Here is a 251,805-nt window from a genome sequence, read left to right as displayed (position 1 = left end):
CACACCGGTTTCCCCCCTCTCTCTTTCTCTCACGTTCACCTACACAGGCTTCCCTCACACAGAGGCACGCACAAAAGCTCCACCAACTCACACGCGCACGCTCAGAGGTTCCCTTAAAACACGCACACAGAATCTCCCCTCTCACTTTCTCTCTCTCTCTCCCACACAGAGATTCACTCGCACACTGAGATTCACTCCCGTGTCACGGACAGACAGAAAATCCCCTCGCACACACACAGAAGGTCCTCTCCTCTCTCTCTCTCTCTCTCACACACACACACAGAACGTCCTCTCTCACTCTCTCACACACAGAAGGTCCTCTCCTCTCTCACTCTCTCTCTCTCTCTCACACACACAGAAGGTCCCCTCTCACTCTCTCACACACACAGAAGGTTCTCTCCTCTCCCACTCTCTCACACACAGAGGTTCCCCTCACGGACCGGCTCCTCTCACCCGCAGCTCCCCCCATGCCCACACAGCCCCAGCAGCCCGTTCTCTCTGCCCCTCACGCCCTCACACAGCCCCACACACACTTTTCCCGGTGCCAGCCATGCAAACCCACACCTCCCCTCCCTGCCGGCAGCAGCAGCACCGTGACCCCATCCCTGCTTCCCTTCGCCCGGGTGGCAGCAGGCACAGCCACCGGCGTGTCACAAAGCACGGGGAGCCTGCCCCGCGCTGCTCGCGGCCGCCTTGGCCGCGCGGGCTTCCTGCACCCACCCGAGCATCGTCATTCCTGCACCACAACAAACCAAGCGCAGCCCCGTGCTCTCCCCCGCGCACCTTTCCCCTTCCTGCCGCTCTCAAACGCGGCCACAGGCGTGCGAGCGCTGAACCGCCGGTCTCACAGCACCACAGGATGTCCTGTGCCATGGGTCTGCATGTGCCAGTGTAAATATCCCGCCGTATTTCTTACTCCAGTACAAAATCCTCGATAGAAAGTGTAGGAAACATTCAGCAAATCTCTTCCTCTCATTAGGGCATTCAGCACATACACAACAGATTTTACCTTGGTTTTATGTCATCAGGTATTCCATAAAATAATAGACCTCTCTGTCTTACATTACACACAAAATAATCCCAGCTCCCTGGATACAGAAACATCTGCCCATGGCATCCTCTCATATTAATACACTCAGAAAAATCAAACCATAATATATACATAAAGTAAAGAAACCAAGTATTAATCATGTTGTTATTAATAAATGTTATACCCCTCGTTACAAGTTTACACAGATGTGAAATAAATGCATGTGAAAAGTTCTGCCCCAGTATACCTACACACTCATCTGTCTGTGTAAGCATGTGTAAGATGTTTTATTTCACAAATGAAAGCCAGCTAATTAACTCAAATTAAGTGCTGATGGGAAAAGTGTGCATAGACACTGAGCACAGAACAGAAATAACTTGCTACATACTATCTTAATTTAAAAGCCTCAGTTTCTGGGTGCAGCTTGGCAGAGCTGGAATGTCCATGGCATTTCACCAAATAACCAATGACAGGGATGGCCCTGCTTTTCTCCAAACTTAGAGAATCACACCAGATGCCCTAGAAACTGTTGCCATATGCCCTTGCTTCATGGATTTTATTTTGTGAGCAACTACTTCCAAATTTGATCTTAAATCCAATGAAATATAAAGATTTTTAATTTGGTCTCCACCTATTCTGCACATGTTGCAAATCTCTTCTTCATCTTCAGAGGGAATAGATTTTTCTTGCCTTAATCAATTTATGCCAAAGCATGAGGAGCACCAAGAAACATTTTGTACTCTTGTTAAGGGTTCTATCAAGAAACACGAAACGTGTTTATTTCCATTCCTTTTGTGCTGTATCACAAACACAGCCACAAAACTGGGGGACCTGAAAGGGACACAACTTGGATTACATCGGGTTTGAGGCAATCTGCGTATTTTGTTGTTCCTTAAAATCTCACAGACCTGCTGAATCATTTTGGATTCCAGTTTCTTTCCTGCCACTGACTCTGGACCAGATTCATTCACTGAAACATTGGCGAGTGTGCCAGGCTCGTGTCAGGCCCCAGGGAAGAGCCAAATGGCACCAGTCACAGCACTACAGGATCACAGTAGGATTGCTCTCCTGTCTCTCTGTAAAGCACCTATTTCACCTCAAACCTAGAGATTATTTGTACATCATGACTAGACACACCAGGCAAAGAAAAACTCCATCATGTGTGCCCAGATAACCAGGTAAACCCTTAAAACACCCCCTTGCCCTACTGTATTTAACACACAACTCCTTTTACTGCTGCAGTTTGGACACACATGTAATAAATAGTGCTATAAAAACTTACACAGTGCTTTTATTATATTCACCTTCAATTTCAGGCTTTGTCACCATGGCCAGGCCACTCTTACAGTGATGCCATAGGGGCATGCTGTGTTCCACTCCCACACACCTTTGGGATGTGCTGTGGTGACACCAGCTCCTCTTGCTGGGAGGTTTTTTATTGCCTGAACACTCATTTTTCCCACTCTGGTCTCAGGTCCTGTGGGTGACACAGGAACTCATCCCTCCTTTGTAAATAACTGGAGGAAAGACGTCTGCCACCTCTTCCTGAGTGAGCACATTCCCCCAGCAGCTCATGGCTTGCTCTTCTGCCCAGGGGAGCGTTTGCAATTTGCTTCTGGTTCAGGCCATCTGGACGAGGAGTCAGCATTTTCACTGTTTGTGTTCTGGCATATACATGGCCATTAAATCAGAGCACCACCTTTTCCAATCTCCTGGCCAGCACCTTCAGAACTCCTGACTCCAAAGTGCCATTTATGGGGTCTCCTCATAGCAAATTTACTCCTGTATGGCTGTTTGGATAATATCCTAGAGACTGTCCCTGATAGAAGTTCCCATTGGATGATTTATGAGGGTTATTTTCTCTAAAAATTTTGATTATTGCTGTAGCAAGCACAGCTTCTGAAGTTCTGTCTATATTTCCATCAATACCACCCAGGTCTGTAAGTGCATCTGGGTTTATTTTGAAAGAGGTTTCTCCTGAAATGTCTTTGCTTTCACTCATCTGCTGGAACAGCGATCCATCGTCTGCATCACTTTTTAATCAAAAAGCAATAAAAAAGGAAACATGTATCAGGCTCTGCTCTGCCTCAGACCCATTCAAAGGGAGCCAAGGAGAACACCATCAACTGTTTTGGCAACTGTGACTGTTTTATTATTTCCTGCTTCTGAGAAATAGCCAACAGGAATCACTTCCTGCTGCAGGCCTATGAGGAAGTTCACAAGCCAATTCCTCCTCACATTTCAAAGCAAATCACAACTGCTTCCCTCTCCAGAGAGTCAGGGGGACAAGTGTCTACTCTCCAAAGCCCTTTTAGGAAGGATGGTCTGATCTTTGCAACACTGCTGCCTACAAATTATTTGCTTCACCCAATCTCGTCTTCCACAGGAATTTCCACAGGGCCAGCTCATGAGACATCTCCACCAGCAACAGCTGTGGGATAATTACTTGCCATAATTAGGTCAAAACCAGTTACCAGTTTCCATTAATACATGGACTTCATGCTATAAACTAAGGAGCCAGGTTTTCCTAATTTATTTTTTCCATGCAATATAAACTTTGTTTCTCTCTTTGTCTAAAATCACCCATCAAGTTTAATGTTGAAGCTCCCATTCTTAAGTTTGTCATGTTTTGACCAGTCCTGGTTTTCTAGAGCCAACTACAAATTCATTCACAAACTAAAAATCAAAACAAAAACCAAACCAAACCAAACCAAAACAAACCCCAAACAAACAAACAATCAAAAAAACCACCTCCCCAAAAAAAGCCTATTTATTGTTGTTACCCCTGCTTTGGCAATATACCTAAAATGTTTCCAAAAAAATAGAAAAAGGTAGGTTGTGGTAACATAAACTGATACATTTCTGTAAGGAGCTGCCTGTCTTTTATCCCAGTGGTGAAGAAATGGAAATAATTTTCTCTCAACGTGGGTTTCTGCATTTTTCTGTGTATTTTAGCATCTGTGTTTAGAATCCCCACAACTTTATCTGGTCCTCTCTCTGCCCCTTTCCCCTCAAAGTTCCTCAGAGTGCCGGTTGGGAAGCCCTGGGTCACGAGACAGGTTTTAATATTAAATTATTCCATGTGACAGACAGCTTGTTTACACAGGCCAGTACTGCATTAAAACACAGTCAAAAAGAACACTAAGTACAGAGGGAAAGAAAAGTCCTCTGAGAGCTGAAATGTCACAGAAAGAGTATTTCTGAAAAAAATTCTGGGGAAAAGAAAAATGGTATCTTATAATAATTAATAATTTCCCAGGGATGAAACTGCAGTCCATCGATATGTCCTAATCAGGAAAATCCTCCTTCCCATTGTGACAGATAAATGATGCCATTATTTCAACTTGAGTTTCCTTGAAAGCCTTGCAAAACCCATTCCTCATGCAAATAGCTTGTGCATTATCCTCATAGCAGCTCTCCATAGAATTGGAAATAAATAGCTGATCATATACAGAACATTGAGTGTAAAATAGCTTTTTTATATCACACTTATCAGAATACTGAGTGACAACCCATTGCTTTCTTTTCCCATATCTCAGGAGTATGAGGAGCATGGTAAAATCTCTCCTGCTTATAGAGCTTGATGCTGTTACACACTGAAGAGTGATGGGGGTCCTTTGGGATGTTTCTTGGATTTTGCTGCTTTCCAGATTGTACAAACAAAAATTTCTGCCTCAGCTGGAGTGTTTGCTGTCTTTGTTGTTTTGCTGACTTTGTCCTTCCCACCAGCAGTCACTCTGGAAAAATTTCGAATATCTCTTCCAGAAAGGAATTCACACCCTTTTGAGCACATCAGAACAATTCTCTGGTGTAGGCAAACTTTCAGTCTTCAACTGTACACACACAAAAAGGCAGAAAGACTGAGACTTTGGAATACAAACAAAGCGCTCAAACCATGTGGAAAAAACAAACTGCTCTTGTAGCAGCTAAACAAGGGAGCCTCTGTGATTGATTTAGAGAAACATGGGGCACAGGTCTGTGAGGAACAGGGTGGGTGGGTTGGCCAGGGCCAGCTGACCCCTGGAATTCCTTGCCCAGAAGAGCCAAACCCAGGGAGCAGTGCAGGGTGTGAGCAGTGGGGTGGCCTGGGACAGACAGAAATTGGATGGCACAGGACAAACGCAGCACATGGCTGGCTCAGGAAGTTCTCTGCATGGCAAATGCTCAGAAAGTGAGAGATTCTTTGGAGGAAGGATCAAGCTTTTCTCACTTGTGCTCAGGTGAACACCTGGCAGAGACAAAGCACTGGTGGGCCCTGCCTGAGCCACCACCCCCATCGTCATTTCTAGGGCCTTCTTTTTTTTCTTTAATTAAAATAAAATTACTCTAGCACTGCCAGCTGACAAAAATTACCCTCAAAAAGCTATTTTTCCTCCCAGTTTTTTGCATTAGAGCGTAAGCTGTACCTGGAGGGTTTAAGTTTGCAGGTCAAGGCCCTCTGTAGGTACATCATGGGGTGAAGCCTCGACAAGCAGAATGTGTCTCTGTCCTGAAACCTCCTTGTGACACTCTGCTGGAGTCTCCACAGGGCTTTCTGATGTTCAGCTGCTACAAAGAGTAAATGACTTTGTATTTCTGCATTGCTGGGAAACATCAGCTCCAGAATATCAGCCTGTGAGGCAGCAGAGAGCCCCTGGCAGAGCAGGACGACGCCGTTTCTTTATGGGGTGAGCACAGGACCAGGGGATCCCAGAGTCACTGAGGCTGGAAAAGCCCTCCAAGACCACCAAGTCCAACCTGTGACTGATCCTCACCTTGTCCCCAGCACTGAGTGCCACGTCCAGGCCTTCCTTGGACACCTCCAGGGATGGAGACTCAAACCTCCCTTTGCAGCCCCCTCCAATTCCTAGCCACCCTTTCCATGAAGAATTGTTTCCTGATGTTCAACCTGAACCTCTCTGTTTGAGGCTGTGCTTTGTCTTCACTGGCACTGAAGCCAAAGTGAAATTTCCCACCATTTCAATGTGAGCAGAAAGGTGTGGGTTATTTTATTTACCATATTCCCACAAATCTTCAATTGAAAGGGATGATTATTTTGCAAGAGTAGAATTTTGCCTCATGAAGATGAATTGTAAATAGTTATTATGTATATCATACTGCAACTCATTATTTCTGACAGGTCAATAGCATTTATCAGAGACACAAGAAATAGTAACTTTCATGTTGCATTTTGTTTATTTCACAGAATAAATGCAAGAGAAAAACAAAATTGTATCAGCTGAAATATCCAGATGTTTTTTTCCTGTGCCACCCCTCTATTATGACATGTTGACCCAGGGGAAGCAGGATGCCATTTCCAATGTAAGATTTCCAATTGTACCACGTCTGTCTGTGCTCTGCACAAGTGTTTACACTGCTGGAAACAGTAATAATTGAAATGACAAGAGTTTGGCTGGACAAACACAGCTTTAAAACATTTGTTTAATTTAGAAAGACTGAGAAGTGACAACACTGACGCACAAAACAAGCTAACATTAATTTAAAAAAAAAACATTTCTAAAGCCCAGAATGGTGAAAAATGGAGTGTGGAAAACCTCTGTGCCACAAAGAAGGAAGGTGAGGAAGGATTCTCCTCGTCAGCACTGAACATTCATTCAATTCCCCACTAGCATTTACATTTAAGAAAAAAAAAAAGAAGCAGAAACAGTCCTTTAATGAAAATGGAGACAATTTTTGGTCTTTTAATACAGTATTGTGGATTAAAGACTGGAAAGATTAGCAGACTAATACATATCATAACAAGGAACATCTCCTCAGGTGGCTCTAAGTCAGTCTTATGCTGCCATTCAGGTTCACAAGCTATTGTGACCTCAACAGCCCAAAATTTCTATCTGGAGGTAAATAAAATTATTGACTATTTACAGATTATTTAGAGATTTCAGCATGAATTTCATTTAAGATGGTTTTCTTCCAGAAAATGTAATTTTAGAAACCAAACATCTCACCACAATGCTGTTAAGAAAAAAAGAAAGAAAACTCATGGCATTCCAAAGAAAGTGCCAGTGGCTTTTATTCCAGATATGTTATGCCTGTGAGACAAGAGCTCGGCATCTTGGTTTAAAAAGGTTTTGAACAGTGGTTGAACAAACTTGTGCAGAGGAATAATATTATTTAACTTGACTATAGCCTGATAACCATGAAAAAAAAAGTCCTTATCGTTAATGACCACATAATCAGATGACATGAGGGAGAAAAATGCAAATTCTTTTTCTTAGAAATAATAACAACAAAAAAAGAAACAAAATACGCAGTGAACATCCTTGTGCTTTCTGTGCATTTTCAACTTCAGTAATAAATACTTTTCACTTTGTAAAGTGCTTATGATCTGTTTTTTCCAAAACATCTGGACACCTTCTCCTTTCAAGACTTGAATTTATGAGAATGTCACTGCTATCAGTCCTGGCAATGCTGGAGCGACTGAAATTTTATTTCATTCCTGTTGCCAATATGCTGGCAGCATCATTCTGTCTTCCTGGGCAACGAAAAAAATCTCCATGTGCAATGAATAAAAGAAAAATGACCTCTGATATTTATTTTTGTTCGTTTTACAGAAGATTACAAAATAAATGCAAAACTCCAAGAAGAGCCTGGCTTGCTGATGGTGCAGATTACACCACCAGAATCAGAATTTTTAGGGATTCACACACATGTGGAAATTGTCAAAGCAGCTGAGTCAAAGATTTCCAGATTGTCAAAGCCTTCTGGAAACCACGAGACAGAGCTGCATCTCCTGAAGAAACCAACACACCAAAAATGTACCTTAATAAAGTGAGCACTTTTAAAAACATGGCCTTCATTTCTTCATCCAAATAGCATTTGAGCCCTTCAGAAAATCTGATTCCAGTTATTGATACTGGCTCCTCCAAAATCTGCTTCCTCTTAGGAAAGCTTCCCCTTGGATTTATTGCTGCAGATTAGAGGCTGGAACAGAGGGAAATTAGTTTATTGAGATCTTCCTAATGGTTCCCAGCACAAAAGAAGCATCCCTGTGGTCCAGCACAAACCTGTAACAGGATCCAGACACAGAATAATGCCACGAGCATTGGGCACAGCCTCACCCCAGAGCTGGAGGAGCAGCTTTAACAGCAGCACGACGTTTCTAGAAAAATTCTTAGCTCACCACAAACCTGCAGCATTAGGTCTAAACTCATCCACTCGTGTTTAAATATTCAAGAGCACTCTCGAATACCAGCTCGTAAAATCAACCGTCTTCCCTCTGGATCCAACATTATGTGGAGTTTGCAGTTCTGAAACTGTTTTTTATATTTTTCAGGCTTGTCAGTCAGCAGTGAAATGAGGAATCTCCCCCTCTGGAATAACTTGCTAAGAATACAAGCACATATATGTTTAAAAATAAGGAACTGTATACAAATGTACAAAAGCACATGAAATATATTTTATTTATTTATTTATTTATTTAGTCTAATACATATATGTATTTATATGTTTTATATGTTATATAAAATATACAATATGTGTTATATATTATAATATACACATATACTATATATATTATATATTATTTAAATATATAAGAAAAAAACTCAGACAACTGTTTGTGTAGATTAATAAGGATCTGGGGGAAAAAAAAACCCTAATAGTGTAATTTTGTTAATTGTATATAAACTGATTTAAATCACATATTAAAACACTGATAAAGTCCCATTTAAAAAGCCTCAAGTGAAACCAAAGACAAGACTTGGACCGGCGTGGGAAGGCTTTGGATCACCATAAGGGAGATCAGTATCCACTTTTTGATTGCAGTGCACAGGAACTGAGTCACAAAGAAGGTAGATTTAATCATCCGGAGCGCTCTGGACTCGGGCCCAGGCAGAATTTCCCAGCTGATATCCGTGGCTCACACAGATCCCAGGGTCTCTCTGGACTGGGATTGACTGGAGGTCTCTGACAGGGCATCGATCCCGGACACACCCCTTTGGTGGGGTTTTAATGTGGGTGAATATCCCAAACAGCTCCTCCGGGGCTGATCCTCTTATCCGTCATTTGGGAAAGCCACGGAGTGGCAGAAATAAATCTGGTGGTGGCCGGGCTCTGGGACAGCGCCGTGGCACCGAGCCAGGGCAGGGCTGCACAGAAATCCTCCCTCGGGTCACGCCAGGCGGAGCCTGGCCAGGATTCCCTGCTGGAACACAGGGTGCAAAAACGATAATGGCAGTTTGATGTAGTCAGTGCAAAGTGCTTTCTGCAGCACACAGTGCTCCTTGGAGAACCTGCAGCAGATCCTGACCGCGCCTGACCTCTCCTCAACTTGTAAACAAGATGACAACCACAGGCAGTACGCACATATATATAAAATAATAAATAAAAAAGAGGTCAGATGCTGCTGTCACGCAAATCTGTGGCATTTGGCGTAATAGAAAGTGGAAGAATAATGATGAAGAGAATTTTGAAAGCTTTGCTGCAAGCTTGCTGGGAGAAGAGGAGTTTGGCTTGAGCATGGAGAGCACCCTGGCTCTGAGGCTTCTCTTTTCTCTCTTCTTCTTTTCTCTCTGATGGCTTTTCCCTGGAATGCACTGAGGGGAAGGCAAAAAGGTGGGAGCAGCCAAAAAAAGGAGAGAAGGTCTGTTCCTCCATGCTGTGCTTTTACACTGACATGTCAAAAGTTGTCCCTTGCAGATCTGCTCCCTGCAGATTCAAACTCTCACAGAGAATAATTTGCCCCTGAGGCTTCATAATTAGACATTCCTGAGGAAGAAATTTAACACAAGATTTTTTTAGACAGCATTTAGATAAATTTATCAGAGGAACAGACTGTTTCACAATATTTGGGTCACAGCAGAACTGTGAGAGAGATTCTCCAGGTTTTCTGTACAGGAAATGAGAAGGCGGAGAGGAGGAAGGAGCTGTAAAATGCTCTCTGGTTTTGTACACTGTGAGTTTAATGTATGTGAAAACTGGAACACCTTCATGCCTCTGCAGGGGAATACAGGCCTGCTGTCACCTGGAACACTTGTTAGTGCCAGCCCTCTGACATCTCAGATTCACACAGGAATGGGGATTTTAATACCCACAGTGGGTGCTTAAAGTGATTTAAGATCCAGGACTAAAATCATAATTATTTTGCTAACTTCAGAAAAAAATTCAGAAACATCAGTGGCAACTAGGAATTCAGTTTACCCCTAAAGTTTGCTACTGAGTGAAAATAGTATTTTTAAGAATTATATACTCACTGTGTACTTTTTCTGTGACCAATACATTCTGTTAGGTCAGGATCTGTTACTATATGTTTACCTCCAGCATCAGAGAATCATTGAATGGTTTGGGTTGGAAGGAACCTTAAAGATCATCCTGTTCCAACTGCCATGGGCAGGGACACCTTCCACTAGACTAGGCATATAAAAATAGAAATAAATAAATAAATAAACGAATAAAAATATTTCATCAGAAAATAATACACTGCAAGTGGTTTCTGGCTGGCTGAACATGACAATCCAGTCACCAACAGCTGGAACAAGAGAAACACTGGGGAAAAAGCTGGAATCTGAATATCTGATCCTTATGGGAGAAGGATGAGATTGCTGGTCCCATTGCAGCCCCAAAGGCAGCTTTCCTCCCTGCCAGAAATCCGCAGCAAGCAGGGGGTGGCACACAGGGACAGCTGCACTTACCAGAGACACAAGAAATAGTAACTTTATTTTGTTTATTCCAGAGAATAAATGCAAGAGAAAAACAAAATTGTATCAGCTGGAATATCCAGGATATTCTCTTTTTTTCCTGTGCCACCCCTCTATTATGACATGTTGACACGGGGAAAGGAGAATGCCATTTCCAATGGTAAGATTTACAATTGTACCACGTCCGTCTGTGCTCTGCACAAGTGTTTACACTGCTGGAAACACCAATAATTGAAATGACAAGAGTTTGGTTGGACAAACACAGCTTTAAAACATTTGTTTAATTGTAAATGCACTCAGACCTCTCCTTAATATTCACAGAATGACCAGGTTGGAAGAGAGCTCAAAGATCATCGAGTCCAACCCAGTCCCAACCCCTCAGCCAAACCCTGGCCCCCAGTGCCACATCCAGGCTTTGTTAAACACACCCAGGGATGGGGACTGCAGCACCTCCCCGGGCAGCCATCCCAGAACTTTATCCCCCTTCTGTAAAACACTTTTTCCTGCTATCCAACCTGTATTTCCCTTGGTGCAGCTGCAGGCTGTGTGCTCTGGTTGTGTCAGTGCTGCTGCAGACAGAGCCCAGCCCCAGCTGAGCGCAGGCACCTTTCAGGAGCTGGGCAGGGTGAGGAGGGCAGCCCTGAGTCTCCTTTTCTCCAGGCTGAGCACTCCCAGCTCCCTCAGTGGTTCCTCACAGGGTTTGTGTTCCCAGCCCCTCTCCAGCCTCGTTGCCTCCTCTGGACACACTTGAGCGTCCCAAAGTCCTTCCCAAACTGAGGGGCTAGAATTTGACTCGAGGTGTGCCCTCACCAGAGTCCCCAGTCAACATATTCCTGTTGAGGTGAGAAACTTCTGCATCTTGACCTGGCCCTGAGGTTGAAGAGAAGCCATAACATCTTGAGAGCAGAGGGCAGTGCAGACCCAGCCCTCCCTGCCCTGCAGGACAGACCCCAGCAAGTCTGTGCCAGGAGCACAGTGACACATCCCACACCAGCAGGAAATGAGAGCATCAACCAGAGAAGTAGAACAGCAGGTTTGAGGGAGGACAGAAGGTCATTAGCTGGGAACTGTTACCTCACTGACCCTCAGCTGCCTGGTCCTTCAAAACTTCCTGCATAATAACTCCAGGGGAGACCAATTCCCGTGGAAAGCCTTTGCTTATCTTGTTATCTTGTGTCCCAATTATTATAATGTCTTTTCCTACTGTCCTGACAGCTCCAGTTGATCCTGCTGTTAATGAACAATGCTGCTGCACAGATTGCTTTCATCATCAGTTTTCTTTTATTTTTTTCGATTTTTTCTTCCTTTTTTTTTCATTTTTACCTTCACTTTCAAGGCCTTTTCTGGCCTATCCTTTTCCTCTGTCCTGTTTCTTGCAGAAATGCCTCTGATCAACCAGCAATGCCAGTCGCCATCATTTAATTGCTGCCTTTTCAAACATTCACTCTGGAACTCTGCTTTGCTGCCCTTCACATTTTGGCTGGGCAGTGCCACTTCTGCAAAGGCAGTTTGTTCACATCCTCCTGCATGCTCTCCCTCAGGCTGTGTTAGCACAACCCCAGGTAACCACGAGACTGCTGGGATGCTGATCTGGCTCCTGTCACGCTGGCTGATATCCCCTCAGAGTGTCCCTGCACTGCTCTCTCTGCTTGCAGCTGCAATTCCTTTCCTCAGGATATCACATTATCTGGGGCAGAGACCACCACTCTGCTCTGTGTTCATGAGGTCTCTGATGAAACCAAATTCTGCTTCGTTCTTTGGTTTGCAGGAGCTGGGATATTAAATAGCTCACATGTGAAAGGAGTGGGCTGGATTTGATGGAAGATCACCTGATGTATATAATTGCACACAATCACAATCACAGCAAGAACTGGGTCGGTTTTGCTCATGCTGTGCCAAGGTGAATCCATATGATAATAGTCACATTTTCATAGAATCAAAAAATCATAGAATCACAGGATGGCTTGGGTTGGAAGGGACCTTAAGGATCATCTCATCCACCCTCCAGCCATGGGCAGGGACACATTTCACTGTTCCAGGCTGTTCCAAGCCCTGTCCAGCCTGGCCTTGGGCACTGCCAGGGATCCAGGGGCAGCCACAGCAGCTCTGGGCACCCTGTCCCCTCACAGCCAGGAATTCCTTCCCAATATTCCATCTTACCCTGCTCTCTGTCAGTTTGAAGCCATTCCCTGTGTCCTGTCCCTCCATCCCTGGTCCCAAGTCCCTTTCCAGCTCTCCTGGAGCCCCTTTAGGCTCTGAGCTCTCCCTGGATCCTTCTCCTCTCCAGATGAGCACCCCCAGCTCTCCCAGCCTGGCTCAGAGCAGAGGGGCTCCAGCCTCATGATTAACTCAGTGTCCTTCTCCGATTTCAGGAACACGCACAGTTATTTGTAACACACTTTCAGATGTTTCTCATTGCAGAGAAATAAGTTTTCAAGAAGAATCACAACATTGGCAGTTACTATGCTCTTATACACATAAATATTCATTCCCCTGTCCTTTTCACATGCAGTTTTAAATCTCAGTTTTAAGAGATTTTTAGGAAGTCGATGGAAAATGAATGTGCAGGTAATTTAACTCTTTTTTTCCCTGTTTTTTAGTACGGAAAACTTTGGAATTCCCTGTCCAAGGCAGAGCGCGTTGCGCCCCCTGCTGCGCGCGGGGGGAACTGCGTGAGCGACACCGAAATGGCCCAAATTGTTCCGTTCCCTTTAAACACAGAAAGGGACACAATCCAAACATCGGGCACGTCCACCGAGGGATTTAAACCAGAGGAAATAAAGCTCATCAAAGCAGCGTGCCTTGAAGGGAAAAGCTCCTTGTGAAAGAGAGGAGGAAAAAGCAGGCTGTGACAAATGGAAAAATTATCAGATGTAAATACAGAAAATTTTAGCGGTGGTACTTTGCCCTTCGGCACTGTGTGTTTGGTAAATACTCTGAGCAGGACATTCACAGCATTTTCTTTCTGAGAAGAATAGCATGTTCCCAATTGTTTAATGTTGTGGCGAAAATTCATGTTTCAAATACAAACAGAGAAATTTCATAGAACAAAAATAAACAAACTATTGGAGATCCCAGCAGTAAGAGCTTGACATAACCCAACTTCTCTCAGAGCTTCAAATGTCCCTCACTCCCCCTCACAGGCTGTGAGTCAGCAGGGGAGGAGGATACTTAGATTAGAAACAGCAAACTGTGGAACAATCATTACACAAATGTTATTTTGGTTGCTCTTCAGATGCTCCTGCAGTTAAAATCTGCTAAATTAGGAGAACTGCAGTGATCAGAACCTCAGCTGATACCTGTCGAGTTCTGACTCGATGCCCCAAACTTGCAGCGCCACAACAAGGCTTCACGCCACCCAAAAACTTGATTTATGGCCCCCTTGTCACAAATAAGAACAGGAATCATCATTTCAGCCTTCCTGCAGAGCTGGCACTGGGCGCTGTCTCTGCTGCTTTCGGTTAGCTGGTGATTGGAAGACAACAGGAATCAGATCAAACAGGGCCCTGAAGTCCCAAGTTTCAGGGCAGATCATCATCTGTAAACTGGCATGAGGTTGGTACCTCACTGGGGGCACATTCCAATACCAATGTCACTCCAAAACGGCTCATTTTGCCTTGGAATGATTTTGCTGTAACTATCAGGAGTCTTTGGTACACAGAATGTCCCCACTCCAGTGACAAACACGAGCCTCGGAGTGACAGTTCTATTACTCAACCCAATTTTGCATTCCAAATATCCTCATCCTCTACAGATGCTGAGAATACTGTTTTCCCCATCACCATGGGTCCCAGCAGGAGATGCTCTGCAGAAACAGCCAGAGAGGAGCCTGTGTGGAGCAGAAATTGCCATCTGAATCCCTGCATTATGCCCCCAGCGCAACATGTGATGCTTGTTTCAGCCTTTATTAGCAGCCACACAAGGAAGCTTTTATCTTCTGTTTACTGGGATGGGAATAAACACAAAGAGTTAATATGTAACCATCCTTTTGTGGGTTTTTAAGGGCAGAGCCCTGGCCCGGGGGGCACTCGGGACGGCGGGGACTGGCAGGATGCATCCCCTGGCACTGCTCGGGTGCCTCGTGGCTCTGAGCCACTGCGCCCTCGCGTCCAAAGGTGAGTGCCTTCCACCTCCTGGGGACAGCCCCATCCTCAGCTGGGACTGGGGGAAACTGGAGAAAACAACGGGATTTTAAAGCCTCTAGATAATCCTGGTCAAGTGTTTTGAGCAGGGCTTTTCTCTGAGAGCTTTTCTTCTCTTTTCGCTTTCCATTCTTCCCCTGTCTCTTCCTGTGGTGAGGTGAGTGGCTGTGTACAAAAGCATAAAACGAAGGAAAGCAGAAGAAATGCTGACAGATGTTGTGGGATGCAGCTGCCTGGGTGCCAGGGGGGAACTGTGTGTGCCAGGAATTAACCTGCTCCATCCCTGCTCACCCCTCCATGCCTGCACAGCTCCTGCCTCGCTTTTCTCCTCCTTTCCCCCACGCCAAGAGCTCGGGGCACTATCTCATGTCTCCTCTCCCTGTGTTTGCCATTTATTTCTCCATCCTGAGCTCCCTGTCCCCCTGTGCTCTCCCCTCGATGGCAGCAGGAGCCTCTCTCCATGTCCTCAGCAGGAGCTCAGGCTGCACCCTCCATTCCTCCCTCGCTGTTCCCTCCTGTTCTCACCCTCTGGCTGATGAGCTGTTCCTGCTGTCACCATGTTAAAGCTGTTTGGGAAGCAGAGCTGCCTCATGAAACACAGGGCCTACCCCAGTGAACAGAAAAGCTGGGGAAAAAAAGGAGTTTAATTACAAGAAAACAACCTGATTTCAGGCTGACCCCCACCAAACGGATTTGGATTAAAAATGAAAGGCATTTGTTTGCTTCTAAGTCCTTCTCACCTTGTCTCATCCAAGGCAATTTATTGTAATTGAATTCACAGAATTCATAGAATCACCAGGCTGGAAGAGACCTTCAAGATCATCCAGTCCAACCCAGCCCCAACCCCTCAACCAAACCCTGGCCCCCAGTGCCACATCCAGGCTTTGTTAAACACACCCAGGGATGGGGACTGCAGCACCTCCCCGGGCAGCCATTCCAGAACTTTATCACTCTTTCCATGAAAAACTTTTTTTCTAATATCCATCCTATATTCCCTTGGTGCAGCTTGACTCAATTTGTGCACCACTTCCATAAATCTATTCTGGAGGAATAGTAAATTTTTGTTTAAAAAGTGACACCAAATCTAACTGGGACCATTGGTGGAGCTGATGAGGAGAAGAGGAACACCTCATTTTTTTCTGGTTAATACTTATGGTGGCCATCAGCTGCCTCAGGAAGACAAAAGCTCAGGGCAGGGAGATACTAAAACTCATACCAACAGAGAATCCTCTGCCTCAAGCTGAGAAATCAAACAACTCTTGTAAATTCCTTTCCTCCAGTCTGTCCCAGGCCACCAGAAGTGTTGTTTGCCACAATCAGTGTAGACAAAAAGGTGTATGAAGTGGGTGAGGAAGTGGAGTACACCTGCCGGCCCGGGTTCATGCCCAACAGTGGGCAGAGGAAGTACACCTGCCTCCCGACGGGCAAGTGGGCCTTCAACACCCTGCTCTGCCTCCGTGAGTACCCCTGCAGCCCTGCTCTGCCCCCTGAGCACCCCTGCACCCCTGCTCTGCCCCCTGAGTACCCCATTACCCCTTCTCTGCCCCCTGAGTACCCCTGCACCCCTGCTCTGCCTCCGTGAGTACCCCATTACCCCTGCTCTGCCCCCTGAGCACCCCTGCACCCCTGTCTGCCCCCTGAGTACCCCAGCTCTGCCCCCTGAGTACCCCTGCACCCTGCTCTGCCCCCTGAGTACCCCATTACCCCTGCTCTGCCCCCTGAGTACCCCTGCTCTGCCCCCTGAGTACCCCATTACCCCTGCTCTGCCCCCTGAGTACCCCATTACCCCTGCTCTGCCCCCTGAGTACCCCTGCACCCCTGTCTGCCCCCTGAGTACTCCTGCACCCCCGCTCCTGTGCCCGTGGATCTGAACGGGTGTTTCACAATCCAGGCAGGAACCGGATGGATTTCAGCAGGTCTCTCTCCAGGGGCTCTTCCCTCCCTTGTTGGAGGATAACAGTGTGTGGAAGAGGGGTGGTGATGGAAAGGATCTTCCCCTCCGTGCCCCAGAGCTGCCCTTCAGCCCCTGCTCCTGGATGGGGATGGAGACTGGAGCAGGACAGGGAACCTCCATCCCCCCCAGCCCAGCAGTGCCATTCTCTAGCGTGTGCTGCTTCACAACCCCTGCATTTACTGCATCCCTCAGAGCATTTCCATCATTTCATTGCAGACAACTTACATTCTCAGGCAATCGAGTGTTAAAAACATTGAATCCCAAAAACTTGTATTTAATGGAAATGTAGAACAGCCAGATTTGTGGAATGTAGTACATGGGAGTGGAGAAATGTGAAAGACACCAGGATGAACCTTTATGATCGACTTGTTCCCACTATAATGACATTATTATGTCATGCCTCATGAAATAATATGATCCTTTTTTAATATTTAATAAACAGCAAAGAGATGTCCCCCTCCTCCACCCCTGCAGAATGGGAAAATGGATTTTGAAGAGTTTCAGTACCAGAGTACTGTAACTTTTTCATGTGATCCAGGGTAAGTGTTCCCTTCCTCATGCTGCTAAGTAAACAACCTAAATCACATTGTAGTATCACCCACTGCCATACTGCAAGACAGAGAACATTGAAAACTGCACATAAAAACTCATCTACATTTCAGAAATAATTTTAAAAGCCTTTCTGGTGATCCACCTCTGTTCAGTCTTGGCTATAAAATTATGGGGCTTTGCTACTCCAAAGAAAAGTCTTACAAATACAGAAACCACCAAAATAGCAGAGATTTTATGCAAAAAATTTATTTTAAACTGCTTTCCCCTGCTTTTCAAATCCTCTTATTACATCATGGGATGAAATCCTACAGCAGAGAGTAGATAATCTCCATCAAAGTTATGCTGTTGGGCTCTGAGGACTGGAAATTGTGTTTCTATGCCTTTCCAAGCTCAGTAAAACATGAGGTTAATCCTAATTTACCTGAAGTAAATGCACTTTTCCTCAGAGCTACTCATTAGCTTTAGGAAAAAGGAGGCATTTAAAAAAGTAGTTATGGTGAATGTAGGAAAGCATTTGATAGTAGCATGTATTTAATTGTACTTGGGTAATTACTGACAAAACAGGGCTTACCTGGAAGGTCAGAGGTGAGACAAGCCTAGAGCTCACTGAAAAGTGTCACCAGCCTCAACAACCTCCTTCTGTAAAAGAGGAGCAAGATAAGGAATAAATAAATTCAACTATGACACCAAGTGGCAATGGGACTTGATTTGATTTTGTTAATTCTAATTTACTGGTTTTCAGCTGTATGATATTGAAATGCCTGACACAGAATATTTATTTAAAACTCAGAGTAGATGTTAATAGTGTGAATATAGAGGATGGGAGTGTGTAATGTGCATATGGAAATTGAAATGTCTGGGATTAAAATATAACAATGCACCTCGATGACTTTAGTTCTTAAGAGCACTGAGTTCTTTCCAACATTTGGTCCTAATTGCCATAATTAAATGGGAATTCCTCCCAAGAAACCATAACATTTGCATTAGCAATCACAGATCAATATTTGCCATTTACATATATCCATAGTATTAATTAGTTGTAGAAATTAACATGTAAAGCAGAATATAAAGTTGAAACAACAAAACATCTTGTTCTATCAAGCTTTCTGCCTGGGTCTTTGCAATATTTGGATATTAACAGTTTTTCAGATCTGATCCTAAACTTCCTTTGAGGTCAGGACCTGTTAAACTAGAGAAGGATTTCAGAGCTGGATTCTTAATTCTGTTTATGAGAAATGACAGTTCTTTGATTGATCTCCCTGCTCTGTTTGTTTCCAGCTACAACCTCGTCGGGTCAAGAACGAGCCAGTGCATGGCAGATGGAAAGTGGACTGGAACTTTTCCACAGTGTCAACGTACGTGTTTCAATAAATAAATATCCTTATTCTTATTCCAGAAATATTCCTTTCCATTGCTCATAATTATATATACTCTTATTCAGAAGTCTCCTCTAGTGCAGTGCAAAAGCTGGTTAGGAAAAATCAAGCAGAATGCTGCATATTTGGTTTTCTATGTGTGGGTTTTAGAGAAATACAGTTGAAAGGTCTGAACAAAAGGTCGGGATCAGGGATGCTATTTACAGCTGGAGGTAAGATGCTTATCCACTCAAATTCCTCCTCCCTGAGTATAAAAAGAGGATATTGTAATGTCTTTGTACTTATGCAGGGTTTTGCTATAACCTATCCTGAAAAAACACTTGACTGAAAAGCAGTAATATTATCTGAAAAAGCCAGCAAAACTCATGAATTCCGTACTCTGAGGCCTGTCTGACACTTTTAATTTAAATTATGTTGTGCCAGAGATGATTCCACATGGGTTCATTTAGTCATAAATTCTACAATTATTTGATCTTTAAGATTTAATTTTCTCAATGCTGTGTTTTTGTAGCGGTGACTTGTGCCCCTCCCTCGCTCCCGGAATTTGGGGTCCTCTCTTTCCGTCGCCTAAATCCTGGAAATGTCTCTCACTTCCTGGACACAATCCAGTTTGAGTGTGTCCCTCCTCTCGCCCTGATTGGGAATGAGACAGCCACCTGCACGGCCAATGGCACCTGGAGCAGCATTCCAGTGTGCAAGGGTGAGTAACTCACTTTTATCCACACCAAAAAATATTCCTGAGAATTGCATATACAAAACTAAATCAACAACAATATTTTGATTTTTTTTAACAACTGTAATTGCAAACATACAGCACAACTCCTCTGCAGCTGAATTCTGCAATCATTCAGGCTCATGGATCAAGGAGATTGCTAACCCATGGCACATAACATGGGATTGACAAAACATTTGCTGCAGGTGTAAAGGTTATATAAACAAACCCTGCTAAACATGGTGCACAGTGAGCATGGCCTCCAGCGTGCAGCCAACATTTGATTCTAAGTGCTCAGATTCATCTAAGAAACAGCCAACCTTGCCCTCAGTCCTAAAAACTTCCCTGCTTTTAGTTAAATTACACCACATTGAAGTCATGTTATAACCACAGATTGCAATGGACGTGTACTTAAAACAAGTAATGTTTATTTATTTGTTGTGGTTTTTAAGCTGTCTTTCCCGTGGCTGTGTTTCCTGTGAAAGAGGCTGCAATGAACCCCCTGTGAAAGTTTTTGTACATTTTTCAGGTTTATAGTTGTCTTTTTGACCTGTGGCACTGCTAAAGCTTTGGGTTTGGTTTTGTCCCCCAGCTGTCACCTGCCCCACTCCAATAGGAATAGAGAACGGGTTCATAGAGTTTGCTGTGCGCAGAACCTACCACTACAACGAGAGTGTCAGCTTCGGCTGCCAGCCCGGCTTCGTCATGGAGGGATCCAAACATTCCCGCTGTGAGAGCACTGGAAACTGGTCCACAAAGCCAGCCTGCAGAGGTGAGCACACCCCATGCCCAGACACCAGGGATCAAACTGAACCCTTCCACCTGACCACTGCTCTGACTGCTGAGCTGGCACTCCTTTGTGCAAGAGCTGTGCTCAAAAGGAAGCCACAAAAGGAATTGCAAGGCCCTGATAATCTAAGCCCACTCCCAACACTGAATGTTGTATGACATTGATGTATCTGGATTGACTTCAATCATCAGCCATGTAACTTTATTCTGTCTATTTCCTCTCCTCTTCCTATTTCATGTCATTAGAAATTACACTGAGGCTGGATTTTCACTGGAAACTTTTGACCCTGTGCTTCAGGGTCTGAATTTCTTCAGCATTTTAATACCAGCAGAAGTTCTGTCCATATGTAAGACACATTTTTCATTCCCAAATGTCACATACACAGAATTCTGCTGGGATCTGATTGAACCCCTTTTCAAACCTGCTCCTTATAACTGGTTTGTTTTGGTTTTTTTCCAGCACCATGTAAAATACCAGTTAAGAAAGCTGTAGTATTGTACAACGGTGAGAAGAAGAGAGTTCAGAACGACCTGAAGGATGGCATTCTGCACGGGGAAACTGTATCCTTCTTCTGCAAGAACAAGGAAAAATCCTGTGCCTACACTGTAGAAGCGGCATGTGTGGATGGCAACTTCACCCTCCCTGCCTGTTTTAAAGGTACGAGCCAGGCTGCTCACAAACCAGCTCCTGGGGGAATTCCAACTGCCTGAGTGTGGGGGACAATGCCATAATTCATCTTCAGCCCTAATTGAGTGGCTATTTGAATTACTGGATATTCGAGTTATTGGGTATTCTGGAAGAAAATAGCCCGAGGAGAGAATGCCCAGCAAGAATTTCCCTTTGGTTGTGTCAGAGCCCTGCTTTAATTCCTGTCCTGTTCTTAAAGATGTTACTAGCCCAAAGAAAAGGCCATATGTAAAGTATTCTGGGATTTCCCAACTCCTTGGGTCAGCACCTTCTTTAGTGACAAAAAGCCTGAACACTGCTGCAGGTTTGAGAACCTGACATATCCCTCCCATTCTGGTGAATTATTCACACCTTTTGCTGATCAGGAAAACACTTTGGACCAAGAGTGTTGAAAAGCAGCTGAGAGCTGTGGGGAGGAATTGATGCTGGAGGAACAGCTTCACAGGCACTCAGGCTTTTAGAATAAATAAACAGACATTACCAACTTTGCTAGCAAGAGGAAATGTTTCACACTTGTTTTGTCAATATTCCTTGCATAGGATTTTCCTTGTAAGTTTTAGCTTAATTTCTAAGCTAAGGAAATACACAGCCTATCCACGATGAAAAGATCTCTCCTCACATTTGGCTTCTGATGCACGTAGCTCAGCTTTATTAAGATAGAAAATAAAAGTGTATTTCTTCCAACAGTTTCATTATGATGCAAAGATTGACTGCTCACCTCGCTGTTGTTTTCAGCTGTCACATTTCAAGAATTTAACCCAAGTTCTTCACTTGTTTCCAACAGAACGTGGCTTTTTCTCAACTCTGGTGAAGAAAGACCCCTCAGAAATGAAAGCATGTGAAGACGAAGCCTGAAGCAGAGAAATAACCCTGTACTAAATTTCTGCCTTACTGAGACAGAACATTCCACATACAAGAGGAAAACTTAGGTCCTGTGGGTGTAACTTGGGTCTTGTAAATGTAACTCAGGTCCTGTAAGTGTAAATTTCCAGGTAACTCTGGAATCTGTGAATGCTTTCTTCCCTCCCACCATCCCCTCCAGTCTCTTCCACAAGCTACAACACATCATTTCAGCCATTAACTTCCATTCTCTTGTCTCTGCCTTCTTCCAAATCCCTGCACTAGTGCTTCTCTCTCCACATTTCCAACATTTATGCAACTGTAAATGACCTCCTCAATAGCAGTTGCTTTTACAATAAAGTGATTTTCAGCCACTAGTGTGTTCTTATTTAATATTACCTAATCATCAATCAGATCCTTTAGCTCTAGACTGATTTATAGCAAGAGGCCTCAATCATTAGTAATTACTGGGTTCTGATTCCATTATCACTCCCCTGTGACAGGGAGGGAACCTTTAATTATAGATAGGCAGAGGGTCATGAGCCTGGGATGTTCCAGAATTTACGTAAGTAGAGAGACTGAGATTTCCAAATGAGTTTAGAAGCCAAGAATCCAACCATGATTTAAACATCAGCAGCATCTGATAAAGGGATTTTTAAATATTTCTAAAAAAAAAAATTGCTTCAGTTAGTAAGACTACTTACGTTTTAGAGATTTTAACTTCACCTGAAATTGTTTTAAACCACTGTTAATTTTTACCTCTGTTTCAATATTACACAATATAATTGCTTCAGTTTTGATTTTTTTTGTTGTTGTTTTTTTTTTTTTTTTAAGAGAACTGTACACCATTGAGCAACAGTTTTGATCTCTGATCATTAAGTAGCTCTGAAGTAAACTGCACTTTTAATTTGATTTATGATACAGGCAGCTTACTGGTATGATCCAGTCTGGCAAGTTTTGTGTTTATGTCTGTATTTTCATTCAGAAAAAGTAATTATAATTTCAACATACTAGAAAGTGATAGAGAAATATTTGTGGTACACTTACAATAAATTGTCATGAGTCATACAGGGTTCCCTCTGCAGTTTAAAAGCCTTTTCTTTGATAAAAAGCATGAGCTCCACAGTAAGTAATAATCCACTGCAGAACTTCTAAAAGGACTATTTAACATTAAGATCAAGCTGCTTGTAACATGGTAGAGAGAGCTGCCATTAAAGAACTCTAAACATATTCTAATTATCTTTTTAATTTTTTTTCTTTGTAAGACTGCATATGAATATTTTAATAGTATGACTGATATAATTCGTACTTATGCTTACTATTTTTAAGGAGAGATTGAGGAAGCTATTATTAAGTATTTAGTACTTTGTACTCAGCAACAATTTAATTTTCTATGCAGAGACAGACAAATTCATGCTGGCAACTGAAGTGGGTATTTTGTTGGTGCAGTGTGTGCCGTGTTTTGGTTGAACACATTTAGGTGGGATCCTCAAATGAAGTTTGCAGGCCAAGATACCCATAAGTCCTTCTAACACATGCATAGCTCAGCTGGCAGGAGCCAAGTAATTTGGAAATCCACCCTAAATGTGGTGTGGATCCATCTCTGGGATCAGGATGTTCAGGACAGCTGCTGAGATACCAAACACTGTTTAATATTAACTCGTGTGTCACAGCAAACCCTGTGAAGTTGGCATAAGCAAACTTAGCACTCACTGCCCCCCAAATGCAGCTTGCCCCTGAAATGATTTGTGTTTTGCACAAAAAACAGCTGCCCCGGGAAAACTGAGGTTTTTCTAAGGAAATTTTCCCAGTTCTACTTACCCATGCAGCAGAATAATGACTGAACAAATCAGTCCTGCTTCCTCACTGGATGTGAAGCACTGGAATACTTGAAAGGATCACTCTTAGGAGCCAATGTTCACATGCTGAATTTATTATCTACTCTCCTGAAGCAAGAAGAGGGAGAAAAAAAATCTGTGACCTGTTAACTCTTTGAAGTAGTGAGGTGTTTGTGAATCACAACTTTCCAGACATGAAAGATTTGCTCAGAAGGGCTGAAAAATAATGTCTTGCAACTCGAAGTGTTCCAGAAGCTGGTATGAGGCAGTGAGACCTGCCTTCTTTTTTTTTTCTGTACTTTTGAATGTTTGAAAAATGCCTTAAGCTGTGTTCATGTTACTTGTGGCAACCTGCCGAGACAGTTAAAGAGATAAGAGAACGTGGTAAAATGTGGGGGGAAAAAAGTACTGAATATGTTTTGCTTAAATGACCGTATTTTTACAATTCAAATTGGGAATTTGTTCTGTATTCTGGTCGGGATATCTTTGTGTTCTGAATCAGTGTGTCTACAGTGATTTCCTCAGGAGGGTCAGGGCACGTCAGTGCTCCTCATGTCCAGGCTGCAGCTTTGGATGGAGACAAGACCTCAGTCACTTCCTCAATCTTTGTTTTTCTTTCTGTTTTTTTGGACAGAAGTTACGCAATTGTCAAATCACTTCAGGTAGGCTCCAATCTCTCTGGCCACCCTGCTCTGCCTTGGGAAGCAGGCCCAGAAACTGAACCTGCTCCCTCAGGAAATTTCTCCTGGAGTAGTGGTTCCAGTCATAGATTTTGCTTGGCCTCATGTTCTGTTTGATCATGCTCCAGCAAATTCAGTTTTTCAAAGTACTTTGTGATGAGTCTGACAGAGATATACTCAAATCTGAAGGCAACATGCAGAAACACAGCAGCCTTACTCTGCTGCAAGAATCTACCATGGATTTAACACAGATGAAAAGTGTCCCATGTTCCAATATATATCAAATGACAACTATTTTAAGTTTGGAATTTCAAGATAATAAATCATCCTTGTAATGTACTCTTGAGATTCTACTGTGGTTGAAATACTCCATCACTGCTTTTTGCACTGCTTCTGTGCAAATGTGGGTTTAAAGCACTCAGAGCAGGCCCAGTGTAGCTGTCAGATCTATCACCCAATGAGCCCTAACAAGGAATCATTCCTGCTGAAGATTAGCTCAGAAATCAAAGAAAACAGCCAATTTCCTACTGTACGTGTAAGGGTTTCTTGTTTGATCTGTGTGCTGAAGAGTTTGTTTGTTGGAGATAAAAGCGCTTTAGATGCTACACACAGAGCAAAGCCCATGACAGATTTTGGGGAAAGAGAAATGTATGAATCAAAGAGGTCAGAGGGTTTATTTGGGATCGTACATACACACAGCCACTTCATTCACTCAGGAAGAGACTGAACAGCTGAAAGATTGCTCTAATTCTTTTGGATTAATTGATGGTTTTCTCAAAATGGCTACAAAACAACAAGTACAGCCCATAGGTTTCATGCAGTGTTTTGAATTATTCTATTCCACAACATCCCCTTATGCTCTCTGTCCTTGGGATAGGACAACCCAGAAACCATCAGCAGTATGGAGCATATTTAATGTTTTAAAGTGAGCTCAAAATCACTCTATTACCTACAGGAATATACCTGAACAGATTTTACTCAGAAACTGTGAATAAAATTGGCTCTGCAATTTTATTGAACCTTATCCTGAAATTTCATTCTCATTTTATCCACTCATATTTCTGGCACCCACCCCCCACTGCTCAGGCTCAAAAGCTATTTCTGATTTATTGACCTTTAACTTCAGGGTGGCAAATATTTCTCACTAAGCTCTGAATAGAAACTTTTTTCCCCCCAAATAATGAAGATACGAAAATAGATACAGCTAATATCCAGCTAGCAGGAATAAAATACCACATCACCAAGAACCTGGGCTTGTCCCCCACTGCTGCTGTACCCTCACTTTTCTAGACCCAACTCTCCTGTACTCACCAAGTCCATCCCCTGCATACTAAGGATCTAGACCAATCCCATGAAATTCATAGCACAGACTGTAGAATTGAGTTGGAAGAGACCTTAAAGCCCATCCAGTGCCACCCTCCAGCCATGGGCAGGGACACATTTCACTGTCCCAGGCTGCTCCAAGCCGTCCAGCCTGGCCTTGGGCACTGCCAGGGATCCAGGGGCAGCCAGAGCTGTGCAAGGGCCTGCCCACCCTCCCAGGGAACAATTCCTAATTCCCAATGTCCCGTCCATCCCTGCCCTCAGGCAGTTTGAATCCATTCCCTGGGTCCTGTCCCTCCATTCCCTTTGTCCCCAGTCCCTCTGCAGCTCTCCTGGAGCCCCTTTGGGCCCTGCAAGGGGCTCTGAGCTCTCCCTGGATCCTTCTCCTCTCCAGGTGAGCACCACCAGCCTGGCTCCAGCCCTGGGGTCATCCCGGTGCCTCCTCTGGGCTCTCTCCAGCAGCTCCAGCTCCCTCCTGTGCTGGCCCAGGGCTGGGGCAGCTCTGCAGGTGGGGTCTCAGCTGAGGGCCAGAGGCAGAACCGCTCCCCTGCTGCCCACCCTGGGGATCAGAGCTGGGGAACATGGCCAGGGCATGCTGAGCTCCTCACCCATCAACACCCGAGTCCTTCCCCAGAAGGGCCCTCCATCCATTCCCCGCCCAGCCCGGATTTGTGCTGGGATCGGCCAAACCCAGGACAGGACTTTGCACTCGGCATTTTTTTAATGGAAAGAGTGATAAAAGTACGGAGTGGTCTGCCCGGGGAGGTGGTGCAGTCACCGTCCCTGGGTGTGTTTAACAAAGCCTGGATGTGGCACTGGGGGCCAGGGTTTAGTTGAGGTATCAGGGAATGGGTTGGACTCGATGATCTTGAAGGGATGATCTTGAAGGTCCCTTCCAACCTTGTGTGATTCTGTGATTCTGCGATCTCTCGTTTCTGCCCCTGTCCTGGTTTAGGGCAAATTTTGGAGAAAACCTCCAAAGGGGCCCCTCCAGAAAGCAAACCCACACGGCCCCTCCCCACAGCCGGTTCGGGAAGGATTCCTCTGAGAGAAGTGGAAAGAACCTGTTTATTTAACAGGGAAAACACCCCCAGCACACAAAATGAACAATACCGGATGACAACACTCTTTCACCACTCTGAAAAAGATGACAAATTCAGAAAGTCTCTCCTGGGGTGGTCGCTCTGTTATCGGTCCCTCAGGCGCTGGAAGCAGTTGCCACAAGGTGCAAACTCTCGGTGTTTCCCAGGTCCCAGTCCGGAGCAGGCTCAAGTCGTTCCAAGAAAGGGAAAGAAAGACAGTCTAGGGAAAATTCGGACTGCCTAGCTAAACTAACTAACAAGGAAAAGCAAAAAAGCAAGAGCAAAGCAGGAGCAAAGCAGAAGCAAGAGCCAGAGCAAAGCGAAAGCCAAGCAAAAGCCGCACTATGTACTGCCCTGTCTCTGCGTCCCGCCAGTTGTGGGGGAGCACGCTGATAACAAAACAAAAACAAGACTTCAGAGCCAGTCTTGAAGGCCCAGAACATAACATCGATCATAAAAAGAACAGACGACTGGGGATACAAGCATGATAACATCACCCTAGGACAGCCCGCAGCTCCCCGAGGCTCTGCTGGGGACTCCTGAGGCGTTTTCCGTGCGTGTCTGAGCGGATCCATAACTATCTACAAAGGGAATCTGGGGAGAGCACTGGGTGTAGCCGTGACCGCACTGCTGGGCTGTGGTGACATTCATCACTTCGGGCAGGAATCACAGAATATCCTGAGCAGGAAAGATCACCGAGTCCAGCCCCTGGCCCTGCACAGACCCCCAACAACCCCACCCTGGGCATCTCTGCAGCGCTGTCCAAATGCTCTGGAGCTCCGGCAGCCTCGGGGCCGTGCCCATTCCCTGAGGAGCCTGGGCAGTGCCCAGCACCCTCTGCTGGAAGAACTTTTTAAAATCCAACCTAACCCTACCCTGGCACAGCTCCAGCCGTGCCCTGGCTCCTGTCTCCGGTCCCCAGAGGGGAGAGCCCAGCGCCTCTCAGAGCTGTGACTGCGTTTCCGCGGTGCCCCACCAGCACCTTCCTCGCGCTCCTCAATCCCGAGAGCCTTCCCCTTTCAACAACCCCCCAGCCCCTGCGGGCCGTGCTCGCAGCCTCCATCCCCCGCCTGAGGCCGCCCGGGCCGGGCCGGGCCAGCCCCGGTCACCGCGGAAACGGAAACGCGCGGGCCGGGGCCGCCGGGAGCGGGGCCGGTTTGAACGTTCGGCCGCGGCCGCCGCCTCCCCCCACCGCGGCCGCGACCCGCAGCCCCCCGAGGTAACGGGGCAGGGCCCGCGGGGCCCGGCGGGGCAGGGAGGGCTGCCGGGGACACTGGTGTGCGGCCCGGGCCGGGACACGGCCGGGGGCACGGCCGGGGACGGGGCTGAGCGAAGGGCCCTGGGGCGGGCCGGGGTGTGAGCGCCTTCAGTGCTGGAGTGTGCCAGGAAAGGTCCGGCTCAGCTGGGACGCGTTCAGTGCTGGAGTGTGCCAGGAAAGGTCCGGCTCAGCTGGGACGCGTTCAGTGCTGGAGTGTGCCAGGAAAGGTCCGGCTCAGCTGGGGAACGAGCGGCGCGGGAGCGAAGAGCGCTGCTCTGTGCGGTGCTGCCTCCTGGAAAACAGTCCTGACAGCTTTCTGGTTCTGTTACTTGTAACTATCGCTCTGCTTGCTGTTTTCCCTCCTTTCTCCCCACTCTTCTTTAAAAAAAAAAAAACCCAAACCCTCCAATTCTAAAGAATACCGAGTTAGGAATGCGGTATCACACAAAACGCCTTGAGGTGTTTTGTACAAATTGGGTGTAATGAATATATTTATTGTGTGGTTGGCTATTCAGTTTCAAACCCAAACAAGCACATTCTTGTAGATTACACCGAGAACCTGTTATTTTCAAAGAGTCTGTCTTAGGTTTGTGTTTATTTCAACATAACACATCTAGTTTCACTTCCTGTATTGTTCAAGCACATCTTTGTGTGGCCTAAGATGAAGAGAGACTGATGTAAGACAGTACGTGACATTTTCTACACCAATGGCATTAATTTTGCAGGTTCTTTGTGTGCTTTCAAAATGAGCAATGAAGATGAAATAAAGGAAAAACTGGATGCGGAGTTAGATCGCTGTGTTGTGGCTATGAAGCCCTATGTCCTTAACCTGCAGCATAGTTCAGGTACAGATGGTAAAATGTGCATTTAAACACTAATAACAAAGCCCTAGGGGCTGATAATTATTATGTGCAATTAATTTAACCAGTCGCTTCACCTCTGACATTACAATGTACAGTTTTGATGGGGGTTTGCACAACTTCTAAAGTTGGATGTTTGAGGTACCTGCTGCAATTGTTTGACCTTATCTGTCTTGTTTTCATGATGTAAATGTGCTTTTGCACATTTACAATACATTAACATCTGTCTTTAAAAACCTAGTTCAGTAGAAACTAAAAGCTTTTAAAGGGCATTGTTTCTGAGATAGCAAATATTTTTTAATTATAAAGTTGTTAACATTTGTTCAGGAATGTGTAATAATAGGAACATCAATTAATAAATGATGTTGCATAAATCTAATTTTTACAACAAGCTTGTTATTATTAAAGGTACAAACCCTACAAATTAAGACCTTTATGTGTAAACATTTAACTGAAATGAATAATTTCCTTATCTGATAGCAAATTTTGTGTAAATAGAGATTTATTTTTTTAATAGATGAGGATTTTTTGTGTATTTAAAGTATTAATGCTCGTGCAAGCTGTGAGTTGTAGTTTATGGCAGTTCTTGCAGTGAGTGCAGAGTTCCTGAGATTTCCAATTCCATGTTTACAAAAATCATGTAAACTTCTGGTAAATATGAATTTATAGAAAATGTTTTTGCAATATGTAAATTTGAACCATTGTTAAAGACTTTTTTTTCCTAACTATTCAACCATTTATTTGGTTTGGTCATTTGGGAGTTTGTTTTTTTTTAACTTTGGTGTAGAAGGGAGAAACATACAAAATTGGTGACAGTGATGGCTTCTGTTTTCTGCATGTGTTTGATTTGCTCTGAAAATGCATGGTGACCACATATATCTATATTTTCAGAAAGAAAAAGATGCTCACTATGGATTAAAAAACTCTGCAAACCTTCTGCAGCAGGCATAGGAATAGTGGGAAGGGAGAATCGAAACTTGTATGCAAAACTGCTGCTCCACATGCTGCAGAGAGGAGTTCTGAATGGTCCCTTCAGCCAGAAACCAGAGGAAGGAATGCTGAAAACTTTGCCTGCCTACATGGTGAGTGTCATTTCTTTACAAGACAAACTTGCTAAAATGTACCCTGGAATTGCTCTTCCATCTTAGATTTGGCACAAATGTGACAAATGGTTCTGAGTGGGTTGAGTGAACTTGTGTGATAAATAAAGGCATTTCTTGTAATTGATGCTGGGCAAAACCTTTTGAGACTTGTATTTTCAAAATTCTGGTTAGAAGGCTTATGAGAACAGGTGTTTGAAGGAACAGAAAGGTAATCTTTTTCTAGTTCTTTGGTAAAATGTAATAAAGGCTCTTGAGGCTTTCTTTTGTCCTCATCAGTAGATAGCTCTTGTGAAAGGAAAATTGTTCTTAAAGGTGGTGACTTCAGTAGCCTGAGAATACTATGGAACTCACACAGACATCATTAAAGTTGCAGTTTGTTTTCTGAAGAGCTGAATATGCTGTGTCTACCCTTGACATCAGCTTCAGTGAGATAACTGCCAATTTTTGCTAGAATTACCCATCCTGTAAGAAGTATTGGAAAATATTTACACTGTTGCCATGATTTCCCATGGGTTGGGAACATGTGCACACCTCACTGACCTCACTGGAAAAGGAATGATTGTACTGCAGAGAGTCCTGCAAGAAATGACATTAAGGCTGTAAAGAATGTATCTGTGTAAATGTATTCTCCTGTTGATTTTGCATTTGTTCTCATTCTAGTCAGTTTATTTTGATGAACCAAGTTCACCAAGACTTCGGAACAGCCACTCTGACTGCTTATCTGAGTGGACTTTAGGAGACCTGGGAAAACACGACAGTAATGTATCCTCTGTGGAGGACTCCTCTTCAGCAACAGCTCCTGCACATGGGTAAGGTTTCTGTCCTTGCTTTAGCAGTGTTTGATTTGTATTTAATAGCTGTAAGCTCTGGATGGCTCAGTTTGGATGAGTTTATGGCACTCCCTCATGGACTCACCATCAGTGTTTGTGCTTTATAGACAGAAACTCTGGTAACAGCTTCAATGTAATGAGAACTTCTAGAACTCTCTTCTTGCTTTTCTTCATTATTCTCTGACTTCTTTACATCTCCTTCCACGTCCCATCCCCCTATCCTCTTTCTCTTCCTCTTGTTCTCCTCCTCCTTTCAGTTCCAGACACTTAACATGGAAAATCAAAGCTTACATCTGTAGTCTAAGGCCATGATGCTGAAAGCAGCTGGTTCATCAAATAGTTTTTAATGGCTTTTTTTCCCTGTAGATTAGAAATATAAACAAGCATACAGATGGTAGATTTAGAGGTTGTTCTATGACTGTTGCTCACAGGTTTTTTTAGAGGAAATGGAATAGTGGCTCCTTGCAGATAAGTAAGTTTTGCTGAGCGAGATTTAGGTTTTTGATTTGCAGCAGCCAGTGAGCTTAAACTGCATCCTCAGTCCCAGTCAGCTGAGAGTAGAACTGTTTACAGCAGCGAAAAAGGGTGAAATGTGTCGTTATTGAGGCTTGTTTTCCTGTTGGCTTAGAAAGATGTCCCTGCAGTATTGAAGGAGTGACAAGCTGGTCATTTGGACACTTGGAAAACTTCAACTCTATTCTGTCCTAATTTGTGGGAATCTTAGGTAAATTCTAGTGTAACCTACTGTTCTTAAGTATTTCCTTTCTGGATTTTCTTACATAGTGCAACTTCATGCTGATCATCAAGATCTGTGTTCCTTTTTTTTCTTTATGTGTCTTCTGCATTTCAGTAATGGATGGAATTTCCTCTTGTTTGCTTCTTTTAAAGTCTCATTAATGTTTAACCTCTCTGAAATCCTTGGTGAAGGAAGCACCCTTAGACATGGAGTGAATATTAGTCAAAGCTCAGTAGGTACTGTACAAGAGGAAGTGTTTGCTCTGCTTCTGGTTTCATTTCATTGTGTTAGAAATATATTTTCAAGTTTAGTTTCTGAAGTTCAATGCTTTTTTCACGCCTTCACTTACGTCTTTTATAAGTGGCCGCCATTAGCTGTTCTCTTGTAGGCACACTGATGTTTATGCTGTTTATCATCATTTTTCAATCATGTTTTTAGTTTTCCAGCAGTGATTTGGATAAGTGACAGATGGATGCTTGCAAGTTAAATCACATGAATATTGAGTATCGTGAAACTCTTCTGTATCCATTAAATGTGTGTAATTCTAACAATCATTTTAAAAGTTACTCTTATGTCTGAGATCTCTGTACCTCCTTCTCTTGAGGATTAGGGGCTCTTCTGGTTGCTTGAATTCATACTCTGATAACAACCTGTGGTTTTGATAACAGACTTGTGGTTTAAGAACCAGAGGCAGACAATGGAGAATTTCCAGCTGAGTTATGATATTACTGATTTGGGCTTGGTGATACAGAGAATTCACTGGAAAAGGAATGATTCTGGTTTCATTTCATTGTGTTAGAAACACATTTTCAAGTTTAGTTTCAGATAGATACAGAAAATTGTTAGGAGGAGCTGTTCAGATACCCTTAATTAAAAAAGAAAATAGATTTGACATTATGAAAACAAGGAATGTATCATGTTTTAGAAGTGTTTTTTGAGACCTTGGAAGAATTTTTGTTACTGTTGTGCCATGTCAGGATACCTGGCCTGGTTGTGTCTGTCCCTGGGAGCAGCATCACCAAGTCAAAGTATCACTGGGTGTCAGAAGCAATAAAAGTGTCAGCACAACTCTCCCCTGTTAGGCCAAATTTACCAAACTGATACCTCTACAAGGCCATATTTTTGGTACAAAAATACACCTAATTACTCTGAATTCCTGACTTGTGCTGTCAGCTGGGGTGGGATTTGCATATTCCTCCCTCTTCATCCTACTGGGGTTGGTCCCTGCTGGAGAAAAGCTGAGGTGCAGTTCCACCTATTCCCTCCCTTTGCCATAGTTTTTCTCTCTTTTCTACCTGGTTTATAGTAGAATACTGGGAATTTTATGTCTTTTCCCACTCTATGTCTGAACCTAAGATTCAGCTTGGCCTGGCAAAGTTCCTAAAGGTTTTTTTTTTTTTGTATAGTGAAGCTTTATTTCACTTTTCCCCTTCTATCCTGTGGGAATGAATCAATATCTGCATTGGAGAGTGCTCCCCAAGATTCTGCTGAGTTCTCTGGAGACCTGCATTGCAAATTATTCCATGCCAGGAAAAGCAAGTAAATGTAATTGAATAATGTTACTGGTTTAAAGGAATTAAAAATCAGGTGTACAGGCACAACTCTGCCAGTGGATGCTTGGACCAAGAGTGGGGCTGTGTCTAAGGAAATCTGAATTTGTGTTGGAAAATTTTGATAGTTCTGTAGATTACATAAATTAATTTTCACTGCAATAAGAAACTTAATTTTCCTGTGAGTTTTGCAGAAAAATACTGAAGGAAAATATTTCAGCTGTTGTGTTTTGAAAAATACAAAATATTTACATATTTAATATTTACTTAAATGTGACCATGTTAAAATATTACCTATATCCAACATATAGATCCTGGTTTTCTTTGTATTTACAATTTTGGATGAGCAATCAGTGCAGGTAAAACTGGAATATATTAAATATTTTGTGGATGTGCAGTTTGTCGGGAGAGCCAGCAGATGGTGACCGAGTTCCACTGTATTTGTCTCTCCTCTGAATGTGCACTGGGAAACTGCATCCATGGGCATGGAATTTGTGTAGCTGGATGAAAATTTTGCATTCCAGCCATGACTCAGTTCCTACAACATTTTCTCAGGGCAAAATAGATAATGTCAGTGAGACATCTTTGAGTAACTGCTTGATGTTCTTTATCTCAAGATTCTCTCCTTTCAAAGACCCAAACAAACAGAAATTCTTTTCATAGTGATTTTTATCTTGCAATACAGATAATTCTGTGTTGGACAATTTTGACTTTTCCATATGAAGTTGTTTTTCTGCCTAAATGAAAGCCTTAGATATATAAACCTTACCTGCAAACTGGGGTGTTGATGAATAAATCCAACTAGCTGGGACTGGAAAGGTGTGGCTTTATTTTGAAATGTGAGAGGGTTGGTTTGAGAAATGTTTAGATGGGTTTGAACAGAAACCTGGGCTTTCTGACCCTGTAGGAAAATTCTATTCTATGTTTATAAAGTGTGCCTGAAAACATTGTTAAAGGTTGGTGTGTTGTCATGCTGGACCAGGAGGAATCAGTGAATTTCCCTCTCTTTGTTCCTAGAAGGAATATTTACTAATCTCCTTTATTAGCAGCAATTTGCTGCCTCCTCCCATGCCAGCTCCCTGCTTGGGCTGAAGCAGGAGGTCACAGGTTGATGTCAAAACTCTGCTCATCCTTCACTCACCTGCAGTGGGAGGAAAAAGAATTAATCTTGTGCTTTTTGCAAGCTGACTTGTATTAGCAGGAGGCTGGAAAAGGTAATGGACAGATGGTACATACTGGATATGAGCAAAATTGTGTTCATCCTTAGCAATCTTTTCAAATTCTGCTTATACAATCAAGTAAAGGAGCTTCCTTTTTTAGTTCCTCTTCAACAGAGCAAATACAGAACTTAGAATGTATCTAGGCTTTTGTCCTCCCTTTGGTGAATTTGCAAATATTACAGGTAGCTTGGGTTGCCTTGTGTATTTGTTGATATTCCCAAATCTCTGAATGACGAGGGCATGAATTCTGTTTTCTCTCAGTTTTAACAATTGGAACTTCATTGCATTGTTAGGTAACCTGAGTATTACTCAGAAAGGAAATCTGATGAAAGAGCAGATTTACTCACAGGCAAAGATTTATCTCCCTTTAATTAAAGGTAATTTTGTGTCAAATGAAATCTTGGTAAGAAATGCAAGAGGCAGTCATTGTGTTATCATATTCCTTTTGATCTTTTTTACCCCTAAGACTTTGCTTATCTAAACTATTTACTGCTTTGTAATTGTTATTGTGCATCCATACATGTTGTTTATATGGGATTTATTGGTGCTGGAAGGGAAGGTAGGCTCCCAGTTGTTGTATTTCTCTGTTCCCTGCTGTTCTGATGAAAGCTGGGGCCCTTTGCTTCGTGAAAACTTTTTGTTTGTCTCCCTAGAAGTGACTGGTTTATATTGTACATCCAACAGTTGTTGTTCTGTTCATAAACACTTCATTCATCTCAGTGTCTTTTTGGCATAGCAGCCATCTCATTTGCTGCCAGATGGAAAGGAAGGGAGGTATTGAATGGTCTGATTTGACTTTAATATAATATGGCCAGTCACAGGAAGGTGAAGGACTAACAGGAGTTTTTAATTACCTTAATACCTGTGGAGCTGACAGTGGAGTATGTGCTGAAGGGTGTTTCACTACTGTTTTGGATCTTTTGCTGTATCAACCCATCTAATAAATGCTTAGAACTCCTACTTTATTTTGTTCTTTTTTCCCCTGTTCTGTGGCTGAAAAATGTCTGTGACCAGGTGCATAAGTGACAATTCTCTTCACCTGTCTGCTGCTCTGCATTTCCCTTTGCTCAAGTGCTTTATTTACAACAAAAGCCTTTCCAGAAAATCCCTCTGCTGGACAGAGCACTTGGTCATGCTGTGCTTGTGTCCTGTCTTGTGGGCATTTCTTTATCATCCCCCATAAATTCCACTTTAGTCCATAAAACAGAACTGAAATGAAACCAGGACTTGTTGCTCTCCACCTTGGCCTTTCAAGCCACTGCCTTTGTACAGAGCTGTGTGTGTCATTCTGGCCCTTTGTGTGTTATAGGATCATTTACCTTGTTCTAACCTATTTTTTTGGTCTTAAAAGTCTCCCCTATGGTGCAACCAACCATCTCCTTAATTCCTCTTTCTTCTCTGAGTCACTGGACTCCATCTTATGTTGTTTCATATTCTTAGCAATATTGTTTCAAAAGCATTCTCTTAGGTCAGCCTTCTCCTTAGCTTGGATTTATCCCGAAATCCTTTGGGAGACGTTGGGTCATGTAGTAAAAGAAAACAAAGAACACTTTTTAATGTACTGTCATGTACACAATATTTCTAGTGGGTTTTTTGGTGTGGGGTTTTATGGTGGTGGTTTTTTAATGGAGCACTTAAGGCTTTTATTTGCCTTTAACACTAAATTTTTCTCTTTTTTCTCCTTTTTTTTTGATCTTTCCATCTTGACAGTTATTTTCTTGTGTATATTTTAGCCGATTCTATTCTGTGATTAACATCCTTTGTATGCCAAAAGTTGCTGAAAATGAATTTCTCTCTTTCTGCTTCCTCCTGTCGTTAATAACAGGGAAGGACTCAATGAGAAGCCATCCGTATTATCCCGTTGTTGTCTGAGCTCTCCTCACCGGACAGATGAAGATGACCTAGGCACGTCACTGTCTGTAAGATGCTTCTCCTTTTTGTCCTAAAGCTCTGCTTTCCCTGAGTTCCTTTTATATATCCCTGTAAAGCTGTTCTTTCCAGCTGTGTGGGTCATGATCCCTGTGTAAAGGTGCAGACATTTGGGAGGGAGTGATAGGGAATGTTGAGCTTTTTTCTTCTTTTTGCCAGGGTCAGGATTAAATGTGCTGGAGGGTGTTTCTTGTTGGGACTTAGATGTTTATCAGTTCTGATCTATGTCACAGTCTCACAAACCCTGAGTTCTGCAGCACTTCACTCTAACAAACTAAAAATGGAGCCCCATCTGTCTCTACAAGGCCTTTTAAGGATAAACTGTCCAATTAAGAAATTACACCTAAATTATTTTTACTTTTGACCCGATAACCAACCACCCATGCCCACAACGTGGATTTTTATCCAATTACACAAAACCATCCAAACCCATGGAGAAGAAAGTGAAGAAGAAGGAGCAACTTCCACCCCAAAACCTCCATCTTGTTTTACATATATTACTGTATTCTGAACCGTTAAACTCTGAGTTTTCCACCCTGTGATATCACACACTTCTATTCAAACTCCACACCCACAATCCCAGTTCCATCATTCCATTTTGGAAGCTTCTCCACACCTCAGGTCAATGCAGTGTTCTCCTGGGGGTCAGTGCCTGGCAGCACAGAAAGCCTAAGATTCTCAGTAACCAGGGTTCCAACAAGGGAGGACTAAAGCTCATCAAATTCTGTCCTTTGCAGTGCAGGGGAAAAGAATTTCTTGTAGGATGCTGAGTTCATCCTAATGCTTGACCTCTGTTTAGTGTTGTGTGTTCAGTGTCTGCTGCATTGTTTTCCCCGGGCTTGGCAACGTGCCTGCATTGACATCATCTTGTATTTTGCAATAACAGATTAAAGAAAGCTGCATAGATGCCTCTGGCTCTGTTCAGTGATGGTTGACCTCTGAAGGAGTGAATTTTGGACAGTTTGTTTCATCAGACTTTCCACAACGAGCATTTTGACTGATGAAAGGGCATTGAGCAGGCTTTGTCTGAAACCCTTTTAGTCCAACATATTCAATGATGTTGTTTATATAATTGCAAGCTTTGCACTGACAGTTATTCCTGACAAATGTGTGATACCCAGAAATGTGCTGTTTACCTTCCAAAATGTGCTCTGTGGCCTTGCAGTGTCCTTCACCACACCTAGAGCAGCCCTCACCCCTCTGTGAACACTGAATTTCCTGTTTGTTCCTCCAGCTCTGCCCACGCTTCATTTTTGATTCTATCAGAGGAAGAGTTTAGGAAGATTGCAGCTGGGCACAGCTGAGGATTTATGAGGACATGAAGTGCAAATAGGATAAACTGGAAGCTCCTTTCTGAGGAAATTTGTGTTCTGCTGTGCATCTGGAATAGAGGATTAGCAAGGGGATGGTTTATCAGGGCAGGTTACAGGTGCTCAGTGGGCAAAAATCAGTGTCTGTGCTCTAGGCTCTGATTGCTGTGAATGTATTTATGTGTGTGTTGATTGTATGTATACAAATGTAATTTAAATACAGGAATGCCATCATTAAAAATAAAACCACATGCTGGCTTTACTGCATGTCTCCTTATTGGTTTCCTGTTTATTTTACTTCAGGAAATATTCCTTATGGAAGAGTTATTGTAAAAAAAATTATATTCTTCAGTTGAAACCTGGATTTGGGGCTTTAAAGTTTCGTAGGGGAGTTTTGCTGCTTTGGTTTGTTTATTTTTAATATTTTTTGTTGTTGTTATTGCTGGCTCTGCTGCAGCTTCCAGGTCAGTGTTAGACAAATCACTGCACTTCTTTGTTCTTCAGCTCCATATACTGGATTCTCCTGTGATTACAGCTCTAAAAGGGCCTTTAAATGAAACAATCCTCTCTTGCTTTGCCAGTTTGATAATGTTTGGCTGGCTGGAACAAACAATACCTTGTTCCATTCTCAGGGATATTCTGGGATTTCACAGATGTTCTGGCATGGTTCAGGCCCAGGTAGAGGAGCAGGGAGACTTTTAGAAACATTAAGAAACATCAAGAGCTGCCTCAACCAAGTGTCAATTAACAGCAGCCCAAGCTCTGCTCACTGGATGCTTGTGACAAATGAGATTTAAAGAAAAGGTGCTGGCAGGCCCATACACAAACCTCACTTCATGAGACAAAGTAATTCAGGCTTCAGTGTTGTTTTTTAAATACCTGGGCCAAGGAAAATGTTCTGTACCAGCTTTTCCCATTAGATCCATTAAATGTTGGTAGTTGTTGTTATCCCACAGGAAAAACCTTTCTTCTGAGAGGCAATTTCCTGGAGCAGCAATAACCAACCCTGGCTGGGTGCTGGAAATCAGGGGAGCCTTGAGCTGGGCAGCAGCTGCTCTGTCCTCTGCTCTGACATCCATCCCTGCCTTGCTGTGGTTTCCTTTCAGTTTTAAATCTGCTTTTTTATTTGGAGGCTGGTCAGGTGATCGCTGAATTCTGGATGAGCCCCAGAAAAGGCACTGTGGTGATGAATATGAAAATGGAGTATTTTGGGTCTTTTAGTAAATTCACCCTCTGCAAAGGAGACCATTGCTTTGGAAATAAGTGAAGAACATTAAAGTGCAGAGCAAGGCTGATTTATCCTCTGAACTGCTTTCTCAGCCCAGTATCCTCTGGAATCTGAGCTGTTGAGGTGAAAACTGTCAGAAGTATTGTGACACTATTAGCAAGTGCAGTGTAGCTATGGCCAAGTCAATGAAAAGTTTAATTTTAAATTAAAAAAACCAATTTCCAACAGTTCTGATATTTTCTTTGACTTTTTTATGTTCCAGGATGATCAACACAAAAGGGACTTTTCATTGGATGATGATGACCTCGAAGCACGACTCAATAGTTGGAATCTTGGGGTAAAATAAACTGAATACTTTCCTTATTTATTAACTTGCAGTGGGAACTTCTCAGTAATGTAGTTTGCTTTCTGAGCTTAGCCAGCAAAATTTCATATGGAAGTTAATTGCTAAGGATTGGAAAGGTTATTTATGAATGTATGAGAAGAAAACATTGAAAATGTAAGTAATAATAATCTTCACACATTTAATATGGCTACTCATAAATCAGGCCAAACAATGGCTCTTGGTCAAAACCAAGAATCTTACTCTGGTAGAAATTCAGACTAATTCTTGATGACTCTGTAACATTATTTTTTATTTATACTTGTATAAATGAAAGAAGAGTTTGGCTTTCTGTGTTTATTTTTTTTAACCAAAGAAGAATTTGTAAGCCATTAATACAACTCAATTTTTTTTCATCAGTGTGCCTCCTTTTGAAAGTGTTCAGGAGGTTTTTCTGTGTGTTCACCTCTTTCTTTCCCTTCTAATAATTCAAATTTATTAGTGTTATAAGGCTTTATTTCTTTGGTTGTATTTTCTGTGGTATTAGTCCATGACAGTTCTAAGGAGACAATGAAGTACCTCTTCTCTATAGATGTATTTTAATGTATTTTTTTCTATTGTGTTGTTTTGTCTTTTTTGCAACCCTTTCACTTGTACCATCAAATCTTCAACCTATTTCATTGGAATTAATATCCGTATAGCAATTTAGTTTTGTTAAGATCACTGTGATTTTAACAGGGAGGTTTCTTCTTTCTTTTCTTCCTTATTTTGGCTTATTCTCACAGGTTGAAAGCTCACAGAGTTGCAGCCAAAGTTAGGAGTGATTAGAGCGAGTTTAACAAAATAGTTCAGCCTTGTTTTTTGAAAAATGATCACATATTTTCATGTTGTCATTTTAATCAGCTGCCAAATGATTCTTATTCTTCCTCTACTATTGTCAATCCAGAGGGATATGACAGCATTTAAAAATCTTGCCTATTACACTCCAGGTTTTCATGGATGGCCAAGTTCTCTTCAGTGCAATCAGAAATGATAACAGAGAATATTAATGGTTTTCTGTCCTTCTTGGTGTTCCTCATGCTTTTTCCAGGCTGAGGGTGGAGATGGGTGAAAGTGTCAGCATTGTACAGGTGCCTGAAACAAAGGCGCAATCATTTGCAGATTTTGAATATTTGGGCTGTATTTATCCATTGAAAATATGACCAGAAAGCTGTAATACCTTGAGCTTTTAAAGCTGCTTTAAGGGGGAAAACTTGCTCATGACCATTTCACAAATTACACCAACTGATGCTGACAAAGGATCTCTTTATATCCTGCATTTTTATATCAGTGTCAATCTGCCTACCTGCTTATCTCTTATCTCAGTCATTTTATTTGTATTTTATTTCTTTTCCTAATTGAAATTCCAGTTTGCAATCATGTTGTGCTGATAATGGCTGGTTATTAAACTGTGATGATCCTCTGCTGATACAGGAGCTCCCTTGGATAACAAATTGGCTACCGTGGCACATAAATCAGTTTTTCAAGTCTCCTCTCCAGGGATGGTAATTAAAGAAGTCGCTCATGAGAGACTTTGATTGCCTGATAAGACTTGTTGGGAGTTACCTGACAAAGGGGATTGGAGGTTGTAAAGGAGAGGTCTGCGAGAGGTTGTGCTGAGCAGAATTTCCCTGCTGTGGATCACGGCCTCCAGTGGGTTCTGAAAGGGTCAGGAAGTTTTAAGTGGAGTGTCACACTTAAAGAATATGTCAGTGCTAAAAATAAAAAAACCCACTAAGTGATCCCTTGGAATCTGTAAGGTTTGAGTGTCAGATGTGGCTGCTGTTATTTGCAAGCATTTAAATTGCCATGGGAGCATCTTGCTGTCCTTTAATTGCTACTCCCAGCTGCACACCATTTGGGAAACTTAATTTACAGTGATCCCACCTGAGATACAGAAGACCCTTGACCCAAAAAATACTTCAGTAGTGGGGAAGATAGGAAAGGAGATACAGAGTGGCTTTCACTTTGAGCTGCCTGGGCTGCAGAACAGTTGTCTTGAAAAGCTTTTGAAACTTTCCTTGGGTTTTTTTTTTGGTTATCCAAGAATTTTTGTCCGTAAGAATCTGTTATTTTAGGAAGCTGTGAGTATTTCAGGCAAGTTTATATGGAGACCATGCTTTTATCCAAGAATCTGCAAATCCCCAGCTAGTTACACACATTGGGGAGACAGCCCTGGTGTCTTCCAGCTGTGAGGTGCTGCTGAGCCTTCACTGCTCCAGCTTGGATTGAAATGACCAGTTAGAAATTGTTAATGTATTTTTACTGTTATCTTTCAGTCTCCTTCTTTAATATATTTTAAATTTCCGCTTCTTCAAAGCTCTTGTATTTTTAAGGTTACATTCTGGATGTGTGTTCAGTTTTTATGATATACCCACATCAGTAATTGAGATTTTAAAAAACATTTTTATTAAAAATGCTGTGGAAACATTTGGGAAATGTTTTTATGAGTTTTCTGCTAAGCTGAGAGGTCAAATCTGGAGGCTTCAGATATTTGTTCTTAATAATAACATTTTCTACAGGAGAAGTAAAATCTGCTGTGTTACTTTGCTGATATTGTTACTTTTTGTGAGTAATAAAAGAATTTTCCCCTTTTTCTTGCAGCATTCCTGATTATCCCTATCAAACATTTTATGATTCAAGTTCTTTATATTCCAATCAGGCATCAGTAAATGTTTGAAAAAAAAAGTTGAGTTTTGATTGTGATAAATTTGCCGTTTGTACATGGAATACTAATTTACACTCATTTTCCATACATTATAAAATGTGTTTTTCCTAGCCTGTGTTGACTCTTATCTAAACTGATGTGGGGACTGTCCTTTATCAGGTGTTCATGCCTTGAAGCTGCATTTGCCACGTAGAAAAGCAGAAATCCTTTTGTGTGGCTGTTTGAAGGGAAAAGTTTCAGAAGCAGGAGCTGAGACAAATAAATAGCAGCAATCTTTGGTCATGTTGTTACTTTGAACTTTCTTTGTCAGTCTCCAGCCATCCTGGAGTATAATAAAAGTAACCTGGGCTAGGGGAATGAGAAGAACTTTAAGGTCCCTTCCAGCCCAGACTTTTCTGTGATTCTGTGTTCTTATTTCATTAACAGCTGTCAGTAAATTTCTGCTTATTGTTGCAGCTGTAGTGCACTTCATAACTGAAGGGAAGGTGACTGTCTCCTGTTTATGTCTCAGAAATAATTAAATATTGTGACGGATGTGTAGTGTCAGGGAAGAAACCTCGTTGGGTAATGAAATTAAATTGCTTTTTTTTAAATTTTTTTTCTTCTTTACCTGAGCTTTTTAGATTGTAGACAAACATAATTTTTGGATTAAAAAAATAAAGTTACATAAATAAACAGCAATGAATTAAACCCCTGCAAATTCTTACCTCACCTTTCTCTCTCTCATGATGCCTGTGGTGCAGTTTCATTTGTCACCAAATTGTAGCCAGTTTTAGGGGTGACAAAGCCTCTCTTTCAAACATCCCAGGAAATTCAGCACATCATTTTAGGTGGAAAGCACACAAAGAGATTGCACCCTGGGGAAACAGCAAAGGGCTTTTTAATCAGGGAGAACACGATTTTTCATCACTGGAATTCAGCCAGGACAAGAATTAACTCTTTCGCTTTTCCCAGCAGCGATGTGGGACTGACTGGACGCTCAGTCTAGACCAGAAAAACTTGTCCTGGGAAATGTTATTGCCTAGGAGAGGTCTGAGAAGACTGAGAGCAAAGAAATTCTGTGGTTGGTGGCTGTGCTCTGCTCTCCTTCCTTGGAGCAAAGTGTTATAACACAGGGTTAAGTGGACGGAGTGTTGGGAATTCCTGGGCGGCTGCAGCAGCAGTGGATGCTGTGCCTGCTCTGTGTGCTTGGCTCACATCTGCCTGTGTCTTTCCAGTCTAGTTAAGCTCAACCATTTCTGCACAAGCCATTTGATTATCTTTTGTTTGGTTTCTCAGTCTGGCTGCTTACTATAAACATACCTACTGTATATGTTGTGGCCTTGCAGGGCAGCAGTGCTGGGAAAACTTTCCCACAGTGAGCTCCAAGTGGTGTTGAGACTTCAAAAAATAAATCTAACTTCCATGCTGACAAACAGCCTTCATCTGCTTTAATGTCCTTCCACTAAGACTGCAACAGCAGCATTAAAGTGAACTTCCCTACAAATTATGATGTTAGATAAGAATGTCCTTACTCAAATTTCCTGAAGCTACTCAGCAGTTATTTCTGTAGGGAACATGCTGGCTGGCTGGGTTTGGTAGATTAAAGTAAGAATTTAGGGCAAGGTTCAGTTTAGTTGTTTACCATTTCAAAGTCTTAAGTGTTCTTAACTCTTTCATGTGTGTTTTTGCCATCCTTGTTTTGAAAACAATCCCATTTTGTCTTTGATGAAGCTTAGGGGGGAATGTGCAACGAGCCTGCAGATGCAAGTGTGGGGGTTTTATTCCCTGAATCTTAATATTTGCAATATTCTGTGAGTGGACTGACACGGGCTGAAGTTGGGCATTATTGGAGGTACCCATCCCTGGATAAACATCTTCCAAAGAGTGGAACAGGACTTTGGAGGGGTAGTTTGGAGCCATGACTTCAGTGTTGTCATTGTTGTGGTATTTACTGAGCAAAAGAGCAAAGCTTTGGTGGGAATTTCTGGACTGGCCAATATTTTCAGCCTGATGGTTGGAATGTAATTGATGAGGATGAGACTTGTGGAAGTACTTAGAGCTCAAAACTGTGCTTTTCCTGCACTTTTGGGGGAAAGCATTTCAACTTTTGTCAGTGCTTCAATTATTACTTGCATTGATAGCTTTAAAATTGTATAACTCATAAATATTTAGTTTTGACTACTTCAGGTGTTGTTAAAATAAATAGAAATTGAAAATACTGAAGTTACAAATTTGCCTGAAATGCAGTTTTGGAATTTTATTTTTAAGTACATTTCTCCATACTTTTTTTCCATTTAAGAAAATATATATATTTTAATGAAATAGATTATCTCTGTTAGGTGATGGGGATTTCTTCACGGGGATCTGATCACCCAACACCTTCACAGCTCTGGTTTAGGAGAAGGAGAAGGTGACCATTGCACTCCCCACAAATTGAAACATGATTTCTTGTCAGACTGCCTAATAGAGCAGGGGAATCCAAAATCTTTCTACAAAGACATTCAAAATACCATTTCTGTTAAGAAGTGGTATTTACAAATTAGAGTTCAGTTCTAGTTCAAATAAAGATGTCTTTCATGATGACATTTATTTGGTTCATACTCTTAAAAAAGCATGTGATTTACTGCTCTTCTCATGGCAGTCCTTCAGTTTCATACATATGTATTTTGGCTTGTCTTTGACCTTTTGCTTATTATTTTTAAATTTGCATGTTTCTCATAAATACAGACTTTTTTTTTTCTTTTTTGGGGCATTCTTTATTGTGATATTCCCTCTTTAATGTGGTTTAATTTGGAGAACAAGAAGTTTTGCAGAAGACCAGCATGAAAAGAATGAATGTTGAGGCATTAAATGTTTACAGATCAGTTTAAGTGGATATAATCCACAACAAGTAACAAAGTGGGAACATTTAACTTCAAAGCACATATGGCTGCTGTTACAAAATCAAAAAATGCAAGACTTGGGCCCTACAAAGTATTAGAGACACATTTTCCTTCTTTCCCATAAACAAGTAGGATGTACCTTAGCTTTTCAGATGGTTTTGAAGTGAAGGCTGCAAACAGCTGAATGTCATGGGCAGATAAAGGATTTTAATTAATTGTAAATATTTACAACAATTTTTATATTACTTTTTATATTGCTTTAAAAAAGCCAAAGTAAAGGGTGATTCTGCATGAGAGACAGGGCTTTGGGAAATCGTGAAGCCTTTGAAATGTGGCTCTGCAGCCTTCTGCAGGTTCCACCAGGTATTGGTCAGGGCTTCCACTGCTCCCCCTGATGCCAGACTGGGGAGTGCCTTGAGCTTCTGGCAAAGACCTTCAGCCCTGGGGATGATCAGCAGTGTGGGCTGGGTGGGGAAGTGGCCAAATTGAGGTGGGAGGAGGAACAGAATACCAGTAAAATGTAGGTGGAAAATCCTATTGCAGGTACAAATGTGTAGGACAAAGAAAATCCTCCAAAATTTTTCGAGTTTGGGATTTCTGTACTGTTTATTTCCCTCTCTCTTGATTTGCTTTTCCTTCCCCTCTGCTGGATCTCCCGTGGTTGGTGCTCCAGGCTGATGCCACTCCTGTATTCCTTTCCTCACAGTCTCCTCTGTGTCCAAAATTCCTCTTTTTTGTGTCAGTGGGTGCATCCTTCATTCCCTGGTGGCTGCCCATGGATTTAACTGCCGGCACGGGACACTTTGTGTGAAGGAAAGTTGAGTGTAATTGTTTTAGTAAACTCCCTGACAATTACTAGGTTATTGTTAAATTATTGGTTTCCTGATGCTTTCAGCTAATGCATTAAAATTCTGGATAACACCATTCATTGAAACTTGAATGTTTGTCTTAAATGTGTCTCCAACGACTTCTGGGTGAAATATGACAACTCAACGCCACACAGAAATCCTACATCACCTTTTGGGACAGGAAATGAATAATACTGTATCAAATTGAAATTTCAGAGGGATTAAGCCTCTTTTCCACTGATAAATTCAACACACAAATTTATTTCATGCTACTGCAGAAAGTGCAAGCATTTGATATATTTGCCATGCCTCGTAGATCAACCTAATCCTGCAACTTTTCTTTTTTTTTTTTAATGTGTATTGCAATCTCATTCATATTCCAGATCTCACTGCCACATTTTACAAGATTATACCCTTGAAAGCTTTTTTTTGGGCATTCTGCTTTCTCTGTGATGTGATGTTTGAGCCTCATCATCTGAGAAAATGAGAAAGATAGAGCTGTCTGATAGAGGAAGTGGGTTGGGAACAATGCTTTGTCTCCGGTTCTTAAAAATAGTGATTAAGAGAGCTGTTTTAATTATACAGCCATGTTAATGAATTATTTCCTTATGTTTTGTCTCTATAACTTACATGTGTGGCTATAGTTTCAATGCACCCAACTGTAATTTTTCAAAGGCACTAGATTTTAATCAGTACAATCTGTAAATATATTGTAGCTCTATACTGATTTCAATGAGAATTTAGGCAATAAAGTTGGAAATCTTTTGCATAAACTTATGTATGTAGCTGCCAAATATTTTATGATATGCACTGATGGAATTTTTGCAACCACAAGAGTTGGGAGGGAAAAAGTACAATTTTGGATCCATTTACATTATCAAAATTCCTGAGTAGATTTCCAACCAAATGATCTTTTAGGAAGATTTCTTATTTCTATAAGATTTAAAGCATGTTCTGTAAGATTTAAAGCATGTTTAAAGCATCTGTGGTTCTTTGAGTGATGCAGTTCCTGTGCTAAAAGTATGGTTTAGTTGTGGTGTCTTGGACTAAGTCAGACATTGTTGACCTGCTGAATTTTCTCTGCCTTGTTTTTCAGTTAGAAAACCCCAGATACCTGCGAGAAAAACGGGTGCCAATGACTGTGGTAGGTATTTCAATTCCCTTGATATTTCAAACAAACCTCTTGGAAAACCTTGGTAAACCAAGGGCAAACAAACCTCTGATGTTATTTTTAATCACTGGTCAGTATTGATTGTACTTGGATTTACTGGTTTTGACTTCATTGGTTTTTTTGAACTTTTTCCTCAATAGATGACACCTAAAATTGATCTTGGGCAGAGCAGCCGCTCTCGGTACCACCAGGCACTGCTTCGCACGCAGGAGAAAGAGGTAGGATCCTTTTCCTTGGAAATTGGGCATTAACAAGGAAGTTATTGTAGCAGAAAACCTCATGGAAGAGAAATCTGCTGAAGTGACAGGGCTTGTCATTAAATACTTCATGGATTTCCCAATTACTTAGGGAATAAAAAAGACTTTCTGAACATATTTACCGGTCCTTTGAAAGAAGTTTTAGTGGAGAGTTTGAATTCTAGGAATTTTCCAAATTAATAGAGGCAGTGAAACCTTTGATTTAGTGAAGACTTTTATTTGCTTTCTATATACCTCTCAAAATTAGCAGATTTTGACCTTATTTCTGATAGGATCTGCATTATTTCTGTATTTGGTTCATTGAGCTCAAATCCTCTTTTGGTCATACAGGGTTTTATTTTACTTCTTTGTAACTTTGTGAATTCCTGAGATTGCTGTCCAAGCTTGTCTGTCTAATTTTCTCACACCATGGTTTTTTGCTTTGAATATGTGTAAAAGTAAAATTTTGTGGTCATTTTCACCTTTTTCATGCTTTAAGGAAGTCGACTGCCTGAGATATTTTGTCACAAGCTGCTCATTTTATTTAACATGTTTCTTTGTTTGAAAGACAGTGAATTAATGGGCAGAAAAGGAAAATCAAGGTGCATTAGGAAAATGATTAATAGAACCCCAAACCAAACCAACCATTCATAAAAAAACAACAAAAAACCAAATCCAGCACTCTGCTCTGTCTTCAAAATTTCTGAATTCAGCCATATGCTCTTAGAAAATTGAGACAATGTACATAGTTCCCTACTATCCAGAAGGACCTAAACCCACAAAGTACCCCAAATATTATCTGAGTTGGGGAGGAAAGGGCATCATCAGCACAGCAGGAAAACATTCTTTCATTTCCTTGGTGTCTTATAAGGACACATGGATTGGAACTGCCCTAAAGTTACTTCCATGACAATTCAGAAAACATCTTTAGCAGAGATACAGAGGAGGGTACAATTGGTTGGCAGCTGCTTCAGTTGTTAATAAAAGGATGTGTATGAGATGTTTTGTGGTGCTACCTGGCTGCCTCACTCAATGCTCAAACAAGCAGCTGCACAATCCACGTGCCTTTCACTTTCTCTGCTCTGCTGTTGCCTGTTCCTCTGTAGTGACAATGTTCAAACCACCAGTGCCTCAGGATGAGGCAAGGTTTCATAAGATGTGAAAATAGCCCAAGAAATAAATAAATTGAAAGCACAGTGTTGTCATTTAAACAATATTTTCGAATTAAATAAACAGGAATGCATGCCAAGGAGCTACATAAAATACCCAGTTAATACTTTGCTAGTTCAGTGGAAAAATCCTCTAAGCCACACAGTAAAAAACCCAGGACTTTCTGCTAATGGTGCTCGACTGTGGGCTGGTTTGAACTGGAAAGGTTACAGACAGTGTTTCACAATCACCATGTGTGTGCTATTAACGAGAAAACTTAAATGTGTTTTCATCTTATTTTGTTTGTGAAGCTCAATTAGGAATAAAGTCTTTTTCATTTATAGAATGTGAATGTATTAACAGAGAAATGGTGCTGTACAAAAGGGTCCGGGGGAACCATTAACTGTTTTCAACCTCTTTGTAGTACAAGGGGAGAACATAAAATAGGATAACTGTGGGGTTTTTTGCTTTTAACCTTTAGACCTTTGTTCATAAAGCATTCCTGCACCTGTTTAGAGTCTGTAATGCTGAACACATGGCCATGAGCAGTGATAACCACATCACAGCCCTGCGAGAACGCCGATGTCATCAGGCAGCGGCTTTTAGTCAGCTCTTCCCCAAATACTTCTGACATGGATTAAACCATTTGGGAAATGGTCATTACTGGAAAATTGTGGGTTTAAACAAGGGAGATGCAACCCAACAGGAATAAATCCACGTTCAGCAGGACAGCAAAGCACGACAGATGGGATGATTGGCCTGTCTTGATAAAAAGGGAAAATGTCCCTTTGAACTTCACCTCTGGCCATCCTGTGTCACCCAGAGCTCCACGGGGCAGAGGAGGGGGAAAGGAAAAGTCTGATTTGTGATTTTTCAGAAAAACAGATTCAGTGCCATTGCTAAGATACAGGTTTGGAATTCTTCTGGAATGAGAAAATAAAATCGGCTATGTTAATAAACTGATGTCTTTTAACCTTTCTCAAACAGCTAGTTTATCTGATATATCACTGAGACATTCTGGTGTTTCTTTAAAGAAGTTCTCTTTCTTAATTTTTCATTTTGTCAGTCTTATTTATTCTTAGCATTTTTTCTCAGTTTCCTTCTGTTTCATTATTTTGTAAGCAAAGATATTTATTTATCTTATCTCAACAAAGGAAGTCTAAACAAATCAGAGGCATATTGGAAATAATTTTCACTTTTCAGTTGAAAGTTATACCTGAAGTAAATTTGGACTGAATTGTATACCAGCTCTTTATTTATTTTTCAGACAAGCTGGCAAGCTCAATGCTTTGTGCAATAATTTGTGAAGCTTCATCTGTCTGGGTTAACTGGGAACACTGAGTGTTTCCAATGTTTTTGTTGACTTTATCAGTCCTGTCACTCCTCTGTTTTGATTTTTGGGAATCCAGTGATAGCGCCTTTGGACACTGGAGCCACTGGTGCTTTTCCAGCCTCTTGTGTACTGAAGCAGCCCAGCCTGGATGGTCGTGCAGCTGGGGCAGGAGGAATTGTGGGGAGGGCAGGGGCTGGCTTTTCAGGAGAACACCTGCGGGACAGTTCCACCAGTTTGTCAGATGAGATAGGTGCTGTGAGATAACAGACAACACAGAGAATGGGAAGAAGACCTTTTTTTTTTTTTTTTCCCTGAAAATGCATCTTCATGGATCAAGGACCAGAAGTAAGATGAAAAAAGAAGAGTGTTTTATAGGTTTATGATTCAAGAAGTCTTATCTTTAGGATGCAGCCTTTTTAAAAAGCTATTTAGGACCTTCATCTTTGTAATCTTTATTTCTGTTTTTCTCCTTTTATTTTGGGAATGAGCACTCCCTTTTACTGCCTGACACAAATTTTGTTTATAAAGATCATCAAGCCATTTATATGGTTTTACTGCACCAGAAGTGTTGGGATCTAGTGATATATTTACATGAAGATAAAATCTGCAGTGCTGATACAGTTAAGTCATGGTCTGGCTAAAAGGGCTCTGGATTGAAGGTGTTGAAAGCAGCAGATTTACTGTGCTTCTCACTTATCTGGCAGGAGATTATAACTTGAAACAGAGCAAATTGCACGAGGGCTGTGATATGGATTTCCCCCAAGAGGGACCATACAGAGAATGTAGGGGAAGGAATGCAGGGAGGAAAGAAAGTTGTAAAACTCATGAGGGAGAGTGAATAACACTGGCTGGGTTAGCATGGAAAAGAGAAGGGAAAGAACATTTGAAGATAAGAGTCCCTGCAATTAGGAGATGGTGATCAGTGGCCATTGTCCTGCTGGGTTTGATTTCTTCCTCTTAATTGCCCTGTTCCACAGTGAAGTATTTAAATATATGAAATTCATGCCAAATATGAGCAATAAATGAACCCAATATGGAGACAGTAACCTAAAACAAGGGCTCTTGTAATTAACATTATTTTGTCTTTAGCTACATCATGGATTTTATATTTTTTCCTCATTAAAAAGAAATACTTTTGGTCATATCTTCCAAGGACAGTAAAAAAAATATCAGTATTGTTCTTTTGTGTAAGATACTGAATTAAATATGTGTGCTCATGTCTGTGTGTGTCTCTAGAGTTTAAATATTGGTGGATATAGAAACATCTGTGTATGGAATCAGGAGAGCTGGATGCAGCTCAAGGAACCTCCTTAGATGTGCTGGAGCTCTTTGTGCTTTTTAATAACAGGAGGAGAATGGTTTTGATGAACTCTCTGAAAGCACTTGAGTGGGCCCAAAAGCTGAGTCTTACAGTAACTGGAGCTTTGTGTGTTGGAATTTTTTTTCTTATTATTCCTCTGTTCTTCCAGTTCTCTTCCTTTGCTGTTCCCCTTATTTTGTCATCATGTTCACTGGGGGCTGTCCAAGCCATACTTCTGTTCATAAATGTCATGCTGATCTCCAAGGGTAAAGATTGTTAAGGTTTTTAATTCTGGTTTTTAATTCTTGTTAAAATGTAAGAACGTGTGTTGCTTACTGTTCACACAAGTGTGACCCATATGAGGGGGCCAGAAAAGGCAGATATGACATAATTATGCCTTTCATCGTGATTTTCACTTTTCTGCAACTTCTTTTTCTTATGACAACTTACTTCTGAAAACACTGTTTTATTTCCCCTTGAAAATATTCCAGGCAGTGACAGCAACTATTTTCTGGTTCATTTGAATTTTCTCCTTTTCTCCACAACCCCTGTGTCTGTTTTGAATGCAGGGTGTGATTTATATGGAGAATCCAGTTGTAAACTGATTCTCACCCCTGAGTAATCGTCCTGAGTATGAATCTGTTCGTTCATATTTAAAATCACAGCAATCTTGACTGCTGCTAACATAATTCCTGGCTGATTAATGTCCTGCTCCCAAAAACATGTGCAAGTTGTCCATTGTGTTCCTTGTGAGGAAGTCACATCCTGCCTTGCTTTGATAACTCTTCAGAATGTAATGTAATAAACCCCAAACCTTATTTTATTGCTAGGCTGGTGTGAGACACACCACACAGTGGATGTCAAGATGAGACATGTTTTCATAAACTGGCTGCTGATTTATAATTCTGATACCAGTCAGGCTGCTTGTGGAGATCTACATGTACATGTACAGTTATTTATTTTTTTATTTTTTTGCAATAGTTTGTGAACTATGTCTTTAATTATTGCACATATGGGCTGGAGACATTGAGAAAGATCAAAGGGGTAGGTTAGCAATTCAAACTAGTGTTTTAACCAGTAGAATGTCCAGATGGTTGCCAAGCAGCTGGGAATTAATCTTTTGCTGCATGATTAATCTCTGCCTCAAAGTGTGTCTCTCAAAAAAAAAAAAAAAAAGAGGAAGAAAGTTTGATTTCTTTTTTTTTCATGTATAGATCCTGATTTTTAAGGGAGAAAAGACATTGACTGGGAAAAGTAGGTGCTGTACACTGTTATTTCTACATGTTACAGTGGTGAAAAGAAGGTGGGAGTACAGTTTTGGTGGCTGCTTTAGGAGATATTGAAAGGAGTATAAAAAGTTCAGTAGCTGCTAAAATGCAGCATAAAAAAGGAATAACACTGAGGAGAAAAAGTCATTGTTGGTGACTCTGTATTCAGACTCATTCACTGGACTGGGCCCTGTGCAGAATTCCATGAAATTCTCAAGTGCTACCTTTCATTATATTCATATTTCACTAAATCCCTCTGAAACCTCTGTGATTCCTGCATGCTCATAGATTCAGCTGGGTTCAGTTCTCAGTGCTGGCAACTCAAGACACAGCTTGCTGCATTTTTGAGCTGTCTTTTCTTAAATTGCATTTAATACTGCTGTGGCTAAGCTGTCTTAATTTCTAAACATATACTGAACTTTTTTAGTCCTTGCTGATGTCAGTGTCTCCCACTGGTGGCAGACATTTGTTCCATGTGGAAGTGGGACCCTGCAAATAAAGCTGTTAAATAACAGGATATGTTGTAGTGCTAATATCCATGTTATGTTCATTGGCCAGAGAAAACATCTTTGAGAGCACAAATACCATCTCCACTTCTTACAGTTGTTGGGATACAGAGCTGGGTGCATTTCTGCTTCTCCTCCTCTCCTCTTCTTCTTCCCACCACCCCCAGCATGGAAATCCATGAAAAATACATTGTTCTCTCTTGAAAGAGCCTAATGACATTTACATATGAATAAGAACAATTGTCCATTCAATTATTTCTCTGTATCAAGCGTTTATTAATTTCAGTGTCATTTAAAAAGTCAGATTTTCCTTGATGAGGGAAGCTGGTAACATTTGATTTAGCACAAAACCTTTAATTTTTTAGTGGCTGTAAGAATGGGGCAATGTCGTATTAATTTTTTAATTAAGTGAATATCTAGTTTCCTATTAAAGAGTAATATGTAAACATATTGCAACTGGAAATAGCAATTGTATTGTTTTTGAAGAGTAAAGATACAAAGAAGGGTAGATATGTGGTGGGAATTATAAATGTTTGTTAGGTCAAATAATCCAGTCCAGATCATAAACATGGACTTTTGTGGAGGGACCTTTGAATCTGGGCAAAATGCCATGTTTATAAAGGGGCTTTTTACATTCTAATTTCTGGCTGTTCACTTGTTTAATGCTGTTTTTATTTCAGTCCATCTCTGGTTTCCTGAGCTCTTTGCAGCAGAGACTTTCCAAGACATTTATTTCACCTCAGTCATTGCATTGGATAAAAACATTGATGACATTCAATGCTGTAATTGGAGTGGTTAATGCTGCATTGTATCAAAATGTAGTTTTAATTTTGTTTATTTTCTGATATGGGAAGTGAACAGTATTTTTTCCACATCCTGTAAACTGAGTGCAAAGTTTTCAGCTATTCCATTTGAAAATGGAAGATTAGTTCCAGTATGATTAAAATTTACATTTACTGTAGAAACTTCTCTTCAAATATATTGTCATGAAATATAATTTTTTTCCTGTTTTTCACACCAGTGATTTTCTTTTAAATACCCTGAGTCTTTTTTGTAAAATGTGGAAAGTATTAATATACCTCAAAGCTAGTCTTAAAAATTTTTGAGGGTACAGTGTGATACAGAAATGACACAATGAGATCAGACAGCTTGTTAATGATCAAGTGAAATACACTGTTCCAAATTACCTTAGTCTGAAGTCAGTGTGTATTTATAATAAATCTTGACTGTTTTGCAAGTCCAGTCTCTTCTGTCTTGGCCTTCCTGTATGGTTTAAAACACTGTATAAATTATCAATATTTATTATTTTAACCCTGCATGTGAAAATTGAGTAAGCACAATTTGGTAGAAAGTTTGACTTGTTTGTTGATATTTTTTAAGAAACCTTTTTCTTCTGTGGAAATATCAAAGCTTTGTGTGCTGTGCACTGATTCCTTTTAGCAGCTGCAGAACACCAAGACAAATAACTTTTGTCGTGTACTGTAAGATACACAAGTCATTGTTCTGCATTGTTAGTTCTTACTTTGAAGTTCTCATTTATTGTTTACATCCTTCTCCCCCTTCCTCGCTTCCTCCCTCCCTCCCCCATATATTCATAGGCTTGGAAAAAAAAAAAAAAACAACAAAACCTGGCAAGCAACAAGTTCTGTTTTGTCAAATAGCCAAAACCCCCAATCTGATGGATGTTAAAGCTCCGAGATGTCCCCCCTGGCCTGAGGGTGAGCCCTGGAATGAAGACAAGTGGGCAGCAGTTCAGTGATTCATATTGCTAAGCCACTTATTGATTTGCTTTTAAGTCAGGTATTTCAATATTTCGACAAATTTCTGTAAATGGGGACAGGATAAATGTTTGTCCTCTGTCATGAAAAAAGGAGAGATCCCTTTTCCCCCCTCCCCTGGAGATTTATGACAGTTGCAGATGAGGCTGTGTCAGTTCAAGCCTGACAGTTATTAAATGTTCCTAACACCTGAGCTGTGCTGTGGGATCAGGACACTGGAACCCCCAAACCCCATTTTCAGATAACTATCTGCTGATTTTGATGGTGTTTTGTTTTTTTAAATGAGGAAGAAAGTGTGACTAGGCACATAAAAGCAGCTCTGTTGCTACCACCCTTCATGGCTTTAAATAACAGGGACAGCACAGATGTTTGACATCAGTATTGTTTACATGGCCTTAGGGTTTAATTGCCTCATTCTCTTTGTGAGGAGGATAAACAATGACAGAAATCCAAAGGAATGATGTTCAGCCAACAGCAATGGCTGCGTTTCATACATAGTTGCAAACCTCCCAACTATAGCTAAATATCTACACTTTTTTTTTCCTTGTCTGAATGGTAACATGCCATAAATTTCATATTCTCTGCTGCCTCCTAACTGGTGATAAAAGATATTAAAACCAACAAGCGCGAGCGCCGTAAATTGCATTAACAAAGTGAACAACTTAGAAAAGTTGGTTTTATCTGGTTTCTCCAAAACTTGTGGAGGTCTTGGTACTGCTGTAGGTTATTTTGTTTCTTAATATGTGTTTAATAAATAAAGTCAAGCTGAAGTGCAGAGGGCAGTGCGTGGAAGAGCAGCACATGCAGTTACCTTGAGCTGTTCCACAGGAAATTGGGACAAGCTGAGATTTGACATTTGGGATCTGCGGACAGGCTCCACCTCGGTTTGGTGTGGCTTTAATTTGAAAGATGTTCCTTGATTGAAATTAGTATTTAATGATGTGCTTCAGCTTTCAAATGGAAGGGGAGGCATTTCACTCCCAGCTGGGGAGAGCTGAGCCCTTTTACTTCCACCCCAGCCTTCATGAGATCACTGCACAAAACGTGTTTACATGACTCAATTTTGTATCGACGTATGCGGTGAGATTGGGAGTCTGCCTCAGAGAGAGGGTGGGTCAAAAAGCACATTTGGAAATGAAACCAGGCCTCCAGGCTTTGCTATAGGACGCTGTGGTGTTGTCCTCATGTTTGCTGGCTTCTCCAGCAGTTTTCCGCTCAACAAATTGCGTGTTGGATTTTTAAACTGATGTATCATTATTTTTACAGCAAATGCTCAAATTAACACTTCCATAAGTTATGATGAAGATCCATTGGAACCATGGATCATTACAAAATTTACATACTGTTGAAGATTTTTATTTTTTTACCAGCTATTCAGCACAAACACAGCTTTCCTCTCAACACTAGCTGAAAACTTCATGTGCACATCAACTATTGAATTTCAGTCACTTTAATATGGGACTTCTCACATTTCTTTATATAAAATTATAAAATTTTATCTCAGATTGTGGAGCTGAAGATTGTGTGAGCAAAGCAATGATTCCTAACAATTAGGAAAGTTGTGGATGAAGCACATGGGGCAGAAAAGTGCCTGGGATGCTGAAACTTCATTAAGTTTATAGAAATTGAAGACCTTGAGTACTTTTCAAGGTGTCCCCTTTTTAGTTCTCACCTGATGAGGAGTTGGACTTTGTGACTTTTCACCTATTTTTTTATTAATTTATTTCTCATATTCAGAGGAAAAGCAACCTACTGTGTTATTACAGTGGTTGCATTCATTAAGGACTTATTTCTGTATCTTGGACACATTTTTCCAGTTGTTTGCTTGCAATTAGCTGTCCTTTTTGGAAAGCAGTCCCAGAACTGTGACATTTGAAGAGATGGCTGTTCTGGTGGAAGGGGTGTAATGAATTAATGAGCTAAAATTGATGGGAACTGGTGCAAGTGCAAGGGCGGTGCTAAGGGGAAGATTAATGAGAATCAGGAACCAGCTTCAAGTACAGGGAGTTCTGTTGTCAGCCTGGGGGAAAACATCTTGTGGCTGAGAACAAACAGGAGCACTTGAAGATTATGTATGTCCATCTTTAATCTGAGTGAAATTCCCGATTTTGATTTATTTTTGTATGATTTTAGTGTACAGAATCATAAAACCTAGACCAGCTCTCAGCTGATACAAACCACCAAGGATTCATTTCCATCAGCTGAGGCATTCTGACACTATTAATGAGTTTTAAATGTAATTTGTGTGGATTTAGTAGCTGTGTGAGGGCAGTAGCTCTACCTCAGTCATTCATAAGCTTTTAATGTAATTCAAGTAGATTGGAGTCGCTTTCATATTTAGTTTCTGGTATTTGTGTTTTTACCTTCATATTTATTTATGGCATGTTCACAAGCTGTCTATCTGGAAGTGGATTACTGTGCTCTTTTTATTAAATCAACACTTATTCATCACCTGGTACTAAGATTTTCTTCTGTAATGTCACTTTGTTGCAGCAATATATGCATATATTTCTTTTCATATATACATATGTGTAGATTTCATGGATAGAAGATGCACTTTTATCATAATGCTTATTTTGGGAAGATAAAAGTGTTGGCTGACAGCTGGGAATATGATTTATTTTCTTTGGATTAATTGTCAACCTAATTTTTTTTCCTCCTCCATTAATTTGCATAAATCTATATGCAAACAGTTGGGAGATGGATTTCTTTATCTGTGGTGTAATGAGTGGTTGTTGGGTACAACTCATCAGTTGATGAGTTCAGAAAATGAAACAATTTTCTCTGCTCTTCCTTCTCTTTTCTATTCTTGAAGAGCCTTCTGTGTTTCCTGCAGAGGATTTTTGAGTTGAGTTGGGTTTTTGTAACTCACATTTTCAAGTCATGATAATGTTGTGATGTTTTCAAGTCCCAACAAACCTGTAAGACAAATGAGTCATATAAAAAATGAACAATTTGTACTGTGTTTAGGGTTGGCCTTTGTGAGATAAAGACTCATGCTTGAATGGCAACTTTTGATTAGTCAAGGGCATGGAAAATAAAGGCAGAATGAATAATGCTGTTAATTCCCGTGGAGTTTGTGAGTTGGGATATTACAAGTCAGGTTCTGAGTTGAGCTGAATAAAAGTGTGAGAGCTGGAAGTGGCTGGATGATGATGGGAGTGCAGCGTCCAGCCTCAAGGTGGGGGGACCTGAGCACCAAAAGTCAAACACAGAGTTTTCTGTTGGCCAAAGACCACTTAGAGTCATCTCCTGGAGGGGGTTTGCTGCTCCTTTTCTAAAGTGAGGGGGATCAGGGTCTGTCCTCTGGAAAAGCTTTTCAGGCTTTGCTTTCTGAACAGTGACTGTTAATCAGAGTAGGAGTGGAACAGCCTGAGTCTGAACTCAAGGTGTCACTTTTGGTTTCTGGAAAAGCCTGAGAGGCTGAAATTCCTCTCATAGCTGTCCTGAAGACCTCCTTTAACGGCGTACTCAAAACATGCCAGAGATTAAAAAATACTTGAAAGATGGAAACTTAGACTGAGTAAGAATTGGCAGTGTGTTTTTGTGTTGGAGGGGTTCAAGTACAGCTTTGAACAAACACAGGCAGAACAGGAAATGTATTTCAGTGATCCAATCCTTAATCCCATCATAAGTCACCTTTAAAAGGAAATGTGTTTATAATGTAAACTCCGTGAATAATAGAAAACAAACAAAAACAAACCTGCATCTGGGCTAAAGGACATTCTTTGTGTAAATGTAACACCTGCCTGAAGAAATGAAAATGAGTTTACCAAACTTGGTATATTAACAGAAATATTAAAGTTTTATTCCTAAGTGTTTATTTAAATTAAGGATGATAACTTGTTCTGGGCAGTAGCAGTTGTATTTATTGCCAACTCAAACATCCTACAAATCCATTTTTCTGAAGAAATGTTGTAGGATGACATCTTCGGTAACAATTGTATCGAATAAATATGAAAATATTGAGAAACTTGTATAGATTTTTTCATAAGATTTCTTTGTTGGTGACTTCCCATTGCCTTCTGAAAGATAAATGAATTATTAAAAAGTTATGAAAAGGTCATTGGTGTAATTTATTCTTTCTTTAAATCATGTATCTATTCTGTTTTGTTTTTAAAGCTGGAATTGAAAATGAAAATAGCAGAAGGTAAATTTCATGAAGAAAAACTGAAATTACAACAGAAGCATGATGCTGATGTTCAAAAGGTAAGAAGTGTTTGTACTTTTTTCCAAAAGCAGTGTATTAAACAATAATAGAGACTATGATTATCATAAATATTTATCAGTTGTTCTTTAGCTTCTTCACAATTGCAATTAATGTTCAGTGGAAGTCAAATTGTAGGTAACACTTGGCATAAACTGAGAGGAATGCAGAATATTTCACTGAGGAAGGAGAAGGCACTGCAGAAAGGAGATGAAAATACAAGGCAATTTGTTTGTTAGAACAAGACAACCTATTTTACCAGCATAACAGCTTCTGTGGGAAATCATAAACTCGTGATTTTTCTGTTAAAGAGAAAACATTTGTGTTAGAGAAGAATGTGAACAAAATTAATTTTTCATGGACAAAATGCAAAATACAACAGTAGGAAAACCCACAGATATATCACATGCATTCAGGCTCATCCCGCAGCAGTGCTTGCTGTCCCCTCTCTCCTTTGGCACTGTCTTAGAGCAGAGGCAGGTCACCAATCACCCCTGGATTTATGTTGCTGCATTTTTAAAGTTCATGTTCTCTGAATTCTTGCGGCACTAACACAGCTCCAGCTCTCTGGGTTTGCTTTGCAGTGTCACATAACAGCCCTCCTGGGAGGATTCTACCCACCCCAAATCACACTGTTACTTTCAATCCCACGTTTTTGGGGTGGGGTGAAGTCCTGGGAGATGCCAGGTGCCCTGGCAGGGCTCTGATCCCGGGGACGGAGCGGGAATCCCGGTCCCGGCGGCGCTGATCCCGCTCTGAGCTCGGCATCACTCGCTGCCTCTGCTTTGTTTCCTAAAGACTGAGTCACAGCCTTGGAGGAAGCTGGTCGACACAACTCTGTGACACATCAAAGCCTCCTGAGAGGATGTTAATATTTGGTCAGGTGCATATTTGGCTCATCTGTTCTCAAGGCCTTGGAGCAGAAGCGGTGAGCAAAGCTGAGAGTCTAAAGGAAACAGCTTTGTGAGAATAAGAAATAGTTTAAATGCTTTCTCATCCCTTGAGTTGTCATCCCTTCCTAATTGATGTTAGAATTCCGTCTTTTGAAGTCGTTTAATAACGTTGGATATTTTAGAAAAGGTTAAATAGTGTTGTATTAATCTTTAAAGACACAAAACGTTTATTGCAGATGGAGTAATATTGTTTTAAGATGAAAGCTTCTGTTTGATAAGAGATTTGGGGCACTGTTATAAAATTTCTGCGACTTTAATCTTTATCTTAAACACAAAGTTTAAATTAAAATACTATCTCAAAGTGTGCAAATATTCAAGCTTTTTTATTTCCAAACTCAGCTTGTACAGAAATGTGGGTGTAGTTACCCTCCTATTCCAGTCCATTGTTCCTTAGGATCCATGTGAGGAATTTCAATTGGTGAAGCACAAAAGACTGTAATGAAGTTCACCAACTTATTTAAATATTTCTTGAATCTGCAGAGAATTTTAGATGCTTTAAAATACTATTAGGCAACATATGTATGGAAATCTTTTCTATTTGCAGCAATAGTAGCATGAAACTTCCAAACTCAACAAAAGCAGCGCTGGGTTTGCCCTGGTTTAAAGGAAAACAAAAAAACTCATCTTAAAACATGAAACTGCTTTTTAATCTTCTTTTTCCTACATTTGTCTAAACCAGTTCTTTGCTTATGGCTTGACAGTTGTAGGTGGAAAAATTATTTAGGTTCAATCACTTAATCCTGCATGACTGAGGACTTCTTGCAGACCAGGTATCTTGTGCACTGGTTATAGTTTGGAATTTTTTGGACTTATGTTAAAATATTCTGAGTTTTCTCTGCAGATTTTGGATAGAAAGAATGATGAAATAGATGTGCTGAAGTCCACCTACCTAAAGAAACAAAAGGAGTCTGAGGATATGATAAGAAAACTGGAGAAAAAAGGTGATTTTTATCCTCGTGGTTGTCTGCTGTGTGGTGATATTATTGTACTGCATTCATTTGTGGCTGTGGGCTTGCGTGCTCCTTCTACAGTCATCCCTTTCTTCATCATTTGCAACTCTTGATTTAATTTTTTCCTTTGGATTCTGAGATTCTTGTTCAGTTGTCTCTGCTGTTCCAACCCAAGTGTTCCAAGAGGCCTGTGATCTATTACACTGAACACAGGTTTTATGAGCGTCACCAAAAAAAGTTTCTTTGATGCCACTGAAATATTTTGGCCACTTATTTCCATTTTTTTTGGACTTTCTGGCTCAAAGTTCATTTTTTTATACATACAGTACATTTTAATCAAACCACAGTGGGTTATTTTTAAGACTGTTGTGGCAGGAGATTTCAAACATGAGTACTCTTGAGTGTGTCACGAGTACAAAACTCACCCTCAGAGTGGCTTGTCCGCAGTTTTTCAGTGTTAGCTTCTTTCAGAATTCCTTGGAGTCCATTCACACTATGGACTAAACCACACTAGAAAATAATACAGGAGTTTGGTAATCTATGGACAAAAAGGAAAAGTGTTCCATGTGCTTTGTTTCCTGCTCCTTGGGAAAGTAATTTATCCAACAAGGGATGTTGGGCTTCTCTCTGTGGGCTGGTGGTTGCTCTTGGCTGGAACAGGTTGAATTGGAGTTGCCCACACTGTTCCAGCTAATGAAAATCCTCAAAACAAAGTGAAAGTATGAATATGGACCCCATTTTTCCACTAATGATGATGCCATCACTTGCAATTTAAGTTGGGGAATTTCATTTTCATGTGTATCTTGGGCATTCAACCTTCACAAGAACGTTTTCTCTTAAGGATGCTCATAAAATCAGGTTAAAATAACCATTTTCTTGAGGTTATACAGAGTTTTGCTGATGTATATTTACTCCTTCAGGAAGCAAAACTCTCTCTCTGAGATATCCTGTAAACAGAGCAGAAAAGAGAGAACACCTTGTAATGACACAGAATTTAAGAGCTACATCTTAAAGCAGCACATGCATTAAGTATTTAAGAGCTAAAAACTATCAGAAAGCCAGGTCAGTTGGAAAACTGACATAAACTGAGTGTATCTACTGCCAACACTGAAAAATCCCGAAGGTCTTGAATGGTTGTTTATTTTATTCCATTCTTAACAGTTCAGACCCTTGTTCGTGAGTCCCAAGTTGTGAGAGAAGCCAAAGAGCAGCAGATTGTGGAGCTGAAGAAGATGTGTGAGCAAACCAATGATTGCCTGAACAATGAGTGGGAGAAAAGGGTAATGAAGAATATTTCCCTCCTTTGACAGACTCCTGCAGTGTTTATCTGGGATAATACATTTTGTCACTCAAAAAAATAAATATAGAGAATATGTTTTAGGGGTGGTTTTTGTGCTGATTTTATTTTTTCCTGAAGTAATCAAGACTCTTTTTGCTGATTCTTTTGCACCCAGCTGGTCACCCTGTTCCTGGGGTTCATCTGGCCTCCTGGCAGGTCTCTGGATCTGTTAGGGAAGTGTTTATTTCTGGTTGACCTGACATGGAATTTTAATCTGGATAAACCTGCTGCTACCTGCTGTCACGGTGATTCCTTTGAACTCTTAGTCTTGCAATGGGTCATGAATTCTTCAATATTTTTATTTATTATTCAACCCAAGACAGCAGCAAAGCAAAGGGAAGAGCATGTTTATTGTGAGACAGTGTCACCTTTGTCCAGATTATTGTCAGTATTTGTCTTGTTTCCCCCTCTCAGGAGAGAGAGGGTCACGGAAAGGACAAACCCACCTCTCTTCATGAAGTTTGCTGTACAATTTAATTTTTTGTTGCCCTGCATGTAGAAATGAAGTTGGATTTAATTCTTGCTTTCCTAAAGGCAAGACACAATCATAAACCATAAATTGTCCTTTGTGATGAAGATCTTGAGGCTCCAGTGTTGGGTGGTTTTTTTTGTTTGGGTTTTTTTCTTTTTCATAGAATCCCAGACTGGTTTGTGTTGGAAGGGACTTTAAAGCTCATCCAGTGCCATCCCCTGCCATGGTTAGGGACACCTTCCACTGTCCCAGGCTGCTCCAAGCCCTGTCCAGCCTGGCCTTGGGCACCTCCAGGGATCCAGGGGCAGCCACAATTTTTTAAATTTTTTTTTTAGAGAAACTCTATTTTTTCAGAGAGAACAGAAGTGTGAATACTTGGGCTTTTCACTGATTCTACTCACATGTTATAATAATTGAACTCTTCTCAGTGCTAGTTGTAGATGCCATTGGTTCCTTTGTGCCTGTTTTTCTGGTGCAGCTCCACGATGCCGTGGCTGAGATGGAGAAGGAGAAGTTCAACATCCGGAAGAAGCACACAGAAGATATGCAGGAGCTGCTGGAGGAGACCAACGCCCGGCTGGCCAAGATGGAGGAGGAGTATTTGCAGCAGACACAGTCAACTGTAGGTTTGGTTCTGAACCTCTCACGACAGCAAGTGTCTCTTAAAATGTTAAATTCCATTTGTTTGGGTTCAGGTGGATTGGAAGTGCCCAAGGCCAGGTTGGATGGAATTGTATTTGCAGGGATCCCCGTGGCAGGGAGGAATGATGAATGTGACTCCATGTTCTCAGAAGGCTGATTTATTATTTTATGATACTATATTATATTAAAGAATACTAAACTACACTATACTATACTAAAGAATACAGAAAAGATACTCCCTCAATGCTAAAAGATGATAATGAAAACTGGTGACTCTCTCCAGAGTCTGACACAGCCTGGCCCTGATTGGCCAAAGAGTGAAAACAACTCACAGCAGAGCCCAATGAAACAATCACCTGTGGGTGAACGATCTCCAACCACATTCCAAAGGAGCAAAACACAGGAGAAGCAAATGAGAGAAGAATTGTTTTCCTTTTTCTCTGAGGCTTCTCAGCTTCCCAGGAGAAAATCCTGGGCAAAGGGATTTTTCCAGAGAATGTGAATGTGACAGAATAGGGCTTGGAGCAACGTGGGATGGTGGAAGGTGTCCCTGCCCATGGCAGGGCTGCAATCAGATGGTTTTGAAGGTCCTTCTCAACCAAACCATTCCATGATTCTGTTTTTCATGCACATACATCCTTACTTTCAATGGTGCAATGCAGTTGTTCTCTCCTGGGAGAGGGCACTGTCCTGGCAGCCAGTCCAACCAAGGATTTTATTCCCCAGATAAAATTAAGCAAGGCACAGCCCGTCAATCAATGTTACACTGATATCTTAGAATCAGTCCTCAATTATAAATATTTGATTCAAGTTAGCAGAACTTTTGTCTTTGTCAGGTTTGTAGACCATTTATATATTGCATCTATTTTCATAGAAACGTGATTTTTTTACTCACCCACCTCCTCTTTGAGCAAATGCTTCTGTTAGATGAAAGATGACATTAAAAGAATTTTAAAATAAGTATTGATTATTCTAATTTATTTCATTTCTTTTTTAAAGTAATTATAAGCATGTAATTAGGTATAATCTGGATTTTGTGCCTGTTATATAAATGATGCAAAAAGCAAAAAAATTAACAAGTACCCTCAAAAAATCATCCTGTACTTTTCATCAGGATGAAGTATGAGGAAAATTGAATGAGTGAAAAGACAATGTCAAACAAAATTTATTCCTTTATTAATGAATGTTGAATTTAAAAATTAACATTCAGATCATGTCATAGGTAACAGTAAATACAGAGAAAAATGGACACAGTCTGTCAGCAAGATTGAATTTAAGAACCATCAAAACTAGACAGATCTTGCCGAGCAGCTTCTGATTTAATAATTAAACAAGGTAGAGTTCAAGGCAGGGCTTAAGATGAAAGACTAGACTGTCACTGGAAATTAGTTTTCTTTTTTTCTCTCTCTCCTGATTTTTAAATTTTTTTTCTGTTGGTATTTCAGAGTTTCCCTGTTCAGAGTTTCATGTTGTCAGGAATGCCAGTGCTGTTAGCAGGTGGAATTGGCTGAACAGTTTCATTAATGCCATAGAGCTGATAAGGAGGGGCTTGTACCCTGAACAAGGATGAACTTCCTTGAGGGACATGGGGCCAGCCAGGAATTATATTCAGTGGTATATTAAAAATTACTCCTTTTTTAATTATTAAAAAAAAAAACCCCAAGCACAAAGCCCCAGAAAACCACAAAACAAACAAAACCCCCAAGCCCCCAAAGCAAACAACCCTCTGGCCCCAGAAAACCAAGCCCACAGTGAGCAGCTTGGCACAAATGGAGAATTTTGCTGTGCTGTGGCTGTGAAATCTCTGTGGCCACTTGCCAGAGCTCAGGTGGCCATTCAGGTGATGTCTCTGGGTGAGGTTTGTGCATTGGCTCAGGTTCATGTCACCTCTAGTAACAGTCAGGGCAGAGCCTGCACAGGGCAGATAGTTAGGAATGGGTGAAATTTCTGTTCCACTTCCCTCATCTTCGGGCCTTTGTTAATATAAAAATAATTCTGATACCTACTCTGTGTCTGGTTTTCTGACCCCATCCTCCTGAGGAGTTGTTCCCTCATTTCCCTGCATATTACCACAAATACAGGGAAGAAGGGGAAGGCCTAGAGTAGTCCCATGCTACCTGCCTGTCCTTACTTTGTTAATTTTTAGATTAGTTTATATTGTGAGATGAAGTTCCAGGAAAAAAATACAACTTTTGAGAGATGCTTGCAATTTACTGAAAGTTACTGCAGTGAGATTTCTGGAAAATCTAAAAATGCTTTGTATATATTATCATCCATTGTGGTTTTCCATTGAAATATTGTTTTCTCTCCCATTTTAAAGGCTTTGTAATTTAGAAATCAGTTGCATATGCTGTTCTGTGTATAGGAGAAAGAGATGTCACTTTGAGGGGGAATAAACACTCCCATTTTGAAGATATATTTATTTTTATATACAGTATAGAATTTACTGTCATGATTGATGACAGCTTTGCCATTGTAACTCTTGTGTCTGCATCGCCAGAGAAACTCATTGCTCAAGGCTGCTGAATAACAACTGGGGTGTTCCCTCATTGATGCTGGGCTTTTCTCACTAATTCTCTATTCTTCTAGAACGAGACTGTCCAAAAGCTGGGGGCCCGTGTGCAGCAGTTGACTGTTGAGGCTGAAAATAGTAATTTACAACGTCAGAAATTATCTCAGGAGAAGACTGAGGTAGAACTGCGCTACCAGGAGGTCTGCTCCCAACTTGAGGAGCTGAAAGAAAGGTAATTCAATAACAATTGCTGCTTAAACTTTTAAGAATATGGAATTTCCAGAAGCAAACAGTATTAATTTTGTTCCAGCAACACACTGCATGGCATTTGACATTAGAAAACTCTCATGAAAATATATTAATTGGTGTCAAACTCATTTAAAGTGACCCAAACCACCACCTTGAGGAGTGTCTTACCTTTCCATTATTTATGAGCAGCTCATTCTGTGACAAGAGCACGTGGCAGACGTGCAGACTCCGTGGAATTGATACTGAGCAGGTAAAATGCCAAAATATGAAAGCAATTTCCATATTCTGTTTGCTTGCTCCGTGTAGGTACAAGTTACTTCAGAAAGACAAGGACCAGATTATGCAGGAATACAAGGAGAACCTTCAGCAACTACAAAGTAAATTTGATGTTGATAGAGATTTTCTGAAGCAGGAACAAGCTCAGGTATGCTGCCAGGTGTAACAGGCAGGAAAATGGGGTTTATTTCTAAGTCTTCTCCTCACTATCAATGTGATGTTTATGAATAAATCCAAGGAATGGCTCATTTCCCCAAGTTAGTCATAAGTGTAAGTTTAAATAAAATTGGGGTTTAATTTTTTATTCCAAAATTTGACTGAAAAATCATCTGAGGTTGGTTGGTCATTCTGGTGTGTGTGTATTTCTATATCTCTGTATATCTGATCCAGATAAGGTACAATTAACATCCTGATTTTGTTTGTGCTCCTGTAAAAATTCTGGATACACTCTTGAAGACTTAATGTTTTCATAAAGCCGCTTCCATGACAGAAAATATTTTTTCCAGAAAAAAAAGTCCTGCAGGCCTCATAGTATTGAACATTGTATTAAATATTTATGTGTTTAAGGAAATATTTTTATATTTTGCAAGTGTAGGTTTCACCCAAAATGTAATAACTCTTGTTTGTTTCTGGAAAAACATCTGTCAGGTTGATATCTACCAATATGCACAGGTACAGAGATGGTACATATTTAAAGTGATTTTAAAGTTAAATAATTGTGGAAAAGACTCAAGTTTTAAATACCATTTATTAATCCATAGAGCCATAGGACAAGTGGGTGATTGGTGTTTATTTGCTGAAATTCTCTGAGCTTTGATGAAGCTTTACTCCATTTAATTTACAAGATATTTTTCTTTCTACTAATTTTTGGTAGATTTTAGTAGGGATTTTTTATTATTTGGGTGTTTTTTTGTGCTGTTGTTTCCATTTCTGAGCTCACCAGAGGGCCCAGAGTGACGCACCCAGAGCCGTAAACTCATACAGGTTTTTTCTCCCAAGTTGATAATTTTTCCAGTTTCTGAAAACTTAAGAGAAATAAATTCAGAAATGCAAAAGAGCTCCAAGACAAAAGCTGCTTTTTCTGTTGAATCCCAGCAGACATGTGATGTGATTGCAGAATTACGCCGTGAAATGGCTCTGCTGAAACAACAATTGCAAGACTCTGAACATCAAAGGAAGCAGCAGCTGAGGGTGAGCCCTGACTTTCTTTCTCAGAAATGACCAACTCCTTTTCTTTTATTAGGTGATTTAAATATTTAGATATCCATCTTTAAATGCACTTCTGTATACCATGCTTGCTTGTTTCTGTTTTATGAATGGAAATATATGAAATGTCACATAACCACAATGTCACGTGTGGTTAAAGGTTGCTTTAAAAAGTGTGGCTAAAAGAGAGGTAAGAGCAGAATTTTCACAGAAGTTTTCTGACTGTTTCTTGCAGTTAAATAAAAGAGTTTAAATCTCTACTGGTGGATTACAAAGAAGCCTGTCAAAGAATGATGAATATCTTTTTTTTCTCGTAAACTGTAAACATTTTTAAAGTTTCAAAATTGTTTTTAATTTGCACTGTTTAATAGTTCAGTTCAATATTCTGTCTTCCTGTAGGCATTTAAATTAATCCTTCTATCTCAGGGTAATGAGTTCCACATCTGTATCATGTATCAGTCCTGGTTGAGTTTTGGCATCTACTTTTCTTCCAATGTCTTTCATTTCACAGTTGATATAGTACAGAATGGCATTTTAATAGCTCAGGAGAGCAAGTTGCTGTTTCTCTTTAGCAAACATGAATCATGACTCTGGAGATAGTTGTGTTATTTGGTGTTGGTTAAATTCTCTTCTATGTCAGAGAATTTTTTCATGATGATATAAAGTGGGTTTTTATTTTGCTATGAACTGTTCTATATGATAGCTAATGTCTGTGTTTGATGAATGCTCTGAAATGGAAGAAAAATGGGATTTGTTGATTTAGAATACACATCTTTTCCTCTGCAGGATCAAGAATACAAGCTTCAGCAGGACAAGCTCAACTTGAAGCGTGTGTATGAGAAACAGGTAATATTTCCAGGAAAATCTCCCATCTTCTGCACACCTCCAATTTTGTTCTGTACAGAACTTAAAGGTTGAAATTTTGAAACCCCCAAATAGTAAATTTGGGAATCCAAGCACTTCACAAGGTTCGGAAAAAAGAATTGGACAAAATCAAGTAAGATTTTAAGCACAGCTGTTTAAGGACACGGATATCACCTCTGATTTTAGGAACCTGTTGCCAGGGGATGGAGGCTGGGATGGCATTCCCAAAAAAGTGCCCCTGGCAGCCTGTCCTGTGTGTGTACACTGCTCGTGGTGGCAGCTGCTGTTACTGGAAGGAAAATGAACTGAATGAAACCTGGCCTGACCTCTGGCAGTGCTCATGTGTTCTCCCACACTCCTTTTCCCCCAGAGTATCTCCATTCCATCCTTCTCCACGTGTTCTCTAGATATTGTCAACAGGCATCGTTTTTACATCAGAAACTTAAAGTAAAAAATGTAATTTTCATCAGAAACACTTCATCTTAAAGCACTTTGCAAATCCTGCCTGCTCTTTTAGACTCAGAACATCAATAGGCTTCAAATTAAACTTCAATTTTAGTGACATTATATGTGCAACTCATGTGCAGCCAGAGGGTGCCTTAGATGCCTGTTTAATTGAAAGGATGTGTTACTCAAACATGTCATTGCCAAATGTGGCAAATTTATAACATAAAATAATGGATTGTGATCCCAGCTACTTGTCACTTGGTAATAGCACTTGTGACATGAATTGTAGAGAGGTTTTGGTTTGAGTTAGTTCCTTCTGCTGACTTGAAGTCAAAACATTCTTTGTTCCAGGATCTGCCTTGGTTTAAACCTAACCTACATTTGTCTTTTTAGTCAAGTCATAGATTTTATAAATGTTGAACTCAAGAAAAATCCAGGATTGGAGTGATTTGGAGGCCAAAATGAAAAATATATTGACAAAATTTGACTGAGGTTTGAGGATCTTTTAGGAGAAAGGTCTTAAGCAAGGGTCTGAGAGTGTGTCAGCAGTGCCTCCAACCAGTGAGCCCAGGGAGGGAAGTTGGAATTCTGCATCAGCAAACAAGGAAGCAGAGCCTTTCTTTTTATAGATAACTTGACAGCAGTTTGTTCATAAATTCTGGTGTAACTGTTTTCAAGCTCAAATCTTTGAGAAAGGACGAGAAGAAAAATGCCAGTGAATAATCTATGGGTATAAATCCATAAACCAGGATGGATTGGCCCATAAAATACTAAAACAAGCAAAGGAATCATGAAGTCTCTGCTGCAATCTGTTCACTTAAAAACCTACCCATTATCTAATAATCTTTATGAGTCTGCAGTGGCTGTTGCCTCTGAGGATACTTAAACATCAAACAAATCATAGGTAGGAGCCTTAAATGTCACTGTTTGATTAAATGTGCTTATCTGCTGGATCAGGAACCAGTTAGGCTAAATGGCTTTACAAGCCAAGGAAACACCTGCTTTTTATAAATAATCGACTGCTTGTTTTCCAAACATTCAGCTCAGCATCAGGAGAGTGACAGATTATTCCTGACAGCCATTCCCAAGCCACCTGTTGAATATATAGAATTTTACCTGGTTTGGCAGTAGCTTCTTCATTCTCTAGTAGACAGCTCATGGATTTGGAGGCTCTTGAAACCCAGCTAAGTGTTCCTGGAGTGAACACCTCCATGGAACTGCTCCCAGCAGAGAATCTCTGAATGTGTTTTTTCACTGGCCTACACACTTAGTAAAACACATTTTTTATTTTTTTTAAATTATTTTATTTCTTTATTTTTTCTTTATTTTCTTTATTTTTATTCTGTATTTCTTTAGATTACAAATGACTGTAGGTGGATAAAGGATTTCCTGTATGTCCCATCCCCACGTTGTTCCTTAAGCAATTCTAAAGCAATACAACTCTTGGATTATGTACAAACTCTTGGACTTAACCTCCCCTTGGCAAAAAACCTTACAAAAACTTGTGGTTTGGACCATACCTGGGAAGATGCCAATTCAAGGGGTTTTGTAACTATTTTTAGGATTATTATTGCTAATTGTTCTATTATTATTATTCTTTAGGATGTTTATGTATTTATGTTTGATATTTTTTATTGTAAGAATGGATCAGAAGTGATTCAGTTTGGGTGGTCACAAATTGGTGAGTAGGAGCTCTGCACCTCAGAGAATACAGGTCACTATTTTAGGCAGTTTCCTATCTGCTTTTCTGTACTTACATAAAGAAAATGTAGTTCCTTTTTTATGTAATTAGTGATATTTCTTTATTCTGGACTGTAATATTTACTTTGAGAAGGAAAATAGTTCATTGGCTACATTCCCATACTTCATCTCTCTGTTAATCTCTGCTTTTGCATTTCACACAATTTTAGAAATCCATGGATGGTTGTGTGCATCAGTGGAAAAGGAATATACAAATAGTTTTTAGAATTTAAAATAACATTGATTTATCTTAACTCAGACACTGTTTTGGCTAAAATATCTGGTGCTTTTTTCTTTAAATGGCAGATTAATGGCATTCGGAATGATCTGGATAAAGAAAGAGGGGAAGCTCAGAAGAAAATTCGCCACCTGGAACAGGCTCTGAAGTAAGTGAATGTGGAATAATTCTTGAACCACACCTGGTATATTTAAATATGTATTTATTTATTAATATTTATTTATTAAATAAACATATCCTTCATGTAATCTAACTGCCCTCCTATAGTTTTTTTCCTGTTTTAAAGCTGCACCTTCAGGGTTCTGATGAACTAGAAAAATGAAAAAACTAAAGAACCAACTGACCCACGTTTGTTGACTTTTAAGTGGTAGGAACAAAATAGAATTAATGAGAATCAATTAAAACAGATAGAGTTAATGATGTCAGCTGCTCATACCCTCTCAAATAAATGGGCCCAGGTTCAATTCAGAGTTTATTCATAGGAAGCAAATAATCAAAACTAAAGACTTGTTGCTTTGGACTCTTCTAGAAAATGGAATAAATTTGAAAGGTGTGTTTACTTAAAATATATTTGAATAGATGATGCTTCTGATTTTATGTTTTGTGTTTAATATCCACAAATTATGAGTGTAATGCAGATTTTTTTCTCTTTGATACAACACTTCTTTGTGGGAGTACTTGTTCTTCATGTGGATCTAAAGCTGGGAGAAATGCTCTGTAGCAAACAGTTTTCATTAACTAACTTGGAACAGGTTTTTTGCTGACTTTGTCCATGAGCAGCTAATCAGGATGCACCAGGTTTGATGTTTTCTGTGCAAGGGAGTGGTTTATGTACAGCAGATGACATAGGACAAGATCAACTCTTGCTATGCTCCTTCCATTTTTGATTATGTAAATTATTCTTTCCATGTGTTAATCCAGTTAAAAGTCAAAGCTGTGGAAGTAATTTCTAGGGGAAACAGATTATTTTGAGACAAACCAGAAGTTGTTTGCTGAAAGTATTCAGTTTAATATCACAATGTACCTTATCTAGGCTGGGAGAGGCAAGTAAAGATACTTTCATTCCATAAAAGTGACAGGGCTGAAGTCTGTATTTCTTTATTTCTATAATCTCTGAGGTATTTGGCATAAATAGAGACTATCTTAAATCACTGCAGACATTAATAAAAACTCCAGCTTTTAATCTTTAAATTCTTTATGCTGACTATTATTTATAATTTTGGGGAGGTTGAACTGTTATCAACTGCACTTAATCTTTTAGTATTTTACCATCTGATTTGTTGATAATGAAGCTGCATTAATTTTCTTCCACATCTTTCAAATAATGTGTCAGTTTGCACTTACTTATGTTAATAAAACCAGTCTGGTTTGCAGACTGGTTTTATTTGCAGCCCAGGGTTGATCCCCACGTGGGTGCAGAGGAAATTCTCTCCAGGCAGGATCTCTGAGCTGCTGGGGATTTTGAACCTGAAGAACTCTTGCAGGAGCTGAGGACATCCTCAGTTATTTCAGATATTCCTTGGCTGAATTTAAGCTTAGGTGTAGCTTGGAGTTGGAGTCAGGATTTGAAAAACTCGATTTTAAGAGCCCAAAGTGCTGGTGATGCTCCAAGGGCCGTGAATTAAAACAATGTTGGCAGAGCTCAGTCCCAGCCTTGTACCTCCTGTGGGTGAATCCTTTGGCCAAAACTGGGCACGGGTCAGCTCCTGGGATTGAAGAGCCCTGGGGGGTGTTCAACAGGCCAAAAATCATCTCCTGCTTCCCCCACAGCAAGTGATTAATACCTACATGGTTCTATATGTATGTACCTATATGTTCCTATATGGTTTTCAGTGTCTCCTAGTACAGGCTGCTTCTACTCCTGTGGGTCCCCTCTAAATGAGAATATTCTTTGATATTGTATTTTTCCCAGGTCACTTCCATGTCCTATGACACTTTGCTTCTCTTATGTTTTTTCTTTTCATTTATTTTTTTTATTCAGGGTGTTGAAAATAATGTAGAGATGTCTAATATTAAGCCCTATATACCTCTCCCAGTTGAAATGGAAAATGTTTACTTGTGGAGATAGTTTAATAAAACTCTATACTACTGCTCTTTTGATTATTTTGTAGCAGGGGTTTGGGGCTAGTTTTAAGATTAATAATGGAATTAGTAATGCTAATAAGTAATTGAATAGACATAAAAATTAGCTTTCTAGTGTGGTTTTGTCTGGCTGGAGACAGAAGTTGGCAGATCCATGAGGATGGATTTAGGATCCTAAAAAGATGATATTTGCAGAAATGCAGTGCCCTGGTCCAGCCCAGCTCTTATTCTGCTGGTTGGGATTCCAGATCTGAGTCTGACCTCTGCATTTCTTCCAGGACAGAGGAGCTGCCAGTCCTGCAGGGCTTTCTGCAATCAGACCTTTCATTCAGCACCAGTGTGTCTTGACAATATTGAGATTTTTTCATATATGTACTTTTATATTATATACAAGAGATAATAGATAAGGAGCAGTGGTATTCATGGTGGCAGAAATGGATGGCTTCCTTATGGCTTTTTCTTTTCATTGCTGCAAAAATTATTCTTTTTAGCAATCCTTTCCTATTAATATGAGTCTATACTATCCAATATCTTATGTAAAAATGCTTCATTTTGCTGAATTTCTTTAACTACCTGCAGAATGAATTTAACTAACTCCAAGCTCAGGCAGACCCAGTAAATCTTTAGAAAAACAACCTTTTCTTGCATGAGGTGGGTGAAAATACAGTTCAGCATCTTCCATAGAAACGATGCCTTGTGGAATTGTAACTCAGAACCCAGTAGGTGCATCAGTGATTTCTTATAAACTACTTTGATCTGAATGCACTTTGATTCTGAAATGGTCACAGGATTATATCTTGAGTAGCTGCTGAGCTGCAAGCACATAGAAAGGGAAGTGGCAGGCATTTTAGGGGATTTTTGTTATTATTATCATTATTTTCCCAGTGCTGTGACAGCAGACAGTGCTGCTGCTGTTTCAAACGTATCCACACCGATGCAGAATGAAAGTGATTGGAGGCATTGTTTGGAATAGTAAAATCCACATTTCTGAAAGTATCTTTCACTTCAAAAATAAAATAAAATAAAAAAGTATTGCCACAGTTTCAATACAGAATAGGGGTTTTCATAGTTTATAGGTTTTTTCTTTCTTCTGAAGTTCATGGTAGAAATATCTGTCAAAAGCAAACCTTTTGCAAAAGAATTGCTCCAACACTCCTGACTTGTGGTGGTGACTTGTAGATATAAAATTTATATTTACTTCTGCAGTGCATGTCACAGGCATTGCTTCATAGCAAAAGTCCCTCTGAGAAGTGCTGCAAGGGCTTTTCTAGATGTCCTTTAAATGGCATTTCTGTAAGAACAAAGTTTTCTTGAAAAGCTTCTCTGTAATTACTTGGGGGGAAAGGTTGTTTCTCTAATCCCTGTGGTTTGGTTGCAGAAAATGTGTCATGAGAGTGGGTTGCAAATAGGCTGAATCTCTGCTGTTCTTATCTCTCACAGTGAGGAGTAGGAAATAGAGGTATATAATTTGTCACAGTACAAACTGAGTAGAATGAAACAGAAAATAAATGAGGAAAAAAAATCTGTACCCATTTGCTGCTGAAGAAATTGCATGGAAGAGAAAGAAAAGGTCTTGCTGACTTTATACAATATTGTTAAACAGCTCTCAACATCATCTCTTGTGTCTTGTTCTCTGGAATTTGGATGTTTATTCATTCAGTATATTTCTTTTCCTTCCTGTTGCCAGCAGATTGTTCAATACTTTTAGTTTACTATGAGAAATATGTATTTGCTGTAGGAAAATATTCCCCATTTTATTGAAGATTACAGCCACTCAGCTCAATTTTGAGGTGTTTGGTTTTGACACTTGCATTCTGGAGTCATGAAAGAATCCCACAATGGTTTGGGTTGGAAGGGACCTTAAAACCCATCCTGTTCCACCCCCTGCCATGGCAGGGACACCCTCCCCTATCCCACTGCTCCAGCCTGGCCTTGGACACTGCCAGGGACAGGGACAACACCTTTGTGGCTGCACAGACACATAAAGTTGGTCATTCTTGAGACTGAGAGATTTTGGACTAAATTATAAACATCCTGAATAGTTTGAGGCTGTGATTGTCTGTCACCCTCATGGGAAGTGCAGACCACGTTGATTTCTTCAGGATAAAGGTTGTGACAGTTCTCATGTACTGGAGAGAATGATGGGATCTGATTTAATGCTCTTTGCTTTGCTTGCCTCATACACAAATACCATTTTCATATGCTCCTGAAGTACAGATTTCCTGAGTTCTTGTTCTTCAGTTCTGTAGTGTGTGAAGGAAACAAATATTAAGCAGTGACATTTTAGAAGAAATGAAATGAAATGAAATGAAATGAAATGAAATGAAATGAAATGGATGAAACTCCCCCTGTACAGGTGCAGATGCTGTAGTTAAACACTGCAGCATCAAGGAATGCCTGCACATCTCCCCTCCAGTGCTGCACAACCTTCTCCCTCTTACTCTTTGCCTTTTTTTTTTTTCCAAGTCTGTCTATGGAGCCAAATCTCAGCATTTTGCAAGTGGGGATGATACAGAGCAAATGCTGAGCAGCTGCTTCATTCCAACTCACTTAATAAAATTATTTGTTTACATAAGGCACTACCAACACCTCTTTTTTTCCATGGCTTTCTACCCCTTGTCTGAACTTGTTTAAAATTCTGGGGAAGAAAGAGGGGCTAAACTGCTAAACTTTCTAGAAACCAGTAAAGGCACTTCTATCCATTAGCAGATTTTCCCAATAGTTTTCACAGCAGTTTTTAAAGCACACACAGACAGTTCTCACAGTATTTTGGGGTTTGGTTTAGGTGGCAGACCAAATCTGTCCAGTCATGATAAGGTGTGAAGGTGGTGCCTGCAGGTATTCAGTAAAATGCAGAAATGAAAGTGATAAAATGATTTGCCTTTCTTTTCTCATGTGTACTTGTGTACATGTGGTTTCTGACATGGCAGCCAAGGAGAAGAAGTTGATTTCTCCTTGGAGGTGGTGCCATGGAGTTTCCTCACTGCAGGCTTAAAAAAGCTTTTCCCACTGTTTTTTTTTATTATTATTCCAGTATGAGAGCAATGCTCTGTGCTTCCCTGTGCTGGGCTGCTATTCTGGAGATTTTGTCAGGTGTTCAGTGGTACTCACTTATATTTTAAATTTCATTTCTTGTGTGTAGCACAGTTATTTCTGCTACCAGGTTTTACCTCACAGAAAATATCTGATAAAAATGTGCTAGCACTCGTATTTCCTAAATCAAGGTGGAAAAAATGCTCTTTAGGGAAGGAAATACTTTTTTATTGCTACCAGTTACTCTTCTTGAAACTTCAGTCATTTCTTTATTCAGAAGCTTCACTTGTCATCTCCTGGTGTGCTTTGGCAGTCATTTGGTTATTCTGGGTCATTCCTTACCTGACACTGAGCCAGATCCATGGAGCTGGAGCTATTCTCAGGCTTCTCCTGTGGTTTTAAACTTGGCATTGATACCTGTAAAGCCTTCAGAGGGTGGCTTTGATGTCAGCCTTGCTAAAAGCAGAAGTTAAGATGAAATCAGCACTGTCCTGGAGCCTCAGGCTGGCACAGGGAATGTCTGGATGGCAGTGACACTGAGGATCAGTAAATTCCCATCTTTATTTTTGATTTCCACCGAGGCCCCATCTGCTCTGGGCCCTGGTGCAGTGGGACGATCTGAGTTTAAGGTTCTGTTCTCATGCTGCCCTGAGTATTTTATTAAGGTTTTTTCATGCCCTGAGTATTTTATTAAGATTTTTCTGTTCTGAGCTTGCCTGGCCTCCTCCAGCAGTGCTGGTTCTGCCTGGGCTTTCCCAGTTCACCTGCACTGGTGAAATGGGGACAAGGCAAAAATGAGCAGAGGGTGAAGTTGTCCTTTGCAGAATCTTTTCTTACAGCTGGGGCTGAGTAATGATTCATTTTTCATTGTATGGTTCTCTTTGATGCATAAAGAGAAGACTTGGGCTTGTTTGATGTGAAAAGCTCTTCTTGCTTTATTCAGAAGTACCTAAAAGTGCATCAAACTTTAGCACAGGAAGTTTTATGTAAGGGTGTTCTAGTCCTTAAGGTTGCTTATATCTTGCAGAATTCCCATGGTGTTTATTTAATTTTCTTCTCTCTGTAATACCACAAAAAGAGCAGTGTAAAGCTGAGGGGACATAGATTTGAGAGAAATAAATGGTGAACAATCTGCTGCTGACCCAATAAAGAGGGAAACAGATGAAGGCAAGGAAAAATAAACATGTGAAGAGAGCTGGCAGGAGGAGGTAGAATAAATAGCAATGGAAAGAAATGATTTTGTTTGTTATTTACATTTGCATAACGGTTAGATCCCAACATTTTGAAAAGAAGTAAAATTTAGGCTTTTCAAAATATACAGAAGTTATAATTTGAAAAAAAGCTGTGATTTACAGTGGATCTTGAGAATTTGATTCTACCAAGCCCTTTGAGAACTTTGTATTTAAACAGCTGCTCCTTCAAATCCTCTTGCATTGGCTTCTTGGAGTGGTGTGCGTCAGAAATGCCACTGCACACAGCAAAGCACAACAGCCTGAGAATCATCAGTGCAATGATAAATAAATAAAGGGAGTGATAGCTTTAACCACAAGTTAATTTTTCATTTCTTTTTTCCTTTCTTGCTCCTCTAAGTTGAATCCAAATTCTGAGTAATTGCTTGTTGTTGTTGTTAATATTTTCAGGGTAATTGCCTAAGTGTAGCTGTTTTCCTGCAGTTAATTCCATTTTTCCTTGAAAATGAAGTATTTGTGTGTGGAGAGAATTCTTGTCAGAATGGAAAAGCCATTACTATTTAAAGCCGGAAATAATTAAAAGGAATATGAGCAGGCATTGTCTTTAATTCCAAGTGTTGCAATAAAAGAGCATTGTTAAGGGTTTATACTCATGTTCATTGTGTTCATCATTATCTTTTATTAAAATGTTGAGGGTTGTCTCGTTACAGCCATTGCAATATGATGCAAAAAGCCATGTGATTTAAAAACAGTGATTTAAAAACAGTGGTAAAGTGATGTGGCTGAGGAGTTGGGGTCTAGTTTTACTCTTTAAAACTGTGTGTGTTTTTTTTGGTAGGCTGGGTTTTGGTTTGGGTATTTTTTTCTTTTTTTTCTCCTTTAAGAATCAGTGGAAAACCAAGCAGCTGTTCTCCACTTGGTGCTGTGCTTGAGCATCTGAAACCTTTTAGAGCAAACCCAGTCAAAGTTTCCAGCATATTGTAAACATTCCCTAACCCTCGCTCTAGGGGCCACAACGTGGAGCATGAACAGAGGGCTCCAAAATATGGTAGCTTTGTTTAATAGTATCACTTAAAAGCAAAACTAAAGTGTTCTATTAACTATTTACAGCCTTTCATTTTCTTTCCCCCCGTTTCTCTGGAGACCTACTGGCAATAATGAAATATGTATTGAAAGGAAGGCTCCACTTGTACAAAAAAAATGTAACAGTTGATTTTTAATCCTTGGCTCTGGGACTGTTATGTCCCTCAAGATGGTTATAGAGATATCACATGACATCTTTTTAGTGATAACAACTGTGAAACTGGTTTGATATGGCACACAGCTTATGAAATTAAAAGTATTGCCTTGTGAGGTGAAGAGCATTGCCATGTCATGCTGTAGCATTTCATTAATTGCTGCAAATTGCTATTCTAATAATTAATGTAGTTAAGGACTATTGTGATCACATTGACTAAATGAAAATACAAATAATCAACACTAATGGCAGAATTGTTCCCTTGTTACTCCAAAGGCTTCCCTCTCACATCAGTGTATTTCTCAGATTTCTTATTTCTTTTCTCATTTCAAGATTATACAATGCCCAAAACACTGATGAAATGAGAAAAGCTTTCAGTTGGCCAAGAAAGTTGTACAGATGATTGAATTCAATTAACTGATTGTTAAAAAGCGTGCAAAGTTTCAGGCTGTCACCTCCTTTGAGTCACTTAGAAACCATCTACAAAACAGTACCAGGAAAAACTTTGTTCCTTGTTGTTGCTCGATGATTGTGATCTCTCTACTTCAATTATATTTCATAATCTTAATTTTGCTTTTACTTTTTATGTGTTTTGTACAACTTTCCTTCAGCTTCAGCAACAATACAACCAACCTTCATGGAGGAGTTCAATCTGATAATTCAAACTTTAAAGGAAAAGAAAATTGTGACAATCCATGTCCTCTTGGAAAGAATAAACCAGTGAGCCAAGTAGGCACTCATGGTTCCTCAGAATTAAATATCTTTATTATCTACTACATGAATATTATTACTCTGAATCCTAAACTAACCAATTATTTTAACCATAAAATGAGTTACCTTAAGTCAGTAGAATGACAGGATGAATTCTGAGCCCTTGTGCCTCCTTAACAGTCTTAATCCTGGCAGTTCCTCCTCAGCATCTTTGCTCTGCCAACCACTGTTGGCTCTGTCATTCTTCACACAGCCTGGGCTGTGCTTTGTTAGTGTTAAGTGATTCTCCTTGCCTGGCTCTGTCCTGTGCCTGGTGATTTCTCACATAGTTTGTCCTTGGATGGTTTATTTTATCCTCCCCCAGCTCTCAGTGCCACAGCGCCGTTCTGTGATCTCCATCCTTGTCTTCTCTGCTCCTCTTCTTTGGGTACCTCATGAATCTCTTTGCTGTCTGGGCTGGCTTTCTGGGCCACCTTTTAATTACAGACTTGTCTCCCCTTTTCTAAGCCATTATCTACACCTGTCTCTCTAATTCTCCCCTCCGTGTTGTCCTTGCTGAGGTTTAGCTGTGCTCTCAGCATGGGAAAGCCGTGACTATTTAATCTCTGTTCTAATCCTCCTCCCTTGATAACTGAGCCTCTGTGCTCTCTCATATATGTGGTGGATCTAAATCTTGGAGACACTTTCTGCAGTCTGGAGCAAAATTACCAAGTTTTCCTTTCCAGCCACATTTACAACACTTGCCCAGCCTTTTAAGCCACATCATATTCATCATTTGGCAGTTGCTGTTTTATTCTGTTTGCACAGCACCTAGCACAACAGTGCCCTGTCATTACTGTAATGAGAAATAGTTATAATAATTATTAGTGTGTTTAACCAATGTCTGCCTAATTTGTGAGCCATTAATTTTGAGTGTAATGCATTATTCTTATTTCAGTGTGATTCTGCACACATGGAGTATTATTTGCTCCGAATTCATTAATGGCTTTAAGGAGTGATTTAGTTTGTTAATGTTATCTCATGATTTATTTAAAACATAAGTGTATAGTTTAAAACAATAATTGTACTGTAAATATATTCCATTGTTGGAGCTTACTTGAAGGAATGCAGACCAGCTTTTTGATGTTAACATCTCAAATTATGCAAACTGTAAACAATTTATAAGTGGATTTGTGCTTTTTCTCATAAAGACAAGCTCATCTTATTCTTAAAATTGGGGAAATATAAAGACAATTTCTTGTCTTTATATTTTTGGCTTTATTTCTTTGAAATGATGAAACAAGTTAGAATGCTTTCTAACAACTCCCAAATATTAAAGTGCCCAGGGACAGGATAGGGATGATGTTTTGAAGGCAATAAATATTTCAGCTTCACATTTCAGTCTTTCTTCTTTGCTCCTTTGATCTGGCTTTGGTTTAGTTATCATTCCGCTTGAATGACTTCACACTGTCTCTCTTCCTCTCCACACCAAGGAGAAGAAGTGTTCTGCACATATTCCATATGTCTGGGGCTGGCACAGTAGGAGAGCCCTGGTTGCTGCTCGTTGTTTGTGGGAATCCCAGCCCGAGCACAGGGATGCTCCAGCCACAGCTGGGATGGAGTCAGGGCAAAGCTGTGACTGAGCTGTCACTGTGAGTTCAAAACAGAGCAGGAAAAGCAAAATTGATTTTTGTGTATGCCACAGATTTGGCGTTAGTACTGAAGCATTTTTCTGTAACAATTAACCCATTATTAGATATGTGGTGTTTCAGGCCTGAATACATTATTTGTGTAGTGGAATAGCTGCATGCTAGAAGTTGGCTCAGAAGGGCTGTGGCAGGGAGTGGCTTTTACTGGTTGTGGCACTAAAAAGTGGTAGCATGGGTCTTGCATTAGCTGTAAATTTAATTAATTAAAAACTGCTGCAATTTTGTGGAGTCCTGGCAGTACCAGAGCATCTCCATGTGAGGGACTCTCTGGGGACAGGAGCAGATTGTGGGTCTGCTTAAATTTCCCTATGTGAAGTCAAGTGTATGTGTCTGTACACTGGATGGGTCCTCATATCTGTAGACACTAAGGTGAAATTCCTGAATTTTGGTTTGCATGGGAAATTTGGGTATGTTTTGATGCAGTTTGTTTTCAGCTACACAATTTGCTGTGTATTATATAAGAAATTGTGCTCTCCTTTGGAAATATGTTTATATTGGGGTTTTTTTTAGGGTTTTTTGAATCTAAATGAATTATATGAATGGTGATAACTGATTTTTTTTTCAACACATATTAATGAGAGTAAATTTTTTGTTTCTTGTGACATTAAATAAAAAGGAAGGCTGTGTAGAAACAACAAAATCCTTCTTCAGCTGCCTTCCAGCATGTGAACAGTTTGCAGTTTAGTGGGGAGCAAAGCAATTTTCCCTCAAAAGTAGCAATATTTAGGAAAGAGAGGAAGGAATGGGCAAAGAGCTGTGTGGGTACAGCAAATCTGAATACACAGGATTAGAGTATGTGTAATGTGGGAATGGCAGGACAGCCTGGCCTTTCCCAACAGATCTCAGCAGCAGCAGTGGGGCTGCAGGCTCAGCCATGACTCTGCTTTTCCCATACCTCAGCCTTGTCTCAGTCATTTCGTTTAGTTTTAAGTAGCCCTGTGATGATTTGAGTTTTGGTGATTTAGTTTTAAGTAGCCCTGTGAGAAGCAGGGAGTTGGACTCAGTGTGGGTCCCTTCCAACTTGAGATATTCTGGGATTCCTGTTTGTCTCCAGGGATAAACCCAGAGTCATAACAACCAGAGAGTGACTTAGACAAGGGATGGAGCCTCTCCCTCTTGTGGAGTCCATCAGAATTTAAGGTTCAGAAGCTTATTCAGGGGCAAAATATAGAAATTCCTTGCTCTGCTTCTGTTCTCCAGTACAGTTGGGATTCGGTGGGCTGTGCTGCCAGCAGGTTTTGAAAACCTGAGGAAGAATTTGCTTATTTGTTAAATTAAAGAATTAAAGCCTGGTATAATTTTATAAGAAATCATGAAGAGTTTCACAGCCTATTACGATTTTCCACTGAAAATCTCTCTAAATGGCACACAGGGAGCTTGGGTGTGGGTTTGCTGCTGGGATGTGAAACTCTGTACCTGTACAGCCTTGGGGATGTGTGTTTTAATTTCTTGATGAGGCTGAGACCCAGCCGGGTGCATCTCCTGCTCCCTGTGCTGCTGGTGAGCCCTTGCTGTTCAGGGAATGGTGGGAGCCCTCCAGGAAGGTGTTGGTTCATCCAACATTTTGCTGGGACATCCCAAACTTAATTAACCTTTCCTGTTAACCCCTGTATTGCCCCATGTTTCCTTAGTGCAGTGCTGTAAAGTCTCACTGCATTTAGCTGTTACCTCTTGGAGGACATTTTACAGAGCAAGACAAATATTTCTGATTAAGCATGAAGAGGAAGCACGTAAGATATTTGTATTTCTCATCAGTGCACTTCAGGGTGCTGATTTCTGAAATTGAAATTCTGGACTTCACAGTCAAGCTTCCCTGAGATGATTTGTGCTGTGTAAGACTCCTCATTCCGTTGCCATGTCCTTTATACACTGAAACAAAAGGAATTTGCTGCTTTTTAAATTGGGGGCAAAGAGTAAATTCACCCTGTTTTTATATTCAAGCCGGCTCAGCTTTAGGGGATTTAAGTGATGTAATTGTATTGTACTGGGCCCCACAACTAGTCCAACTGAAAAAAATAATCTTCAAAGTGAATATTTTAGTGCTTCATGCAAGGCACATTGCTCAGTGTCTTGGGAAAAAAAGTGAAGCTTTTCTTATATTTGTGAACCCAGGGCCATTGTTGTACAGGTTTTCTAAGCTTCTGTACAAATCTGAACTGCACAAAAAATACAGAGTGCTGGCTCCCACATCCTTAAAAATGAAGTTTTTTTTTTCCTGTTTATAATGAGATGTTGCATTTATTCATGGGATTAAGTACTTAAAAGAAAGGAAGGTGCATAAAACCACGTTCCTGGAAGTTTGCATCATAATATTTCAAAATAAAAATGTCTTCCTGAGGAAGAAGATGTATAAATTTGGAGCCTCACTTATGAGCATGAGGCCTGATATCTTGTCCTTTTGAGTTTACATTTGTTGTGTTTCCATCTGACTGGACCAAAGCTGTTGTCCCAGTGTCTCGTGACAGTGTGGATGTGTTTCAATAAGTTTCAATTTTTGGTTTTGCTTCCAGTGTGGAGAGGAATTATTAGATGTGTTTTGCAGGGAGAGAGATTTATTATCCAGGTCCCATTGCTGAATTATGGATCTTTGGGAGGAGAAGTGGACATTTTCCCCTCTCCATGGTCTCTCCAAAGTAACAAATGTGGGCAGAGCTCTTCATATTCTTCTTTCTGAGGTAGATTTTGTTCTGGGAGAGGGGAGTGATGTGCTTAATGTAATTCAGTGTCAAACAGCTGTAAAATAAAAATATCTGTATTCAGCATCTCCCTGGAATGTGGGATTTGGGGGATAACTGAGCCAAACAGCAGGAGCAGATGGAAAACTGATCCATCAGACAGCTCCTGTCACTTTGAGCTCTGGAGGTGTCACTGGCGTGCCCATTCTGAGGAATGGTGGAGGAGCTTTGTACTTGGGATTTGGATCTTTTGGATCTTCTGCAGGAGGAATTTAAGTCCTAAATGGTATCTTGCCATTTGAGTTACATGGGGAAAGAAATGTTGATTTTGGTAGTGATGGTTTTTTTGCTGAGTAATTTTATTGTCTCATAAATGAGTGGGGAATGTGATGGCTTAGATTAACACAGATGTGCCTCCCCTCAAAGGAGTGTGGGAAATGGAATCGATGAGGCTGTGGAAATAAAGCATATCTGGAGGGGTGATGGATGCTCTCTAGCAAATTTGAAGATAATTTGCACAGGTATTCTAAGAACACAAAACCAAAACCCCAAAACAATCATCACCAAAACTGTGGTGCAGGACTTTGTTCTATTTCCTCCAATTTCTGCTGGGGAATAAAGGAATTTTCCTTTTTCTGTAAGGAGAGAAGCAGTCTCCCTATTCTCAATTATTCCATCAGCTGTGAGTGAGGCACCAAAGTAAAATCTTTTTTTTTTTTTAAATATACATCATGAAAAAAACCTCTAGAAGTAAACAGCAATGCACTGACTCAGGGCTTGTGGCATTTCTTTGATCTCTTTGCTAATGGAATTACCCTGCTCTCCTGCACTGCAAACAGCCGCTTTGTGAAGATGTAGGATTATGTTCTTTGTCCCATTGTCAAAGTCTGGTCTGCAAACCACAGAAGAGGATGTGAATACTGTAACTTTGGGCTTGGCAGCTTCCTGACCTTTCTGAAAGGCTCTCTCAGTGCTGCAGCAGCTCCTCCAGGGCTGGCAAGGTGACAGACGAGATGAATTAACTGGGCTTTTCCGTCTCTTACGTGTCAGATTCTTTGTTTTATATGGAAATAATTTCTGTCAAAATGGGAAATTTATCATGAGGTACTTCCTCTGCCTGCAAAATGGAAATGTCAGCCCCAGGTCTGTTTGAATGTGTCTTCTGTTACAAGCCATGGGTGGAGCAAGCTTTGTCCTCAATGCCACCGTCGTGTTCTCCAGTGTCTGAACACAAAGTCAGGCAGCTCTCCTGACCTGTGGGGGTAGGAACATGTCACAAAAAGTTAATAACAAAACCAGTAACAAGTTAATAAAAGTTAGTAATATTTGAGGGCTCACGTCAAATTTTCTGAAATATTTATAAGTTACCCGAGTTTTTGTTTGTGTTGCGTCAGTATAGTGAATGTCTCTACCTTTTCATGTGTATTTTTCATATATGTGAATGTACATAAAATATTACAGAAACATTACTATTGATGTGCCATCCAGTCTGAAGACACCCAGGCTGATTTCTATAGATGTATCGGGTTTAATATGTGAAGTAGTGTAGGCTGTTGATATGAAATATCTTTGCACAGAGATTTAACATCTGTCATTACTGTAAAGGCTGAATAGACATCACAGCATTATGGCTCTCTAATAGATTAAGAAGGAACCACGTGTCACGCATTGCCCTGCTTTGCATTTTGATTTATGGCAAGCAGGGAATAATCCTGTACCTTGTCTGAGCAAAGATGGCACTGGGATAATTTTCTTGATTTTTTTGTTTTGGTTTGGTTTTCTTTTAATCTGGAAAGGCAATCATGCTAAAAAGAGTTTGTTTAAGTGTTAGGGAGTGTTAAATCTAATTTAATGAAATCTAATTTGTTAGTATTTATTCATTGTTGCTATTATTAAATTTTATTAATTAGATTAGATTAATAAAAGGGGTTTTACAGTGGGTAGAGAGCCATTGAAGGGAAGAGAGCCTTTGAAGGTGGAGGTTTTGTTGTGAGCTGTGGACGCCGTGTTTGGGCGTGTGAAATTCAATCGGAGAAAGCGAAAATAACTCCGGCCTTCCATCGCCTTCTTCAAAGCCCTGCAAAGGGAAGTTGGGCAGAAGCTGGGACAGGAAATTGAAATCTGAATACTATTTTAAACTGATCGGGTTAAAGGCCTCTCTTTTACACCAGCACACTTGTTCTTTTATTTGATACTTGAACTCTGAAAATTTTCTGTGACTTTCTAGGGAGAAGGAGGAGCAGCTGAGGCGGGTGACGGAGGTACAGAGGCTGCAGGCCCAGCAGGCAGGCGCTGCCCTGGAGGAGTTTAAGCGGCAGGTGGAGCTGAACTCAGAGAAAGACTCTGCTGAAATGAAACAGCGGGTGAGGAGGTCACAATGCCAGCCTTTCTGAAACTCTGGCGCAGTGGGATAGCGGATTCTGATCTTATAATGCCAGAAACATGCTCCACTTGAGAGTGCTACATCAAAATCTTTCACAATGTAGTGTCTTTGCAGCGAGTCAGAAAGGGATGGTGGCGGGTGTTTCATCTTTCTGACAAAGCCAGAATTGTCATTGTTATAAAGATATCTGCAGTTGTGATACTGATTAGGGATTTTTCAGGAGTGAGAGTATAAAGGGTTAGTTTATACACCCTATGGAACAACGCTTGTCATTTCCCACTTAAATGTGTCTCTTCCTACTCTTTTCCCAGCAACTCTGTCTTCCATTAATGAGCTCCTGTAATCAGTTTGAGCCCAAACAGGGGCAGAGCCATGGTGGCTGCTGGCAGTCATGTGCAGAGGATGGAAAAATCCACTTTTCTGTCCTTGAAAATCAGAGTTTAGTGGCTTAAATTTCTTATGGAGCAAACAGTAGTTAAACCATTCTCCTGGGAGTTTGTAAAAGGAGCCCAAGGAGTGAAAGGAGAAACAAGCAATAGGTGATCAAAAAGAAAGGGAGAGAAGGGATATTTCCTAACTCCTCGTGTGGCTGAGATTACCAGACAGAACTCCACCTTGTAATTCTGGATTACAGGTTCCAACCTCACCTGCCTTGACCAAACCTCGCTGCTGACAGGAGGGTGCTGCAGGCTGGGGCTGGAATGGGTGGCTGAGGGTGTTGCCTTAGGACTGAGGAAATTCCCTTTTTGTTGTTCTCAAAATTTTTTTAAAATCTTCATTGCTGATATTTTTAAGACCCATGCAGACAGCAAATAATAGAATTTTGAAATGAAAAAAAAAGCAAGAACAAACTTATAAAAGCAAGATGTGTTCAGCAAACCAGACCCATGAGGGCAATACAACAAATCCCACAATTTTAATCTGACATTTTCTGTACTGTGTGACCCTCCTGCAATTTCTTAATGACTTAAAATAATATCCTAGTTCTGATCTAAAAGGCATGTTCTAGAAAAGCTAATAATAGTTTCATTCACTTAAAAAAAACCTTGAACAAAGAAAACCAGCCCAAAACATAAGAAAGTGCAAAAGAATTTGGAAAACATAGTCAACTGTAATTTTAAAATGACAGTAAATTTCTTTCAGAATATTCCTGAATTCTGGGAAATTTTGAAAGTCAATTTTGCTGTACTCCATGAATCAGCCAGAGGTTTACTCTTTCCCTGCTTGGGTGCTAAAATCTAGAAATATTAAATGATATTGTACAGTTGAGTGGCTTTATTCTACAGGAACCAAGGTCCAAGGAAATACACCAAAGGAGCACTGCTGAAGCTCTCTCTTCATGGATTTGGCCTTTCTCATTCCTCTGCATCCACATACTCTTAGATAAATCCCCCAGTACATTGGGACGTACTGGAAAATTCTGTGTTTTGTGGTGAGGTGGGATGTATTACTTACAAAACAACTGCAGTAGCCATAGCAACACTGTCCTTTTATCTGCATTAGGAATACTGGGCTTTAAACCCGTTTTTGGTGTGAGATAAAGGTAATTATGGAGATGAGTAGGATGGGGTCATTTTCAGTTGTTGCAATCAATATTTGATTCTTTAGTTTGGCTCTATGATAATATCATTTATTTTGCCATCTGCTTCCTATTTTGTCTAGCTTGTGATTATTAAGAGTCACCTGATGTCCACTGGTGGGTGGGTGGCACATGTTTAACTGCAAGATCTGCATATTTTCCAGTAGTAACTAAAAAAAAGAGAAATAACATAAAGACTATGTCATGGTACTGTAGATCTGGGGCTTCCTGGGTTTGGTAAACAATGATCAAGAGCCTTTGTTGGAAATAGATGAACGTGACCTAATGAATAAACTGCAGAAGCCGGTAGTTTTAAACCATCTTTGCATATGTTTTTACTATTTCACTTTTTTGAACATTTTCATTCTCTCTCAAAAATAATAAAAACCACCCTCCTTTAGTGCAGTAACAAGATCTGTTATTTTTCTGGGTTTTATTAACCTGAATAAAATATGGCCATGAATGTGCAATTTGAGTAAGTTTGGAGCCGGAAGAAAATGATTCATAAAACATTGATTGCAGTCCCTTTTCTTAATGGCAGATGATAGCAGTGAGGTTCAGGAGCTGCTTCCTCACTGCTCTATTTTTCCACTTTCTATGTGGCCAACTGCTCCTATTCCAGTCCCTTCTTTTCCTGCTGGAGTACTCTGCAGTAAAATTCTTTTCCCACTCCCGAGTGCTGCCTTTTCTCCTCCTTCCTGGCTGGGGAGTGATGTCCAGGCCAATTGGCACAGACATCTGTTGAACACTGAGCACTCCCTCAGGCCAAGCAGGATTTTGGCTTGTGGTTCAGAAATTCATGGGTTTCTTCTTTTTGTAGAGCAGATGGGCTTGTGGTCCTTCAAACCCCTCCACATCTTTTCCCTTTTTAGGGACACAGTTTATTCACTGCTTATGTTGGGATCTAGATCTAAAAGTCGTTGATGAGTGTGCACTGCAGCAGTTACATATATATATTTATATATATTCCCTTGGAAACATGCCTGATGTACAGCTAACAGTTGTGCTTTTGATACAAAAGCCTTTGTTAATTGAGTTGTGAAATTGCTTCCTTGATGCTGCGTGCTGGAATCTGTGGGACTCATTATTCATAGGCGATGACTATCTTCAGAGGACTTCACTTGCAGCCAAATAATTCTCTTTTAAGTTATTTAAAGTTATTTTCTGATTTAATGTAAACTTGCTTTAATTGTGTCGTTTATGCTCTGACTCGCACATGATTTCCCTTGAATTTCCACAGGCACTGTATTTTTAGGTGGAATATATTTGAGTCTTAAATACATCTAGAGAAAATATTCCCTTAATTTCCATGGGATATTCAGCACTGTTGAGTGAAAAACTGAGCCAATCCTTTGTAATTAGGGAGTGGCATAACAGTGATCACTATGTCCTTGAGTAACTAATAATCCTGTAGAGACTGAATATTCATTTTCACCACATACAAATGGTGTTGTTATCATTCCCAACAAGTGATATTCTCCTCTTTGATGGTTTACAAACAACTGTAGAAATGTCAGAACATTTCAAGCTATGCCTTTTTTAAAAAAAAAAAATTAAATATTCCCTTTCTTTTCCCATGTAGATGGCAGAGGTTGAAGCAGATCTAAGCAGATCAAAATTGCTGCGGGAAAAGCAAGCCCAAGAATTCTCCTGGCAGTTGGATGAGATCAAGAAAAGATATGAACAGCAGGTCAGTTGCTTTGCTCCTCCAGGTGGAGGGGAGAAAACACCCTTCCTGCAGCTGTAGGTCACTGCGTGTTGCTGTCCTGCCTATAAAAACACCATTTATAGATATGCAGAGTTTTGTGATGGGGACGGAGGGGGGAGAACCTACACAGAAAATACTTTTTGTTTCTTCTCCACAATCCTTTGTACCTCTGACTCTTTCAAATTGTTTCCCAGGCTTACAGGTGGCAACACCTATTTCCATAATCACCAGGTTCAATTATTGAATGAATTATCTGTTTCTCTTCTTGTCAAGAAACAGCGGTTTATTCTTTTTATCATTTTTGACACGGGGAGTGTTCGTATGAATGCTTGTTTTGGCCCGCTGAGCGTGATTTTCTTCTTTGTAATGTAATTTCAGGGTTGGGAAATACTCAGGAAACGTTTGGGTGGAGACAAGAAAGTTTTGTTCGGTACTGCTGTGAAATGTAAAGGGGGGGAGAAGCAGACGAGAGAAATTACTGCATGACACAGGCTTGGGAGCTGAGGAGCTGCACCAGGCATGGGTGTGAGCTGGTACTTGGTCATGAAACTAAAGTGGCCTTTGCTGGTAACACCTGCTGAAGGATTGAAAGGGGGTTTTTAGTACTTCGTAGGAATGAGGTGGTTAATCCATGAAAGTTCTCTCTTATCACTGTTCTTGTGTGGATCTAAGCTTGCATTTCCAGCAGGGAAATGTGGTTTCATTGCTGTTTATCTTCTGTGCCGTGAGAGGATGAAACGCTGCGGTTGGCTTTGGTGCCAGGCCTGCTCTGGTCCATCTGGAAGGGGCTTTTTCAGGGAATTAAGGAACAAGATCACTTTGGTAGGTGTTGAGAGACCCCTGCTCTGTGCTGAGGAGGAACAATGGTGTGTTTTGTGTGTGGCTCTTGGAACAGAAGGGAGTTTGTTGGGTCAGATCAAAGCAATGTCACCACTTGTGCTGCCACCTGACAGAGGTGACATGCTGGCCTCTGGAAGGGTGAGGGACATCTCACAGGTGTTCAGCTTAACTGGGAGATGTTATTTAGGATGATTTCTGCATTTAGTGATTCAGAAATAGTCAGAGATACTGGGGATTTGTGCAGGAAAAGTGAGGAAGCTTGGTGTGTCAGGGACTCGCTGAAAGGAGGGTGATGGAGTGTCAGGGTCAGCTGGACATCTGCCTTAAAGGAATTTTTTATTTAGTCATATTTTCACATCATTTTAGGGATATGGTTGGCTCACATTTTTTCTTTACAGTTCTCATAATTTGTAGTGCATCTTTAAAATCCCAAGTAAGCATTTATTAGAAGATTTTGTTCCCGTTTTCCCATCCCAGATTTTAATCTGCAGAGATAAATGCTAACTTGCAGTGTATCAGGAGTTACAACATTCCTGTTCTACCTACAAATGGTAAAATTTTTTTTTACTATCCATAGTAACATCCACCAAGCCATAAATAAAATTTTCTGCCAATATTCAGCTGACTTTGCTCACTAAAGGCAAATGACAATGTCTCATATTGTCATGGTTTAGTTTTATGTGTCTTCTTATATTCAGACCTTCTGGAGACTGTGTCAAAAAAACTCGCAAAGCAAGAAATTAATATGAAAGTTAAAAATGTTTTGGTGAATCTGTTCTGTAACAATGTTGATATTGTGGTAAACATCAGTGAAAGCATTTTTCACTGAGATGTTTACTGCTTCCCATTTATTTTATTTAGGATAGCTGCTTTTACTGTAAGAAAGAACAGCTAAGCTTTATGAGACATCACTGGAACCCCAGGGTTTCAGCCCTAAACAGCTAAACAATGAGAGCCAAAGAAGAATTTTCAGTGGAATCCTGTTTATGCCCTTTTAAAAAATTTATTTCTCTTTGTCCTTCATCTGGAATGTTCTTTGGAAGTTGGTGAGCAGGGAGAATACGTGCCCCTTCCTGCAGATTGCAGGGGGTTATCACTGGGAATGAGGTTCTGGGAGGCACAAAGCCCCTCCAGCCCCACCACGGAGCAGGATGAGCTCAGTTCTTCCACTCTTCAAATTTCCGTTCAGTACTTCCAACTTCTGTTTCTCTGCACTGCTCTCTATTTATGCTTCAGAACTTCTAAGCCATTTTTAAAGCAGACTTTTCCTTGCCTTGTTTTACTGCATATTTCTTTGGTTGTTACTTGGCAAGGAGCAGACTGATTTAAAATGTTTAAATAGAGCAGTGAATTCGAAGTGTGGATATATTTTGAAAGGGCTCCAGCAGTTTTCCAGTTGGAAATAGACACCCAACCAAAAACCTGGATATTTTTGCTACCTGAGAAATGTAGTGATTGCTTCGAGATGTTCTGCCTCAAGTGTCTGAATCTAATTGTCAAATTAAATTCAGACATAAAAAGGGAAGGGAAATTGCCCTACAGATTTATTTTTTGTTGCCTTTCATGGTGAGTGGCAAGGGTAGCACTGATGGCAACCTGGACAATTCAGTTGCCCATAATTTTAATCAGATAGGTAATAAAGAACCAAATTAACTGATGTGTTATCCAGTTCCCCAGTCTGAGAGACATTTTGGGAGTGAGTGTAGACACTTAGAGCAGTGGTTTCACTTCTCTGCTTTATCTGAATGGTTGATGTCACAGGACTCTGCTTGAATACTGGTTTCAAAACACTTATTGGTGTGAACATGGACTGTTCATTGTAGGGCTGAAAGATGGTTTTGCCTGCAGATTAGACGTACTGGTATATTGGTATTTATCTGATATTTATTACAACAAATAACCCGATACATTGATATTTACTTATCTTTGCCTTTTGCTTCAAAAATAATTTCGGAAAAAACACAGCAGTTAATATTTTAGCTTTTCAAATGCACTCAAATCAATTAATAAAGCAAAAAGGAATATTTGGATCTTGCAGTATTTGGTTTCAGCTGTCACGTGTCCCTCCTGGTTCCAGCTTCATCTGATTCGGTGCCACTTGCTTTTGAAGTATCCACTGAGAACACTCTCAGAGAGAGAAACTGGTGGCTTTTTTTTTTTCTTCTTTAAATATACTTTAGCTCAACTTTGTTCTACTTGCAGCTGTTAGATTTGAAAGTATATTTTGAAGAAAAAAAATAACTCCAGCAGCACCAGAGTTCCTATCTGCTGGGAGCAGCTGCTTTCGGCACTTCAAAGCCAGTGGACAGCACAGTGAAGGCCTCAGCCTTTCCTGCCTTTGAAATGGTTGCAGTATCTGTAGTTGGGCTTTATGGCACTGTCAGCACAGGAAGAAAGGTTGTTTGGTTTTTTGCACCCCCTCCCTTTTTTCTTTTTTTCATTTTTTCCCCCTACTTTCTAATTACATCGTCAATTCAGCTCAAAGTACCTGGGAAGTGTTTCTGATGAGTTCATCTTCTATGAGCCCAAATGTTTGAAAGATCATGTGCCCAGACTTTTCAGTAATGGATTTTAGTCAAATTTGACAGAAAAGTTAAGGAATTTGCTGGGGTTTTTTTCCCATATCCTTGTCAGTTGAGCACTTTCTGAGAGCACATCTCTCATGGTGAGTGGTGGTTCCATGGCAGAGATGGGACAGGGCTTCATGCAGGGACATTGCCCAGCACACTCAAGTACATGCACACCTTTGTTTTAAGCAGATTTTCATAAATTGTTGAGAATGGAACACTTCCAGTGAACTCAATGTTATCCTAACACTTGAATGACATTAGCTTGTCCTTTAAAAAAACCCCAAACCATTAATAATCACTGTGATCACTGTTACACCCATTTTTTGCTGTGAACAGTTGCTGAAGTGACTGGGTGAATGTGAAATAAATGAGATGCAAGATTAGTAAGAGACCCAAAGCCTAGGAAATTTTATTTTACAGCAGGGAGAGAACACACAAAAAACCAGTTGATGAGTTATTGTGATAGCATCAGTTACCTGATGAGTTATGGCCATACTCTCTGAGATTAAATGCCAGCCTAAATATATAAATGATCTTTTTGGTTTGCTTCATCTTTAATTGTGTTTATTCCCTTCAAGAATAATTATTCATGCTTCCATAGGAAAGTGGAAAGTTGTTACATGATAGCTGAAGAATCTCCCTATATCTCAGGAAATCCTTTCTTGTGACATTTATTGTTGGGTTCTGACTTCTGTAAAAGTTATGAAGATATTAGAGTTGTCATCTTGTCCTCTGTATCTAAATAGGGAAGAAAGAGACCTTCAGAAATATTTTCCTGGGTATTTAATGAAATCACTTTGAAATCATGCTAAAGACAAGTCAATAGACAATGCCTTTAAGTTGGCAGCAAGACAAAGGTGTGGTTAAGTTAAATATGCCTTTTATAATAAAGAAAGTGAGGTAAAGAAGTGCAAAATAGCTGGTTAAAAGTGAAAAAAGCATGTTTGTAATGTTACCTGCCAGCAGCAAGGACAACATCTGAGGTGCTGCTGGGACACTGTTCTTGTTTTAGCAGTGTGCTGGAGCAGAGGAACGTGTTATTGAGAGGAGAGGAAGAATATTCTGTAGATCTTTTTTGTCTTTTATAACTTTCTAGTGAGGTTAATTTAAAGAAAAGAGTGAGGTTCTCTCAGGCAAAACATTCACTTAGTAATTAACATTAATAGGGGTAACAAGCTCCACCTCCAGCTCACTTTATCCCCATACCCTTGCTCTGTTAAGAGTTCCTGCCACTGCACTTCCATCCGAGCTGTCCTTCTGGCCTCATTCTTCATTTTCTGGGTTTTTAACTTCTCTTTTACCAATCTGTTACCCACCCAAGTGAAGGAAACACTTGCAAAGCCCAGTTTGAAGTCTGTTGTTCCTCTGATGGCAGATGTCCCAAGCATTTCTTAGCTGTACGTTAACCTGGCCATTTATTTTCAGAGATCCACAATCCATTTTTAGTATGCTGGTTTAGTTGTGAGGAGAGAGTCTTTGTGAAAAGCTTTGTTCCTCTCCTCTTTGTCTGTACTCGAAGATAATTGAAATACAGTCTGTTCTTGCAAGGAGGCCAAATGAGCACGTTAGTAGAAGCTCTAAATTTTTCATGTCATCGGCAACAAGCTGCATAAATTTAATTTAATAAATTAATCTAGGATGCATAAACGTTTCCTTTGAACCATCCTAAGACACAGATGAATACCATTTGTGCAGAATATCTGAGGAATAGTTTCTTCAATCAACATCAACTTTTTACTTTTGTAGCTAAAACTCACAAATGGGAAAAGGAGACAAATTTAACCTCCAAGTGAAGAGCGGGTGGAAATCTTCTCATGGTGCCATTGCTGTTTACAGAATTGTTAACCAGACAGATGGGTATTTGCACGGTCTCCTTCAGGCATCTGAGTCGTGTGTGATTCAGAGTTGAAAGCCTGAGCTCTCTGTGTAGTCAAAGAATCCACTTTGAGGGGAGGAGGGAGAGGGAGGCGATTCCAGAAACACAAACGGGTGCCTGCGGTAAACAGCGAGTCTGCCTGGGAAGGCAGCTCTGTGTTCAAAGAAGGTCCTTGGATAAACTGAATCCCTAAAAAAAGACTACACACAGCAAATTCTGCACCAGAGCCTGCTGCAGACAGGCATTTGCAGTGGCTCAAGGTCTGTTAGTTGGAAAGAAATATTTCTCTTTGCAGCCTGTGATGGGTTTGGTGGTGTGGGTGGGCTGGGGAGGGGAAGGGAGGAACCTCCTGATGTTCATTGTGGCACCAAGTTGGATTTAATCATGGCAACTCCATTCCCAGTATATTGTTACAAGAAGGCTGGAGAGGGATTTTTCACAAGGGCGTGTTGTGATGGGACAAGGAGGAATAGCCTTGAGCTGAAGGATGGCAGGCTTAGATTAGATATTAGGAAGAAATTCTCCACCATAAGGGTGGTAAGGCCCTGGCAAAGGTTGCACAGAGTTGTGGACTCCTCAGCCCTGGAAGTGCCCAAGGCAGGTTGGACAGGGCTTGGAGCAAGCTGGGATAGTGGAAGGTGTCCTTGCCCATGGCAGGGGCTTAGAATCAGATGGGCTTTAAAGGTCCCTTCCAACCCAAACAATTCTGTGGTTCTGTGATTTAAAACAAATTTACTCATGCCAGAAGATTGGGAAGATGGAATGATTGAGGTGGGGTTTGCACTGCCCATACTTTAAAAATATTAAAATTCTAAAAAAGCCTTTATAAGTAAAAATGTACAGATCAGGAATATAATTTTATATAGTGAGAGTGAGACCATTCAGGTACATTATTTTAGGGGAGGATAAATCAAACTGCAATTTGGCTAAAGACCGGCTTGTTTCTGTTAGAGAATTTCTTACAATTCTTAGTTCACAGTTGAAAAAGAATTATTAGTGGTTGGTGAAAAGGTATAAGTATTACAGAAAACAGTCTTACCAATTAAATTATTGCAGCCTGCAATGAAATAGAAAGTCATGTACATTACCCCACGTGTGGTAATGTGTGCTTCTGCACAGATGTATTTTTCACTGTCCCATTTGCCCTTGGCTCAATACAGCCCTTATATCTTGGGAGACCTTTGTGTTTCAACTTACAGAAAAATCTCCCCCCCAAAAAAGTATAAATTAAAATCAATTTAATTTATCTGCTGCAAAGGAGCTCTGGTAAAAGAGGTTCTGGTTTTCTCCCTTAACTTGCAGTGAAGATGCTCCTTCTCTGCCCAAAGTTCTGCTGAACCAGACCCCAACATGATTAACACTCACTCCTCCAGCCTGCTAGATCAGATTACTTTCAGCAGCAGAATTTGCAGGGATGGGTAATCCCCATATCCTCATGGAACATGCAGGTTTTTTGATAGGCTTAGGAGACAGAAAATTTTGCTGGAGTTGTTCTTTGGGGGACAGTTCATGTGCTGTGCCCTGCCTGGGCAGAGGCTGGGGCTGGTTTTCAGCAGGCTAATCATGCAAACTCCTGATTTACAAACACTTACATGATTTTAGGATGGAAATGCTGAAAGCAGACGTGCTGTAGGTGTGCTGCAGAGTGAGTTTAGCTCAGTGACACATGTAATCCATTGGTGGCTTCTCCAGCCCTCAGTTCAGTCATGCCAAAACAGTGCTTATAAAATCATCCTGCCTTGCAAAACCATATTTTATATAGGTGTTACTTAAAATATTTCTGGAATTGCGGACATAAATTTACATGAATTTTCATACTTTGGTGTCAAATATTTATTGTAGCAGTTACATTTTTCAAAGAGGTAGTGAGCTAACTAATTTCCTTTCCCTCCTTTGGGGACTCTAAAAAGAATTTCAAAGGCGTGCTTGTTCTTGAGAACAAGTTGAAATTGTTCTAAAATTGAAAAGCCTAAACTTAGCGTGTGATGTAAAAGCAAAAACTGGGTAGTAGAAGGCCTTGTCTAGATTAGGGACTTTCAAAAGGTATTTGCTGGTGTTGATTAAATTACAAATCTTTGGCTTCTGAAAACATCTCCTGCGATCGGTGAGCTGTTTATTGTCAATCTTTGTTCTTCAGGCGTGCTAACAGCAGCAGGATTTCACCTTGGCTCTGCATTAGACTGTCTCTTGTTTTAGCAAATTGTCCTAAAGCACCTCCCCTTGTGAGTGCAATTCCATCTGCCTGTGCTCATCAGCTGAGTTGTCACTGGCCTGGGCACAAACCACGCTGCCAGATTTTTTTGGCACCTTTTTGTTTGTGTGTGTGAGTGAACAACAAGAGACTGTCACAATTCTTGCATTAATCTTTTTTAGCTTGTTGTTAAGAATTTAATTTTCTTCTTAATATCTAAATATCTAAATATCTAAAATTTAAATTTTGGTTAAAAGCTAGATTTAGAAGAAACAGTGTAATTAAAAGCTAAATTTAAAGTGTAATTCTGATGACAGTTTAGTAAATCACCTGTTGGCTGTTGCCTTGAACGTTACTATGTCACACTGTGTGGAAACAAAATATGAAGAATTCAGCTAAGAAGAAATCATAATTTTCAAATATTTGTGTTAGTTGGTAACAGCAATGGTAAGAGAGGCTCTCTCAGGTCAGACAGACATTCCTGCTTGGTTTTGTGTCCAAGCTATGGCTGGAGACAGGAACAGATGCTCAGAGAAGGGAATGAGAGATTTTCATCTTTGGGAGGACAAGATGAGGAAACATCCAAGGCACAATGAATGCCCTGTGATTATGGTAATAGGGCACACACGATTATTTAATGAATGTTTCTTTTCAGCCTCGCCCCTAATGCCCATTGTGAACGTCGTGTTGCTTGTCTGGCTGAAATGTATAGCACCTACCAGTGCCTGTCCCCGGACACTGAAGTGCTGGAGTGCAGCAGACACTTGAATGTGATCTGATGAAGTGCTCAGCGTCAAGGGGTTGATGCAACAAGATCTCAACACGACAGAATTTTTGAAGGAGGTGGTTTTGTTATATCATTCATAAAGGCGCTCTCTACCTCAAAGAGGAGACAGAATCTGTCTGGTTTGTGAAGAATTAATACAATTTTCATGCAGTTTCCTGTGATGAAGTCCTGTCATTGCTGAAAAGCAGCATGGATTTTCTCTTTCTGTTTTTTGGTATATGTTAATTTTTTTTTCCTTTTGAAAAACAACCCAATAAAAATACAAGAATGAGAGAGGGAGGAGTGGAAGAGAAGCCATAGTGCTTGCAGGAGTTCTGAGGGGAGCAGGAGCTTCAGGGAGTGCTCACCAGGGCAGGGAATGGCTGCTCAGTCACTTTGAGAATATGGAATACCTGCTAATATTCATTAGGGAAGATGGCTGTGGAGGCCTCTGAGGGATGAAAATGATCTGGTCCTCATCCTTTCTCTTCTCTCCTGTTTCTCCACCTTCACTCCCTGCCAGAAACATCTTAAAGTGACAAACCAAAACCATCATGGGAAATACGTAGCTTTAAATGAGGAGAGTTTTAAAATTTTTCTTCAACAAATTTGCCTTTTGTAAAACACCTCCCCTCATGGTACCACCCTTTCTCTTCCCACCGATGAGCTGAGGGGACACCCCTCCTGCTGAAGGACCTTTTGCTCGTTCCACCTATTAAATTAAGATCTTTGTGTCTATAAATGCTGAAAGTGAAGAGATTACTAAACAAAACAATTTACTTTGGTTGGTGTGATAAAGGCATAAAGAGTTGGAGAAGTAGGATGTGTCCCCTGCATCCTCTGGGTCACATCCCTGCCTGCTGCCCTGTCTTCTGGCAAAAAAGTGACATCTCCAATAACTGAAGCTCCCCACAGCAAACTGCCTTAACCCAGACCTACATGGAACAACCAGCTGAAAACCCAATAATTAAGACAGAAAAATATTTGAAGGGAAAGGCCTCTCCTGTTGACACAATTTCTTTTTAATCAGGTCTTATGAAAGGACATGAAACATTTTTTTCTCCTAAATCAGGCAAAGGCTCTACAGTTATTTTAGGGAGCAACATCTTTTTCTCTTAGGCACAGGATGGACACCACAAGCATCTGAGAGAAACAAGGTTTGTACAGAAACCTTGGGCAGAAACCTAGTGTAAAGAACTTTATGTGAGGATCCCAGGCCCAGCCTGGAAAATGTGAGGGGTTAACCCCGGCAGGGACTTCAGGCATCTTTTAATGAGCTCTTTAGTGTTATTAAATAATGTAGGTACGTTAAACCGTGCAGTGTTACATCTGTTCTTCTCGTTCCGTTTGCGGAAGGATGCTCCCAACCACAGCATGGACGGCGCATTTCCCTTTTAAACTTGCATCACGCTGATCTGCAGTTTGAGAAAATGCCCTTTTTTTTAAAATTTATTTTAATTTAGCTTCAAATTTTCCCCACGGAAGCCGGGCAACCAGCTGATATCATTTCAGAATTGAATGCTACAGCTTTAAGATAAGGTGCCGGGCGCTCTCGGCGCTCACACAGCGGCTCCTCCCGTCCGCTCTTTTTTTCCTTTCTCATGCTGAAAATACCCCACCATGTTCACGATAAGAGATTTCTCTTTTTTTCCTTTTTTTTTTGTTATTTTTCTTCCTTCCCCCCCTTCCTCCTTCTCCGAAATCCACCAAAACTGAAGAAAAATCCAAGTGACTGTTCTTAGCAGCTGTGTGGCCCGGAGTTCAGTGGGGAAGCGGCTTCCTGCCGTCCCTATTCATCACCTGCTTCAAAGGCGGCCTGGCCGCTCCAGTGTGCAGGCCAGGTAGGGTGCCTTTGTGCGCAGGCGGGAGGATTAATATCAAAGCTGCAGCAACCAGGCCCTTGGTCTCAGGCTGCCATTCAGGCAAGCGGGGAGAGGCTAAGAGTGGCCAAGGTCACAGCATCCAGTGTGGTGCGGACTGGGAACGGCTCCTGAGAATAGAGGGCTTCTTATGAAATCATGGTGCAAGCTTGCGGCACAGCAGGTGCCCTTCTGGAACACATACATCTGTTTATGTTGGGATAGCGTAGCTGACAACGGGATAATAGAGCTTTGTTTTTTTTATAATTTTCTTGCTCTTTTTTTTTTTTATTTAAGGGGAAAAAAAAAAAAGACAACTCTATGCGCCAGCGTTGAGGAATATCGCAGGAAGAGCGTTCGCTTTGGAAATCATAAAGAATTCTTGCAAAGCTTTAATTGCTGGGGTGGGGGGTTGTGTGTGTGTATACTTAAGCGAAGGGGCGAGCAGGCTGCCTATTAACCATTTAGGATCCTCAATCCTGCTGAGGAGCAGCAGCGGGATACTGGGGCACCCGCCACACAATGCGACAATGCCTCCCCTTTTCTTTTTTTTTTTTTTTTTAATATTATTTTTTCGTACGCTTCCGACATTTGTACCAACAAATTGGGTAAGGATGCGCTGGATTTGCTCGGTTGTCTCCATTGTTGGGATTGTCTGGAGGAATTCTGTCACGCTAACGGTGGCTTTTTAAGAGGTGAGGTAATAGTGACGTAAAAATAAAATTGCCAACTTGATGAAATTAAGGGGGAAATTAAGCTGTAGACGAGTTGTCATGACGACAAGGATGTTCTATTGATGAACTGTACTCCTCCCTGTCCAATCAGATAGTGGAGCTGAAGCTGGAGCATGAACAGGAGAAGACGCACCTATTCCAGCAGCACAACACAGCGCAGGACTGCCTGGTCCGAGACCATCAACGGGAGATGGAGAAACTGGAGAAGCAGCTTCACGCTGCCATGGCAGAGCACGAGAGCCAAACTCAGGACAGCAGGAAACGAGACGGCCAGGTAACGATCAATAACGCTTGAAAGGCGCCCGCTTATTAGAAATTGCTGATAATGAGTGTTTCCTGTTTGCCAGCATTGTTGGTGGTGCTCACTGGGGGAGCATTTGCGAAACTGGCACATAAACGTGATTTCGATTTTCTTTTTTTTTCTTTTTTTCTTTTTCCGCTTTCCCCCCTCCCTTCCTACTGCTGAATAGGGCTTTAAGTGCAAAAACCACAGGTAGCCAGATTAAAAATCCCATGGTGCGCTATAACTCGGCCTATTTATAATCTTGTCTCATTTTCTTTCATGATGGATTTGTTTAAGAAAAAAAGGTATCTGTTCTTTTTCCCCCCCAGCCCTCACACTCACCCCTCCTTTTCTTCTTCCTGGGCAAATCCATGTGAATTATATCTGCTTCGTTCGTGTGCTTTTTTTTGTTTTAAATCTCTGCAGGTAACTCACAAATGGCTTTATTTCCCTTTGTTCATGTCTTTTTTGTTTCAGTTTTTGTATTCTAGATTTGCATTGTGCGTTTGGTTCCGTGTGTCGGATGTTTGATAAGATGATGTGGGTTTGGGGTCGCTTACCATCACGTTTATTTTCCTACACACACGTACCCCTCCCATCCTCCATCTCTGTGGTCACTGTTGGAAGCCATTTGGCAGAATAACCCCCAGCTGAGGTAGCATTTGACTCTTCAAACTTCTGGATGAAATGCACACTGTCAGCATGGAAAATGATCTTTATGAGTTTTCACTTCAAAAACCATCTTACTGCCTTTTTTCCAATGTATTTTGTAAGGACGGCGTGGTATATTTTCCTAAGAGCCTTTATTAAAAAGGCCTGCAATGGCAATATTCTAAAAACTAAGGTGATTTTCTAGTTTAAAGAGTTTACAGAAAATAATCTTTCCTAATCAGCGTTAGAATTGCTTATCACGCATGGATTATTTTATACCCAAACTGGACATTTTGGTAAAGCATCTTTGTTGACACGTTTTCCGCGCACCACCACCTTCCCTAGGAGATGTTAGGCTCAGACTAAGAGGCATTTTCGCTCTACTTTCCTGTAGGCTGGTAGGCTGTGTCTTTTACTAACACCTCCAATGGAGCTAAATGAAACTGAATTGAAAATTTACTTTTAAAATCAACTGATTTTTTACTTTGAACGGCTCAGACTATCGAAATCTGGCTTAAGGAAGTCCATTAGGAAGCAAACGGCTTCTTGGGGGAGGTTGAGAGGTATATTGCAAAGCCAGGACTTATTTCTCCATTTCTACCATTGTGGTTTTCCAATGAAAACGGGATATACTTTGTGAGAACACTTGAGCAGGGGATACTCAGGTGGCCTCTGAAAAAAAAATTAAACCTCGCCTTTTATTTTCCGCTGCATTGTAAGAGCGAACAAAGCCTTAAATGGTTCAAGGGATTGGTTTTTATCTTTGCATTTTTTCTTTTTGGCCCAGGATAGATTCATCTCAGCTCTGGATCTGTTTGCGAGTGTCTTTTCAGACTTGTAGCCTCTTCTCACCTGCATTTCTGATGTTGGTTTTTTGGGTTTTTTTGCGGACAAAGGCAGAGCTGTAACTCCCACGTTAAAAGAAGACGGTTTTGGAATTATATAGAATTATTCTGTCTACGCACTAGTGCTCATCCCAGTTCCTGTATTGCTCTGTAACACTGAATACAAAAGGAAGGGGACTCTCTTCAGCAAATCCTGAGAACTGGGAGGTGTCTCTAAGTCCAGCTCTGGTTTGTGCTCTTGGGGGTCATTTCTGGCAGAGGCTGGAGCCCAGAGTTTGGTTGTGCTTTCCGTTTGCAGGGGATCAGCAATGCTACTACAGGTGCTCTGTGGAAAGCTGGGAAATTTCACAGCTATTGGGGGAATCTGAACAGTCTGAAAAGCAGAGTTTGGCCTTTTAACAGAGCTTTTCTTTGTAGTTTGAATATCCCTGTACAGTCATTTGAACATTGCTGCCATGAGAATGACATGTAAATCAGGGAAGAAAGGGCAGTTGCTTTGACGAGAAGAGCTGTTGTTTGTTTAAATTCTAGTGAGACTCTCCCAGCTTTCAAGGACGCAGATTTTTCCATTTGGGAAAATAAATTGCTCTTCGTTCCTTCCTTTGGTCTTTGTATTCAAATCCACCTCTGTCTTTGCACTGAGCTCAACAGAAAATACTGGTGTTTCTTGTGGAATTATAGCCCAGATTTTTAATAATTTTTTTTATTCTTCGCATATGTTTACTAAAAATGCATGTTTTGGACATCTGATGTGACTAACGGCCAGTGTCCCTTATGAAACATTTGTCAGGCTCTAAACAAAGGTAACCCAGTCATTTAATGGGTGTTTAACAGCACTGCATTTTAAAAACGTGTTAAATTGGAACCGTCTTTGACAGCAGTAATTTTTAGGAGTGCTTTGTGTCGCAGCGAAGGTGAGATGAAATAGGAGTGGAGGCCATTTTGCTTGGCGAAATGAAAAGTGGATTTGCTGGGTTATTCGAAAAATTTAAATAATAATTAGTGTTAATCACATATGAGTAGCTTGGTTTGAAGGACCTATCTGCTCAGTGTTGGGTGAATGATGTGAAAGCACCATTATTAAAGGTATTCACTGGAAGTCTTTCTTAAATCCTTTTCCATATGAAAGAGTAACGAATACGTATTTCTTAATATACGTGGTTAAAATATGTATTTCGCACTATATTCCTGAAGACAGCTATGACTGAGTACTGCAGATCAATTTGTTTTACTAATACTGTAAAGATTAATTTAGTTTTTTTATTGCATATTCAAGGTCTCTACTTGCACGTAGGTCTTCAGGTAGTGTGAAAGACACTATACAAAATGGTTAGATTTTATTCAAATACAAATACATTTATTAATGCTTTAATCTCAACTAGAGTATAAAAAATAAGATTTGAGTGCCTTTCCAGATATTAATTAAATATAAAACAATGTTATTTCTTCGTGAAGCGTAAGTCTAATATATTTTCAAGAAAGGAATTTGATTGAAGCGTATCACCTTTTGTGTTGATGATGAATTTCTGGATCACGATTGCATTCCGCCTGAATTTCTCCATTTCCAGGAGTCTTCCTCTGATTTTTTCACCTGGGGTTGTAATGCTTGGGGAGGAGTAAATTGACTTGTAGGTCAATAAAAGTCAAAGCAGTACAAAGGCTTTTATGCCATGCTGTGTTCTTGTAGGCTTTTAAATCCTGTACGTTTTCTAAGAACTGCCATAATGTTGTTATTCTTTAAACAGTAGCTAATCACACAGGATTGTGTTTTTTTAAATGGGAAGTTTTGAATCGCTACTTCTATTTAATTTAGATACCTGGATTTTCTTTTGGAGCATTGTTAAGTTTGCTTATACATTCTGCACCTGCCTAAGTAATTTTAGTTTATCCATCAGTTCACAAAACAGGGAGCTGCTTGCATCATGGAGACCTTCCTTTGTTTTAATAAAAGCAGTCTTGCTATGGAATCAGTGATTTTCTGAAGCAAGACTTCAGGTCACAGAGAATATATCCACTTTGCTTGGTGAAATGAAATAGCAAGGTTAGGAAATTTTAATAACTGAAGCGGAGGGGCTGAGTGTCTGCGGTGCCAGTTGTGCCCTCATATTTCCCCTTTGTCCTTTGAATGTCCTTCTCTCCCCAGCATCTGTCACGTGCCCTCAACCAGCTCAAAGATTTCCATGTTCCAGCTGCTGTACAGAGTTGGATCATTTTCCTGCTTGTTCTTCCACCGTTGACCTTTGGGCAAGAAGAAGAAATAAATGTACCCCTGTAACATCAAATACGGCGCTTGGCACTAAAGGAGAGGAAAGAAAGTTTCCATGAGGAAGCTGAATCCTCTTTCCAGGTTCTGTTCTGAGATAATTGGCCAGGCCACTGTGTTCATCCAGTCGTAATTGGGTCAAGAGCAGCTGGAGTGCTCGGGCACGTTCTGCCCGCGCGTGTCACTGATGTCACAGTGTTTAATTTTAACAGGCAACGTCTGTGCTCTCAAAAACGAGGCTGCTCTAAGAGATCACTGCTCTTTTGGGGTGTCTTGGGGCTCTCAAGAAACCCTTTTTGGTCAGGAAAGAAAAACCTTGAGTAGTTCTGAAGCTGTGTGGACGCAAACATTGAGAGCAGAGCTTGTTACAAAAAACCCCGACAAACAGGCTGGAGGTGGTAAGAAGAGTTAATAAGGTGTTATCCCATGGCTGGAGGATCTGTTTCCTTTTTCCTCTCTTGCTTTGTGAACTTTTCATAATCCCCTTGGCCTTTACCATCCAGGTTTGCTTTCCCTTCTCAGAAATCGCAGCTCCTCCCTTGCTGTCCCATGTACAGCACATCCCATCACTTCTTTTCTGGCTTCTCTTTGGAAATTTCTTTCTTTTCACTTGGGATCAACAATCTTTCTGCAGCCATTGCTTTGCACCTTGTTCTGTCTGAATTAATTTGAGCCTGTGGAGTTAAAATAAAAAGCCAGTAGCAATCACTATTTTCATTCCAGCTGTGATAGTTCTTCTCATTCCAGCAGGTTCTTGGTGTATGTTTGTGGTTCTGTAGATAATTAGTGTATCAACCAAGTGGGGGAAACAGAGGCCATTTATCTTGGCTCCATAAATGTATGAAGGGTGGCTGTGCTGCTGTATGTCTGCTGCAGAGCGCTCTCAACTACTTACAAGAGAAAATACAGCAAAAAGCCCAGCAGAGACATTACCTGCTGGTTTAGTGATAGCTCAACACCCAACTCATGCCCAGTTTCTGCCTGTGTGCAAATACTGCTGCAGCAGTAACTTTGCAGTACTGTACTGTATTAATAAGAAGGATTTGGGGAGCATTTTTTTCAGAATAGGAGACTCTCTTCAACTTTGATTTGAAAGAACCTATTGTTACCCACAGATAAATCACTGATCAACTCTTCTGCTTCGTGTAATTGTTTGAATATCTCCAGATACCAGTTCCCACATGGTTATTCTCCCAGTATCAGTGGAAGCAATTTGCTTGAGGGGATCTGGAGGGTACAGATAGAGGTAGCCTGGGAAACATTCAGATGCTGACAGTGCTACTACTGAAGTCACTTCTGTTTACAATTTGGAATAAATAAATTATATTACTATTTTTTTTTTCTTTTACTTCCTTTCTTTGCTTAGCAGAAGATGTCTTTGGCATGAGAAGAAATGCACTGCTTGCAATGCAGACTTTCTCTGCAGCCAATCTGAATCCTAGGGTTGCAATCTAAATATTTGTTTGTTATATTTTACTTGAAGAGTGGCTCTTGGGCTGCCAGTCAGACTCCTGTAGACAGACAGCCGTTCCCTTTTAGGCTTTCCCAAACAAAAGCTTTTGGCTATATTGCAGCATGTTTCATTTACCACCAGTCAGCCCAGGATAATGAACATGACTGTTGATGTAAAGTATTTCAAAGTACCAAATATTTGTTGCAGCACTTGTGTGGTTTTCCTTGGTTGTTATTCACAGTCTGCTGACTCAGGGCTGCCATGGATCCCATTGATGGAGAATATCTGCAGAAATCAGGGATCTGGTGCTGGGTTCCATGGAGATGTTTGCACTGGGTTTTCACTCAGAGCTTTGCTGTCAAATGGTCAAAGGCAGCAGTTCCTTGTGGAAAGACTCAAATACTGCGAACCCACAGAGCTGGTTTTCACTTGAGTAAATGCAGGGGAGCTGTGGGAGGGGCTTGGGCTGCAGCATTGGCATAATCTTTGAGATAAGAGTTAAAAATGAGCCTTTGCTCTGAACTGGAGCAGGCAGTGCAGGCTCAGTGTTCTCTCCATCAGGCTCTGGCTCTCCTGAGCACATCCCTGTCCCTGCTCAGGTGATCCCACCTTGGCACCTTTGTGTTCCTGTGTCCTGCTCTGGCTGAGCTGCTGCCCAGGGCTGGGACACCTCTCAAGCACCTGTTGGACCAGCTGTGAACATCTGCCACTTGCTCACTTCATGCACCCTTCAGAGTGTCCTTGTGCCATAGTGGGTGATCATCTCTGATGTCTCCAGCATTTTTCCTCGACTCTCACTCTTCTCATTAGAGCTGAAGTTGGATTGTGAGGAATTTGGGGCGGGAGGTGTGACTTCACTCTTTCCTTTTATACTGCAGTCAGCCCAGCACTTGCAATACTTAAAGACATTTTTGGAAAGCATACATAATAGTGCACAAATTGTCATCTGCTGATTAAAAATGTTAAGGTAACTTAGGAGACAACAGACATTTTGTGCTGTCTACAGTGTATGTAAAAGAGAAAGCAGTTGCCATAGAAACTGGCTCATCACATAATATGAACTCTGAATCTGAGATGGAGTTCTTTTCAGCAAAATGGACTTTCTGTTTCTATAATATGAAATGGAATATATCTGGTAATTATTATAACATTGCAATCCGTGGTTTTATATTCTCTTTTTTTTCATTTTAAATATTGGCAGCTGAAGATGGAGTGTATAATTTCACTTGTCTAGGGGCAGGGTGTGGATCGTAAGGCAGTAATTTTATTTTATACCAGCACTCCTTGATTAGGGAGAAGTGATTATTTCCTGCATAGATGTTAATAAACATAGATTAATTTCTCTGAATAGACGTGAGATCAGTTTTGCTCATCTGTGAGATGTAAAGGATTTCTGCCAGGTTTTAACACATCCACTAGGTGTGGCTTTGCAGGGTTTGTGTGTGATGGCTGCAAGGAATGATTAACACTAACAGACAATAAGCTGTGTGTGGTGTGAAATCATTTCTCACATTAAAGTTACAATAAGGAATCCTGAAGTCAAAAATTATCAATTACAAGCAGATGCATGTACAAACAGGTAGTAACTGCAGCTTTTGAGGTGGTGTAATGTAATTTCTAAGCAGAGAGGCAAAAATACTGTGTTAGTCTGCAGAAACTATCGATTTACAATAAAATCTCTTGATGTTGATTTGATTGATCTCTTGATTTGATTGGAGGAGCTTGTTTCTATGTGAAGATCAGTGTATAGCAAAGCCAGGCTCTGAATTTGCTTCTTGATATTACTTCCAATTGTGTCCAAGTCTTCAAAGTGTATTTTCTGTGATATTGGATTGTTCCAAATATTACAACTAAACTAATTCAGTAAATGTCTGCTGCACAGAGGAGGGAATGCTTGCTCACAGCTTTATTAATGGTTTTTAGTTCTTTTGAAAATTTCTTTTTTTGTGTTATCTTGTAATGTGTTTGAGACAGTTGTTGAATAGAAGGAAGTTGGCTTCTCCTAGTCCATAGAACAAGTGCAGCAATTTGGAAAACAGCAGTGCCATCCACTTCAAACGCTCCCCTGAGTGCTGAAGGGACATCCTCTAATGGGAGACCAGCATTCATTCTGGAGTTTTTCACAGCATCATAGAATAATTTGGGTTGGAAGGACCTCTGGAGGTCACCGTGCCCAACCTCCTGCTCAAAGCAGGTCTGACTTCAAAACCACGTCATGTTGCTCAGGGCCAAGTCCAGCTGAGTTTTGAAAAACCTGCACTGGTGGAGATTTCCGAGCCTTCTTGAGCCAAAAGCTCCAGTGCTTTACCAATCCAGTGTGAAATCCCTTTTCCTGGATATGCAGCTGGAATATCTTTTGTTAAAATTTGCATCTGTAGGTTCTTGCCTTTCCTTCAAGAAGAGTGGCTCTGTCCTCTCCACAATTCCTTATGCTCAGTTGAAGACAGCAAATCGATTTCTCTTTGGTGTTCGGTTCTCCAGGCTGAGTAAACCTGGCTTGGTGAGCTCCCTGCAGGTCCTGGTGATCCATTCCTCAGCTTGCAGTGCTTGAGGTCCCTGTGGATGGCACCCTGCTCTCCACACTGGCTGCTTACCCAGGAAATGCCACCCACGGTGTGGCACAGAGTCACTGTGTCCATCATGCAGGGCTTTGGAGTGGGTGTTCAGCTGTGTCAGCCCATTCTGAACTTTGAGAAGTGCCACTTGTTGGCTGACTCTTCACTCCTGTTCAAACCCTGTGAGTTCTCTGCTCACACTGGAGAGAAGTCTCTGCTCACACTCTGCTCATCCCTCCACTCTGTGTCCCTTCAGTTTGACTGTACAGACCCTGTAAAGTCTGTATCAAAACCTTGCTAAAATCAAGATAAATGACACTGACACTTCTCCCCTTTCACTGCAGGAGACAAAAACTTTATTTAAGCCTGCCCTGCCCTGGTTTATCCAGCTTGTAGTTCCCAGTGACCCTTTTATGCTTCCAGTGCCTGGAAATTAATTTCATGGAGTTTTACACCATCATTTTTCCAGGGATGGAGGTTAGGGTGTCCTGTCTGTGATTACCTATAAAGGTGCTATGTATTGCAAATTAAGTAGTTAAATTTCTTAGAGTGTGCTTTTTCTCTCATCCCTTCTCTAAAGAAAGATTATCCAAAATCAATTTAGTCTCTCTTCCTTAGGTCATCAAATGTTAATTCCATTCACTCACTGCCACGATAAATCAACTTTTGAACAGTAGTCTGGCTGTTAAATGATATATATCTTGATAGGAGAGATTCTATGATCTGCTCAGTTCCTCAATTCAAAGGTATTTTAAATACCAAGTGAAAGAATGAGACACTGGGTGAGAAATGGTGACAATCTGTAGTTTGGAATGTTAACACCACTTGTTTTGGCAGCAGTACTGCTCGTAAAACAATAAGATCCATATGGATGCTAATTTTCCCAATTTTGAGTAATAAATACAACCTCTTTATGGTTTAAGTAATGATATTACTCAATACCACTGCAGGGTCCAGTAGATGGTTTCATGATGAGGTAATAAATAGCGATTTTGGAGAGCTGATTTATTTGTGTTTTTCTTTTATGTGGTTTCTGATGGGGGAAGAAGAAATCCCAGAGCCAGTGCAAAGCCTTGCCTTCTCCTGTAGCTGACATACTTTGGCTGAAGATATGTCAGCTGAGAAATATGAGCCCATCCATACAGCTCTGCACGCTCCCACATTAAAGTATTATAAAGGAACCTTCAAGTGGAAAACCAGTAACAAATTGCAGCTGAGATGCTTATGGCAAATTGCACTGCCCTGCGTGCCCCACCACTGCTCTGCCTGTTCCTCCACATGCTGCTTTAGGAAGAAAAATGGGAGCCTCCTCTGGTTTTCCTCTGTTTCCCAGACAGGAGCTGCGAGGGGGACAAGCCCCAGGCCCCCGTGGTGGGTTCTCTGCAGGCTGGGATGATGCTGCTGGCACAGACACAGCCTTGAGTGTTTCACCACTAAAATCTCTGCAGCTGTTTCCCCACTGGCCCAAGCCCGGTGTCTCTAGCAACTCCTCCAAGTCCTTGCTGCCTCAGAAGTATGGAATTTGCTGTCCCATCCCATGGAGGGGCAGCCAAATGCTGTCCACTCTTCCAGCCCTGCTCCCACCCCAGTGCCATGCCCGGTGTGTGCTCCCAGCTCCAGCCCTTCCGAGCTGCTCCAGCCCCTTTCCCACCAGAGCATGGACTCTGGGCACAGCACACCCCACACGGGGTGGGCTGGGCTGTCCCCTGCCAGTTCTGAGCCGTGAGTGACAAAGAGGTGCCAGCAAAGGGCTCCTGACTGGGTTCTTGGGATGTGCAAGCCAGGGAGATGGGGCAGCGCAGCGCAGTGCCAGGAGTCTGCTGCACCTGGGTGGTGCAGCCCAGGGGCACTGGCTGTGTGCTCTGGGACCTCCTCCTGCAGGAGCCAGCCCAGGAGAGCCCATTCCCCATGGCCACCTCTGATCTGTGCCTTCAGGCAGGAGCACAGCCCTGGCACAGCCCTGGCACAGCCCTGCAGAGCCCACTGAACAGCCAGCGTGTTGGCCTTGTATGGCTCCACGCTTCCCATCCTGATTCATTATCTCTTGTCTTTTCTGTTGTCATTTGGTGTTTCTGTTTTCCCTCACACCCAGATAAGAGCAGGGATTTTAGGTTCTGCTTTTGGGGATATTCCAGATAAAGAAAACATCGTGAGTCCTCAGCTGGGGGCTGTGTGCTTGTGCTGGCCTCAGACATTTCAGCTCACAGAACTGTATATACCTTCTCTACAATTTTTCTTTTTCCTTTTGAAAACATCTTTTTTTTTTTTTAAGAAACAAATTAGAAATAAAATCCATTCTTTTAAAGTACAGCGATTGTTTTCAGTATGGAGTCAGACAGCAGAGCTCAGCCGAGTCACCTTTGAAGAAATGATTGTCACCTTACCTGAGCAAAAACTGTTTCTTCATTTGAATGAGTGGCACAGACTGTGACAGTGATTTAAGGTCTTTAGTGTTGATTTCATGCAAGAAAATATTTTTCACAGTATGACTTTAAAGTAGACTTTTTTCCCCCAATTACTCTACATGTTGGCAGCAAATTAGCTTTGAGGGAATATTGTGCACATCATAGTTCTCTGTTGATGTATTGGGGAGTCATTTTTGGATCTTTTAGCTCAGTCAGACCAATGACTGACGTTGTTCATGTCTTCCCTTTCTGTGGATTTGAAAGACTTCCTTTTGACAGGGAGGGTGAGATGGAAAAAAAGCAGCCAAAGTACAAGAAATGATTGGCAAAGTGATGATATCATCCAGTGTTCAAAGACTCTGCAAATTGAAGCTTATTAAGGTGACATTTTGTCTTCTATTCAGCACTAATTGGAATCATGCCTGGGTGCATGATGTGGAAGGTACTTAATACCTGAGTGTTTATCATGACAAAATGACAGGAATCGATGTCAGGGATGCTGTAGATTTCTGTTTAATGCAGAAAACAATATATTTCAAACTGCAATTACATATCTCAGAGTCATCTGTATTCATGTGTCTGAAAGTCCTCCTAAAATAACACAAATGAGAAAACTTTACTTTTGACCCCTCCAATATTGGCCTGATCATGAATATTCCATTTTCAGGTTTTAGAGTTGTTCTTCAGAGTTCATAAAATCATCACTAAGGTAGTTTAAGGGGGAAAAAAGGCAAAAAAAAGGGACAAAACCCTCTGACACAGTGTTTTCACTTGAAACAGATCTGAAAATCCCACGAAGAGTGAACTCCATCTTCCACACAGGGGATACAATTCTTCTAAAGTTGCCTCTGACAGCTTGAGTTCTTTTGTAGACTGTGCTTTCTGCTGTATTGGCATCTGTAAAGTGAATTTAGAAAAGAGAAACAGCGGAGAAAGTGATTTTTGGAAAGGCAGCTGCTGCAAACAGAGTACACTGGAAGATTTGAAGGAAGCTGCGTGTTCTCCTGCTGTATTTGCTATCCTTAGGGATTTCTGGGTTGGAGGGCACCTGTGTCCTGGCTGGGGTAGCAGCAGGAGCAGTGTGTTACTCTACATCTTCATCTTGGACCTTACGAAATTCAGATCTTCAATTAAACCTCTAGTTTAATATAAAATTAATATTTATTCAGCAGCTGATGAAAACAAGGAGCTAGTAGATGACATTGTTACCTGAAGTGCTGTTTTTAAGGGAGTAGGGGTTGGCAATTGCAGAGTAATATGTTTTTAAAAAACCCAAACAAAACAGAAACAAGCAAAAAGCCCACAAACAAACAGAAGGAAAAATGCCACCCCAAACACAAATCAATGGAGTGTGGATGCTCACAGGAATTACTGGTCATTAAGTGACTGATCCAGCTGCCTGTGTGTCCCTGTGAACTCCAGCAGTCCTGTAACTAATGAGATGTTGACAAGCAGTAGTTTAGGGGCTGCTGGTAATTATTTGTATTGCTGGAATCCTCTCGGGGGTCTGAGTCTATGTTGTGTTAGTGCAAACATGGAAACACAGACAGTTCCTGTCCCTGAGAGCTGATACCATAATTGTGCTTGTGGGATGCTGCAAGTGGGGGCAGCAGAAGGTTGGGGACCTGAGATAAACAATTTTTATCAGTTGGTTTCTGTGTAGGTTGGTGTGGTTGGAGCAGGGAAACAGAAGACACAGCACACGAGCTGTCTCCTTTGAGTGCCTCTAATAACTCAAAAAATCACATCAAAACACATCAAAAAATGCCCTTGCATGATTTGTCTGTAGCTCTAAGAGACAGCTGAAGAGTGCTGGCCCCTTGCCATGCCTGCAGTGGCTGCTGCTGTCAAAGGAAAAGGAAAAGTGTTTGACTGAGGTGGGAGATGAGCACTTGAAGAACATTTTTGTCTGTTCAGAGTTTGGGAACCCCTGTAATGATTGCCATGCTTCCAGGCATGCTGGTTGTTCAGCCTACTCAAGTTTGCTAATAACTGACTGGGAGCCTTCTGAAGCTGTGAATTGCACAGATTTCCTCATGGGAAAGCAAATTTAAAGAATAATTTGTTATTTTTCCTTTTATCTGTTGGATGCTGTTGTTGGGGAGTGCAGGGGGAGTGGAGGGAACAGGACCCAAGCTGTCAATATACCATTGGTAATGTTAGACAGAAAATATTAATTTTTTCCTGCTAAAATCAGTTTGGGATACGTGAGGGAGTGTGTTTGTGTGTATATATGTGTCTGAGTGTGTGTATATGTATTATTGCCCTCTAATGGATAGAGTCTGAATGGCTCAGCTTTGTCTGCTTATATGGGCCTTGTAGCAAAACATTATTTGCAGGATGTCTGATACTTCTCATTTTAGAAGAACTTTATGATGTTCATTCAGACTTCTGATGCATCTTTTGTGAGTAACGTTCCTTTAGTTGTGTAATTAATTTGGAATTCTGTAGAAAGTCCCACAGCTTAGAGAAGTGCTTTTTCTTTGTTCTCTGAAGGTTCATTTCAGCTCAGCCAAAACTGCTTGAAATTCAACATTTTATTCTGCTATTTTTACCACAGTGCCATACATAATAACTGAATTTTGAACAGATTCCTCTACAGCAGTGACATCAAGGATGTGTAGACCTTGCTCCTTGGCTTTCTTCCATCCAGAGCATGTCCTTGTCCCAACATCCCTGCTGAACACCCTGGGTATCCAGGACCTGCCCAGCTCCTGGGATGGGGCTGGAAGAGGGAATGAGCTCTGCTGTGGTTGATGGGTGTTCCCAGGGGCTGCTCCACCCCATCCTGCTCAGCAGCTTCCTGCCTGCTCCCACGTGCTGTTTGTTTTCTAGGAAAAGTGGCAGAAGTGTGTAATGTAACATTAATTCAGACTGAGTTTTCAAATCTATATGAGATTCATGATAAAGCCAAGTGGTCTAATGATGTGTGCTAGGTTAGGGTTCATTTTGCTTTTAAATAAAACTGTCTTTGAAGGTGACTGGAGTGACTCAAGGAGGAAGGCTGCAGGTTAGTTGGGAATGGGAATGCAATTGTCTGTGCTGAGAGTTGTCCAGTTCTCCATGTTCTTTATAGTGAATCCTAACTGCCATGTTTTTTCCTAGCACAGCTCTGTTTCCATTCATGTGGGGGAATTCCATTTCAGAATTACGTTTTTTCTCTCTGCAGCCATGTTCTTTTCCTTTTCAGACTTTGCAGTGCTTGCTTTTGCAGCAGGGTAAGTGTGCAGTGCTTGGGTCAGGCAGCAGAAGAGCCCTGGCTCGCGGCTTCCTTCAGCTCCTGCTGCAGTGAGTGTCCAGAGCCACCTCCCTCCCCTCCAGGAGGCTCCTGAGGGGGTGTTACACAGCCATTCCTGATGGATATGGATTGCAACAAGCCAAATATTCCTACTCATGAAATCCTGTCAATATTCAGGGCAGAACAGCAACTCGTTTCACAAAGCTCTGCTACAGCACCTCCAATCTCTGCACGCTTTCAGCTAGTCCATCACATTTCTATTTATGATCCAATTACAAGCTGAATGTAGGCTGGAAGAGCAGAAGGAGCAGCACATTAATCAAATTCCCTTGTAATGACTGTGTTCTCATGCTCTGAGGTGTGATACAAGGTAGGGCACACAGTGCTGGCTTTTCCTGTCCCTGCCCAGGGCTGGGCTGTACCTGCTCAGCTTGTCAGGCTTCCACAAAAGGCTGTTGTAGTGCTGGGAGAGCTTTTTCCTGGCAGCAAAAGAAATTGTCCCTGTGTTTCAGTCTACTACATTTTCCATTTGTGAGGAAAATAGAAAAAATTTGCATATGTTAAGAGAGAGATGAAGGATGTTGCAGGAGCATCTTCTCAGCCCAAGATGGGGATTTTATCTGCATTTCTAAATATTGGTGTTTTTCTTCTGAACATGATGTTTCCTAGCAATATGCTTTTTCCCTTGGAAAAGTTATTTTCCACTTACAATACATTGGCAGCCATTGTTTGTATTGTTCAGGATCAACCCTAGGATTTTTCTAAATGTTATTTTGATTTGATGACTTTGTTCATCAGTGAATTATGAAAGCTCTGATTGTTTAGGGCACAAGAAGGGCACAATGCATTACTGGGTCACATGCTCGCTTAATGCATGCACATTGTGGTGGCAGTAGTAATAGCTCCATTAAAGAACAAAAGGTAGCAACACATAGACGCTCTGGATCTGGCCAATCCCCTCAAATTACCATAAATATTTGAGCAATCTGAATAGTTTTAGACTCTGTAGTAAAGCTTTCCTGTTTTTATCTGGCACTGAAGGAATGTGGAATAAAGTATTCATTTAACAAAGTATAAAAATATGTGTGCTATGCAGTTATAATCATGTGTCATTAATCAGAAAATACTGCAGAAACTCTGACAAATTAAAAACACAAGGATGTGTCTGCAAGGGCTTTTTCAGTCATTAAAAAGCTGCTTCACCTCTCAGGCAAACTATTTAATGGCAACTCCTTGCTCAGTGTACTGACATCTTCAAAGGCTCTGACATCTGTCGGCCTTTGAACTACCATTAAAAAATATTATCCCATTTCCATTCTTTTATGCCCATTTTTTTAATTATAGTCCTTCTTTCAAGTTAGGAACATGGTTGGTTTAAATGATGCTGTCCTTTCGTTTTCAGCCACCCAGCTGCGGTTTGAATAAATTGATGTAGAATCAAAGGCGGGACTTTAAAGGGAAAAGGTTTGATGGACTTGGACTCCGAACCAGATGAGGTTTTATGATGAAAAGGGTTTAATCCCAGCACAGGCATCGCTTCTATCAGTCGAGCAGTACAAAGCGATTCATATATATAGGTTCACCAGAAATGATCTTTTTTTTTTTTTTATTTTTTTTTTTAAACAGCACAGATCTCTTCAGGACTTGCAAATGTGGCATTAGCTAATATTCAGAGAGCTGATTTCCTTTCATCCACCAGAAGCTTATGATTATAGTACAGTTCTCGAATTGGAAATGAGAGCTGCAACACAGATTTAAAGCTCTGCTGTCTGATTTGTATTCAATATACATGTCACTGCGGGACAAGCCAGTCTAGGCCGAGCTGGTTCAATGAAGGGAAAAACAGTTCCAGCATCAGAAATTCTGGGGGGTGGGTGGGAAAGGTACCAATTAATTCTTACCTGCTCTACCTGAGTATTGTGTGGGATACTTAGTGGATTACTCTCAGTGCTGAGGCTGTGCAAACAAACCCTTGTGATAAGGTTTCTTTGGCAGCTCTGGCATCAGGGAATACGCAGGATTAATCAGTAATGGCTCCTAAAGCAGCCAGTTATAGGGAAGGCAATGTTTGTTTTTCTGTGCCTGAGTTTCAAGGAGGTTTAGCAGAGACAGCCCTGCTATTCCTTTATAGCCTTCATTAATGTGGTAATTAGGCCTGTGTGTGAGGAAAGCCAAAATCTCTGTCTCACAAGTGCATCAGAAGCCATTTGTCAAAACCACCACCTCAAGGTATCCGAGAAACAATCTCTCTGCTACTTCCCTCATCTTAGTGTTAGTAAAAAATGTGCTACAAAATCATGATTTCTTATTTATTTTCACAGAGTAAGATTGTGTCCTTCAAAACAGTGATGCTTTCCAGGGAGGGAAATCAGCAGGTTTCAAAAGTCTGCAAATTCTGTCCCCTTAGAAGGCTGATGCACAGAAAGGAGCCAGCTCCCTTTGGTGCTCTGCCTCCAGTCAACAGTTTCTCCTTCAAAACCTTCCCACAGCTGTTGTTCCCTGACAGAATATTCAATTTAGGAGTAATACATTTTTCCTGTTTCTTAGTGCAATTTTGAGGCTGTGTTTTGAGGTTGGTTTTTTGGGTTTTTTTGAGACAGTAGTAAATATAAACATGGGCCATTATAAATTGATTATTTTATTTGACTGCTATTTCATAGTCTGCATGTTTAGTATGTATTTAGATATTTATATATAAACTGTGTATTAATATTTATTCAGAGTACAGTAGATCCAAAACAGTTGCATAAATAAATCTGAAGAAATTCTTGCCCCAGGATGCAGTGGCCTATTTGTCATTCAGAAAACGAAGAGGCATCAGCTGAATTCAAGGACAAACTGAGAAGGATAAAACGGACAGAGATCAACAGAAAGGTGCCAGAGGAAGACATTGAGCCAAAAATTCAAGAGAAGAAATGTTAGGCACAGTTTTCATTTATTTTGAACAGATCATCCCGTGATTGATGTCATCTTTCTGAGCTGTAGGCGTGGAGCAGGAGGCTTCCAAAAGGTCTCTGAACTCAGGAGAGCCACTGTGGAGATGGTGGGAATTGTGCAGCCAGCACTTGAGGGTGAAGATGCAGAGAGGGAGACACGAGCCAGCATCAGCTGGGTGTGTGTGGCAACAGGACCATCGCCTGATGCCCTCAATGCCAGCCTAACACCTGAGATGGTTAAAGACCACCTTCTCTAGGATTTTCCTCTCAGGTGGAGATGACAAATTTGTGTGTTTTATATCAGGATTGTCTCCACCAGAATGTGCTTCTTCCAGTGAGAATTTGATTTGAAAAGGAGAAAGCCAAATTACACCTGTGGGTGTAATTGTTCATCTGATTTGTGTGAGCAGCTCAGGTGAGGATGAGAATTTACCACAAGTGACCATCAGGAATGCTGCAGCTGTTGTTGCTGCCATGCAGAAATGAGGGATCCACACAGTCAGAAGCTGATTATTTCTTTCAAATCTAAACCTGTGGTACAACTTTTATTTTTGGAGCTGCTGCATTTCAGGATTCCTGCCCACACATATTGCCAGTCATGAGTCTGAGAACAAGGACTTGTTTTGGTTAAAGACTGTCACCTTTGCTGTAGCAGTGTGACATCAGAAATGGGAGAGGTTCCTGCTGCTTGGCATCCTTAGCAGGGCAGGACAGGGCAGGTGGTGCTGAAATCCTCTGTTGTTGGCCCAGAGAATGACAGCATTGGGTTCCTTAGTTGGCTTCCTGTGATTATGCTGCAGTTTTGAAAACTTTCTCTTTTTCAGCTCAGTGACAGTGAGGGCAGAGCTTGGGCAGAGGTGTGAGAGATGCTCCTGGCAGAGCCCTGAATGGGAGCTGCTGTCCAAAGTGGGCTTTTCTACAAGTAAGAACCTCAGAATTAAATATGGCAGATATTTTATACATGGACAGCTGATTACTGAGGCTTTTTATCTGCATCCTGTCTTTGGTTTGTCCTGGCAGGTTGTGTCTGATGCTATTTCCATTACAGTTGTTGTAAATGGATGATTCTCTAAAAGGATGATTTGTGGACAGAAAGATCAGAAGGGTTAGGACTGTGCCTGGCCCTTGGTTGGCAGGGTCCAGAGGGTAAAAATCCTGAGAATAGTTCCTGCAAACCAGAATAACATCAGTTAAGAGAATCCTTATAGGATGTGTGAAGTAAAACTTGGGAATATTCAAAAGTTGTGTGTGTTGAGCAACAAATGCATCCAAAATAAAAACGTGTGATGCTTTTCTAGGTGTTTTTTTGAGGCATGGGATTGTTTTGGTTCTTTTGCTTACAGTGAAATCTTTTCTATAGTTGACAGGCAAAGACATTCTCATAGACAATGCAGCATGTTCCTCTTCTGGGGACAAATTGGGAATTACAATACATTTAATTTTGCTGCCTCATGGAGATGAATGTCTGTAGTAATCCTTAAATCTGCAATACATCGTGTCTGCATTTAAATCAGAATTACACATTGTCCTGGAAATGTTAATGCTTTTAAATTTCATGTGTGGAAAATTTAAATGCAAATGTTTTTTAAAAGCTTTGACTTAGGGGATGCTGGACACAAAATGCTCTGAGATTGACACATGGTTCTTCCCAGTCCACTGCAGAGATCTTTAGGCTCCATTTCTGGATTCCCTTGCAGGAAATTCCTATCCTTCCTTAAATATCAGTAGCTTTTCCTCACTTTCAGAACAAGCTTTCCTCTGATGTTATTTCAGAACTGAACATATCCATGACATTCATCTGAGAGGAATATTTGCCTTTCACATCCTGAACTGCAGAAATTCAAGCTTTAGAGTTTTTCATAAAGGAAAACAGGGAAGGTGTTTGGTGTCATTTGCATCAATCATCGTTTAGGGATGGGTTGTTGTGATTTGTACAATGCAGAAAACCTGGTGTTACATGTAGATTTTAATTTATTTTTTTTTAGCCCCTCTTCATTTTATTTATGTTTCGCTCTCACAAGTTATTTTAGGGGATCACTGCATTAAGCAGGTATTTTTGGCTGATTTAATTTCTTATCTCCATCATATTTAAGTTCCATTAATGCAGTTATGTAGGTTGTTATGTGCCCATTTGAGTGCCTCCATTAAAATTCTGGGTAGAAAGACAGAAGGAAATGAGTCCTTTCCTGGCAGGTCCCTTAGCAGTTTTATTCGAATCATTGTGTTTGTACGTGGAAGAATACAAAGGTAAACATTCCTTTCATCAGATAAAAGGAGAGGAGAAAGAAGGCGGAATTTTTAATTTTTGTCTCACTAATCTGTTTCAAAGCAAATTCAGTAAATCAGGGAAGGAGGAACTACTCTGGATCAGTCTCCAAGGCAAAAGGGCCAAGTCTGTTACAGGTCTTAGAACAGTGAACTGGAAAATGTATTTAATTTATCTCAATTTCAGCTCGGTGAGTAATCCTTTGGCTCACCAGTTCTCTGCATTGTTGTGTTACATGTGTAAGCTCAAGGTTCTCCTCTTCAACTAAAACTCATTTTGTTGGGAAGGCAGTGACAATAACCAACCTAGATGAAGTTCTGCTTTCTAGCTGCTGTTAACTAAATTGGAATCAAGTGGACTTATGTAAATTAAGAAATGGAAATAAGTCTGTTAATTTTAAGCTCTTTGTGGAGCTGTTCAAATGGATGTCTGATTTTCTTTCTTCCCCCCTCTCCTTTTTTTTTTTAAGCCCAGTTTGTAGCTTAAGTGCCATTTACATTAACTGGGATTTGGGCAGCTGACTGACTTCTGTGAAAGTCTAGATCTACTTCAGTGCACTTCTTTTGGGAAAAAAAATCATCAGAATTTGTATTTTGCTTAATGCCATGTCACAGCAGATCTCAAAAATGTGCTGCCTTGTCCTAAGATGTAGAAACCAGGCCAGTATTTTGAGTGTAACTTTTCCCTGCTGGCTTTTTGATACCTGTGTGTTGTTTATTTCTTTTTAGTCTTCATAAATACCTGGCAGAGTCAGTGAACAGTTTGGGGGTTAAATTGCCTGTTAATTGTTGCCTAAGTGTGTTTATTTATAGGAATGGCACAGGCAGACTCATTTTTCCTTAATTTTATTGGAAGTGGAGCTGAGCAGAAGGTAACTATTGTTCTTAGTGAGTCAACACTTCCACTGTGTTTCAGGAAATGCTGAACAGGATTAGACAAGACAGAGCAAATACACTGCTAAAAAGTAAAATCTCTTCTTGAAGGGTGCTGGACCTTCCTTGGGATGATGTTCAGTGCAGGAATCGTGGTGAGGGGGATGTTGGCCATGCTTTGGATGCCAGAGGTGAGGGGTGTTTCCCTCCAGCAGCACTGTACAGGTGGTGTTAAACCAGTCCCCACACCAAAGTGAGACCCTGGGTTAGTAGGAATAAACTTTTATCAGATTCATAAATGTTAGAGGCATTTTTCAGAGCATGCACAGTGCTGGAATAGCCCAAGAATCTCACCAAGGAGGTTTGACCTTTAAAAGCAGCCTAATGCTGTTAAAATTAATGAAATGAATATGTAAGTTGGCAGCTCCACACCTCCCTTTACAAATCCCAGGGGGCATTTTCAAGAGAGGTGTCAGAGGTACATGTGCAAAGGTGAGAGGAGTTGAGATTGTGTGGGGATGGAGTTGATAGACCTTTGCATCAGTCCTGAATATGGGGATTGAGATCTGCCCCGGTTGAACTGCCACATTTCACCCTTAGTGTCACCTGCCCTGCTGTTACTGAGCTTTTCTCACTGGATATTCATCTGTCTGAGCCTCAGGAGCTTCCCCTTCTCCTGTGCTGTGCAGGTGCAGATCAGTGAGTGCAGCTTTGGTTTGTGTCAGTTCTCCTCCAGGACCCCAACTTGATAATACCCAACCTGATTTATACACTGAGGACATTTCACTTATGAACATATTAATAACTTCACCCCATCACTGCAATGGAGTCACATATAGGATATATATAGAGAAATATATATAAACAGGATGAAGATGGCTCCTTTTCAAGAAGCTCTGCAATAGAACCGACATTCTGGAGAGAATATTTTTCCCCTCAAGAACGAGAACACTTTAGTGTGCACAAAATACTACATAAGCATACAATAAAATGCATCTCTGAGTATTGAAGCTGATATTTTAATGTTTCCGGGAAGTCTTAGACCACTGCCAGGACTATTTATGATGGTGGGGGTGCTAATTTCCATCTTTTCCCCTGGAAGGGCTTGCACAGCCCCATGCTCTTGGAATGATCAGTGCTCTTAGGAACTGAGCCCAACCTGCTGGTCACTGAACTGTTGTTCATTTTCACTTCATTTCACACCATTTCATTTATCTGCTCCCTTAAATACCACATTTATGGGCCTGTGTGTTCTTACCCAAAAGGCATTTAAACTTGACAGTGTAATAGATTGTGCTGTGAAAGCTAAATAGCTGTTTATTACTTATCCCTGCTAATTTGTGCTCTGCCACATCATTACCCATGTGATAATGTGCCACTGGTTTACTTTGCAAATGAAATCTCATCTTTTAAAGTATTCATAATATTGACAAATTGCTGATTTTTGGAGTCACGGGAGGAAAAGGTTAATAAATTCTTTACATGTTTTAATTGAAATTGCCATGGTATAGAAAATATTTTTAATATAGTTGTTTAAATGAACATGATTGAGTTCATGCAATACAAAGGAGCCACAAATAGCTGCCAGCTGGCTGGACTGGCCACTTGCAATTCCTTTGGCAAGGAGAACAGCAGGTATAGTGGGACCAGTGAGTCAGACTCAGTAGGATGATTTGTGGACAGAAAGATCAGAAAGATAAGGACTGTGCCTGGCCCTTGGTTGGCAGGTCCACGGAGTAAAAATTATGAGAATAGTTCTGCAAACCAGAATAAGATCAGTTAAGAGAAGGGTTGTTGTCCCTTGCAGAAGCTGCAGTAGAAAAACTCATTAATATAAACCAATTTTGTTCTAAACACAAAACTGACATCGCACACATTTGAAGTTCTTACAGCTATACTTTTTTCTAAGCTTAGAGCTGCAAATATTTGTTTATTTTTCAGATTTCTTTTATGTTAAATGCATTGCTTGGTTTTGTGATGGTAGAGAAGCTTGTATGATGCTCCCCAGCATTTGATAAAGCTTTGTTTACTCACAAGAAAGCTGAAATCGTTCAGATTCCCACTTTGAGCAGATAATCCCCTTTGCAGTAAATGTTTTACAGTAAATGTGCCACCAGTCACTGCATGGCTGGGACAGGACACTCCATGCCCTCCTGTGGGACCCTGCCCTGCTCATGGGTAAAAGGGAGTCACTGTCCCCACTGAATCACGGGGAGTTCCTACTTTGTTCCTTATTTTCCTTTCACTTCATCATCAGAGTGAGATTTGTTTTTATTTGCAGCCTGCCTTTCCCTTGACTGGACTGATCTCCTTTCAGAAATAATCCAGTGCCCAATAACAAATGTTGTGGCGGCCTCATCCATCGCTGTCACCCCACGGCAGCGTGGCGAGGCACAGAGAGACAAATGTCCCTTTCAGAAGGGCCCAGCTGATGTTCCCCAGCACACACTGCTCATTTCACTGCTCTTTCCTAAGGTTCAGATGCTGAGAAGGTCTTGGCACGCAGAGGCAGAAGCTGCTTATCTGTGGTCAGATAGGGCTTGACTTACAGGCTGATATTTGAGGTTATTATCCCAGAGAGGATCTTTGGGATCATCCAGCCTAGCCCATGCTACTGCTCAGAGGTTCAGGGGTGTGTTGTAGGTTTTTTGAAATGTTACATGCCAGCAAAATTAAACACAGAAAAGTGAGTCCTGTGCAGTCATCTCTGACTGGAGCCAAGTTAACCCAGCACAGAAAACTTCTGCAGCTCAGTTTGAAGAGTTGTCAGGAGCCCCTTGAGAAGGGCAGGGGTGTTTAACAGTGATGCTCTGTTCCAGCAGCCCCAGTGCTCCCAGCAAGGCAGAGCAGTGAGGTTACAGCAGCCTCATCTGCTGGCACATCTTAGTCCCTTCCTGTAAATCTGCTGCAGCAGCACCTCAGCGCCTCTAGATCTGCACCACGGGGAATAAACGAGGAGTGCTTTTCATCTCAGCTCTCCTCTGCCTTGTTTTTGTGACTTTCAAAAGTCACAGACTGGAGCTGAGCGTGGTGCTGGGTGGATGTGGTTTGGTGTGTAATGCACGGGGAGGAGGGGGATGAGCTCCGTGTGCTCATCCCCGTCAGGGTGGAGATGCTGTCATGCTCCAGCCTCTTCCTCAGAAACTCATCCAAGGAAATGCTTCATGGGGGTGAAGCAGCAGCTCCTGGAAAATAAAGGGAATTTGTGTTATTATTGTTTTTAATTAGGCCGTAGTCATTCGGTCCATTTCTCATCCCCGTTGCCTGGAAGTGCAGCAGAGTTTCAGACATCAGCAACAGATTTTAATTTAAACTTTTTGCCAACTTTATATTTTCTTATGCAATTTACTTTTTAAAATTAAGAGCACATGTTTTCCTTCCAAATAACACGCAGTACATTTATTGGCATTTTAAATAGGCCAAAGTGAGTGACCAACCTTCTTCTTTTTCTTTCAAGTCTATTTTTTCCCTGCAGGCAAATTGCTGTGGGCTTATGACCCACCCTTTTTATGACACTATTTCAGCACAGATATTCTTAGTGAGAATTCTAAGTTATTTCTTTGAAACAGAAATAGAAATCACCACCTTGGCCAGCAGTTTCTTCATCTAAGGGGCATACAAATATGTCACATAAACCTTTATGAAATTTCTGTCACACAGTTTATGTATTTTTGTTCCATTTGGGAAACCGTGTAAGCTGGTGTTGTCTTTCTGTTTGTTGTCCTGTATATGGATTAATGGTCATTTTACAAAATGCTTCTTGTTTGGGGCATGTTCCTGTGGCATGGCCATCCTGGGAATTGCTACAAACTTCTGCATCCTTTCTAAAATAGATACAGATCTCTCTATTTCATGTGCTCGTACCCACACCACCGAAATAGAGACTACAACACTTTGATCCAGAAAAGGCAGCAAGTGGCAGTGACATTTTGGCTCTATTACATACTGTCAGCCCTTATTTCTTATGTTTAATCCTCATTTAGGACAATAATAATTTGCTGAGATGGGGTGTTTAAGGTGAGTTTTTTTTAACAGCAGCTCTTGTACTCAAGCAGTCGTTTGGACCGTACAAACCATTTGGTTCCCAAACAGAGATTTGGGCAGCCAGAGGAGAATTTGAGAAACCAAGACTGAGAAAGAGGACTCAGTGTTACAAAGAAACCATCGTGCCTTTGGATCTCCAGCCTGAGAAGTGAGATTTTGTAACTGCAGCTTTTATTTTCCCACAGAATCGTTAAGAAAAGACAGTTGCTCATAAGTTTTATATTTCATGGATTTTTCGCAACTGAGAATTAAGTCATCTTGGGGCTTTTTTTTTTTTCCCTAATTTGCCTACATTTAAGTCTAATAATAGTTTATTAAACCTGGCATGTGGAATAGCAGAGTCTTAGTGCTGGAAAGTTTGGGATTCATTTCGTGCAGCAGTGGGGACATCTCCATGTCACACAAAGTTGTCTCAGGCGCTGAGTTGGGCGTAAGCTGCTTCTGCCACTGACTTTGTTTATGGGAAAAACTAATCTGGCTGTGAGAACTGGACTTATTTGAAAGTAATTGACAAGAACTGTGTCTGTGATCCCCAATATGAGCTTTTTCCAGTCACTTTGGAGAGATTAGATGTCTCTTAACATCATCTTACTGGCAGTGAAGTTGCTCCAAAGGGACTCCTTTAATCATATTAGTTTCGCTGCCATCACCCCGTCTTCAGAGCCTTTCTTCTTCCCTAATAGAACCAAATCTGCTTTTGCCATCTATTAGGTCCAACATTTATGCTCCTTTGCATATTAATTACTGTTGCTTTACCTATAGCATTCAGCTCACTCTCAGCTGTCCCCAGTTTTGGCTCTGAAGGCTGGGAGCTGTTACTTTCTCCTTACAGAAAACACTGGATTGTGTTTCATTTTCTGATGACTTTGTATAAGAACCATTGAATAAAGAAGGAAGTAAAGCTTGAAAGGTGTAACAGGAATTCACCTAGTCTTTATTTTGGCTTCTAGTGTCATTTGTGAATGAATTTTCTTTGTATTATAAAAATTTAGACCTGGTTTCTTATCCTAAATATTTTAACAAAGTTTTTAGGGAACTTCTGAGCAATGTAATTTCTTAGTTTCACTTATGTGTGTGTGTTGGGGGTATAATTAAAAGAAGTTTTTTTATTTTAAAATAGGAGGGAAAAAAGGAGAGTAGGGGAAAGAGCTTTCAAAAAGAACTCTAACAGATTAAAAGATTATTGTGGCTATTTCAGGCAGGACTTGCACTGGGGCAGCTGTTAAAAACCCCAAATTCTCAGTGTGTCACTTTGGAGCTCAGACCATATCACCCATCAGCAATTGCAGCTCTTATCTTCATTGAGTTAGTGCTGCTCTGGTTAAGGAAAAGCCAGGCAGGCTGTCATGTTCTTGTGATCTGGAGATGAAATCATTTTCCGAAAGAATTATAAAAGTACATTGTGGATTATAATTATACACTGAAACTTACTTTACGTTTTTAGTCTGTATACAGATTTAATAAGAAATTAAACATGTGTAGAGGAAAAGCTCAGGAAAGGAAGGAAAGGATCTAGCACAGATTACAGTATATGAAACATATGTTTGAGATAATGCTGATAGGGCTGAAATATGTGGCCTGTGGTAGAGTTCTGTATACAAATGACGTGCTCATTCCTTCTCCACCATACACACACTCTTACCTTTGACATAGTAGGGACTAATGCCAATGAGTAATTAAGAAAGCATGGAAGCAAAATAAGTTTCTGAGATGGTTGATATTATTTAATACATGTTACAGCTGGGATAGCTGAAGGACAAACTGATGGTTTGAAGGGAGACGATGTCTTTTATTACACCATATAGTTCAAATAGCTTGAAAAATAGGCAAACTTTCAAGGCTTGATTTTTTTTTCTCTCTCAGATCACAGTATTTATAAGAATCTGTCTTGGGAGATTAATGTACAAGGCAATAGATCTGATAGTCATTCATGTCCCAACTTTGGTCAGAAACAAATGTTTCCTTTTCAAAGTTTTGTGCTAATGTGGTTCTCAGAGGCTGCAAATAAATGGTGTAGCTGAGTACAGACAGTGTATTAAAAATGTCTGAAGAAGAAAAATTGTAGTTGGAGAGAAACTGGCATTCCAGGACAATGGGAACTTTAAATATACACTGCTTTTCCTCAGATTTTCCTGTGAAACCTTTAATAAGCTTGAGCTGAGTCACCTGCACTTACTTGGTAGAACATCAATTTCTGCTCTCAGTATTGTCACATCCTCTGTGAAAAAATTCCAGGCAACTGCGAAGTGTCTTGTGAAACAGGGAGGAGAAAGGGGGAAATTCTGTGTGAGTTTTGTAGTGAAAGTGCTCATTTTCAGAATTACATTTATGAATGAACACGTAGATGTGCTGTCAGTGTCATCACACTTAGCTGTCAGGACAGTGCTTTATGTCCCATGTGTGATGTTCCTGTACCCCAGTGAAGAACCCACAGAGGAAATGGAGATAGAAAAGTAACTAGTGAGAGTTAGTAAGTGGAATCTGAAGTAATGGATGTGTATCTACTCCTGTGGTAAGCAGCAGAGTGAATTCTGTGGAATTAGGAGTTGTTAGAACCCTGGTTACTGAGAATTTCAGACTTTCTGTGCTGCCAGGCACCGACCCCCAGGAGAACACTGCACTGATCTGAGGCCCTGGAGAAGCTTCCAAAATGGAATGATGGAACTGGGATTGTGGGTGTGGAGTTTGGATTAAAGTGTGTGATATCACAGGGTGGCAAACTTAGAGTTTAAGGGTTTAGAATACAGTAATAGATATGAAGCAATTATTAACTTGTAAATTTTTAACTTGTAAAACTCACAACTTGTGAGACTGTAATATAAATAAAAACTAATAAACATCTAAATCTGAACAAGAAATCCCATCTTGCACATTTAATCCTGACCTTAGAAGAAGAAAACCAATAAAACTCAACAAGGAATGACACAGCTTTATTCCTGTCACTTCCATCCCTCCCCCTTGTGTTCCCCCCTCGGGGGCAGGCAGGGATTGATCAATGATTGATGATGCTCTGATTGCTCATTAGAAGGATGCAGGTCATTTCTTAAGCAAAAAAAATGAAGGCATGGGTAGGATATGTAGTGGTTACACGCCACAAGCTCAATTTCTCCTCCAGAAGGGTCCATCTCACCAGTGCTGTGGGCAGGGTGTATTTATCTGTGTGCAGGAAGAGAAAGGGAAGAGCAAGAAGAGGGGCCAGGAGAAGGAGCAGAGCATCCTCTGAGTCTGCTCCCACCCCAGGTGACGCCTGTTGGAGGAAACCTGTGGCATTCACATGCCCTCTGAACAGAGAAAAGCTGTGAGAGAAGCAGAGAAAAGAATGATCAAAACAATTCTTATCTCATTTGCTGCTCCTGTGTTAGTGCACATGTGGAATGTGTTGGAAGATTATTTACCTGAAGGAATTTGGGAATTGGATTCTGCTGAGGATTGTTTTGTTTCCTTGACACAAAGCTGTGTCCTGGCTGTCAGGAGTTTTCTTTAGTATCTTTTAGTATTCTTTAGGATTCTTTGTAATGTAGTTATAGTATAATATAGTATAATTAAGTAATTAATTAGCCTTCTGATACCATGGAGTTCTGTGCATCATTCTTCCTGCCTATCATGCATTTCTAGCACCGATAGAACCCAAGTGGGTTTTGTGCTGTGGGTTTGGGTTTTGTCACTTTGTTTGCTCTTTCTCTCAGGTGATCTCTGGTTTGGAGAACCAAATCCACAAGCTGAGGGAGGAGCTGATCCAGGCCAACGCCCTGCGGAACCATCAGCTGCTGGACCTGAGCCTCCAGAGGGACGAGGAGAAGCTGAAGGCATCCCGAGACAAGGAGGCAGCACTGAACAGCCTCAAGATGGAGATGGAAAAAGTGATATCAGAGCTGAAGAGGAGGCACACGGCGGAGACAGAGGCGGCCTTGAGAAAGGTGAGGGAGTCCCAAAGAGCAGCTCCACGGGGCAGGAGGGGAGGGAGCACCCCAAAGGTCAGCTGAGCAAAGTTTCCCTGAGGAAAAATGTTTAGGGGTCACTTGAGTTGAAGAAACAGGTGCAGACCATGGGATGCCAGAGTCACAGCGGGTGTGTGGGGTGTTTTGGGGTCCTGTGAGGGAAAGCTTTGCTGTAGACATGCTGGGGCTGGGCAGCACCTCCACTTTAAAGACACAGGTGATTTCATAGGTAAAGCCAGCCCAGGGCTGGTTTGATCTTCCTCTGCTGGAATAGAGACACTGGAAAGGGTGGTTCTGCCTAGCCAGTAACTTTTTCTCCCTTAAAGAGGGTGAGCTTTAAGGAGGGAAAAACTCAGGCTCAGGGTGCAAGGAAGTTGTGTCTGGTTGCTCACAGTGGCTGCTCTAATTTTGCTTGTGGTGCCCATCAGTGGAGAAAGGACTCTGGGTAAGATTTGAAAATAGAAATTAACGTTTTAGATTGAACAAGGCTTCCCTCCAGTTCTGTTCTGTGGGGTCACTGCCCACTGCTTGCTGAGCATCCCTTGGACCCCTGTCTTTAATTCAAGTATCCCCCCCGCATTAGGGAGCTAAAACATGCAAGTTTTATTTCAAAAGCCAAACTAAAAAAAAAACCTACTTAATATTTATGGTAGACTCTGTGTGTGTGTGTAAGCAGATAGTTGTTGAAGTCTCTTTTATACGTTGCATTAAGGCACTAAATCACACATTTTCTTGCAAGGGGATGTGCAGTGGCACAAATTAACAATCTGCATGGAGTGTTTGAGCAGCCTTTGTGCAAGTGACATTTCATTTACCTGCGTCAGGTTCTTGGTCTGTAATTTTGAAGAGCATTCGGAGGATTATGTTGGAAATCAGCCAGCCTGAAGCCATTAAAATGGCTGTGATCAACAATTCAGAATCTTTTCTGAATGTAAGGAAAGCTCTGCTTGGCATAATTATTTAAAGCCAAGGTCACAGAAAGTATTTAAACCTTTGAAATTCATCATTAAAGGATTAATTTTAACTCAGGAAGACATTGTCATTTTTGCTTAAAAATGGAATTTGAATCTCAATTCTTTTCTTTCTTTGATCTTTTTTTACATGTGTAGTATAGCAAAAGAAAAGTTAACTTCTTTACATCCTCAAATTAAAGTTACAAATAATCCTTCATAGGGCAATATCTCTAATAGTCTTGAATTGTCATTTCTGTCAGAAATGCTGGTTTTCTTTAATTTGTTGGATTTTTTTCTATTTTTCAAAAAATTTGCTAATTTTAAGCTATATTAACTGCTATTGTACTTTTTTTCTTTAACCTACTTCCCTATTTTTACCCTAATCTGAAAGCACATGTTGAGCAAAAGATAGGAGGGGAAAAGAGGAAAGTATCTCTGTTGAAAAGCCTTTCACAGACATGTGAAAATACCTGGCATTACCTTCAAATCTCCATTCCCTATTCTGTTTCATTTCTGTCTTGCAATTGTAGAACTGTGGAAATTAGCCACAAAATCCAAAACTCAAAGTAGCTTAGAGGGCAAGCTCCATTTAAAGCTCAAAAGTAGCAGTGTCAGCTAATTTGGTTCATATCTTGGTCCTGGTCCACAGAACCTTGATGAAGATGAATTCATCCATGGGGGGGAAAAAAGCATCATGAACCTTGAAATTTGTTTTTGAAAATATTTTCTACCAGATGTTGTTACCTGGAAATTTAGGGCAATATGAGAGAAAAATTTGTTCTCTAAATTTACTTTTTTTTAGTGCCAATTCTATGAAGATTGCTTAAAAATCCAGTGGGAAGCTGAATTTCACAGTTTAGGCGTGGAACATCTGACTGGCCAGATTTTCTGAAGGTCACTCCATTCTCAAGTGAGGGATCTCATTCCTCTGTGATCTGCTCTGGGAATAATGTTAATTTCTGTGTGGATTGCTTTGTGTCATTGTGGACTTGTTAACGTGAACATGAGGAAATAGAAAAGAAATGATTCATACTTCAATGACAAGGAAAACAGAACTGTAAATGGGTGAAGAAGATCCAGGATTCCTCTGGCATTGCCCTCCTGCTGCTGTGGGGATGAGAAGAGTGAGGGGCAGAGACAGGGGAAGGACGAGTCTTCATTACAGGCACACAGAATATTGAAATATTTGTTGTGGGTTGTAGACATCTTTTTGATATTTAGGGACACATGATTTATTGAGGTCTTTAATTTTCTGTTGCTTAAAAATCCCATCTGTAAGGCTGGGACATTGTTTATTGTAATGTCAGTTCCTGAGCACTCCCTTCGCACTTTGGGGTTTGTCAGGGTTGGTGTCTGGTGGAGATTCCTGGGACACTGTTAGGATTGTGCACCTTTTTTCCTGCTTTGCTCCTGTAAGATACTGATGTGTTTTCAGCATTTTATGTACTTACCTGCTTGAGCTGACAGAAGTTTTAGGATCATTTTTCTGCAAGGTGTTTCATGCTATTAGGAGGGAATTCTTCCCTGTGATGGGGGTGAGGCACAGGGCACCCAGAGCAGCTCTGGCTGCCCCTGGATTCCTGGAATGTCCAAGGCCAGGCTGGACAGGGCTTGGAGCAGCCTGGGACAGTGGAAGGTGTCCCTGCCATGGCAGGGGGTGGAATGGGATGATCTTTAAGGTCCCTCCAACCCAAGCCATTCCATGATGATTGGGTGTTTGAAAGATACTGATGTGTTTTCAGGATTTTCTGTACTTACCTGCTTAAGAAAGGTAAGTACAAAAAATGTACTGAAGTACTGACAGAAGTTTTAGGATCATTTTTCTGCAAGGTGTTTCACCCTATTAGGAGGGAATTCTTCCCTCTGATTGGGGTGAGGCACAGGGCACCCAGAGCAGCTGTGGCTGCCCCTGCATCCCTGGCAGTGCCCAAGGCCAGGCTGGACAGGGCTGGGAGCAGCCTGGGACAGTGGAAGGTGTCCCTGCCATGGCAGGGGTGGGATGGGATGATCTTTAAGGTCCCTCCAACCCAAGCAATTCCAGGATTATTGGGTGTTTGGAACGCTCAGCCTGGAGCTGCTGGCTCCTGGTTTGGGCAGGACCAGGTGTGCTCCAGGTGGCCTCAGCAGCACTGGGGGCACGGCCCCTCCTGGGCCAGGTGCAGTGGAGTGCACAAAGCTCAGAGCAGGTCCAGGTTTGCCAGGAAGGACTGAAAGCAGGAGACAGAGTCTGAGTGTGTGCAGATGTGGGGCTTGGCCGCCGGCGCTGTTTGCAACGTTCTGTGGGATTTTCTTGGCAGGGGAAATGAGCATTCAGCAAGCACGGCCCGGGCAGAGCAGTGGACAGGCTAACAATGCTCAAAGGAAGCAACCTTGGAACACTGAAAATATCTCATAAAAGAGCTCCCTTTGAGCAGCACACATGAGTAAACTGGAGTGGGAGAAGATGATGATGGGGTTTTTTTTTCTCTAAATAATTTTCAACATTTAGCTTTTTATTGACTTCTTTTCTATATTTAAATAGATATTTTGACTCATTCTGTTAAAGGTTTATGCAGGTTCCAGGAACATCTAATTCTCTGTCAGTGCTGCTTTTCTTGTGGAGAAGTAATTTACATTTTTGTGTATTGACTGTACTGAACACACATGAAATTTGATTATAGGACAAATCTGTAGTCAAAAAACCCCAAAACTGAGTTAAACACTTTATTTTTGGGGCTGCTTCTGATGGAAGGATCTGTGAAGTGGTTCCCTGTGGAGAGATGGGACACCAAAGTGGCATAAAACCTGTCCAGAGCCATGCAGGTCCTGCCTGTAGACTTTAATGATGTTGATGTTAATTGTACTCCGAGATTTCTGTGATTTTAAATCAAATCTGATATTTACAGTTTTTACCTGGTACAATCACTCCACCTGTATCTGGTGTGAAGTCCACATAAAACTCAGATGCTCATGGACCTTAAAGTTAAGGTCACTCTGTAAGTGTCCACTTCCTTAATTAGGAATAATTATTCTATATAACAGTTTTGTTGCTATAAAATGTTTTTGTAATGGGGCCCTTTTCAAAACTCTTCAGACAGTGTCCCATAGATGGATACTTATTTTCTGAGCAACTTCTTGCATGTAATTTGGAAATAAGGTACTGATAATGTGCCCTGGGGAGCATTTCAGTCCCTGCTTCAGCATCAGGCTCTGTGCTGCTGGATCCATTCCCCACCCAGCACACACGAGCACAGCCCCGTTGGATGTAACTCCCTGGGCATATTTTCATGCTGCATTTGCAGGAATATCTGTGATTCACAGTATCTGTTCTGGCACTGTTGCAGATGATGTCACACTGTTCAGCACTGGCAGAGAGATAGAAGATGAAGGGAAGGAATATGACATCTTCTGAGATGAAAGATGCTCCAAGAGATACTTGATTAAAAGCATTGAGTTTCCCCTAAGCAGTCACTTCTGCTCCTAAAGTAAAAGCATCTCGTGCCTTCCATGAGTCCCCATTTCTGAGTCCTGTTTCTCCAGCTCTGCTTCTTCTCTGCCAACTCCACATTTCATTAGCACCAAAAATGGTTCCATCTTTGTCCCTAAGACCTTCTGAGAACTGGGTGTGATGGAACCTTTGATCTGACACCTTTCACTTCATTAACTTGGAGACTGAAGCCACACTTGCAGATAACTTTGTTTGAGATGAGTTTTCACACTCACTGCAGTGATTCCCTGGTTATTTACACGGGGGCAAACAGGTCAGCCATAAAAAGTGGACGTGTATTCCTCCCAAGGGTAATGACCTCATTAAATTGTGTCTAATTGTAATGCAGACCTGTTTGTGTCCTTGCTGAATGCAAGCAGGACCCCCACCAGTTGTAGAGGTGCCATTTTTTTAAACTTGTTTTGAGTCTGTTACATCAATTATTTAGCTTAAGCCCCAGCTATGAATAATTTAAAGAGTCTCCAATTCTTACCAAGAAGAGTTGGATGTTTCCCAGGTCTCCTAATTTTTTTTCATTATAATCCAAGAACTATTGTCTCTGATATTATCTCTCTGTTCCAGAGCAGTAATATTTTTATTGTTTTTGTTTTGTGGAGCCTGTGTACATTAAATTACATTTGGTTCTTGAACATTTCTTACACAGTGATAGTGATTCACCAACTAATATTAATAAAAAAGAGTGTAGTACATTTGGCTTTGTTGGAGAAAATCTAGCAAAACCAGAAATGTGGTGCCAAAAGATCAAGTAAAAGCAAAAATGATGCCAAAAGATCAAGTAAAACGAAAACATAATGCCAAAAGATCAAGAAGAAATGCATTTCACAAAGAGGAAATATTTTTAATGTATATTAGCACAAAGAATGTGGGTTATTTAATCTGTCGTGATAGTACCTTTCAACAAGTCCTTTTAAAACCAGTTTCCTCTGTAGTCTGTCCCTTTTTGCACTGCTCCTTCTTATTCCTCCAAAGAAAAAGCGGGATGATAGTGGACCAGGAACATGGTCACAGGAATTGCATCATCCCTCAGGGGAGCCATTTGGAAGAGTCTTCAATCAACAGAGCCAAACATGAAGAAAAAGATGGTAGAATCATCTCAGGGATATTTCACTCAAATAGGACTAAACACAATTTATGGCACTCTCCCTACTGGAGATGTTTCAAAGCAAGAGCTGAAGTTATTCACAGAGTTGCTCTGCTCCTATCTCCTTTAAAAAAATAAAAATAAAAACTCCGAAAAAACAGTTCAGAAAACAACAAGTCAGATTTCTGCTCATTAGCTGTATTTATAAATCTGGTTCCAGAGTTAGGAGCCAGGAGAAGTTGGTATAACTGTCACTGTGGGAAAAAAAATGTGCACCCATGAGCAACAGGCTCACTTTTTAATATCTTCATTAATGTCTGCAGGGAGGTCAAGCACCATTATTTGTATTCATAAACAGCACCACAGGGTTAAAAATGAAAATTATTGCAGCAATGCTGTTAAGAAATGAGAACCAGACAAGAGCTAAATGATAAATTATGACAAAATATGGAATTTAAAAGATGGCTTTCAGCAGGGCAAGGACTGATGTGATTAAAATTAAAGCTCAATCATGTGGCCCATCTTTCAGCACACTTTACTCATGTCCTGTCATATCAATGATAGCTGGGTAGTTGTTGGAGAAGTTTGCCTGGGTTTTTTAGGATTTAGTGGATTTTTAACCAACTGGAATTCATCTGAAGTGTCTGTTGAAGAAACATTCACAGGTGGGGTTTTTTTTGTTGTCTCTGGCTCCTCTTTCTTTTTCAAGTGTGTGCCCAACCACCCCTCCCTGTTCTGCAGCACCTGGGCACACGCTGCCTCTTCTCCATCCCAGAACTTCCAGGTTTATCCTTCAGAGTGTGTTCATAAGATCAAGACCCACAAAGTCAAGGGGATGGTGGATAAGGTGAATGCTGAGGTTTTGCCAGTGGCAGAACAACTGTTTTAATTATTTTTTCAATCGTTTCCCGAGCCTTTCTTCACTCTCCAAACAACCTGTAACACACCGACTTTATCTTGTAATACACAATTGCTTATTATTTCAGCTTTATTAAATAGTTTTAAAAGCCCAGTTGAATCATTACCTCATGCTCTCCCTTTTTGCCCAATACCTTGTGTCTTGGAAAAGGCTGATTGCTTGTAGGTCCAGTTTTGTCTAATTTACCAATTTTACTTATCCTTACATTCCTGGGTACATGATAATATTTGGAAAACATTGGCTGTTTTCCAGTGTAGTGCTGTAACGTGATATTACTGGTGGATTTTTTTATTTTAACAACTTGGCCAATTCATTCTTAGATTTGTTGAGAATTCTGGAGTGAGGTCTGGGTTCCTGGTCAGGTGTGACAGGAAGGATTCCCTGCTCCTGGATCCCAGTCCCTGCAGCCATCCCTGCTGGCTTCACTGGGGCTCCTCCATGGTTTTGGTTGTCCAAACAACAGTAACTTGTGTTTTTTCCTTGGAATTAGAAGTAAAAAATCCTCCTGTATCCATGAGCTCCACATTCTTACTTTGCTTGGAAGATTCTGGGATGATGCATCCTTTGCACAAGGACTTTCTCAAGTCCCCCAAACCCCAGAGTCAGCACAAGCCACTGCAAAAGGTGCCCCATGGAATGTGTCCATCACATCCCTGCTTAGGTCAGCACAATAAAAAAAAAACAGATTTCCAAATAGCTTTGTTTAGGAAAAATGCTCAGTGATCAAGACCAAACTAATGTAAAACGTAATAATTGTGTATTTAAATATGGCACAGTTTGAAGACATTGTTTACACTCATTTGCTCTTCATATCATTATAATAGAGAAAAGCTGCAGGTGGCTTTTTTCTTCTTCTTTTTGGAGAAGGAGTGTTTGGGAAATAGGGAAGGGGTAAAACAATGTTATTAGTCCTTCAGAGTCATTAATATGAAGAAAGAAAAGTGCTCCAAAATGACTTGCTTACAGCTGCAGAACATGTCATGGAGTAAAACCCACCTTCATTAAATGGTGAGAAAGAATTCTGATTGTTTTGAAGTTCTTATGATCAGTCTGTATGTGCTTCATTGTAACGTGATACTAAAGTGCCTCAATTATGATTTGTGTATTTTGGTGCCAGAAGGGTTTTTTTCTTATGCTAAATTATTAAGTTCTGTCAGCTGCTGGGCTGTCATATAGAGATACAGTAAATCACATTATATTTTGTCATGGATTACACAGAGCAATAAATTTGGGAACAGAGATCAAAGTAGTTTCACAATCACATCTGAGTGTAGGAGGGGTGTTTAACTTGTAGAAAATCTGATTTAGGTGAAACTGTTGCAGTTCTTGTGTGAATTTGAAATGAATTTGAATGTTTGCTTGAAAATGAATAAGGTACAAATCCCCAAAAGAGTTCTCCTGTATTTAGTTCAGAGGAGTTAATTCTGACCTACAGCTGCAGGACAGAGAACAGATGAATAATTAAACATTGGGAATGTTAAGAGTCTTGCAATGCCTTATTTATGTTTTTAATTGCTTTGATGGTGGAGCAATATATTCCATTTTCTTTTTAATTGGGCCTTTGCTGGACTTGGGAAGTTTCTCCTCGGCTCAGTAACGCGCTCTGGCTCCGGGAAATTGTCTCTCTTTTGGGGAAGCTTTGTCATATTTAAAATACAAAAAGTAATCCAACATAATCTTGCTAAGGAGCACTGATGGCTTCAGATCACAGATTTGTTGGGGGATATGGCTGTATTTTCAGTGTCTGTCTTTCCAAATGTGGAAGCTTAACTTTTGTTGGGCTCTTGTCTATTGATGTAACTTCAAAATACTGAATTAACTTCATGATATCAAGTTGATTTATTGATAACAAGTTAATTCAGGGGTACAGTTTGTCCTTTGTTCCCACTTTTTCTTCTATTTAATAGCAAAGATTCTGTCTTAAAATGATACATACATAGAATGTTTTTCTATTCTGTTGTCTTCTTAAGAAGTGCTTGTTCTTGACGCAAAATTCAACTTAAGACAATGCAAAATCTAAAAACTTCATTCTTATCCCTTTATAATTCTTTCAGGAGCCCTAAAGTCTCTCCTTGGCAAAAATCAAGGTGTGTGAATTTAGCTGATAAATAATGATTTATCAGTGCCTGGGTCTCAGAAATCTCCAGTTTCAGAAAGAATCGAGTTTGGTAAAGCTCAGATTTAGTCTTTAACTGAGTCAAGTCGTGGATCAGTGTCACATCTTGGGACTGTTGCCTTCTGTGTGTGGAGGAAGCTTTAGCTTTGACTTGCATCTTCAAAGATGTTCCCCAGCCTGTCCCCTGATGGGTTTGCTGGGTGTCAGCTCTGGGGGTACCAGAAACGTCTGGGCCTGAGTGATTCTGGAAACTTCTTTGTGTCAGAGTGGGGCAGAGCCCGAGCTCATGGGAGGAGTGAGGTGCTGCATTTCTCAGGGATGAAGGCAGCTTGTCAAAGCTCAAATAATTCCTGTTGGCTGCACATTTTCTTTGTTCAAACTTTGAAAAAGAACATGCCAGCACTTTTGATATAACATCTTAAACTCAGTTTAAATAACCATCTTTGTTTGGGTGGATGGAACAGGAGAAAAGCAGGAAATATTAAAATGGTAATCCAGGAATGTGATTTAGGGACTCTAAAGGGGAGAGTGTTGCAGTCTCCCCATCTTCACCAGGTTTACTCCATCTCATTGGAGTGTGGAACTGTGGGAAGAATCGTGCCATAATATACACCCTGACCCCAAAGCTGGTGAAATGGGAAGATAATGAGGAATCTCAATCCCAGCTGCCCGGTGTGATGGATGGCAGATGAGAAGCTGTGACATCTGTGATGATCATTTGAATCTCTTCATTTGCAGGAATCTCTGTCACCACAAAACACCACACTGATTTCACCAATGGGCATCTCACAGATGATTGATGAGAGTAAATCAAACAAAAATCAGCCATCTTTGCCTGTGCTGTCCATGATCCCAGCCCAGAGCTTATCACACCCAGCAATTTTTTGGCAAAATGTCCCAGAACAGCTTCAGATTAAACCAAAATTCTGTGCCAGCCCTTTGAGTGCCTGATGCACTCACGAGTACTGTCTTCTGTAAAGGGCAGTTCAAGCATTAAACAGTTGCATGTGGCAAACCCAGGCTGTTAATCTGATTTTAAATCCTTTTCTTGTATGCAAGGCTGGTGTTTTAGGCCAGTTTGTTTGAAATAATGTGCCTGGCTGACAGCAATATTGACTGGAAATCAGCATCAGTGATGCTGGGGAATATTTAGATGCTGAGTAAGTCCATTTAGATGAAGGTAATAATTGTGACCTGGTGCAGCTTGGGCATCAGCCACCCTGCAGCTGCAGCCCCACAGAAGATTTCTGGGTGAGTTAAAATGCCTGTATTTAATTCCTCTGCATAATTTCAGAACTATCAGAAATACGCTGTTGGTTTAAATGAGAAGTCTGGAATTTGGAGTTTTCCTAAGGCACAGTTTGCAGAAGCAGTTTCTCAGTGGGTCCCCACTGAGCACAGAGCTGCAATGTGCTGCAGAAAGGCAATTCTCTGTGCAGGTACTGTCAAAGGCATTTCTATTCATTCTTAGGTTTTTCCCAATGAAAAGTACTTCACACATGAATGAGAGAGTTTTTTCTCCTAAAAATGTATGTTTAATGAAAAAAAAAAAAAAAAAAAAAAGGAAAAGATTTGTAGACCTCCAAAAGTGAAATGTAAAATAGAATATTAATAGGATTTTGGGATTTCTATCATTCATTTTCAAAACCCTTGAAGTCATTTGGTACTTGACTAATTATTCTGTTAACATCATTTTGGGTATTCAACTATTTTTAATGGTCTTTTGGGTGGTTCAGATTACATATTTGAACTGTGTGTGCTATTTTCACTGCTGAACAGAGATCCAGCTTTCATTTTTGTCTGATTGGTGGGGAGAGCAGGAGAAAGAACAGGAGTTTGGTGTAGGAAGTCACCCACTATCAGTGTTAGAGGCACATAAGGAAAATGCATGTTTCAGGCTTTGAGTCAAAATGGAATTTTTATGTACAATCAGATGAACTTTAAAGGTGATCTGCTGATCTCTGAAGTTTAAACAGATATTGTACAGAGAGTTTTAACATGCTTAATAACAAAGATTGCCACCATTAGCCATTCTGAAGGTCATTTTCTTCTGACATCTATCAAATTACACAATCTTGAATTTTGGTACAAAGCATAATGCTGTCAAACTTAAAATAGAAATATTCCAGAATGTGGAGTGGTGTGTTGTTTTTTGAGGTAAATGGGCCCCATTTACATTAGTTCTTTGATGTTAAATTCCTTGCTGCACATCAGAGAACAGTTGCTTCTTCCCTGGAGCAAGTTTTCTTTCTTCTTCTTCCCCCACCCTTTGATTTTTTTCCTCCCTTTTTTTTTCTTTTTTTCTTTTTTTTTTAAGTTTGCTTACACTTTTATCTAACTAATTATGGAGGATCAGCTTATGGATGGCCACTTTTAGCTAGTTGCAGGCATTTTGAAAAATGATTCTTTCATAGCTACTACCCTAAACAGAAAAGTTCTTTAATCTGCTGCTTCTCTATCAGTGAATATGGTGGTGTGTGTGTATATATATATATATATATATATATATATATATATAAAACTCTAGTTAGGAGAGCTCTTTCCAAAGCTGGAAGATAGAGAAACGTGGAATTATTGAGGTTGGAAATGACCTGTAAAGTCATGGAGTCCAGCCATAAACACAACACTGCCAAGCCCATCACTAAACTCTGATTGTTGGGGTTGGAAGGGACCTTAAAACTCACGCAGTGCCACCCCTGCCATGGCAGGGACACTTCCACTGTCCCAGGGTGCTCCCAGCCCTGTCCAGCCTGGCCTTGGGCACTGCCAGGGATCCAGGGGCAGCCACAGCTGCTCTCAGCCTGTGCCAGGGCCTGCCCACCCCACAGGGAAGGATTTTCCCCCAGTATCTTACACAATGCACAGGTTTGTAATGTTTCAAAGCTTCTGAACAGCTCCATTTTTGATAAATACCCAAGGCATCCCAAAAGCCTCCATGGGTGATGCTGCAGGGTGGAATTGTCCACGTGGCTGCCAAGGCCGGAGGGACCTGGGGCTGGTCAGGGCTTGTGCTCCACTGAGTGGAACTGGGACTGAAAGTTCCTCATGCCTTCAAATAGCTTATAAATACTTGTTAATTAGGGTAGGGCACGGTGTGCTTTTGTGGTGAGGTCCTGTCATAGATCCTGGGCTCTTTTACTGATGCTGTTCTGTTCCATGAAAGGATAAAGTGAAACTGGGGCAGTGTTAGAAGAGCATCCATTAATGCAGACACCACATCTAGAGTGCTAATAATTTTAATTTTTTGTTTTAATTTAATTTTTTTTGTTTTATTTTTTGTTTTGTTTTAATTTTTACATAAAATGTTTTGTTGGAGTCAATGCAGTTTTGCTCAGCAACCACAATTTGATGCTTTAAGGCTTGTTAAAGAATTACAGTTGGTTTTTAAAACCAATTAACTGCAACAAGGACATAATCTTTTTAATGCAAAAGTCCTCTGTAATATAAAATAACTGCATGTAAAATCATCATAATCAGATCATTTTAGCTAAAATATGTATTAACTGTGTGAAACTAAACAGGAGTTCGTTTTTGAATCAGTGGAATTCCTCTGCTGCTTATCCAATTTAAATCTTTTTCATTATAAAAATGGATATTCCAATTGATATTTCTGACAAGCTTCTTTCTGCCAAGTGGGAATTTCAGCAGCCACCTCTCACACGTGGAAAACTGGTTTCAGACCATTAACTCTATTTGCAGTGCTGCCCATTGCTATAAAAAGAGCTTGACTTTAATGAACACTGGCTGACCCTCCAAATGTTCACCTTCCACTTGGATTCTTATTCATTATGGTTCTGAAATAGCACCTAACCTGAAAGGGAGGGAATGCCCTTAAAATAATTCAGAAACAGCTCGTGCTTCCTGCAGCACGTGCACCCAGCAGCCAGTTGGAAAAGAAGGAGCCCAGGAAAGTGCTGTGTGTGTGCACCAGGCCAGTGTGAACCTTCTCATTTTTCAAGATAAATTTGGTGTAAATCCCCCCTGATGTTCCCTGTACACAGCTCTGTGTGTATTTACTCATTCTTTAAAACAAAAAGAGTAAAAAGGCATTTTCTGTGCGTTGCAGTGCCCCAGAGAAGGTGGTTTATGTCTCCCTTGGTTGCAAAGCAACAGCCTGTATAAAGAGGTGCTGAATTAGTTTTAGTTGCAGGTTTTGAGAAAGGAGAAGCTTCATATTTCTGCAGTTAAAAGATGGCAGTGGAAAAGGGGGTGCCCAGGCAGCCCCATGAGCTGGATCTTTTCAGTGCTGTAAATTGTGGTCTCTGCCTTCATCAGAGCTGCTCGTGTGGTTTGTGATGATGCAAGAGCTGCTGGGTGTTACAGACCTCAGGGAAAAGCTGAAGTCAGCAGGAACCACAGAATTATGGAATGGTTTGGGTTGGAAGAGACCTTAAATCCCATCTCATCCCACCCCTGCCATGTCAGGGACACCTTCCACTGTCCCAGGCTGCTCCAAGTCCCATCCAGCCTGGCCTTGGGCACTGCCAGGGATCCAGGGGCAGCCCCAGCTGCTCTGGGCACCCTGTGCCAGGGCCTGCCCACCCTCACAGGGAACAATTCCTTCCCAATATCCCATCCATCCCTGCCCTCCATCAGTGGGAAGGCATTCCCCCTTTTCTTGTCACTGCCTGCCCTTGTGAAAAGTCCCTCTCCAGCCTCCTGTAAGACCTTTAAGGTGCTGGCAGGGGCTGTCCATAGCTTTTAGTGCCACAGGGCCAATATAACCAGTTTTAGGCAACCAGAGCCCATGGAGCTGTCTCCAGGGGGAAGGTCTGGGAGCTCAGTACCTCTGAAATTCAGATGCCTCTAATGTTTGGGAAGAAAATGCAAGAATTTATGGTTTGTTGGTGAGTGGGAGACAAAACTTGTAAATATTTTGCTAACTGGATGTTGTTAAAGCCATTATAAAATAAAATGTTGCAATTCCTTTTAAGTAAATTGGTAGGATATCCATTCTTTGCCTTTAGTTAGGAATAAAACAATGAAATCCAGAGTATCTTTCTTTTGGATCACCTCTGTCCTGTCTCTCAGAGGTCAGCCTGATTGTACTGTGTGTGAACAAACAAATTCTAATTTGTTTATGGAACTCGTGACCGGCTCTTTATTATTTATTGGGATTTCTTCTGTGGGTTCAGGAGGTTATAAAGCTGCTTCTATGAAAGATGGGGACTTTTACCCCAGGCAAGTTGAGCGAGAGCAGCTGTAACGTGATCTGTGCAATGCCTTGCTGACGAGTCCCTCTCCCTTTCTGGGACTAACAGCGATTTATGCTATTGCTGTAATTTATTTTTTTACTTTTTTCTCTAAAGATAAACTGGCAATTTCAGTCACTTTATGACATGCAGTGGTGGTAAAACATCATCTGAAACTAGGCTGCAGTACAATGGAACAAGTGTTAATGTGGGTCAGCCCGAGTACAAGGAGAAACAGCATGGACAGAGCTCCCTACGATAGCTGGGGCTGTGTCACCACTCCTTTTATTTATGCACCCCCACCATGAGCCCTTACAGTGTTTGTGGTCCACATTTGAGTGATAAATGGAGAAAAAGTGAAATTTCATTTGTCTGGTGCTCCAGAATTCTTCTAGATGCTGTTTCAAGCCAATGTGTATTGCCATTATCTCTGTTTTATAACAAAACCAAGCCATAATGTCGTCTCAAAAATGATGCACAAATTTGGTAATTGGTTTTGCCAACTTTTTTAGTAGATTCCTTAGTACCAATAAACAGATGGAGACATCCATATGTTTCATAATTTTGGAATTTGAAGGGATTGAGGATCTGAAATTGCAATTTCATGTAAAGTTTAGGATTACTTTGAACTGGCTGTAATATTCTTAGGCTGAGCTGCACCTTACAGAGCTGCCCGGATTGCCGAGGATGATTCCAGCCCTACCATGACGATCCGCGGCTCTAAGCTCCTCGATTTATAGCCCAGAAAAATCAATAAGACTCTTTGCCTGCCTGAAATCCCTGGAGTCTGCAGAAATGGAGCCTGAGCTGGCTGCACACAGGGTTCAGAGGCTTTGGGGGCCCCTGTGGGTTTTTTGGTCCCCCCAAAGAGGGGCTGGCAGGAGCCGGCGTTTGGCGCTGGACGCGGTGCCGTAAAACTGAGGACGACAGATCAAAGGTTTGAGCAGGAGGTCAGATAGATTTTGAAAACTTAATCAGCTTAAATTTGCTTCAGAACTCAGCTGCGTGATATTCTGTCCCCCCTAAGAAAATGTTTGTCTTAGACACCTGTCCTCAAGTTTGAGAGCCAAGCAGTTCACCTGAGGACAGCGTGGTGGGGCTGGGCTGGGCTGGTTTCTGTAAGAAAAATACAAATCAGGTTTCTCTCCTGAAATGAAATGGCATTTATTTTTTTATTAATATTGCTATTATCAAATTATTTCTGAAATTAAATTATTTGAGGAAAGAGGTAAGATTAAGAGGTATCTTTCCCGAGGTTATAGAAATACGTGCTGGTTTGATTCTGATATGACCAAGCAGCATTGTTTTCATTTTGGTTTATTCTTTAGCTTTGAGTTGGAAAAAACTCAAAGTTTTGAGTTGGGGTAAGGAAAGAGCTCTATGTCCAAGCTGCATCTTGGGTGAATTTTCAGTGTAATTCCCACCTTTCCTTAGGAAGGGACGAGCAGTGGGACAAAGAACAGTTGCAGACACAGAACTGAGAGGTGAAGCTGCATCCCCCATGTCACATTGCCTGGGACTTTCTCCTCGTTTTTCCCCCTCTGTACAGAAACAAATTCATCCTGATAAACTCGTTTACGTGTGTTGCCTCCTTCCCCTGCCCCACACACACACACACACACTCATTCTCTCCTTTTTTTTTCTCTTTTTAATCCGCAGAACTCTTTATGTTTTTCTAATAATTGGCAGCAGAGGTACAATTTCTCCCCTCTTTCAAGTGATGAATAGTTGGCCCGAGATCAAAGCCCAGCCCTGGCGGTTTTTTGGCTGCCACAAAAGGGCGTTGGGGCTGGCGCGGGGCCGGCGCTCGGTGATAGGCATGTGGAGGAGGTGCCAAGCCCAGGGCCCGGTGGCAAAGTGTCTGTGCACGTCCTGTGTCTGAGCTAACGGGGCTCTCTTTTGTGTGTGTTCCAGGCCAACAGGCGGCTGAAGCAGATGGAGGAGGAGTTCAGCCAGAAGCTGTCCATGTCCGCGCAGGTAGGTGGCCAGCAGGCAGCTCAGGTGAACCTGTTCCACTTGGGAGCTTGGTGAAAAGTTGAGTTGCTGCTGGTTTTGACAACCAAGAGAAGTCATGCCATTGCTAAATCAAGCATCCAGTGTCTTCTTGCAGATTTTAGCTGAAAAACCACAGAGCATTAAGCTGGAAAGTAGAGGTGGGTTTTTTGAGTTCTGAAGTTCATCCTTCATTCTCCATCATCATTTCCTGAGGACCCCAAAGGACCAAGTCCTCCTTCAGCCAGTGGGAAGGAGGGTGAGGTGCTCCATCACATCTCATAGAATCAGGAGCCATGGCACAGCCAGGACTTGCATTTCTTGTTAAAGGTGGTGTCACCCAAGGTTTCTTCATCTTTCTCATTGATCCCCACCAGTTCTGCATTTCTGCCCAAAACAGCACCTGGAGGAATGTCAGTGTCCTGGAGGCAGACTGGTTTTGACTTGAGTTTTTGGTCTTCAGAGAACTCAAAAGATGAAAATGAGTGTTGAATTTACATATATGCTTAAAAATGGTAAGGCTGGAGGATTTTTACATACTTCAGCTTTCAGTTTGACTGACAGGTAGTACTGAAGTGTGAAAAATGATGGAGATGCAACCAGAAGTTAAGCTTTTAATAAGAAGAAAATTGCCACGAGGATTTGTGTGGAGGTGTCATTCTCCTCATTGCTCCCAGCCACAGCAGAATGTCTGCCTTGCACTGCAAAATGTGTTTGCAGCCCATAGTCCAATAATAGTCTTTTAAAATCAATAAAAACACTACAAAGAAGGGTTTAGCAGCCTCTAATCTAGACAGAAATGATCAGCAAGACAATAACAAGAAACTGCAAACTTGCTGTTTTACCAACACTTCAAAATATTTAAAACTCTTGGTTTCAGCTTTTCATCTCCTTTGAGTCTTATTGTCTGTAACACTTGTCCAAAATTGTGACTTTAGTTGTTTTGGTGACATTTATTGGCTGTCACTTTTTCACACTGCTTTATCAGAATCATTGGTAAATATGTCTTACGTTCTATTTCTAAAATCTAACCTGTATTTTTACACATTCATTTGCATACAGGGAGGTTGTAAAGTCTCCATCCATGGAGATACTTAAAACCTGACTGGGCTGATCCTGAACCAGCTCTGGGTGATACTTCTTTACACTGGTCCATTCCACCCTCATCAATTCCACAATTCTGTGGTAAATTGCAGAGAATGTTCTCTTTCCTAAATAGCTTGCCAGTAATTTTAAATTAGTAATTAGTGGGTAATTTAGTAATTTTTATTTATAAAGGAAGAGAGAAAGACACAAAAAAACCCTCTTCTTTTTTTTATCTTTCCATCTGAACCTGAAAAGTAGGAAATGATTAAAGCTCAAAAAGTAACATTTGATCCACATCAAACCTGAAGGAAGAGATCCCTTCAATTGCTACCTCTGTTTTACTTTTTGTCATTGTCACCCACATGTGAGTGGAATCAAGGCAACCTCTCTGTGCCAGACACAATCCAATGTCAATACAAAAGTGGTTCTTGGTCCATTTGTTAAAGGCAGATGGAATAATTGAAGCATTTCTGAATTTTTAAGCAAAGGGAAATTGCTCTAATTGTTGCAGTGGGAACATGTAGGTAGTGTAGGGCAAGAACTTTTTAACCTAAATGTCATAATAAATTTTGTCAGACTGGCAAAATTTATTATGTCATATAATATTTATTGGCCTGCAGAACAGTCTCAAGATTTGGGGACATGTTTTGTATTAAGGTGGCTTTGCTGTAGCTGGGGCATTTTACTGGCAAGAGCTGGACCCAGTTCCTCAGCACTTCTGGGGCAGACACAACACATCCATCGTCTGTCAGGGCTGTTTGGCTCAATAAAACAGTTTCACCCTGATGTCTGAATTTCTTTACTTGTGCGGGTTTAAATCAAATCCCCCAAGTTACTTGGACACGCTTGGCTTTGGGGTTTTTTTGTAGCTCACTGTTAATAATTGGTCGATTGCAACTTTTCTTGTGGTCGCCTTGCTGACAACATCTGTCCAATCTTTCTCTCTGTGGCCTCTTGGAACATTCACTTTTAACACCCACACAGAGAAGATATTTCAAGAAATTTCCTCTGAAGTTTATACAAAGTAAATAGAAATTTTTGCTCTAAAAAGTTCTGCACAAAGCAGATCTTTCTTCATCAATTCCTGCTGAAATTTTCTTGCTTGGATTTCAGAACTCTTGGGCTAGATCAGGGTCTCAACCTGGTAAAAGCTTTAAATCTCAGGTTTGTGTTATATTGAGAAGTTTGCTAATTTGTTTTCTTTCTAAAATGACAAAAGGAACCATACTCATAGTTTTGCATAGGATCAAGTTGTTATCTTAATAATTTGTATAATCCATTGCTTTCTTCTTCTTTCTCCTGTGCATTACACACCTGGTAAAAACACATTTCTGCAAATTATCTGTCTTCTAAACAATTACCTGAACTGCAGACCCAGAAACCTGCTTAATCCTGGCTAAAGAATTGCACCCTATTGAGATAATCTCTAAACTTCGGCGTATTGGTCTCAAAACCCCTTTTTTTTGATGGGTATTATCTTTTGAAATATGTATTTCTTATTTAGAAGAGCAATACAGAAATACAAGGGTAGGTTTTACACATAATCTGGGTTACTTCCTGGGCTTTTCAGGTAGGTAAAGAGAAATAAATTTACTACAGAGTTTTTAATCAGCTTTTTCCCCTTTTCCAGTGATTTTAGTACCTTCATTTGTAGCACAGTTCTTCTTACACTAGTCCTGGCCTATTATTAGGGGTTTTTTAACTTTTTTTTTTTCCTAAATAACCATGTAATTAATATAGATGTTTCTCTGCCAGTGAGGAGGCCTGGCAAAGTCTAAGCACTCTGGTAGTCTCTCCCTGAACTGCCTGTGTGCTAAAGTGCTTTTAGAATTATTCTATAATATGCTGCTACAGAGGCTTAACCTTAAGCTTGAGTATATACATTAAAGTCAGTGACTCTCCCACATGTTTAAGTGCTTTGCTGGGTGATGACATGTCAGTATAAAATTCTGTAAATATGCCTAAAGGATCAGGGTTAGTTATGACTTTCCCCAGTGATGAAAAAGGTAAAACAAATACAATTCAACAAATGACAAGTGAATCACCTAAAAGGTCTGGATGAAGGTCCTGGATGTGGAGTCAGGTCCTCACTGTATTGCTCAGCGAAATCTGCTCCTTTCAGCAGGTCAGAAATGTCAATGTCAGGTTTAAATTTCATTCCAGTGTGTGAATGTGGGCGTTTTTCTTCTCGGCAGTATCAAGGTGTAAGATATCCCCCGGGAAAAGGAGCAGCAGATTCCAGTGTAAACTCTCACTCCTGCTTTCAGAGCGGTGCAAGACGGGGAGCAGGCTGCAGTTTGAAAATCACAGATGTGCTTTGTTCTCATGAGCAAATATTTTGGAATGTCACAGTGGAAAACACTTCCAAATATTTTGTGTTCAGCGATTCTTGTCATTTACAGCCTTGCTCTATTGCTTTTCTCTGCGTGGAGTTCCATGCCCTGCCAGTGCGCAGCGTGCTAATTTCAAACATCCCCTCACGCAGCAGAGCTTGCCAGTGCCATGTTTATATTAAAAAAATGCAAAATGCATGGATTTTACTGAGGGGAGCTTCAACACGCTGCTTTCTTTTCAGGAGATAGCAGAACTGAAGACAACCATTTCCTTCCTGACAGAGGAGAACAGCCGGCAGCAGCTTGCGGTGGAGCAGCGGCTCCAGGAAGCTGCACAGAAGTTGGAAGATGAGAAGCAGCAGCTGATGACAGATAATGACAGAGCAATCAAGGTAATCTGGGGATTTCAGTCGCTGATGCTGCTGCCTGGGTGAGGGTAATTAAAAGTTCTGAATGCAGGGCTGGTTCCTGCTCACACAGAGCTCACCCAGACGTCCCCAGACCTTGCCTTTGATGGAGCTGATGACTCAGGCTCCCTTTCCTCTAGCTGATCCCATGCCTGCATCAAACGCCTGGATTGGGCAAGTCTAATCCATCCATGTCAGTCAAAGACTTGAATCTTTCCTGTTCTCTTGCTTTTTGTACCGGCCCTGATGTTTTTGTGTGTTTTCAGCACCTTTATGCTGTGCTTTCAGGGCTTGAAAGAGAGGAAAGGTGAAAAATAGGAGAGTGAGGCAGCAGCATGGCCTGGGCTGCAGCCTGGTGTTCACAAACCTTCCCAACTTTCATGTTTAAGGCTGCATTGAAGGAAAGTTTGTCCTTAGCTTCCAGTGAAAAATACCAGCAAAGTCTGTGCTGAATGTTAAAGGAATAAATTATTTATTATCTGTAGTTTTATACATATTTTATTATATTTTTTATACATATTTTGCTTCAGAATTCCATTCTTTGGCCTTCCTCATTGTTTTAAGGGACTGAACAGCCCAATTGTGTTATTGCTGCTTTGTCATGTTGACTCAAAGTAGCTGCAGAGAATCCTACCTGTAGAAGTTAGCAGAATTGGCTTTTAAACATTTTTTCTTCTCAGAGTAGTAAAGAGCAATGGGAAAAAAATGAAACTGTCATCTGCTCTGTTTGACAACAAAAACAGCTCATGAGAAGTTGCATAGAAGAATGAAATTCCTTTTCCTTTGTAAAGACATTTAATCATACCAAAGAATTACATTATTAAGTGTAAAAAACTCATGGAAAAATCAACTCCTACAGTTTATGTACTTTTTTTGTGCCTAAAAGACACCATGAAAGTTTTTAAATGTTGGAAATCCATTGGATTATGGTGCAGTTAATGCTGTCCTCTATATTGGAATGACTTGCATTAGGTTGTCGTTACTGTCTCATCATCTGCAGAATGTTTTCCCTTTCTTTCATCGATTTTTTAATTATCATTATTTTTTTCTTAAGGAAAATATCTGCCTTTATTTGTGTGCTGGTTGAGGAAAAGAATTTTCTTTCTGATCATTCTGTGAAAGGTGTAACTATAGAAATATTGGCTCTAATCTGTTATGCAGGTAGAATCACCACAGGTAGGTTATTTTATTACCAGGCTCTGCAGAGAGAACACAGGTAAATCACATTACTTTCAGGTACAGGTGAATTTTTACCACTTAGGAACATGAACTGTTTGTAGTTCACTTTTCCATTGGCCACCAAGATCTGCAGAAACCCCGTGACAGTGGAATCATCTTCCCACAGAGTCAGAAATACACTGTAATTCAAGTTATAATTCAAGTTATCATGGTGCCTTCTTGAGTTACATGTTGGAAAAACATGGCTCAGACTCTTAAGCAGCATTTTCCTTCTGGTGCAAACTCTGCTCTTGAATTTCTGGATTCTCTTAAGTTACACACAGTGGAACAATTCAGCTGTTGGCAACACCAGTTTTTGAACAGTAATGATTATAGGTGGCATGAAACCCTTCTGCATGTAAATCTATTATAAACTTCATTTTGATGTTATTACTTCACAATGTAATGAGATCCATAAAAACCACAGGGAAATTCTGCACAGGATTTCTGAGCAGTGTCCCAGGCAGTTTTTAGCGCTGGTGCTGGGAGTATGTTTTAAAAGATTTTGTCAACTTGGAGAAGAAATTGGAGGAGCTGTTTTGCTTGGAGTTCTTGAATTTTGTTTAGTATCATTAATACTGTACTTTTTAAAAAAAATCTTCCTTTGAAACCACTGATTTAATGGAAATTTACTGAAATCCAGATACCCAGGCAGAAAATTCCTAGGAAGCTAAAATGCTGTGTATACTTCTGGAAACAGAAAAAGGTGGTTTTAATATTTGATCACTTCGTATTTTTAAGAACCACACATATTTCTAGGCAAGCATATGCAGAAATACTTTGCTTTTTATTAGCCTGGGGCAAAAAAAAAAAAAAAAAAAGGGGTTTTGGTGAAAATGGAATCCTGGATGTCCTGGAGATGGGGAACAACATCTAACCTAGGGTAAGCTGAAGACCTTGAGGGATGATTAAAGAAACATTCTACAAACAAAGCAGTTCTTAATATAATGCAAGCCTTTGAGGAGACTCAGTGTAGTAAAATCTATTGAAAATACTATCATTAAAAAACAGCCTTTGCTAAATATAACATTGATTTAAACTAACATTGAGGAACAGATTGCAATTTCCTCTATTGGTATTGGGTGGCTTCCTGTAAGACCTTCCAATTATTATTTCCTTTCAAAAAGAGAAATACATTTTTACAGAAACCAACTGGCTCTCAGAGAAGCTTTGGATTTAGGCAGTAAAGTGATATCCAGATGTGGATGCCATAATACACGATTTTGATGTTAATTCAAATTCCTGACTCTCTTTGCTAGTAAAAGATTTCTGATTTGTTATTATTGCACAATTGCATCCATCTCCTTCAACTCAACATTTCTTAAGGTAGTATCTTAAATATTAGTTAAAAAGAATAAATGGAACTTTCAAGAACCTTTCAAGAACCTTCTGCTTTGTTTGACAGCCTAAAAACCCAATTTGAATGAGGCTTTTTGCCTTCAGGTGGCCTCAGTTTGGGGCAGTTTGAGACAAATGCTTGAAGGCCTTGGCCTTCAACTCTATGTTAGGTCTGGCCTAAGGGCAAGTCAGACTTGTCATCACCCATAAAATCAGGATAAACCTTTGGCTCTCACTTCCTCTCTTGTGCCTCTCAGGGTGCCACGAGCAGCAGTGTCCCGTGGCAGATCCCACAGGAGCTGAGGTGTGCCCCAAACCCAGCCCCCCTCAGTGCCCTGTCCTTGCTTTGGGCTCACCAGGGCTTAAATCCAGAGCAGAGCCCCAGGACACTGGGCTGGGGCAGGGGGACAAAGAGCAGAGCTCACCTGGACCCTGAGCTGTGCTCAGCCCAGAGGTCAGGAGCCACAGCCCCAGCACCAGCTGGGATCTGGGCTGTGTGATGTTCCCAAAAACCCTGCAGGTGTCTGGAAAACCTGCCTGAAGTGCCAGGTCTGGTAGCCCTTTGTGCTGCTTCAAGCTGGGATTGCTGCTCTCCAGTAAGGGGCTGGCACTGAACTGGGAATGTCTGGGCAGGAGCTTCCCTGGCCACTGATGTGTGGGGTAAACTTTTTTATTTTTAAAAAATTATTTTATTTTTTTATTATTTTTATTAATTTTTTAAAATTTAATTACTATTTTTATTTTATTTATTTAAATTTTATTTTAAATTTAAATTATGTTTCTTGCATCCTCATAGTGGTCTACCCACAGCAGCTTGATAATTCCAACAGTCAGAGCATTTACCAAACTTCTCTGTGCTTTTGGTTACTGGGCTGGGCAGAACAAGAAGTCGGTGGCATCATAAAGATACCTTGAGGTTATTTATGAAATCCCAGCCTTGGTTGTTCAGGCTTAGTTGTTCAGTGTTTTATGAAATCCTTTTGGATCCTGGGATTGGAAGTACAAAAGATTTCCTGGGATTGGAACTGCAAAACATGTTCAGAGCATTTTAATGCTGAAGTTGATGGCCAAGTGGGGACTCCACATCAAAAAGTAGATTCTGGAAAGAAATGGGTGATGGAGAACATACAGTGACAAACCCACAACAGAAAAGGGGGAAAATGCTGCTTTTTTTGCCAGATGAACCACAATTATTGTTTGATTCCTGTTACAGATTCTAGGATTCTGTTAAATCCCTGAATTAACACCAAAATTTCATTAGCAAAGCATGGTTGGAAGATGACATATTTCAACACTTTGTATGTCAGCCAGCTTATGATCAGATTAATTCTGTTAATAAATAAGACTTAAAAGATTTCTAGGAAAGAATGGCCTATAATAATGTTCCTCTTCATGTGAAAAATTTTGAAACAGTTGTTTTTCTTTGTTATGTTTAAAAATGTTGAGAGGGGGAAAAAAAAATCAAAGTTTTATAGCCGTAGCAGAACAAAGGAATAAATTTTGGGGTTTAAATTGTCTGGGCCTTTGTGGGCATTGAGTATTCCTGACATCCTATATTTGTTAAATGCTGCTGTATCGTGGAGCCAAAGGATCTTTTCCTCTGGAAAGTACTGAGGCTTTTATCAACACAGTGAATTTCCTCCATGCAACTGTAAAAATTACCAAATTTCTCTATCAAAAACTTGTGTTTTTAAAAATTTGATGCACAAGGTAATTTTGCTTGTAGTTCTATTTCATCATCAGCCATGTTTATTAGCAAATTCCACTGGTAACAACAAATAATATTCTTTATTAAAAGGAAAAGCACATTAGGTCTCTGGGAACATTAACTGAGTGACTGCAGCCCTGCAGAGGTATTTAGTTTTTTGTCCTCAAAACACCTTTTAGAACACCAGCATTGCACTCTGCCAGAGCCTGGGTTGAAGCTGGTAATAAATAAATAATTCTAGTTTATTGGTTTAAAAGTCCCAAGCAAAGGTAAATCTAAGTGGTTTAAATGCCCTTAATTAGTGCTTATTAAGGGAGGAGAGGCATCTAAGAGCACCCAACCTAAGCTGCCCTGATCTGGAGAAGCATTTTTAGTCCTGTTTTAAAAGGGAGACAGGAGGGCAAGAGCCTTGACTTCACCCAGGGGTTGTGGCAGAGGTGGAAATTAAGGCTGTAATGACTGGTGGTTCAGGAGGCTGTGATCTGGTGTGACAGCACAGAGGACATTAATTAGGGGGAAAAAACCCTGAAAGCTTAGTGTAAACTCTAAATGAAAATCTAAAACTTAGGGTGAAGGCATAGATTGTGTCAAGGGCTTTTTGGAAAGGGAGTCTTGACTTGCTTTATTCCCCAGGGAATAAAGGCACAATTAGCTGCTACAACCTCACTACTAGCTCAGGATAAATTGTGTCAACAGACCCACATTATGGATAAGATTTTTAAGATATTTTGTTGCATTTCTGTTTTAACTTGAATGAAGGGGGGTTTTTTGGTTGTTTGGGGGTTTTTTGTTGTTTTATTTTTTTGTTTTGTTTCGTTTTGTTGTTGGATTGGTTTTTTTTGTTTTTTGGGTTTCTTCTTTTTTTTTTTTTTTAGCCAGCAGTGCCTGTAGAAAGGAGGTCAGCATTTGAGTGTTGGCACTGGCTCATGTCCTGTGTGGTCAGAACCTGCCCCACTGCTGGTGGTGGCTCTGTCAGTCACTGCAGAGCCTCGGAGATGTGCGTGTCACAAAGTTCTCCAGAGGCACCTCTAATCCTTCTAATTGCCTTTGTGCCCAAACATTACCATGATAAACCATTTGGCATGGTGAAAGAAAGACTTGCAAGGGACCATCTTGATGTTAAATACGTGGAGTGCTTTTTCATGGATCTTTATTTCTTTGTCACTGACTCTAGCCTGTAATAACATTCATAACTCTGCAGTGTCTTTTATTAGCAGGGAATTACAAGGCACCAGCACTGGTGCTTTAGCACTGGAAAGCAGACCTTAAAATTTACCAGGCAAATGACTTTATCTTGCTCATAACTTCCTATATTCTGTTTGATCAGCAGAGGAAGTCACATCTTCCAAAAGAATAGGTAAATTAAATCTGCAGGTCTTTTATGGCTTTGCTTTCTCTGTTCCACGGGGTCCAAACTCTGAGGCACCTGTTTTCCACAGCCTTTGTTGATGTAAATGGTGCTTCACCCAAATTCTGTCTGTTAGAGAAATGGGGGTTTAGCCCTGAGGTTTTCAATTCTTGCTTCAGCTGTGTCTCAATTCCATTACCTGGTTATCTTTAAAAGCCTGGTTTGACCTATTCCTTATAGACAATAATTAAAATAGGCTGACTTTCGTGTTAGGCTTAGATAGCTATTGATCACAACTGAAATTCCAATTTTAAAAACTCTTCCTTTCAAAACCATCTCTCTTTTTCTGCTGCCACAGAAATTATTTCATTGTCTGAAGCATAGTACCTTCTCTTCAAAATTACAGGGTTTCAGATGTTTGGCCAGCCAGGCAATCCGAGTGGCTGAGCATCTGTAAGTACTTTATAATATCTTTGACATGCTTTGTGAGGCAAAGAATTGAGTCATCTTTTTTTTTCCTGCAGCAAACTTTGCACTCTGGCATTTTTCTTGACTTTTCATGTCTCAACACATTGAAGAACTTACCATGGCCAACAGCAAAATCAGACTTACAAGTTTTATAAAAGACTGGAGCTAGTGCCTGCTTTTTCCTCTGAACTGCAGTCCAGATTTATCTGACAGGTTTAAAAGTTGGTATTTTTACTTTTTCCTACCTTATCATTGTTGTCCTCAGTGTTTTATTTTGCCTCCAGAAGGCACTTTGCTGCATGAAGTCCTTTTTATTCCTTGTTATCCCCAGAAGGGATGACACCTGTCTCCAGATTGTGGAGTTAAAGATTCTATAAATGCAGAATAAAATATAAAGTCATATACAGCTAAACTGTCATTCTTTTAATAATGTGGACTAGACTAATTTTGCACTGGAAAAATAGGGAAAAAATCAAAACCAGCCATAAAATTCCCTGCTTTTAATTGACAAGACAGGAGTAATAACACTGAGAGGGGTCCTGGGTAATTAAAAAGGTGCAGACAAAACACTCTTATTAGTAAGTGTTAAGTAATACTGATATAAAACCACACAGTTTGTAAAGAAGGACAGACAAGGTTTAGAACTGTGTTATAAGAAAATGGAAATCAGCTTTTTTAAGTCTGCTGTGATGCTCAGAGTTTACTGCTGCATTTCACAGGCGTTTTTCTCTCCCAAGAGCAGAAGGAGAAAGTGGTGCTTAAAAAAGACAGAACTGGAGAGATACCCAGGAGTTAGGAGGCAGAATGCCCAGGAGGAAGAGCCTGTGCTCCAAGGTCTGGGACTTTACTGGAGAGGGGGGAAAAAAAAAATTATAAAGATAAAAACAAGTGTCTAATGCCGTCCAAAGACGGGGCATCTGTAAAACAGTCTGTGCACAGGGCTGTGTAGGCTTTCCAAGGGCTGTGCTTTGTTCCAGTTCCAGTGAGTTCCTGGAACACAGCCTCCTTCCCTGCTCCTGGAACAGCCTTGACTGCAGGGCTTCTCCAGCCGTGGAGGTGGAAACACAATCTGTGTGAACCACGGATTGCACCAACAAAAGGGTGCCGGGGAAAGCGACGCCTTCAAAGCGAACCTTCCGCGGGCCACAAACATTTCTAACCCGGCACTGAAGCCTTCCAAAGCCTGGCACAGCAAGGAGAGTTGCAGGGTTTGGCAGGCAGGGGTTTGGGGATGTGGACCTGCTTTGTTATCAACATCTCTTTTCCCTGAGAGATCTCTCTTACGGCCTGGCTCATCCCAGGGCGAGCTGGAACAGCACCAGGTTGCCCTGGCTGATGCCATTGTGCCTACACCACTTCCAGCATTTGTGCCCACATCCTTTTTTTTTTTTTTTTGCAGAGCTGTGTGTTGTGCTGTAGGTTGCTTTTGATTTTGTGCTAATCGTGGTGCTGGCTGCTCCAGGGATATCAGCAGGAGAGAGTCGCTGAGGATTTCAGCTTTGTGCATTAAAATGCTCCTGCCAGAATGAGTGTTGACTTAAGAAATCTTCAGATTCCACTTAGAATTTTCTGCTGGCTCTCCAGCTTTATATGTAACTGAAACTCGAGAAGATCAAATATCAAGAGTGTTTTTTAAAAAACGACTGGCTAACACTTTTGAATGGCACATCACAGGGAAATAGAAATATCTTTGTTAAACTTCACCATTTTCATAATAGTTGGGCTTTTCTTAAGTGTAACAAGAGAAACCTGGAGAATCTGATACCTGTGCATGGTAACTATTTACCAATATTTAAAGTCAGGGTAGGAGAAGAATCAAGTGGTCAGTAGCACTCTTAGACTTTTTGAAAGGCATTGCCTTAATTTTCTATAACTGGAATGTTTTTTCCATCCAAAATGAAAATACCTATTGTTTTGTTAGCATTAAAAGATTACTTACAAAGAGCTACAAAAGGAAAGCAGCCAAAGCTGCCATATTCCTGCCACTTTCTTGCGTCAGCAGAGTGGAGAATAAAAGAACTTTCCAAGTTACAGTGCTGCACTTGAAAAGGGAGAAAAGTCTGCGGCGACTTTTATCTGTGTGTTCAGCAGATCAGATGGCAAACTCACCCCCAGAGCCGAGCAGGGGAGCAGCTCCTGCCTTTCTCTGGAGCCCCAGTGTGTGAAACAGCACCAGGTACGACATCAAAAGGTCCAAATAAAAGTGTAAAGTTTGGGGTTTTTCAAAACACCTGTCTAATTAGCTCAGCTCGGTGTTTGCCAGCTCTAGCTCTGACTTTCTCACAGTTGTGTGCTCAGCAGAAGTGGCTTTTTCATCTCAGAGATTTGGGTAAGAGGTTAAACCTACAAACCCTGTCACCAAACCTGACCCGTCGGCTCCTCGGTGCAAACCTATCCCCTTTCCTCCCAGCATCAATCGCCCCATTGTGCCCAGCTAGGAAGGGTGAGGTGGAGCTGTTTGCCAGCTTTTCTAGAGGGACGAGATCATTTTAATGAGTGTTATTATCAGCCAGTCCTTGTGGTTTGACATGGATTCAAAGTGGAGCTGCTCATCCGCTTAGAGAGTGCGTAGGCACTAATGGAATAACCTCGGCGAGTTTTCGGATCCTCCATCCTCAGGGAAATTGGTTTGATTTGCCCTTCAGTGGAAATTTTGTGTACTGTTGGCAGCCAAAATAGCACTGGAGTCCAGAAGCAGGAGAAGGTCTATTCTGTATGTTGTACTCTGCTCCTTTTCCCACTGAAATTTCTACAGTGAATATTTTCTGTTTGTACACCTCGTTGCCTTCCAGCCCAAGGAACTTGCCTCTGTGTGTTCATACAGCAGATGTGTGTGTAATAAGATGGAAAACTAGATTAGTTTTATTGAAAATATACTTTGTTCTTCAAGCCTGTTGCATGTGGATGTGCATTTCATGTCCGTCCTCCATCCTGCATTGGAGAGTGGGGTGCCTTTTCTGGGAGCAGTTCATTGTTGCTGATTCCTGCACCATCAAGTCTTGATTCACTGATGAACAGGATCTGAGACAGTAAATATTTATTTGTTGACCCTTGAAAATATGCATGAGGAAGACCGAGGGCTTAAGACTTATGGAGAAAACTATGAACCTCAAGGCTGAAGCTTCTTCTGAAGTGTTTCTTTGCAGGCTTCTGTAGTTTTGTATCTCTGGCCTCTTCAGGAAGCCTGACTGATTTATGGGACAAAGAGAGTTCACCTGTTTTCTTCTTCAGGGGTCTATCTATGAAATTTATTCTCAGGAAACTGAAATAAGTTGCCTACAGGATAAAATGTAGGACTTTAAATGAATTTCTTGGCAGCATCTCCCCCAAAACTGCCAGATAACAGAGGAGTGAAGAGTAGTAAAGCAGGGATGAGTCAAGCACAACCAAAACCTTACTACTCCAAGTAAGGAGGGGGACACAACCACTTTTTAACTTCTTCTGTTTCTAAAACTGCCTCTGCTTATTTTTAGTTTAGGCCTTCACCGCACTGAAGTCAATAACTTCAATTAAATTAACTTGTTTTAATAATTATGAAACCAAATTCTTCAGCACTGATGCACCTTTATGTAAAAATCTTAATTCCTGATACAACTCAGAGAGTCACCTGTAGTGGTATTGGAACTGCTTCACTGGCCTGGACAACCAACTGTGAGACCCAAATTTGTATTTCCAATGTTGACTTTGTCTCCTGTGTTTGGCACCTCCAGAAAATAAATCATCAGTGAAAACCCCAGATTGCCAATTATGAAGAGTTCATTAAGATTTGCTGAAGTTCAAAGCAAAAACACCAGTTCCTCACAGGTCAGGGCAGCTCTTCTAATGGTTCCTGCTTTGCCTCCAGCAGCAGCTCATCCCCAGAACCTGTTTATTTTTCTGCCAGGGCTGTTGGCAGGTGAATAGAGTCACATCAGATCACCTCACTTGTATTTTATGCTGGAAACCCATGCCCTGGATATGCCATTTTCCTGGCCCAGCATGGCATGAGATCATGGATTTCAAACCAGGCCACGCTGGCCATAGAAGACAGAACATGCAATGCCCTGTTCACTTCCCTCTTGAGATTTGCCAGGAAGTCCCAGTTCAGTTTTGCCCTGGGGTTTGCTGTCTCACAGTTCAGATCATCCCAAAGGAATAAAGCCTGGTGTGGGGAGGAAGGAGAGCATCACTCATGGTGTCCTGAAAACAGATCAGCTCATTTGTAATACAAAAAGGAGTGGATGCAAGTTCTTCTAGAACCAGATCAGGGCCAAACAAAGCAGTCCCTTTTCTAGGGAAATAATTAGTTGGGACATGGCAGCACTTAAACTCCATGCAGATATCCTGTGGTTTAGGAAAGCACATCATTTGTGCACTTGCCAGGTGGGCAGTGGTGCTGGTCCAGACTCCCAGAATCATTAAGGTTGGAAAAACCCTCTGAGATCATCGAGTCCATCCAGGCTCCTGAGAGTCTCTGTCTCAGCAGCACAACATTTTCATTTCAGTGGAAGGTTGTGCTATCTCTCTTTTCAACTAAAACTGTTAAAAATATGTTAAACCCTGAAGTGCTGTAATGTTTTCCCTTCCATTTTTCCACCTGAGTGCCCAGGGACTGCCATGAGCTCCCAGCTGTGGCACCATGGACCTCCTTGGCTTTTTCATTGCTGCTGTCAGCCTGCACCCACCTTTCTACAGCAGGATCTCACTTGGATGAGACCCAGGGAGTGGATGTGCTCACTCAGGGATGGATGATGCCCACAAGGGGTGTCCAACCCCCTGCACCCACAGTGGGAGCCGCAGGTGCTGTCCCTGCTCTGCTCTCTGCCAGCTTTGTTATGTAAGAAAGGGTAAAAGTACAAACAAGAGCTCTGAACATGAAAAGTGAGTTTGTTTGCTTACTGGGAAGCCTGGCAGAGGCAGAATGGAACTGTATAAATAAAAATTCAGGCTGACAAATGTTAGGTACCTGCAGGAACACCTGCACCACTGAACCAAGCCAGGACTCTGCAGGCAGCTGGAAGGAGAAATGCAGGGTGGGTACTGACACTCTCTGGCTCCAGAAAACAACTTCATGTGCTGTATTTAAATTCCCCTTGCTTTTGTTTCTACTGTCAATAGCATTCATGTCCTTTCCAGTTTTGCGCTTGTAATTCAGCAAGGTGGAACAGCAATTACTGAAGAGTGTTTAACAATTTGGATATTATCAGTGGATTTTGATTGTCTGCCTGGAAACACCTTTGACCACAGCCGTGCTCTGAGCTCCAAGGAGGGACTCCTACCTGAAGTATTGCTTTCTTCCTGCTACCAGAATAGCACATCACTTTTACTCAATGTTTGTGTCTATTCATAACCATTGTATGGAAATGTGTGTTTGCAAATGAAGTTTGGTGTTGCTGAGCACTCATCTGTGTTTCTAACTCAGCCTCGTGGTGTGTGTGAAGAGCTGATGTCCCTTCTGCATCTCAGCACAGGCCAAGCTCATTTGTGCTTCCTTGTCAGATCCTGAACTAGACTGAGCTTTATGAACTTAACCACTACTGGAATTCTTAGATCTTTCACACTGTGCCATATTTCTTCTTGTTTTTCCTGCAGTTTTTGTCTCAGTTGTGATAAGGGGAAGGTTTTGGGATGCATGAAGTAGCTGTGCAGTTCGGCTGAGAGACGTTAATGTGGAGCTGCACAAATGAGAAACTCATGGTGCTTCAGAACCTGATCTGTTTTCTGTTATTTTTAGTCCTGTTGCATTTTAAAGATGTTGTCCATATAGAATGTTTGGAACTATTTACATATTTTTTTTTTTAAAGCTTTGTGTACTTTTTGGGGGTATCTCAGCTGCCTTGTCAGGACCCTGTGGGTATTTCTGGAAGGAAGAAGCAGGGGGATATCTTGGGGATGCCTGTTGGAGTCACAAGTAACTCAGCAGGATTTGTGCTGGGTGGGACTGAGCTCCTCCCTCTCTGCCTGTGCATTTTCATGGAAGACTTTTCTGCCACAGCAGAAAGATCTTCACAGTGAAACAGCAGAGTTTCAGCTCAAAACTGGGTTGAAACAGCCTTAACAAAACACCCCACAAAAACAAACAAACAAACAAAGCCCAAAAGCTCTCAATGGAAATCAGTCTGCTTTATCACAACTGTGATAACAGCTCTTAACACCCCACTAAAACTGTATCTGAGGCACAGCAATAGCTTTGGTGAGTGTTTTTCCCTCTTATCCTCTTCCTAGCTTGCCTGTGTATAAATTACACCTTATTCTTACCTCTACTAGAGAAACTACTAGCACCAAAAAATACAGCATGGGCTTGAATGTTTAAACAATTGCTTTTAAGGGAAACCAACCCAATAAATTTAAATTAGACAAATTCAGATTTTTTAAATTGATTATTCCAGTTCAATGGTAAAGAATACAACAGAGTTAAAGAAATACATTGGTGAGGATTTCCAGAAACGAGTTATGCAGAAACTAGTATAAAATAATTTATATAAAAAGCTATCAGAAATATTTAAATAGGTCATGGAGCCTGACATTGTTCCTTGCTATGTGTGGATGTGTCTGTCTATCTGAAATACTCTGCACTACTTTTGTAAAGCTCTAAAATGGACAGAAAAACTTCTGAAGAAACTGAAATAGATCTTCCCCATGTCTAATTTGGAAAAAGAAAAAAAAAGAACTTAAAGGATTTTAGAAATGTTTAGAAACATTGGCATTATGACAGCAAGCATCTCTGTCATAACATCATATGATTAACTAGATCAGAAACATTCTGGGATGTTCTGATCAGTTATGTTAATGCTTCTTTTAAAAAGTATAAAGCTAATGCTCTATAAAATAGATACTTGAAAAACAGTTTTGGTTTTCCTCAGGCTACTGAGATTAGAGTTTCGTAATCTGTTTGACCAGCTGCAGAGGACATTCTGTTTCATTTTTTCTTTTTAAGTAAATGAGCTTCATCTCAACATGATTAAAAAGTTTAAAAAAAAGAATCAGCCTTCAAAAATACTCCGTTTTCACTCATACTTTAAAATAGGAGCAACTGCATTGTCATGTCTTGTTGCAAATGTAATTGGGTTGGAGGTCATTAAAGACTTTGGATAAAAGAATTTCCAAGTTTCCAAGTGTGCATCCTCCCCTGTCAAGAATCGTCCCATTTTTGGCTTCCAGACATAATTTTAGCAGATATTACTTTGCTGCCTCTCACATCTCACATGTGTTGAGTCAAGCTCGCTCTTGTTCAGTTCAAAAAGCAGTGGTTTGCCTTGCGAGTTAATTTTGTTGATTAAGGTTACTTTGAAAGGTAGAAAGGCATTATTAGATTTCTTTGTGTGTGCCTGTGTGCAAGAAAATGTGTGTTATTTTATGTAATGGGAGAATTGCAGCAATACTGAGCACTTGATTGCACAAAATAAATAGCTTTTCTTTCATTCTTACTGGGAATCAGATTGGCCTATTGATTAGAAGTATTTAATATTTCTGTTTTAAAAGAGCATAACAAAATAAGAGGCTTTGTAAGGCCTGTTAGAAATGTTTATATGTCCAGGTCTTGGTGTATCCCTGAGGAGCAATGCATTTTAAAGAGACATTTGTAGAGCACCAGGGGTCTGCTGGAGCCCGTGGGCTGGCTCCAGGTGTGAAGCATCTGAACACCCACTTAAAGTGGCAGTTTGGTGATAAACCTGGTTGGGAGTGAAGCCCCGGGCAGCAGAAGATTGCCTCCTTCAGCCGGTGATTGATAAATCTGCTTTATCACCACTCAGGCCTTGTCCAAGTCATTGCAGGAAACTGTGCCCGAGCCCCTGATGGTTGTTTTTGCAGAACTGTTGTTAAGAGTACAGCAAGCAGCAGAACCAGATGTTTTGCTGGTTAATTTGTGTTCACAATAGCATTTTCTCAGTTGCACGGTGTTGACACGACGTTTTAGATGTTCTTATGACAAAACATCAAAAATTCAAAAAGTTGCCTGAAAATGTTGGAGCTGACATCAGGTCTTCACAGGAAACCTGCTCAGAGAATGGCAGACTCCTCACTGTTCCCTTTGATTGCAAAGTGTTTAATAAAAAGCAAATTAGGAAATGAAAATTGTCTCGCGGATCAATCAGGCACAGCGGTTCCGCCTGCTCAGCATTATCTGCCAGACACTAACCCGATGGGGAGTGTTGTATTTTGGATAATAGTCTCAAAATCAGACTGAAAGGTTGACTGAAAAAATACCTGATGTATTTTGTGTGTGCTCTGAGGCTGATAACAAACTCTGCAGTTCAAGTTTTAATAACTTGGGGGGAGCTAAGAAACTTCAAAAGCTTCGTGATAAATGTTTTTGACAAAGCGTCAGCTGAACATTAGGCAGAATCTTGGTAAATCCTCTCATAAGTAGTTTAAAATGGAGTTCTGAACTTTTCCTTTATAAGTGTGTGCTTAAGATGTCATGGTATCTTTGGGTTTAAAAGATTCATTTTATCTGGTAAATGTGCACCACTGGTGTTTAGGCAGAGCCTAAACCTGGGCGAGTGCAAGGGGGAAACAGTTCAGGGCTTTTCTCCTTTTGGCAGCCCCTGCTCTGCTCTTGACCATGACATGCAGGCTGAGAAAAAGGGGAAGCAGTATAGAAGTGCAAAATACTCCAGGGAAATATTACAGTAAATCTTCCAGCTGTCAGCCTTTTGATTGACTTCATCACAACAGCCCCAAAGTGTCCTGGTCATAGACAAAGCAGTGCTTGGACATGGCAAGTGCTTGTTGGGTTTTGTGGCCCGTTGAGAAAAGCAGATGAAAGCCAGTTTATTACAGCCTTTGAACCTTGCCTCTCTTTCCCTCCTGTCACCTGAGCCACTAAAACAAAGCAAAAACAATTCCCTCCTTGGATCCCCCTGACAAAAATGCCCGACTTTACAATTTATGCTGCTGTTTTCTTTGAACTGTTATCTCTGCAGGACCTTATGGCATCCTTTGCCTTTCAAAAGAATTGAGTTTATAATGTCCTGCAGTGAAGCCCTGACTCAGCAAAATAAGCTTAAGCCCCTGCCTAATTTTATGTCTACAAATAGCCCTGCTGGTGCCATCAAGGTATTTTAGGGATGTATCTTAAAATCATGGAGTCTTGAAAAGATTTGGGTTGGAAGAGAAATTAAAGCCCATCTCATCCCACCCTTGCCATGGCAGGGACACTTCCCCTGTCCCAGGGTGATCCCAGCCCTGTCCAGCCTGGCCTTGGGCACTGCCAGGGATCCAGGGGCAGCCACAGCTGCTCTGGACACCCTGTGCCAGGGCCTGCCCACCCTCACAGCCAGAAATTCTTTCTAATAAACCTAAAGACTGTGCAGGGAAATGATTTTAAAACTTTGGTCTGCTCAACTAGGTATGTATAAAAAAATGCTGAAAACATTCAGCAGAATATCTTACAGAAGCAAAGCAGGAAAAGGTAGGCACACTGACAGTCCTAACAGTGCTCAGGTGATCTGCCAAAGACACCAGGTGAAGTCTGATGTGAAGTGTTATGGGACTGCTCAGGAGCTAATGCTGATGATCCCAAGTTTATAATGTACTGCCAGTCAGTCTCTTGCCTGTGAATTGTCAAAAATGAAAATAGCTTATATTAGAGCCTGCCACACTGCAAAGTGTTTGCATGTATTTTTCTTTTATGTTAAATGACCTACTTTAAATTTTTTTCCCCTACTTCTTGAGAGACTTGATTCTCTTCCTAGAGTCAAATGATTCCTTTTCTTCCTGAACTCTTTTCTTTCTTCCTTTCTTCCCACAGTCCCTCAAGGGCAGGATTTGTTAGACTTCCCAGGGGCATCTCCTGCTGGCAAACCTCTGAAGCCATAGCCTGGTGCAGCAGGGAGCTGCCTGGCTGCTGGGGATGGGCAAAGCCCCCAGCCTGGAGAATTTTGCAAGTTCTCCATTCCCATTTTGAAACGTCAGCAAAGTGAGCCAAACTTCCCCATGTGCCATGGTGTATGTGGGAGCTCATATTATTCATGCTGAATTCTGTGCCTTTGGAAATTACACCTTTTATCTGATTCCTGACCAAGGAAAGTTGTTTTTTTTTTCCCCATAATGGCAGCAGAAAATGGGCAACCAGCTCTTGTAGGGACACATTTGCAAAGGTATTACCAATTTGCATTTTCATTCCGTGCTGTAATTCATGTTCACTCTTCATGAAATAGTGTTTAGTGGTTAAAATTAAATATTAGGCATGAAGGATCATGACAGATTTGCTGTCACTGCATGGTAGGACGCTGTGAGGAGCAGCCTTTGCAGGTCTTCCCCTTTTCCCCACCCATCCAAAGCTGTTCCCAGCTTCACCAGATCCTGAAGTTGGACTGATGGTAACAGGCTGGGAAGTCAGTGAAAGTAAAATAGGAAAGAAACATGTCAAATATTGCTTAAGGCATTTTAATTTCTGTTCCTGAGGAGCAATAAACCCTAAATTTTATGTACAGTCATAGTAGCAATTGTAATGTACCTATAGGATAGAGAAATAATTTGTGTTATTAAACACCGTGATTGTTTTCTTTGTGAAATAAGAGATTTTCTTTTCTCTTGCAGTAATGTTGGCCCCTGCATACAGGTTGTGAAAAACCTTATTTGCAAAAACAAAGCCATTGTTTTAACAGAAACAGCAGAAATTTTGCCTTTCATATTGAATCAGTAGCATAATGAGTCGTGGAGCAATAGTTCAACATCAAAGGAACATTTTTGGATATATAGTGTGTTGCAACAACAGCGAAAAAGTTCCCACAGAAAGGAATTTTGCCATATGTGAACAGCAAACATATGTATTAGGTTAAAACCAGAAGATTTCCTTTGCTTTGCACCAAAACCAAGAGAGAACTCCAAGTACAGAGGTTTTTTTTCTTTGCAGTGTCATGGGCAGGAGCTCAGTGAAAACCCAAAAAGTGCTGAGGATCCCCAACAATTTGGCTCAAACATCACTATTTCACCTTTAAAACACCTTTGGTTTGCTCAGACTCATGGCATTGCATCAATGGTCTTCACAGATATATTTGCCCAATTTATTTATAGTAGTAATAAACCCAGATAAATCTATTTATCTCCATGGAATGTTTTAGCAAAATTAATGATTGTTTTTAACAATCTGGATGGGATTCTTGGCTGCTTCCTTTGGATAGAGTTGTATTTGACTCTAAATTGTGAGACCACTTAATGTAAAGAGGTTTTTGCCCAGACAGACTATAATTCTGGCTTCATGGAGAGATAAAGATTTTGAAAATTAAATGTTTTAATGACAAAATTTTTAATCATCTCCATGTGTATTTCTGGAAGAAAATTCTCTTTAATTTTTATTAACATTCACATGGGGCTTTTTTTTCTCAAAGTTCCAGAGATTTTCTTCTCGTGAACGAGGAGAGAAAACACATCAATGGATGTAAATTGAATTTAGAAGGCACTTGAAGAGAAGCCTGTATTCAGAATTATTGTTGGCACATGTTTTGAGGATGTAAAGTGGAAGCCTTCTTCTGTGGGCATTAGTAAGGAGATAATTAAGACTACAGTAGGTAATTAGAGTAGCTTTTATTACTGCATCTTTCATTAACTAATTATATTAATTTGGTAACATTTGAAAAATTCTTTGAAGATGAAAAGTGCTAACTCTCACTACCTTTCGTGGTAGCTTTACTCTGCACTGGCCATAAATTTCCAGGGCTTTTCTTGATACAGATGCACATCCATATGTGCAGAGTTGCTAATAAAAATTACATATTTCTCATAAAAAAAGACTGACATTATCTGGCATAATCTGATCAGGATGAGCAGCAACTTTTCTGCTGGCACTTTCTGTTTCAAAGTGAAAATACATTGATACTTAACATTTTCAGAAATTTTTTCTCTTTTTTTGAAAATGTCACTTATTTATTCAACCCTCAGAGCAGAGAGATAAGTGGTTTTGATCCATGACTTTCCATTGATGTGATGGGATCAGGAATCAAGCCTTGTCTGCTCTTGGGAACATATGAAAAATAGGAAATTATTTCATGTTAAAGAACGAAAACATACCACATTTGTAAATAGTTCCTTTGCAGTTGCAATCAATACAAAGAAATTAAGAATTCTAATTGTTTCTGTTTATGTAATACTTCAGAACTGAGCTTTCTTTCAGGTAATCCAGCACTTTTGAAAAATACCCTGTGGTTAAAGGATAATCAAATCAGTTTTCATATATTGGAGACCAAATCCTTCCTGCATTCCTGTTCCATGCTTGTTCCTGGGATTCTTCAAGCTCTTTCTCTTACCAGCTTTTAGTTGATTTAGATCAAGCCCTGTAACTAACACCAAAAATTAATTCCTGCCTTGACAAGGGATTCTGGAATGCTGGCACTGCACCTTTTTGTCTCTTCAGGGCTCCTTGTCAAAACTCTGTGCTTGACAGGTTGGGGTTTTTTTTAAAAAACCACCTTTTTTCCCAGCCTCAATCTGCCCCTCGGGTATCCCACAGAATTCCTCTGATCCTGTGCATCATCCCAGCTTTCCTGGAGCCACAGGCCCAACTCCACAGGCAGCAACCCCACATCTGCTGCTCCTTTGGGGCTGAAATAAACTTCATTTGGGGGTGAAATAACCTCAGTTTGGGGCTGAAATAAACTCCATTTGGGGCTGAAATAAACTCCATTTGGGGCTGAAATAAACTCCTTTTTGGGATGAAATAAATTCCATTTGGGGCTGAAATAAACTCTACTTTGGGCTGAAATAAACTTTATTTGGGGCTGAAATTAACTTCATTTGGGGCTGAAATAAATTCCTTTTTGGGATGAAATAAATTCCATTTGGGGCTGAAATAAACTCTACTTTGGGCTGAAATGAACTTCATTTGGGGCTGAAATAACCTCCATTTTGGGATGAAATAAATTCCATTTGGGGCTGAAATAAACTCCATTAAATGTTTTTCTGGACATAATCCATCCTCAGTGGGATAATAGGGGGAATAAAAGGTGCCTACCCAGAAATGCAGCTCAGGGGTTCCTTTCTCCTTCCACATCATGGCTCTGGTCACAGTGGCTGGGAAGGGCTCCTGCACAAACTCCCAAAATCTGCCCGGGCTCTTCCAGCGGCGCCGTCTCAAAGCCATTACCTTTCCCTTCCCTCCTTCCCCTGCCTCTCAGTGCTGTCTGAGACCCAAACAATATGATTTTATTTTAGGATCCTTTCCGTTTTTAGAAATAAATCGAATGAGTTTTCCCTTTCTGCAGCCGTAATTCACCCACATTGTTGCATTGGGGCTTATTATCTCATTTACATTTTTAAGAGCTTTTCAAAGTGTAGGATATCTGGGCTGGAAAGCAAAACATTTGATTTCTTTGTTCTCTGGCCAACACAAAGCACTTCCAAGGTCAGGTATGGTGTAGACATTCAACAGCAAACATGTTTACATGGCATTTGAAAGCCCGTTTAACTGAAAAAAAAAAATATTGTCTTTATAAGAGTGATGCAAGTCAGCTTAGCACAGATGAGGGATGGGAATTCATCCGAACTTGGAAAAATTTAACTAAATAAGTTAAGTTTTGTTTTCTGTTCAGGGGGGAAAAAGCCTCTGACGCTTAAAAATTGGCCTGGATTTTTATTTTTAATCCCTTTTTCTTCATCTCGGCAGTTATTAATCATAGGGCCTGCTGCTCTTTGGGCAAATTGTGACACTTTGAAGCAGAATTAAAACTGCATTTCTAAACAAAACAAAACATTGTTTAATTTTACAAAAGAGATGTTCTGGGGTGCACCTGGGGTAAGTTCTCTGCTGTTTTTAAGAGTGTTCTACATGGCAAAAGCTTCCCTGTCTGATTCAGAGAAAGATCTGAGGTTCTGGTAGCTTCAGGGATTGCCATCAGCATTCAGGCTCTGGCCACTGCATGTGAGGCTTTTTGACTACAGAGAGAATTTCCAGTGTGATCTTAAAGGTGCATTATTCATGACATCTCTCATGATCCCTCCTAGAAAATTAAAATCACGGGCCACAAACTCGCCTACTTCTAATTGCTGTTTTCGGGGTTAATCACATGCAGGAATCTACAGCAACCATGAGATTTTGGTGTTACTTTTGCATTCTGGCACGGCTTTGATCAAATGCTGAACTTTTGGTTTTATTTTTTTTTGCCATTGTGCTGATACAATATCTGGAGTACTCAAATGAACATTAATTACTCATGGAATTTATACGGCACAGGAATAGTCCAAAAAGGGTCCAGTAAAGGTATTTGTGATTGATCCAAGGAGTTAGCTGAGTTGTTTTTTTGCCATCCCAATACAAAACCTGCCAAGAGCCAGTTATGATGTGATTGGAAAAATCTGGGAGTTCATGCAGTAAATTCTGGTTTGGAGAAAAGGTGAATGGATAACTGGAAGAGTTGTTAGTTTGCTGTACTTACATGCTATAGTAAAAATACCTTCTTTCTAAATTTAAATATAAGACATTTTCTGCTTTCCTAATGAAATAAAACATGTGTGCTCCGTGCTGGCAAACACTATCTGGAGTAGGTGAACCTAACAAAGGCTGTGTTATCTGAATTTCCCAAATTAAATGACTTTCAGATGCACTGCAAGCCCTCAGATTTAAAGCAACCTCTCGTTTTAACCTCTGCAGAAGAAGTTTGTTGTAAAGAGTAGGTGTAAAAATGGAGAAGGGAAGGAAGGAATGAGCAGGGCACCAGTTCTCTTTGCCACCATGGGGCTGCTGTCCTGTTCAGGAACAGCTTGAGATCCAATTTTGTACTCAGGACCTGAGATGGGGGATGATAGAAATCTGTTTTCTGGCACAAACACAAATATATGGACTCACATGTATTTAAATGCTATCTCTTGGCCAGCTTCAAAGTCCTGTGAAAGGGTCAGACTTGCTCTTGAGCACAAGGGAAGGATGAGTGATGCGTGATGAGGTTTCTTCCCTCCTTGTTTTTCACCATTTGGGCTGGAAAAGCTGATCCTGAAAGAGCAGGAGAAGATGGGTCATACTTTGTAGTTTATCCAAAATGTGCTCCAGGAATGTTCCTGAGAGTCATCCTGGCTTGTTTATGAATGGACACTTTGGGGTTATGGCAGGATTTTTGTCTAATTAATTGGGTTTTTGGTGATCTTCCCGGTATGTGGAATGACCCTGCTCCTTGTTGCATATCTACACTGTTCATTTTAGCTTTTATGTTTGTTTGTGTTTTACCTCACAAGATAGATGTACAGAAAGCAAACAAAAAGCCTACAGTTCACATATAATTCCCACATATATTTCATTATATTAATGCAAATTCCTGGTACTGCAAGACTTGTTGAGTATTGAAGAAGAGTTATGTATTCAAAGCCTGGATTTCAACATTTCTCAGAAGCTCTGATAGCATAAAAGTCCCTGGGCAGATTTGAAGTTCATGCTTGGGTCTGGTTACAATTTTTGGCATCAGAACATGTAACAGTCTTACAGCTATAAGACTTTAAAGTTAATGCCTGGCATCACTTCAAAACAGCGTTCAAGATCTATCATAAGTAGTCCTCTTATCTTATCTCAATAGCAATTTTATCCTGTAAATTATTGGAGAGTGCAGGATTTCGGTGCTGTGGAAAAGAGCAAGGCATTTTTGCTGTTAAATCTTTGCACCACGAGGACTTTTAATGATCCTGAGTTGTGCACAGGTACCCTGGGCTGCTGGAAGCAAACATAAACCATATGGCAGGTCCTGCAAAGCTCCCCGAGTCTGTGGGGCTGTTGGTCTCTCCTCTCAAGGGAAAGGCAGGGGCACCAAGGGAGGTTTAGGTTGGATATTAAGAAAAATTTCTTCACTGAAAGTGTGGTCAAGAACTGGAGCTGCCCAGGGAAGTGGTGGAGTCACCATCCCTGAGGTGTTCAAAAAACAAGTGAACGTGGCTTTTTGTGATACCATTTAGTGACCATTGTAGGGTTGGTCAGAGGTGGACTCAATGATCTGGGAGGTCTTTTCCAACCTAAATGATTCTGTAATTGCAGGATGCTCTGCAGAAGGCCTCTGTGCAGCTCAGCTTTTCTAAAAGCAGCACTGGAGGCTCCTTCAGTGCCTTTTGCAGCACGAGCCCCTTCTCGGGTCCAGCCCCGTGCTGCTTTTCTGATGGGTATCAATGCCCCAATTTCCTGCCATACAAAAGATAACTCAAAATATTCCCTTTCTGCAGCCACAGCCGCCTCTGTGTTGGTGTCAATCCCCCGTCCACATTGTGCACTTTGCTTGGAGTCAGCACTTGCAGTTAACAATGCCTTTATTCAAGCTGACAACATCCCTAAGCTTTTAGTAAATGTGTAAGTAAATGTTAAGCGTGTATTCAAACATCCAACAATGAGGAGGAAACTTTCAAAACAAACAGAAAAAAATCTTTGAAACTTTGTATTGTTTGTTTGGTGTGTATCTGTTAGAAATAACACAGACTATCAGTTCCTTGGGGCACGCTGTTCCTTTGTTAAGCATGTAACAAAAAGATCAAGGCTCTGAGTGACTGCTGGAATAAAAATAAATGTATAAGGAGAACAATCATGACAAAATAAATTTGTCGATGCATTTTACGAGCTTGGTTTAGGAGTGATTACTTCTGAACTAAATAAGGATTGGGTAGTTGTGGTAAAGTGACACGATCACATTATTCCTTTTATTTATTGCCATTTATATTTCATTTGTAAATCACGTGCTAGATTGACTACAGGGCAGGAGGGGAGCCCCTCATCTCGGCCAGCATCCCACTTCAGTAATATGGAATACATTTCCACTCCAAATTCCAGACATTGTTTTCCAGAGAGGGATTATTCTGGCTTAAAGAAAAAAAACTCTTGCTACACTGCAAAACTGCTCCTAGGAAGCTCAGGTTGTGCAGATAGGATAACAACAAAAACCTGGGACATTTGCAAATGCAAATGTTGCAATATTTCCGTTTTACTTCCAACCTTTGAGAGTATTTCTTACATTTTTAGGATGGATGTTCTATGAGAAGATATAAAAATAATACATTTTTAGGATGAGTAGCCTATAACAAGATAAGACTTTTACTCTTCTTCAGTCAATGGTCCCACCTGTGCAAAGTAACTTTTCTGAGTGGCCAGACTGCCTCTGTCATGCCTCAGCACCAAGTCCAGCTGGACTCACAGTGCTCCACGCCCTTCCCCAGCTCGTGGAAGACGTGACCTGGAAGTTTTGCTGCCATGCCATGTTTCTCACGTGTGTTTTGCATCCCTTGCTGTTGTTCCAGGCCTTGCAGGACGAGGTGGAGAATTACCGTGGGCAGGTTTATGATGCTCAGAGGAGGCTCCAGCGCAACGAGCTGAAGGCCCAGGAGCAGGTACTGCTGGGTGCTGTCCCTACCCCTTGAGCAAGGAGGTGCAATGGTTAAAAATAATCTCTTCCTTCAAAGCAAAAGCACATATTTTCCTGCAAAATTCTCAGCTAGCTTTCTTTGCTGTTTTGTTGGTAATAAAAGAGAATTAAACTGTCTGAACCCTTCAGGCAAATACTTATCTGCTGCTCTCTATTGCAAGTTGGTATTTCAGCTATTCTAGCTGTTAAATGATGCATTTATTTTGAACTGACTGTTTGCAACTGACTGTAGAGTTTTAATAAAGGTTTCTGAGACTATTCGAACCTGTTCTTTAATGGTTTGTATGAAGAGAAGTAAAATTGGACAATAACAGCTAAAAATAATCTTTAGTCCTGATCTTCTGCATTCATTGTCCAAACATGTCTGTAAACAGTTTCAGATGATTAATAGTGCTAAATTTTTTCTGGACACTTACAGTGAAGTCAGAGATTATTTAGTGTGCTTTGAGCAAAATAGAGTGTGGTGTTTACAGACAGCGTTGGAACAGAAAGTCAATGATCTGCATTCAAACCAGATTAAATTGAAATATTCAGGAGAATATGCAGGTGATGAATGCCTGAATCAGATAGGAATTCATGTATTCCTAATACAAATCAGGATTTGAAGCATTTGAGAACTTTATTTGGTGCTGAGTAAACAGAATCAACAGCGTATGTCCTACATGAAGCATTTCTAACTCTCTACCTGCAGGAATAATCACTTGGGCTGGGTATAGAAGATTAATAATTATTTATTTCAAATATGTTTTCCTCAGTTTTGCCATCCTACTGGCACATGGGAATTCTCTGTCACCCTGAGTGTTTAATTGATGTATTTCCTCTCTGGAGTGCCAGTGATGAGCAGTTCCCTTCTGCCCCCTCTGCCTCCCAAACCCAGATGCTGGGCCAGGCTCATCCTGAGCTGCAGTGCCTGCAGCACTGGAGGACTTTGGTGCAGTCAGTGAGCTGGCCTGCAAGCATTGCATTTTGGCTTCAGAGTCTCCTGGAAAAGAAGGAGGAAAATCAGCTCTTTAAAGCATGGTTGTCCCTCCCAGGGAACAGCACTGGCTGCATGCTGTGAGGGATGTCCTCTTCCAATTTTTTTTCTTTTTTTTTATGTTTTTCTTTAGTCTCTGCCACTGCCATTTTGCTTCATTTTTTTTCCTGACCCGTTTTGAGAAGGATCCAGAAGAAGAAATAAAAAGTGACTCATGAAATACAGAGGTTGAATGCTGCACATTCACAGGGTGCCTTCAAGGTTTCCTCCTACATGAGCATCTGCTCCAAGCCAACCTACAGAACTCTCCTGTCCAGACTTAATTAATGAAGGACTAGTTCAGATGGTAACATCCTGTTCCTCAGTATACTGGAACAGGAATGTTATTTAAATCACACTGTGCTGTCCATCTTTGAGCTTGATGTGTTGGCAGGTTTGGTAGAGCTCATATCCAAGTTCCTCAATGGTCTTGTCTGCCTTTCATCCATTGGGACTTTCTGAGGCAGCTGGAGCCACTGAAGCTGGTTTGGTTTAGGTGGTTTCAGTCTATTTTGCAGACAAACATTTTGGAAGTTGTTACTTGTCTCCTCTGTGACTGGTTAATTCATTAGTTCTGCTTATCTCTCCAGAAGAAAAATGCAAAAGTGACAGGTCTGACATGTTCCCAGTTACTGGGTTTGGCCAGGCTACCTGCAAACATGTTCATCAAGTGTTAACAGTAGTTAACAACTCATCAGCCGATCAAGGACTTAAAATATTCAGGGCAGTAACTTGCTTTCTGCTTTTACCAAACACTGTGTGAATCAAAATTGCATAAAACAGGGAGATTTGTGCTGGCGCCATTACAAAATCCACTTTTCCAAGCTTTTACATATCTATAAATAAGGAGGAGGGAGGGTTAAAGAGCTTCTGTTTCTCATTAAAAGGAAAAATCTTGTGTTTTGATTCTATAACAACAACAAACAAATGAATGAGACATGAAAAAACATTTTGTTGTGCTTTTAATTAAAACTAAAAAGCTGTTTCTCGTTATGGCTTGTTGGGTGGTATCTCAGTGCTCCATGTTGGCCGTTTTTCCAGAGCAATGTCCTCATAACTCTTCAGCCTTTAAGAGTGACTGACAGAGCCACAAAGTTTAACTCTTTGTCACAGTGACCCTCTGGTGATCACACAGGCTTAACCTTTCGTTATTATAATCATCCAGAGACACAAACTATCCTATAAATAAAGGGGAGAAAATACTTTGGGCTGTCAGCAAGCCCTGGGCTGCTCTGGAGGGGAGCCTGGTGCTGCACTGGGAGAGGAGCTGTTGTTTTCATGGAGCTTTTCCATTCCCATACTTTGTGTTCTTGGATGAACTCGTGTTTACTCCTGTTTAGTTTTGCTCTCCCATTTTACAGCGTGGGTCGGTGCAGTCACTTTGTGTCTGTGTTGTCTCACCAGTGGTGCCATATGGCAGCCATCTCTGGATGATGGGTTCCAATCACATTTCTCAAAAGTGCTGGCCTGAATAATTTTATCTTTTCCGTAAAGGTTGTCCTGTCTCTGTCCTGGTTTTCCAGTGTAATTTCTGCACTTCAAGAGTGGAGTCCCAGAGCTGTATCGTCTTTCTTCAGGTCAAAATGTTGGATGTTTCCTTTAAAAATTAGTTCCAGCATATTGAGACATAAATAACTATATTCATGGAAAGAGATAAACTGGCAGTAAATGTGAAAACTGTAATACATAGTTTTATATATATTGTTATTGTTGAATGTATATGGCCACAGGACTCTTAAAGCAGTCTGGGAAGGTTTCTGGCAAATTTGGGTGTGTCCAAACCATTTCCTTGCATAGCAGCAGTGAAGTTTCTTGTATCTCAGTCCTGCATAACTGTGGGACCAGCTTCCTTTCCAGTGATCCCATTGTGTTCCTGTATCATGTAGTTCTGGAGTGAATTTATCCCTTGGTTGTCTCTGATGTGTGCCTGGATGTAATGTGAGACAAGATTTCCTACTAAACTTTATTTCTTAAGTCCTGTGGCTTTGTGCATTTGTCAGTCATAGGTAAAAAATCTCCATTGTTCATACGGGAGGCTCTGCATCCTGTGAGTGTGTAATTAAAAATGACACACATCACTGGGAGCTTAATGAATCCAGGAATTCAGGCACATGTAACAAGTTTTGCTGAATTTGGATCTGTATAAAAATTCATGGTAGTGATCATTTTTTTTAATATACTACCTAGATTTCTTTAGCATTCATTTCATTTCAGATTCTTTTTTGAAGGGTAATCACCCCAACTCAGTTTATTTTTTTAATAAGGAATCTGTCTTTTTGAAATTGCACACAAGAATTTTCTCACAAAAGAATCCTTTTCTTTTCATTCCTTGTTCTAATGTTTCTAGCCATAGATTTGGGTTGACTATAATATAAAATTTTGCATAACAGAGGAGAAAAAAGTTCCTAGTGTTTGCAAACAACTGAAGTAGCAACACTATAGATATTCAAACCACAGGGATACCTCCAAACAGTCAAGTCATAAATAAAGTTTTAAAGGAGATTCTGAGACAGAAAATCAATTATGTTCAATTCATTAATATTGCTGAGGAAATGAAGGAGAATAGCAATGGAGGTTTTCAGCCCTTTAATTTCTTTTTCCTGAAACAGATTATAAAAAAAGGAGAAAGGAGTTATCTGAATGAGGATGTTATAGAAGTATTTGGCATAAAATGGGGCAGCTTAGTTTAAGTGGATTTCACTCATGTTCAAATGAAAACAGGAGTGATAATTGTAAAAGAGCCTTGATTCAAAAGCGTTCAGCCAGTTTTCATTTCTAATGTTTATTATCCAGGCTTGCTCGATTTTTTTATGACTGCTGGATATTTACCACATTCAGCCCAACTTGCTGTTTCCATGCCAACTAAATATGTTTGTTCTCAGATGAATGCTGTGATGCATCCTTCTGAAATTTCAGTTGCTGTGTAGCACAGAGGAACTTCTAAGGTTTGCCACACCTTCTCCTTGGTGGGAATAGTGCTGCTGCCAGTGGATTTGTGGAGCTGGGAGCAAGGAATCAGTGAGACACAGATGAGCAATAGACATTGATGTCCACAGTATGAGTCCCAAGTAGTTTTTAATCTGATGGCTGGAGCACTTGAGTAATATTAGCTCTTTAGTTTAGGGCTTTTGGGCCATGTTTCTTCTTAGAAATTATCTAGCAGAAGTTGTCCCTGCCCATGGCAACGGGATTGAAATGAGATGATCTTTAAGGTCCCTTCCAACCCCAACCATTCCACGATTCTGTGATTTCTAAAGGTATCAGAGAGTTCTGAATACCATCAGATGGCAGCCTGGGGTGCCTCCCTCAAATTCCCAGACTTTCTCTAAGTGTTGTCATTCTCAGAGCATGTTACAGACACCCAGAATCAGGCAAATAAGCTCTAGATTAGGATATTTAAAAGCCCATGTTGGCTCTGTGGCCAGCTGCAGGTGAGAGGGTGCAGGGAGCTTTTGTGTCACCGAGGCAAGGGACACTTTGGGAGCTGAGACCCAGCCAGTCAGCAGGGGCTGGAGGTGGTGATGAAATTCTGCTCTTTGCTCCACGTGCTTCAACCCACAGCCCTGAAACACTTCCAGAATTTCTCCCCCAGAGACCCATTTGTGCTCCCACAGAAATGGGAAGCCCAGCCTGGATGTGGAGGATCTTAAACCACAGCAATGATTCACCAAGAGCAGCCCTTGCTGGGGCCGTGGGGAAAAGAGTGAGAACCTGAAAGAAGTTTCCACTGTGACTTTCAGGAACTGCACCACCAAGTATTGTCACATTGAATAGTTCCTGTGGTTTCTGCCTCTGACCAGCAGGATGGGTGGATTTGGGGAGTGGTTTTGTGCAGGTCTGTGTGGCTGAGGAGGGACTTTCTGTCACCTCCTCCATCCACTGCTCTGCTGACACCCCAGCACTGGGGTCAGGAGGGACCTGTGTGTTTCAGCTCTTTTCCTACCATAAAACCTTGTGAAAAATGCAGGGGACAAAGAGGCAGAGGGACAGAGCTCCCCACAGGCTGAAAACCTGATGGTTCCACATCTGCACAATAGAGGATTTCTTGTATAACTACTTGTGGTGCAAAAATTTCAAATTTGAAGTATTTTTATTGAAAAGAAGATGTTGGAGAGCCACAGAGAAGCAGTGAAGAATGCAGTGGGAGTGGGAGCACTGCTCAGGCTGTTTGGCACCCACACACCACAGCATCAGTTCTAACGGGGCTCTGGGTCTCTCTTCAGCCTTCCCAGTAGAGACTGGTGGGCAGGAATCACTCTGATCTGGTTCTGTCTCTACAAGGGACCTTTCATGGATATAGGTGCCCCATAGGTGTATGGCAATGTTGATTTCATAGAATTTTGTTTGGGTTGGAAGGGACCTTAAGGATTACCCCACCCTCTTCCATAGACCAGGTTGCTCCAAGCTCAATCTTGAACACTTCCAGGGATGGGGCACTGTGGGCTTTGGGTACCATAAATGACCACAGACATTATTGGGAGCCCAATTCTACCACTTTTTACCTTAGTAAGTGTCTCAAATCCATTGATATATTCATTAATCTCTTTGATATAACAGCACCCCTCAGTTTTTAATAAAGACTGAGATGGTTACGATAAAGCAGGATTTTGAATTTGCCACATTTTATATTTGTGTATCATTTCCTTTAATAGCAAGCTGTGAAAGGAAAGAGAATTACAACAAATATACTAATTTTTTCTGTATGGCATGAGGTTTCGGATTAGCAGGAGGAGATAGAAGCTGAGATTCAAGCACAGAAAAACAGCTTTGCAGGTGGGATTTGAAAGGAGCTGGAAATCAATGGAGTTAAAAGTTCCCAGGAGCTCCATATGGCAGCAACTGCAGGAGAGGAGGCTCTCACCAACTGTGCAACTGTCAAAGGGAAAAGAGTCGGGGATAGTGGTGCATGTGTGGAAGCCAGTGATCAAATGTTAGCTCTGGTAATCAGACACAACTGGAAAACACACCAATATACACCTCCTGGACAGCACAGAATGAATTGTTGGAGCTTGGTGGCCAGCTGGAGAAAGAGAGCAAACAGAAAGTACAGGACAAATAGTTAAAAGGGAAAAGGGAATTGTTACCAAAAGAGAATAGAAGCATATGGCAGCATGCAGGAATTAGAGAGTGTTTTAAAATGTCACTTTTCTTGCTCTTTGTCTTAAATAATAGTGAATGGGAGAGACTGTCCTCTTAAGAGGGCAGTACCTCCTATTAGAGCGTCTGTGGTTTGCTTACATATTATCCATGAAGGGAACTTTGCTCTTTCAGGACCTGTTGAAGTAGGACAACAGGGAGCAGTGATACTGGTGCTTAATGCAGGGAACGGAAAGAAAAAGGAAATGGGGATGTCTGGAGGAGCCAGTGGATGACACAAGAACAGAGCAGCAAAACCTCATCTCCAGTTGTGCTCCCAGCAATGCCTGCTCAATTAGGAAACTGTCCCAGTCTCTTTTTTAGGAGATGCAGCTAAAAAGGACTGGGAAAGACCAACTTTATGGTGATCTTTACCTCCATGTAAATTCTAAGGCCCTATTTTGCTGTCAGTTCGATCAGCACTAAATGCCATCATGGCAGTTCCATGCAGGCAGTGCAGCTCTGTTTCTGCTGCACTGCCCATCCTTCCCAGCCCTGAGGCTCTGCAAGCCTGGCAGCTGCTTTTCCAGTTCAGACACTGGTTGGATTTTTGTTCTTGGAAATGGTGGCCATAAAAGTAGTTCCTGATTATGATCTACAGAGCTTTGCTTGTTCACAGGGTCGGTGTGAAAATGCAGATCCTGATCCTGCTGCTGCTGAGCTTTGTCAGCCCTTGCTGGCCTTGGGGAGCACTCGGCACCTCCTGAATCAGGCACTGGAACCTCTCCCTGCTGAGCCACCCCGGATGGGAGGGATCCTGTGGGAGGTGGCACGTGCTGGAATGTAAAACTGAAAGGCATAAATTGTTCCAGCAGTGGTGTCAGAGATGCTCAGAGCTTCATTTCAGACTCAATTATCCTGATAGCGCATGAGGAATGGCCAGAGGCAGAAATTAACCCCATGTGTTGGACCTGATGATCCCTGTGGGCCCCTTCCAGCCCAGAATATTCTGTGATTCTGTGTTTGGTCCAGCAGCACTGGGGAGCAGCTGGGCTGGTTTGGGTCTGGTTCTCTGGATCAGGGGGTGTCAGTGGGGTGTCCCCCTCACCCCGTGGAGGGGACAGCCCTCCTGCTGCAATCCCAACCTCCTGGGCCAGCGAAGGGATGGCAGTGACAGGAGCTGAGGGGAAGAGAGCTGGGGGAACAAAGATGGCATCTGCCATGAGTCATCTGGAAGGAGAAGAAAATAAGTCCAGGATCCTCCAAATCCCAGCTGGAACAATAGCAGAGCCCTGGAGAGGGGGAGGCTGAGAGAACAGCGTGAATTTTCTAGCCACAACATTCCTGGTTGTTCCGTGGTGTTGACAGTGAAAGCTTTTATTCCTCTCCAAGCCGTGTAGTCCCAGGAATGCTGTTCCTGCCATATGCAGCCCACTGGTGGTTTTTTTTTTTTTTTTTTTCAAAAAGCTTCTTTTGCAGCTATGAATTATATGGACTCAGATTACTTAACTACAATCAGAGGATTTTCCAGGTGGGAGATCTTGCTCAAGAAAAGAGAGATGGAAACACAAGCCACTGAAGTAACAAGGCCACTTGGATGCAGGTTGGGAAAAGAAAAAAAAATGTCCTGGAGCAGCAAACTCAGTGCCCAGCGAGGAGCTCAGCAGGGCTGCAGGTCCCCGTGGGTCAGTAAAACAACAAGGCAAAAATGTCTTGGATGCTGGGATGGTTTACTGGCTACAGACAGACACACAAAGGGGACGGCTATGCCACCAATTTATCTTTTATTGGAACTGTCAGGACAGGGGAGGTGCTCCAGCAGGATTTTCTCAGTGGAGAGCAACATGGTGTTCACTTGACGAAATGACTCGCTCAGCTGATCTCGCCCCGATGGTCGCTGCTTTCAGCTGAGCCAAAGCCGTGGGATTTATGGCATTCATTACTTTTCTTAAGAACTCGAGAACATTTGTATCGAGTTGCACGCTGTTCCTCCAAATCTGGGAGAGCCATATTTCAACAGCCTTGCACAGTCAGAGTCAAAATTCCCTCTGCCTGGAGCCAGACTGGAGAGTGGCGGATATTGGCGTTCGGTGATTTTCTGAAAAGACAAATGTGCAGACCTTGATCTTCTCTGAAACAATTGATACATCATGGGATTCTTCGTTGGGAGAAATCATTTCAGAAGATTTCAAGCTCCGGTTCAATATTCTCTTACAACAGAGGCCGGAGGGATCTGAAATTTAAGGAAATTGCCAATTTTTGTTGGATTGTTCCTGGGCTGGGGACATTGTTCAGCGTCCCCCAGGCCAGCTGAGGGAGGAAGGGGCACATCTGGACTCACAGAGGTTTTGTAGGAGTGGAGCTGTGCTCCCTTAGACTTCAGGAGTGCTGAAAAGCAAAGGAGGACTCCCTGCAACTGGGGAGCACACAAACAACAAGTGATTAATCATTCTTTGCATGTTCGATTGGTTTTTGCTTGCATTTTGGTTTTTATTTTTTGGTGGATTCCTTTGGTTGGTTTTTTCTGTTGATTGGGTTTTTTTAAAATTGGGATAGCCTTGTAATATTTTGCCCTTCACTTGCCCTTTTCACAGTGCTTTCAGAAAATTCCTTCACCTGAATGAAGCTGACCTATGCACTACTATTATTACTATTATTATTATTATTATTATTACTACTATTACTACTATTACTACTATTACTACTACTGCTACCACCTTCATTTAGAAGGAGGAGACTTTATTCTGAGATTATCTCCCTAAGACTGAAGGGGTTATTTTTACCTGTTTGGAACCCTCACCTGTCTTCAGATTTATTGCAGCAGATCTTTCCTGTCTCCACTCAGATGTTGCAGAACAGATCCATAACCTGTTTAAAAAGGGTTTTTTCTCTTAAACAGCATTATAGCACACAACTGTTGATATAGGAAAGTATTTAGGAGAGACAAGAAATAACTTTTCGCATCTTATTCACCCTGAAACATGGAGAAAAATTGATAATGACTAAAAGATCCTAATTATGTCTTTTGGTCACTATCCTAGTATTCCCTGGCACACATTATCCTGCATAAATATTACAGACAGGCAGAAATTAAAATACTAAAAAAGCCATAACACCCTGGTTAAGGCAACTATCTTTTGATTCTTATCTGACATAAACACAAAATTAACTTCATGCCCTTCAAGACAAGATTTTTTTCTTAAAGGAACTTGAACAACTTTCTGTGGTGCCTTCATTTACTTCAGAGTTTCTTTTGCAGTTTCCTTATGCTCCCCAGTTCTGATAAAGTCATTTACAGCTGGAGTGTCTGGAGAAGATTGGATTTGTTTGGGGCTTTTGAATTTTGGATTTTTTGTATTTTATGAGATGGGTGTTTTGCAGCAGGGATGAACTCAGCATCACAGAGCTGTGGGATGTCAGGAGGGAAGAGCTGGGTGTTGGGAACCTGAGCAGGATCTCATGGAGAGCATGGAAGAGACACAGAGCACCCTGTGCTTTGCAGGCTGGTGGGAGCACATGGCTGAAATTCATCTGGTCACCTTGAAGATGCTGCATTTCTCCTGGATGTGCTTGGGTTGTTTCTTTCAGAAAGGAAGGAGAGAGACAGGAGCACAGCGAGGAGGCAATGGAGCATGTTCCTGTGCTCCCACCCACTCCTAACCCAGCCCCCAAACATCCCTCTGAGCTTTGTAGAGAAGATGGGTGGCTGCAGAACTGAGCTGTGCCAGCAGAAGACTCTGGGGAGCAGTAAAAAAATTGAAGCTGATTTCACAGAATTCCCAGAATCACAGAATGACCAGATTGGAAGAGACCTTCAAGATCATCGAGTCCAACCCAGCCCCAACCTCTCAACCAAACCCTGGCCCCCAGTGCCACATCCAGGCTTTGTTAAACACACCCAGGGATGGGGACTGCACCACCTCCCCGGGCAGCCATGCCAGAACTTTATCCCCCTTTCTGGAAAACACTTTTTCCTGATTTCCAGCCTGTATTTCCCTTGGTGCAGCTACAGGCTGTGTGCTCTGGTTGTGTCAGTGCTGCCTGGAGACAGAGCCCAGCCCCAGCTGAGCACAGGCACCTTTCAGGAAGAAGGTGGATTCTGGAGCAGATTCCAGGGAAGTGGAGCCACCATCCCTGGAGGGATTGCTGAGGTGTGTGGACGTGGTGCTGAGGGACCTGGCAGTGCTGCTTCATGGTTGGACTTGGCCTTAAAGGCTTTTTCCAACCTAAACAATTCTGAGATTCTGCTGATAAGCACTGGGTTAGTTGGTTCGGAAAGCTCAGGTTTGTATATTCCTATTCTGGGCATCAAATCCAACTTTTCTCTCTTTGAGAATGGTCAATACCTGACACAGTGTAGCCTGTGAAACTCCAAGTCCCATTTTTGCATCACTTTATATAGTTATGTCACTATTTAATCTGTTCTTTTTTACTGATTTACCAGGTGACCAAGCACACATGAGCTATGTGTGGCCACTTCAGCTTTCTGCTGACACCAAAGATGATTGATGGTCAAACTCCAAACCTCATATATTAGCCACCAACCTGAATAAACAAAGACCAGTGTGGCAGCTTAATATTAAAAGCTATAAAACCTTCCTGGGGGTTCATGGATTAAATCAGCTCGCCAAAATGAATTTTCAAAGGAAAAAAAAAAAAAAAACAACTTTCTCAGGACTGAAGAAAAATGAGCACAAGTAAATGAAATAGAGCCATCCTCATCCAGCCGACTAAAGCCCTCCTGAGGGATGAAGAATTGCAATTTTAAACGTCCCTCAAGTGTGCAAGAGGAGACACAGTATTTGTGGATCCTAGGGAGGCAGCTTGAGGCTATAAAAGAACAAAAAAGCCTTTAAGGCACAAAAAACCCTATCCCTGCAGACATAGCTTTAGTTGGTGAAAAATAAGTGTCAAAAAATAAAAACTTTCTGCCATTAAAATGAGTACCCATTAGCCCACTGGATGTTATTTTTCAGTTGTAAGAAGTGATTTAGATTTTTGCCATGCACTATTTTAATCTCTTGGGTCAATAAACCTTGATAGTGACTTCAGCCAAAAATACCAGCAGGTTGTTTACCATAACACGGCAGGAAACAGCTGGGCATTTATTTTCATCTTATTGTGATGCAATTACCAGTGAGCAGAGCTGAAAGCAGCGTGTTTTGTCTGCTCAAACAAATTGGAATTGTATCCAAAAGGGCAGGTTTCACTGCAAAAAAAAAAGTCTTGTCTCTGAAACAGAGTAAAGGCTCAGTCCCAAGCCAAACTGCAGCTACCAGGGCTTGGTTCTCATTTTCTCTCTCCATTCTCAGCTGACCCTGTAAGATATCTCCATACTTCAAAGCACAATGCAATATTTCTTCCTGGCTTTCCAAGAAACACCTTTGTCAAAAGGGAGTGATCCTCTGCTGCTCTGCAAAGTTAATAACAAATGTTCCCAGCGTTGTGAAAGCACTTATTGAGAGGCCAGCTGCAGATTAAACTGTTAAAAGCAGTGACCTGGTTGCAAGAAAACTCTTGCACAATTAGAAAATTATTCTTTCCCTCACAGAGCTGTATTAAAACTTCTGTCACATCTGCATATTGGCCAGATGAGCATCCATATCCTCCTACCCATTAAACAGATTGTTATTAATCAAAATTTAGGAAATAAAAGCATTTTGCTGCCCTGGCTGCCTGTTTCTGGTCTCGTCTCACCAAGAATAAATGGAACATGTTGAATCAACTGAAATATATGTTTCTGCTCTATCAAGGTCCCCACCCAAATGAGCTGTTGGCTCAGAAAATATTTATCCTGGCAGACCACTTATGCATAACTTTGGAAGCCTTGATAGAAATAGTAGCATGAATTTATTGGTGTAGCTCTCAAAAACATAAATTTTGATCGCTGGCTTATACACAAGCAGAGTTCAAACGAGGTTTCCTGTCTCACCTCTTTTTTTTTCCCTTCAGATTTGCATAGTGGCATCACTTCCTCGCAGTTCCCAAGGAAAGCCTCTAATTGCCCATTTGCATAGAGATTTGGCAATTCCTCCTGCCTGTCGGGGTGACTCAGAGGGAGAATTTTCCTAACGTTTCATCAGATTGTTTTATTCCTTTTGTATTGATAATTGCACGCTGCATAATGCAGCTTCTGGCGGGAGCTGCTTTCCCATGGGATGGTGCCCGATGAACTCGGCCTGGGGTTCTCACCTGTGGAAGCTCTGGGAGCTGGGATTTGGAACTTCCTCAGGTGTGAGGCTGAGGGTTGGATTTGTGGTTGCAGTGGTGGAGTTCAGCCATTTGGGAGCAAAAATCCAGCACCAAACGGTGTTGGTGAAAAAAAAAGAGAGATTCCGTTTGAAAGTTTCAAGATAATTTATGAGTTAATCTGATATCGAAGCCCTTTGATCCTTTATTTACATATTCAGCTGCTAATCCAGAAAAACACCCAAACACTTGCTTAATTTGAATTAAGCAGTTAATCCTATTGGGAGTTAAGTACAGATGTGAGGTCCTGATTCAGCCAAGTGGGAACAGTGATGGGCTGGCCTGAACCACACTGCCCAATTTATCCCAGGTCAAAACTCACCAAATCCAACCATTCTGGAGAGATAAGAAGCACAACCTTTCCATCTGATGTCTCTTCATGTAACTCTGCCCTGTAACTCCTGTTTACTCAGCATCTGTTAAATAAAGTTGCAAATGAAAATTTGCCCCTGTTTGAACCTCCTTATTTTGGGGTCTGAAATGCTCAGATCTGCTCATTGCAAGTTCTGTAGTCTCCATGAAACTGAGGAAGACACAAAGTGCAATGAAAAGTAGTTGCAGGATGAAGAATGGTAATAAAAAGTCCACAAAAGCACCTAGAAGTTGAGACATTTTGTAAAATTTGTCTGTGTAAGGGAGAAAGGGACAAATGTCACCCCACTGACCTGGTTCAGATGCCACTAAAGACAAACAGAAAACTTCTGTCAGTTTGCAAGGTGTGTCTGTATAAATGCTCAGTTCAGATGGATTTAAGATTGATTACTGCTTCTTCAGACCATGTTCTTTTCTCATTTTTTTCCCCTCTCCATATATATTTTTACTCTTATGCCTTTCTTTTTCTCTTTTACCTCTTTTGTTCTTTACAGGTCTTCGCTGATCTTTCTTCTCTTTCCCTTTTGATACCAAAATTAATTCTGTGTTTATTTGACCTCCAATTTGGGCAAAAGAAGCAAAAAAAATTTACAGCACTAAGAGCAGCCATCTCTATATAAATTTCTCTTTATTCTCTTACAGTTGGTTACTATACGAGAAGAATATCAAAAAATACTCAAAGGGCTGCTGCCAGCATCTACCAGAAAGGAGTTTGAAGACACCATTTCATCTTTAAAATCTCAGGTAAATTCTTATTCTTCAGCATTTTAGGCTGGATAAAAGCCCTCTCTTCTAGACAGGAGGTTATGACCGTCTGAAATTTGGCCAAAAAATACTAAAGAAGTGTCAAAACCAAATTATGGCAGCGCTCACATGCTTCTCGCTCAGTGTCATATTTCACAAAACTTTTCTCCTTCAGCTTGAGAGCTGCCATATTGTATTTTTTGATCCCAGACTTTTCTTCCAGGAAAAGCTGTGCTTTATTCAGTATTAGGGGTTTTTCCTCAGCCTTTCAGATACAGCTCAAAGTTGTCTTTCATCTTATGCTGGTTCTCCTGAAGGAATCATTTGAAGGCTGCCTATAAAGGGTAAAGAAGAGGATTAGAAAGACTTTTATTTTCTTTCCAGCCTATGTAATAAAGCAAATTGGATAATTTTTAAGATATTTGTCTAAATGATCATTGTGATATTTTTACATTTTCCTATTTAAAGAGACTCTGTAATGTCTTGTCTTGGACATTGCTGACCACCAGTTTTTCTAGATTAATGCAGAATCAGTATGATTTCTGTTAACTAGACTATTAAATTTCCTAACAGGAATATCCAAATGTCACTGGAAATAAGGAATTGCTGATTAATTGGGTGTGTTCTTTGCACATGGTTCCCACAGAAGTTATTTGGGGCTTTTCTGTTCAGAGTATTGGGAGCTGGAAGAAAACAAAATGTCACAATTGCCTGAACTGCAGTGAGGAAGGATAAATAGCCATAAACAAGGGTGATACAGCTGTGGAATAATGGGAATGAAGGAAAATGCCACCTGTGTTTGCAGGACTGTGCTTGTAACCGAGCTGGGAAGGACTGGGATGTGGGATCTGGGACCTGGGATCTGTCCTGGCTGAAGGGAAGAACTGGGACAAGGACAGTGCCAAGCTGGTGGCTCAGAGCTGCCCTGAGCTCTGGGAAGAGCAGAAACCTGAGGACACAGAGTACAAGTTATCATCACATTATCATCACATCCTTATGCCAATTTTCAGGACCGTTTTTCAAGAAATTATTGATCTACAACATCTCATTTCTCTTTCCTGCACAACCTTCTTTATGGAGATGATTGGTAATTTCATTTATTCTGGGATTTTCCCCCTTTTTTTCTCTTTGCAATGCATAAGAGTTATTCCATAGCATATTTTGCTCTGCATAAGACACTTCCCCTGGCAGAGGCCACCTTCAATGGAAGTAGGAAATTCTGAAAGTGGAAAGTCAATATTTCTATGTGCAGGGAGTGACACAACTAACATTCTGGCTGTAAACATTCTGCTTCCATCTTAAGGGATCCCTAATGGAAATTATGCTCTTTCTCATTTAAATAGTTGTGTGAAATAAAGAGTTAAGGGTCTGTTGGGGAGGTCTATTTCCAGTTCATAGTAAAAAGCTATTTTTTAAAGACTCCTAAAAGGACTCTCAGCACTGCCTGGTAGGAAGCATCACTCTGAACTCATACCACACCTTTTAATGAGTTAAAAAAATTTTAAAAAAGTAGAATCTGATATCCACCTGCAGAGGTTCTGTAAGCAGCAGCATTTCAAAGGAGTAAAAGTACCTCCACACATGAAAACCTGGGTGCTCTCCCAGAAATCCATCTCTGCTGGCTGCGTTCCCACACGCGCTGGCGTCGGAGCCCGCTCGGGGAGCTGGGCTCTCTCTGAAGCACAGGTGTCCTGCTCTTTGAAAATTGTTGAAATTCCTGTTTGAAAACATCAGACAAGAAGGCCACTGGAATCCCTGCACCTGTCAGGATTATTTATTGTTGGAGGAGGATGAAGAGGATAGGCTGGGTAAAAGCACCGCGCGGGGATAAAAATAAACAGCAGAAAATGAAAATACTCGATGCTTGGGTGAAGTTTTCTAAACGTGTTGCTAAATATAAAGGATTTGCTGCCTGGCTGTCTGCTCCTGGAGAGATGCAGTGTGTTAATAAGCATTAATTCTCATACACTTGGGGAACAGGTGAGTATCTCCATCACAAGAGCAGAAGTGCAGGGATCAGAGCACAGGAATCCCATGGGAGCTGCCAGAAGAGCAGGAGCTCCCAAGCCCTTGCACAACCCAGATGGTGCCACCAGCTGGGTTTAACAACTGGTTTGACTCTGTTCCTAAGGAGTGAAGATGCACAGCCAGAGCAGAGCCAGGGAAGCCAAGAGAGCAGTCTTCTATTAAATATTAATTCTTCTACTCAGCTAAAGTGTTACTGCATGTTATTTAGGCAGGAGAGACCAGAAAAATTCCTTTTATGAAATGAGCACAAATATATTGATTGGAATTTTGTACCCTGTTTTCATGTGGGATGTATTTTACAGGTAAGTTTTCTGCAGAAAAGAGTCCTCCAGGAAGACCTGAACGCCTACCACGCCAAAAAGTACGGGCTTATCTTTGATCCATTTGCACCATTTCACACCTGTGGGTCCCAGTGCTTGAAGTTTTACAGCTTAATTCGAACCCTCCACCATGGGCGCAGTTTGAAAAGCTCCTTATTTTCAGTAAACAAGCATCTGAGAAGTTCTCCCCAGTGCTTAGTCAGTAGTGCTAGAGCAGGATTAGAGAAGCTGCAGGTGCTCTGCAAGTCTGGGCTTTGCCTGCGTGTCGAGGGTGAGGCGGCGGCTCCTGCACAGCTGCGGTGATGCCACCTCCTTTCAAGATGGAAAACAATGATGCAAGGCAGAATATTACAGATCACATCTTCAAAGGACCGGATCTCCACGAGCCTGAGCTTTTTTTTTTTTTTTTTTGAGAGGTTTACACCCTCCAATATAAATTATGGCAAGTGCTGCAGCCATAAAAAGCCTGGCTGTGCCTTTAGAGTAAGTGATTCACGTGGAGAGGTGAGTACAAGGAAACCTCCTAGGAAAGCCACTCCATCTTTACTGTATTTATAGACATTGATGGTGTTTCATATCTCACGTGAGGGTTTCTGCAGCTAAGAATGTGTGCTCGTAAAAATAGTGTCAGCATTTGTAAGGTTTAAGCAACTGTGAGAAGGTTAGCAGTGTGAGAGTTGGTGAAAATATTAATCCTGAATTATTTGTTAACAGGAATTAGGTGAAAATATTAATCCTGAATTATTTGTTAACAGGAATTAGCTAAAGCTAACTGGAAACTGAAAATGTCGTAGACCCTTGGTAATAAGTCCAGCATAGGTAACTTTGTTAGATAAATAGAAAGCTCCAGACCCACTGCCCACTGGACCCAGCCCTGCTTTCAGCCTGTTTTTTATAATAAAATAATGAGGTGTAACTGACAAAAATCTCTTTCTTTTCAGGTAGCTGATGGACCGGTGGGATCTCCGTGATTGCCAAATGGACTGCTTTGAATAGGTTTGAAGATTTGGCTCTTGTAAATTATAATATAAAGATTAGTGGTTCTTTTGTTAGCACAAAAAAAATGAACTTCATGAAAACATATTCATAGCTCATTGCAGCATGGATTTTGTTGTATCTTCCTTCCATTATTTTTTTATCATTATTTTATTACAGATTTATGCTTTTGATACACGGTTTGACGCCACGCTGAGCTTGCTTACTGAGCAAGTAGGCTTTGCTCTACTAATATTTTTGTTACTCCTTCCCAATACCATTTTTTTCACTTTTAAACATGAAGAAAACCCCATTTTCTATTATTATTGTCCAAGATATTTTAACATATTTTGACATTCTTCTGTGTCCACGTGTTTACATAATATTAAAATATTATTATTTTCTTATCTTTTTGTTTTGACATTATTGTCCTGCTTGAGCATCTCACTCACCTCAGTAGCCAGGGGGGTTTTGTGTGGCTTTGTTTTGTGTGCTGTGTTTCAAGGGATTCTTTGGCACAAGGATAGAGCAGCACGGGGCACTGCAGGCAGCTCTGGCTGTTGGTTGGATACTCTGGGCACAGGGAATTCCTTCCTCGTGGGCTGATAACAGAGCCAGGGGTGTTGTTGGAAAAGAGTTGTGGGTGATATGGCCTTGGTGCGTGTGCCAGCTCTCCACCATGATCCCGGGAAGTCTGAGCAGATCCCAGAGGTTTGAGGGGCAGTGGGAAGCTGAAGGATGTGGTCAGCCCCCAGAGCTGGCCCTGCCTCCCAGCCATGGCACAGTGCTGGTATCTCCATGGCCTTCCACTGGAGCATTTGGAGAGTGTGCATTTGGATCTGGCTTTGTTGCTCCTGGGCACCATCCTGCCAGTGGTGCTGGGATCAAGGCACAATGCTTGAGAAGGGGCCAGAAATTCCTGTTCCGAGTCCAGCTGTGGCCCTGGCAGCACCAGAGAGACCCTGCTGCTGGGGATGGCCCCCTCTCCTGCCTCACCACGGCGTCACCAGTGCTCCTGTGCCACAGCCTGGGTGGAATTTGGAGGCTCCCTCTCCCCTGAGCGCCGTGCTGCCAAGTCCCAGCTCACCAGCTGGGCTCTTATCTGCTGCTGGCACCAAGATCAAGGAGGAGAGGCTTTGGCAGGCTGGCTCCATCCACCCCTCCTCCTGGCAGCTCCCTGCCAAGCCCCAGCTCTGGCTGCTTTGCTGCTTGTCAGCCCAGTCAGGGCCTGGGCAGGTTTTCCACCTTCCTTGAATCAACAAGTGATTCTCCTAATTACAGATAAGGCTCCTGTGATAAAGGAGGAGGTGCTGTGGCAGGTGCCACAGAGCCTGGCCTGGGGCGACGGGGAGATCTAGGAGCAGGAATTGTTGATGATTGAGCTAATTGAAGGCAGTGAAATGTTTTTACCCCAAAAGGTGCAGGGCAGTGGCTGAGCTCTGCAGGAGGAACAGGCTGTACCCACTGGGCATGGCCCTGTGTCCCAGTGGCAGAGATGGGGACAGTGGCAGCTCCTCTCACACCTGAGGGGAATGAGGCGTCTTTGATTTTTCTTCTCTGCTTGTGTTTTTTTTCCATTAAATCTGTGTGGGTTTAGTGCTTTTGACAGCCAGGAAAGGGTGTACATCCATAAAGAAACACATGGACACTTCTCACTACTTGAATTCCTGAATTTCCTTCTTTTTGGTGGAATTGAGTTGCTGATGTCACTGATGGTCATAAAGCAGTTTGAGAAAAGTAGATGTTGGTCAATCAGGGGCTTTCAAAACTCTTGTGGAACTCTCTCCAGCATCAGCTATAGCTTGAGAACCACTTTGAAGCTGCTTATGACCCTTGTAAGAACTTAAATGTAAGTTTGGGTGGAATTCTCTTGTAGCTATTAACATTGCTCTGATAATTTTTGTGGCAAGTATGAATTAGAGTCCAAACTGAAGGACCAGAAATATTTCCACAGCTATTTCTTGCTCTCTGCCTCTCTTTGCCCCCCTTGGCAAGGAATTGCCAGCTGCCAGGAGTTGGCTTCGTTGTCCCTAAACAATCTCTGGCCAAACCAGCTTCAGTGTGGTTACAACCTTGTTTCTATTTTATTTTTATTTAATGTACTAGTTTTGCTCCGTGACAGAAGATTGTTTCACCCTCTATAAAACCCCCCAAAAAGTCACTGTAACATTTTTCCCCAGTGCCCAGGGAGGTGACCTTTATCAAGGTGACACTTTACTTCAGTGGCACTCACAGTTCTTGTGTTACATGGAACAAAAATGCTCCTTTTTGGCCCAGCTGGAAGGAAAGGGATACAAGGTCCCTCCTTCTGCTTGTGTCTGCAACAGAGCTTTAATTGTGCAGGGGACAGCAGGTACTCCTGGTGCTTGCCCAAATCTTCCCTGACCATGGTGGTTTCAAACTGAGAAATGATTTTGCTGCACAGGAAAAAAAAAATACTTTATAGTGATTAGAAGAAAATATTTATTGAATTTTCTGGAAAACAAGCACAGCTTTGATCCTGATGCTGAGAGGTCTTGACAGAGAATCTCTATAGGATCTGATTTTTTAAAAATTCTCTTAATGCACTGAAAGTCCTCCCCAAATCAAAGAATGGACTGGAGGCAGCACACTGCTAAATTATACTTGGTCCCATTTGGAGGGTACAAAGGAAAAGTAAGATGTCAGATATTGTATGAAGAAGTTTCAGAACACAAGGTCATTTTAATTCAGCCTTTTTTTTTCCAAGGAACTATCTTTTCCAAGCTTTGATATTTTCTTCAGAAAGGTCATTTCCTTTAAGCCTTTGTCATTAAAGACTTGTTCTTTAAAGTGCTCTATCAAAGCGTGCAGAAATTGCAAGTTACTGAAACTAAAATGCATGATCAATTTTAAGTCTGCCTACTAAAGCCCTCTTAAAATTAGATGTGCTTTGGTACTGGTGGCTTCTTTGATAAAGCCAGAGGAAGATATGCAGTTGGTCAATTCAAACCACCAAAAAAAAAAAAAAAAGATGATAATTAAATAAAACTTTTCCTCCCTAAATTGGAAAAGAAATTGTGAAAAAGCATTGAAAGAACTGAATGAGGGTCTGATCCTGCAAAAATGTGTCTTGTGTGAGAGAAGGAGGGAGTGTGCTGCATGTGGGAGCACTTTGTAGCACTTACACATAGTGATTGAGCAGCTCTGTGGTGTTATCTGGCATTTGTCATAATGTAAATAAGGCAAACCCCTGGATAAAATATCGTTTATTTACCATTTGTTGCCACAATTGGTCTCTCCTTCACTGACAGGGAACCAGGGAACAAAAAGAGTGGAGATTGTGTCGTGCCCTTGTTCTGCCATCCCTAATCCCAGTCTCTGTTCTTCCCTTTATCCCATGAACTGTGGGATAGTTCATCCCATGAATTTGTGGCTACAGGTCGTAAGAGCTTTGCTTCCTTTCAGGCATCCTTGGGAGAAGAGATGTTTTCTTTCCTGGTAGTGCTCCATCTTCTAATAGCAAACCTTAATTTTCCTTTCAACCCAGATATGTCCAATATTCAGGGCAGTATTTTCAGCAGACTCTTGGGAGGTGGACACGGAGCTCACCTTCACACAAGGAGGGTTTAGAGCTGAGAGCTCCTTTGGGCAGCTCTCTAAAGCAATTTTATCTGCAGAGCTGGGTCCCAAAAGCCTGCTGGATTCAAATGCTCCACGGACATACAGCTTAGTGGGAATGGAGATGGGCTTTGAATGTGGCAACACATGATTCAGACTCAGTATCAGGGCTGAAAACAAGGAAATGTGTGTTGGTAGAAGGAGCAAAGTAAAGGAACACCTTTATCTCAGCTGGGCAGTGAAGCTGTAATAATAACTTCCACCTCTATAAAATCTATGCAACAGATTCATACTTTGGGAATCTTGTTATTCTCCCATTGAAACCTCATATCAAAGTTTAATACCAGGCAGAGCTGACCATCTTTTCAAAAGAAGGTTGTGAGTCCTCATTCTCTTGTTGTCTCAAGCTTACACTGAAGTTAACTTTGTGCAGTTTTGCCCAAATAAAGGATTCAAGGAATTCATTAAAACTCTAGCCCTGGAAACCTGGGGTGGAAGTGGTCCTGGGCTGAAATGAAGGATGTAAGACCACCCTTGGCTCTTCACTGAGGAGTGCTGGGGGCTGCAGGACTTGTTCAGTGAGATTTAGCTGGCACAGGCTCAGGTGTGTCACATGGCACTGAAGATGTGGCAGCCAGTCTCAGGACCACAGCTGAACACTCTTCTCCCAGAGCAAGTGTTTTTTTAGAGAGGGATTTCTCAGTCTGACTGATCCCTTTAGATTCAGAGCCCATCTAAATCTCTCACCTAAATTTTATAGTCAGTTTTCATACAGCCAGACTCTCACTGAACATCTGAGGGTGGTGGAAAAGCAGACCTAAGGAGGCAATAACCCCATATGGATCTCATGATCAGTCAGAGCCTGGATGTTTGCAAGGCTGTGTTTAATTGTGCTCAGGAATAATGTTACATCTTCTGAGACTTAGCAACACTTGCTTGTCATCTTCTTGCTTGTTCATCCTTGTTGGATGAGGTCACTGACTCGTTTCAGTGTAGATCTGAACCTGCAGTGAAAATTCGGAGAGCTCTGTTGGTCTGCCCAGGAGATCCTGGAAGCCCCCCCACAACCTGAGGTGTGCCCCAGCACAGGTTGGTGGCCCTGTGCTGCTCCAGTGCCTCTGTTCAGACCTTTGGTGTGGTTCTTCCTGCACCACTGGGCTGCTTTGCTGCACTTTGAAATATAAATACTGGGCATGGTAAAATGGAACCAGGCACCTGGCCCAGGGTCCAGCTCCCACCTCACATCCTGCCCAAACACAAGCAGGGCCAGAGATTTTGGACAAAAAGCTTCAGGACAAACCAGCCCTTCCCAGAGGGGCATTTCTCACCTGAACCTTCAGCCTAACTCAATAAAGTCCATCTGCAAACACTTAACCTTGATCCTGCACTTCAGTTCAGGCCTATCCCCCTCCTTGGATGTGCTGACAAATAGGGACCATCTGGGGTTTCAGCCCCACAGCCAGCATGGATGGTTGACTCCTGCCTTTAGTGCAGGTCATACCTGAGCTGGTTCATGCTCCCAAATGTCTCCCTTGAAGCTTCCTTCTCTAAACAGCACTGCTGTCCAAACAGAATCTGTTAGGTTGGAGAAGAGCCTTAATATCATTGAGTCCAATTCTATCTCCACCATGTTCCTGCCTGAAAAATCCTTCAGCCCCCTGAGAGCTGCCTGTACACCCTTGGAGTCAGCAGCTCCAGCTTTGCTGTTGGGTGACTGTAGAAAGGCTGGTGCAAACATCTGTTCCACAAAGGATGGCTGAAGTTCTTACCCCTGGTAAGTTGGTGGGGTAGAAGCAGCTTTTATGTGGAGTGGGCTTGTTCTTTGGTGTTTTATTGGGGTGTGCTGGTGGAATCAGCATGTTTAACCTCTCAGGTGGATCCTGGAAGGGCTGTAAATTATTTCCTTTCACATATTTCTAGGGGGGCTGATCCTTTCTCTCCAGGCAGTGCAAACCCATGTTTTAGGATAGGTGCAGGAGCTGTTGTGGCTGTGCTGAGCTGGCCTGTGATGCTGAGCCCTGTGCAGGATCCAGCCCGTGGGTGACTTGGTGTGCTGCCACCTCTGCAGGTGTCCCCTCAGGGTGTCAGCACCTGGGACAGCCCCTCAGGGAGCCCTCCCTCCCTCCCAGTCACTGCACTTCATCCTCACAGAGGAGCAGCAGGGCTTTGCTGGGCTTGAGCTTCGTCATATCAATGTGGGGTTTTGGTGGCACTTTGGAAAATAAATGCTGTGGTGGTAATCCTGTAGGAGAATGGATGGGAAGTGCTTGGTGGTCCCTCTGTGCTGTGTTGGCAGAAGATGCTGGGTTTGGCCCATGGGGCTGTTTCCAGGAGCATGGTCAGTGTAAGGTACAGGGTTGTGAGCAAGAGAGTGAAAAATGCCAAGTGTAAACTGAAATAATATTTTAAAATCTGTGCAACTGCCAGAAGCTTTCTCACTGATGTGAGCAAATCTCTCTGGATCTTTGTTTCTTTTTTTCACATAACAGCCATTTCCCAGTAAATGTACATGTACCCATATGAGTGCAAAGCTGTGAAATAGCTGCATGGATGCTTAGAAACTTCCATTTAGAGATCTGAAGACTAAAAGGGACTTGGAAGTGGCCTAGGGACACTGTTCTTAAAACTTCCCTGAATTAATTTTCTGCTTCAAATCCAGTGGGTTTGGCTGAAAAAGGCCATCTCTATTAGAAAAAGAACTACTACCCAAATATTACTGAAGTCCTCTTTTACATTGTTCCTGACTGTGAAATTCCTCCCCTGAATTTGATGCTATTAATTACCTTCTCTTTTTTATTTGTGACTATTACTTTTTGATGTCACTTTTTGCTGTTTTCACTCCCTCTTTGCACACCTCACCTGCAATACTGTCCCATCATTATAAAACCACAGTTATATATTAGTAGTTATATATGTATATAATATATATAGTTATGTGGATATATGTATATACTTATATATTATACATAAGTTTGCCTAGCTAAAAATATTCTGCTAACCAGAGGTTGCAGTTATTGGTCACTTTTTTTTTTTTTTGTTTTCTCCCAAAGTTGATTCTTCTCCTAATTGTTCCCAGGCTGGTGGAAGCCAGTTCTGTTCAAGGGCAGATTCAGAGCTGTCCTGCTTGGGAACAGAAAGTTGGGCTTGGGAGAACAAGAGGGAAAATCCAGCGGAGGAAGCTCCTCCATGAGTGCCTGTGGTCAAAGCTGTGCTGGAATCACCCTGGGAGCAGTGCTGGGTGTCCCCGGAGGCTCCTGCAGATGTTGTACCCCGAGGTCACAGCCTTTGCCCTCCCCTGGGGGCAGGGGAAAGCTTTTCCGAGCATTTGAAGCTGTGTTTTCAAAACAGCGCTTGGGGTTTGATGCTTTGCCTTGATTTGGATGCCCCAAGGGCTCTTTGATTGAGCGTCTTCACAGGCTAATGTTCTCCAAGAAACCCAAACACCCTCGGTAATTAACGATGTGCAATTATGGGTGGGTTTGTTTGTATCCTGAGCTGTCATCTGGGCTGTGCTGGGGATGGGGGTGGGACTTTGGGGGGGCTCAGCTCACAGCTGAGCTTCGGGAGGGGATGGAGCAGGGGAGAAGGTGTGAATGAAGCCAGGCTAATTCACACTTTGCATCGGCGGGCACTCTGGGTTTAACCTTTTCTTGCCCACGGGGAGGTGAAGACATGGTTGGTCCCTCTTCAGGCACTCGGGTCTGGAGTGTTCCCTGCAGGCAGAGCAGCGTCAGGGCAAAGCAGCTCCAGGGAAAGCAGCGACAAGGCAGAGCATTACAGGGGGGACGGAGGAATTATTATTAGTTATTTATAGCAGTGCTGCCTCCTGGATGTGTTGGGAGTTCTAGATGGTAAAATTTTTAAACTTTCTGTACTAACACACTCTTAACCCCCAAAAGAGCACTACATTTAACCTAAAGCCATAGAGAACGCTTCCAAAATTGATTAATAACACTAAGATTATAAGTGTATCGTTTAATTAGAGGTGTATAATATCACAAGGTAAAAAACTTAAGAGTTTGAAGGTTTAGAATATAGTAATATATACAGAACAAGATAGAAGTTTTAAAATAGAAGCTAGTCCTTCTTCTTCATGAGTTTAAGTAGTATTTTGTAATTAAACAAAAAATTCCACATTGCGGACTTCAAGTAATTAGTTATTAAGTTAAAAGTAAAAATAATTTTAGTGTCATTTCTTAATTAAATTGTTTATCCTTAAAAGACCTTATAAAGAAAAGTAGTTAACCATTTTGTAACCTGCTAGTAAAATACGACAAAACTCACTACCTGTGAGACTATAACATCGACAAGAAAAAATAAACATTTAAATCTAAACACAAAATACTGTCTTAAATACCTTCAATCCCAACCTCAACATGAAAAAAAAAAAAAGCAACCCGAAGCTAGCATGCAGCAGGGATGTTCCTGAGCACAGATGAAAGGCGGGCTGGCAGCCTCTGCTCCCGGCGCAGTCCCGCGGAGCCGAGCCGTGTTTAACGCCGCTGCCAAACCGTGTTTTCCTCCGTGTGTGGCTTGACAGAACATCGTGTTTAACCTCGCAGTAGATGGGATAAAACAAGGTTCTCTGTCAGGACTACGAATTCGTGATTCTGTCTGCTCCTAAGCTCTGTCTTCCGCTCCCAGCTGTGGCCGCTTCCATCGTGCGGGTACGTGGGATGTTTCTGAGGGGACACAGCAGCCTAAAAACTTGATCTTTTTAATCTTAGTTAGGTGTCCTTCCAATTTATGCACCTAAACCACTTAACCCCATGGAAAAATGCCTTCAGTCCCTAAAGAAAAGCCCTTGCAGTGGTTTGCTCACCAGCTTGGCCCACATCTGCTCATACCCAGATGTTGCCCCAGCTAAAAGCTGCCTCCATTTAGTCCCAAGTGTTGAATACGTGTTCAAAACATCTTGTAGAGCCCTGCATGGGAGTTAATGTGTAGCAGGGCTCTCAGCTCAGCATCTCTGAAAGCTGTCCAAGGCAAACCCGTCCCCAGCACGTGGCATTCCCATCTGGAGAAGGAGAACAGGGACCCAGCTCCATCCTGCACGGTCCATGTATGGAAAAGCTCGAGTGCTGATGGTTTCTAGCACAGCTCCCCAATATAATGGTGTAATAATTAACAACAGCATCTGAGTCTCACAGCTCCTCACAGCCTGTTCCCCCAGAGCTGATGCTGGGTCCAAGAGCCCCATCTTGACTGTTGATCTCCTTGGGGTGGATTTGAGGCATGGAAGATTTGTTGCTCGTGCTTGGCACATCTGTTTGAGAAATCAGATTGGCATTTCCGCTGGGAGCTGTGGAGAGGGTTGCTGCAGACCCCCCTGCATGGACCAAGGCTTGAGGGATAATTTGTCAGCATCTCTTTGTTGTTGACTCAAAATCTTGCACCACTCAGTGGTGTGGGAGAGAGTCCATGATGGATAACGGGATCTCCCTGCTCCCAGTCTGATGGATGGGAGCTGTTCATATGTGGAGCCTTCTCCTGGGAGTGGTGTGATTCCAGGGCTCTTCCAGGACAGCTCAGAGCACCCCCTGAGTGTCCTAACGAGCCCCCTAATGAGCTTTGTTCAGGGGACTGCAAGCACAGCTGCCGTGGGGACAGCTGGGAGACGCACGGAGCTCCTGGGCCCTCCATATGGATGCTCTTGACCTCTGAGGCCTCTGAAACTCCATGTGGCTGCTGAGGACACTGGAAAGGGTCAACCCCCTCTCCACACCCCCAACAAAAGGGGGGTTTGGCAGACACTGCCAGGACCAAGCCGTGAAAAGGTCCTAGAGGGAGGTGGGGGAAGCGCTGGCTTTCCGGGGGTTTGCAGTGCAGCAGAATTCCCTTGTAAACACGGCCTGGAAAAGCAGCTCCCACATGCACAAACCTCACAGGGTGCTGGGTAACTGGGGCCAGCCGGGTCTAACGGGGCTGGGATCCAGCCACTGCCATGGAGAGGCTGCTGCAGCTCGGCCGGGGTGACTTTGAACCCCCTCCCCATCCCCACAGCTTTGTTTTCGGGGCTATTGTGGGGCTGCCGGAGCCAATCCCCGCCAGCCCCGATTCAAAGTCCAGGTGCCAACCAACTTGAACTCTCCAGCATCCCTGCCGTGAAGCAATTATTCCCTCAGACACATTCATTGTTCTCATTACACCATAAATTGTGAATGAATTAAACATGCACTTACCACTATGCACCACAGCTGTCAAGGAAAATAACACACCAATATCGCGCGGGGCTGGATCCCGCTCCTCTCCCAGGAAGGTTTGCTGCTCACAGGGAAGGAGGCAGCAGCCAAGCTCGCTGGGGCTGGTGTTTTCTTTATGGAGAGGCCAAATCTCTGTTCCCACTTAGAGCAGCTCAGGGCAGGACTGTCTCTCTTGGATTTGATGTTTTAATTGTGGTTTTTCTCCCCTTTTGGCCACATCGATATCACTGCTGTGCAGAGGGGAGGCTGGTCCTGAGCTTGCAGACATCCCATGTCTTTCTTGGGGCACAAAATCCTGCTGTGGGTGTGAGAGGAGAAATCCAGCCTTGTTTTGGGCTGGTGGGATAAAACCACTGGAGCCCCTGTGCCAGCAGCAGGACATGCCTGGCCCAGTGAGTGCTGGGCTCACTCCCACGAGCATCCCAGTCCACACTGGGAATTTCACTGTCGGTGCCTGAGAGCTGGCAAGGGAAGCTGCAAAGGAAAGGTGATTTAGAGGGAAGCTGTGAAAAGGTGATTCAGCTGCCTGACTTGATTTTAGGGTGCTGGATGCACTCACACACACAGACACTTTCCCAAGGAGCAGCAAGGGCATTTATTTATTTTCTAATCTCTGCTCCACATCCACAGAGTTCATAGAGCTGGAGCAGTCTCCTGGTGTGTCCTGATAAATTCCCTGATTGTTCCTGCTCCAAAGAGAGGACCTGGAGCTGGCAGTTACCTTGGGGTACAATGTTGGGATTCACCAGACAGGATTACAGAGGGGGCTTTTCTTCTGAGTGCGGGAGCTGGAAGTTTGTCTGCATTTCTCTCCTTGCACCGCATCTCCAAGGAGGTTTTCACTTTCTAAGAAGGATGTTACCCACTGAGCTATTCATAGCAGTTAAATGAGAAAAGGGGTTAATAAAATACATGCTAGAAAAAAGAAAATAAGATTAGAAGGACTGATGTTTTGGCTGTGAGGCCTTCAGTGGGCTGCAGAGAGACGGGGGGAAAAAAGGAACAAGATTATTATTTCTTTTCTCTAGCTCAAAGAACTTCATGGCCAGAATGGCACCACTAATCCAATTTTCTTTCTAACAAGTATTTTATCAACACCTCTTTCTTTTTTCTCCCCTCTATTCTCCTTCCTTCAGTCTCTACACTGACATCTGATTAGCTGCATTAAAACTAGTTTCAGCTCCAGGCTGGCTCTGCTCTGTTCCTGGGGCTCTCAGGAGCTGGGGTCCCTCAGGACTGTGCCCATCCTTCCCCTGCTCACGTGTGCCTGTGCACACACAGTCCCTGCACTTTCTGGGCACCTGGTTTTCCCTGGCTGACCACAGCAAAGTCTCTTTTCCAGGCGCTCGGCCCCGCTTGGCAGAGGATCAGATGCAGCTCCACTGAAAGCAAACAGCCGCCTTTCCGAGGGAGTAAATATTTCGCAACGTGTTACTTCAGTCTTATTTATTATGAACATATTTTCCCTTTTATCCGGGGATTTGCCAACTCTCCGGAGTCACAAAACCTCGCCGCGGCCTCGCGGAGGGCGGCGTGCCTCTCCTCCCCCCTGCCATTCCGGGGGATGCAGAGATCTGGATTTCACCCAGCCCTGCTCCCCTCTGGGAGAGGGGGATGTGCTGCAGGAGCCTGGCGTCGTCCCCTGCTCCTTCCCAGGGACACCTGAGGTGGCACATTTGGTGTGAGCAGTGGTGTTGGGTCGTGGAGCAGAGTGGGGAGTTCCCATTCGGACCAGTCTGCCCCAGGATGTCCTGGAGGGGTTTTGGGGCAATACATTCCTGTAATGTACTGCCCCAAAACCCTGCAGGAGGAGAGGAGTTGCTCTCCTGTTATCTGCCTTCTCTCCTGAACCTGCTGGAGGGAGAAAAAGGGAAGATCTGGTGTGAGGGATGGTGCTGGGGGAGACCATCAAGAGGAGACCCTGGAGAGGACCCTTTATCTTGGGCAGAGGAGAAAATGAATTCAAGCCTTAACAGAACCTGATTCATCTTTGTCAGCCCATGACTCCTGTTTGGCTGGGGGAAACTGCTGCTGCACTGGCCTCCCTTCCTGGAGGTGTGATGGGGCTGGGAGGGTCCTGTGGCTCCAGGCTCTGCTCCCCTGGGCAGGTGGGCTTTGGTAGTGCTGTGCTTTGCTTCCCTCAAGGGCTAAGAAAGCAGAACTCCTCCCTGCAAGGTTTGCCTGGGCCTGGGGAGGTTTTGAGGTGGGGTTTGTGCACCTGTGAGCACAGCAGCAGCTCTGGGACTGCTGGCACCATGAGGTACAGCCTTTGCCTGGGTCACTCCTGGGAGATAAAATTCCCCCTGAGTGTGTCAGGACCAGAGGTCACAGAGGAAGCTGCTTGGCCACTCTGCTGCTTTCAGAGGGATTGGGATCATGGAGAGCCAAGAGATTTTCTCCACTGTGTTTGATTCTATTCCTCCATATACTGAGCTGGGAAAAGAAGGTTGAGTAACAATCCTAGTGCAAGAGGGGGTGTCCCTGCAGCCAGCCCCTCCTGTGGGATGGGGCCAGCCCTCCATGGGATGAGCCCGTGCTCCCCAGGGTTCCCAGCAGCTGAGGAGGCTCCCCAGGAGCTGGGCTGTGCCCTGACCCAGCCCAGACAGCCTGTCCAGCGTTTTTACAGGAACAAGGAGAACTTTATTCCTTTGTTACCTCCTTGGATCACCTCCCTGTTCTCTGAGCATCCAGGTGCTGATAACTGGCCAAAGACCAGAGCAGCTGGAGCAGGAGCGAGTGGCTGAACCTGGCTTTGCTGCCACAATTTGGGATTACTGTTTAGGCAGGAATTAGCTGGCACAGGGAACCCTCCTGGACCTCTGAGTTCCCGCATGGAGGGCTCTGAGGTGGAGGAGCAATGACCCGCCGTGGCTCGGGGTGTGAGGAAGCATCTTGGGCTGTTCCCATTTGTTCCTAATCCTTCTTGGCTCTTCCCTTCACTGGAAAATGAGACCGTGTTGGAACACGACCTTGGTTCAGCATATTAATTAGTGGGATGTTTGAGATAGGTCAGCAGTTAAGTGCAGACAGGCACGGTCATGCTCAGGGTAACGTCAGGGGCTGGGAGTTAATCCTGCCATTCCAGTGGGGTTCACTCAGCTCCAGCTGGGGGAACAGCAGTCAATTGGATCTTTGCAGTCAAATTTCACTTTTGATGGGAAATCAAAATGCTCTACAAGCAGAGAGGAGTTTCTGATTCATGCTTTTTTCCTTCCCTCTGTAGCAAAGCTGAAATTCCAGGGCCTGTTTCAGCCAAACCCCAAAATGTGGGAATTCTGGGATGCAGCAGTGATCTGTAGTGGACGTGGTGGTGTGACAGGGATGGGTGACACTGCCATGGCCCAGCCACTGTGTGCTCCTCCACCCTCCCATGCTCTCCTTGCCCAGGCTTCATGGGATGTGCCATCTGGGTTTGTGAAATGCAGAGTAAAAGCTACGCCTCCCATGTTTTACTGAGTTTAAAAAAGAAGGTTATTTAGTTGCAATGTAGGGTTTATCAGGATTTTCTCTGAGTTGGCTCCGTTTTCATTGGAAAACCTTTCCTGTCAGCACATTTTCCACTGATTTGATGGACAAGACCCCACTGAACCAGCAAGTGACCCCCCATTCTGGGCAGTAGCACGAGCACCTTGGGGTACACCAGCCACCAGCCGTGACCTCCCTCTCTCCATTTCTCCATCCCAGATGTGGTGTTTGATGTCCCTGCCTGGTGTCACCTCTTCCACCAGCCCTGCTCTGGACCCCCAGTGCCACGTGCCTGCTCCACAGCCACCCCTCCCTGCGCAGGCTTCGTTAGCATTTCTCAATCAACGCTTTCTCATTAGTGGCTGGGGCCACTGGGAGCTTTGAATGAAGGTGGAGCCAGGCCAGAAAAAGATCCTCTCCTGAAAAATTATAATGAAAGCAATAATGGCTGGGTCCTTGAGCAATGCCTGCCTATGACAATTGTTGTCTGGAGGCTACTTAATTACGAAACTCTGTTCTCAGCCTCGGGCTTCACGGTCCTGTGCCTTTACTCTCTCTTGAGCAATGTTTTATTGCTATTGTCCTCAACCTACTTCGTATCAAGTTCAGAGTATCTGAAAGTTATATGAAATATATGTTGGTTCTCTATTCTATTTGCATGAATTTCTTGTATTGTGGGGTTTGTTTGGTTTTTTATCGGTATCTGAAAGCCTAAAAGCTGGGATTATCTAAAGGATTATAGGAGAATTAGGCACCCAAAGCCAATTGATTTCTCGCTGTGAATTAGCCAAGTGCATTTGGAGGGCTGGTTCTGGTCTGTGCTCATGGTTTCAGGTCCACCTTGTAGCATCTCGGTAGAGAGCTCAGCTCAACTCGGGTGGCCTTAAAAAGGTGCTGAAGCAGGAGCAGTCAGTAGGAAAGTGCAGGTACGGAGAGGGAGACATGGCCCTGAGACATTAAACCGCCTTTGAAAATCTCCTTCTGACTCCCTGAGGCTCTCTTGAAAATGCCACTCTAAGTTACCATCAATTTTGATAATTAAGCACTGATTTAATTTTAGAGTAACAATAATTGTCAACATTTTCCAACCCAAGCACCTTAAATTAGACACGCAGCTCCGAAGGCTGGCGCGGGATCAAAGCGCGGCGGCGCGAGGGTTTTGGGAGATGCTGAGCACACACCGAGGTTGTGCTCAGGACTTCACAAACCCAGGCCATGTGGGCTTGGTCCCCTGCCAAACGAGGTGCACTCAACATGCGTTTCAACACCTCGCTTTAGGCACCTCGGATTAAAAAAATTAAAGGCAAAGAGCTGGCTGGGAGTGTTGCTCTGATTTTCCCCGGATGGTGAAAGCGCAGCTTGGCTGTGGTTCTGTGAGGAGAGGGCTGGGTCACACCTCGGAGCCCATGCAGGCTGCGACAGGGATGTCCCAGGTGGATTCTCTGAGCCTCCTTCTTGCCGTCCCCAAGAAGGGACTCAGCGTCCCACGGTGGCTTTGTGGTGGGTGCTGGCCAAGGAGCCCTTGGTGGCAGCGGGGTGCAGTGGCAGGGATGCTGCTGCTGCCAGGGAAGGGCAGGAAGGATTCCCTCTGGGGCATCCTACCTGGGATGGAATCCTTCCAGAGAAGGATGGCCAGGAGCTTGAGGACCTCTTGTTTTGGGGTGGGGGTCAGGAGGGTCCCCAGCTCAGGGTCCCACCCCGTGTCCCCGTGCAGGGCGAGGTGCCCTGGCCAACATCAAAGGCTGATGAAGCCAATCCTTTCCTCCTATCTCTCCTCGCTTTGATGAGCTTCACCTCGCCGTGCTCCCCACACCCAGCCCCACCCCGGGCTGGTGCTTTTGCTTTATTTTTAGCAGTGATTTGGAAATTGCTGGGCCTCCCTTTTTTATTTTTTTTTCTTTCATTCCCCCCTTTTTTGTTCCTCTTCATCTTTCTTTTTTTTTTCTTTTTTCTTTCCTTTTCTTTTTCTTGCCAAGGCTCTGTCAGAGCCCCCCGAACCCCCAGCCAGCCGTTAAGGGCACATTCACACCTCTTCCCCTTGCCTTGTCTCCCCTTTATTCTTATGAAGCTCTCATTGATTATTGCCCTTAAATTCCTCAGTCCGGTCATAGATAAAAGGATAACCACTTCAAAGCAAAGTGTTAAGAGTTTAACCTCGAGCTAAAAGAGTGGACAACAAGGTAATTGAGGGTAATAACTGATCACAGACCTACTTTCAAAGGCACATGCAAGCCTCACTTTCAGATGGCTTTAATTTTATTAACATTTGTAGCAGCTCTAGATGCTTTTGAATCATTACAAACTTCAAAGCTTGAGGTAACACTCCAAATGGAGAACCTGACACCAGGTTTTTTGTTCAGGCCCACATCATATTGATAGTCTCTCTTGCAAGCATGTAACATCTCTTCTCAAACTATAAAAACCTAGATGAAGAAAATATTGCCAATGGAGAAGATCAAAGCTTGAACCTCCCTTTGAATGATCCCAAAGAAGTCAAAACAGAAAACAACAAGAGGAAAAAATGCATCTATATTACTCCAACTGTCTTTATCCATATTTAAACTTGTCTGCTGAGGCAGATGAGGATGGATCATTCTCCCTGAGTTTTATCAAACTATTTGGCTGATCCTCTGTTTCTCTTTGGGCATTTGGAGTTGGCCCTTTGTCTTTTTGTGGTGTTTAAACCCAAGAATTTGAGAACAGCACATAGAGGAACAGCCCTGACCCAGCTGGGAGGGCAGCCAGGTGAGGCAAACAAAAAAAAAAATACATTTATAAACTGAAAACATAGAGACTAAAATGAAAATTATAAAAACACCCGCAGTGCTCCCTTCTCCAGCCCCTGCCAATGCCAGGAATAAAGGTCATCTGTGGATGCTGAGCTGGTTTACAGCCAAATGGGGCCAGTGCCCCTGTGCCCAGGATGTGCCCGTGGGCACCCCGGGCTGGGCTGGCTGCTGCAGCTCCTGGTGCCTGATCCCAGTGCAGCCATTCCACACGGTGAACGAGCCCAGGAATTGATCCAGGGTATAAATAGCCTTTTTCTTTGTCTATTTTTTGTGCGGGAAGGGTTATTTTTAGCTGGGTGAGTTCCCTGAGCTAATGCCTGAAGCATTCACAATGAAGGGGGTGGCCCAAGGAAACGGGCTGGCCCTGCTGCCAAAAAACACATCCCTGCTCCCCTCTGCAGAGGGGCTGCTGCCACTTCAGCTGGTGCCCAGGCTCTGTGCAGCTTCAGTGGTCAGGGAGAACCTCCCCAGCCTCTGTAAAGTCATCAAGAGAAGAAAAAATTACTCGGAATATTTTTCTCTTACTGGTGTGCAGCAGGTTTTATAGTGGTGTAATCCTTTCCTCCTGATTTGCATGGGTGTAGTAGCAGCATTAGGCAGGTTATTATTTTAGTGCACTCCAGGACAAAGGGCTGGCTCTGGCTCCAGGCTGTTCAGCAGTGTCCCAGCTGTGACTGCAGCAGAACCATGGAAGGGTTTGGATGGGAAGAGACCTTAAAACCCATCTCCTTCCACCCCCTGCCATGGGCAGGGACACCTTCCACTCTCCCAGGGTGCTCCAAGCCCTGTCCAGCCTGGCTGGGCACTGCCAGGGCTGGGCTGGTCCTCCTGGCACGGCTCAGAGCTCCCAGAGCCATCGCAGCTGGAGCTCAGTGGGTTCTTCAGTGAAGGCCAGGGCTGGGTGACCAGCTCCAGCTCTCTGGCCCAGGGTTTTTATCAGCTCACGGGTGACAGATCCACATTCCCAGTGCTGGCTGTGTCAGGTGTATCACAGGAGAGCCTCATTATCCGTGTTCACTTCAAGAGCAGATGTCAACGTGTCTGAGCTTGTGGAACCACATCCTTTTAAAGGTATTAAACAGCTCTGTCTTGAGCCTGCTCCAATACTACATTCTCCATGAACTGAAATCAATTTAATATAAAAAATAAATCAATTTAATAAAAAACAAAATAAAATTTAATTTATTTAATATATAAATAATTTAAATAAAATTCGAATTATTTATAATATAAATAAATTTATTTATTTATTTATTTAGTAAATAAATTTAATATAATTTTATATCTGCTCTTGGTTTGGGCATGTGCCTGTGTAACGAAAGGACAATGGTGTAAATTGCTTAAATCTATGGAATTTATTAATGTTATGAAGTTAATCAGCTATTCCAGCATTTCTTTCATTGAGCCCATCATCAGACAGGGTGGATAACTGGAACCCAGCACTAAAACATGCCACAGGTGCCCAAGGCAAGCCCTTGCAGACCTGGAGCTGCACAAGGTGTGCTCAGAAGTCGCTGCCCCTGTGGCCAGCTGGTTCCTCTGGAGCTGCTCCATCCCCCAGGCCCGCAGGGAGCAGGAGGTGCCCCATTTTCCTGGGAGCTGATCACCATCCCAATGGCCTTTGGGGAGAGATCCACCATGGCAGTGCTCCCAGTTAATCTGAGCAGCCAGGCATGGGATGGGGATCATAATCAAAGCGTTCTTTCCATGATTCCCAAAGTTTTATTTTCCATTCCCAAGCAACCCCCTTCATCCATGACTGAGGTAAGTGTTCTCCTTCCAGCTTGCAGGGGGCTTGTGTGGAAGCTCTGATTTCCATTCCTTGCACAGAGGGGAACAGACCCTAAATGCATCTCTGACAAATCCCTCAGAACCTGTGTTTTTGGAGGTGAAACACCCCTGAGTGTCCTTTGGAGGTGTGGAACACCACAGCAGTGTGGTTGTCCTGTAGCCAACCCTGCTCTGCATCACCCACAGCAGGATTTCAGCTTTTACTGCTTTCTAGGAGTTTTTAGGGCTTCCCCCAGGTGGAAATGTTCCCGTTACAAACTAAACTTATCTCAGGAAGCAGCAGCTGGGACTTGGGAGGTGACAGCTCCCCTCAGTGCTTCCTGCCATGGTCACCATCCCCTGTCAGGGGCTCCCCCTGCACCAGCATTAATGAGCTGATCTGCAGCCTTGATTAGAGGGGCTTTGATTAGTGTGGAGGGGATGTGCTGGCCTTTTCCAGGGGAATAAGAGCAAGGTAGGAACTGCTTCAGTGCCAGAGGATCCTCCTGGGGATGGGTTTTGTTCCCTGGAATGGTTCTGGGAGGAACAGGAGTGCTGGGGAAATGATTATCCAGACACTTGTGAATGCTACCAAAAAAAGGAGGGGGGATCTCTCAGTTGTGATGTGAAAGAGTTGGATTATGCTCTCAGGATAACAGGAGATTTGAGTTAGAATTGTTTTCAAATATTAAAAAAAAAAAAAACCAAAGTGTCCTAATTTCAGTTCTGGTGGGAAAAGAGGGAAAAGCCCAGAAGCTGTTTGGGGATGCAGAAATGGGGATGTGGTCTGACAACAGTTTCTCCTGAGTTTCAGTAGTAGGAGGTTCCCAGTCCCCCCAGTTTCTTATGGGGAGAAAGGATACTGGGTAATTTCCAGGCTTCTGTGAAAGGATTAGAAAGCAAAAGGAAAAAAAAGATTAAAATAGTATTTTGATGGTTTCTTCCCCAGCATGAAGATTTCTAGTAAAAAGAAAATATTCATTAATGAAATGTATGTCCAAGCAGCCTTTTTGGGTCTGGGCAGGAGAGAGACTGACCTCACACTCAGCAAGTTTTCCCTTCCTTTTAATGAAAAGGGAAAACAAAGCTGCCAATATTAATTATTTAAGGATTATGGTGGAGATTCCCACAGTGGAAGAAAACACCTTTTCAAACAATCAATAGGGCTTTGGCAGAGGAAGATACAATCTACTAAAAAGAAATGTAGATAGACTGGGAGAAGGGGGAGCAGTAAAATGTGATTTTAACTGAAATGGCACCAATAATTTGGTGCTGGTTTGGCCACCAGCTGCTCAGGAGGGGTGACCTGAGGATGTGGGGGTGAGGCTTTCTCCATGCAAAGCCTGCTCTCTCCAGCCTGCATTTCACACCTGGAAATAGAGGCATCCTTAAGAAAATTAATGTTTCTTTTGTGGCCTCAGGACTGGTCCAGCTTTTGAGAGGCATCACCCAGCTCCTGACAGCACCATGGGGGCTGGGATCTCATCACTGTCCTTAATTCTGGGAATTGAATGGACAGGCAGAAACAAACCAAAGCAGGTATAATTTTACTCAACTTTGACAGCACACCTGAAAATAACCATGCACAAAGGGCTTGGGTTTGTTTGTTTTTTTTTGTTTTTTTTTTTTACTCCTGGAACTGAAAAGTTTTATTTGACTTTATGATCTGCAAGTTTTCCACTAGTCAGGAAAACCTGTTCTCTCCTAGCTGTTGTCTCTCCTCCTGCCTTTTCCATTACCATCCTGCTTGAAGGGCTGTGTGGATCAGGGTATTTGGGTCCAGGCAGTGTTTTTGGGATGCCCTGGAGCAGGCAGGGTGGGAGTGGGCTGTGGCTGCCCAGCAGGCACTGAGCTGCACGGCAAGGGTTAAACTCCATGCTGCAGCTGCAAAGCCCAATTTCTTTATTTCCTGTTAATGACATTATTGCCTACATAAAACCATTGAAACATGTTTCTTTCATTTGTTTAATTTCAAATTCTGAGCACACTAGCTGGAAACTATGTTTAATAGTTAAACTCAAAACATTTGGATTTCCTTCCCTCGCTGAGATTTGCAGGGAGTGCACTTCATCCTTAGTTGGGTTTTCAAGGAGCCATTTTTACACAGCCATAGGAGCCAGAAAACAAACCAGATAAAATTGCAGAATCAAATCACATCAGTTCAGGCTGGTAACACATCATATATTTCCCTTCCTCTGCAGTCAGGCCAAGATACCATCAGCCCCGAGTCGTGTTCTCCTCCAGGAGCATCCAGAGCCAGGACACCCCTCTGTGCACGCAGGAGAAGGGTTTCCCTGAGCATGCCTGGAAAAAATGTTCCTGTTTCCATGAAAAAATGGAATGGAATCTCCTCCAGGCCCTGCTGGCAGCGATGCTCTGTCACCTCCCCATTCCTGGTGCAGAAGGAGGAGGGCACATGTGGGGGGACCTGAGCCACCTCAGGCTGGAAGAGAAGTCCTTCAATCTGAGCCTGCTGGGCAGATAAAGCTCCAGGCTGCCACAGACACGGTGTCTGGTGGTGATTTTAGCAAAAGCTCTGGGAGGGGTTTGTGCCACTGTCCCGTTTGTCCCCTCAGGGTGGTGGACATTCACAAGTTGTTGTGTGGAGCTGATTGCTTGCACGGTGGAGTGTCTAAAAGTCACTTCATGAGCACTCACAGGATTAGAGCATGGAGAAACTGGGCTTTGAACCACTTCAGATCCAGCTTCTCCCTGGCACCACGTGCTAATGAAACCCAGAACCAGCACTGTTTACCAGAAGCAGTGAGTAGAGGTGGAAAAACGAGGCATGTGGCCCTGAGGAGGACGTTAAGGAGTCATCACTGGCATGACAAGAGAACCATACTCATTGTTCTGCCATGGCAGCATGGGTACATCCCCGAGAGCCACAGCAGTGCTCAATTTCCCATCAAAAACTGTATTTAAAAAAAAAAATCAAGATAATTTAAATGCTACATTCCAGGGCCATATGCAGGGACATCTTCCATTAAACCAGGTTGCTCCCAGCCCTGTTCAGCCTGGGATTTCCAGGGATGGGGAATCTTGCTGTCCTTGTTACAGGAAGGTGGCAGAGAAAGCCATGCCTCGTTTGTGCATGGTGAGGAAGGGGTGGTGGAAAAAATAAGTCATGGGAAAGTGGTCATAAATATCCTCATTTACCTCTTTTGCTCCCACCCTCTCTTCAATCACTGTTCTGCGCAGGTGATGGAAGGAGTTCAGAAATGTTAATAGATAGCAAAGTGCTGTGTGTGTTTTATCAGCTCTCCTGGAACGGTTAATGCTGATATCCTGCCCCTTTCAAGTCTCAAAAATCTGGGCAAGCGTGTGCAGATAGCAGGGAGTGCACTGAACAAAACATCAAGGAAAAGAGTCTGTAGGGGGGAATGGAAATGGTAAAAGGATTATAGGAGAGAAAATGTATCGGACTTATCTGGCGATAGTCACTAACAAAAGTGTGTCAGTTTATGGAATGAACTTCAAATCCCATAAAACTAATTGTGTGTTTTCTTGTCTTATTTGTGAGTGTCTCTGGCAGTGCTCTTCCCCCCCACTGGAAAAGCATGTCTTTGTGTGGATAATACCCTGTGCCTGCAGTATGTGGGGAGATTACACAGCCCATCGGGTTCGTACCTCTTAAACTAATGATGTTAAACTAGTTTATTAAAAAAAAAAAAGAGAGAGAGAATAACTTCAAAGGTTCACATGTGGGTTGCAAACCTCTCATGTCTTCTGTATACAGGGTCTTCCTCTTATTTTGATCAAGGCTGTTCCCAGCACTTCTGTTGAAATAGTCCCAAGCCTTTGATCTCGTTATCACCGTGACCACCAGCGCGAGCGCGGTGACAGAGGGTGACATCAGCCCCACTCGTGGGGCTGGATCCTACCCTCTGAGGGACCTCCCTGGCTCTGCCTGCCACTGGGGAGTTTTCCTGCTGGGAAAGTGGTTTTTAGACCCTGAGCCCCTGGCCCGCTCTGGCTCGGGGTCTAAATCCCCAAGGTGGGAAGAGTAAATAGGGAAGGGCAGGCACAGGGATGGAGGGGAGGGCAGGAGGGGAGGGCTTGGAGGGGATTGGACCCCCAGTGGGGGCTGTGCATGGAGAGGAGGGAGCTCTCTCACCATGCTTGTTTCATGTTTCCTCTTTATTTTCCATCCATGTCCTTGAGACCCCCTGGCAGTGCCCAAGGCCAGGCTGGACAGGGCTTGGAGCAACCTGGTCCAGTGGAAGGTGTCCCTGGCCATGGCAGGGGCGTGGAACAGGATGAGCTTTAAGGTCCCTTCCAACCCAAACCAGGCTGGGATTCTGTGATTCAATGATCCTACCGTGGTTTGAGCAGAGGTGCATCAGCAGAGTTGGGGTCAGACACAGCACCGTGCTCTGGCCTCATGGTGGGGCTGGACAGGCTGTGCTGGCATCTCCTGGTGGGGCTGGACAGGCTGTAGTGACATCTCGGGTTTTTTGAGGTTCCCCATGAGGAAGGCAGTCCCCTGGCCCATGGTGTGTCCCTGACTTTGTCCCCTGCTTGAGGACTTGTGGCTCCTGACAAGCACAGTGTGGGCACTGCTCTGATGGGCTGGGGCTGCTGGGTTTGGTTTGGTTGAGCTCCTGGACCCCATCACCTCCACAAAGCCCTCACAGGGCTCTCCCTGGTGCAGCCCTCAGAGCCTGCACGCTGCTGGTGTCTGAGCTGGTGTTCTGTGGGAAGACAACAACCCAGAGCCATCTCTTTTGGAGCAGAGCCTGTGGGCACACAGGAGCCAGGTTAGCTGGGGGCAGTCAGGAGGAGCCCAGGAGTGTGGACTGGCACATCTGAAATGCTCTTAAAGACCCCTCTGCCTTTTTTTTTTCCCACTTCTTTTTTTTTTTTTTACTACCTGCTCTAAAAAAAGCTCAAAGTAAAAAAAAAAAAATTAATTTCTCTTTATTGTGTAGCTTCACTGTGAACTGGTTCTTTTAATCTAAAATTATTCCTTTTTGGTGCCACAATCTGACTTCAAGCTTCTTTGCTGCCTGTGAACATGACACACAGCAGCAGCCAGAGAGGAGGGGACAGGCTGTGTCTGGCCTTTGCTGGGCACCAGGAGGGCTGAGCACGGCTGGAGGACTCTGCTTTAAACAGCTTTTTGCAGTCCTTTTCTCCCTCATTTGACTGAGTTTTTATCTCAGATGCAGAGAAGGGCTAACAAATAAAATATAAATAGTTAATTTTCCCTCTGTTCAACCTGGGAATTCAGATTCAAGTTTAGACAGGAAAATCAGAAGGAAATTCAAAGATCCTCTGCTTTCTTGATGACTGCAGCTGCTACCTGAACACAGAGATTCCCTGTAGATCTGCGAACAAGGACTTCCAGAAGCTGATAAAGATGAAGAAAACTCTGGAAGACCTTCCTGTACCTGCCACCGCCTGCCTAGTTCACCACATTGCTTTCAAATCCCAGGCACGGCGTGACTCTTCCCTGTTGGCAGGAGGAGAAAAGAGACTCCCTGACCGGACAGGAGCTGCCCTGGGCAGGACAGGCTGCTCCCTGGGCACCTCCACACAAAGGCACGGCCCCAGGGGCTCGCCCTGCCCTGCTCTTGTTCCCCCAGGTCCCTCTCTGCTGGCACAGGGAGGATGGGGGGTCAGGCAGGTGTTTGGGTGGGCTGCCTCTCTGCACATGGAATTTGGTAAATGTCCCTGTCTGAGTTTCTGGGTTCCCTCCCAGGGCAGTGCTATTGCACAACGGGATTTGGAGAGAACCACTCGGTTTAATGACATTTTTATGAAATGGGATGAATGAGACTTAATGAGATTTTCTTCCAAAGGGAGCGAGGCCGAGGTTTTCAGCCTCCATTATAATAGTTTAATTTTCTGTGCTGTAGCAGTAAGTGGGACTCGGAGAGGTTTTTATCCAGCATAGTTTCAAAGAAAGTTGTAAGGAGAAAGAGGTGGTCAAGTCACCTTCTCATGGTTGGAGGTCCTGGGCTGGAGGTGACACCACTGTCACCATCCCAAGGGGCCCAGAGGGACACAGGCCGTTCATTCTCCCAGGAAATTTCTATTTTGTATGGCTCAGTAGCACCTGGCATTGTGGCACGTCATATTTGGCATTAGGAGCAGCAAAAATATTAATAATCCTAATAATTCATAACTCTTGTTGTGCCTTGAAAGGGCTTTTACTGTTCAGCTCGTGGGCTTGGCAGGACATTTGCTTTCCATGTGCAGTGGTGGCCATTCCCAGGCCTGGGAAATGTGTAACTGGGCAGCAACAACAAATTCAGCCTCGTGCTCCTTCGTTATTAGCCCAGGTTGCCCAGCCCAGGCATGGTCAGTTCACTGGCTGGGTGACAAATTGTGGCTCCAAAGGACATCCCATCCAGGGCCACCACGACACTCAGCCTCTGGGGGTATTTGCCTTTTGTTCAGGTGCAGCAGGGCCTGGAGCAGGAGAAGAAATCTCTGTGCTGTGGGGTGAATGCAGGCTCTGGGTTTGGGGATGGTGCAAACCAGCAGCTCTTCCTTACAGAGAAGGCTGGGGAAGGGAGAGGGACAGGTCTGTGGTTGTGATCCTGTGATTTCTGAACCCTCTTTTAGGACCAGGCTGTCCCTGGGACCAGCACTGCAGCATCCCCAGGGTGCCCACTGCTGTTATCCCACGTTCCCCATTGTTCCCTTGGGCTCCCCATCGTTCCCTTGGGCTCCCCATCATTCCCTGGGATCCCCATCATTCCCTTGTGCTCCCCATCATTTCCTTGGGCTCCCCATCGTTCCCTTGGGATCCCCATCATTCCCTTGGGATCCCCATCGTTCCCTTGGGCTCCCCACTGTTCTCGTGAGATCCCCATCATTCCCTTGGGGTTTCCTTCTGCAGGGCAGGAGGAGAGAGGGGGGAGGCCCTGGGATCATCCCTGGTGCTGGGAGCAGGGTCTGGCTGGGCTCCACTTCCCAGGGCTCTGGGGTCTGTGCTGGCTGCAAGGGGCAGCTCAGGAGTGTGCCCTGGATGTGGGGACAGTGTGTGACCCCCCGGCCTGGGGACAAGGGCTGGGCTGTGCCTTTGCATTCCCAGGAGGTGCCCTAGTGATGCTCAGGCACAGCCACCTTCCAAGGTGACGTTTCTTTGGCCGAAGGCTTTGCCACCTGCCCTGCCCCGAGTGACAGGACAAGACTCTTCTGCTTGAGATGCAGAATTTTCTCCTAATTTCAGTTATTTCCTGAACTGACTAAAGGCAGAGTTGCATTGATTATTAAGAAGAAATGCTTCCCTGTGAGGGTGCTGGGTGCCCAGAGCAGCTCTGGCTGCCCCTGGCAGTGCCCAAGGCCAGGCTGGACAGGGCTGGGAGCAGCCTGGGACAGTGGAAGGTGTCCCTGCCATGGCAGGGGTGGCACTGGATGGGCTTTATGTCCCCTCCAACCCAATCCAGTCTGTGATTCCATCATAATGATAAAAATCAAGCCAAGCTGGACCCATCAGCTCTGCCAGCCAGAGCTGGGCTCTGGACAGAGGGACAGCTCCTGGCGGGGGAACTGCAGAGCCCCCGGGTCCAGCCTCGGAGCAGGCTGAGGAGGAGGAGGGCAGGAGGCTCCTTGGATCTGGAGGGCAGGTTTGGGGGCCAACCCCTAATTAAAACCTTTTGTATGAAGTTCCAAACCCTCCATTCCGTGCCTGGTTAATATTTAACAGCTGGGGCCGGAGATGGGAACGCAACTGCGGCCGGGCTGCTTTGGCTGCTGTGCCAGTTCTATTGCAATCAGGGGTTGTTTAATTAGCCTGCAGAGCGAAAGCAGGCCCGCGGATTATATATATATATAGAATATATATATTAAAAAAAAATAATAATACGGGGACCCGCCCCGTTTTCTCCCCGCCATGAAAACTTTTAGCAAAGTTTTGAATGCCGGGGAGTGGCCCCCGCCCTGCGGCGCTGCGGCGGGCGGGGGGCGATGCGCGGGGGATGCGCGGGGGATGCGCGGGGGATGCGCGGGGGATGCGCGGGGCGGCGCAGGGAAAGGGGCGCTGCGCCTTTAAGGCGGCGGAGCGGCGGCCGCGATCGCTTCCCTTTGATAAGGTCCTGGCAACTCTGTAGCCGCCGCGGGAAGGGCGCAAAAAATAAATCCTGACCCCCAAAAAATGTGTAATTATTTGATTTTCCTCACCAGCGCTGATGTGCGCACCTTTCCTGCCGCCCCCGCCCGCGCTGAAGCCGCCCCCGCGCCCGCCTCCCACCGGGGATGCCCCGGGGCTGGGAGCACCGGGAGGGGCCAGAGGTGCTCCCCCGGCTTCTCTCTCTTTTTCCTGTAAATTTTTAAAATTCTTTGGGCCCTTTTCCTCTTTTTTTTCCCTCTTTTTTTCTCTTTTTAAATTTTTTTTTTTTTTTTAGTGCGCTACCGCCCTTGCAGGACCGCTCCGCCGGGCTGCGCTTTGATGCTGCGGGGGGAGCCCGGGGCGGGGGGCGGAGGGAGGGGGGGGGGCGGGACCTGCGCTTTTGTATTTAAAATAAATAAAATAAATAACCAGGGGAGGGAGGGAGAGGAGGGAGGCGCGGATCGCAGTGGGCTCCTTCCCTCGCAGCCCCCCCCTCCCTTTACCCCCCTCTTTCCCGATGCTCTCCGATGCGGTTGCAGCGCCGGGGAGGAGAGGAGGAGGAGGAGGAAGGCGAGGAGGAGGAAGGCCGGCGGGGGGAGCGGGTGCAGCCTGCGCGCTGCCGGCGGCGGGGAGCGGCGGGGCCGCGGGCGCGCAGCGAGCTCCGGCTCGGCGGTGAGTGGCAACTTCGGGGGCGGCGGCCGCCGCTTCTTCTGCTTCAGATACGGGATTTTCTCCTAATTTCAGTTATTTCCTTAATTTTTTCCCCCCCATATATATATTTTTTTCCCGCGGGGTGCCCGCGCTGCCGCCCTCCGCGGGCGCGGAGCCTCCGCGCTGCCCGTGCCCGCCGCTGTTGCTCGCGGCTCGGAGGGCTCCAAGTCGCTCCGGACTTTTTCCCCCCCTCTTTCCTCCCCCTCCGACCTCCCTCCTCCCAGCCCGTCGCCATTTCTGGAGCAGGTTTTTATTATTATCATTATTATTTTGCACGCCGGGCAGCCCGGGGCTGGGGGCTGCCCCTCTCCGACCCCCCCCATTCCCATTTATTGCCCCTTTTCCAGAGCCGGGCTTGCTGTCCTCGGCTGCAAGGGGGGATGCGGGGGGCCCGGGATGCCCCGCAGCGCCCAGGTACGGCCGCCTCGCCTTAGCCCAGCCTCGGGGGTGCTTTTTGGGGAGGGGGGGGTCCCTGCTCCAGCCTGGCTCCCGCAGAGAAGCCCCAGCATCGCTTCTCGCTGGGGGGGGGACACCGGGACACACGCGGGTGGGGGAGCGGGGCTGGGCTGAGGGGCAAATGGAAACCAGATGCCGGGGCAGGGACGCCCCGAGCTGCCCGGGGCTGCGGGGGGGCCCCGCCGACACCCCCGCGCCGGCCCCGGCCCCGCTCAGAGTGAGCCGGGAGTTCAGCGGAGCGGATCTGATAGTCGCGATCGGGCTGGCGATAGAGCCGCGCTCCCTCTGCCCTGCCTCCCTCCCTCCCTCTCTCTCTCTCTCTCCTTTTCTTTCTTCCTTTTTTTTTTTTTTTTTTTTTTTTTTGACTGCGAGGAGTTGAAAAGCCTGTTTACTTTTTTGCCTTTGATGTTGGGAGGATCTGGTTTTGATTAGATCAATACTCCTTTTTTCTTCCCCCCCCCCTTTTTTTTTTTTTTCCCCTTTGCAGAGAGGAGGCTCCGAGGATCCCCTGCTGACTCCAGGCTGAGGCAGGCAGAGGCACAAGGCAGCTCCTGAAGCGACTGGGAGCCCCTCTCCCCAGCGAGCTCCGGAGCCATGAGCAGCGCCGTGCTCCTCGCCCACCTCCCCGACCCCAGCAGCAGCTTCAGGGAAGACGCCCCCCGACCCCCTGTCCCGGGGGAGGAAGGAGAAGCACCATGCCCGCAGCTCGCCAGCTCGTTTCTCGCCAAAAGCCAAAGCTTCAAGGCCATGCCGGTGCCTCCTGCCCCGCGGAGGAATGAGAACGGACTCGGCGAGCCGGAGGGCAGCGCGTCCCCGGACTCCCCTCTGGCCAGATGGACCAAATCCTTGCATTCCCTCCTGGGAGATCAAGATGGTGCCTATCTTTTTCGGACCTTTCTGGAAAGGGAAAAATGTGTGGATACCTTAGACTTCTGGTTTGCCTGCAATGGCTTCAGGCAGATGGACCTTAAGGATACCAAAACTTTACGAGTAGCCAAAGCTATTTACAAAAGGTACATCGAGAACAACAGCATCGTCTCCAAGCAGCTCAAGCCTGCTACCAAGACCTACATAAGGGACAGCATCAAGAAGCAGCAGATAGATTCCATCATGTTTGATCAGGCACAGACTGAGATTCAGACTGTGATGGAGGAAAATGCTTACCAGATGTTTTTAACTTCTGATATATACCTCGAATATGTACGGAGTGGAGGAGAGAATCCCGCTTACATGAACAGCAATGGACTGGGGAGCTTAAAAGTTGTCTGTGGCTATCTCCCGACCTTGAATGAAGAAGAGGAATGGAGCTGTGCAGACTTTAAAAACAAAATCTTGCCTTCGGTAGTTGGACTATCCAGCAAGACGTTGAGGGTTACAGCGAATGTCAGAGCCACGGAAACGATCGAGAACGGATACAGGTAAGGGAACCCCTGGAAACTGGGCTTTGTTTTAACTTTAGGGACTTTGAGGGTGTTTTTCAGAACGCTGTTGGGGTGGGAATGGAGGGGAGGCAAGGCTTCCTGAAGGGCTGGGAGCACAGCTGCTTCCCCACACCTCCAGACACTGGAATTTGTGGGGTGTTGTCTGAGTGTGGGGTTTTTCCCCCCTCTACAGAGGAAAACAAGATCCTGTGCTCTGGAGCCCTATTGGCTCTTTCAGTTCTTTTATAGATCAAAAACTTCATAGCAACTATGTCCTCCGGACATGCGTTAATTATTGGTTCAACTTTCAAACCTATTAAGAGCAGTAGTGGAGTGGATCACAGAGACACATGAATAATGTAACCTACCAGTTCCCCAACTCCACCATCAACCGGTGTTTAACGATCTTGGTTATGTGGGAAGCAATTGTGCGGTCGTGGAGGAGGAAATGTGTGCACTGACTGCATCAAACTCTGCAACTTGGGCAGAATCTGCTTTTATTTTGGCTCTGTGTGTGTGTGTGTGTGTGATGGGCAGCTTCTCCATGGCGTGGGGTGTCCGTGTCATGTCAGAGCCATCTAGGGTGGCTTTGAGCCAGTGCGTACAGGAGGATACCTAAAATTGGAGCGTTGCAGGTGGTAGAGGCATTCCAGGTGTGCATAATAGATCTTTGGTCGGTGTTTGGTGCTGCCGTGAGCTCAGGGTTAGGCTCGTGAGGAGGTGGTTGTCTCCAGGGGGATGTGGGGACGCTGTGCGGTGACAGGCTGTCCTTGTGCCCTGCTCCTGGGGTGCATCTGCATTGCCAGAGCCTTGCCTTTTGTTGGAAATGGGGATGGCACAGCTGTGCGAGGGTGAGGAAAGCAAGAGCCATCTCGAAGTGCAGGGGGGGGATGGGAAAGAGAGACTCTGATGAGCAAATGATGAGTTGTATAATCCTCTGAAAATGTATTCTTTCCTCTCCCCACCCTTGCCATAAATGTGGATTGTTGAATCAGGGCTGAGGGGAGAGGGCTCTGCTGCAGATGTGCGCTCTCCTCCGCCGGCCCGGCAGCCTGGGGGTTGGTCTGGTGAGTGTTTGACATCTCGTTTACAGGAATTTTGAGAGTGTGTCTGTGATTCATGGACATCAAAGGGCATCGGGCTTCTCCCGGCGGGGCTTTGCTGGAGCGCTCCTCTGCTGCCCCCGGAGAGCCTCCAGCTGTGCCGGGCTCGCCGGGGCCCTGGGGTGCTGCCAGGGTCCCCCGAGCCCCGGAGGGTGCTCCAGAGCCCCCTTGGTGCTCCAGAGCCCCCTTGGTGCCCTGTCCTGCCGGCGGGGCGGGATGGAGGGGCTGGCCGTGGGCACAGAAGGGATGCTCTCCATCCCGGCGCTGGCAGCTGCTCTGTGCAGGACCTGGGAGCCTCATCTCGTGCCTCAGCCTTTCTGCCTGAGCATCTGCTGCTCTCCACAACTTGGTTTGAACTGCTGCCCTTCGCTGGCTTTCCAGGAGGGGGATGTTTGATGCTTTTATCTCTGAGCCTTTGTTGGGATTCAGAGCTGGAAGGGCTTGGCTGTATGTTCTACCAGAGCTGCAGGCCCTGCTAAACCCACATGTGCCTTGTCCAGGAGAGCTCTTGCAGTGCCGTGGCTGCTTGCCTGATTAGTGCTGGGATTCTTTTTCTTTTTTTTTTCCCCCCCTCTTTTCTTTTCTTTTTTTGTCCAGGGATTAATGCAGCTTGCTCCTCACATGTCAGATCTACCCTCCTAGGACATTAGGTAGTGCGTTTTGCTTTGATCACCTTCTGTTGAATTTCCAGGAGCTTTTGCTCTCCACGGGGCCAAGAGATCTCAATGCAAAGAGAGGGGAGGTCAAGCTGAGATGCTGCTCAGTTCCTCCCATTTGTGAAGCCACTTGTGCGTGCATGTGCTCGGAGCTGATGAGCATATGGATGGGTTATCTCTCATCACTCAGCATTTAGGATCGCGGCTAGGATTGGAGCTGAAGCTTGCACAAAGTCTTTCCTTGGTGAGTGGCCAAACCACACCTCCCTCATGTGTGTGTTGGAATTAAGGAATTTCTGCTCAGTGTGCTCTGGTTTTGAAGGGCTGTGCAGGCTCTGGCCATTCGCTTCGGTGGGTTTCAATGTGATTATCCCAGCGAAAGCCCTGGGCTGAGCCCACCTGATGGTGGGAGCTCAGTGGTCCCAGGCCAGCCTGGTGTGTGCAGAGACCACCTGGAAATCCCAGGGCACAGAGCCACAGCAAGCGGGAGACAGCAGGAACTGGACAAGCTGAGAGACTTTGTTTGGCCCCAGTGCTGGTGATGGACAGGAACAGGAGAAGTCAAGTGAAAACACAGAGTTTGCACCTGGCTGGGGAGCAGGCGCTTGCAAACTGCTGGCTGTGTATTTGGAGCCCTAATACAGGGAATATTTTAAAAGCAGGACCTCCCTCTTGTCCTGCCAGGCAGCTCCCCTCCCCTCTGGGCTGTGGTGTGGTTAAAAGTGGCCTCCCCAGGCTGCTGTGCTGGACCTGGCCCCATGCTCCAGGAATTCCAGCTATTATTTATACGCGCTTCTAAATTTATCAGGCACGACTTTGTGTACACAGAGAGCGCCTCTCCCTTTGCTGTGCCGCCGGGGCAGCGTGGCTTTGCTCAGCCCAAGGTGGGCTCATCTGCCTCCCATTAGGCTCTAACATCAGTGGGACTGGCCCTGCTGGGGAAGGCTGGGGCTTGCAGATGGCCTTCTGCCTGCTCCCAGTGCTTCCTGGCCTTTGAAAGGACCCGCTGGTGCAGCTCCTTGTGTGTGAAGTTATTGGAACCAAGTTTGGCTTCAATTATCAAAGTAAATGATGCCATTGTAAAGCTATGCTCCAAGCACTGTTCTACAATTAGAGCGTGGAAGCTGTGATTAATGTAGTTGTGTTAAAATATACTTTTATTTTTCAGGTTTGTGCATGTGTTGGTTTTTTTGCCTTTTTTTGAAATGTTTTTAAACCCATGGTTGCCCAGTGATGTTCGTCCCAAGAAAATACTTAATGAGATTCAGTGCTGCCTCCAACTGCTCCTTGCACAGTTTTTCTCTCTCTGTAGTAGAAGTCTGTGGTTTGACTTGCCCAAGTGCTTTTATTTCTAAAAGCAATCTGACAATAAAAAAACCCACCCCCCACACTCTGGAACTGCACCCTCATAACAGGGGTTATGACCAGGAGCCCCTCTGAAATTTTCATGGCATTATAATACCTCTGATATGGCCATTGCCTAACATAGCAGAGAGAGGGAGAGTTACATGCTGTGTGTCATCGCATCAGGATAAGAATAGGCTGAGAAACATCAGACATTCTCCTTGAAGCTCCAGAGCAACTGCTACCTGACAGCTGAAAACACTTTGCATATTGAGTTTGGAGCTGGGCTGTGTTTGTGTGTGCAGCATCTGTGGCAGGAGACCACCGCTTTCCCTGGAATTTAAAACCCTCCCAGGCAACTTGATGCATCTGGGTGCAATTACTGGAGTAAGGTGGTCAAATTAAAAATGCGGGGGAAAAAAAAATCCAGAAACGTTAAATGTAGCAAAGCAGCCCCCAGTGGTTTTCTGAAAGGATGGGGAGATTTCTGCGGGGTGGTGTTGGATGTGGAGCAGGGATGAGGACTTTAAAACCATGTCAGCTTTAGGGGTTATTATTTTTCTTCTTGTCCACGAGGTGTTGGTAGGTGAGTGATGCTGCAGTGCTGCTGGGGAGATGAGTTAGTTCCGGCCACTTTCTCTAATTATATGTTTGGACACACCTCCCTCTCCCTGTGCCATACCCACAGGAGCTGCTGCCTCCGCCCCCAGCTCGGCCCCTGCAGGGATGCTCCTGTGGGAACAGCATGGCAAATCCACCCCCTGGGTGTGACAGGGGTGACAGACACCTCCCAGCAAGGTGCTGCTGCTCTGCTGGGGAGCATCTGCACCCCTGAGCCTTTTGTGCTCCTCAGATGCACTCTCAGGAGCTGAGATGGTTTCAAATCAAAGAGTAGGAAGAGCTGCATCCCTTACACAGTGACCCAAAAGCCCACCGGGGCCCCAGGAAGGGTCTCTGGGACTGCACATCCCCCTGATCCAGAGCAGAAGACTCCATGGCTTTTAGAGGGACTTTCTTGTAGTGGCAGCAGGATAACTTTGCTTTCACCCACATGTGGAATTAATTTGTCTTTGAAGATTTAACTTCTTTCCTGTGGCATTCCTTACTATCTCATTTTTTTCTCCTTCTTCTTCTTCTTCCCAGATATATATTTTTTAACATCTTGATCTCCCCATCAGAAATGCCTTGGCCTCCTTGGAAAGGAATGCAGCCCCGGCTGGGCTGAATACCTGCCTGCAGCCAGCCCCACACTGCTCATACCAGAGAGGCCCATCTTCCCCACCAGCCTTCCCCCTCCTTTTCTCTATTTTTTTCCCTTCCCCTTCTTTTTTAAAAACTTAAGCCTCACTGAGGCTCCTGCTTTTTGGTGCTGGGGGAGGAGGGATGGGGTGATGGGGGCACAGGGATGAGGATGGAGATTGAGAGGGGGCAGTGGGAGGATGTTGCTGTCACTTCAGCCCAGCTGGTCCCGCCAGCCCCAGGGGGGCAGGGAGATGGAAAGCCCATTAAAAAAAAACCTGCCCAGCCTGCTGGCACATTCCTTAGGCCCCCAAGTCCTGGGTAAGTGGCCCTAATTATTAAAATCAGCAGTCCTTATCAGATGACAAGGCCTTTTGCTTTGATATACAAAGGCAGAAGTTTAACAACCCCATCTTGCCCTGGAAGAGAAACAAAATGTGCACCTTAACATGCAGCTTCCCAACCTCCCTGCATAATCCCCTTATCACCTGCCAGGATGTGTATATTGATCCTGGCTGGGAAGCTGGAGGCAGTGGGCAGGGGGATGCCCGGGGGGCTTCCCCCATGCAGTGACCCTGCCGTGGTGACCTGGCCCTGCTCCATCACAGCCTGTGAATTCTTCACAGAGCTGCTCCTGGGTGCTCAGCTCAAACATCCAGGTTTAGGGTTTGCTTTTCTGGGTGAGGAGGTGTTTGGGTCACTAACCCACGTGCCCATTAATGCAATGTGCTGCCCTCTCCTCGTGTCTCCCATCCATCCTCCTCTTCCTCACACTATGCCAAAAAACACGAGTAGGGGGTTCTCCTAAAAGCTGGGCTTTCTGGTGTGTGTTTTTACAGAGCCAGTGTTTTTGTGGTGCATCCATCCTTGGGAGGCCAGGCCTGGGACAGCAGGTCTCAGCCCTGCCCTGTGCCTCTGACACCGGGGGGTCCTGCCCCTGTAGTTCCAGGCAGTTCTCCTGGATCAGTGATACCAATAATTTGTGTTTCCAGAGGGATCCTAACCCTTGTCTTCAGAGTAGAACTAAGCATCGTTGCCTGGTTCCTTGTGCCTTTCAGTGGGACTCGAGCTGTGAACTTCTTGGACTTTTCCCTGCTGGTGCCAACAGCGAAACACCTGCTGACCTCAGCAGTGCAGTATCAAGCCTTTAGGGCTGAGTTTTTCAGGGTATCAAAGGATGCAGAGGCGCTTCCTGGGGTTTTCCAGAGCACTTTAGAAGATGCTGAAAGTCTTTGAGGTTGTGCTCTGGGTGTGTTTGGCCGCAGCATCCTGGTTTAGGCGGTGTGCTGGCTGCGGTCTGAGCAGCGGATGGTTTAGTGTGCTTCCCATGAGGATGGTGCTGCCACCAGGCCCAGGACTGTGTGCTAACTGGGTTCCTGTTCTGCCTGCCAGGTCCTTCAAGAGGAACGACCCCGTTAACCCCTACCACGTGAACTCGGGCTATGTCTTCGCGCCGGCCACCAGCGCCAACGACAGCGAGATCTCCAGCGATGCCCTGACGGACGACTCCATGTCGATGACGGACAGCAGCGTGTGAGTACCTGCCACACTTTGGGGTGGGACACCTGTAAATCAGCTCTGTGGGGCTTAGGGGAGTGATGGGCATCACCCTGCTCGACCCCAAGGGGTGTGTGCCCAACCAGGGCATGGCACTCTCTCTCTCTCCCTCGCGCCGTCGCCGCAGGTATCGGATGCAGGGAAATAATGAATCCCTCTCTTGCCATTTTGCAACTGCAGCTGAGCAAACATGTTCTGCCCTGCCTCATGGTGCTGCCTGACTAACCCAAGGAGTGAATGAATCTCCCTGAGCCTTTGTCTTAAGGCCAGGCTTCCTTAACTAGTTATCAGTCATCAAAGAGGAGATTACTTCCTGTAGGAAGTACTTTCTGTAATTAACGTTCGTCATTAGTGTCAGAATGTACATTAATAGGGCCAGTGACCTGAAGGGGCAAATAGCTGCTCATCTAGTGTGGCTGGGGCAGGCTTCAAAGAGCCATTTGGATGGAGCTGCATGGATCAGGTGTGGGTGTTTCAGGAGCATACAGGCATGAGAGATGATGCTGTGGCTGAGCCCAGGAATTGCAGGATCTTGTCTTCTTCTGGCTGCTGAGGAGTGTGCAGCTGGGACCAAGGTTTGACTGTCAGTTTGCTTTCCCCAGCAGGACAGAAATGGTGCTTTTGTTTCTCTAGAGAAGATAGTGAGGCTCACTTAGTGCTCCTAAGGACCATTTTCTTCACCTTAGCAGAAGGCACATGTTGCTGTTTGTGTTTCGTGGTCTTCACTTAAGTGCCCATCTGTAAGCAGAGTGCTGCATTGCTGGTCTTTCATCTTGAAACTTCTCCAGTGTCTCTGTCAGACATGTCCAGTGGTCCCTGTATGCTCCTCAGAGAGATTTTCATGCTGGGTTTTTGAAGTCAACATGCATGAAGATGCACAACGAAAAACAGGATTTACCAAAAATCCTCGATGCATAAACAAAAAGCCTTTTAAAATTTTTTTTTAAAATGCACATGTGTGTTTTGAACTGATATTATGGAAAAAAAAATAGTTTGTTGTCCCAGCAGATTCCCTTATTGAACAATATTGGCATTAAATAAAAGAGCTGAATCATAGGGTGACTTCTTTATTTCTTCTTACTGGCTCTGGTTGTATGTGATCATGTGTCAACAGAGCATTCATTGGGTTAGTCATTTCTGGACCAGTGTAGGGTCACTTGGGATTCACAGGGCTAGGATTATACCCTCTCTTCACAGCAATGCCAATTGTAGGCCTTATACAGATGAGAGCACTGAGTGAGAAATAAAGTGCATGGTGGATGAAAGGCTTAACTGAATCGCTTTCAGCCCATTGTTAGTCCAGGGGAGCTTAGCGGGGATGAGAGGGCAGCAGCCCGCTTTGAAATTTGCTTGAACAAGTGAATAGGAGCTCCCCATAAAGCAGCGCCTGAAAGGAGCTGCCTGTTTTTTCCTGCTGTAACAATGGCCCGTGCAGGCTGTGAGAGTTTGGGGAAGCTTGGCTGATTAAACTGCCCACGGCTCCAGGCTGGGGGGCAGCGGGGAGCCCGGGGGTGGCACAGGGGCAGATTCCCTGTCCAGGGGTGGCAGAGGGGCAGATTCCTTGCCTGGGGGTGGCACAGGGGCAGATTCCTTGCCTGGGGATGGCACAGGGGCAGATTTCCTGCCCAGGGGGTGGCAGAGGGGCAGATTCCCTGCCTGGGGGTGGCAGAGGGGCAGATTTACTTGCCCAGAGGTGGCAGAAGGGCAGATTCCTTGCCTGGAGCCCTGGGGGTGGCAGAGGGGCAGATTCCTTGCATGGTGGTGGCACAGGGGCAGATTTCCTGCCCAGGGGTGGCACAGGGGCAGATTCCCTGCCCTGGTGGTGGCAGAGGGGCAGATTTCCTCCCCAGGGGTGGCAGAGGGGCAGATTCCTTGCCTGGTGGTGGCAGAGGGGCAGATTTACCTGCCCCAGGGGTGGCACAGGGGCAGATTCCCTGCCCGTGCCATGCTCTGGCCCTGGGGCTGGCAGCAGGCACGCTGCAGCTTTCTGCAACTGGGAGAGGTAAACTGGCACTTCTGGAGGCTGGGCTTAAAGTTAAGGCAGGTGTAAAACTTCCTTTGCAGAGGAGGAGGGCTGCTGCCAGCATCTCTAGAGCAGCTGGGATTTTTGGGTGCTGCTGGCAGTGGCTCTGCTGGAAGCTGGAGGGGGCACAGACCCACCCTGGCTGGGCCCAGGTGCTCAGCCTGTCAGGTTTTAGACCCCTGGAATGGGAGGCCTTGTTCTGTTCCAGCAGTGTAAATGCAAATTAGTTCTTTTGGCTCATATTGGTATCAACTGAAGAGGAAAAACTTGTTCTGGAAAAGTCTGTCAGACATAGCAGTAAAGTGAGTTTGGAGCTTTTTTTTTTTTTTTTTTACATAAATCTGAGTCTGAACTGCACTGGGATTAGGAGAAATCTCCAAATAATGCATAATCTGCCTTTTTTTTTTATTCCAGAAGCCAGGGATCAGTCTGTCCCTATATATTTTGTAACAGCCACAAAGCATCATGCAAATTTCTATTTCCATTTCTTGATTGAGGGGGGGGGGGGAGGAAAGGGGATTTTTTTTTTATTTGCTTATATCTTATTTATGGATTTACTTTGGACACAGGGGAATGCTGCTGAGCAAACTTCAAATATTACCTTATCTTACAAACCAGGCTTTTGATGTTGGCAAGATCAGAGGCTTGTTTCAGAGCCGTTGCCAAATGAAGATGGGAGTGAATGCATATGCGCATGAGTCTGATATTTCAAAGCAGCAGTAAAACTACATTCAGGTTAGGTCAGGCACATCTGAGTCAAAAGGCTAAGATAATTGGCTCAGCTTAAATGGCAGCTGACTGGGTAGAAGACTTCAAACTAGTGTTTCCCCCAGAAACAGATTGGCTTAGCCCCAGCCTGGTTAGCTGAAATGTTTATAATTAAACTCTACTATTTAGTGCCTCAGTTCTGTAGCTCTTCAGCCTGCAGCTTTTAGTAGCCAAGAAAGTGAGTGCAAGTGTTGGCTGTTGGAGCAGGGTGGCACCTGGGGTTAACCCTTGGCCTGCCCCAGAACCTCAGGCCCAGTTCAGCCCTTTCATTTCCAAGGTGCTTTCCCCTGCCTGGGGGCTCTGCTCAGCATTCGGCCCCCCTATCTCCTGCTGGTGGCTCCAGCTCCATCCCTCTGTCCCTCCTGCAGTCAGGGGTCACTTGGTCACCCCTTCAGCCCTGGCCTTGTCCATTTCCTCCCTGTTTTCTGGGAAAGGCTTTAGACAGTTCTCAGCAAAGTGGCTGCTGAAGCCCCTTCCCATTCCCCAGGCTGACTTTCCCAAGCTGCTCCACAGCCTTCCCATCCCTTAGAAATACCTCTGGGTTTTTTTCATTATTTTTTTTTTTTAAATTCTGCACGTTGTTACAAGTTGCAGAACTCTTGTGCCAGGGCAGGGCTGTGGAAGCAAGGAGCTGGAGGTTTGATGTGGGGCTCTCTGCTGTAACCAGAGGAATTTTAGGGGGAAGAAGCACTTCTTGTATCAACCTGAATGAAGGCAAATCATAAAGTGAGGAACCCACGCTGTTGGGTCAGTGTTGCTTTTCCTCCTTCTCCTTTACAAGTAAATCCCAACTCCTGCTCCATGGCCTGTCCCTTTGGGCAGAGATGATCCTCGTGGAGCTGGGAACTTGGGGATACCCCACAAGGAGATGTGTGCCACAGCAGAGGGGCTGGGGACAGCTGGCAGAGCTGGAGGGAGGTGGGGAATGCAGGAGGGCTGCAGGACTCCCTGGTTGTATCCTTGTGGTGGACACACAGCCCTTCAGCTGCTTCCCTGCTCCTCCCCATCTGGCCTCTTGGCCTTCCATGGACAGAGGACACCTCCTTTTCCACTGAGTGTGTCAATGGGATTCATCCCATGGGTTCATATGCTCATGCTGGCATTTTTAGTTTCCTGTGAAATGCCTGTTTCACTGGGCATTCCCTGTGCTGAAGGTGTTCCCTAAGAGACCCTTGTCTCAGGAGGCCCCAGTTAACAAACACATCTCTGAAGGTACAGGTGGTTTTGTCTTCACCTCAGATTTGCTTTTCCCCCATCCTCCCCCGAAACATGTCATGTGCCCCAGGCCCCATTGCCCCATGGGCTTTTGGAGCAGAAATACTTCATGGGGAGGTGCTTGATGGCCACCAGTGGCTGTGTTGGCTGTTCTGTGCTGGGCTGCTCCTCCAGAAAGTTCCTGGAGCCCCCTGTTGTGCAGTGGGGACATGGGGACAATCACCTCCTTTCATTTTCCATGTCACATTGCTCACAAACTGTTTAGAGGAGGTGCTCACCTTGTGGCCTCAAGGGCTCCCAGCATGCTCATTTTTATTACGAAGATTTTTCCAAGTTGATTAAGCTGGGATTGTTCTGATCCTTCATTCCAGGCTTTGCAGCTCAGTCTTGCTCATTAATGGCACCTGAAGGCTTTGGCCAAGATCCTCACAAAGCTCTGCCATTGCCTGCTTTGAGTGGTGCCATGTGATCACCCTCCTCCCCGGGGAGGGATGTAGTGCCTCTGGGAAGGTGTTCTGGTGTGTGCCCACCATCCCCGTGGCCACGGGAGGGGACACACAGGGACACAGTGCCACACTGGCTCCTCTGGCAGCAGCGTGGGGCCAGCGCTGTCTGCTCCTCCTCGGGCTGGAGTTATTTTTTCTCCTCTCAGGAGATGAGTCAGGTGTGGGGGCAGGTGGATGAAAGGGATGGCACTGGAGATCAAGGTTTCTCAGGCAGTCTGAGGGAAGTGGTGGAATTAGACATTCAGGATCTCCAGGCGTGCTCTTCCGGCTGGCCCCGCTGTCTGTGGAAGGCCCTTTCATCCTCACTGGGGTAATTTTTTGTGTGGCTGGGTAAAGATGCCTGGAGTGGGATGTGCAGGGGGTTGTTCCCACTGGAGAGCCTTGAGCTCCTGGCCTGGTGTCTCCTTGTGGCTTCCTGTCAGGAGCTGGGCTGGCTGTGGGCAGCAGTGCCCTGTCCAGAGGACAGGCCATGGCCATGTTCACACCCCAAGGTGTCCTGTACTGGCCAGCCTTAGGGCAGGGGAAACATCCTGGATCTTAAATGGGTCTAGAGGTGAGGAGCAGCCTCTGGATGGCCATCCATCCTCAGCCTCTTCCTTGCTTCCACTGTGCCAGCAGTTCCTGGGCTGTCCCAAAGCTTGAGGAACGTTGTGGTCCTAGAGAGTGTAATTGGATGGGGAAAAACCTAAAATTAAAGGTCAGGAGCAGAAACATGGTGTTGGAAGGGCCTTGGAAGTGAGGCTGATGGGATCTTTGGACGTCTGCCCATGTGGAGTTGCCTTCAGCTTTTGCTTAATTACTGCACATCCATGTGCATCCTTTGGTGACACGGGCACTTCCCACACCGCCGGATATTTGAGGCTTCGGGTGTCATCCAGAGGGCTCAGCACCTCTGGGAGCGAGGGCCTGCGGCTGCCTGGGTGGCTCCAGAGGGGATGGAGAAGTGTCTCAGAGCATGGGGACAGCCCCAGCTGACGGTGGCCTCTCTTCCATGTGCAGAGATGGGATCCCCCCGTACAGAATTGGGAGCAAGAAGCAGCTCCAGCGGGAGATGCACCGGAGCGTCAAGGCCAACGGACAAGTTTCTCTACCTCATTTTCCGGTGAGTCCAGGAGGGAGCTGCAGGGTCTCGTGGGCGGTGGGAAGTGCTAGGGCTGGGGACATGCACCCGTGGAGGGGAGAGAGCGTTTCCATCCCAGGGTGATGCCAGAGGAGAGGTGCTGCTGGGTGTTGGGCAGGAGCCACGTGCTCCCAGCATCGTTCCAAAGCCCTGCTTGTGCACGCTCACATCTTGGTCCTTCCTGAAACCACCTGCTAACTGGGAGTTGTCAGGGGCACTGAATTTGTCCTGTTGGTTAAATCCCAAGTGGAGATGTGTTGGTTAAATCCCATTGGGTCCAGTGGGAGCCTTGGCTCTGGCTGCCACCCTGACACTCCTGCTGTGTGAGGCTTGGCCTCGTGCGCATCGCTGCGAGAGCTGGCTGTGTGAGCTGGGGGCGAGCAGGAGCTCCCAAAGAGAGAACTGGCAGCAGATCCCTGCCTGGCTTTGAGGGGATCTGATGCATGGTGCTGCCCTGCTCTTCAAAATTAACTCGCTGACTTGCTAATTCAGTTGACTTGCAGCCTCTCGATTCCTGCAGTGAATAAACTGTTTACACAGACAAGTGTAAACTTATCTTGTCTTGAGATTAATATGCTAAAATTCCTCTTTCTGCTGTCTTAAGCAGCAAGAAGTCATAGATGATATTTCTGGTGGAAGGTCGGGGGGTGGTTTATGTGGTTTTTCTTTTTGGTATTTTTTTTTTCCCCTTCCTTCCTAAAGAAAGTTCTATAGCCTGAGCTTGTAAATTAGATTATTTTGTCCCAGGGCGTGCAAATCGACTTTCTCTGTAAGGCAGTGCTTTGATCAGGGACTGAATAGAGCCAGCTTGTGTAAGAGTGACAATTTCCAGCAGAGTGGCCTTTTTCTACCCTCACATCATTTCTGGAGCTAAGTGGTTGCCGGAGAGAGGCCCCACCTCATCTGGTGGGTAGTATGTGAAAGAGTTGGCAGTTCAGCTTTCTGCTTTCGGGGGGAGAGAAAGAGGGAGAGTGGGGGCGAGGAGTGGGGTGTGTGGGGATGGCAGGAGGGAGGGCAGAGTCAAGTGGGTGGTTTCTTTTTCCTCCTTTTTTTTTTTCCCTTTCCTCCCCTTTTCCTGCCATGTTTGCTTCTTTTGGCAGAAATTCGCGTTTTGCCTTTTTATATTCTGCACTTGATTTGGAGATGTTCCCTTTTTCCCTTGATAGATCTGCTTGAGGCAGCCAAGCTCAGCAGTGTAGCACCGCTAGCCTGCAGCAGCTTTCTTCATTTTCTGTACAAAGAGATGGAGGGGGGGGAAGAGATCTAGGACACTGTTGAGACAACACTACCTCAAAGGTGCCCAGTGTGTAGCCAGGAAATAAATTACCAGCACTTCTCTGATCTGCAACCGTTTGACTTCTTTTTTTTTTTTTTTTTCCCTCCTTTCCCTTTTTCTCCCCCATCTTATTTTTTTTAATTTCCAACTCCTTTCTGTTTATACTCACTTTATTCCTTTAGTTAAAGTCTCTCTCCCTCCCACCTCAGAGGTTTTTTTTTTTTTTTTTTTTTGATGTTTGACAACAGTCTTTGAAGATTTTCTACTTCAGAGTAGCTACTGATGGGCTGGTTGTACTACAGAGAGAACAAGCGGGGTTCCTCAGAGTGCGACCAACTGCTCCTGCCGAAGGCAAACGCTGGTGGGGAGGATGTCACTCCATGAGGCCACAGCACTAGCTCATAAAAATCCAGAGCAGACCATGCCTAGTTGCGGTCGTCTTTTCATCCAAACATGGAGACACAACAAGCGTGGCGGGGCCGGCGATGCCGCGGCGGCGAAGCGCCCGCGCCCCGCGCCGCCCGCTAAACATTGCCTTGTGCCTTCTGTCCCCGCTCCTTGTAGAGGACCCACCGGCTTCCCAAGGAGATGACCCCGGTGGAGCCAGCCGCCTTCGCCGCCGAGCTCATTTCCCGGCTGGAGAAGCTGAAGCAGGAGCAGGAGACCATGGACAGTCTGGAGGAGAGGCTGCAGCAGATCAAGGAGGTAGGATTAGCGCTCCCAGAGCCCCGCGTGCCACCCGGCCGGCCGGCGGGAGGGGGCCGTTCCCTGCCCGCGGGGGGGACGTCCCGGCGCGCGCCTCGCCAGCTCCCGGCCCCTTCCATTCATTCCCTGCCATCCCTTGTCTGGCAGGACGAGGAGAAGGAGGGCGAGCTCCCTGCCAGCCTGCAGAGCAGTCGGGACGTGGCCAACCCCCAGCACCCGCTGTCGCTCCTGCCCTCGGGCAGCTACGAGGAGGACCCCCAGGCCATCCTGGACGAGCACCTCTCCCGCGTGCTGAAGACCCCCGGCTGCCAATCGCCCGGCGTGGGCCGGCACAGCCCCCGCGCCCGCTCGCCCGACCGCCTGCCCACGGGCAAGCTGCCGCCCGGCACGGCCTCGCTGGCCGCCTGCGCCCTGCTGGGCAAGGGCTTCATCACCAAGCAGACCACCAAGCACGTGCACCACCACTACATCCACCACCACACCGTGCCCAAGACGAAGGAGCAGATCGAGGCCGAGGCGGCGCAGCGGGTGCAGTGCTGCTGCCCGGCGGGCGGCGACTACTACTGCTACCCCAAGTGCAAGGGCCACCCCAAAAACACTGACCCCCCTCTCTCCCCGCTGGAGCCCTTCGGGTAAGTCACCAGCACCTCCATGGCGCCTGCCCCAAACGTCACTCATCGTCCCACTGCCGTGGGGCTGATGGGGACGGGGGCTGACCGTGGGCTCGTGTCCCTTTTTGCCACCAGCAGGACGGGGACGCTGCTGAAGAGGCCGGGCCGAGGAGTGGACAGCGTGGCCCCGGCGGCCGGGGACGGGGGGCTGCCCGGCCCTGGTGGGGTGCAGCTCCCCGGGGGTGAAGCGGATCGGGCGCAGAACGTCTGGCAGTGGATGCTGGAGAGCGAGAGACAAAATAAGCACAAGACCCATAGGTAAATACGCAGCTGTCTGCAGCAATATCGCTCCCGGTAAATATTTATATATTACATGGGCTGTCTATTTTTACAATCGCTAAAAACAAATGAGACTCTTTGCTCCTCCGGTTTAATATAAAAGCTGTTCCGCAGAACCAGAAAAACCACAAAAATGTCATGTTTTTGGCAATAAACCTCCTTTCATGTTATGACAGACTTTTGAGAGGGAGCGAGCAGAATAGGAGCTGCTATTAAAGTCATATTTTCCAGCTTTTCTAACCCGGCTTCTTCCCTTCCCCAAGCACACAAAGCACAAAGAAGGCCTACAGCTCCGACTGCGCCAAGGGGGCCCCCGGCCGCCACCACCCGTGGGGGACGGGCAGCCACCCCCGCGGGGCACAGCCCGCCCACCCCTTCGTGCAGGACCCCGCCATGCCCCCGCTGACGCCACCCAACACCCTGGCCCAGCTGGAGGAAGCGTGTCGCCGCCTGGCCGAGGTCTCCAAGCCGCAGAAGCCACGGTAAGGACGGTCCCCGTCCCTCCGAGGGGACAAACGGGGCTGGGGGAGCTTTGCTGAGGGTGGTGGGGATGTGTCCTGCCCGTCCAGGCAGAGGGATGGCCGTGGGGACGTGTGACAGACGTGGGGACGTGTGACAGCCTCCTGGCCGAGCCCAGAGGATGAGCCTCTGTGCTCCAACCCCACCCTGCACCGGCACAAATAGTTGGAATCCGAGGCTATTACTTCCACTCTTTTGATGGCTGTAATTTGCCCGTTTTTCCTCTGGGACGGGCTCCAGCTACATACCAAGTGGGGAATTGGACTGGTTATCGTTCATTTGGGTATGGAAGGATAAATTAGCCCACAGCATTTTTAATTCTTCCTTTGATTGTTTACAACATGTGAGGCTTGATACAAAGAGCGAACTTAACGACCCACAGGAGACTTCAATTAAGGAGATTGTATTTCAACAATTTTTTTCTTAAAGTTGTTTCTTCTCTTTTTTTCTTTTCCCTCCCCCTCCTTCTTCCCCACTTGCTTTCCCCCTCCCCGCTTCAGATGTTCAACCTCAAATCAGCAGAGGGACCGAAACCACTCCGCTGCCATTCAGGGGGGAAGCTCCCCTTTCTGCAATGCAAGTCTAACGACAGAAGAGTGAGTATTGCACGTGCAGAAAAGGAATGGGAAATAAATATATATATATATATATATATATCATAATTATATTTTCATTAAATAGATTGCGCTTTGAAAGGAGAGGAAATTCTTATATCTGAAATTTCCCCTTTCAAACATTCTTCTCAAAGAAAGAACAAAACATTTTCAAATCTTGTCTCCGGCTCTTTTTAACTTGCATTCCTGTAAAGTGGACAAAGATTGGATTAGTCTAATTACAGGATGGTTCTTTTAACAAGAAATCTGCTACAGAGAGGTCTAAAATGGCCTAAATAATTAAAGTTTTCTTTCTTACCCTCTTCATCTTAAGCAATGAGTAATGTTTGAAGTCCAGACTGAGCCACCTGACTAGAGCCTTTCATTTTTAATTGGTTGACCTTAAGTCCACCAGCTGTCTTTGCTAGCAGCTTTTTTTCTGAAACCACTCTACAAAGACTTAGAACAAATTAGGAAGACTAAATTACTGCGGACTAACACTTTGTGACCTTTTGACATGCCAAGTGTACATTGCCTCAGAAGCAGTTGTAGATTTGGCTGCATGGTATTCACTAGAGTGTTGCCATTTTGCTGGGTAATATTGTTTTAATTATTCTTTAAGAAGCGTTGCTTGGGTGCAAATGGCAGAATCCAGTTAATTTTATCCTCGCTGGGAAAAATAAGATTACCTGGGTGCTTGAGGTGGAGCATCTGGCAGGGGGTTTGCTTTGGAGCCTCGTGGTTGCAGGTGGTTTTGGGCACGAGGAGGAGGAAGCTTGGGAGATGTTTTATATGAGGGCAGATGAAAAGAGCCTTTAAAATCCTGAGGGTGCAGTCCTGGGGCTTGCTGGGGAGCCCAGCCTCCATCCCTCAGCTCCCCTTCGCCATGCTGGGGAATGGCTTCAAGCTGAAGGAGGGTGCTTTTAGGTTGGATATTGGGAAGGAATTGTTCCCTGTGAGGGTGGGCAGGCCCTGGCACAGGTGCCCAGAGCAGCTGTGGCTGCCCCTGGATCCCTGGAAATGCCAAGGCCAGGCTGGACATGGCTTAGAGCAGCCTGAGACAGTGGGAGGTGTCCCTGCCATGGCAGGGGTGGCACTGGATGGGCTTTAAGGTCCCTTCCAACCCGAGCCATTCTGTGATTCCCACTGTGGAAATCTGGCAAAGGACTGTGCAAACACATCCCAACCAATTCCCAACCAAGGCAGTAGAGGAATATCTGATTTTCAGGGTATTTCTGACAGCATTCACCAACTCCACTGCTGATTGGAGTGAGGGAAACAGCCTGTTCTCAAATGGAAAACCAGAGGGTTTTGTGTGTGTTTTCTGTTTTGCAGTCACAAAGAGCCAAAGAAACTGCCAGTTGTTCACACCTCTCAGTCTGGTGAGCTGGTTGTCACCTATTTTTTTTGCGGAGAAGAAATTCCCTACAGGAGGATGTTAAAGGCCCAGAGCCTGACACTTGGGCACTTTAAAGAACAGCTGAGCAAAAAGGGAAATTACAGGTAAGAATGTGTGATTTGTTTGTTCTTTAGGGTGCTACAGCAAGTCAGAAAAGTTAGCAGATATTTTGCAGGCCCACTGCAGTGACACTTTGGATTTTCAGAGGCTGTGGATCTTCTTAGTCTCTTCCCACTCAAAGCAGGAGCAACGTGGAGATGGAGAGAGGAGCCTTGGCTGTAGGGCCACCTCCTCCCTTCCACCCCAACTTTTTCCTAATTGCTTTAGGATCTGTGCTCCAGCCCTTCTCCAAAAGGCTTCAATAGCAGGGGAGTGTGGGATGGCTTTGTGGCAAAGGCATGGAGCAGTGGGATTCAGATTCCAAACTGGGGTCAGGCTTCACCTGGGTGCTGGTCTCCTGCTTTGCCTAATGTTCAACTATTCCATTTTTGATTATTTTTTGCAATGCTGTGGCCATAAATGGGGTCAGTGATGGGCTGGGATGGTGCTGCTGAGGGACGTGGAGATGGAGCTCGCTCCCTTTTCTCTTCATCAGAGGGGAAGAAAACCTCTGCCCTGCAGGGAAAGCTCCTCCAGCAATTCCCAGTTCCTCCTCAGAAACACCAGCAAGCCCTGCTGCTCTGGTTTCCATCTCCCATCTCCCAGTTTAACCAGTTTGCTGCTTCCTCTGCTCAGTTTGCTGCCTTGGCTCAGCTGTGGCAGTAGCTTCACGTTGGCTTTTTTGGCTGCTGTTTCCCAGTGGATCTGGGCACCTTTGGGATGCTCTGTTGGCCACTTCTCCTGCAGGGTGAGCAGGAGAAGGACGTTCCAGCTTTTTTTTTTTTAATTTGCATGGAATTTGGTGGTGCTTCAGAGAGCTGTGTGTCTTGCCCTGTAACTGGCAGCCTCTGATTTAACCTGCAAATGTTCATTTTGGTTTGGTACAGAGTTCCCAGCTTGCTGCCCCATCACTGGCCTCTCTCATACCTGTAGAGGCCAGGGGTTGGTGACCCTGGGCACTTCCAGGCTGGGGGATGCCAGGCTGGGATTTCTCCATGGCTCTTGCACAGCGGGGCTGAAATATCCCAATTCCTCTCCAAACCATCTTTGCAGCCCACCCAGCTGCCATTGGATGGCACCAACCAGCAAGTGCATCCAACCTGGACACCCTGCAGGATAATCCCTGGGCTTCTGGCACCCTTGTGCCTAAAGGCTGTCCCACTGTGCTCCTCCTCATTTGCACACCAGTTTCCTTGGCCTCACCACTGCTCTGCCACTGCCCAGTGGCTGTGTAGTCCCAATTCCTCCCAAAAAACCCAACTTTTTTTTAATGTTTGTTGGTTTTCTGTGACATTTTTCAATGATGCCCAAGTGCAAGACTAGGCTCCTGAAACCTCTGTGGCCCAAAAGCCCCTCCAGGTGCAATTATTTGTGCCTTGTCGGACTGTAATTACTTTAGAAAATGTTTTTAAGTGACTGACAAGGATGAAACAACGTTTTGCTTAGATCTCACCCCTTTACACCTGGGTAAAGACAATACAGAAATTTATAAAAGGAACTTGGGTGCATGCCCAGTATTTTATCTTGCACAGACACAAGGTGAAACTAATTACACAAATGTGTGTACCTCCAGGGAATCATTTTGATCTAAGCTTTGACTTTTGGCTGGACTTTGAGTGAAACTGCGGGTGACCTTCAGGGGAGAGGTCCGTGGTGCCCGGAGTAGCGTGTGTGTTACGGGGAGGCACTAACTAGGCTGCTTTGGTCACATCTGGCATTGATTTCTTTTTAAGGCACATTTAATAAGCATGTCTTTGAAGCCCTTGCCTTTCATTTAATGCACAAAGACATGCAGAAATGCTCCACTCTCCAAATTCTTTATTGATTGGATCAGTTTGCGAGGCGGGTACCTCGGGCTCCCGCGATGCCAGAGCCCCGCCGGGGAAGCGCTGCCTTGGCTTTCCACCCCCCCAAAAAAAAAAAAATTTAAAAAAAAAGGAATTAAGCAGTGATTTAATACTGATGGCGTTAACAAAAAACAAACATACAGGCACAGAAAAAAAGTGGGTGGTGTCGGGTAATCTGGGGATGGCAGTGGTTCAAAACAGAGCTGCAAGGCCGGGCCCGCGTGCCTCGATTGGTGCCAGATGTCCCAAAAAATAAAATTAAAAAAAAAGCAGCAAAGCTTGCCACATAAAATATGTTTCAATGGAAAGCCCATTGCTGAGCAAATAAGAGCAGAGTGACTTGTTTGAAGATGTTGTGGGGGTGGATTTTTTTTTCTTTCTGCTTTGCCTCCTCTTCTTATTTTTCCCCATTTCTCTCTGAAATAAGGTTGTAATTATGTAGAAGGTCATAGCGCGTTTTGTCAAATAAAAATTTTGTAAACACAGTCAGGGTTTGGGGAGGAAGTTCTTGGGAAGAGTGGCTGTTATCTGGACAGGGGAGAGGGAAGGGAAAGTTCTTTGTAACTCATTCAAACTTTCCTTGGGTTTTTTGGGTTTATTTCAAGGCTGCTGTCCTGGGCAGTTGTGGCCTTGACCTGCAGCATGGAAGTTGGTGGGAGCTGGGCCATTGACTTCCATGAGTGCAGGCTCTGAAGGACTCAAATAATATGTTTTTTCCTTGCTGAGCCATTAAAGATGCAACATGTGTCAGTTCTGCTTGGAATGACTTCACAAAAATACATCCTAACCATTCCTGGACTAATTAGAGGTGGTTTTATCTCATTGACTGAAAAGAGGGATCTTTTATCCCCCTACCAAAATAATTTTAATGTCCCTGAAAATAAAGAGATATTTCAAAAATGCATCATGAAACAAGTCACTAAATAAAAGTGTCTGATTCCAAGGCCCTGCTGTGGCTCTTACTGTTTTAGTAGTAAAAGGGACCTTCATTTGATCTCCTTTGCCATCCTAAAGAAAATCATAATTACAAACCCCCTTCTCCCTGACAAACATCTGCCAACCCAAGTTGTCTGGCAGCTACAGGGGAGGGGTTAATTTTTTATATATATATTTTATTTTTTTTTAAATATATATATATATAGATTTTTTTTTTCTTTGTAATCCATCTGCTGGAATATTTTCCATCCCTGGCAATCAGATGGCAAAGCCCTTTTCCAAGGGAAGGCAGGAATCTCCAAGGAGGTGTTGGGCGGCAGACGGACAGACTCCCTAAATGCTACCCCTCTGAATGGAAGCCCTTCATTTGTGCATATGCAATTAAGCAGCCTTAGAAGGAAGAAAGCTCCAAACGGGATAAAAGGAACCTTTAATCAAGAAGCTGAACGGTCTAATTCAGGATAATAGAGGGGTCCTTACTGTTTGACACAGGAGGGGTGGGGGTGCTTTTTGTCTCGGCAGCGTTGGCTTCATGATCTAACGACCCGGAGCAAAAGAGCAGGAATGCAGGACACTGCTACTTGACCTCCCCGTGTCACGGCCCAGGGGCTGGACCAGGCTCTCAGAGTGCTCCTGGGTTTGTGTCCCTTAGCTTGGAATGGGCTTGTTCCAAGTCCGGGATGTTTTTTCCAGCGGGATCACCGCAGAGTTTCAGCCCCTGCGTTGCAGGAAGCTGGGGATGGTTTGCTTTTCATCCATCCTTTTAATAACAGTTGCTAATTTTAATGTTGGCCTTCAGCTTTGAAACAAGAAAACACATGAAAGAAAGAAGGTGGGGAGAGAGGGGAGCCTTAAGAATGCTTGGCTTTGAAATCCTGTTTATTTATTTTTAAATGAGATATTTGACCAGAAATCACGGCGCTTTCTAATTTTCTTTATGGCTGGGGATACCCACTGCCAGTGTGTGTAATCTGCTCGCTGGAGAAGCTGTTGTCACCTGAGGAGCATTCACAGCCCTGCTCCTTCCATCCCACCCCATCCCTGCAGCCCCAGGGATGCTTTCAAGCCACCAGGCCCAAGCACCCCAGAGTGTTCCTGGAGGAGCATCCTCAGGAGGGAGAAACTGCAAACGTTGTGGTTACAAAAGAACCAGCAAAGCATCCTTTGCCTTTTTACCTTTTGATTTATTTGGTTTTTAAGCCGTGTTTTAATTCTCTTTGCCACAGATACTACTTCAAAAAGGCCAGCGACGAGTTCGACTGCGGGGCGGTGTTCGAGGAGGTTTGGGAGGACGAAACCATCCTGCCCATGTACGAGGGAAGGATCCTCGGGAAGGTGGAGAGGATTGATTGATGGCATCCGTGTTTCACAAGAGAGCTTAACCTAGGAAAATCTTTGGACACACACACAACAGTAGTGATGATAAGGAAAGAGGAAAAAAAAAACCAAACAAACCACTCTGAAGGAAAAGTTTTGAACCAATGAAGAAAAAAAAAAGTGAAGTCTATGAAGACTTTGCTGAATTAGCCTTAGAGGAAAAGAATGGCATTTATTATTCATGAGTTGGGTACTGAGATGATAAAAACCCTGGACTATTTATTAGAAACATGACCACTGTTGGCTATTGGAGATGCAGACCGTGTTTGAGAGACTTCCATACATAATATATGATTTCCTGGGGATCTGAAATCTATGGACTAAGAGAAACTGTGTATAGCTTACCTTAACAGTAATCCTTATTGATATTTATTGAACAGTCTGTTTTCCCTTAAGTCCAGTTTTTGGATATGCTGCTTTAACAATGGAGAAGAGAGGGGCTGGGAGGTAGGATGAGGGGAGGAAGGAGTATTTTATTTTTTTACGTTTTTCCCACTATCTAAAATTTAAGAGTTTGGCGATGAGCACATTCATTATGGTTTTTTTTTTTTTGAAGGGGGAGAAGGGAAGGAGTGAGGTCGTGCCCAGTATTTCTCCAAGTGAAGATAAAACTTTCCTAAAGAAATAATATTAAAAATAATAATAATAATAATAATAAAAGCCGAAATAAAAATCCATTCACCTAGAGACCGGTGCATTTTAATCTATGCTGCTCTAATTTGAAATAAAGGTCTTAAACATTAACTCTATTTAGATGCAATATAACAACAACAACAGCAACAGGTTATTTTGTCCATGGATTTTGGCGGGGTGATGTTTTTGCCTTGCTGCTCTCAGTGAGCAAAACCCCGAGCCTGGGAGGGCTGGAGAAGGAGCCGTCCCATTCCCATGTCCATATTTAGCACAGCTCGAGGTTTAAAAGGTTAAGAGCCCGTGTGGGTTCCACAGAGCTAAAGGTTTTTAGCTGTTCAATGTTAGCACTACTTGTGTTCCAAGGCCGTGCCGCTGCGACGGGGCGCGTTCAGCTCGGTGTGGAGCGTGTGAGTCCTTGTGTGCTGGGGTTTGGTTGGGGTTTTTTTTTTTGGCTGGGTTTTTCTCTGCCTCACCTTGAACACCCACAGGCCGTGGGAGGTGTGGGTGAAGGCTCTGGAGCTCTGTGGGGTGGGGTTTTTGGGGCGGAACAACCCTTTCCCGAGAAAGACCTTGCATTTCAACAGTTGGGTTTTGTGTTGATTAAGTTAATCTGTGCATTCTGTTTGCCATTGCTACTTTGTGTAAGTCTGTATATATTGTAGAAAATGTATGGTGGAAATATTAATACACTATCTCTAGTGTTTTTTAAATTTAATCAGTACAGTACCTGTGCCTGCATGGTGTTACAGACCATGCTTCGCCCTATATTCAGGGTTCAAGCTTTCCCTTGTTTGTTTAAGGGGTTTATGTATAAATATATTTTATGCCTTTTATTACAAGTCCTGTACTCATGACTTTTGCCATGGCATTTTGTTCTACTTATACTGTAAATTATGCATTATAAAGAGTTTCATTTAAAAAAAAAATACTTGGTACAATAATTATTGTAATTAAGAGATGTAGCCTTTATTAAAATTTTATATTTTTCAAATTAATATTGTCTTGACTTTTTTTCACCCTTAATGCCTTAAAAAGGTTTTTTCTCATCTGTGGTGGTAGCTGGAAAGAGCTGGTGAGTTTCCCTGCCTTGGCAGGGGCTGTTCCTGGTGGGAAGGAGGCAAAGCAAAGGCTGGAGCTGCTCTTCAGTGTGGGGATTAAATAATTTACAGCTCCTTCAGGTAACTCACCTGCAGATTGAACCTGGTCTTGCTTCCAGACTGCGCTGCTGAGCTCACCTGAGGGTGGTGCTGAGCTCACCTGAGGGTGATGCTGAGCTCACCTGGTGCTGATGCTGAGCTCACCTGAGGGTGGTGCTGAGCTCACCTGGTGCTGGTGCTGAGCTCACCTGGTGGTCCCCGGGCTGGAGCTCCTGTCGTGGCACACGTGGTGGGTTTGGCCTTGGCTTTTGGGGATGCTCAGAGCCTTGCCCAGATGTGACTGAGCTGGCACTGCCCACCTGCATCCCATGCCAGAGTGAAGTCAGCTTTGTGATGCTGAGGGCAATGCCCAGCTCAGGTGAGCTGGGGTGAGGTTTGCAGGGAGCTGCTGAGCAGGACAGGCTCAGGGGGCTCTCCCCGGGCTCCCTCCCTCTCACTCCTGGGGTGCAGAGCCTATTCTATAGCTGAACAGGCTCCGTGTGTTCCTCGGGGGAGCTGTCCATGCCAGGGGTGGATTTGTCTCCCAGCTGTCACCCAGACCTTCCTGGCTCAAGCCAGAAATGCTGGGAAGGAATTGTGGAGCTGCTTTTGGTCTGTCCTGTTGGTAACCAGAGCCAGCCCTTTGCTTCTGCCTCACCAATGGCACTGACTAGGGCTTTTTTTTTCCTTCCTCCCCTCTCTCCACCCTATTTTTTCTATGAGGTTTTAAATTATCTGGGTTATTTTGTGTGTTTGAGAAGACTTCATTTAAAACATCAGTAAAACTTGTATCAAAGGGCTCAACTTCACACTGAGTACACAGAGCTGGGGACTGAATCCTGCAGTTCAAGGGAGCTGCAGGCAGTTTTACACATTTAAATGGATGGTGCCTTGTTTTAAAAAAACCATCTGAAGTTCATGGGGTTCATCTTAATTGATAAGCTGGACATAACGGATGGGTGTAGGGAGACTTCAACAACATAAGGGAAGAAAGATTTTTTTTTCCCCCTCTCTTTTTTTAGTCTACCATCAAAGGTTGGGAACTTAGCACTACATCGTAGTATTATTTTTCTTCTGCTATTAAAATGAATCACACTGTGCCTAATTCTTCTTGGGAAGATGAATGTGTTTGAGGCAGCTTGAAGCCATTCAGTGCCTCACAAGCCTTTGCATCTTTCTATCAATGTTCCAAAATACTCACCTCTGTTTTTTTGGATGTCTGTAGAAACAATATATAAAATGGCTTCAAATACATGGCAGGCTGTTTAGTGGAGATGAAAGGGTATTTGAATAGTCTTTTTAAAATGAATGAAAAGTGAATACTCTCTTCTGTTTCAATTATAAGTGGGACATGGAGCTCGTTAGACACCACCTTAATATGTGACACTCTGAAAAATGTTCACCTACCTTCAGCAGTTCAGAAACATTTTGTTTTTTAGCTTGTCTCGGGATAAAGATCGTGATTACAGGTCTGGCATGTTCCCTGCTAAATGGAGAGGCAGCGTGGGAAAGTTCTGCTCTTACAGCTTGAAAGTAACATCCAACCAAATTTTTTTTTTTTTTTCACAGTACAGGAGATTGAGAGGGAGTAAGAACCTTATTTTGACCCAAGTGGGGTTTTTTTTTAAGTTTAGCTGAAGTTTATCAGGTTTAACAAAAACCATGTAAATTCATGCAGAAAAAAGGTGCCCACAGAGCTGCATTTGGTGTCAAAATATCCTCTGTTAGATCTCTGCAGAGGAGGGACCAAAGATGTTCCAGTTTGGATCCTTCACCAGAGAAGGGACCCAAAATATCCTGTCATGGGTCCTTTTCCAGAGAAAGGATGCAAAATATCCCTGCTTGGGTCTTTTTCCAGAGGAGGGACCCAAAATGTCCCAAATTTCTGTCCTTTTCCAGAGGTAGGACCCAAAATGTTCTGATTTGGGTCTTTCCAGAGGAGAAGCATCAATAACAAGAGCTCTGCTCTGCAAAGCAGACTTGAGCAGGGCTTGAGCTCTGCAGCAGTGATCCCCATCCACTCCACACGCTCAAATCACACTAATTCTTAACACTTAGCACATTTTTTTTGTCTTCAAAGCAGGCTGGAAACGCTCCTGAAGCCCCACAGCACCCACAGAGGTAGGTGGCCTCAGCCTGTGGTGGATAATTGCCGGGGTGAGTGGTGGCCAGAGGAGCTTCAAAGCCGCGTGTCACCATCCAACAAAAACAGCAGCCCCAGCCACTGCCCAATTCAAATGTGTTGATGGACCTTTAACAGTCCTTGGGAGCGTTTGGGATGTGAAGCCTGGAGGCTGGGAATCATAAGCAAGCCCTGAGGCTCTTTTTTTGGGAAAAAGAAACACTTTCCCAAGTGTTTCACAGCTGGAATTTGTTGGGGCGTGTGGCGATCAGCCACAATGGTCTTGCTCCATCCCAAATCCAGGCTGGAAGCAGTGGGGAGTGGGGATGGGCTGAGTGGGGAGGGACAGCTGCAGGGCTGGTTCTCCTCTCCAAGTGGGGATAAGGACCCTGGAAGGCTGCATTTGGTTTTCTTCAGCAAAAACCAGGCTCCATTTGGATGCACAAAACTTCCCAGCCCTTGCTCCTGGGCCTCTCTGCTGGCCTGGGTTGATCACTGGTTGAAACACTTTTGTTCTCTCTCTCTACCCTGAGTGTTTGGCATCCCCTGGCCCAAAGGGTGTAAAACACCCAAAAACTGCCCCTGAGATCATGAGATTAACACGGAGTAAATAAAAAATAAAACCCCCTCTCCCTTCATGAACAGACACCACAAGGTACTTCGAAAGGCACCAGTACTGCGAGGATGCCTTGCATTGGTGGAGTACCACAAAAACTCCCTCCTTTCCCCAGGTGCTGGGGTCGGGAGCACGTCCAGTTGCCCCCAGGTCTCCCTGAGGTTGTTTCCTCCCCCTGCCCTGGGAGTTTATTCCCTCCAAACCCCTGAGTCAGCCAGCAGTCAGCTGGGCTGGAGCATCTGCTGGTTCACGCTCTGCCTGCCTCATATTGGCAACAGTATTCCCTTCCTCTTTCACCTTCCATTAACCTCATGTTCCTCAAACACCTTCATCCAACTACTCCATTCCGGTAGCAACCTCAGATTAATTAAAAAGGAAAAAAAAAAAAAAAAGAAAAGGAGCACACTGTCTTTAAATGAGGTTCCTATCCCATTGCTTTCAAATGCTCTCTCTTAATCACAGAGCCCAGAAAACACCCACACACTGGAGGCTGGAGAATTATTTAAGGCAAATCATCTTCCTTCCTCTTCTGAAAAAAGATCAGACTAGTTCTGGATGGTGAGAGCAGCTCTGGTTCAGGTCCTTTCCATTCTCCCCAGCAACGTCCCCAATTCCTGCCCCCAGCCTTGCCCAGCCTCCCCACACAGCCCTGCACACACTCCTTCCCCCTTGCCCTCATTAGCATGTTACTAATCATAATGAAAAGTCCCAGGATGAATTTTTCTAACATTTAAACCATGGCCTGCCATATGTTTTAGCCTCTCTTTTAAATTAAATGAGTGTTGTGGTGCGTTTAATCTTCAGGGAGCACTGAACTCGCAGAGTGAGAGAGGAGGCTAATTTTGGACATCAGATCTAGGTGATAGCATAATTTCAGACAATTTTGGCTGACCTCCCTGGGCAATGCCCTTCATCTCTTTCATGAGAAGATCTATTTTTAGGGAAGAAAGCCCATTAAGTCTTGCCTTCCTTAATTCAGCCCTTCACATGATAAGATTTGACAGGTAGATCTTCTTTTTTTATTATTATTATTTTTAAAAAAGAAAACAGAAAGACCCTCTGGGAATTCTGGCTTTCAACATTTGTCTTGGGCCCTGCAGGAGTCTGGAACATCTCTGAACCCCACAGTTGGTCCTGCTTTGAAAGCACCGCCTCGTCATTGCTCATGCACGGCTCCTCATCTGCAGTCACAGCACTCCCGGCTCCCTGCTCCCTCTCCCACTGCCCTGGCAGCTCTCCTCGCCTTCCCTTTCCTCTTGCTTCTGCTGTGTTGGCTCAAAGCAAGCTCTCATTCCCCTCAAATCCCTCCAAAGTCAAAGGATAAATGGGATGCGTGGCAGGGGTGGTCTTACCTACCTTGGTTCTCCCCTTTCCCCTCTCGCAGAGCTGCACCCTCAGCATTGTCCCAGCAAGGGAGCCCAGCTGGCCCCTCAAGGTCTCACCCAGCAATTAAACAGGGACAGCACAGAGTCCACCAAAATCCCTCCAGCCCTTCAAAGCATCCGCAGGTGGAGCTCAGAACAAAAGGTTTGTGCCTTTTCCAGAGCTCTGCAGTCCTCACATCCCTAAAGCTTTCTGGGATCTCTACAGACAAGCCAACCTTTTCCAAAATGCTCCACAGCAAACATCTCTCCTCTACAGGTACAAAGGTCAAGGGGTCACACAGCACCTGAGGGTCTTCACCTGCAGGGACAAACCAGCCACCAGTCCCAGCAGGAGAGAGGCAAAGGCCAGCTTTGGGATTGGACACTGCTCCTGGGAATGATGCTGTGACACCACAAAGATGGTTCAGGAATGAGGAGGAGACAGCTGGTGAAATGGTCAGCAAGGAGGCCACTCTGGAAGAGCTGTGGAGGGTTAAACCCTCCCCGTGGTGCTGCCATGCAGAACCCAGGCAAAGCTCCGGGTTTTTGCATTGAGATTCAAATGCCCAGATCAAAGCAGAGCTCCAGGAAGGAAGAGCCAATTTAGGCTGGAACCAGAGAAAACTTTCTCAGCTAACTTCTGGGAAGTGGAACAAGCAGGTTTGAGAAAGCTCCCGTCCAAAGGGAGCGGCGGAGGCGGCCCTCGCCCTGTCCCTGTCCTCCCAGACACGGAATTATGACTGGCCACCAGCCCCCTCACACCACTGCCACCCCCACCCCGCTCTTTGGGAGCTGTCACCGAGCTGTTCCTGGCCAGCCCTGCCGAGCAGGACGGGCTGGAGGGGTCCTGCCACGCTCTGGTGTCCCCGTGGCAGCGGGCGCGGTGGCATCGGCGCTCCCCAGTGCCAACATCCCCAGGCTGAGACACAGCTCCTGTCCAAACTGGGCTCCATGGCCCTGGGGATGGCTGCTGGCCCCACAGCCAGCATTTGATGGAGTAGCCAAAATACTATTTCCAGCTTTTTTTTTTTTTTCTTCCTTGCTGTTTATTCCAAACCAAACAAACAAATGAAAAAAAAAAAAAAAAGAAGAAAAAAAAGAAATGTTCAAGAGTTTAGCTTTGCTAATTTATGACTCTGTGCTCTGCTCTTTCTCCTTTGGGATTCAATGCCCTGACCTCGGATATGAGGGGAAGAGGAAGGGGAGCTCTCACCTTGCCAGTGTGAAAGGTTGCCAAAGCAGGGAGAAAATGTCTACTCACTTATTCTAGGAGCATGCAGTGCTTTTGTGTTTCAGGTCTTTGTAGATTTGCAATGCCTTTACAACCCCTTGCAACTGTCCAGTGTGGGGTGGTTAATTACCAGGTAAAACAAATTTTTTTTAGACTCCATTTAATTATTTGATTGCACAGTAACCAACGAGTGTAAGAGGGCTGTAGCCAGAAGGCACTTCAAAGCAAGGCCTTGATGTTTCTTAGTGGGCATTAATGGTTTCTGAAGGCAGGAGATTGTTTAAAAAAAAATATTAAAACCCTCCTCATGATCCCGCCAGCAATCTCAAAAAAATGCATAAACACTGGAATCCTCTGCCAGGGAAGAAAAAAAAGAGTTCAAAGGGATCTGAGAGTTTTCATGTAAAGTTTAGAGTTTAAGGCGTGACTGTTGGCTACGGAGCCCCACTGTTTGAACTCTTGTTTATTAAAAACAGTTTCCCAGCATTTCACAGGGTTCAGAAAGACAACAGCAAAGTGCAGCCTTTTTCACAGCACAGCCTTTAAAGGCTCCATTGATTTCTACCTATGTGTTTTATCTTCTTTTTTTCTTTTTCTTTTTTTTTTTTTTTTTGATCAGATGCTGAAGTTTAGCACAATATCCAAGGCTGAGCTGGGGCTGTGGTGGAGAGAACCACTCTGGAATAAGAGTTTGCTACGATTTTTAAAGTACTTTTTAACAGTTCACTCCAGACTCTGCAGTGTCCCAGAAGGCTGGATGACAGCAGCAGCAGAATTAGGAAATGACAACTTGGCTGGCCCCAGACTCCGACTGCCTTTTTGATATTATCTCCAACCCTCCAGCCTTTATCTGAGCCTCAACTCTCAATCAATGTCCAGCCAAACAATTGGCCACTGGGAAACCAAAAGTCCTTTTTTTCCCCCCTCAGGATGGGAGATAATCCTTCAGCCTGCCCTGTCTGGGCACGCATCTTATTTTTGATGAGCCCACCAGCACACCTAGAGAAGGCTCATTCTTTTCTGTGCTTACACTTCTCCTTCAGCCAGCCTCATTTGTCCAAAAAAACCTCCTAATTTTTAAAGTGAAGGGTTTTTATCCAGGGGTGAAGTGAAGGGAATCTGCAGCGTGTTGCAGCTTGGTGCTGTTGGCCGTGGCTGGAGAAGAGCTGTGCTTTGAAGGGGCAGCTGGGCTGCTCACAGCAAGATGCCTCAATTCCTGCAAGGGCAAGGAGAGCAGACACACAGGAGCACTGGGAAAATCCTGTGCTGTCCTGGGAAAAAAGCTTGCAGCTGAGTGTTTTAGCAAGTTCTTTAAGTCTAACTGCAGAGATCTGAAGATAACACAGCTCAGAGCCGCCCAAGCTCTGCCTTGAACAACAGAGGGGTCTAGAAGTACTGCCAGAAGATGTTATAAAAGGCACATTAGGAGCAGAATTAAAGTCAACATAAACCAAAACAAACAGAAACATCTGCTGAGCAGGTAGCCTGAGAATAAACTCGTTATTAAAGCTGTTCTGCAGGCTGAATCCTCAGCCTGGTGCTGCCAGGTGACATCGGCCGTGCCTCTGACGCAGGAGAAAAGGAGCTAAAAATAGTGTCATGTCAAAACTCTCCCACAAACACACCAGAGGGGAGGGAGAAGGGGATGGGAGGCAACAAACAGAGGGATGTTTGAGTTTCTGGCTCGGTGCTGCTCTGCAAACCTGGCTGGGAGCTAATGAGAGATGCTCCAGAGAACCTGAGAGGGTGCAGGGTGCAGCAGCATGGGGAAGGATGGAGAGAGGATTTCTAGGGCTCCCTCGAGGGAAGAGGGTGTGTGGGATGGACTAGGGCAGGTTGAGGTGAGATCAGGCCCTGGGCATTTAAATCACAGTCAGGATTTTAATCAGAGCCGCCGTGTTCAAACCTGAGCACAAGGAGCAGCATCCCCTGGACTGAGGAGATGGTTGCTGTGAAGGATGGTGTGAAAATGTGACGCCTGCTTTCTACTTACAGAGATCAACCCAAATCTTAAATGCAGGGGGGTAAAAAACTGAAGAAAACAAATTAAAAATCTAAAAAACAAAGGAGCAGAAGATTTCTTGCACAGTGCTGCTCCAAGGATGCTCCTGGAAGCAGGCACAGCCACAGTGCAGAGCTGGGGTTACCCTGCTGCTGTCCCCACTCCCAGCAAAAATCTCCTCCTTCCCAACTCCAGGGACTTACAGAAAATATGAACTTAATTTTGGGCTCTGTTTTCCTTAAATCGGCGCAGTTCCAGTAAAATCAGATTAAAATACCTCCAGTTCCTGATGTTTGGGGATATTTAAACTCAGATCAAAGCACTTTTAACCAGTCCTTTTGGTAGCAGGTTTGATGAGAAACACAGGTGCAGGAATACATGAAGCTGGGCTGATTTAAATGCTGCCTTGCAATGCTGCTTCTGATCCCTTAAATATCAGCTGGGGGCGGGCAGAAGGAATGGAGGGATGATGTTTTCATAGAAGAATACCTTTTTTTTTTTTTTCTGGATGCAATTTGAGCTCCTTCCCTTTCTGCATGAAAACTTTAACTTGCTGCTTTTTTTTTTCCCCTTTAATAATTACATGGAGAAAGAGACTCAGACAGGGGAGAGCCACAGAGAGGTGGAGAATAAAGTGATTTACAGACCATAATCCTTCAAGCACAAGATGCTGATGTGCTTGTGAGGGAACCAGCACAAGCTCCATGGCTTGTGCAGAGACCTGAAGGTCTAAACTCTGAGACAGAGATGAATTTTGGGTGGTTTTCTGCAGAATTAGCTGGTTCTGGTGGGATTGTGGGCTGGAATCCTGAAGTGTGGGTCTGGCTGGGTGAGGGACCAGGCTCAGGGTGGGCTCAGCCCCTGGGGAATTCTCTCCAATCCCCCCAGAGCTTCACAGGGGAGCTTTGCAGGGATCTACCCAGAAGGATTTAGCTGGGAATTTTGGGGTTTGGAGATCAGAGAACAAACCCAGCTGTACTGGGAGAGTGTGAAGGGGTTTTAGACAATTTAAGCCAAGCCCAGCACTGCTGCTCGTGCAGGACACAGGATGCACAAATGCCTCCCTTGGCACAATGGTGCCAGCATTTACCAGGGATTTTGGGGTGACACATCTCACCAAGATCAGGGATTTTGGGGTGACACATCTCACCAAGATCAGGGATTTTGGGGTGACACATCTCACCAAGATCAGGGATTTTGGGGTGACACATCTCACCAAGATCAGGGATTTTGGGATGACACATTTCACCAAAAGCTCTTGGTCCCTCTCATCCTGCCTCCAGACAATACCAGCCCCGTTCCAAACACACCAAAATGCAGACAGGTTAAATGAAACCACTTGACAGCACCAATTAAAAGTCATCATTTTTATAGTTCAGGAAAAATCAGTGTTTCTTAGAAAGGATTCAGCCCTGTTTGTTGACAAACGATGTGACCCCAGCAATTCATCCCCAGTGGGACAGGATGGGAAGTACTATAGGATTTTCTCTGCTGGGAGCTTTCAAGTTTTATTGTGTGCAATTAAAATGCAGATGAATAACACAGTAAAATAATAAAAAGCTCCTCATAAAAGTGCCCCAGTGAAACAAAACTGTCAAAACACAAGAAGAAAAAAAAAACCCACCCAACAAAAGAGCAAATATTGCTTCCTCTCAAAATATCATGGAAGTTTAAACAAACTCTGTTATCAGGAGACCCCAAAGGCAGTGGTTCAATTCCAGCCTCCTGCCTGCTCATCCACAGCTCCTCAAGAAGGTCCTGTGCCCCACAGGCCCCTAGAAGTTGGGTTGCCATGCAAATCCCAGCCCCACATCACTCCAGACACCTGCTGCTGTCACCAGGGGTTGGAGGGACACACAGACATGTCCTGCCCCACATCAGCACCCTGCTGGGGCTGGTTGCTTTTGCTAACATATCATTCATATTTGTGAATTTTTGCATTTTTCGTGTGATTTTGCTGCAGAAGGGACAATGGGAACCCTGCCAGCACTGCCTGACTGGGGAATTCTGCATTTGTGCTATATAAAACAGCTTTTTACAAAGTTCCTCTCAAGTTATTTAATAGGAGGCATAAAATTAGCCAGGCTTAGACTGTCAATTCAGCACTGGGAAGACAGAAGATGCCAGTTTTATGATTCCCACTTAAACTGAATGTGCACAGAGAGGAGAATAAAACCAGACACCAACTGTGCTCCAGCCTGGGCTGGTGTGGCCACAGGGTGGATGCAATGCCTGGCACAGGGTGGGGACAATGTGGGGACATGCTGGGGACACGCTCCTGACAGCATCACCAACCAGACCCTGGTGCCCAGCCTCAAATCCTCTCCTACAGATCCATCCACCATTCCTCCAAACCCCACATGGACTTTCACATGAGCAGCAACAGCACAGGAAATAATAGTAATAATAATAATAATAATAATAATAATAATAATAATAATAATAATAATAATAATGGTAACAGACAAGGCTGAACAGAAAACAGGGCCAATAGCAGAATGAAAAAACAAACAAGATGCAGAGCCCAGCCAGCCAGAAGGAAATCAGACACTAAAACTGAGGGCCAGCAGCTCTCTGCAGGGCTCTCCTGGAGGCTTTGAGGACAAAGCAAGGGGCAGTTTGGATAACACACCTGCACAAGGCAATGCAGGCACCTGAGCTGGCAGTGACAAAAAGCACCTGAGCAAAGGAAAGCCCTAAGCTGACACTGCTGGGAGGTGAAAGTTTCCTCCAGCCTGGGTTTGTGCACTCAGGACTCAGGAGAGGCTGGGGGGTGGTTTTGGGTGGGTTTCTAAGATGAAATTATTGTTATTACCAAACTTCACCTTGCACTGGCTTCATCCTGGGGCTTGGAGCAGCCCTAGTGCAGCAGGACCCAGCTCTGCACATAATTAACCATTAATTCACCATTAATGTGGGGCACAAGCAGGGTCCCAGCCTTGCACTGACCCCTGGGACTGCTGGTTGCTCTCGTGCAGCACAAGGGGAGCTGGAAACCTGAATTCTGAGCAGAAACTTGGGGCCAAGTCATGGCTGAGTCAAGAGCACCCCGTAAAGCTGATCCCTTTGGCTGATGCATTTGCAGCCCAGTTCCTCCTGGATCTCCCCTGCCACATCAGCCCCCGTGCCCTGCAGTTCCCAAACACCAGATGCAGCTCTCCAGATTTACAACAGCAGAGTTTGTTCAGTGTGGAACATCTCAGAGCAGCTCCCATCCCTTCCTCAGCGGCTCCTGCACTCACAGTTGTGATTCCTCTGCTCTTTCATGCGGCCATTGAACTCCTGTTATCTCCCTGAATTAATATTAATGGCTTCCTCTAAGCTTCTCCTTTAGCTCTCCCTTTTTCCGACTACTTTTTGATGATTTTGATTCCTGCAGACTCCTTTCTTGCCCTGCCCTCGTGCTGCTTGTCTGCTCTGATCCCCAGCCTTGCCCTGAGATGGCCTCGGTGGGGACGAGGGCTCAGGGCTCTGGGTGAGGGGTTGGGAGGTGGATGAGGGGTTGGGAGTGATGCTGGGGGGCTTTGGGGATGTCAGAACACTCGCTGAAGATGCCAGGGTCAGATCTGAAATGTCTTGGCCAAGCCACCCCTGCCCAGCAGCTGCTGCCCCAGCAGCGAGTGATCAAAGTTGTTCCCTTTCCCTCTGTCCCTCCAAATTACAGCCAAAATACTTAAATCTGCGGGGAAATGCTGTTATGCAGGTTGTTCTTCCCCATAAAAAAGTCTGTAGAGGCCTTTCCCAGTATCAGGGGTGTCTCTTGCCCCAGTCCTGCTGGCCCTGCTCAGCTGTGTGGAGGCAGAGCTGTGTCAGCCCTTCTCATCTCCACCAAAATAAGCTCATCCCATGCAGCACTGACACAGCAGCTCCCAGAGAGCAGCCAGCACCCAAAGCCCTGTTTGGGGCTGTCCCTGGGCTCCCTCCCTGCTGGAAATGGAGCTCACACTGGGCACTGCTGAGATCTCATCTGACCAAGCTGAGCTCTGAATTTTGTCCACAGTGACACAGAAACAGATTTATTTTTTTTAAATTATTTTTTCAAACCATTGAGCAATACTCAAGCATGTTCAAATCAGGACTTTTGCCTCCTGCCAGAGTTCTGGGATGGAGACAGAGGATGCTGATGGGTTTCATGCCAATTTACAGGATTGGCAATGCTTTAACCCCTGCAGCCTGCTCAGCCTCTCACCCTGCCTCTGCCCAGCCTCCCTGCAGATGCTGCTGCACACAGACACCAAAACAGGGGGCACAGCACAGTCTCTGGGAGGTTTTTGTCCTTGTGCAGCCCAGGAGGGACAAGGCAATGCTGATCCCAGTGACTGAGTGAGGGTAAATCCATCCTTTCACTGCTCTAAAGCGTTTGCTTAAGGCAGAGCCTTCTCTGGGGTCCAGGATCTCTTTCTTGCATTTTATGAGTTTTTTCCCTAATTATGGAATCTCTTTCAATCTAGCCCTCCTTTGATCACAGCTGGCCCCAGAGAGAACTCCTCTTGTCTGGATCGACTGAGAAAAGAAAGAGATGAGAGGCAGGAGTGACCTGCCCAGGATGACTAAGAAAATCCACAGCAAAGCAAAGAGTGAACAGCAGCTTAGCACAGGCACTGCTTTAGAGACAGCTCAGGACAACCCCTCCTCCGTGTGATCAGTCACCACCTCCTTCCAGGTAAAGCAGCTTTCCAGGGGGACCCAGGGCTGAGCCACCACTGAGAGCTTCCTGTGGCTGTTTTGCTCCCAATGGGATGAGAATGGACAATTCCTGAGGCTCCAAAGGGAATTTCTTGGCCAGGACACCTCACTGGCACAGCAGAAAGCCATCCCAGCTCACCAGCACAGAGGAGACCTTGCTCTGATTCAGCTGACAGATCACAAAGGATCCTATATAACCCTTCCTATAAAACCCAGCTGAACCAGATTTCTTCAGAAAAAGGCTATTTTCAGTGCCACTCTGATCATTTGCCCTCTGTTGTCTTCCATAAAGGATACTGTGAAGTTAATGATCCAGCCATGGAATTTTAAATAGCTGCTTCATGACTAACAACATGTGCTCCGGATCAGCTCCAGCCTGTATTTACATATTTCCCATGATAAGTCAACATATGGTTCTTGTTTGTAACATGGAGTTGCTCTCTTCATATTATTACCTTTTTTTCCCCTTTATTTCTTTTCACAATTACAGGGGGGAAAACCTTTTTCTTTTAATTATTTTTAGGCAAGGCCCTGTGTAAATAAGAAGCCATTAGGGTGACCAGGAGCCTGCTAATGGCTTTATTTTGGTTCCCACCCCATCCTGAGCTGGGTTCACTGCACCATTGGATGCACCAGGTACTTCTTCTCCCATCCTTCCCCAGGATGGGATTTCACAACCCTTCCCTCTCTGGGAAGCTTGCACTAATGGTTTGAATTTCTTCACTCTTGAATTCACAGTTCTAAGAACGTAGAAAATTGGTACAATTTTTTGGGGGTTGGTTGGGTGTTTTCCCCCTCTGCCCCCTCTCTTCTCTTGCCCACATCAAAGCATTGGCTGATGGCTGGATGTGAGTGTCCTGCTCTCATGGCAGGTCTGCAATCACAGGAATTGGCATTTCCACCTCAGGTCTCTGCTCCCCAAACTCCCCTCTAACAATTTAGCTTCACCTATTTCCTTAGGGAGATTGTTCCACACTGGAACTGTCATTCACACTTATTCCCAGTTAGGAACTGGGCTCTAACTTTGAAACACTTTTCCTTCTACCCACAAAGATTTCCTTTATTTAATCTCATTACTCCCATTTGAGCCAGGCTCAATAATTCCCATCCTCCTGGGGTATGTCCACCCCTCTCACGCTTGCAGACAGACACCGTATCCCACCCTGAGTCATCATTTTGCCAAGCTAAACAGATGTAACTCTTTTCATCCTTCCTCATAAATCAGCCCAGCCCTTTCATCATTTTTATTGCTCTTCTCTGAATCACGCCCCATTTGTTGACATTGTTCTGTTCTTTAGGTGCTCAGGGGATGGATATTCCAGGTGAAATTCACCTGGTGGCACGTTAGGAGGTTAATTAACACAGCCTTCCTCTCTGATTAGCTGCACACAGGCCACAGGACTGAGGCTTGGTGCTGCAGCCTTGGCTGAGGGGAAAATGAGCACAGGAAAATGGACCCACCATATCCTTTGGGATGATGAACGTG

General features: G+C 43.3%; 3 protein-coding genes and 1 long non-coding RNA gene across 14 annotated transcripts; 3 read left to right on the top strand and 1 right to left on the bottom strand.

Annotated features, from left to right (window-relative positions):
- Window positions 1–14,632: 14,632 nt before the first annotated feature.
- On the top strand, window positions 14,633–22,092 carry APOH (apolipoprotein H). 2 transcript variants are annotated; one of them, XM_064395698.1, is made up of 8 exons: window positions 14,633–14,780; window positions 16,088–16,264; window positions 17,204–17,300; window positions 18,592–18,668; window positions 19,201–19,389; window positions 19,994–20,173; window positions 20,651–20,848; window positions 21,663–22,092. In XM_064395698.1, exons 1-8 carry the CDS (start codon window positions 14,717–14,719, stop codon window positions 21,731–21,733), a joined length of 1,053 nt encoding a protein of 350 aa, XP_064251768.1. In that variant the 5' UTR covers window positions 14,633–14,716; the 3' UTR covers window positions 21,734–22,092. The 2 variants fall into 2 exon arrangements, with proteins under 2 accessions (XP_064251768.1, XP_064251769.1); XM_064395699.1 differs by lacking the exon at window positions 16,088–16,264 and having other exon boundaries at window positions 14,643–14,780.
- Window positions 22,093–27,764: 5,672 nt separating this feature from the next.
- Window positions 27,765–187,248, top strand: CEP112 (centrosomal protein 112). Of its 8 annotated transcripts, XM_064395728.1 has the most exons (27): window positions 27,765–27,860; window positions 28,625–28,744; window positions 29,651–29,841; window positions 30,523–30,671; window positions 36,024–36,117; window positions 38,928–39,002; window positions 46,503–46,550; window positions 46,718–46,795; window positions 58,270–58,356; window positions 60,149–60,248; window positions 61,419–61,537; window positions 62,547–62,690; window positions 65,300–65,454; window positions 65,778–65,895; window positions 66,843–66,938; window positions 67,740–67,799; window positions 70,311–70,390; window positions 85,086–85,221; window positions 88,403–88,510; window positions 99,456–99,638; window positions 126,862–127,092; window positions 142,776–142,838; window positions 146,515–146,664; window positions 169,938–170,027; window positions 183,417–183,518; window positions 185,849–185,907; window positions 186,808–187,248. In XM_064395728.1, the coding sequence occupies exons 2-27, from the start codon at window positions 28,645–28,647 to the stop codon at window positions 186,809–186,811; spliced, it is 2,820 nt and encodes a 939-aa protein (XP_064251798.1). In that variant the 5' UTR covers window positions 27,765–27,860; window positions 28,625–28,644; the 3' UTR covers window positions 186,812–187,248. The 8 variants fall into 8 exon arrangements, with proteins under 8 accessions (XP_064251798.1, XP_064251799.1, XP_064251800.1 ...); XM_064395729.1 differs by lacking the exon at window positions 185,849–185,907; XM_064395727.1 differs by lacking the exons at window positions 185,849–185,907; window positions 186,808–187,248 and adding an exon at window positions 184,324–185,004 and having other exon boundaries at window positions 27,769–27,860; window positions 66,846–66,938.
- On the bottom strand, window positions 144,470–165,967 carry LOC135284318 (uncharacterized). The gene is made up of 2 exons (XR_010349747.1): window positions 165,694–165,967; window positions 144,470–147,878 (listed from the first exon to the last, which is right to left on the bottom strand). It is a non-coding gene; the product is annotated as an uncharacterized LOC135284318 (long non-coding RNA).
- On the top strand, window positions 186,832–238,157 carry AXIN2 (axin 2). 3 transcript variants are annotated; one of them, XM_064395733.1, is made up of 11 exons: window positions 186,832–186,862; window positions 214,364–215,294; window positions 221,032–221,172; window positions 226,708–226,810; window positions 228,669–228,809; window positions 228,957–229,441; window positions 229,556–229,738; window positions 230,023–230,241; window positions 230,779–230,874; window positions 232,207–232,374; window positions 236,379–238,157. In XM_064395733.1, the coding sequence occupies exons 2-11, from the start codon at window positions 214,471–214,473 to the stop codon at window positions 236,503–236,505; spliced, it is 2,487 nt and encodes an 828-aa protein (XP_064251803.1). In that variant the 5' UTR covers window positions 186,832–186,862; window positions 214,364–214,470; the 3' UTR covers window positions 236,506–238,157. The 3 variants fall into 3 exon arrangements, with proteins under 3 accessions (XP_064251803.1, XP_064251804.1, XP_064251802.1); XM_064395734.1 differs by lacking the exon at window positions 186,832–186,862 and adding an exon at window positions 213,244–213,381 and having other exon boundaries at window positions 229,559–229,738; XM_064395732.1 differs by lacking the exon at window positions 186,832–186,862 and adding an exon at window positions 213,244–213,381.
- The last annotated feature ends 13,648 nt before the right edge of the window (window positions 238,158–251,805 follow it).

This window comes from Passer domesticus, chromosome 20 (genome assembly GCF_036417665.1).
Source record: "Passer domesticus isolate bPasDom1 chromosome 20, bPasDom1.hap1, whole genome shotgun sequence".
Lineage (NCBI taxonomy): Eukaryota > Metazoa > Chordata > Aves > Passeriformes > Passeridae > Passer > Passer domesticus.
The sequence above is the reverse complement of the archived record's forward strand: the minus strand, read 5'-3'. Positions and strand labels throughout refer to the sequence as shown.

Bases quoted from the DNA above. Each gene is read 5' to 3' on its own strand.
- AXIN2 (XM_064395733.1), top strand. From the start codon at position 214,471: ATGAGCAGCGCCGTGCTCCTCGCCCACCTCCCCGACCCCAGCAGCAGC. The intron at 226,811-228,668 runs GTGAGTCCAGGA...CGCTCCTTGTAG, and splicing joins TTTCTCTACCTCATTTTCCG to AGGACCCACCGGCTTCCCAA. The intron at 230,242-230,778 runs GTAAGGACGGTC...TCCCCGCTTCAG, and splicing joins TCCAAGCCGCAGAAGCCACG to ATGTTCAACCTCAAATCAGC.
- CEP112 (XM_064395724.1), top strand. From the start codon at position 28,645: ATGAGCAATGAAGATGAAATAAAGGAAAAACTGGATGCGGAGTTAGAT. The intron at 46,551-46,717 runs GTAGGTATTTCA...TTTCCTCAATAG, and splicing joins AACGGGTGCCAATGACTGTG to ATGACACCTAAAATTGATCT. The intron at 99,639-126,861 runs GTAACGATCAAT...TCTTTCTCTCAG, and splicing joins GCAGGAAACGAGACGGCCAG to GTGATCTCTGGTTTGGAGAA.
- APOH (XM_064395698.1), top strand. From the start codon at position 14,717: ATGCATCCCCTGGCACTGCTCGGGTGCCTCGTGGCTCTGAGCCACTGC. The intron at 19,390-19,993 runs GTGAGTAACTCA...TTTGTCCCCCAG, and splicing joins CAGCATTCCAGTGTGCAAGG to CTGTCACCTGCCCCACTCCA. The intron at 20,174-20,650 runs GTGAGCACACCC...GTTTTTTTCCAG, and splicing joins CACAAAGCCAGCCTGCAGAG to CACCATGTAAAATACCAGTT.